The sequence below is a fragment of the Coregonus clupeaformis genome, chromosome 19 (genome assembly GCF_020615455.1).
Source record: "Coregonus clupeaformis isolate EN_2021a chromosome 19, ASM2061545v1, whole genome shotgun sequence".
NCBI lineage: Eukaryota > Metazoa > Chordata > Actinopteri > Salmoniformes > Salmonidae > Coregonus > Coregonus clupeaformis.
In genome coordinates this window covers 36837596-37041626 of record NC_059210.1, presented here as the reverse complement: position 1 = coordinate 37041626, position 204031 = coordinate 36837596, and the positions used below count along the sequence as shown (strand labels likewise).

General features: G+C 44.8%; 2 protein-coding genes across 5 annotated transcripts; one reads left to right on the top strand and one right to left on the bottom strand.

The window, feature by feature from the left end:
* The first annotated feature begins 38941 nt into the window (after positions 1–38941).
* On the top strand, positions 38942–42166 carry LOC121531400 (homeobox protein DBX1-B-like). Its single transcript, XM_041836639.2, has 4 exons — positions 38942–39461; positions 39633–39737; positions 41035–41237; positions 41406–42166. The coding sequence occupies exons 1-4, from the start codon at positions 39095–39097 to the stop codon at positions 41721–41723; spliced, it is 993 nt and encodes a 330-aa protein (XP_041692573.1). The 5' UTR covers positions 38942–39094; the 3' UTR covers positions 41724–42166.
* Positions 42167–42655: 489 nt separating this feature from the next.
* LOC121532144 (neuron navigator 2) lies at positions 42656–152106 on the bottom strand. 4 transcript variants are annotated; one of them, XM_041837888.2, is made up of 40 exons: positions 151217–152106; positions 140858–140975; positions 140168–140220; positions 137370–137442; positions 136985–137219; positions 136565–136636; positions 135476–135606; positions 119166–120228; positions 118737–118855; positions 115504–115612; positions 109398–109772; positions 96290–96415; positions 77386–77503; positions 71185–71491; positions 68926–69568; positions 67396–67821; positions 66982–67053; positions 64481–64641; positions 63983–64159; positions 59521–59573; positions 58790–58813; positions 58063–58137; positions 53683–53766; positions 53456–53579; positions 53138–53295; positions 51990–51998; positions 51631–51806; positions 50937–51017; positions 50311–50464; positions 49915–50065; positions 49710–49807; positions 49510–49605; positions 49103–49271; positions 48654–48889; positions 48187–48341; positions 47964–48035; positions 47506–47702; positions 47130–47248; positions 45066–45269; positions 42656–44768 (listed from the first exon to the last, which is right to left on the bottom strand). In XM_041837888.2, exons 1-40 carry the CDS (start codon positions 151460–151462, stop codon positions 44634–44636), a joined length of 7194 nt encoding a protein of 2397 aa, XP_041693822.2. In that variant the 5' UTR covers positions 151463–152106; the 3' UTR covers positions 42656–44633. The 4 variants fall into 4 exon arrangements, with proteins under 4 accessions (XP_041693822.2, XP_041693823.2, XP_041693824.2 ...); XM_041837889.2 differs by lacking the exon at positions 51990–51998; XM_041837890.2 differs by lacking the exons at positions 50937–51017; positions 51990–51998.
* Positions 152107–204031: the final 51925 nt, after the last annotated feature.

Below are 204031 nucleotides of genomic sequence, written 5' to 3'. Positions count from 1 at the left end.
CTGGCCACGGCAACAAGCACCTGACCACAAATACCACAGCGTATGTTTCAGTATTTTTATTTTATCTCACACTCTAGTCCTCCATTTTAACTTAATTTTGTAGTAAGCTCGCATAATACACTAATTAAATTAACCATCACAAATGTTATTCTATGGATTTCTTAAACATATATTTTCCATTTACTTAACTGTACTCAACTGTGATTAGATACACAATAGCATTTTAGGCAGTTCTGCAGCTCAAATCATACTCTCCTTCGTCATTTGACCTTCTCTATGCCTCCTCCACAGTTGATCATAAAAATAACCACATTTGTCTCCAGACTGTAGCAGGGGGACTGGATTTCATGTTGGCTTTCTTCTCCGTGCCAGTGTGGCTCTGCCTGGCTGAAGTCGGGGCCATGAAATCCCTTTTTTGTTGATGTTTAGACATGGAAATGTAAAGTATTCATGGCAATTATAGGCATGAGAAATTGATGAAATTACAGTCTGTTCCTTGAAAGAGGCAGAGCGGGTGTGGAACAAAAGGCGATTGGCTGTGTCAGCAGTGTGGTGCTGGCTATCTAACAGGTGAAGGGCCCCGTGTGTGGGATGACTGGGATCGGCACGTGAATGTGGCAGGACAACAGACCCCCTGCTGGGCCGGCACAAAGAGGGGGCACACACCAGAACCGCCAGGACCTTGACTGAGATGAGCACCCACTTTTTCTCTGAGGGAAATCTTTGGGCCTCTTCAAGTGTTACAGATATGGCACATTTCACCAAACGAAGACCTTCAAATGGGAGGTGAATAGCCTAGAGCACGCTTTCATTTTCCTCAGCCCTTTTCAAAGGAGCGGCAATATGGGATGAATGAGCGCTGCTTGAGAATATCCTCCAGTTCGCCTTTCTTTCTCTTTGTATATGTGGGGGTGTGTGACTTTAGTGCTCATGAAATTATTAAACAAAGCTGATGTAGGAACCTGACTGAAGGCAGAGCATGCTGAGCGTGTGACTATAATCTGGTGAGTGATGTTGAGGTGGATGTGATAAAGTTTTCAAAGTGAAAATGAAATGAAAAGCATGTATTTATCTATTCACATTGTGAAGGGAATTGTATTAGCCTAGACCTTATGTGAATATTACCACTATGAGTTTGAATACTGAATTGTCTGTTCTGTTTTGTAGCATTTGTCATCCTGCTTGGTGTCAATTACATAGGATTCCAAAAAACGATTCCATACTTCAAGATAGTCATTTTGTTAAAATATCTTTTTTAATTTTATTTTTTATTATACTCTATAAATATCTCATGTGGCAGGTGTTTTTGTGCCTTTATATTGAATGGTTTTCCACATGAGAGACTTTACAGGTGACACAGCAGAGTGCAAACAAGCCTTTCATTCAGAATCAATGCACCACTGGGGTCGGAAAGGAAGTGAAAAGGAACTTCTTGGCCTCTCTGTGGCAACTCCTTCAAGTCAGACCACCTGATAAACCCTGTTAATGAGAACACACACACACACATATACTATGGTCAAGTCCCATATTTCTACTGCTGCACCCTGTGGGGAGTCTTAAGATAACTGTGACTTGAGATGTGGCAGAGAATAAAAGTCCAGGGCACCACTATGGGGGCCTCCATGAGTTCCATTCACACCCATGCTTCCATGAATACAGCAAAATCTGAAATGAAACTTTTAATCTCTGCATCACATTCAGCCCTCTAAGAATGATGACTTCCTTTTTAATAACTTCCCCCACCAACCTGTTGTGTTCTCTCTGCTCCTAATAGTCTTTAGATTTCTCTCTGACCCAGCGAGGGTTATACACTACTGAAAGACTCCCCTTATATAATTATTTTTGGGGGCCAAAAGTGATTCACTCTTAAAAGAGAGAAGGCAGTGTTTCCTGGATATGGACAAGAAAAAGGGAGCATATCAGGAAGCAAGAATTGTCCTAATATTCTTCAACTTATCTCCCTCCTCTTTCAGAAAGTTACTTCTGCCGATTGAAGGTCAGAATACAGAGCGTGGCTCCTGTTTAAAAATACACAGAAGTATTCATGTTTTATTCAGAATTAAATGTAGGATCAAGTTGAGAAAATATCCCATAAAAATGTCTGGAGGGCCATTGGCCAACCTGGACTCAGGGGTAGACGTAACATAGTAAATGTATATCCCGGGACACTCCAATTAGTATGATATGTTACGTTTCATATTGGTATGTATTAATTTGTGGAGGTCGATCATCCATTTCGTATGATATGTTACGAATTGCAATTTGTACAATATGTTACAAATTGCAATTTGTACAATATGTTACAAATTTGTAAAACGTATGATATGTTACAAATTCCAATTTGTTGTGGCTAACTTTGGCTAGGTGGCTAATACTAACATTAGTTAGGTAGTTAACGTTAGCTAGGCTAGGGGTTAGGGTTAGTACTTAAGGTTAGGGTTAAGGTTAGGAGTTAGGTTGTGGTCCTCTGTAGCTCAGCTGGTAGAGCACGGCGCTTGTAACGCCAAGGTAGTGGGTTCGATCCCCGGGACCACCCATACACAAAAAAAAATGTATGCACGCATGACTGTTAGTCGCTTTGGATAAAAGCGTCTGCTAAAATGGCATATTATTATTATTATAGGTTAAAGGGTTACCTAACATGCTAAGTAGTTGCAAAGTAGCTAATTAGCTAAAATGCTAAAGTTGTCCGTGATGAGATTCGAACACGGAACCTTTGGGTTTTTAGACGTTAGCGTTTTACGCTGACACATCCAACCCCAACTAACCACCCTACTTTCATGTTTGCCTTAAGTAACCGTCTGTTTTATGTAACCATACCAAACATAACATAACATATTAATTTGAGTGTCCCAGGTTAACTCTTACTATGTTACATCTAATCTATGAGACCAGGCTGCATTGGCAGACCCAGGCCCTTTGTAAAGGAGACCCCTCCTCATCTGAAGGATGAATGATTTCATGACTGAGTGAGAATTTTTAAAAAAAAACACCCCTCAAGAACGAACCTCAGCTCTCAAGTGACTATTTTTGCTATTTTCTCTCTGGGCAGTAACACCTACATTGTATTCAGAGAGACAGAGAGCATTCAACGGCCTCCGAAAGAAAACCCATTCACTTCAAGGCAGCTGGGCATGCCACATACTCAGTCCAGCCTCTTCACTCTTGGGTGGGTTTTGTGCAAAGCTCAGATTCAGAGGGCTCTGCTTCACTCACTCTGGCAGAAAGTGACTATGAATTCACCTTGTGGGACTTTTACAGAGCTTGCTGGCTTCTTCAAATGTAGGCCTCAGTGTATAGAGTCTCAGTAGCATATTATTGTACTACACTTATCTCCACTCATTCTTTACTCACACAAATACATCACAAAATGATGTTTTACTGATAGCTGAGAGTTTTTAGTGTGGGCATCTGAGGCTACTGCGGAGGGCTTGCCTTTTCAGGTTTCTTCAAGCAGTATTTTGGGCACCATTCTCTGTGACCGTCTGTCTGTCAGACAGCTGAATACAGAGGGCACTGAAATACCCTATTTAGAGAGCATTCCAGAATCTATAGGTATCTTTCCATTACATATATTATAAAATCCTTTAACAATAAGCAGAATAATTATGGGTTTGAAAGCGGATTAGTGACTACACCTGTCTATGATGTATGAAACATATTGAAACATATGACAAATGAAACACATTATGAAACATATTTTGTAATCCAGATGCATGACTGGACAACCACATTGTGACTGCAGTAATCAATGTACTATATAATTATCATCAGGTGTGTATGTATATAGAGTTAGTATATAGAGAACAGCGCCGGGAAGATGGCTGCCGTTTTACAGCCCTCTAACCAATTGTACTATTATGTGTGTTTTTCCGCGTTATTTGTAATTTATTTTGTACATAATGTTTCTGCCATCGTCTCTTATAACCAAAAAGAGCTTCTGGATATCAGGACAGCGATTACTCACCTCGCATTGGACGAAGATTTTTTCTTCAACGAGGCGGTCGCGAAGGATATCCTACAGACACCCGACAAGGCCCAGATCCCCGTCATTCGCGTGAGGAAGAGACGGAGATATCGCGGACGCAGATCCCGGGTGCCTTGTAGGGGATCCGACGGCGAACGAGTAAACTGCCTCTCCCATCAATCCTACTAGCCAACGTTCAATCTTTTGAGAATAAAATGGACGAGTTAAGATTACGGTTATCCTACCAACGGGACATTAAAAACTGTAATATCTTATGTTTCACGGAGTCGTGGCTGAACGACAACAATGATAACATTCAGCTAGCAGGCTATACGCTACATCGGCAGGACAGAACGTCTGACTCTGGTAAGACAAGGGGCGGCGGTCTGTGTATATTTGTAAACAACAGCTGGTGCACAAAATCAAATACTAAGGAAGTCTCGAGGTTTTGCTCGCCTGAGGTAGAGTATCTTATGATAAGCTGTAGACCACACTATTTACCAAGAGAGTTTTCATCTATATTTTTCATAGCTGTCTATTTACCACCACAAACCAATGCTGGCATTAAGATTGCTCTGAATGAGTTGTACAAGGCCATTAATCAACAGGAAAACGCTCATCCAGATGCAGCGCTCCTAGTGGCCGGGGACTTTAATGCAGGGAAACTTAAATCCGTTCTACCTAATTTCTACCAGCATGTTAAATGTGCAACCAGAGGGAAAAAAAACTCTAGACCACCTTTACTCCACACACAGAGACGCATACAAAGCTCTCCCTCGCTCTCCATTTGGCAAATCTGACCATAACTCTATCCTCCTGATTCCTGCTTATAAGCAAAAACTGAAGCAGGAAGCACCAGTGATTCGGTTAATAAAAAAAGTGGTCAGATGACGCAGATGCTAAGCTACAGGACTGTTTTGCTAGCACAGACTGGAACATGTTCGGGATTCTTCAGACAGCATTGAGGAGTACACCACATCAGTCACTGGCTTCATCAATAAGTGCATCGATGATGTCGTCCCCACAGTGACCGTACGTACATACCCCAACCAGAAGCCATGGATTACAGGAAACGTCCGCACTGAGCTAAAGGGTAGAGCTGCCGCTTTCAAGGAACGGGACTCTAACCCGGACGCTTATAAGAAATCCCGCTATGACCTCCGACGAACCATCAAACAGGCGTCAATACTGGTCTAAGATTGAATCATACTACACTGGCTCTGACGCTCGTCGGATGTGGCAGGGCTTGAAAACTATTACAGACTACAAAGGGAAGCACAGCCGCGAGCTGCCCAGTGACACAAGCCTACCAGACGAAGCTAAACCACTTCTATGCTCGCCTGAGGCAAGCAACACTGAAGCATGCATGAGAGCACCAGCTGTTCCGGATGACTATGTGATCACGCTCTCCGTAGCCGATGTGAGTAAGACTTTTAAGCAGGTCAACATTCACAAGGCCGCAGGGCCAGACGGATTACCAGGACGTGTACTCCGAGCATGTGCTGACCAACTGGCAAGTGTCTTCACTGACATTTTCAACATGTCCCTGACTGAGTCTGTAATACCAACATGTTTCAAGCAGACCACCATAGTCCCCGTGCCCAAGAACTCTAAGATAACCTGCCTAAATGACTACCGACCCGTAGCACTGACGTCTGTAGCCATGAAGTGCTTTGAAAGACTGGTCATGGCTCACATCAACAGCATAATCCCAGAAACCCTAGACCCACTCCAATTTGCATACCGCCCCAACAGATCCACAGATGATGCAATCTCTATTTCACTCCACACTGCCCTTTCCCACCTGGACAAGAGGAACACCTACGTGAGAATGCTATTCATTGACTACAGCTCAGCATTCAACACCATAGTGCCCTCTAAGCTCATCACTAAGCTAAGGATCCTGGGACTAAACACCTCCCTCTGCAACTGGATCCTGGACTTCCTGACGGGCCGCCCCCAGGTGGTAAGGGTAGGTAACAACACATCTGCCACACTGATCCTCAACACGGGGGCCCCTCAGGGGGTGCGTGCTCAGTCCCCCTCCTGTACTCTCTGTTCACCCATGACTGCATGGCCAGGCACGACTCCAACACCATCATTAAGTTTGCCGACGACACAACAGTGGTAGGCCTGATCACCGACAACGATGAGACAGCCTATAGGGAGGAGGTCAGAGATCTGGCCGTGTGGTGCCAGGACAACAACCTCTCCCTCAACGTGACCAAGACAAAGGAGATGATTGTGGACTACAGGAAAAAAAAAGAGGACTGAGCACGCCCCCCATTCTCATCGACGGGGCTGTAGTGGAACAGGTTGAGAGCTTCAAGTTCCTTGGTGTCCACATCACCAACGAACTATCATGGTCCAAACACACCAAGACAGTCGTGAAGAGGGCACGACAAAGCCTATTCCCCCTCAGGAGACTAAAAAGATTTGGCATGGGTCCTCAGATCCTCAAAAAATTATACAGCTGCACCATCGAGAGCATCCTGACTGGTTGCATCACCGCCTGGTATGGCAACTGCTTGGCCTCTGACCGCAAGGCACTACAGAGGGTAGTGCGTACGGCCCAGTACATCACTGGGGCAAAGCTCCCTGCCATCCAGGACCTCTATACCAGGCGGTGTCAGAGGAAGGCCCTCAAAATTGTCAAAGACTCCAGCCACCCTAGTCATAGACTGTTCTCTCTGCTACCGCACGGCAAGCGGTACCGGAGTGCCAAGTCTAGGTCCAAAAGACTTCTCAACAGCTTCTACCCCCAAGCCATAAAACTCCTGAACAGCTAATCATGGCTACCGGACTATTTGCACTGCCCCCCACCCCATCCTTTTTACGCTGCTGCTATTCTGTTAAGTATTTATGCATAGTCACTTTAACTCTACCCACATGTACATATTACCTCAACTACCTCAACTAGCCGGTGCCCCCGCACATTGACTCTGCAACGGTACCCCCCTGTATATATAGCCTCCCTACTGTCACTTTATTTTACTGTATATATAGCCTCCCTACTGTCACTTTATTTTACTTCTGCTCTTTTTTTCTCAACACTTTTTTTGTTGTTGTTTTATTCTTACTTTTTTTGTTTAAAATAAATGCACTGTTGGTTAAGGGCTGTAAGTAAGCATTTCACTGTAATGTCTGCACCTGTTGTATTCGGCGCATGTGACCAATAAAATTTGATTTGATTTGATTTGATTTTGATTTATATTATTTTTAAAGGAACTGTCTTTATCACACCACCAATAGAGTCAGGCAAGAGGACGGGAAACCAAGCAGACATGGGCATAGCAGGAAAGAGGCTAGAAAGAAATCATAGTGGCTCAAGGTCAAGGGAGGGTGGCTGTTTGGATAAAGAGGGGGTTCCGATATGATATGAAAAGATGAAGCTGTATAAAAGAGAGCTCCAAGTCTGGGACTGGCAGTTGCTCTGCAGACCAGCTCGGCTCTATTGCTTGTGTAATAAAATCTATCTTGATTCTACAAAACTCTGAAAGTGCTTTATTTTTTAATGAGGATAAGGATGATTTTCCACAACATAATTGGCACCCCAGGCGGGACTGGAAAAGGGACCGGACGGGTACTGAGCCACTGAAGGGCTGAACGAACTACACAAACACAGTGGCCACTGAAAAAGAGGTAAGCTTACTATTAGTATAGAAGTTTGTGTGGTTCGGATCAGCTGATTCAGAGGTCAGGTATTGGAGGTCTCTCCAAAATTACGGGCTAAAGTTAGGAAAAAGCACCGAGTTTTTTAGAGAAAATACAAAAAGCATGCATGTATGTTAACATAAGAAATGTCCTGCGGATACCGCTCTAGTGTGTTGAGGAAGTGTATCACTAGGGGGCTGCATGGGTAGGCAAAGGTCCTGTAGATACCGCTTTTTTTGTGTTGAGGAAGTGAATCAATAAAGGGCTGCTTAGACAGGCAGAAATCCTGTACAATACTGCTTTTTCTGTGTTGAGGAAGTGAATCAGGAAAAGGGCTGAATTTGCAGGTTGTTTGTGAGAGAAACATAAAGAGTGTGAAAGCTTCTGTCTCTGGTGGAGAAGGGGTTGCGTACCTCTCCTGGATCGTCACATAAAAGTGGCCTGGCAGAGAGGACGCACCCAGTTTGCACTAGAAAGGAAGAGTGTGAATGCATGTGTGATTAAAATACTGAATTGAACATGGATATGAATTTAATATATGCTTGTCAACTACAGCATGTTTGTTTTATTACCTGCAGTCTACTCAGAAGGGACTGTTACCCAAATCTAATGCATTCTAATAATAGCGCATAGGAAATTGCAATAATATGCCATTTAGCAGACGCTTTTATCCAAAGCGACTTACAGTCATGCGTGCATACATTTTTTTGTGTATGGGTGGTCCCGGGGATCGAACCCACTACCTTGGCGTTACAAGTGCCGTGCTCTACCAGCTGAGCTACAGAGGACCACAATAGAGCTGGGACCATGATCATGGTTGATAGCTGGATATGGGTGTTAATTATTGCATGATAATACAAGGCTACAACAGCAATCTAGTATTGTGCAAGTTGTCAAGTTAGTTTTTTTTTTTAACCTTATGATAGAGGTAAACGCAGAATGTTGTTTGAGAATGGTTTTTATTTTCTACTAGTAAGAATAGAAGAGTTTCCATGTTTTAGTCTGCAATTGTTAGCGACTGGGGCTCGCTGAACTCGAGCAGGCTGTAAAGGACATAATGGGTTAAGTTTGATGTAGTGGTATGACTAGGTTGAATGTAGAGATGTTGTTTGACAATTTCAAATTATTATTACTCAATTCTATAGTTTGGGTAACACCAGTGAATTTGAGCAGAAAGTTAATGTATTCTAAAACGATAATCTGTTTCCATTACGTGGAACAGTGTGAAGTAATTGAAGTGGATTACAGTTAGTTTTGACTATCACGCTAATGGGGCAGCACCAACTTTTTGAAGGTTCTAGATTTGTAAATCAACAGGTTAATATTTTTACTAAATCAATGCAACAGGTTGCAATGATTAGATTACCGGAAAGGGGTTATGGGTTAGTTTATTTTAGAAGTTGTCTATTCCACTTAATGGAACACGGTATTATCTGATGGGTCTTGAGTAGGATTCTTTCTTCCAGGACTGATGGAAGTCCCCTACAGTATGTATGTTAAGAGAGACGTAGGAGACTACGTCTCAAACAACTTTTTTATAGATGCCTGGGATCAAATATCACTGATTCCTTACGTTGATAAATTGAGTATATTTGCGACAGAAAAAAGTATTACATTTAGAGGGGTAACAGGAACAATCTAAAAGCTATTACCTATGTCGTTGGACATTGAGCCAGTAACGATACCAGGATAATTTGACATGGGAGCAAAGGGAGACGATTTTGGGGCTGGATAATCCTTGCGAGAATTACAGACAATGGAGTCTAAAGGGTAATCAATTAAAAATACTCCTTGCAAACTCAGAGAACCTTGGGTGTTTTTCATCTCGTGATACATTTTATGTTGTCTTATTCTGGAGTAGTCACGAGGAATTAGATTGAAACAAACGATTAATGATCTGAGGGAGTAGAGTGGAATTATCTTCATCATGTTTTGTTTATAATTAAAACGCTTGGGTTGCTGATTAAGATGTGCTCTAGTGAATATTAACGACATGTACACTTTCTCTTCCAGGAGAATGGGGGTTTCATTATCTCTCTTTGGAATGTTTCCCGAGTCTGTGGGCTGGGGAGAGCAGTTAGTGAAATTCGGCAGTTTTATAAGTATACAAGTATCTGGATTAGTCCGTAGAAGGGGCGCCCAATTAAGTAAGGCCTGGCCATTTGTTTGTTTTTGCCCTACGTTTTACCACACACACCAGCACACACAACCCACCTGTTATGAATATTTGTTAGTTGTGTAGGGTCTTTTATTTTGGTTTTAGTGGGTTTTTCATGGGTTAGAAATGATACACCTTAAAGGGCACACAAATGAAATTTTCTGAAGTTTCTATTGTCAGAGTTTTGGTTGCACACATGTAAAGTATCCTGATAAGAAATGTAATGAAAAACCCAATGTAAACCTGGTACACAAAATGTTTCAAATGTTTGAAATATCTTTAAATAATGTCTGAGGTACAGGGGGAAAAAAGGGAAAGAGACATTCACTTTATGGGGTTGAATGACCTCTGACCTCTGTTCTGACTTTCTGGTGAGGCCTAATCAACCTCACTAGAGAGCCTAGAGACATTGGGTGAGATTTAAATGTAATATGTAAACACTAATGATTAGGAAGAAGTTTATAATTTAGCAATAGTCCTATGTGCACAGAGAATCCAAGATGGCGTAGTAGTGCGGTCGTGTTTTCTGTTGTGTACTCGTGTAAATAGCCAGTTTTTTTTTTCTCACTTTCCATCTCACTTTCCATCCTTTAACTAAATATACTTTCCTGCAACCTACCTCACCCAATGTGGAACGGATTCTATTATTTCTATATTTTTATCAAGAACCTACGGCTGAAACTAGCCAGCTAGCCAGCTAACTAGCTATTAGCCACCGTTAGCGGTCTTTACCACTGTTGTGACGAGGTGTGAATGAAGGAGTCAGGCGCAGGAGGTAAAACACAGAAGTCCAGAGTTTATTCCGTTTACATAAATCAAATGCTCCCAGCGTGAAAACCAAACTATAACAAGGGAAAACTTTCCACCTTGGCAAGTACAAACAGAAGAGTAGCTAAACCAAGCTACTCGCTCTCACAATAAACAATCACTCACAAAGACAAGGGGAACAGAGGGAACACTTATACACATACTAATTAGGGGAATGAGCACCAGGTGTGTGTGATTGACAAGATAAGACATGACAAGTGGAGTGATGAGAATGGGATCGGCAGTAGCTAGTAAGCCGGTGACGACGAACACCGAAACCTGCCCGAACAAGGAGGGGAGGCAGCCTCGGCGGAAGTCATGACAGTACCCCCACCTTGACGCGCGGCTCCAGTTGTGCGCCGACAACGGCCTCGGGGACGGCGAGGAGGACGCGGAGCAGGGCGAGTCGGATGGCGACGGTGGAAATCCCTCAACAGGGAGGGATTGAGGATGTCCCTCCTTGGGACCCAGCACCATTCCTCCGGACCGTACACCTCCCACTCCACGAGATACTGAAGGCCCCCCACCCGAAGCCTCGAATCCAGTATGGAACGGACCGAGTACGCCGGGGCCCCCTCGATGTCCAGACGAGGTGGAGGAACCTCCCGCACCTCAGACTCCTGGAGTGGACCAGCTACCACAAGCCTGAAGAGAGAAACATGAAACAAGGGGTTAATACGGTAATCAGGGGGGAGTAATAACCTGTAAGTAACCTCGTTTATCCTCCTCAGGACTTTAAACGGCCCCACAAACTGCGGGCTCAGCTTCCGGCAGGGCAGGCGGAGGGGTAGATTCCGGGTCGAGAGCCAGACCCGATCCCCCAGTACGAAAACCGGGGCCTCCCTGCGGTGGCGGTCAGCGTTCGCCTTCTGATGACGCACAGCGCGCTGGAGCCTCGGTCTGGCTCTGGTACCACGGTGCCAGGACTGGTTGGTAACCCAAAACACATTGGAAGGGTGTTAGGTTAGTGGAGGAGTGGCGGAGAGAGTTATGAGCGTATTCTGCCCATGGCAGGAACACCGACCACTCCCCCGGCCGGTCCTGACAGTAGGTCCACAGGAACCTACCCACATCTTGATTCACCCTTTCCACCTGCCCATTACTCTTGGGGTGAAATCCAAAGGTCAGGCTGACCGAGATCCCCAGACGTTCCATGAACGCCTTCCAGACTCTAGATGTGAACTGGGGACCTCGGTCGGACACTATATCCTCTGGTACCCCGTAGTGCCGGAAGACGTGAGTAAACAGAGCCTCCGCAGTTTGTAGGGCCGTGGAGAGACCAGGCAGAGGAAGGAGGCGGCAGGACTTCGAAAAGCGATCCACAACAACCAGGATAGTGGTGTTACCTTGGGAGAGGGGAAGATCAGTAAGAAAATCAATACTAAGGTGAGACCATGGTCGTTGTGGAACTGGTAAAGGTTGTAGCTTACCCGCTGGGAGGTGCCTAGGTGCCTTACTCTGGGCACATTGAGTAGGAGGAAACATACACCCTCACGTCCTTAGCCAAGGTAGGCCACCCGTACTTATCGGTCAGGCAGCGCATTGTACAACCGATACCTGGATGACCAGAGGAGGGTGACGTGTGTGCCCAGTAGATCAGAAGATCACGGATAAGCGCAGGCACGTACTGCAGCCCAGCTGGACACTGCGGTGGAGATGGATCTGTGCGTAACGCCTGCGCTATATCCGCGTCCATCGCCCATACTACCGGCGCCATAATGCATGAGGCCGGGAGTATAGGGGTGTTGTCTCTGGGCCTCTACTCTGTGTCATACAGCCGGGACAGTGCATCTGCCTTCACGTTCTTCGTACCCGGAATGTATGAGAGTGTGAAATCAAACCGGGTGAAGAAGAGGGCCCACCTGGCCTGGCGAGGATTCAGCCTCCTCGCTGACCGAATGTACTCCAGGTTACGGTGGTCTGTCCAGACGAGGAAAGGGTGTTTCGCCCCTTCGAGTCAATGCCTCCACATTGTCAAAGCTCGGACAACAGCCAGCAGCTCCCAATCACCAACGCCGTAGTTCTGCTCCGCCGAGCTGAGATTCTTCGAATAGAAGTCACAGGGGCAGAGCTTGGGTGGCGTCCCCAAGCGTTGGGATAAGACAGCGCCTATCCCTACCTCGGACGCATCGACCGCCATTACGAACGGTAGTGATGGATCGGGGTGAGCCAGTACCGGGGCAGAGGTGAACAGATCCCACAATCTACTGAAGGCCAAATCAGCCTCAGCAGACCAGCGGAGCCGGGACACCCACCCTTCAACAAGGAGGTAATAGGAGCTGCGACCTTGCCAAAGCCCCGAATAAACCTCCGATAGTAGTTGGCAAAGCCAAGGAAGCGCTGCACCTCCTTCACCGTGGTTGGAGTCGGCCAATTACGCACGGCTGAAATGCGATCTCCCTCCATTTCCACACCTGTGGTAGTAATGCAGTATCCGAGGAAGGAGATTGACTGCTGGAAAAACTCACACTTCTCTGCCTTGGCATAAAGATCATTTTCCAGCAGTCGGACCAGTACCTTGCGAACCAGGGACACATGCTTGGCGCGCGTAGAGGAATACACCAGAATGTCATCGATGTAGACCACCACACCGCGACCAAGCATGTCCCGAAACACCTTGTTCACAAAGGACTGGAAAACGGATGGAGCATTCATCAAACCGTAGGGCATCACCAGGTATTCATAATGCCCTGAGGTTGTGCTGAATGCTGTTTTCCACTCATTCCCTTCCCGAATACGCCACCAGGTTGTAGGCACTCCTGAGGTCTAATTTGGTGAAAAAACGGGCCCCATGCATTGACTCAATCACTGAAGGAATGAGGGGAAGATAACTAAATCGTACCGTCACCTTATTCAGTGGTCGATAATCAATGCACGGGCATAAACCGGCATCTTTCTTCTTCACAAAGAAGAAACTTGAGGAAGCAGGTGAAGTGGAGGGACGTATATACCCCTGGCGCAGGGACTCGGTGACATATGTTTCCATAGCCTCCGTTTCAGCCTGCGACAGGGGATACAAATGACTCCTGGGAGGTACAGCGTCTACCCGAAGGTTTATCGCGCAATCCCCCTCCCGATGAGGTGGTAATTTAGTCGCTTGCGTCCTGGATAACGCGAGCGCCAGATCATGGTTTTCGGGGGGAATGTGCACGTGGGCGTACCGTCTGGACATTCCACCATGGTCGCACAAACGGAAACACCTAGACACCTACTCGGGAATTCGCGCGACCACCACGTAAGAACCCTCTGCGGCCATGAAAAATTAGGGTTGTGAAGGGCTAACCACGGAATACCTAAGACTACAGGGTAAGCAGGAGACTCAATAATCAAAAAGGTCATCTGCTCAACATGCGTCTCCTGTGTAATCATGGTGACTGGTACAGTACCCTCCTTAACCAACACGGACCCTAATGGTCGACTATCAAGTGCTCTGATGGGGAGTGGAATGGATAGGGGAACCAATGAAATGCCTTGACGGTGTGCAAATGCCCTGTCCATAAAGTTCCCAGCTGCGCCTGAATCGACTAGCGCCTTACACTGGGAAACTACCAGGTGATCGGGAAAAGAGATAGATAGGGTACAGTGCGCCGCAAAGGGCTCTGAACAAGTTTGGGTGTTCGTTACCTGGGGTGATGCGTGAGTACCCTGCCTACCGCCTCCAGACCAAAAAGAACGTTGACTACGATGTGAGGTGGATTGTCCCTTCGTGCCACCAGAGTGGCACTGTCGCTGTCCTCCTGCGCTCTGTCGACCGGCGGCTCCCCCCAGCTCCATCTGCTCGGAGTCAGAGTCATCCGGAGTGGAAACGGTAGACCCCTACCAGGATGTCCTCTGACTGCTAGTAGATTGTCCAGCCGGATGGCCATGTCCACCAGTTGGGAGAACGATAGCATGGCATCACGGCAGGCTAGCTCCCATCGGACGTCCTCAGGTGGCACCGGAAATGGTCGATCAGGGCCCGCTCGTTCCACCCGGACTCCGCTGCCAGCATCCGGAACTCCAGCGCATAGTCCTGTGCGGTCCTCGTCCCCTGCCTCAGATGGACCAGTCGTTCGCCCGCCTCTCGACCCTCAGGCGGGTGATCAAAAACGGCCCGAAAGAGGCGAGCAAACTCAAAGTAGTCCTTTAACGCGGCACCTCTCTCGTTCCACACCGCGTTGGCCCACTCCAGGACTCTCCCACGAAGGCAGGAAACAAGGACGGATACCTTCGCCCGCTCCAGTGGCGCCGGCCTGATGCTGGAGAAATACAGCTCGAGTTGGAGCATAAATCCCTTACATCGTGCTGCCGTCCCATCAAACGCTGGTGGCCGGGATATCTGGATCCCTCCTGGGGCTGGGGTGTAGGTGGCTGGATCCGGTTGACCTGCTGGTCTCGATAGATCGGGTCCTCTCCTCTCTAGGCGTTCTACTACCTGAAGAACCCAATCCATCGCTTCCCCCAAGCTGGCCAGCATGGAGGAATGCTCCTGGACCCTTGCCACAACTCCAGGCATGCAGTCTTCTCCTGCTAACTCCATTCAGCGGGTGAGTGATTCTGTGACGAGGTGTGAATAAAGGAGTCAGGTGCAGGAGGTAAAACACAGAAGTCCAGAGTTTATTCCGTTTACATAAATCAAATGCTCCCAGCGTGAAAACCAAACTATAACAATGGAAAACTTTCCACCTTGGTAAGTACAAACAGAAGAGTAGCTCAACCGAGCTACTCGCTCTCACAATAAACAATCACTCACAAAGACAAGGGGAACAGAGGGAACACTTATACACATAATAATTAGGGGAATGAGCACCAGGTGTGTATGATTGACAAGACAAGAAATGACAAGTGGAGTGATGAGAATGGGATCGGCAGTAGCTAGCAAGCCGGTGACGACGAACGCCGAAACCTGCCCGAACAAGGAGGGGAGGCAGCCTCGGCGGAAGTCGTGACAACTGTCCGTGGCCTGCACTACTTACCAGCCAGCTCTAGCCTGGACAATTATCGGCCAGTCTGCACAGCGTGCTATCGACCCAGAGCATATTGGATTTTCTGCCGGAATCACTGAATCACTGGATCTTAATACCGGACCATCGCAACTAGCTAGCTGCAACCGAATGGCTGTTGTAGATCCCGACGTACCAGTTAGCCTTGAGCTATCCTCGAGCCAGGCCCATCTCCCGGCTATCTACCTCTCTGTCAACTGGACGGGACCTCCTAGTGTCGACACGGAGCCCCGCCGATCCATCACGACTGGTCTGCCAACGTAATAGTCTGATGTGGTTTCAACAGGCTTCCTGTTGCGACGACCACGAAGATCCATCTGCTAGCCCCGGCCCGCTAGCACGTGCAATCAACAGCCGTGCCTCCTGCTCGCCTGTGCTGTAGCAGCCTACGAACTGCTCCCGGACGTACTTATTGCTGTTCACTGGACCTTATGATCACTCAGCTACACAGCTAATGCCTGTTGGACTGTTCCTTTTACTCGGTACCCCATCCTGTTTATCTGTTTAGCCTCAGCCCAAACTTTCGTCGCCATTACCAGTTGTTGTCTTAGCCCTCTCGAATAACACCTGTGATTGCGTTATGCTTCTCTCCCATGTCAATATGCCTAGTCTATTGCTGTTTGGGTTAGTTCTTATTATGCAATTTCACTGTAGAGCCCACAGTCCCGCTCAACCAGCCTCAGAGAGCTCCTTTGTCCCACCCCCATTCACGCAGAGACCGGCTCAATCGGTACCTCCAGTGATGCTATCTCTTTCATAGTTACCCAATGCTTAGGTGTACCTCCACTGTACTCATATCCTTCCATATCCTTGTCTGTACATAATGCCCTGAATCAATTCTACAATGCCCGGAAATCTGCCCCTCTGCTCTGTACCCAACGCACTAGAAGACCAGTCCTTAAAGCCTTTAGCCGTATCCTTATTCTATTCCTCCTCTGTTCCTCTGGTGATGTAGAGGTTAACCCAGGCCCTGTAGCCCCAAGTATCACTCCTACCCCCCAGGCGCTATCATTTGTTGACTTCTGTAACCGTAAAAGCCTTGTTTTCTTGCATGTTAACATCAGAAGACTCCTCCCCAAGTTTGAGTTATTCACTGCGTTAGCACACTCTGCCAACCCTGATGTTCTAGCAGTGTCTGAATCTTGGCTTAGAAATTTCCATTCCGAACTACAACATTTTCCGTCTAGATAGAACTGCCAAAGGGGGCGGAGTTGCAATCTACTGCAGAGCTCTATCATACTATCCAGGTCTGTGCCCAAACAGTTTGAGCTTCTACTTCTAAAAATCCACCTTTCCAGAAATAAGTCTCTCACTGTTGCCGCTTGCTACAGACCCCCCTCAGCCCCCAGTTGTGCCCTGGACACCATATGTGAATTGCTTGCCCCCCATCTATCCTCAGAGTTTGTACTGCTTGGTGACCTAAACTGGAATATGCTTAACACCCCGGCCGTCCTACAATCTAATCTAGATGCCCACAATCTCACACAAATCATCAAGGAACCTACCAGGTACAGCCCTAAATCCGTAAACATGGGCACCCTCATAGATATCATCCTGACTAATTGACCCTCTAAATACACCTCCGCTGTCTTCAACCAGGATCTCAGCGATCACTGCCTCATTGCCTGCGTCCGTAATGGGTCTGCGGTCAAACGACCACCCCTCATGACTGTCAAACGCTCCCTAAAACACTTCAGCGAGCAGGCCTTTCTAATTGACCTGGCCCAGGTATCCTGGATGGATATTGACCTCATTCCGTCAGTAGAGGATGCCTGGATGTTCTTCAACAGTGCTTTCCTCTCCATCTTAAATAAGCATGTCCCATTAAAAAAATGCAGAACTAAGAACAGATATAGTCCCTGATTCACCCCAGACTTGACTGCCCTTGACCAGCACAAAAACATCCTGTGGCGTACTGCATTAGCATCGAACAGCCCCCGCGATATGTAACTTTTCAGGGAAGTCAGGAGCCAATATACACAAGCAGTTAGGAAAGCAAAGGCTAGCTTTTTCAAACAGAAATTTGCATCCTGTAGCACTAACTCCAAAAAGTTTTGGGATACTGTAAAGTCCATGGAGAATAAGAGCACCTCCTCCCAGCTACCCACTGCACTGAGGCTAGGAAACACTGTCACAACTGATAAATCTACGATAATCGAGAATTTCAATAAGCATTTTGCTACGGCTGGCCATGCTTTCCACCTGGCTAACCCCTACCCCGGTCACCAGCTCTGCACCCTCCAATGCAACTTGCCCATGCCCCCCCCTCTATGGGGGTACCACAGGGTTCAATTCTCGGGCCGACTCTATTCTCTGTGTATATCAATGATGTCGCTCTTGCTGCTGGTGACTCTCAGATCCACCTCTACACAGACAACACCATTTTGTATACATCAGGCCCTTCACTGGACACTTTGTTAACAAACCTCCAAACGAGCTTCAATGCCATACAACACTCCTTCCGTGGTCTCCAACTGCTCTTAAACGCTAGTAAAACTAAATGCATGCTCTTCAATCGAACGCTGCTTGCACCCGCCCGACTAGAATCACTACTCTCGGCGGGTCTGACTTAGAATATGTGGACAACTACAAATACCTAGGTGTCTGGTTAGACCGTAAACTCTCCTTCCAGACTCACATTAAGCATCTCCAATACAAAGTTAAATCTAGAATCTGCTTCCTATTTCGCAACAAAGCCTCCTTCACTCATGCTGCTAAACATGCCCTCGTAAAATGGACTATCCTACCGATCCTTGACTTCGGCGATGTCATTTACAAAATAGCTTCCAACACTCTACTCAGCAAATTGGATGTAGTCTATCACAGTGCCATCCGTTTTGTCACCAAAGCCCCATATACTACCCACCATTGTGACCTGTACGCTCTCGTTGGCTGGCCCTCACTACATATTTGTCGCCAAACCCACTGGCTCCAGGTCATCTATAAATCCCTTCTAGGGAAATCCCCGCCTTATCTTAGATCATTGGTCACCATAGCAACACCCACCCGTAGTATGGGTGCCAGCAGGTATATCTCACTGGTCATCCCCAAAGCCAACACCTCCTTTGGCCACCATTCCTTCCAGTTCTCTGCTGCAAATGACTGGAATTAACTGCAAAAATCTCTGAAGCTGGAGACACATATCTCCCTCACTAACTTTAAGCATCAGTTGTCTGTCAGGTTTTGGCCATGACTGTTCGGGTTTTGGTCACTAGATGTCCCCATTGCACCTTTTTGTACCTTTTGTTTTTCTTGCTCTCATTATTGTTTGCACCTGTAGGTCATTCCCTTGTTAGTATTTAAACCCTGTGTGTTCCTCAGTTCCTTGCTCAGTGTTTGTAAGTTAGCACCCAGCCCCAGCCCAAGCCTTGTTTTATATAGATATTTCTCTGGTGGGATTTTCCAGAGGTTCTCTGGTTTAGTTCTTGTGTTTTGTTTGAGTAGTCTTTTGAGGTTTGTTTTTTCCCTGCTGTTTTTTACCACTTTGTGGAGTTTCTTTTGTTTTTGGAGGTTTTCCTCTTTGTGCCTCTTGGCTTTATTTTTGGACATTGTGGATTTAGCTTCTTTGCCTGAAGATTTTGTTCTTTAATAAACCACCATCTCTAGTACAGCTGTGTCTGCCTCATCTTCTGGGTTCTGACAATTATTAGTGACTGTTTCTCGCACCGGGTCGTGACATTGTCAGAGCAGGTTACCGATCACTGCACCTGTACACAGCCCATCTGTAATTAGCCCACCCATCTACCTCATCCCCATATTGTTATTTACATTGTTATTTATTTTGCGCACCCCAGTATCTCTATTTGCACATCATCTTCTGCACATCTATCACTCCAGTGTTAATACAAAATTGTAATTATTTTGCACTATGTCCTATTTATTGCCTTACCTCCATAACTTACTACATTTGCGCACACTGTATATAAATGTTCTATTGTGTTATTGACTGTACGTTTTGTTTATTCCATATGTAACTCTGTTTTGTTGTTGTTTTTATCGCACTGCTTTGCTTTAACTTGACCAGGTTGCATTGTAAATGAGAACTTCTTCTCAACTGGCTTACCTGGTTAAATAAAGTTATATTATATTATAATTAATGTGTGATTCGGACCATGACAAGGATAGAGAGAGAGTGCTAGCCCTGAATGAGGGACACCTGTCGCTAGTCAATTTTACTCTTCCTTGAATTACCTTACAGTGCTTGCAAAAGTATTCCCCTTGGCGTTTTTTTCCTATTTTGTTGCAATACAACCTGTAATTTAAATGGATTTTTATTTGGATTTCATGTAATGGACATACACAAAATCGTTGAAATTGGTGAAGTGAGATGAGAAAAATAACATGTTTAAAAAAAATTGAAATAATAAATCATGGAAAAGTGGTGCGTGCATACAGTGGGGAGAACAAGTATTTGATACACTGCCGATTTTGCAGGTTTTCCTACTTACAAAGCATGTAGAGGTCTGTAATTTTTATCATAGGTACACTTCAACTGTGAGAGACGGAATCTAAAACAAAAATCCAGAAAATCACATTGTATGATTTTTAAGTAATTAATTTGCATTTTATTGGGGGGGTGAATAGTTATGTATGCTCAAGTTTTCTGTTTTTTTTGTCTTATTTCTTGCTTGTCATCTTCAAAGTGGTAGGCATGTTGTGTAAATCAAATGATACAAACCCCCCAAAAATCTATTTTAATTCCAGGTTGTAAGGCAACAAAATAGGAAAAATGCCAAGGGGGGTGAATACTTTCGCAAGCCACTGTATGGGATACAATTAAGTTAAGATGTTATCAAGGGTTGTCATTCTAATTTGATTTGTCATTTTGATTTAACAGGCAGTGTTGTTGTTTTGTTTTTTTGGGGTGCATGAATCACGATGTGAGTCATGTGTCCAAAGGGGGAATTACCGGTCCCCTGTGGCCTTTTGATAAATATGCAAATTGTATTAAGAATATGAGCAGTAGTAATTAATGTGTTATGGGTTAGATGGAATGTTTTATGTGCAAATATATTTGTGGCCGGAGACAAAGTACAAAGGGGGCCTGTCTCTGAAACTAGTGGACTGCAGCAGGCTGCAAGAATGTGCAATTCCTAATCTCAAGGCTTCTCCTGACTGATAAGAATACATGGTACAGTAGCATACTGTGTCTCACTTAACAATGTTCTTAAGGTTCTCTTCCCACAGGTGAAGGCTTCTCTGCCCAACCTAGCAGGAGAATCTGAGCATTGTCTGCGCCCTGGAGACTTTGTGGCAGTAAAAGACTACAGAAGAAAGAGCTGGAAAGACCCTAGATGGAGAGGCCTGTACCAGGTGTTGCTGACTACCTAGATGGCGGTGAAAGTAGCAGAGAGAGATACCTGGATCCATGTGTCCCACTGTAGGAGAGTTCCAACCCCAGAAGAGGAAGATGGCCCCGCCACTGCGTAGCATTGTTTTATTTTCTGTCTGTCTGTGTCTGTGTGTCTTTGCAGCAGTGACTCTCAGCTTCCCTATTGGTACGCTGCCAGAAGGACACACTCCACAGACCGATGTTGATAAATTGAGAAAGACTCTGCCTGAGCCTGAGACCCTAGTGACGGAAGAAGGTCCCGAGCCAAAGGGACCCGATGCCGGCCCGGAGTAGTGGCCCAGAAGTAGATGGTCATCGTAGAAGGAGTCCTGAGCGAAAGGGACCAACGCCGGCCAGGAGTAGAGGCCCAGAAGTAGATGGTCATTGTCGAAAGAGAGCCCTGCTGGGCCCTCACAACAATGAGGACAATTTGTTCTTATCTAGAGCAGAAATGGTTGCTAATCTTAGATCTGGACAAAAAGAGTGTTGGGTGTGTGGGTTGGGGCTGGTTAAGGTAGGAGCAGTTTTACCGCTTGAGGGAGTTCCCATAGGGGTAAATCTGAATATGCAAATAGTTTACCATTCTTAATGGAGACACCAAGTATCCCTGACCCCATGACGTTCTCTGTATTACACAACCACACAGGCCCACCATCGTTTGCGAGGCCAGATAATACCGGGTTTGGAGGGAGGATCATGCAACTGTGTCTGACCGTTGTTTTAGTCATTGTATTGATTTTGCTGCTCATCCTCATGTTGAAGTTTTGCTGCAATATGTGTTTAAAACTGGTAACAAATTCAAGGCTAAATGTAATGTTAAATGTTGCCATGACCCAGGGCCAGAATGCAGGTTGCGAAGGATTAGCTGAGCTACCCTTTACTGCTGAATACTGTGATGTTTGACCTGTTGCATACTTAGAAATGTGCCTGTTGTAGACAGAGGTTTGCTCTCGCAATGTCAGCTCAGTGGGAGTGGAATATTGTCTGAACGCCCAGACTCTGTGATTGCCAGGTGTTCTCTCCTAAGCAGCCACACTCTTGGAGCAAACGCTTTGCTGAGAAAGGATGCACTTGGCTATCTTTGTTATACCTAATCATCAGCAGGCACTGGTAAGTTAGAACTGTATATGGTATGTATAGAAGGTTAAAAGTTTAAACTCAGTTTCACAATGGATGAGACTTACATGGAAGAATTGGTGGACTACATGATATTGTGCCTTTAGCAGCTTGCTACATTTAAAATTGATTCAATAATTATTAAGGAATTAACAACAGGGAGGAATGTAATGGGACATTTTAATTGTATGTGTTCACATAATCGAGTATGTGACTAACCTTGTGAAACTGTGTGAAATTGTCCTATTATCATCTCCTGTTCTGGGGAGTATAATCCTGTGTTGCAAACCAGCTGCACCTGTGTACTTGTATAGATAAAAATGGAACAGAGTGCCGCCCAAGAACAGAAACTATAAAGATATGTGCTTATAACCCAATGCTTTGGAAAATTCAGACTGTCTACACTGCGCTGTGTAACTCTGTTTATTTCTCTCTGAGCTCAGAAAAATAAGGAATCTTAGTAATTTTATATTATCCACCAATACCAGTAGAGCCAGGGAACAAGGTCTACGTCCGGGTCTTCAGAAGGAAGTGGAATGAACCAAGACGTGAAGGACCATACACATCACCCAGGCTACACCAACGGCCATACGGATAGAGGGGAGCTCGACCTGGTATCAGCTAAACCACTGCACTAGAGTACCACAAGGAGAACAACGACCTAGAGATGAGGAAGCTGAGGATGCTGAAACACCCGATAGGGAAGAAGAGGAAACAGGAACAGAAGAAGAAGGAGAAAGGATGGAACTCAAGCAAAATCACCACTCCCTGCTGGGGGTGGCCAGAATCAGGAAATGGGGGAGGATGGCAGTATGAATGCTGTTGATGAGCTACGTGCTATGGCTGATTCCCTCAGTAGAGGGACAGACCATCCAGACCAGAGAGGGAAAGACCTTCCCAGACCTCCAAGACTCACCTGTCACGGATTCAGCCGAGGCTGCTCCTCCTCCTTGCTCGGGCAGGCTTCGGCGTTCGTCGTCCCCGGAGTACTAGCTGCTACCGATCGATGTTTCGGTGTTTGTCTTGTTTGGTCTTTATTGTTTACACCTGTTTCCCATTATGTTGGATTGTATTCCCTATATTAACCCCTGTCTCTCATTGGTACTTTGTGTGTTATTGTTTGTTGTCATTCCGGCAGTTCTGTATGTACGGGTCTTTGTGCTTTCCTCCCTGTTTGGAGGTTTGTTATTTGTACGTTGATTTTACTGTGTTCAGTAAAAACCGTTGCCAGCCGCTCTGTGTCCTGCTTTTGACTTCGCTACCGCATACACGTCGCGTGACATCACCAGACCTCCCCACCATTGGTTTCTCTGCCTTTGACTGGTCCCCCTAACAGAAATTGGAAACCAAAACAGATGAATAAGGAAAATTGCATGCTGGCAGTTGTGAAAAGCACAAAAACAAGACAAAGACGAGAAACAGACAGGATTAGAATGTCCATTCCTGCACAAACAAGAACCACGATGGGAATACAGAAAGCATTCGCTATTAAGGAGCAAGTGTCAGATGATGGATTGTGTGGGTGGGCTCATCACCGGGATTATGGGGAAACCACATGGGATAGCAGTAACTGTGATATCAAGATAATAAAAGATGGAGACAGGTGGACCATAGACATAAGAGCAACAGCCCAAGACCCAGATAAACAATATGATGTAGTACAAGAACGACATTCCCAGGAGGCAATGCTGAAGTAATTATTCCTTGGGCACATACACCAGCCCCCTTGACTGTTAGGGCCCCAACAGACGTGGAAGAAAGGGTATGGAAGGAGGCGCTGGGCAATGACTGAAGAAAGAAATGTGTCTAGTATACACACCCCCTCCTCATGAGCGGAACTGATAGTAGTACCAAATCCCCACAGCTACCAGGACTGTGCTGATTTTAACCACAACTTCTGTCATCTAAGAGACTGGGAGAGACCGTATTGTCCAGCAGAATGTTTGTCATATTTAGGAAACCCGGAATATAAACAATTTTATAGTCGAACAGGGTGGGGGAGAAGTGTAAGCAACTAGATGTTAGAATAGAAACCAGGAAAATGGAAGCACCGGTGAAATATCAAATAGATTATGGGCAGATGTATGAGTGCTACAACAAAACAATTAGGGTACATGATTTGGGAAAATTCAAGGGAAAATGTGAAACTACATGGCACCTGGATAAGAATATATTTTGGAATGCTGACACCCCCAAAGGAAAATCTATAATGAAGCAGGGTCAAGTGCTGGAGTGATAGTTACCCCTGAAGTATGCGAGAATCAGACACTGGCATTACCGCTGATCGCTCCTTATGAGGATCAGTCATTGGCCGTGGCAGATTTCTTCTGGATCTGTCAAGGGCAACACAGGGTAACATTACCAAAAGGATGGAAAGGGCTCTGTGCCAGAGTACAGCTGATACAGCAAGATGTAATAGCTGACTGGGAGGCCCTAAAGGTTGATGCGCAGGATACCCAGTTAAAAAGATCAAAGAGAACATATCAAACCGATCCCAATGTACAGCTAGATTCTATAGGCCAACCCCTGGGAATTCCTAATGAATTGAAAGCTAGAAGTGAAATTACATCAGGATTTGAATCAATATTCGTCTGGATAACTCCCAATAAAAACGTAGAATGGATCGATTACATTTATTACAATCAGCAAAGGTTCATAAATTATACTGACTCAGCATTGACAGCTCTGGGAGAACAAGTACAGGCAACAAGTAGGATGACCTGGCAGAATATGCAGGCTTTAGATTGGCTCCTAGCAGAAAAAGGGGGAGTCTGTGTAATGTTTGGGGAACAGTATTGTACCTTTATCCCCAATAACACTGCCCCAGAAGGATCCTTTGCTGAAGCTATGATAAACCTCAAAGGACTACGACAAGAAGTCAGAGACAATGCTGGGCATGATACTCATGCCTGCGATTGGCTGGACTTGACTCTGGGAAAATGGGGAGCCATGTTTGCAAAGATGGCAATTATGATAGGTGTAGGCTTGGTAGTAATGGGAGTAGTATTCTGTTGCATACTACCTCTGTTGAAATCATTCTTGATTCAAACCACGGTTAAACAAATGACTGTACAGACAATTGTTAACAAATCACCCAAGGAAGTATATACAGCTCCAGGAGCTCCAGGACAGTATGTTGATAAGAGAGAAAAACCATGCAACATCAAAGGGGGCCTGCTGGACTGTCCGTTTGGCAACCCTGAATGCGAATGGAGTGTTATCCCCGGGGGAGGATGGGCTTGCCATGACTACGAAACTAAAAAGCAAACCTTAAGAATGATTTTCCGGACTTATATCCGGTTCCGGACTGGGCTCCACAACCTCAACATGATGGTTCATCCGGAGAAGAAGAGGATGAAATAGTTTAAAGAGTGACAAACTTTTATGCAAAGTATGTAATGAAACTTACATCCATTCTTACACTAATGGTTAAACCATTATTATGTCTATTATCTGTTTTATTTTGAAAATATTATTTATTAGGTAATGAAGACTGGGACTTAGAAAGTCCCAAAGAGGGGAATATATAGGTATTTTTCCATTACATAAATTATAAAATCATTTAACAATAAGCAGAATCATTATGGGTTTAAAAGAGGATTAGTGACTACACCTGTCTATGATGTATGAAACATACACTACCGTTCAAAAGTTTGGGGTCACTTAGAAATGTCCTTGTTTTCAAAAAAATTAAAAATCCATTAAAATAACATCACAGGTTATACATTAGAGTGTCTAGTTTGAGAAACAGACGCCTCACAGGTCCTCAACTGGAAGCTTCATTAAATAGTACCCGCAAAACACCAGTCTCAACGTCAACAGTGAAGAGCCAAGTCACTTGGCTCTGTCATATCCTCACATGGTCTCTCCTATCATTGCTATACAGATGACACACAATTAATTTTCTCTTTTCCCCCTTCTGATAACCAGGTGGCGAATCGCATCTCTGCATGTCTGGCAGACATTTCAGTGTGGATGTTGGATCAACACCTCAAGCTGAACCTCGGCAAGATGGAGCTGCTCTTCCTCCCGGGGAAGGACTGCCCACTCCATGATCTCACCATCACGGTTGACAACTCCATTGTGTCCTCCTCCCAGAGTGCAAAGAACCTTGGCGTGACCCTGGACAACACCCTGTCGTTCTCCGCTAACATCAAAGCGGTGACCCGATCCTGCAGGTTCATACTCTACAACATTCGCAGAGTACGACCCTACCTTACACAGAAAGCGTCACAGGTCCTAATCCAGGCACTTGTCATCTCCCGTCTGGATTACTGCAACTCGCTGTTGGCTGGGCTCCCTGCCTGTGCAATTAAACCCCTACAACTTATCCAGAATGCTGCAGCCCATCTGGTGTTCAACCTTCCCAAGTACTCTTATGTCACTCCTCTCCTCCACACACTCCACTGGCTTCCAGTTGAAGCTCGCATCTACTACAAAACCATGGTGTTTGCCTACGGAGCTGTGAGGGGAACGGCACCTCCTTACCTCCAGGCTCTGATCAGACCCTACACCCAAATGAGGGCACTATGTTCATCCACCTCTGGCCTGCTAGCCCCCCTACCTCTACGGAAGCACAGTTCCCGCTTAGCCCAGTCAAAGCTATTCGCTGCTCTGGCACCCCAATGGTGGAACAAGCTCCCCCACGACGCCAGGACAGCGGAGTCACTGACCACCTTCCGGAGACACTTGAAACCCTACCTCTTTAAGGAATACCTGGAATAGTCTAACAGTAATCCTTCTACACCCCCTCTCCCCCAGTGGTGGTTGTCCCACTGGCTATCCTAAGTTGAACGCACCAATTTGTAAGTCGCTCCGGATAAGAGCGTCTGCTAAATGACTTAAATGTAAATGTAAATGCGTCTCTGGGATGCTGACCTTCTAGGCAGAGTTGCAAAGAAAAAGCCATGTCTCAGACTGGCCAATAAAAAGAAAATATTAAGATGGGCAGTCAAGCTGCCAGTTGAGGACCTGTGAGGCATCTGTTTCTCAAACTAGACACTATAATGTATTTGTCCTCTTGCTCAGTTGTGCACCGGGGCCTCCCACTCCTCTTTCTATTCTGGTTAGAGCCAGTTTGCGCTGTTCTGTGAAGGGAGTAGTACACAGCTGTCACGATCGTTGACACATGATGAAGCGGACCAAGGCGCAGCGTTGAAGGTGAACATATTATTTATTTAGAATGATCACACGATCAAAACAACAACGATAACGTGACGTCTACGGTATAACACAAACCAAATCAGAACAAGATCCCACAAAGAATAGCTGAAAACAGCCTACCTAAGTATGGCTCCCAATCAGAGACAACGAGCAACAGCTGCCTCTGATTGGGAACCACCCTGACCAACATAGATCATATGATCTAGAACAAAACCCAAAACATAGAAAACACAACATAGAAGCTACCCCGTGAAACTAAACATAGAAAATCCACACCCTGGCTCAACATTTCAGAGTCCCCAGAGCCAGGGCGTGACAGTACCCCCCCCCCCAAAGGCGCGGACTCCGACCGCGCCAACAGAACACCACAGGCGAGTGACCGGGTGGGCACTCCGCCTTGGCGGCGGATCCGGCTCTGGGCATGATCCCCACTCCCTCTCTAACCCCCCACAGTACCCCTGGTCCGGTCTGGCCCTGCTGGCCGGAGCTGGACTGAACACTGGTGGAGCGGATTGCTCTAGCTCCGACGTGAAGCATCTGACCGGTGCCGACCAGCCACCGGTGGAACAGGCACGGGCCGTGCCGGACTGACGACGCACACCACTGGCTTGGTGTGGGGAGCAGGAGCGGGCCGAGCCGGGCTGTCGGGCGCACCCCTGACTTGGTGCGGGAACAGGCACGGGCCGTGCCGACTGACGACGCACACCACTGACTTGGTGTGGGGAGCAGGAGCGGGCCGAGCCGGGCTGTCGGAAGCGCACCCCTGACTTGGTGCGGGGAACAGGCACGGGCCGTGCCGGACTGACGACGCACACCACTGGCTTGGTGTGGGGAGCAGGAGTGGGCCGAGCCGGGCTGTCGGGCGCACCCCTGTCTTGGTGCGGGGAGCAGGAACGGGCCGAGCCGGGCTGACGGGCGCACCACTGACTTGGCGCGGGGAGAAGGAACGGGCCGAGCCGGGCTGACGGGCGCACCACTGACTTGGTGCGGGGAGCAGGAACAGGCCGAGCCGGGCTGTCGGGCGCACCCCTGACTTGGTGCGGGGAGCAGGAACGGGCCGAGCCGGGCTGTCGGGCGCACCCTGACTTGGTGCGGGGAGCAGGAATGGGCGGCGATGCGCACCGTAGACTTGGTGCGAAAGTGGCAGGAACAGGCCGGACCGTACTGGGAACACACACCACTGGCCCCTACGTGGGGATCAGGAACAGGCCGGACCGGACTGGCAACACACGCCAGTACCTCTCGCCGTGCCTCTACAACCTCCTTCCCCCTGGTGACCAGTGACTCCCGTAACCTGGCGTCCTCCTGCTGCCCCGTCGTCCACGGCGTTAGCCCCCCTAAAAAATTTATGGGCTTCACTCCTACCCGTGGCCAAGGCCTCCATCCCTCTTGCCAGACTCGCACTCATCTCCTCCCACGTCCATCCTCTCTCCTCGTCACGCTGCTTGATCCAGTCGAGGTGGGATCTTCTGTCACGATCGTTGACACATGATGAAGCGGACCAAGGCGCAGCGTTGAAGGTGAACATATTATTTATTTAGAATGATCACACGATCAAAACAACAACGATAACGTGACGTCTACGGTATAACACAAACCAAATCAGAACAAGATCCCACAAAGAATAGCTGAAAACAGCCTACCTAAGTATGGCTCCCAATCAGAGACAACGAGCAACAGCTGCCTCTGATTGGGAACCACCCTGACCAACATAGATCTATATGATCTAGAACAAAACCCAAAACATAGAAAACACAACATAGAAGCTACCCCGTGAAACTAAACATAGAAAATCCACACCCTGGCTCAACATTTCAGAGTCCCCAGAGCCAGGGCGTGACAACAGCATTGTACGAGATCTTCAGTTTCTTGGCAATTTCTCACATGGAATAGCCTTCATTTCTCAGAACAAGAATAGACTGACGAGTTTCAAAAGAAAGTTATTTGTTTCTGGCCATTTTGAGCCTGTAATCGAACCCACAATTGCTGATGCTCCAGATACTCAACTAGTCTCAAGAAGGCCAGTTTTATTGCTTCTTTAATCAGCACAACAGTTTTCAGCTGTGCTAACATAATTGCAAAAGGGTTTTCTAATGATCAATTAGCCTTTTAAAATGATAAACTTGGATTAGCAAACACAACGTGCCATTGGAACACAGGACTGATGGTTGCTGATAATGGGCCTCTGTACGCCTATGTAGATATTCCATTAAAAATCAGCCGTTTCCAGCTACAATAGCCATTTACAATGTTAACAATGTCTACATTGTATTTCTGATCAATTTGATGTTATTTTAATGGACAAAAAAATTGCTTTTCTGTCGAAATCAAGGACATTTCTAAGTGACCCCAAACTTCTGAACTTTTGAACGGTATTGTATTTTGTATGGAAGCACAGTTCCCGCTCAGCCCAGTCAAAACTATTCGCTGCTTTGGCACCCCAATGGTGGAACAAGCTCCCCCACGACGTCAGGACAGCGGAGTCACTGACCCCCTTCCAGAGACACTTGAAACCCTACCTCTTTAAGGAATACCTGGAATGGTATAAAAGTAATCATTCTACCCACCCCCCCCACCCCCCCATTAAAAAAAAATACATAAATATATAAATTGGGTGGTTGTCCCACTGGCTATCAAAGGTTGAATGCACCAATTTGTAAGTCGCTTTGGATAAGAGCGTCTACTAAATGACGTAAATGTAAATGTAAATGTATGAAACATATTATGGAACATATTTTGTAATCCAGATGAATGACTGGACAACTACATTGTGACTGCTGTAATCAATGTACTATATAATTATCATCAGGTGTGTATGTATATTATTTTTAAAGGAACTGTCTTTATCACGCCACCAATAGAGTCAGGCAAGAGGACGGGAAACCAAGCAGACATGGGCATGGCAGGAAAGAGGCTAGACAAAGAAACCATACAGGCTCAAGTTCAAGGGAGGGTGGCTGTTTGGATAAAGAGGGGGTTTCGATATGATATGAAAAGATGAAGCTGTATAAAAAGAGAGCTCCAAGTCTGGGACTGGCAGTTGCTCTGCAGAGCAGCTTGGCTCTATTGCTTGTGTAATAAAGTTTATCTTGATTCTACAAAACTCTGAAAGTGCTTTATTTTTTAATGAGGATAAGGATGATTTTCCACAAGATAATTCAAAAGGTCCTGCTGAAATGTTTGGGACCTTTCTGTCCGCAGTCTTGACCATCATTGGACAGGAGAACCACTGGAGGCTTCACTGGCTGGTCACTTCATGAAGTCCCTTTGGGATTATTTTCTTCTTTTTATACCTCCACCAGGTGGAATCAACCTGCCTTTCCTACCTGGCCACTGTTTGTATTCTCTATAGCGGTTCTCCAACCTTTCATCACAACAGCATTATCATTGTATGAAATCTATGTATTCTACTTCTTTAGTTACTCCTAATGGTACTTTTCATTATCTCTCAGATGGATGCGCAATAGCATGGAGGTTATTCATAACATTTGACCAGCATGGTAAATTCACCACTATGTTATGATGATATTATAAAGAATATAACACTTTATGTTTGTAAAGTATTTTCTGTCTTGGAAAAGATTGTGGTAACAGATGGAAAAAAAGACAACTTGAAATAACTTTTAATATTTCCAGTCATTTAAATTCCTGTTTACCCCTTGATTTAAAAGAATGACTTCTAGAGTATCATAGAACGTTGGACAAAAAGGAACAGCATATGCTGAAAATTATGTCTCATTTCATTCACTTTGTACAGATCAACAGATCCTGTCCTAGCATGGTGTCATGACAACAATGATATTCAGTGGGGCAACCACACCAAAAGTTATTACACCTTTGATTCGGAAAACAAGGATACCAGCACAAGAGCAGCTTGGGATCAGAGGTTTCTCCATATGGGGGTGGGGACGGGGGGCCAATATCACCAACCTCTTCAGGAAGTGTCCTGTGAAAGCCCAGAGTGGTGGGGAAGGGGCTCCCCGTGGCCCTGTGGAGTCCTCCCAGCTAGCAGGCACGGCGGCTGGCATTATTATACCATTGGAGGAGGAGAGCCATGGCTGCCAGTCCCCTGCCGCTGTTCCCCCATGTCTTTCAACCCCGCGCCCTGCCACACAGAGAAGGAGATTAGGATTAATCTTCCGTCTGACATGCTGATATTAACACCATTTTTTCTGCCTTTCCTCTCATTTGCTGTACATTTCGGGCTTCTTAAAAAGGAAGGAGAGTAAAATCTAAGTCTGGGCCATGGATTACTCCCAGAGAGGGAGGGGGCAGGTTCAAAGGGGTTTTATTGTGATGGGGACAGAAGGACAATCATTTTGGCAGAGAACAGTATGGTGTCAGGATCACTCTCTGTTGATGTGATTTGGGATATGTGGGTTCAAATTGCCACACAGGGAAAAAGAGAACGGCTTTAGATAAACCCAGCCATTCGATAGGCCTGTCTGTCTGAAATGTTTGACTTAAATAATTATTTGATAAAGGTGAAGAGTATTGAGGTAAAATTATTTGCTCAGATCCACATAAATCATATCCAAATATCAGTCAAATTATTTTCAAAATGCACTAACTAATTTCGAATTTCATAGTAATGGAGTTAAGCAGGTTTAGGGAGTAGAACCAGAACTGGAAGTTTAAGTCCTGAGACTGTATCCGTGAGGCTTGACATTGCTAGTTTAAAGTCAGCTAGAACTGTTGCTAGTTGTGGGGAGTGCAAAACCAAACAAACCAAAGTTAATTAAAACTTGTTTTGACAGCTATGTTGGCCATTGTTGTTGTTTTTTATTATTTATTTATTTTGCTTAATAACATGCATATCTTATCTATTTGCCATTCAACAATGTGGCTTTGAATGAGAATGAATGACATATATCACAAGATATTGCGTGAAGTTGTGCTCACTTCCGGTTGCAATTCCCTTTTTGTTTTTACACATGTGGATTAAGGACTGACCCTATTTCCTTATAACACTTATTCTGTTTGAATAATAACAGAAACACTTAACTCTATTAACCTAAAATAAGAGCAATTGTGTGTAAAATAACCACATATAACAAATAAAAAAAGTGAAGCAAAGAGTTTTTGTAAAGTAACCTGTTGTTTAAAATGTTCAGCAAAAAGAAGAAAAAAACGAAGGTGTGAGAAATAAAAACAATAACAAACAATTGTTTGTGAAATTATATCACGTGAGAGTTCACACATCTTCAGGCGTATTACACTGTTGTTAAGCATTCTCTCCTTTGTCTTAACCTGACATTATTGCACCTTTAGTGGGAAAAGTTACATGTCATTGTCTGGGATTTTACCTCTCCCTCACCTCCTTTTAGATTATCCCTGTGAGAAACCCTGTTCCTGTATAGTATACACTTTCAATTACACTTTACACTTAGGGGTCTAGGCCAGGGAACCCTCAGAAAAAGACACACACAGACGTTGAAAAGGCAAAGGGCCTTTGCTGTTATGCAAATATATCAAACGGTAAACGGTTGAGTGAGAATTATATTTGAATTAAATGAGGCTTTGGCTTTCTATAACACTGAATTGCAAGGCAAAGTCTCAATACAGAATCCCCACGCCGCGGCCATGCATATTATGCACTTGACGAAATGTGAACTGACATAAATACCATGGCTCACTTTCAATCCGATTACTCGGCTAAACCACATCAATACCATCCAGCCAACAGGCGCTAGCGTCCCCCATTCAAGTGGCCAGAGAACAACCCCAGCTCCTCCTTGGTACACAAGCACCCTCGCTGCCACTGCAGAGCCCCCACGCTCAACCCATCAGCCAAACTCAATGGAGCCCTTTCGACAAGGTGCTTTCCACAGCTCTCCAAGCTCAGGCCTAAAACAAAGCTAAAGATTGTGTCGATGTGCCCAAACTCCCACTGCAGCCCCGTCAGCCCATACAAGCACTCAGGTTTAAAAAATACTATTCCCTCCAAGGACTCTTTTTGTGTGCCATCGTATTGAGTAGGTTTTTCCCAATGTGTCCCCATTATAACGATCAACAAGAATAATGCTCCAGGTTAGCATAACCGAGGGGTCATTTCTGGCAGCATTGATCGCTTGATAGCAACCAGACCTTTATTTAAACTGGTGTTGACAACCACAAAGATTCCCCCTTTTTGGGCTTTGTGGCAACGCTTGGGTTTTTCGTGGAGCACATTTTAACCAGAGGCGTTTACAAGACTTTTCTAAACAACCTGCCAGGTGCAGAGGGCTCCCTAAAGATCCAGCAACGCGGTGGAACGTTATGAGGCCCAATGAGATTAGAATGAGAATGAAATACGTTTGCTACGTTGATGTTCCCTGAGCTCCCATGACCAATTTAGGACTAATGAGCATTCTATGAGTGCTTTCCAAAAGCCCGATGTTTTCAGCCATCCATTTTAATGAGAGAACAGAACCAGGTTTTGAATTGAAACGGTTATTTTAGCTAAGAGGAGGGTACAAAGACAATACAGAGGACATTTTTTCCCATATACAGTAGCTATCATGATGCACCACCAGCAACAACAAAGCCAGTAAAACTGATTGATAATCCTCAAATTCCATTAGTCAATAAGTAAATACAGTGTTGAATCATACTGTAGTTGAAAGACTTCTCTTTCATCTTGTCTCATTTGAGTGTTTTGTTCAGTGCTTTAAACCTTATGCACCATACTACAACCAAACAGAGTAAAAGAACAGGTTACACTTTATTTGGATAGTCCCATATAGATATTCTAAACCTTAACCGTAACCTTAGTAAGCAGTTGATTATGAACATATAGTTTGTTGATAGTACGTATGACAATCTGTAGATCAAGGGTAAGGGTTACGGTTAGGATTAGGGTTAGGGTTAGGGTTAATTTTAGGGTTAATATAAGGGTTAAGGTTAGGGCTAGGGTTAGGGTTAGTGGATAGTTGTTGTTGACAGTTATTGAACATCTACTGAACAACTACAAACCATCTACTTGGGACTATCCAAAAAAATGTTACCAAAGGAACAAAATAAATGATTAGTTGGCACTTATAGACACATAGGTATCCACTATTGCTTATGGTAAGATTACAATTATATCCACAAAGGTGGCCATATCTGTTCCAAAACATCTCAGTCCTCTGGAGTAGGTCAAAGGTTACGGTGTCATTTTTATGTGACATTTTTATCTTGGGCTATATCATATTCCTGACCAATGTTGCTAGAATATAGCATAGGTCTTATTTCTTTCCCTGTGGAAGCATATAACATTTAATTGGTCGATAATTGTTGACAACCTCCAACTCATAAAAGTTGGGCTTTTACCTCATACTTCACAATTATTGTAGCCATCATGACAAGGTAAGATGCCCAATTTCCCATCATTGTAATCATGCAGAGGTCAGATAGACAATAACCTGATGCTATGACAATATATTGATTAAGTAGTAAATATTTAGTAGTTAACCTGTAGTAGTTTACTAAGCAAAACATCATTATGAATCTTTGACCAGACATAGGTTTGACTAACTGACACTGGTGTAGGTTCAAAAGAAACCCGTCATTAGCACAGATTGGCTGCCAAGTAAGTTGGGGAACAGGTGCATTGAGAGCAACACACACTGAAACGCTTTGTCCGTGGACTTGTGCCTCTCTCCGTTTGAAAACGGGGGGTTATGTTTAATGCAAAGTTAATATCGATTTAATGCTTGTCAGAGCTCCTCTGTGTCTTGGGCCATTCCTAATCCCTTCAATGTTCCGCAGTGGCCGGATCCTAGTCAGAAACAGCTGCTGAGCCACACTTGAAGAGGGAGAGCACCACTCAAGAAGGAGGTTTATAGAAGGTGTAAAGACCAGCCATCTCCAAAGCAGCGTGTAAAATAAATAGACCATGTAAAAACAAAATTTGAAATTGATGATTCCCTTTTAAATATATAACCAGGAACAAGTTATTTTTTAACAGCATAACTTTCAACGATGCTGTGGTAGGCCTATGGGCCAATTTCTCTGAATGTTGTCATAGTCTGCAATGAAATGATCAAAAACACTTATTATTGCTTTAAAGGAAAAATTAATAGAATTTATCTTAATACTAATGATGGGTCTATCTACAGTATCTGCTCACTAAATACTGTTAAATATATTGAATAGAATGGCAGAGTGAAAGTCAGGTAAAGAGTACTATACCTTAGGCAAAAAAAAGAGGTTGCAAGAAGGCCATACATTTTGAATTAACATTTTCACAAATGTACATCATTAACCTGAATATAAAACAATGAATCTAGGAAACGGTTCAAAGATTTTGCGGCGGTGTTAACGACTGTATCATTTTCATTTCAATGCACCCACCTCTTGTGTCAACGGACAAGGGTGGGGTGGTGAGGGTGCACAGTCTAGGGGGATATAATATCTGAAAAAATGTGTTTTAAATGTGTTTAATTCAGCGACCGACCAGCTGTTTCTCTAGCCTATATTTGGTAAAGAGAAAACAATCGTGCCAGGCTTGGAAAGCTAGTAGAAATTAGTTTCGGTCACTGGGGCTAAGCTATATTTCCTGCAAACCATCTGCTTGATTTGTACAATAGGGGGATTTTCGAAGGTTCCAGAAATAATAAAACGCTTTGAACTTAACAGTGATGTTTTTTTCTGTGAAGGTGGGTGCTGTGTTAAGGTGTCTTAATATGGGTGCCCCAGGCGAGACATCAAATGCAAATCTAATTATCAATATATTTAGTTAAACATTGTATGATTTCACGGTTATGTAATTACTTGCCTGTTTACTCAGACGTTAACTATTTAAGCTAAGTGGCTTATACATTTTTTTTAAACGTCATTTGTAAAATGACCCTCTTCTCCATGGAGGGTCTCTACGCATATTTTTTTAAATTCAAGAATGTTACAGTAATTAGTCTACTCAGCCTATGAATATTTGTATTTATTTCATAATTAAATTATTTGCCTATAACAGGTAAAAGGCCTAAATACCGACACCATCTGAAAAGTGCTAGACAAGGCACGATGAATAGAGGCTATAGCATTCTAACTTGATATATGACCATCACACACCATGAACCTCACACCATAAACGTAGGCCTACAGTTTAGACTCTGCTCTGCCCTAATAAATACAGTCTTCAATGGTCTGAAAATATTGAGTAGGCTTTATTTGTGTTCATGTGGAAGTTTTGCTAACAATGTTTTTATTGCCAGGGCGCTTTTGCATAAAAGATCCACAGCCCAAATGGGATTCACCTATAAATAGCCTAGATCAACTCACTCGACCATGCTTGGGTAACATGCAATACTGATGGCTAGTTGGAGCCTACTAGTGTGAGATCATTTGTAAAATATATACAACAATTTGGACAATTCATTTTTGCGTTAGTAATGGACATGGTTACCATGCATCTATTTTCATGGGAAGCGCCTGGCGCATAATTTCATGGAGATTTGCCTTCTGTGCCATCACTTAGAACACACGCGGGCTTACCTTCCCCGCACTTTCAAAGCAGAAGAGTTGACTCCAGAAATAAATGTGAAGGTAACCACTTTAAAATGAATGGTTAGGAGAACAAAACAGAGAGAGCAGCGGTCAAACGCCATTAGTCACAGGTCTTAGCCAACAGGCCTCAGGATTCACCTCTCCTAGCCGATCACAGAAAAGAAGTCCGAAATAGAATCTTCCTCAAAGAAACTCTTTTGTTCACTTCCCCCCCTGTTTTATAATCTATTTCATCAATGGGCGGTTATCATTTTCCTCCTGCGGTTTGCAACCTATCCTAAAAGTTTTTGCTTTGACATAGACCTACTAGGCTACAATAAAGTGAACCCATGTGTAGCACCGCTTGGGTCTGACCTAGCCCTCTAAACAATGCTGCTACGGTTTTAATGGCAGTTACCGTGGAAAGAAACTTACTGCGCCTGTAAAATAAAAAACAAAAAAATCGGTAACACTATTTTAAGGGTCAGTAATTAATTAATTAATTAATTAGTAATAAACCATTTATAAGGCATTTACAAACAGTTTGCTCACCATGTATCAATAATTTCTCCCACATTTGTAAATGTTAGTATGCTTGTCATTCACATAGGCCTATGTATATGTATTTCCTTAAATCCTGTGTTGTGTGCTTATTTTTTACAAGGTACTGCTGGAATGTCTACAATGGCACGCCCATCTTTTGTTGAGAAATGTCACTGGTCCCTCAAAACATTTATAAAGTATTTATAAAGTATAAATAGCGCTCACTTTAGAATAGGGACTGCAAAAAATACTTTACTAATGATTAATAAAAGGTATATAAATGTTGGCGTAATGATTAATAAATAGTGAACACACACTTTATAAATGCCTTATAAATGGTTTGTTATGGACCCTTAAAATAAAGTGTTACCAAAAAATAATGCCCTCAAATTTTAACTCTTAAAAACGATGATGATGATGATGATGATAATAATAATAACAATAATAATAATAATAATAATAATAATAATTATTATTATTATTATAATTATAATTTAATGACATCAATGTGAACTATAGCTGTCATACCACCAGGTTTATTTGTGATTTATTATTAGGCCTACATAACTAGGCCTATCATGAATTTTAAAATGAAATGTCTTTACATTTCTTTATAGAGAAATCACAGGGTTCATTCTCATCCCTTAGGCTAAATAGCTTTTTAGTGACTGTTAAAATATAAATAGGCATCTAATTGCAGGTAGGCTCAGTGCTTATTTTTCTTCCCTGTTTTGGTCTTTCAAGAAATAGGACACACATTTACAAGGCACACACTGGCACACAACAGTTATTTTGAATAAATGCAGTCATTAAATTCAAGACCGTTTTATCTATTGGTGTCTTACAGCACAAATGCCCTTAAAGAATGAGACTCTAACCGCCCATTGAAATCAAACTGAATAATACGATTTTTCAGAAAGATTTGTGTCAGGGTAAGAAAGAAAAAACTGTTGAGAGGGTGACAGTTACTTCATGGATAAGAGGATAAGAGCGCAATGGCCAGAGCTGCACATTATTTTCAGCGGGACCAGCGACATGAAATGGGATCTCTCAGATCCACAGTTTTTAACACACCAGTTAAATATTCTGACATTAAAGCCTGTCTGATTTTCACAGAGAAAAACAGATTGGTACAGACGACATATTGTGCTCATCATATTGTGCTCATAATACTCCGTTTCAATGAGCTACGAGGGAAAATGGTCATACAAAAAAATAAGCCTAATAATAGCAATAATAATAATAATAATAATAATAATAATAATAACAACAATAGCATATTACAACAATATTTTGAATACAAGTGAATGCAGATAATATTTATCAATAATTACAATTATGGCATTTTACAATCAACTTTGGTGGTCATGTAAATTGTCTCACATTGCAACGCATCCTAATAGAAATTAGGCAATCACCATATTCTCACATTATGCTATTATGTGCTCAAATGTATTTAATAGATTATTTTTTATAAACCCTCTATTCACGAACAAACGTTGTCTGAGTACTTTAAAAATAGCATTTTAATTAGTCTGTGTGTGCTGCCACCGTTATCATAGTGAAAACTATACCAAAAAGTGGTCAGTGTGCAAAATTGATGACTACACTTTCTTTGTTAAAAGGACCTTGTCTAGCGCTTTCTTATGAAGTCTAATCCAATCATAAATTGCTTCTTCGGACCAATCAGCAGGCACTGAATTTCCCCTGAAAGAAACTCACGTCGAGAACTTTGTTGAACTTCATTGTTTGACTGTCAGTTTCGAAAGGGCTTTGCTAACGGTCCACTATAAAAAGCTTATTCTAAATGTAATGGCCAGAAGAGAACTGTGAGTCTTTCCACTTGGATCCTATAGGCAAGGGAAAGTCATTCAGTGCGAAAGGGCTCTTTACAATTACTTTTCCTTATCCACCCAAAAGGAGCAATGATGTTCCCTAGTGCACTTGCGGCTCCCGATATGTACCCCAGACTACTTCGACACCCGGCGGCTCATTCTCTGCCCCAGTCCTTTCATTCGGCGTTCGCCGCTCACTCAAGCTTTTTGGTGGAGGACCTGTTGCGGATCAGCCGGCCAGTGAGCTACTTGCACCGGACGATTCCGTCACCCAGCGTGTCTCCCACGGGATCAGGAGCCACCACGCTGACCTGCAGGCACCACACTGACCAAGCTGTCATCACCACTCCAACACAGACAACAACGGGTTCTCCTCAGACCTCACTCTCCATCAACAACGACCCTAACTATTTGAAGTTTGGAGTTAATGCCATCCTAGCACCAGAAACGAGAAACGGTAAGATTATTGGGAATATATAGGCTACTGAAAACGTAATTATTTTGCATTTACAAACAGGACACCTGTTACGCATTATGAGGCTGTGTCACACTACTTTAGGCGTATGTGATTTGACAAAACGAAATGACAGTCAATTAATTTAATGTTTTCTTTCATTTTGAATCACAGCATCGTCTACACCTTCAATGCATCATGCCATGCACGGGAAAACCTTCCCTCTGCCATATTTTGACGGATCGTTTCATCCCTTCCTCAGAGCATCATATTTTCCAGGTAAATCCACTTAAACCTATGTCATGCCCCATGTATTCAACTGATGTTGCGCCTTAAAACAATCTGCCATTGGCTAGTTCAATCTAGAGGAAATACAACCGTTAGTTCAGAGGTTGGAAGCCGTAGAACATCGTGGAATCAGTCTCGCCAATTTGATGCCCTATTTAGCAGAGGCAGGGACTGCTGACATTTTGCACCGGTTCCCCTAATCTACAAATTAGCCGCGATTGTCATGGTCTAAATTTGAGGCGGATCCCCTCTCACAAGGAAGCTGCTGGCGTCTCTTCATTGCTTCTCTTTCCCACCGAGCCAGTGCACTTAGTTACTGATAACTCACAATGCTTTCAGCACCATGACCAATTGGTCAGCTCCCTCCGGGCAGCCACACACATGCTGCTGATAGGCATTTACCAGTCATGGACTAATTCCCCATTAGGGGCTATTCATTATTTCAATATTCTCACAAGACCACATAGAGGGTTATGCATGTTTATAGATCGTGCTGATGTGAGAAATCTAAAGTTAGCTAACAATAGATAGCACAGCAGCCTGGAGTCGTGCAATTAAAATCTAATGATACAATGCTATCTATCTGTTATACAGTATATTTCAAGATTAAGAATATAGGATTATTATTTCCCGCAGTTATGGTGAATTCACACACAATTTGTCTTTCGAATAGCCAACAATAAAGCCGATAAGAATAATCTAAAATGGATAAGGTGCAGATCTGGATTTAGAGACCGCTTCTTTTGAGAGCAACAAAACAACTTCAGCCTCATAGCTTTTCGTATTTAATGAAAATGATCTGTGGCAAAAATAGGGCCCAGCCATCAGTATTCTCCAAATGATCTTGGCATGCAGTTGTGATTAGTTTGAAAGTGTAGATCTCTTTTGTTGCAGTAATATATGGCTTTAGCCGCCTGTCCTAAGCCTTTTTTCAGTTAGTTCATTACTACACAATTACCGTTCACGCTTCATTAGCTACTCTATCTTTCATTGGTGCTTTCGAAAGGGATACTCTGCCTTTTTACCATACCAATGCTATAAGGGACCAAGCAATGTGCTAATTAGCTGCTTCGTGCCAACTCACTCAAACGGACTGCATTTCGGAACTTAAAGAGAGACTTTGCTTTAAACTACGAAATCATGATCTTATATGCACATTTAACCCCTCCACCCACTCGCTGAAAACAGGCCAGGCTAGCCTCCTTTCACATTCACTTAGCCTATGTGTGCGTTTTCTTGCCTGACATGATGCAACGCTAATGATATGTTGTTTGAAAAAATATTTTAGCATCGTCTTCAGTGGTTCCTATCCCTGGTACCTTTTCATGGCCGCTGGCTGCAAGAGGAAAGCCCAGGAGGGGGATGCTCCGACGGGCAGTGTTCTCTGATGTCCAGCGCAAAGCTCTGGAGAAAATGTTTCAGAAACAGAAATACATCAGCAAACCAGACAGAAAGAAGCTGGCTGCAAAACTTGGGCTAAAAGACTCACAGGTAAAAAATTAAAAGTGAATAGACATTTAGGCCCACATCAATATAAAACATAATCTTAATATAGGCTAGGCCTATTTTGGAATTATTACTGGTATGTCATAATATTGTTATTACAATCAACCATTAGGCCTATTAGATGGCCTAATAATATTTAATGTATTTTTCAAGGTGAAAATATGGTTCCAAAACCGAAGAATGAAATGGCGCAACTCCAAAGAGAGGGAGTTGTTGTCGTCCGGAGGTTGCCGGGAACAAACTCTTCCAACTAAAATGAACCCCCACCCGGACCTCAGTGACGTCGGGAAGAAGTCCTGCGAGGAGGAGGTGGATGCGTTCAGGCCGGACAGCCCGCGCTCAGCCTTCTGCCACTCTCCATCAGAGCGCGAACTTTTGAACAGTGTGGAGTCGCACCTCTCTTCGCCTTGCAACTCCAGCAAGCACTCTGACTTCTCAGAATCAGAGGACGAAGAGATTACAGTGTCTTAGCTGTGCATAATATATAAATTATGCGTATATAAAGTTGTTTAAACACATACTGTATATTGTCACATATATTGTATATAGACATTACTACCCAAATGAGACCCATGCATTCTTTAATTTGAGCACATAGCCTATTTGTCTGTGATATAAACAATTCTCCTATATGTTAAATGTAGGGGGTCATATTGGTTGTAGCAGATATTTCCGTACTTGTTAAGTAAATTTGCTGTATTTTTGCAGCTTTAGCTCTTTGTACCATATTTTGTACAATATTTTGTAAGGGACATTTTTATACCAAGAGGATTGTACCTGACTACAATGCTATTACATTAGATGCAATGCCTTTAATCTATGTAGATGTTAAATGTATAACTTAAACATACAAATATATTTGTTTGTATTTTGAGAGTATTTTCTTCAAATAAAACTAGAAAATGTAAAGTACATCTTCTGCTTTCTTGACAATGGTCCAACAAAACACAATAACACTTAATAAATAATTACTGAATGTCAATAGGATTAATTGTATTTCTACTACAAAAAGTAACAACGATAGATAAGGTGTGTCAATGCTGTTCTTATACGAAAGACAGGCCAGTATGAGAGAATGTATTGTCTTCCATTGCCTTAAAACTGACAATGAAAAGGTGCAGTCACTGTGGTTGTACACACTTCTACTGTACAGATGGCAGGTATAGGGGTATACACCAGAAGACATACCAGTCACATAGGTAGCCTAAATAAGAACAGAAAAGTATGTTATTTCCAACAATGCAACTGAGTTGAGACAATGGAACTGGGCTTAACACACTGAACATTGCGGAACAATATTTAAAATCACATATGAGGTCAAATAAAACTTTTACCATTTAAAACAACTTAAATAAACACGGATTTAGAGGATTTCTTGGAATAAAAAAAGATGAAAAGTACAGTATCGTGACCAGATTTATTCTCACAGTCTCATGATTATTCACATCTATTATTGACAACACATTAACAACATACAATCTATAGAGTAAACCAAACTGTACACAAATTACTACTCTCTAGTTCTGTAAAAGATTTCTAGAATTTTTTTTCAAAACGTGGGATTCAGATAAAATATTTACATCTTTACATAAAAAAATGTACATAAGCAAAATTCACATATCAAAGAATTATTCAACATTATTAACAACTAGATTCAATAGCACACCTTTTTCACAACATTCCAACATCCAAACTTTGTGGGACCAAGAAAAGACAAAAAAAAACATTTTCTATTTGTGCTTGCATCACCCTTTACACTCCAGTAAGATATGGTAGTGAAAATACAAACCTCCCAAAAATATTCACAGATTAATGTACCTCCAATACAAATCTTGGTAATACGTAAAAATACAAGTAAACTTTTTTTGGGGGGCTTCAGTCTAAAATTCCAAATGAAATTTGCATAGCATTTGTTTCTAAGAACACTCTGAGGATGAACAGCAACAACACTGGCAGATAATAGGGACATTGTGAGGGGGAGCAACCAAAGTGGTACCTCTTATGAGGGAATAAAGCCGTCACTCCAATACAGCAACACTGAGGATCCCATTAACACTTGATGCAAATGGTCCCGGCACTAAATCTCCAGAGTGAACGACTAGACACGCCAGCCTCTGTCTCAAAGCCATGCAGTCGCTCTGATCCTTTTCTAGCCAGGGACCTTTCAGATGTGGGTCTACATGTCCAAAGTGCCTCTATATAGAGAAACACTGTGTTGGAAAAATTTTATGCAGGGATGGAGCTCTGTCTAGAGCTGAACAAAAGACAAACAAGCACTGTTGGGATACTGTTTGAAACACTCATGAGGTAATATAAAAAACATTTCCTGTCAATAAGTTCAAATTTTCCCAAGCAGAGCACCACAAATCCTATAAGTATCACTGATTTCAAAAAATCCCTAACAAAAGCCTACACATTTTTGCTACCCACTAGCTGCACAGAATGGATGTGTTTTAATTTCATCAAAGTCTGAACAAGCTAGCAGCCAGCACCTAAACTCTGCACAGCCTCTATAGAAAGTTTATCAAAGGCTTTGTCAATGCGTGTTACCACCGTTGTTATAAAAGTAGCAAGGCATTGTTTGAAAGTTAAGCATAAAAAAGATGTCCACCATGGTGTGTGCCTCTCCACTAAGAAAATGCACACAGGTCAAGCTCTATGCAGCTGACTGAATGTATATCCAGTTATTGCTACTCAGTTTGGACCACATAAGCTATAGCCTAGGTTAGGTCACAGTCAAGGCAACTGGTTTGATGTCTCATAAACTATGTAATTCATTTATAATGGTTGACTGTCTTTTGCCCGTGATTGTAAACAGACTCCTAATAAACACTGAAAATAGTAGAGTACTGAGTTGAAATTATTCAGGTTATTGAACTTTGAGTGGGATTTTCATTTTGGGTTACCAGCATCCAGTATGGCCCAGGGCTATTACATTCCCATCCTGGAGGGGTGAAACATTTCTGTTTTTTGTTTCTACCTGGTAGTTAATTGCATTCACCTGGTGTTCCAGGTCTGAATTAGTTCCTTATTAGAAGGAGTGGATGAAAAAACAGAAGTGTTTCGGCCCTTCAGGATCGGAATTGCATAGCCCTGTAAAGCCTACACACTTAAAAAAAAAAAGGTGCCATCTAGAACCTAAAAGGGTTCTTCGGCTGTCCCAATAGGAGAACCCTTTGAAGAACCCTTTTTGGAAAGTAGTGAGTTCCAACTATTATATAATGTCTGCCTAAAGATATGAAGTCACAGAGGTCAAAATTCTAACTTGAAATACATAACCTCATATCAGTCTCCCATTGATGTCAATGGATGATTAACACAAAGGTATCTCAAGTTAGGATGTGTCCCAGCCAGAGTGAGTATTATCTGACCCAGTGAGACTCATAGTGTGGATTCCAGTGATGAGTCCAGCATGGTGTTGTCATGGTGATCCTGGTTGCTGTTGGAGTCGCTGTCGTAGCTCTGAGCGCTGGCGGAGCAGTGGGCTGCTTCCTTTAGCTTCATCAGCATGTTCATCTGTGGAGATTAGAGGTCAGAGGTCAGATAGGTTGTCCCCTACATACAGACACTCATACTAACCATAAAGCCATCAGTAGGACAGTAGATAGTCTTTAAAAGCACCTTAATGAAACACTTTGTTCTTGGATACAAATATCAAGTCAAACCGTTGTCCATTCAGACCATCATCACATACAGGATTATTGTGTAATGCCATACCAAACAGACTTTCTTAAATATTTCCAAATCCAACTGATATTTGGGATAAAGATTGTCAGAAATGTTAACATGAGGTAGGGATTATAATTCACTTACCAGGGGGTCTCCGTCAGCTTCTCCCTGGGGAAGCTGCTTGCTGGGATAGCCGTCTTTGGAGATGGAGTATCCATCGAATCCCACGTCCACAGGCCGGAGCTTCAACAGCTGGGTCCATTCGTGCTGCAGAGGGCTGGCTGCCCAGGGATAGCTCTCCATCACCCACTGTGCTGGATCCTCCCATGGAGCTCTCCTCCCATACAGCTAGGAGATAGACCGACAGACAGACAGATGACTCGGTTAGAATCATGCTAAATGCTCAGTGATTTTCCTTAAAAACAGTATATATATATATATATATATATATATACACTATCAGTCAACATTTTGGACACACCTACTAATTCAAGGATTTGTCTTTATTTTTACTATTTTTTACACTGCAGAATAATAGTGAAGACATCAAAACTATGAAATAACACAAATGGAATAATGTAGTTAACAAAAAAGTGTTAAACAAATCAAAATATATTTTATATTTGAGATTCTTCAAATAGCCACCCTTTGCCTTGATGACAACTTTGCACACACTTGGCATTCTCTCAACCAGCTTCATGAGGTAGTCACCTGGAATGCATTTCAATAAACAGGTGTGCCTTCTTAAAAGTTAATTTGTGGAATTTCTTTCCTTCTTAATACGTTTGAGCCAATCAGTTGTGTTGTGACAAGGTAGGGGGGGTATACAGAAGATAGCCCTATTTGGTAAAAGACCAAGTCCATATTATGGCAAGAACAGCTCAAATAAGCAAAGAGAAACGACAGTCCATCATTACTTTAAGACATGAAGGTCAGTCAATCCGGAAAATGTCAAGAACTTTGAAAGTTTCTTTAAGTGCAGTCGCAAAAACAATCAAGCGCTATGATGAAACTGGCTCTCATGAGGACCGCCACAGGAATGGAAGACCCAGAGTTACCTCTGCTGCAGAGGATATGTTCATTAGAGTTACCAGCCTCAGAAATTGTAGCCCAAATAAATGCTTCATAGAGTTTAAGTCACAGACACATCTCAACATCAACTGTTCAGAGGGGACTGTGTGAATCATGCCTTCATGGTCGAATTGCTGCAAAGAATCCACTACTAAAGGACACCAATAAGAAGAAGAGACCTGTTTGGGCCAAGAAACACGAGCAATGGACATTAGACCGGTGGAAATTTGTCCTTTGGTCTGGAGTCCAAATTGGAGATTTTTGGTTTCAACCGCCGTGTCTTTGTGAGACGCGGTGTGGGTGAACGGATGATATCCGCATGTGTAGTTCCCACCGTAAAGCATGGAGGAGCAGGTGTTATGGTGTGGGGGTGCTTTGCTGGTGACACTGTCTGTGATTTATTTAGAATTCATGGCACACTTAACCAGCATGGCTACTACAGAATTCTGCAGCGATGTGCCATCCCATCTGGTTTGCTCTTAGTGGGACTATCATTTGTTTTTCAACAGGACAATGACCCAACACACCTCCAGGCTGTTTAAGGGCTATTTTACCAAGAAGGACAGTGATGGAGTGCTGCAGCAGATGACCTGGTCTCCACAATCCCCGACCTCAACCCAATTGAGATGGTTTGGGATGAGTCAGACCGCAGATTGAAGGAAAAGCAGCCAACAAGTGCTCAGCATATGTGGGAACTCCTTCAAGATTGTTGGAAAAGCATTCCAGGTGAAGCTGGTTGAGAGAATGCCAAGAGTGTGCAAAGCTGTCATCAAGGCAAAGGGTGGCTATTTGAAGAATCTCAAATATATTTTGATTTGTTTAACACTTATTTGGTTACTACATGATTCCATATGTGTTATTTCATAGTTTTGATGTCTTCACTATTATTCTACAATGTTGAAAATATTTTAAAAAAAGAAAAACCCTGGAATGAGTAGCTGTGTCCAAAGTTTTGACTGGTACTGTATATATATATATTTATATATGTGTGTGGGCTTATTATATACATGCATGTATTGCATTGTATTGTATCTCTCTGTATCTGTGTGTTAGTTTACTAACCATCATTCAAAGGCCTTGTTCTACTGCAAATGTGAATTGATGCCACATTTCCAGCGTTATGTCATTTTACAGTACCTGCAGCCCCTCTCGGACAGCCTCCAGCATGTAGGGAATGATGGAATAGTTCCACAGATCTGTGAACCACACTCTGGATCCCTCCACATCCATGGGACAGGACAGGAAGAGGCGGGGCCCTGGGAGGAAGATAGAGAGACAAACATCAACAAAACATCTCTTTCATTCAATAGAACCTTCAATCCTGTCCCATATCTATTTTCTCTATTGACAAATTTCATATATACAATATAAATGCATGTATTCATTCAGGCACAGTTGAACTATTCTATTCTATTCATCCATCTCTTACGTCATAATGAAAAACAACTTGGCCAGATAATGTAATAAAACAAGAAGAAAATAAAAGATGAATGTGATTTTCAGTGGATCTTACCGATGGTGACTTCTGAGGAGCTGTGGGACTCCAGGAAGCGGTTGAGGTGATGCCAGACAGTAGGGATCCACTCGATGATCCTCACGAGCTCAGCGTTGCGCTGTCGGCTGCTGATCTCTGTCTCCATCAGCCTCCTCCTCAGGAACCGACCCAGGAAGCCCTTCACTGGCTCAGTGTGGTTGGCACACAGCACCCACCTAGACAGGCCACCCACACAGGAACCAGACAACAGTGGAGAGGGTTATCAGTTAATGTTCAAATAGACCTCCTCTAATCAGGGTTAGGCAGAGGACTGAGATATCAATCAATCCATTTATAAATACTGCCCTCTTGTGGGGGCTACATGACAAGTCACACAAATACAATTTTACATTTCAGAATGGAGACGACATCATACCACATTACCTATTAACTGAAAAAAGACAGTAACACATAAGAAATTATAGGATATGATGTACCTGAAGTTATGATGAAGCTGCAGGTTGTGAGTGGTCGATGTAGCCTGGTTCATTGTTCCAATGATATAAGGACTGTGAAAAAACAAGTAATTGAGGATTTAGGAGTGTCACACAAATACAAATGTTTGTATGTGTGTGTGTATGTATGTATGTATGTGTGTGTGTGTATATGTGTGTGTGTGTGTGTGCGCCTGTGCGTCTCTGTGTGTGTGTGTGTACTGACCAGTGGTGGTGCTTGCAGCTGAGCAGGCCATTGAAGACCTCTCCCAGGGAGCTGCTGTGGTGCAGGTTGTCCAGTATGACCACCAGGGGCATGTCCACCACATGACTCGTACTATTACACTGGTCAGCCAGGTTAGACAGGTACTGATGCAGCTCCTGGACACCAGCAACAAACAGAGTTTAACATTTCCACATTAACCACACAATGATTCCCCATACAGCCTCTAAAATATAACAGATACCTATACATTACTAATGACATATCAAACATTTAATCTATTCCAATTACTGTATCCTCCAACAGTTCCAATGTAAGGGGAATAAGCATTTCCATTTGGTCATCTCCTCTCTCATATAGCTACACTCATAAGGGTTACATTCTGGCACCTCCACTCTCATACAGAAAGAATCCCACAGTAAAGGTTATTCCTACATTCAACATATGAGTCATAATAGTGTTCGACAGACCTTGCTTGACTTGTGGTCTACGTTGAACGTGGCAATGGTCCTATCGGTGACCTCTCTCCCCTCCCTCAGCACCATGTGTTCGGCCAACCGGCTGGCCAGGAAGCTCTTCCCAGTGCCGCTGGGGCCAGACAGGATGATCCTGCCGTGGTCATGGAGCTGGGACACATAGCGCTGCAGTAGGGGCTTGGGAATCAGTGTCTGAAATACCAGTCTGTCCTGGCTGTGCTCACACACACCTGCAGGCAGGTGGCAGCACAGAACACATTAAAGGATATGTGAACTTTCTTTTTTATAAATTCACTTAATTGTTTTGTTATTGACTGATCCAGACAGCTTTTAATTACAGGGCTCAGATTTATTTAAATAGTGACTACTAACAAAAACAATGGGAGTGATAGGGGCATAGTTCTCATTTTCAAAACTTTACAGAGGTCCATTCTTGCCCATACCTTTGAGGGAGACAGAGATGGTGTCACTGTCCCCAACGAGGTATCCACAGGGCAGGAGTTCAGGGGTGTCAGCCCCACTGGTGCGATGTATGTCCCTGATGCTATAGCCCAGAACACTGTCTGAATTTAGACCCAGATGGCTGACTGGGTCCACGTGGATGATGTACTCCTGCAGGACCAGGGACCAATCACACATCAGATACAAGACCAGGGACCAATCACACATCAGATACAAGACCAGGGACCAATCTAATCCTCAGATACAGGACCAGGGACCAATCACATTATCAAATACGAGACCAGGGACCAATCAAATAATCAGATACAGGAACAGGGACCAATCACACATCAGATACAGGTGTCATTAGTCACTCCTCTACCAGAGTTTTTTGTGTCTGTTGATTTACCTTGAAGAGACGTCTGACCACCCCATCCAGCACATCCCATTTGGTTTTCCCACTGACACCAATGCAACCAATTAGGAACTGACGAGGTTTACACTCCTATAAAATAAGATATGATATTAAGGACAAATATGGGCACAGTCATACATTATTTGGTAGCCATTGTAATTTTTGGAGAGTTGGAAATGTAAGAAGTTTCGTACCTCTTTCCACTTGGTATCCTCATCCAGAGTTACGACCACCTTGACATGTCGTCCTTCTTTCCGTGAGCTACCGTCCCCGTTGTCCTCCAACAGCATGTCTACAGAGACAGGGACATAGATGTTGACTACTGCAGACCGGACTTCAAACAATCACACACACACACACACACACACTTCGATCACTTACTCACACACTCACTCTTACCGAGGCTGGTGGACTCTGTTAGGGCAAGGCCGTGCTTTGACTGGCCTGCTGAGGGTGAGGCCACTGAGGCCTGTGAGGCTGCTCTGCTGCAGCTGCCCTGACTCTCCATCTTCAGACGGTCGTTCTCGGTCTTCAGCCTCTCTATCTCGCCCTGATGACAAATTAGAACATACCAGGTCAAACACAGCTCAAAGCATCTTACCACTGTGTATTTGATGTGCATTGTGATGGACAATGTTTGAGTGGTCATTTCTAGGGTGTGGAGTTTTCCCTTGACCATGCAAACCTTGACCAGGAAAATGCCAGGTCACAAGGTCAGGGAAACCTCCAGGCCCTCATCATGTCCTATGTCATTGGTCATATCGTCATATGTGGTTACATTGCGGTCACCCTCACCTGCATGTGGTTCATGGACTCCCTGAGCTGATCCAGCTGGTGGGCAGAGCTGAGGGCCTCCAGGCGTATGTCAGTCAGCTTCATCTCCTTGTCTCGGAGCTCACTGTGGAGCGCCATCACCTTCTCCGCCTCACTGTCTGTGTACTCTGAGATCCTGCAGACGAGACATAGACAGTCTGGTCAGTTCAGGGTTATACAGAAGGCCAGTCCTCAAGAGCACATCCCCAGAAAATCCCATGAAGCACATTCTCTTGCAGACAATTATCAGACAATTATCATTTTCATACAATGATCAAAAGCTCAGTAACATGCTGTACAAGTACATGTTTTGTCACTGCCAAAAATTATTGTCGCTTATTCCAAGTTAATCCAGAGGCACTGAATCACTGTGTTGTAGATAGGGGTTCAGGCAATAGTAAACAGGACAAGATCAAGGTCCTGTAAAGGATGTGTGTGATTGGCTCAACATTCCAGTTTCAATAGTACAACAGGCACGAGTGATGAAGTTGAGATTAATTGGTTAGATAACCACTTGGTGCATCAAGGATATTTGTTAGGATTATCCATCATCAGAATTAATCATAAAGTGAATGCGGGTTATTCAGACGTTATTCATACTCTATTACCGAGCCAGAGACCCAGTCCTCAACACCCCAGTGCTACCGCCGCAGCCACGCCTACTAACAGGCAGGGGAGAGAGAATGGGGCTAGAGACACACAGAGACAGATGGATAAGAGAGGAACAGGTTCAATACAAACATTCAACTAGCGACTAAAACAATGAGGCCATGCAGTCTCTAATGATCACACACACACAGCTATGCTTGTGGTACTGGTATATATGGGGTACTGGTATATATGGGGTACTGGGTTATATGGGGTACTGGGTTATATGGGGTACTGGTATATATGGGGTACTGGGATATATGGGGTACTGGTATATATGGGGTACTGGTATATATGGGGTACTGGGATATATGGGGTACTGGTTTATATGAGGTACTGGGATATATGGGGTACTGGAATATGGGGTATTGGGATATATCGGGTACTGGGATATATATATATACACTGTACATATAGACTTCTATAGTATATATAAACCTGTTAAAATAGCTGTATCAGACACTATGGGAGTCAGTTGTAATCATTAATATGGTCATGTGATCCTCCTGAACCCTGAGTTGACTCCCGACCCCTGAGTTGACTCCCAACCCCTGAGTTGAGGGAACAGGGAGCCTCCATTATGATCCACTATCTCCTCCCAGTTATAAACAGGTGAGCGTCTAATGGTCTATTGGTCTGGGCCCAGGTACTCACAGAGAGTTGGAGTGGGAGTTCTGGAGCATGGGTGTGGAGGCGGTGGAGCCGTTATATGCTGATAGCTTGAGGGAGAAGGGCAGGGAACAGTCGGTCATCTCCTCGATGTCAGAGTGGGAGGACGCAGAGTTGGACGACTTCTTCTTCCCAAATGCCTGCTTGAAGGAGCTCCGCAGCTGCAGCCGGGGACAGGGGGAGGAACAGGGAGCAGTGAAGAAAAGTGAAAGACTTGAGTACATAGTGAAACACACAGACACATCAGGGAGTCGAGGAGAAAAAAGCATTTATAAACTTCTACTCTTTCACCGTCTCTATCTGATCAAGCAATAATAATGTATGGGAAGAGTGTTTGATCTTACCTCATAAACCTGCCACACCATAGGAGAGCACAAGAGGGAAAATACAAGACAAAACAGCATGCGGATCATAGACAATTTAAACTTTTAGCTCAGAGACACAATAGAGGTAGGGTGGATTAGTTTTGTATTGACACAGAAATAATCCAAGACTGTGTACAGGTTTCAGGGACAGAGAATAGGCTGTACACAAGGTAGCTCACTAAAGAGACTGAATACAAACGAAAAACTCACAGCTACACACAGGGAATGAACACCAGGCTATTAGAGAGGATTAGATATCACTTTGACAACTTCTCACTAATTGACATGACTACTCAACCACTAAAAGGCAGATTTAGATATTTAAACTCAGAAGCCGCCTGGCCCCTTGTGGTCAAATAGTCAGGTACTCCACAGCTACAGATGTCCTATCTTAATTTTATCACACTGTTATTGCAGATCATTTTCCTTTAAAAAGGTTTAAAAAGGCTTCTAAAGTTTGTAATTTCCACTTTAAAATATCAGACTTGATTTATCCTAACACAACATGTATCAATCCCTACAAAAATGTCCATGAATTATAATCCACATAATAATTCACATTTCCTGTTGCTGCAGGATTATTTTACTGCTGTGAGAAACTGTTCAAATGAAGATAGTACATGTGTATAAGTATCATCACTGTGGACAGTCTACGTACATAGTCATCTTTCACCTTCCCTCCAACACACGCAACAGCATTATTATATCAGGACAAAAGAACACACAGACATTTTAATTTGACTTCATAGATTACAGGCAGTGTTGAACTAGTATATACACACATATGCCTTTTCTACAGGCAAAAACATGCATGAGTATATTGACCAAAGCTTGTATCTAACTATAACAGACTACAGATGACAAACCTTTTTGCAGTTTGTTTGCGGTTTGTCGTGTGCAATAAGAGAACGCCTCAAAATTCTCCACTCACAGTCTAGTTTCTAGAGGAGCTCACTAAGAGCAATACGCATATTCACCTTTGCTCCTGCACAAGGAGGCTAAGACAATCAGGAGTGGAGGAAAGGGCAAAAACACATTACAGATTAGACAGACCGACAGACACACAGAGCGACAGACAGACAGCTAGCCAGCCAGCTAGATAGACAGACAGAGAGTGGAGGACCTACCCAGTTCTTCTTCTTCTTCTTGTTCTTGGCGTCCAGCTCCTGATTGCTGCCCACACTGGAGTGGCTGGTGGCGCTGGTGATGCTGGACACACTGTCAGATGAGTGCTGTCTGTGGATACGCAGGTCCGGCTGAGACTGGGAGCTCTCATTGGCTGAAGCTATGGGATACACAAGAGAGAGACTGGGTGAGACAGGGACCAGACGATGACATTGAATTGGAATCGATTCAGATTCTGCGTCAGATGCCTTTCTCCTCACTAGCCAATAGCCATCCACCCTTATTGTGTTTCCATTGTGATGTGGGAGGTAACTTCTCACCTGACCTATCACCTTTGCTGGTGGGCTCTGGGAGATTGATGACACCATTGATGTCTGACTGGGCTACGGTATTCTGCTTCTTCAGGTGTTCTATGGTCTTCCTCAGCTCGTTCAGCTCAGAGTCCTACAACACAACAACATGATAAAACAACACAATTAGCTTCACCATCCATCCAAGGAAGGACAGACATATTTCTAAGGAAACAGACCACAGCCCCAGTCCTTACCTTCTGCTCAGCCGTGGTGGTAAGTCCCTGGAGTCGGATGGTCATGTTCCGCAAGCTCTGCTCAAATGCTGCAACCAGGTGAGCCTGAAGACATACACACAACAGGACACATTTAGTGATTAATGTATGAGGAAAGTTAGCAAATTGTCCTGCTGACAATGTTATTTGTAATCCCAACTCAAGGCTGTGAAATGGGCAACAAACTGCAGTTTTCTGAAAAAGTATTGCTCATAAGAACACACCCACATACTTTCCACGACATGCATACACAGAGCCAAAACATACACAGGTGATAATGGCTTCTGTGTCATGGTGTACATCAAGTATTTTGAGTAAGAATGACAGGGATTGAGTTGCTCCACATGGTCAGTACATGTTGGCAATGGATCCATGCTGATATAAAGGGTGATGGGGCAGGCTCTCTGACGACTAGCTAGCTACAGTAGCTGTCTGGGCAGGGTTCCATGGTTTAGCAGCCTAGTAGAGATCAACATGAGGCCAACACAAGTCCTAACACACTCTAGCTAGCTATCAGCTGCCTTAGTGAAACCAGAGACCTGCTATCTTCTCACAGCCACAGATGAGCACATGGGGACAAAGGAAAAAGAGGAATACAGTTAGGATGTTTTCTTCTCATATGCAGAGTAAAATAATCACCAGTATCTGTTATATTTTGTAGAAATACAGGTATGATAGAAACATGCTTGTTATCAAATTACACGTTGACTCTCATCACTGTCACAGTTGGGAATATGATGAAGATGTACAAAGAGATTGTAGACTGGCTCAGTATGCAGTCTGTTTGGCTATAATAGACATCCAAAGAAACCACTTCAAATACATGAAATCAATGGATGGCTTGTGTTTTAGAAGATAAATCCAAACATTACACACCACAGGTGTTTGGATTTCAAAAGCCGTGGTGGGTTTCAGATATGACACATTATCTTATGCATTGCTGTTGTTGATATGCTTTACAAAGAAAATAATTAGAGCAATTGATTTACATTCCACAGAAAAAGCAAAGCATGCATACTTTTTGAAATCAAACATGAAATCAAAAATGAAGTTCCTGGTAGTTGATAACTAACAGCTTTCCAGTCAAAACAAAAGCAGAACATCAAGATAAAGGCAACAGAGACGAGTGTGTCCTCTGATAAAACATATCTAGGACAGACAGACACACTGAACTCCAACCTCTAGTTACAGCCCACAACTCAGCCATGTATTATTACCTATACTGCTAGCCAAAGGTGCCAATCAGATCCCACCTCAGTGAGGCCCTGCTGTGTGTTGCTGTCCCCCTGGTGGCGACTCAGCCTGGGCTGCAGTTGGCGTCTGGCCCTCTCTCTGGCTGCCTCCGTCCGCAGGGATGGGTAGTGGTTCAGGGTATACCACGTCACCGTCACCGGGCTGCTGGCCCCGGGACTGGGACTTCTCGCTGACATGGTTAAAGCTCCTCAGCTCAAGGTGATCCAGCCCAGCCAGGGACCAGTTTGCCTTTGATAAAGTATGAGTCCGATAGCAGACAGACGCTGAAGACTGATAGCTTCTGTTCTTCTGATCATCACACGGAGGTATGAGTAAACACGTCCTGATTCCTATCACAGCCCAGAGCCCGTCCTCCACGGAACATGAGCTGAAGGCAGAAGAGAATGCGGGGAACAGATCTGGAGGGCTTCCATCAGACAGAGGTGCTGGTGTTGGGGCATGTGGCTGACTGACTGCTCCACTATCAAGCTTCACAGATTAGCTCCAGGAGTATAGACGGGTTGGTTGTTTAGCAACAAAACTGACTTGTGTGCAACTATCGGGCAAAACAGACAGGGTTGGCTTAGATTGTTGACAACATGTAAACTACGGTGCATTCGGAAAGTATACAGACCCCTTGACTTTTTCCACATTTGGTTACGTTACAGCCTTTATCTAAAATGGATTAAATTGTTTTTTCTCCCCTCATACATCTACACACAACACCCCATAATGACAAAGCAAAAACAGGTTTTTAGAAGTTTTTGCAAATGTATATGAAAAAAAGAAAATGTAAATATCACATTTACATAAGTATTCAGACCCTTTACTCAGTACTTTGTTGAAGCACCTTTGGCAGCGATTACAACCTTGAGTCTTCTTTGGTATGACGCTACAAGCTTGGCACACCTGTATTTGAGGAGTTTCTCCCATTCTCCGCAGATCCTCTCAATCTCTGTCAGGTTGTATGGGGAGCGTCGCTGCACAGCTATTTTCAGGTCTCTCCAGAGATGTTCGATTGGGTTCAAGTCCGGGATCTGGCTGGGTCACTCAAGGACATTCAGAGACTTGTCCCGAAGCCACTCCTGCATTGTCTTGGCTGTGGGCTTAGGGTCGTTGTCCTGTTGGAAGGTGAACCTTCGCTCCAGTCTGAGGTTCTGAGCACTCTGGAGCAGGTTTTCATCAAGGATCTCTCTGTACTTTGCTCCGTTCATCTTTCCCCTCGATCCTGACTAGTCTCGCAGTCCCTGCCGCTGAAAAACATCCCCACAGCATGATGCTGCCATCACCATGCTTCACCGTAGGGATGGTGCAAGGTTTCCTCCAGACGTGACGCTTGGCAGTCAGGCCAAAGAGTTCAATCTTGGTTCCATCAGACCAGAGAATCTTGTTTCTCATGGTCTGAGAGTCCTTTAGGTGCCTTTTGGCATACTCCAAGCGTGCTGTCATGTGTCTTTTACTGAGGAGTGGCTTCCGTCTGGCCACTCTACCATAAAGGCCTGATTAGTGGAGTGCTGCAGAGTTGGTTGTCCTTCTGTAAGGTTCTCCCATCTCCAGAGAGGAACTCTGGAGCTCTGTCACAGTGACCATTGGGTTCTTGGTCACCTCCCTGACCAAGGCCCTTCTCCCCCGATTGCTCAGTTTGGCCGGGCGGCCAGCTCTAGGAAGGGTCTTGGTGGTTCCAAACTTCTTCCATTTAAGAATGATGGAGGCCACTGTGTTCTTGGGGACCTTCAATGCTGCAGACATTTTTTCTTACCCTTCCCCAGATCTGTGCCTCAACACAATCCTGTTTCGGAGCTCTACGGACAATTCCTTCGACCTCATGGTTGGTTTTTGCTCTGACATGCACTGTCAATTGTGGGACCTTATATAGACAGGTGTGTGCCTTTCCAAAGCATGTCCAATCAATGAACTTACCACAGGTGGACTCCAATCTAGTTGTAGAAACATCTCAATTTCAAGTCTCATAGCAAAGGGTCTGAATACTTATGTAAATAAGATATTTCTGTTTTTTCTATTTTTAATAAATGCGCAAACATTTCTAAAAACCTGTTTTCACTTTGTCATTATGGGGTATTGTGTGTAGATTGATGAGAGATATTTTTAAAAAAAATCAATTTTAGAATAAGGCTGTAACGTAACAAAATGTGGAAAAAGTGAAGGGCTCTGAATACTTTCCGAATGCACTAAATATTTCATCTCCAAATGTTTATTGAAAACATACTGTAAATACATTTGCACAATGAGCACTTGTTGTCTCTCAAATACATTGTTAGAGTTGTTGGTTAGCTAGCTTGCAAATCTTTGACATATTAGCATTGACATGACCTCAGTCAAAACACCTCAAAACAAGACATGGTATGGATAAGAAGATAAAACAAGCTGAAACGAGCCACCTACGATTCCCCACATGGCAGCTTCTTGTGATTGTTGCTAGCGATCTGACCGTTCAGAATTATAACAACGCACACCTTCCGGCTACATTGGTGCGTTTTCGTGACGTTGTCAGCCAACCCGTCTATTCTTGGTAAGTCAGCCACACTGTCAGTCATTCAGTCAGTCAGTCAGTCAGGTCCTAGTGCAGGTCTGTCTTGCAGGGCTTGTAGGGCCAGGCCAGGGGCTCAGGCCATCCTCTAGCAGTCTAACGCGAGTGCTCTTACAGGTGGCTACAGCCTTCAAACTCCACACCAAGCCTCCACAGCTGCAGGAACCTCCAACCTGCTTTGTTGTGAAATCTCTGTTGTGAGATCACATGACCAGTGTGGATGCGGGCCATGACCAGTGTGGATGCGGGCCATTTCATTACGCCGTTACTGCTGGGCCATCGTGTTTGTTTGCATTCAGAGAGCAGATGGAATAGATAATGGGGTTAAACGCCTGCTTCCCTCTCAGACCATTACACAGTGTCATGTTCAATGTGCTTTAGGCAGCCATGCAAAGGTAAACAAAAACACCAGCCGCATTGCTGGAACACTTTGACTTCTAGATATAAATGCTAGTAATATGCAACACTAATACGAATTTGTTCCATTGAGCATAACCAAGGCATTACATAGTTACTACCAGCGTAGCATAACAATGATAGCCACAGTGCATAGCATAGTAACCATTTGCCATCATACTTACATTAGCACTAATTTGAGTGGTCAGAGCAGACACCTTCTCTTGGGAGGCATCCAATTCTCTCCGCAGCTTACGAATCTGAGAACAGAAAAACAAGATCATGCTTATCAACAGGAAATACCATACATACCATATATGATACAGTAGTATGTATTCCATTGAATACAACAGAGTATTTTGAGTAAGAATGATAGGGATTTAGTTGCTCCAAAGGGGCAGCTGGGTCAGCTGCTTACGAAGCCTTTGTATTACTCAAACAACTTCAGGGCTCATAAATGGTTATACTGCTACGGGGGCCCCCAACCCCCCCCCCAAAATAAAAATAAATCAGATAGCATATGATAGAAAAATGTGTAGAATTGCAGGAAATGAGCTTTAAAACTGTAAAATCTTCTCTCAGCCTCATGGCAAAATGTATGGAATAGCAGGACATTTGCTTTAAAACAGCAGCATTTTCGCTTTGCCTCATGACAAAATGTGTAGAATAGCATTGTAAAACTGTACATTTTTCTCTCTGCACCATGGCAAAATGTGTTGAAATGCAGTAAATAAATAAAAATATATTGGGGGGTGTAGGGCCCCCGAAGGTCAGTGCCCCGGGCCCCAAATGCGGTAGTCTGGCCCTGGTAATCAGATCACAATATGGTGTAATATGGTACAAATCACAAAAGGCTATGATACAAATCAATGGTGTCACGTGTGAAAGTAAAGTACACAAAGTTGTTATTACCTCTGACTGAGCTTTCTCCTCAGGCTATGAAAAATAGAAGAGGAGCAAAGAGAAGAAAATAAATAGGGTTTAGCATGTCAGAGTATGCATGGGATAAGACGACATGACAAACAATCTGAACATATTCAGTTTCCACCTAAGGCTACAGGGATTCACATGAGCACAGTTAACTAGCAATGCAATTCAGCAGTCAATTCAGACATAACCTTAACCACACTGTTAACCTTATGCCTAACTCTACACTATCTAGAACCTAAAAGGGTTCTTGAAGAACCCTTTTTGGTTCCAGGTAGATCCCTTTTGAGTTCCATGTAGAACCCTTTACACAGAGGGTTCTACATGGAACCCAAAAGAGTTATACCTGGAACCAAAAGGGGTTCTATCTGGAACCAAAAAGGGTTATTCTATGGGGACAGCCGAAGAACCCTTTTGGAACCCTTTTTTCTAAGAGTGTAACCTTAAATTTAGACCAAAAAGCAAAATAATTTAGCCAATTTGTACTTTTTGGCTGGGAAATCTGACTTTGTGGCTATGGAAGCTAGTGGAAACCAGATTAACCCTAGTCCTAAACTAAAAAGCATGCTCAATGAAGAATCGCAATGAAAATAACGTTTTAGCCCAGGACTAGGCTTAATCTGTGTCTGGGAAACCAGCCCTAAGCTTATTGCCATACGTGCTATGTGTTTGGATAGTCGGTGGAGTGCATAGACAGACAGCAAAGTGGCGCTCACCGTGGAGTAGACAGAGGAAGTGCTGGACACCAGAGACACAGAGGAGCCATGGACTGGAGAGAAACAAAAACACAACGTTCAACTCATTCATGGTCCACTGGGCACAGACGTCAATTCAACGTCTATTCCATGTCGGTGGAATAGAAACAACTATGATTCAACCAGTGTGTGCCCAGTGGTGGGTATATGATTCATTTAAGCAGTGATTCATCTCAACCTGATGAAACAGGAACATGCATGAACAGGTCCCCTGACTGAACGTTTACAACAGAGGTGCTGTACTAGGTGTGTGTGTGTGTGTGTGTGTGTGTGTGTGTGTGTGTGTGTGTGTGTGTGTGTGTGTGTGTGTGTGTGTGTGTGTGTGTGTGTGTGTGTGTGAGTGTGAGTGTGTGAGTGAGTGATTGTGTGAGTGAGTGAGTGAATGGTGCTATTACTGCAACTAGTTTACTTTGTAGCCTACGCTTTAATTGTGCTGATATGGTTGACACCCACACAACAGCACCAAAGTCTGGCTAACTCTACAGTTCACATGTCCAAACTCAAAATCTCCCGTGAGACATACTGTATGATGCATTCACACTTTACCAGCAGTCATCAGCCTCATCATTATACCATGGCATTGTTGAATACTCGTTTCTGATTGGCTTGAAGGGCATTCTAGAGCGTGGATTATTTCCCTATAACGCACGGTATACGAGCATGGTAGAATTCAATGGCTATAGTTCATTCTTACATGTTCTATGTTTGAGCTGCTTTTGAAAGCAAAAGTCGAATTGAAAACATTATTGTCATTGTTGAATTCAATTTCCATAATAGTAAGCTAAGACTGATGGTTTGGTTAGCTAAACTAGCAAGTCTGTTTGCTTGGTTACCAAGGTAACTACTGTAGCTAGCTATCTAGTAAACTTGCTAGCTACTTCAGTGGATGTTGAACACATTTCTACCTGCAAATGAACACATTTCGTGGAAGGTCAGCTCCACTCTGCTAGCGCGTCATGGAACACACCTTCCATGTCATTCATTATTTTCCATAGAACGCATAGGCCTAGTTGATTATCCCTTACATATTCTCTAGTGAGTACTGTCAATGCCATAACAATAACACAGCCTCTCTCTCTTCATTCATCATAATGTAATGGAACCACAATATCACTGCAGGACTAAAACGACAGCAGGGGGATGTGCCAAACTTAACTAAATGCTTAGCTGCTTACGAAGCCTTTGTACAAACAAGCCCCAATTATCCAGGGCCCTGAGTGTGTTCTCCAGACTGATTCAAGTGTCACAGAGTTCATTGACGTGTGTGGATGGATGGTGGGGAATGAGACACCATTCTTCCACAAGAAATTCCATCATTTGGTGTTTTGTTTGTATTGGTGGAAAACGCTGTCTCAAGCGCCGCACCAGAATATCCCATAATTGTTCAATAGGATTGATATCTGGTGACTGAGACGGCAATGGCATATCGTGAAACATCAGCAAGTTGAGCAGGCTTTGTCACTGAAGCTTCTGCCAAACATGCCCCAACAATCACCCCTCTTTCAATGTCACTGAGATCTCTTCTTCTAGCCATGGTAGCCAAAATAATAGGCAACTGGTTAATGTTAATTACACACCTGTGTGGAAGTACCTGCTTTCAATATACTTTGAATCCCTCATTTATCAAGTGTTTCCATTATTTTGGCAGTTACCTGTATCATTCTTTGAAATGACCATTGAACTGCAGTACATATCCCAGATTACACATTTACATGCTAGGATGTTTGATTCGTTTTTCAAGTTGGGAATGGATGTTTGTCTTTTCTGAAACATATCTTTAGGAGTCCTAATAGAAGTAAATATACATGTACGTATACTGTGACTAGAGCAGGGATTTTACCAGGTTTACTCTATCACCTGTGATCTAAAGTAGAAAAGTATACACTGGGGTGCCATCAAACAGGGCCTTGTGCTCTGCGCCTGTCTGGGAAGAGGGTGGGTCTGTAGAGCTGGTGTTGAGTCAGCTGTCTATCTGCGACGGGAGAGGAGAGGAGATATTTATCAGTCTTTGTCCTCCTTCTTCTACTGCTCCTCCTAACCTTGGCCTGCATGCCACAACACCACAGCTCAACATGACTCTGAGACTCGCCCTTGGACACGAACAAATCAACAGCCAACACCAGCCAAGAAACTGGCATCATAGAGGGATCAGTTAAAGAGAGAGCCTCGGGACAAGTAATAAGCCACAAGAGCACCAAGCCATTCAGCTAAAGAAGTGTAGTCAATCATCAAACCTCAGTCTATGTACGTACATCAAACAAACTGCTTCTTTGTATTTCCCAATTCAACTGTAGACGTGTGGAAAGACTGAAATACTAAATGTAATGAATGACTTCACTAGTGATTTAAATGGTTGGCTGAAAAAGTGTATGGATTCAATAAAAATTACTTTTGTAAAAAAAAAGTATATATTTCACTAGTGCCCTGTTAAGAATTAAGGCTTTCAAAAAACCCTCTTAGTTAACAACAATCTGCAAGCATGGCTAGATTTTTTAAAGGAATTATAATCCATTCAGAAGTCAAATGGAAGTTCACACAGGCATGTGGAGTGGAAATCATCTAACAAAGCAATACATGTACCTGCATTTCAAGAATTTGGGAAGATAAGGTTCAATCTGCAAAAATATGATTCTTGGTTTGAATGGTGTCAGCGATTTTTATATTGTATTGTTTTTAACTTAACAACATGACTTGCCTTCGGAAAAGTATTCAGACCCCTTTAGTTTTTCCGCATTTTGTTATTCTAAAATTGATTAAATTTAAAAAATCCTCAGCAATCTACACACAATACCCCTTAATGACAAAGCGTAAACAGGTTTTTAGAAACGTTTGCAAATTTATAAAAAATAAAAAACTGAAATACCTTATTTACAGACGTATTCAGACCCTTTGCTATGAGACTCTAAATTGAGCTCAGGTGCATCCTGTTTCCATTTATCATCCTTGAGATGTTTCTACAACTTGATTGGAGTGCACCTGTGGTAAATTCAATTGATTGGACATGATTTGGAAAAGCACACACCTGTCTATATAAGGTCCCACAGTTGACAGTGCATGTCAGAGCAAAAACCAAGCCATGAGGTCGAAGGAATTGTCCGTAGAGCTCAGACACAGAATTGTGTCGAAGCACAGATCTGGGGAAGGGTAGCAAACAATTTCTGCAGCATTGAAGGTCCCCAAGAACACAGTGTCCTCCATCATTGTTAAATGGAAGAAGTTTGGAACCACCAAGACTCCTAGAGCTGGCTGCCCGGCCAAACTGAGCAATCGGGGGAGAAGGGCCTTGGTCAGGGAGGTGACCAAGAACCCGATGGTCACTCTGACAGAGCTCTAGAGTTCCTCTGTGCAGATGGGAGAACCTTCCAGAAGGACAACCATGTCTGCAGCACTCCACCAATCAGGCCTTTATGGTAGAGTGGCCAGACGGAAGCCACTCCTCAGTAAAAGCCACATGCCAGCCCATTTGGAGTTTGCCAAAAGGCACCTAAAAACTCTCAGACCATGAGAAACAAGATTCTCTGGTCTGATGAAACCTAGATTGAACTCTTTGGCCTGACTGCCAAGCGTCACGTCTGGAGGAAACCTGGCACCATCCCTACAGTGAAGCATGGTGGTGGCAGCATTATACTGTGGGAATGTTTTTCAGCGGCAGGGACTGTGAGACTAGTCAGGATCGAGGGGAAAGATGAACGGAGCAAAGTACAGAGAGATCCTTGATGAAAACCTGCTCCAGAGCACTCAAGACCTCAGACTGGGGCATAGGTTCACCATCCAACAGGACAACGACCCAAAGCACACTGCCAAGACAACGCAGGAGTGGCTTCGGGACAAGTTTCTGAATGTCCTTGAGTGGCCCAGCCAGAGCCCGGACTTGAACCCGATCTAACATCTCTGGAGAGACCTGAAAATAGCTGTGCAGCAACGCTCCCCATCCAACCTGACAGAGCTTGAGAGGATCTGCAGAGAAGAATGGGAGAAACTCCCCAAATACAGGTGTGCCAAGCTTGTAGCGTCATACCCAAGAAAACTTGAGGCTGTAATCGCTGCCAAAGGTGCTTCAACAAAGTACAGAGTAAAGGGTCTGAATACTTATGTAAATGTGATATTTCCGTTTTTTTATTTTATATATTTTTAACCTGTTTTTGCTTTGTCATTATGGGGTATTGTCTGTAGATTGATGAGGGGAAAAAACAATGTAATACATTTTAGAATAAGACTGTAACCTAACAAAATGTGGAAAAAGTCCAGGGGTCTGAATACTTTCCGAAGGCACTGTAGCTAGAGAACATTGAACAGAACAAGGCTATGTCAAGATTTGTTTTTTGACAAAAATGCAGATAGAACCTTATAGTCCCAAGCTCTCAATTTCTCTGAGGCTCTGTGTGAAAGCAAATAGACGGAGGGGTATGTCAGTGTGTCTTACCCTCCTCCAGGCCTTCTCTGAAGGACCCAGAGCTACTCATGGTGCGACTCTTCTCCTCCAGAGACATGGACGAGTTCCTCAGTCGGGGGTCACTGTACGGGTCATACGACCCGTCCTGATTGGCCAAGCCGCTGCGGAGGTTGGCCAGGTTGATCTGTGCCGCCGTGGTAGGGCTGCCTGTAATGACACAGCCATTACATAACAACGGTAAAATAATATCTTAAATACAGACATGGACAGAGGGCATTGATCAGATATGTTTGCCGTTTGTCTGTTACTCTTCACTCATAGTGGAAAGTAAGAGTGAAATACAACATAATAAATATAATCCCTACTACTTTTCCTTACATCATCACTACTATCAGAGTAGTCTCTTGAGAGAGACGAAACATTAAGCCAGCATACACACAATATTTAGTTCATTGTGCAGAGATGACTATCACTGCTCCTACAGTGCTAATCAAAGTGATGAGTAGAGAGGGTTGAGGATACACCTACTGAGCTGGGAGAAGTTGAAGCGGGCTCCGGAGGGCGAGGTGAGGCTGGAGGCGGGGTAGAAGGGTGAGCTGGCGGCAGACTCCTGAAGACCTCCTGCAGAGTGGGAACGCAGCCAGTCCCGGGAGTCGTCATGAATACGCTGCTGGGGGAGGTGGCCGTACCTGCAGAGAGATGACAGGAGATGCTGAAAATCCACCTCACATCTACATCTATGTGTGAATGCTGCAAGTCACAATCTGGACAGATAATGATAATAACCTAGGCTGAGGTTGAGAGAATGCCAAGAGTGTGCAAAGCTGTCATCAAGGCAAAGGGTGGCTACTTTGAAAAATCTAATTTGTTTAATACTTTTTTAGTTACTACATGATTCCATATGTGTTATTTCATAGTTTTGATGTCTTCACTATTATTCTACAATGTAGAAAATAGTAAAAATAAAGAAAAACCCTTGAATGAGTTAGGTGTGTCCAAACCTTTGACGGGTACTGTGAGGGAAAAAAGTATTTGATCCCCTGCTGATTTTGTACGTTTGCCCACTGACAAAGAAATGATCAGTCTATAATTTTAATGGTAGGTTTATTTGAACAGTGAGAGACAGAATAACAACAACAAAAATCCAGAAAATGCATGTCAAAAATTTTATAAATTTATTTGCATTTTAATGAGGGAAATAAGTATTTGACCCCCTCTCAATCAGAAAGATTTCTGGCTCCCAGTTGTCTTTTATACAGGTAACGAGCTGAGATTAGGAGTACACTCTTAAAGGGAGTGCTCCTAATCTCAGCTTGTTACCTGTATAAAAGACACCTGTCCACAGAAGCAATCAATCAATCAGATTCCAAAATCTCCACCATGGTCAAGACCAAAGAGCTCTCCAAGGATGTCAGGGACAAGATTGTAGACCTACACAAGGCTGGAATGAGCTACAAGACCATCGCCAAGCAGCTTGGTGAGAAGGTGACAACAGTTGGTGCTCCATGCAAGATCTCACCTCGTGGAGTTGCAATGATCATGAGAACGGTGAGGAATCAGCCCAGAACTACACGGGAGGATCTTGTCAATGATCTCAAGGCAGCTGGGACCATAGTCACCAAGAAAACAATTGGTAACACACTACGAAGTGTAGGACTGAAATCCTGCAGCGCCTGCAAGGTCCCCCTGCTCAAGAAAGCACATATACAGGGCCGTCTGAAGTTTGCCAATAAACATCTGAATGATTCAGAGGAGAACTGGGTGAAAGTGTTGTGGTCACATGAGACCAAAATCGAGCTCTTTGGCATCAACTCAACTCGCCGTGTTTGGAGGAGGAGGAATGCTGCGGGAAAATTTATGAAAATGTATGACCCCAAGAACACCATCCCCACCGTCAAACATGGAGGTGGAAACATTATGCTTTGGGGGTGTTTTTCTGCTAAGGGGACAGGACAACTTCACCGCATCAAAGGGACGATGGACGGGGCCATGTACCGTCAAATCTTGGGTGAGAACCTCCTTCCCTCAGCCAGGGCATTGAAAATGGGTCATGGATGGGTATTCCAGCATGACAATGACCCAAAACACACGGCCAAGGCAACAAAAAAGTGGCTCAAGAAGAAGCACATTAAGGTCCTGGAGTGGCCTAATCAGTCTCCAGACCTTAATCCCATAGAAAATCTGTGGAGGGAGCTGAAGGTCCGAGTTGCCAAACATCAGCCTCGAAACCTTAATGACTTGGAGAAGATCTGCAAAGAGGAGTGGAACAAAATCCCTCCTGAGATGTGTGCAAACCTGGTGGCCAACTACAAGAAACGTCTGTCCTCTGTGATTGCCAACAAGGGTTTTGCCACCAAGTACTAAGTCATGTTTTGCAGAGGGGTCAAATACTTATTTCCCTCATTAAAATGCAAATCAATTCATAACATTTTTGACATGCGTTTTTCTGGATTTTTTTGTTGTTATTCTGTCCCTCACTGTTCAAATAAACCTACCATTAAAATTATAGACTGATCATGTCTTTGTCAGTGGGCAAACGTACAAAATCTGCAGGGGATCAAATACTTTTTTCCCTCACTGTATATATTGTATGTATATATTTTTTTCTGAGTAAACTGCTCAAGGAAATGGTGGCTTACAGTGAGGTATTTTGGGAGTTCAGCCCTTGCCAAAAACCTAAACATAGGGGCAATTCATGTTTAGTGGAGGTAGGTGTGTGGCCATTCTGAACATGTAGACAAAACATATAGAGACAGGACACAGCTACAGATAACATATATCTATAGAAACTTCACAGCTGTGGTGTGATCTTTCTTAGTTCTATATTTTTCGATGTACATCTCAAGATAAGGCTTCAGACTCCAGCCCTGTCCTTCCCAGTGTAGCCAGCAGATGGCACTATGCATGCTGTGAAAGAGATGCAGGCAGCAATAACATCCAACAGCCACTTCACTTAACAAACACAGTACACAACACACAGGCAGCTGTTTCACCATCAAGCAAGCCTAACTCCATATAGACACTTTTACCTGTCCTGTTTCCGGGGTAAAGTGTTTCGGCTGAATTTGGGACTAGCTGAGGGAGAGGAGAGGGGGCTAAGGCTGGGGGGAAGGGGAAGGGAGGGGGTTCGTGGTTTAGGGGGTTAGGGGGTAGGGGTAAACAACAGAGAGAGGAGGAGCACAGAGAGAAGGGGGAAACAGAGAGATCAACAGTCAAGATAGAATCCATGCTTTCATCACAACAACAACTAGGAATCAGTCTCCTATCATCTCCTTTATCATCAATATGGCCACTCAAACTCTTCTGTTAGAAATGGACTGAACCCTTATGCACACAACAGATCCAAGGTTGAGATACAAAGGGAAAAAAAGGGAGGAGAGCTTGTAGTCGACATTAAAACACATCGCCACACCTGGCCGCTCCTAAAACAAACCCACTCCTACCTGTCTGAGAAGCCAGTTTTGATGCCGTTGTTCCTGACGCAGGCTGGCAGTGTGTCGTGACCAGGGCCGTGGTGTCCGTGGCCTCCGCTGCCCAGAGACAGGTCAATGGACTCGCTGCTGGTGGCAAGGCTGCTGAGGGAGGGGTAGCCGGGGCTGAGGGTGCTGCTCCAGGCCAGGCTGTGGGAGGGGGTGGACAGGGCCGAGCTGGGACTGGAGGCCAGGGGGGAGAGGGAGTGGGCCTCCACACCCAGACGACCTCCACCCCCATACAGAGGGCTACTGCCCCCGCTACTGGCCGAGGGGGAGTCCAGAGTGACGCCCTGCTGGCCAGAGTTGGCGTGGGGGTTGGAGATGACGGTGGAGTTCTTCATGTTCTCTGCGGTGGTGACTGGGGCCTGCTGCTTGCCCTGCTTGCCTCCGAACAGTCTGGATGGCACGGGAGAGAAGCAGAGGAGAAGAGTGAGAGGAGAGTTAAGTATTACCTGGGTTTAAGTAGGGAATTGTTGAAGTAATCTTTGATTAAAATAGAGAAGCGAAACAAATGCACATTATAACGTCGCCACGAGAACACAATACCTACTTCATGGTATAATCACATCATTACAAGACAAATAAATCCATCTCTCTGATTCGCTGGTCTGGTTTGGCCTTCCGTGTGAGCAGCTATCATAAATCTTCTACCGTGGCTTTTTATCAACACGTAATTTACATTAAAGCAGGATGTAAAGCGTGTCCTACAGATGCCATATTAGCTTGGACAACATGAAAGGGTTAAATGAGAAGGGAGACTCTCAGACCACTGAGGGGAAACAGCTGCTCTATTTTCTCATTACCTCATCAGGCGATTAGTCAGATAAGTCCAAGCAGCAGCAGTTAAAGCAACACCAGGCAGCCCAGTACTGGGTTTGAGCTAGAGAAAACACTGGCCCTGTCTGGGCCCTGTCACCCTGCTTTTAATGACCACTGATGGGTCATTATTTCAAGAGAGGCCTAGTGATAAGCCAAGTCTTTTAAGTCACTCACGATTCATGGGCAGACTTCAAAAAAACGTAATGAAACCCTGATAATAGCTCTCAGTTTTATTTAATGTTACTATAACGCTGATATGATGATTGTCCCAACTAAAATCAGTTTGCAGTGTGCCTGAATATGTCACATAACCCACTGGGCACAGACGTCAGTTCAACATCTAGTTTTGATTGACATTTGGTTGAGTTGTCAACTATTGTGAATGCAATGTGAAATCAACAAAAAATGTAATGTCATTGGATTTAGGTAAAAAGTTACGTTGATTACTTTTTCAAATCCAATTAGTTTTCCACGTTGATTCAACGCCATCACATAGCTTTTTTGGGTTGAAATGACGTGGAAACAACATTGATTCAGCCAGTTTTTGCCCAGTGGGAAACATAAGCAGGCTGGTGTGGTAGTGCTTTCAGGGCCGGTGGAAGGAGTTATCAGACTCATCCACTGTTAGTGTGAGACAGCGCCTGATTGCTGGGGCTAGGTGTATGGAGGTGGTGGGCTGACCTGCGCATGGTAGGGGAGGAGACGTCTGGGTACTTTCCCCCTGGTTGCCTGGCTCCATGGGCTATGGGACTGGCATCAGAGGACACCCCCTTCTCCCGGTCTGTCTGGTTGGATCCAGAGCCAGGGAGGGGGATACCACCAGTGCTGGGCTTGGGGACTTGGCTGCGGCTTTTGGGGCCATGGAGCGTATTGGACTTGCTACTGAGATTGGAGTCGATGCTGGTGCTGGAGGAACGGTTTGTGCTGCGACCCCCGCCAAAGGCTCTGCTGGGCCGGGGGAGGCTGCGGTACTGCAGGGTGGAGTGTGAGCTCACAGGTAGGTAGCCATCATCCACACTGGCCTGGCGACCAAGGCCCCGACCCCCGTGGAGCTGCACTGACTTGGGGATCTTCCCCAGGGTGGCGGAGCCGCTGGTGATGGTGACTCCGCTGGCTGTCACCATGGTCATACCTCCTCCTGCGTGCTTCTTAAAGCCAAAGGTGTTGGTGGTGGGGGTGCGGCTGGAGCTGGAGGAGGGGGGCTTCTTGGCCTCGTCTCCACTGCTGCGGCCCGTGTCTGATGGGGAGCGCTGCATGCTACACTTGGCCCGTGGAGAGAGATGATGTTGGCCCTTCTCAGACACCTTGGCGTCGTCCGTTTTACCTGTGGGTGGAGACATGACAGTCTATCAACCATGGACCACCAGATACAAAGTCTCTGTAGTTGACTGCTGGCTGCCTCATCACACGCTACAGGAACACATGTACACTGAACAAAAATATAAACGCAACATGCACAATATTAAAGATTTTACTGAGATATAAGGAAATCAGTCAATTGAAATAAAGTCATTAGGCCCTAATCTATAGATTTCACATGACTGGGAATATAGATATGCATCTGTTGGTCACAGATACTTAAAAACAAGGTAGGTGGTGGATCAGAAAACCAGTCAGTATCTGGTGTGACCACAATTTGCCTCATGCAGCACAACACATCTCCTTCACATAAAGTTGATCAGGCTGTTGATTGTGGCCTGTGGAATGTTGTCCCACTCCTCTTCAATGGATGTGCGAAGTTGCTGGATATTGGCGGGAACTGGCACATGCTGTCGTACACGTCAATCCAGAGCATTCCAAACATGTTCAATGGGTGAGTATGCAGGCCATGGAAGAACTGAGACATTTTCAGCTTCCAGGAATAGTGTACAGATCCTTGCGACATGGGGTCGTGCATTATCATGCTGAATCATGAGGTGATGGCGGCGGATGAATGGCACAACAATGGGCCTCAGGATCTAGTCACGGTATCTCTCTGCATTCAAATTGCCATCAATAAAATGCAATTATGTTCATTGTCTGTAGCTTATGGCTGCCCATACCATAACCACACCGCCACCATGGGGCACTCTGTTCACAACGTTGACATCAGCAAACCGCTCGCCCACACGACGCTATACACACTGTCTGCCATCTGCCCGGTACAGTTGAAACCAGGATTCATCCATGAAGAGCACACTTCTCCAGAGTGCCAGTGGCAATCGAAGGTGAGCATTTGCCCACTGGGGTCAGTTACGACGCCGAACTGCAGTCAGGTCAAGACCTTGGTGAGGACGACGAGCACGCAGATGAGCTTCGCTGAGATGGTTTCAGTTTGTGCAGAAATTCTTTGGTTGTGCAAACCCACATTTTCATAATCTGTCCGGGTGGCTGGTCTCAGACGATCCCGCAGGTGAAGAAGCCGGATGTGGAGGTCCTGGGCTGCCAAATTCTCTAAAACGACGTTGGAGGCGACTTATGGTAGAGAAATTAACATTCAAATTCTCTAGCAACAGCTCTGGTGGACATTTCTGCAGTCAGCATGCCAATTGCATGCTCCCTCAAAACTTGAGACATCTGTGGCATTGTGTTGTGTGACAAAACTGCACATTTTAGGGTGGCCTTTTATTGTCCCCAGCACAAGGTGCACCTGTGTAATGATCATGCTGTTTAATCAGCTTCTTGATATGCCACACCTGTCAGGTGGATGGATTATCTTGGCAAAGGAGAAATGCTCACTAACAGGGATGTAAACACATTTGTGCACAAAAGTTTAGAGAAATACGTTTTTGTGCGTATGGAACATTTCTGGGATCTTTTATTTCAGCTCATGAAACATGGGATCAACACTTTACATGTTGCGTTTATATTTTTGTTCAGTATAGTTCAGACTGATAGAGAACAATATAGAGACAGTGTGGCTGCTACGCTCCGTCTGTCTCTACTCTGTATGTAACGTACCTGTAACATGGGTCTTCAGCGTTGCACAGCCTGGCGTGATGGGAGCCTTGGTCCTGGGCGAGGTTACGCCCACCTGGGCACTCATGCCCCGCCTCCAGGAGCCTGTGTGGGCCATGGAGGGCGTCTTGTGGCCCGAGGAGCTCCTGTCCGACTCGTCCGACATGTCTGAGGGGTGGCGGCAATACTTGGAGCCCGACTCCATTTTGACCCCGTTGTCCGAGCCACCGTCTGACCTCTTGACCTTGTCACTGCCGGACCACACAGAGTTCCGCTCGGCGGTCGAGTGTTTCTCTGCGTCTGTCTGGAGCTGAGGGAAACCAAACGTCAAACATCTGTTACTTCTGTTTATTCAAGTGCTGTAGATACTGCACATCAGAGGAGGCTGGTGAGGGGAGGAAGGCTCATAATAATGAATGGAATGGAGTGAATGAAATGGCATCAAACACATGTAAACCAGGTGTTAGATGTGTTTGAGACCATTCCATTCATTCTGTTCCAGCCATTATTATGAGCCTGTCCTCCCCATTTAAAGTGTCACCAGCCACCACTGCTGTACATACTCTAACTCCCATCTACTCACAGTATACCAGTATAATAATAACACTGATATGTGAATCATCTCACTAGGAGAGCAAGCAGAAAGAAAAGCAATGATCTACTAGTCTAGACCAGCACTTCCCAAGCTCGGTCCTGCAGACCCCAAGAGGTGCACGTTTTGCCCTAACACTACACAGCTGATTCAAATCATCAACTAATCATCAAGCTTTGATTATTGGAATCAGATGTGTAGTACTAGGGCAAAAACCAAAACGTGCACCCCTTGGGGTCTCGTGGAAACGCTGGTCTATTACCTCCCCCCTTAAGCTCAGCCTTATGCCATCATTCCAGTTAAACAACTCCACATGTCCCTATTACTGTGAATGCTTTCATATTCTCATCAGCAAACAGCACTCATTACAAACACACTGTCAAGACCAGGATGCTTGTTTAGTCATCACTTTATACAAATATCCTCTTTGTTCTATGAGCTGTTGCTCAACCACCAAGGGAAAAGATTCCTATTCAGGAACTTGATATTGATGATGATTTTTCTCTTATTTTGGTGCAGTCTGTTCTCATCTTAGAAGTAATGTGGGGAGTGGAACTGAGGCATTCACTCTGTGGTTGAACATTAACGCTGGTTGATGTCACTGCTGCCCATCTGGCTTTTCATCTGAGGCATGTGGCTGAATCACAGATAAAAAAAATTAAACGCGTTGCAATACAAAATTAAATATTAGCGCTTTCTATTGGACAGGTCCAGGTAGTCCCTCCCTGTTTCAGTCCATTTGCTTCCGTTTGGTGCCTAATGAACAAGACTGTGGTCAGGAGAGTAAGCAGTGGACTACAATGGACGCCTACAGTCCCTGACCGGGCCTGGAGTGATTACCACAGGAAATCAGCAAAGAAGGATCTTTCATGCTTCATGTATCAACATTACCGCCTCAAAATGAAAAAATCTGATAAGTGGAGACTGGAGAAGGAGAGGGAGAGGCTGGCGAACAGGACCATTACATTGGCCGTTCAAATAAACAATGTGTTCGAGCGGTGTTTTGTAGTGTGTTTTCCCAGCGCTCGCCAAACTTACGTCAGCCTTGGTTATAACAGGTCATTGTTCAACTAGCTACTGAAAATACTCATAAAAAATGATTGCCAGGGAAAGAATTTTAATGACCTCCTTCTTTATCAGCCTGGATCATAAACACTGTTATCTCTATAGCCTCAATAATAAATCCAAGCCATATTCTACAGAGCAGCAGAAAAATGCAATACAAAGCAATTCTATAAAAGGCAATACAGTTACAGAGAAAATGGGAGGGGACTTTGTGACTGAACGTTGGCTTGAAGAGCTGGTTTTGGGGCCCGAGTTCATTCAACTGTTTGAGTTTAAGTCACTCGTTGGCACGGGAGGATGCAGTGAAAACCTTAATGGTAGAAAAACATGAAAACAAAACGGGTGCCAAAGCTACAGTCTTCCTCTCGTCTACCCAGTTCCATTTTATGACTGGAAATAACCTTGCTGAACAGTCTTCTATATCACATTCACAACCATGCCAACTGCTTTATTCCTGAAAAAACTCACTCAGTGCTGTTCTCAGGATGTTCCACTGAAAAGAGACTGTCTCTCTACAGGAGCATTGTGTGGTTATCTTTGCAAAAACAGAAACTGCTTCTATCACACAGTCTTCCACATAGGCAATGATGACAGACATAAGTTTGTGAGTGTTGAGGTGTATCTGATGAGGACATGGGTCAGACCTACTACTACACTATATATACAGCAGTATGTGGACACCCCTTCAAATGAGTGGATTTGTCTATATCAGCCCCACCCGTTGCTGACAGGTGTATAAAATCGAGCACACCTCCATGCAATCTCCATAGACAAACATTGGCAGCAGAATGGCTTTACTGAAAAGCTCAGTGACTTTGAACGTGGCACCGTCATTCTGCCCTGCTAGAGCTGCCCCAGTCAACTGTAAGTGCTGTTATTGTGAAGTGGAAACATCTAGGAACGGCTCAGCCGCAAAGTGGTAGGCCACACAAGCTCACAAAACGGGACCGCCGAGTGCTGAAGCGCGTAGCACGTAAAAATTGTCTGTCCTCGGTTGCTACACTCACTACTGAGTTCCAAACTGCCTCTGGAAGCAACGTCAGCACAAGAACGAGCAGCCGCACACAAGCCTAAGATCACCATGCGAAATGCCAAGCGTCGGTGTAAAGCTCGCCGCCATTGGACTCTGGAGCAGTGGAAATGCGTTCTCTGGAGTGATGAATCACGCTTCACCATCTGGCAGTCCGACAGACGAATCTGGGTTTGGCGGATGCCAGGAGAACGCTCCCTGCCCCAATGCATAGTGCCAACTGTAAAGTTTGGTGGAGGAGGAATAATGGTCTGGGGCTGTTTTTCATGGTTCGGGCTAGGCCCCTTAGTTCCAGTGAAGGTACATCTTAACGCTACAGCATACAATGACATTCTAGACGATTCTGTGCTTCCAACTTTGTGGCAACAGTTTGGGAAAGGCCCTTTCCTGTTTCAGCATGACAATGCCCCCGTGCACAAAGCGAGGTCCATACAGAAAGGGTTTGTCGAGATCGGTGTGGAAGAACTTGACTGGCCTGCACAGAGCCCTGACCTCAACCCCATTGAACATCTTTGGGATGAATTGGAACACTGACTGTGAGCCAGGCCTAACTGCCCAACATCAGTGCCCGACCTCACTAATGCTTTTGTGGCTGAATGGAAGCAAGTCCCCACAGTAATGTTCCAACCTCTAGTGGAAAGCCTTCCCAGAAGAGTGGAGGCTGTTATAGCAGCAAAGGGGGGACCAACGCCATATGAATACCCATGATATTGGAATGAGATGTTCGATGAGCAGGTGTCCACATACTTTTGGTCATGTAGTGTAGTTAAGCCCATAAATTCACCCCATGACTCCCTCCCTAGTCAGCTCTAAAGCAGGGTTCAGTGCAGTCACTGCCCACTCGGCACACTGTCATTTCAACGTGGATAATTGGGTAATATTTGGTTGATAAATTGATCAATTAGATTACAACCTGAATTTCCAAAGTGTTATCACAATGCTTTCAACCATCTAAAATAGTGGTATTCAAAGTCGGGTTTGCGATGGAACTGCAGTGGGGTCGCCAAATTGTAAAAAAAAATTTTTAAAACATATATAATTTGAAAGATACCATTTTATTGAGTAAATGTATTTATTGATTTATTTTCATTTTGATAAGAGATAAAAATGAACAAGTTTGAAAACCATAACCAAATTTTAATGGAAAAACAATGTCTGATTTTTGGTTTAGTAATCACCCAAATGTCTCACTGTGCTTTCAACCATTTAAAAGCACAGCAAAATTCAAATGGGAATACAGATAGATATTTTGTTTATTTATACAACAGATTAATGTGATATCACTGTTCTTCATCAAATAGCAGAACCAAATGACCTGGGCCCAGTTTCCCGATAGCGATGGAATTTAGGCTTACGAGTGTTTTAACGATGCATCCTTCCTATAACCGCTGAAGACGCAACACGAATTTCCCAAAACACCACGCAGAGAGAACGCTCGCTATGTGCGTCGTTGAGGCATGTGTCGATACTGGTAGGATCGAAAGAAAAGCAGCGCTGCTCTCGGATCAGCTTTCTCCATTCAAATCTTATTTTAACATTATAATTATTCCACAATACTGACGACGGATCAGCTTCTAGAGAGATATTATCACATATGGCTGCAAATATTGATTCAACCAGTTTGTGCCCAATTGAGTGGGTTGGAGTTAATTCTGCCTCATATCATGACTGAGTAATGACTCACTGTTCAAAGGCTAGACGGAGCAGGTTGAGGGTTAACAAGCAACGTCTGAAATGTGCTCTAACCTCTTGTTGCTTTGAGTCTCTAGTGACTCTTGTCACGGAGTGAATTTCAATAAGCCAATATAGTTGGTCTACATTGTGCAGAAGCTCAAAAAGGATTGCATCATACAGTCTCAAGAATCTAGATTGAGACACTTTTACTATATGGCAAACAGAAAGTCTTCACCTCAAATCAATAGTCTAAAAGGTGAAAATGTGCACTTGAGAATAAATACCTATGGATAGGAGTGTCAGGATAAGATTAACTGGGGGATGATGTGTGCTAGGCTGCAATTTCAATCAACACTTTGAGGCAACCACATCAGCATATACTGCTGATCAGAAACAGATGAAAATGTCACTCTGCTAATTTTTTCAACAACCTCTATAACTGAAGTGTGAAAGTTGAGAGGCTGCCTAGTGTATGCAGTTATGTTCAGGTTAATGTACCCATTCAAATGATTGGGGCCAAGATAATCAAAGTATACAAGTCCCTGGTATATTACACGGGAGAGCTTAAATGCTCCTACATCAGTCTAATGGGTAGTGCTGAGCGATTAGTGCTTTTTGAGGTCGATGCTGTTTCGGTTCGATGATTAAAAAATTATCACAGTTTCCGATTTCAGTTTCGATTATTTTTTAAACATGAAATGCATTATGAAATGATGACATTAAAATGATTCAAGCTTTTTAATGGAAATTCCAAAGCCAAAAATAGTGAATATTCAATTGCCAAAACATTGAAAATATTCCATTGTCTCTGTCAAGTCCACATAGAAAAATGTGAAATTACTATGAAATAATAAAATATTTCAGTTGTTTATATTAGTTAGTTTTATTTGATGACTTTATGATTTTTCATTCCTTGATGCCATCATCTCATCTCTGCTCAGGCAGTAGAGCCAGCCATCCAGCCATCCATCCAGCCAGCCAGCCAGACAACCATCTCTGTTCTCCCAATACTGTACTGTCTTTAGTCATCCTATTTAGCTAGGCTAGCCTGCTTAAGTATGGTGCAGTGCTGTCTGACTATAATTTTACTAGTTCTTCAAAGTAGATAAGGCATACTTTCATGAACTGTCTCTTTCCCTCTCTCTTCTTGTTGTGTTGTGTACATTCCTCTCTCATGTGGCCATCCCGAGTGGCGCAGTGGTCTAAGGCACTGCATCGCAGTGCTAGCTGTGCCACTAGAGATCCTGGTTTGAATCCAGGCTCTGTCGTAGCCGGCCGCGACCGGGAGACCCATGGGGCGGCACACAAGGTCCAGGGTAGGGGAGGGAATGGCCGGCAGGGATGTAGCTCAGTTGGTAGAGCATGGCGTTTGCAACGGCAGGGTTGTGGGTTTGATTCCCACAGGGGGCCAGTATGAAAAAATAAGAAATAATAATGTATGCACTAACTGTAAGTCGCTCTGGATAAGAGCGTCTGCTAAATGACTAAAATGTAAATGTCTCTTGTGAATGATTTGATTTCTCTCTAGAGAAACGGCGCGTTGGCCTCAAACACACACAAAAAAAATACATGGAATTCAATTAGTTGTTCAATAACCCAAAAACGTTTTGGTTAATCGCCCAGCACTACTAATTGAAAATCAGCAGGGTAATATCTGGCTGTGGACATCATGTAATCTATATTCAGAGTTTATTGAAGGGAAATGAAAGCTTAATAAGAGTTTCTTGACTTTATTTTAAAAAATATAAAAAAGATGCTGCCATTTTAGAAACATAATGTCTGTTCACTGTTCTAGTCATTCTAATTATATGGTTTCCACACCCCTGATTGGGGCAGAACCTACCTGTCCCTCTAGGTCCTTGCAGGATATGGACGGAGTGTTGACTGAGGAACTGGTGTTGATGTCATCTGTGTCGTTAGTGTCACTGATCCCACTGCTCACCGAGCTGCTGTCGTCCCAACTAGAGTGAGGAACACAGAAGAAATAAATAGTATGAGTTTGAGTAGATTAGGTAAAAGTTATTAGAGAGAAAGGGCGAAAATACGAGAGACATAACTAGAAGGAGAAAGCGAAAGATACTGTAGAGCAGGGTTCCCCAACTGGCTGCCCACATTTGGCCCGAGGGTGATTTTATTTTGGCCCCCCATGTTTTTGGGGAACATAAAAGACTGTAAAAATACCAGAAAATCAGCAAACACCGCTCCACACCAGGACCTCCCTGTTCCCACTGAAGATAGCTTTCATTAGAGTGGAGTTCTGTGGAGTTCTGACTGAAAATGTTGCTATTCTCAGGGCCAAAGGCTCTGTGTGTGAACTGTGAATGGACCGAAATACGTGTGTGTGCAGGCAGATAGGTGTGTGTGTGTGTGTGTGTGTGTGTGTGTGTGTGTGTGTGTGTGTGTGTGTGTGTGAGGGGTTTATCACCTGCTCTCTGGGTAACAGAATCAATATTTTAACAGTACTCTCAGATGTGTGGAAGTATGCAGGGAGTTGGATGGGAGGTTGCTCTTATTGATTAGAAGTTCACACGGATCAAGACACACTCACTCCTCCTGTGTCTGTCTGTCTGTCCTCCGCCTCCCCATGCCAGTGTGATGCTGAATGAGCTAACCAAAACATCCCAGCCAGCCGCAGCCAGACACTGCTGAGAGTTCCCTGTGACAGTATCAACAGCTCCTCTCAACAGCTCAGCCAGAAGCAACAGGCTTACTTCACAGGTCTACTCAGTCCAAAGTCTCAACTAAGTCCAACCATTTCAGTATAGCACCATGTTTACTGCGAGAAATATAAAACAGTAGCAGGGGTGAGGAAAATCAGAGTCAATAGATGACAGGAATGAATGATGAACTGACTCCACAGTAGTCCCATCACCCCCCACATGACCCAGGAAGGTTCCAGTCTGGTGGGGAGGTGGGCAGATGTCTGGCTCTAATCTAACACTAGCCAGGCACAGTGTGTCCTGCTGGACAGCTGCCTGCCTAGTGCCCTGCAGTGTCCAAATGCCCAATCCAGCCCTTGTTTCCCTGCCCTGGTCTTCACATCCACACACCAGAACACCATCCACACAGCTACTCCAAAACAATTCATCTTTTCACTGAGCCAGGGCTGAGACCTGCAAGACAAGACCAGGGGCTGGAGTGGGTGGCAACGGTGGAAGAGGTCCAGCACAGAGACACAGTCATTCAGTATTCAAAATGTCTCCCTTCCTTCTGTTAAATTTTCGAAGGCAGTTCTACTCTACCCGTAATGGACTAGTGAGAAGTGAAGTGGTCAAAACAATACATATTTCAGATTGACTCATTCTGCTTCTAGCCATGCAGAACAGGACTAATCATGCCTGTGGGCTGAGGTTCAGACAGGTTATGGTTTACCCTTTGCTATGCTATCAACCCTGATGATCTGTTAAATGGAGGAGGGAGTCACCTGGGTACGTTCTGGGCTGTGAGTCAGAGGTTGATTGTGGGTAGCGTGAACTCTCAGTCCATTTAGGTTGACTGACAGCTCCTTCAGGGCCTGGGGAGGTATAGGTTAGGTTAGACCTCCCCTCCCCTGATCCTGATGCTGCAGTCACTGTTCACTCCATCACTCTGAATAATGAGCAGACCAGAGCTGGCAGGGTACACCTCGTCCCTAATCAAAATCCTCCCCAAGCCTCCCTTACTCCCTCTCCCTCTCTATTTTCTCTCTCTCTCCTTCCCTCCCTCTTGCTCACGCCCCAGACAACTCACTCTCTCTTTCTACTTCCTATCTCTCTTCCCTTCTCGCTTCTCATTTCAACCTGACTAGGAGATGCCATAATAAAAATGATGTTAAAGACTAAGCTTGGAAGTTAGGGGTCAAATCAGTTGACATTGTTGTGTTTGTTTAGATAGTTGAGACTGGAGTCTCTATAGAATGAGTTGGGGGTGGTGTGGCGACACATATACCCCTCTGTCTCTGTGTGGCGGATGCAGGATTAGACACCCAGGGCCCCAGAGGAGTGAGGGGATCAGTGGACACTCTCTGGGGCAGGAAATTAGGTGACTTTGGTCTGAGAGGTCAATGGAGAGGAGTGAGCTGAGCTCTGTCGAGGCCCCACAGGGCCCACACCACACTGTCCTGCATGTCCACTCTGCAGGGGAACTTAAATCTGTTTTACCTCATTTCTACCAGCATGTTACATGTGCAACCAGAGGGAAAAAACTCTAGACCACCTTTACTCCACACACAGAGACGCGCACAAAGCTCTCCCTCGCCCTCCATTTGGCAAATCTGACCCTAACTCTATCCTCCTGATTCCTGCATACAAGCAAAAGCTAAAGCATGAAGTACCAGTGACTCGCTCAATACGGAAGTGGTCAGATGACGCAGATGCTAAGCTACAGGACTGTTTTGCTAGCACAGACTAGAATATGTTCCGGGATTCTTCAGATGGCATTGAGGAGTACACCACATCAGTCACGGGCTTCATCAATAAGTGCATTGATGACGTCGTCCCCACAGTAACCGTACGTATATACCCCAACCAGAAGCCATGGACTACAGGCAACATCCGCACTGAGCTAAAGGGTAGAGCTGCCGCTTTCAAGGAGCGGGACTCTAACCCGGACGCTTATAAGAAATCCCGCTATGCCCTCCGACAAACCATCAAATAGGCAAAGCGTCAATACAGGACTAAGATTGAAATCCTACTACACCGGCTCCGACGCTCGTCAGATGTAGCAGGGCTTGCAAACTATTACGGACTACAAAGGGAAGCACAGCCGCGAGCTGCCCAGTGACACAAACCTACCAGATGAGCTAAATTACTTCTATGCACGAGGTAAGCAACACTGAAGCATGCATGAGAGCATCAGCTGTTCAGGATGACTGTGTGATCACGCTCTCCGAAGCTCATGTGAGTAAGACCTTTAAACAGGTCAACATTCACAAGGCCGCAGGGCCAGACAGATTACCAGGACATGTACTCCGAGCATGCGCTGACCAACTGGCAAGTGTCTTCACTGACATTTTCAACCTCTCCCTGACCGAGTCTGTAATACCTACATGTTTCAAGCAGACCACCATAGTCCCTGTGCCCAAGAACACCAAGGTAACCTGCCTAAATGACTACCGACCTGTAGCACTCACGTCTGTAGCCATGAAGTGCTTTTAAAGGCTGGTCATGGCTCACATCAACACCATTATCCCAGAAACCCTAGACCACTCCAATTTGCATACCGGTCCAACAGATCCACAGATGACGCAATCTCTATTGCACTCCACACTGCCCTTTCCCACCTGGACAAAAGGAACAGCTACGTGAGAATGCTATTCATTGACTACAGCTCAGCGTTCAACACCATAGTGCCCTCAAAGCTCATCACTAAGCTAAGGACCCTGGGACTAAACACCTCCCTCTGCAACTGGATCCTGGACTTCCTGACGGACTGCCCCAAGGTGGTAAGGGTAGGTAACAACACATCTGCCACGCTGATCCTCATCATGGGGGCCCCTCAGGGGTGCGTGCTCAGTCCCCTCCTGTACTCCCTGTTCACCCATGACTGCATGTCCAAGCACGACTCCAACACCATCATTATGTTTGCTGACGACACAACAGTGGTAAGCCTGATCACCGACAATGATGAGAGGAGGAGGTCAGAGACCTGGCAGTGTGGTGCCAGGATAACAACCTCTCCCTCAATGTGATCAATACAAAGGAGATGATCGTGGACTACAGGAAAAGGAAGGCCGAGCACTCCCCCATTCTCATCGACGGGGCTGTAGTGGAGCAGGTTGAGAGCTTCAAGTTCCTTGGTGTCCACATCACCAACAAACTATCATGGTCCAAACACACCAAGACAGTCGTGAAGAGGGCACGACAACGCCTATTCCCCCTCAGGAGAGTGAAAAGATTTGGCATGGGTCCTCAGATCCTCAAAAGGTTCTACAGCTGCACCATCGAGACCATCCTGACTGGTTGCATCACCGCCTGGCATGGCAACTGCTCGGCCTCCGACCGCAAGGCACTACAGAGGGTAGTGCGTACGGCCCAGTACATCACTGGGGCCAAGCTTCCTGCCATCCAGGACCTCTATACCAGGCGGTGTCAGAGGAAGGCCCTAAGAATTGCCAAAGACTCCAGCCACCCTAGTCATAGACTGTTATCTCTGCTACCGCACCGCAAGCGGTACCGGAGCGCCAAGTCTAGGTACAAAAGGCTTCTTAACAGCTTCTACCCCCAAGCCATAAGACTCCTGAACAGCTAATCAAATGGACTATTTGCATTGACTCTGTACCGGTACCGCCTGTATATAGCCTATTACTGTTGTGGTCCTCTGTAGCTCAATTGGTAGAGCATGGTGCTTGTAACGCCATGGGTGGTGGGTTCGATCCCCGGGACCACCCATATGTAAAAATGTATGCATACATGACTGTAAGTCGCTTTGGATAAAAGCGTCTGCTAAATGGCATATTATTATTATTATATTTTATTGATGCTCTTTAAATATTTGTTATTTTCAATTTTCTTCTTCTTTTTTATTTTTTAATTTTTTACATCAGTTTATTTTAGTAAATACTTTCTTAATACTTATTTTTCTTAAAACTGCATTATTGGTTAAGGGCTTGTAAGTAGGCATTTCACTGTAAGGTCTACACCTGTTGTATTCGGCGCCTGTGACAAATACAATTTGATTTTATTTGGTCAGGGTGGCAATCCATTAGTTCTACTAGTCTTCTCACCCCCTCAGCAATATTCAAAGCTGTTGCCAAGCAATGAACACCTAACTCCAAGTTGGTCAAGTCATTACACAGAAAAAACTGTGCCACACCAGAGTTCTCTATTTTCTTGGAATAAAAAACAACAACAACTACACATTGGATCGTTTAACTAACCAAATAATGTTTGTAACAAACATTTGATAACACAATACTACTCTGGACAGAGTGTATTTTAGAATAGGTCGTTGCTGACATAAAAAAGCTTGTCTGCCATTACACCAGAGCAGACAGACATTAGAGAGAAACCAGCCCCAGGCAAAGACCAAGCTCTCTGCAAACATTGTCTGTACTGCACTCAACAAAGAAGCGCTTACATTACTAAAACATACCACTTAAAAAAACACCACTGTTTGAGGACAATTTGCATGCATGAATAGGAACATTAAGGGATGCACTACATTCAAGAAGGAATGACATTTAGTTTATTTTATGACATTTAGCTTTAGTTTATTTAGTAAATATTTTCTTAACTCTATTTCTTGAACTGTATTGTTGGTTAAGGGCTTGTAAGTAAGCATTTCACGATAAGGTCTACACCTGTTGTATTCGGCGCATGTGACAAATAAAATGTGATTTGAATTTGATTTGATTTTCCATTTTAGGAGCTCCTTTAAAGGTTTTGTCACACATTTACTAAATGTTAAAAGAATCCATTAAAAAATGTATAAGAAATGTACCGGTTTTTAAATTCAAACCAAAACTCCAACAAACACACACAATTTATAGATACACAACACCACAAATAAAGATTCCTATTCTCTCTCCCACAAACAAGAAAATGATAGTGAGCAAAAGGCAACTCTGGTCTGTCTGTCTGTCTGTCTGTCTGTATGTCTGTCTGTCTGTCTGTCCATACCTGATAGAGCCAGCAGCAGAAGCAGCCCAGGGTGGTATCCACTCGCAGCAGTAGGAGCTGCTGGGAGCTCGCTGAGGGAAGCCGCTGAAGTTGGACTGACTGACGGAGAGCTTCATGTGTACACTTCCACTGTCCTGCTCAGTTCTCCTCTAGAGCACTGACTGACTGACTGACTGATCTCTCCCCCTGCAGCCAGCCAGCCAGCCACACACACACTAAGGGGAGTGGCCTCACACACACACAAACACACCCACCCTCAGAACAGCCACAGAGGGGAGTAACCTGGGAAGTACTTCAAACACCACTTCTGCTTCTGAGTCACCATCAAGACAGCCAAGTCAGAGCTGATAAAACAGAACAGAACCTGTGAGGTCCTTCAAACACAGGAAGGTAAGCCTCAGATCTCAGAACAGATCTCAGAACAGCTTTACCTCTGAGACGTTCAAACAATCTTCAGCTTTTAACATGATCTAGGAACAGCTAACCAAAGAAGTGCTTTAAACCCACATTTGCCCAAACCAACTGCTCAGTCAGCCTTATTTTGCCAGGTGGATAATGTGTATGCTTGGGGGTATTTGTAAAGACAACAAGCCCAGGAGGACACATGTTGGTGGGTTTTCCTGAGCCAATCTAATTTGTACATTCCACTGAGGCTCATTTTCTTTCCCCTGCTTTGCCTTAAAAGGATTGTTCAGGGTCACGTCCCCGGGTCAGGGGTCAAGCTTTAAAGGGCTGACTCACTAACTCAGAAGAAAACATCAACATTACGCATAAAGCCAATCCAGCCCCCTGGACATGCCAATATCTCTCCACTTTCCAGTGACATTCAATTGACAAAAATAGCTTTACGACAGAAAGGCAGCCAGTCCCTTAGCACTCTTAAAAACCCTAACAAGCTGACAGAGCCATATTTTAAAACTGTTTCATAAGCAGAAACCCTTAACACACATATAGCACCACTACACTTGGTGTCAAACAAGAAAGCTGTTAAAAGCAAACAGGCATAAAATATAAAACTTAGTTGATATATTTAGAAAGGTGTGGGTTTTTTTTTACATCATAAAGCGGAACAGCTATACATTTATATTCAGATTCAGCGTAAAGAGGGAGTTTGACAGGCACATTCCAGGCTAGCAGCCCAAACCTCTGAAGCCAGTCGTGTGTAATGACATGGCTGCTTCAAAGCCAGAGGAGTGTCAGGAATTCAGCTGAACAACCAATCTCTCAACGGATTTGACAGTCTCTCTCTCTCTCTCTCTCTCTCTCTGACACGCAAGTGCCTGTCCCTCAAATGAGTGGAGTAATCAAACAGCAGAGAAATTACACAATTTCCGCTATATTCTGTCGTTTCAGCTGTCCTCGAAAAGAACATTCCACTTCTGAATCAATTTGTTCCGAATGAAAAGGAATTCAAGAAAACATACCTTTCTGACAAGCGGACCTACATAGAATTACATAGAAGTCAAATTGTTTCTCTGAGCATGTGCAATTTGCCCAGTTTGTTTGCAAGCTATTGGCTGCTGGCTTCTACCAGCAAAACATTTGACTCAGCGTGATCATGTGCTGCGTGCTCTTCTGGCCTGGGCTGGGTGTGATTTCACATCTCTGATGTGAACCCAAGCCAAGTTCACTCTCATTGTTCCAGTGTTACTCTGCTGAGGATGTGGGAGCTGGAGACGGACTCTGGATTAGCAGGTCACAGCACAGAGTAGTGCTCCACACACACACATGCGAATGTACTCAAACACACACACACACACACTAAAATCTCAAAGGCAGCTCACAGACTCACATCCAAAACATGATATGCCACAATAACAAAATGAAATTGATTTACATTAGTATTGAGTGTTCTTTTGTCATCGCACTCTGAGTGTGGAACATTCTATTGTTTCTGCAGAGAGAAAGAAACAGAGGGAAATGAACAGAACACTTCATTCACTCACTTTAACATTAACTTCACTTCCATCATATATCGCAGCAGCCAGTCAATGCTGAGGGCTAAGGAGGTGACAGAGATTTACTCCCTCCTTTCCTTTTCTCACCGGCTCATTTGCATGCCAATCGGTTCCAGGGTGTTATTCCTCTCAAGCATAATTAAGACTATTGTCTGAAGCACACAATTACCACAATTTAGGGTGTGAAACGCCTCTATTCAAACGCAATGCAGTTTCACAGTAGTGTGTCGAAGAGTTTGAAGAGGCCTCTCTTCCTATCCGCATGAGGTTAAGTGGTCAAGAGATGAGATGTAACAAAAAAGCTTGCATTCCATAAGGTAGTTCAAACGCATTTAATTTGTTTTTGCTTATAGGCTTGGATGTCCAACTGATTCTCAATAAAAGTCAAATAATTTTAAAACATATCAGCATCCATCCATTCAGCCATCAGTGAAAAAGCATTGTGATCCTTGACGTTGAAGCATCGTTTATGTTGATCTTGCTCTGGGAAGTGGTGGCTTCCTTAACCAGATGATCAGATAATGAGGTTCCCCATCTCTCTTCCTATCTGCCAGACATTGTGTTTGCAGAGGGGTCCCACACTGCTGTATTAGCTAAGTCCCCTCATAGCCAGGATCCAGCAGACCAGACACAGCTCCGGGGGATGGGCATGCAACACAGCCAGCAATACACCACTAATTCACTTTCCCATTCTGGACTCCTCTATCTCTCTGGTTCAACTCCTACACCATGTAACAATATGGTGTTTATTTTCACACAGCATACAGTGTTTGGCTAGATTTCAGCCAATAATATACAGTGTCCTCCTATCCTCAGAGATCCTGAACTAAATCACAGGCTGCCTTTAACTGTGTCAACAAATGGTTTCTATTCAGGAGCTACTGAGTGAACTCCATAATGAGGTCATCAACCTTTTGTAGCAGCCCTTCATGTTGCAGATGTACTGTATATTATCCTCCCTAGAGCACAGAGGAATGTGACCTTCACTTCTTCCCAGGGCCAAATCACATGGACATAAATAATGCTTATTCCCTCCAATTAGTATTCTTTCTGTATGTTCTCATACTTTCTGTTTGTACCATTATAGCCCAATGACAATGCTTTCTTATTTGTTGTGTAGTGAGCTGCTCCTCTGAGGGGTATCCTACGAAGCAAGTTTGAGGAGTTGGCTCACCTTTTAGCCAGGTACATTTCTATGGCAACGAATTCTTCAGAACTAACCTGCTCCGGGGCAGGCTAACTCAGGGCTAACTCCACTTACCCTGAATGAAACGTCTGAGCCGCGAGTTGAGGACCAATTAAATCAGATTCCCTCCCTCTCTGAAAGATTGCGTCATCATCCCCTTAATTTGAGGAAGACGACTGATTAAATATTTAATTAATCAAACATTTTTTTTGTGTACACATTTTTCCATTTTAAAATATATCACTTGACACATTTAGTAATGACAGAATGCATTTTTTTACTTCACGCAATGTAACACTTTTGTATGACTTAATAAAATACAAAAAAATGGATAGGAGTGGGAAAAAGGTGATAGTGCATTGATAAGCACACCAAAGATGGCATTCCCAATAAGTAATACAATAAAGACGGCACTTTTACAAGCTTATTTCACACCACAGCCTGCTGAATTTGCAAGATAACTTTTCTTTCATTTTGATTACGGCACAAATTAAAATGTGGCACTGACTTGCCCATGGATTCATGTTTCAGCATTGTCTCCATGAAGAGTTTGGCGTTCGACTAGCCACGTGCGACGTGCACCCGCAGTTCCAAGCCTGCTAGAGTTAGTGGCAGACGGACAAGCAATATCCACCGTCGTAGTACGGATGAAGCCTGAGCTGGAATGTGAACTGAAGCTGCTTAGCTTTAGAAACTCCTGAGTAGATCTAGCTTGCTTCGTAGGATACCTCTCTGGGCTTTACTGTATTCACGCACACAGCTGGAGTTACAGGCTGTGATTGGGTTACAGAGCCAGTGGGCCACCCTGAGATCATAAATATGACATACTGTTTATCACATTACACGAGACAGGAAGTCTTCAATACCAAACAGACTGAATGACATCACCATCACACCAACCCTAGGCACTTTCCCTCCATATCACATTCAAAACACACTTTCCAATACAAATTAACAAACAGACAAAAACACTTACTTCACAGCTTAAATTCTCCACTTTGTTCTCATATTGTTTTCAGTATCCAGTCTGTCCCTTTGTGTTGCATGCAGTCTATCCTTCCCACTTATGTCAAAGACAGAGTCCAGAGCCCAGACTGCCCACCAAGGAGCTGCACTCAACAGGTAAGCAGGTCAGCATACAGACAGACAGCACGGCCGCGACGACAACCATCTCCCACCCAGCCAGACAGCACAGGCTATCACTGATCACTATTAGCCCTCAGCCCAGCCCAGACAGACAGCACAGAGCTATCACTGATCACTATCAGCCCTCAGCCCAGACAGACAGCACCGGGCTATCACTGATCACTATCAGCCCTCAGCCCAGCCCAGACAGACTGACAGACAGGAGGACTCTCTCAGCATTGTGCTCCCTCCACAGACAGACAGACAGGAGGACTCTCTCAGCATTGTGCTACCTCCACAGACTGGAGTGGGTCCCCTCTCTGCCTGTTCTCTCACCGGCTGAAGTGTGTGTGTGAATGTGTGTGTGTGTGAATGTGTGTGTGTGTGTGTGTTTGTACAGTGGAGAGCCCTGAGGCTACAGTAATGAGACAGTGATGATCCTCCCCTCTCTCTTTTTCCTCTCCATGAGATTGAAGCCCCCTCCAGCTCACTCTGCTCTCACACATACAGTCCTGGTACCCCACTCCTCTGTGTGTGTGTCTGCCTCGCTCTCACTGATCATCATCTGAATACTAATGCTTTTTGGCCAGGTGCCCAATCCTCTCCCATAACCCTCTCACAGTGTGCAGTAGGTGTAGCTTTGATGGGGTGGATTCTCACTTGAAATAATAATAATAATTTAATAATTTAGCAGGCACTTTTATCCAAAGCGACTTACAGTCATGCGTGCATACATTTATTTTTTCTGTGTATGGGTGGTGCCGGGGATCGAACCCACTACCTTGGCGTTACAAGCGCCGTGCTCTACCAGCTGAGCTACAGAGGACCACCCATGTGTGGGCAGACCAGCTAAATGCAGTGCAAGTGCTAAAACAGCCCAACTTGCTGGTTGTGAAGAATTTTTGAGGAATACAAGTACTCTGGAACTACTAATCTGTTAGGTATGAAGTATACAACTTTTTCCAGGTATAGACATCAAATCAAACACCAGATACATCTCTGTCTGAAACATAAACACAGCCCTCCCTACAAAATACCTCTTTCCAAAACCCCCTTTGGATAGAATGCTTAGATTACAGAGCGGAGCATCAATCAAAGTCAGATCAGACACAATGTAGGTGCTTTTGAACTGTTGTCAGTATCTCAGAGACAAGATGACTTAGCAACTGCAACGGCTGGGGGACAAGAACGTAATCATATAGGGTGCTTGGTTACGGTGTTCTCTGTCTACATCAGACTGCCTTAAGGCAGGAGACTGCTATTCAGAGCCCTGTCCACCAGTCCCAGACACTGGCCAGTATTTCCCCTATATTCATTTAGCAGCGGTGGATGCTAAATCGTGGCCGCCACTCAAAAATATGATGCAACATTTTTTTATTAAATATTTTTAAAACGTAAACAACTGAAACCAGATATAAAGTATGTAGAAAATATAATGTAGCTATATATTTTTAAATAAGATCATTTTTGAGAACTAACAACCACCAGACTAGGTTTTTAAAGTGTTTTTTCCCCCTCCAATTTATGCTTTTGCCACAAATACGAGTATAGACGAGTCAACAACATTATTTGGGTATAAGTTAACAGAATATATACTTTTAAAAGTGTGATTTATACTGGACAGTTACTTTAAACTGCACAATTTCTCTCAGTCCCATGTCAAAATGTGTAGAATTGCAGGAAATTAGCTTTAAAACCGCAATTTTTCTCTCTCTGCACATGGCAAATGTGTAGAATTGTAGGAAATTAGCTTTAAAACAGCAACATTTTGACCTCGCCATTGGCCAACCACCCCGCTGCTAAAAAAATCCTAGGGGAAACACTGCTGGTTCTGAGCATTTGTCACGATCGTCGTTAAGAGAGGAGGACCAAGGCGCAGCGTGATGAACGAACATGTTTATTTATCATTAGCGATAAACACGGACAGTAAACAAAAACAACAAACGACTCGTAACGTCCTAGGTAACATAGACCAACACGGAACAAGAACCCACAAACACAAAGGGAAAAACAGACAGTTTAAATATGGCTCCCAATCAGAGACAACCAGCCACAGCTGACACTCGTTGCCTCTGATTGGGAGTCACTCAGGCCAACATAGAAATAAACAAACTAGAACTCCCAACATAGAAATACACCACATAGAACGAACACACCCTGGCTCAACATATAGAGTCCCAGAGCCAGGGTGTTACAGTACCCCCCCCTAAAGGCGCGGACTGCGACCGCGCCTCAACTAGAGCAAAACAGGGGAGAGCTGGCTGGGCATTCCTCCTCGGCGGCGGTTCTGGCTCCGGCCTTGCCCACCACCCTCCAATAAACCCCCCATAGCGCCCCTGGTCCGGTCTGGCCCCGCTGGCTGGAGCTGAATTGGACGTAGCAGGAGCGGTTAGCTTCAGCTCCGTAGTGGAGCAGTTGACCGGTACCCTACCAGGCACCGGTGACCCAGGCACGGGTTGTGCTGGACTGACGACGCGCACCCCTGGCTTGGTGCGTGGAGCCGAACGGGCCGGACCGGGCTGACGACTCGCACCCCTGGCTTGGTGCGTGGAGTAGGAACGGGCGAACCGGGCTGACGACTCGCACCCCTGGCTTGGTGCGTGGAGTAGGAACGGGCCGGACCGGGCTGACGATGCGCACCCCTGGCTTGGTGCGTGAGTAGGAACAGGCCGGACCGGGCTGGCAACGCACCCCGTAGGCTTGGTGCGAGGAGCAGGGACAGGCCGGACCGGGCTGACGATGCGCACCCCTGGCTTGGTGCGTGGAGTAGGAACAGGCCGGACCGGGCTGGCGACGCACACCGTAGGCTTGGTGCGAGGAGCAGGGACAGGCCGGACCGGGCTGGCGACGCACACCGTAGGCTTGGTGCGTGGAGCAGGGACAGGCCGGACCGGGCTGGCGACGCACACCGTAGGCTTGGTGCGAGGAGCAGGGACAGGCCGGACCGGGCTGGCGACGCACACCGTAGGCTTGGTGCGTGGAGCAGGGACAGGCCGGACCGGGCTGGCGACGCACACCGTAGGCTTGGTGCGAGGAGCAGGGACAGGCCGGACCGGGCTGGCGACGCACACCGTAGGCTTGGTGCGAGGAGCAGGGACAGGCCGGACCGGGCTGGCGACGCACACCGTAGGCTTGGTGCGTGGAGCAGGGACAGGCCGGGCCGGGCTGTGGAGACGGATAGGAGACCTGGAGTGAAGAGCTGCCACAACCCGTCCTGGCTGAATGCCTACCTTAACACACTCTGTGTGAGGCATCAGCACAGGATGTACAGGGCTGTGTACCCGTACTGGCATAACAGCACGTGACACTGGCGCAGGATATCCGGGACCGAGGAGAGGCACTGGAGGCCACGAGCGCTGAGCCGGCACACTCCGTCCTGGCTGCATGCCCACCTTCGCACAACACGTGCGGGGTGCTCGCACAGGACGTACCGGACTATGCCGGACCACTCGTGGCACAGTACGCAGCTCCGCATACCCCGGAACCTGACCAGTCTCATGCTGCCATGCCTGAGTACGGGGAGTTGGCTCTGCTCTCGATCCAGGCTCCGCCAACCTGCCTTCTGGCCCCCCAAACCCGGTGGCCTCCTCTCCAAGTCGCCCTGTGGCAGCCTCCTGCTGCCCAGCCGCCCATGCCGTGTGCCCCCCCAAAAAATTTTTTTGGGGTTGCCTCTTGTCCGTCCGACGATGACACTGCTGACGCCGCTGCTCCTCTCTCGCCAGGGCCTTAATCCTAGCCCATGGCCCTTTGCCCCCGAGCATGTCCTCCCAGGACCACGATTTGCCCACCTGGGCCATCGCCAACCTCTCCATCTCCTTTCCCGGCGCTTCCTCCCATGTCCAGTCTGCCTGCTCCTGGACACGCTGCTTGGTCCTTGTATGGTGGGTTCTTCTGTCACGATCGTCGTTAAGAGAGGAGGACCAAGGCGCAGTGTGATGAACGAACATGTTTATTTATCATTAGCGATAAACACGGACAGTAAACAAAAACAACAAACGACTCGTAACGTCCTAGGTAACATAGACCAACACGGAACAAGAACCCACAAACACAAAGGGAAAAACAGACAGTTTAAATATGGCTCCCAATCAGAGACAACCAGCCACAGCTGACACTCGTTGCCTCTGATTGGGAGTCACTCAGGCCAACATAGAAATAAACAAACTAGAACTCCCAACATAGAAATACACCACATAGAAAGAACACACCCTGGCTCAACATATAGAGTCCCAGAGCCAGGGTGTTACAGCATTGCGATACACAAACACACATCTACACAGCTTACACCTTCCTGTCAGCCACAGCACTTACAGAGAAAAACCTCTGGAAACTGATTTTACAGCTCCTTTTAACCATTGGTAAAAAGGTACAAAAGCAGGTTTTAATGTTTCAGGTTTTAATGTCTAGTGCACAACTACAGTGAAATGCCTTTCTTGCAAGCTCTAAACCCAATATCAGTAATCAATATCAATGTAGTACTAAAAATAAAATAAGGTAGAACAAAAACACAATAAATAAAGATAAGAAATAAGAAATAAGAAGAACATGAGAAAGTAAGAAGCTATATACAGGGTCAGTTCTAGGGCTGTCCTCGACTAAGAAAAATCTTGGTCGACCGAGAGTAGTCTGTTCTTGAATTAATTGGTTGAAATGTTAAAACGTGTATTTTTCCATATATAGACACATCCTATGTGGTTTAATCAAATCAACTATATGCACTGAGCTTGTCCGATGCTTTAAGCACACTGTTTGATGAAATAACTAAGACACACAGATGGCTAGAGGGAGTCTGACCGCAATTGATTTGATTGTGCCGGGCCGGGCTCAGACTTGCTGCGCTGTATTAAAAGATAATGACAGCGAGTGGCTGTGTGACTAGCACCCATTGTCTCGCTCTCCTCCATGCTGCAGCGACCACCACAGAACATCAACAGTGTTTATCGCGCTGTCTGTGTTGTTGAACCTGCAAAATAATTAGCCTACAGCCATTTCTGAGTTTAAAGTTTTGTTACCGAAATCCCTCATTTGTTTAGGACAAACATTCCCTATTTCCTAAACCCTTGTGCTCTTTACATGACACATGTATGCATCGCATGCACGTGGCCAATAGGGCCTGACCTATAGCATATCATAATCACATTAATAAATTGGTTATAACAAACTCTTAACACCGGAACATATGTGACAGCAAAATGGATGCAAAATAAACTCGAAAAGGGGGAATGTTTGGTTGCTCAGGAGGTAAAGGGGGAGTCAGATGTGTGGAATAAATGTGACTAGTTGTGGAAAATACTGGAGATCAAGAAAAAAAAGGTAAGGAGCAAGCGCTACTTGCATATTATGTGTGCCAAACAGGTGCTGTTAGATTACAATATAATTTTTCTGACCGTTTGGTACAATGTAAACAATAAATTATAAGCGTACCAGAGAGTCTGTTGTAAGTTATTTTTTTTGAAAAGCCTTTATTACAGCAAAGACTAAAAACAGTCGCATGCATTCGTGAATGCAATCGCCGACATGGAATGGTTATTTATTGTTTACGCTAATTATTCAAGGGTCACTTTGTTATTTTAAAACTAAAATGCTTGATTGCATTTCAAATCATGAATGACTCATATGCTGTGTGATGACATGAACAAATGAATGATTGATTGATATAGTAGCCTATAAAAGTATTGAAATATAGGCCTAAGTAAACTAAGGTATTAAGACTAAACAGGACGCGCTCTTAGGCCTACAGCTCGATGGTGGTTATACAAGGCTGATATACTAAGCCTCCTAATGATAATAGCATTACTTCTTATAATGATGATCATAATAATAATAATAATAGTAATGATAACAATACGAAGGAGATCAAGAAAAAGCAGGGTTATTATTATATTTTGGATTATTTTGAACAGTGTAAACAATCAGTAATACCAGAGAGGCTGTTGTAACGAAAAAAAAGTGTAAAGCCTTTATTACAGCATAGCAAAGATTAAACACAGATGAATTTGTGAAATTGTTTATCAGACGATGTGGTTGCTGAGGCTTGGTGCTCACGGAATCAGTAGGTTATTAAACAAACATTCAAATAGGCGAAATAAGCAGGATCTGTCTTATTTCTGTAGATATACATTTATATGGATGATTTATAAAGCCAGGCACATTTAACAGTTAGGCTGTTGATTATAGACCTAATTAAGTTGGGGTTTCCTCTCTCCTCACTTTTCTTAGACAATAAAGCAAGGGCTGTTTTCTCATCTCCTCATTCTGCTGCTGCCTCCGCCACATTGTTCTCAACACCAATATGCTGGTTAACTTTGTTATTATCCACATAGCAACATGGTCTAGGAAAAGGCGCCAATTCAACAGCGCACTGATGTTTCAGAACTGCGGACAGCGACCACTATCCAACGTGGGAGAAAGCGCATTTGTTATAAAACAATATGATTTTGATTAGTGTTGCACCATTGTTCTTGTGTAATATAACCATACACAATTTCAGTAGCACATGTCTTAGAGTGATGGATTGTGCCATCCCCACGGCCTCCAGGTCAGCCCTAGTCAGTTCCAATGTGCAGGGATACTGGAGTGATAGAGCTAGATACTGTATGTACAGTATAGGGGTAAGGTGAATAGGCATCAGGATATATGATAAACAGAGTAGCAGCAGCGTAAATTAAGATTGTGTGTGTGCATGTGTGCAGACTCAGTATAAATGTGTGTGTATGTTATGTGTGTGTTGGAGTGTCAGTGTGAGTGTAGAGTCAGTATAAATGTGTGTGCATGTTATGTGTGTGTTGGAGTGTCAGTGTGAGTGTAGAGTCAGTATAAATGTGTGTGCATGTTATGTGTGTGTTGGAGTGTCAGTGTGAGTGTAGAGTCAGTATAAATGTGTGTGCATGTTATGTGTGTGTTGGAGTGTCAGTGTGAGTGAAGAGTCAGTATAAATGTGTGTGCATGTTATGTGTGTGTTGGAGTGTCAGTGTGAGTGAAGAGTCAGTATAAATGTGTGTGCATGTTATGTGTGTGTTGGAGTGTCAGTGTGAGTGAAGAGTGTAGAGTCCTGTGAGTGTGTATAGAAACAGTGCAAAAAAATAAAATAAATACAAGGGTCCTCAGATAGTCTGTGTAGCCATTTTGTTAGCTATTTAGCAGTCTTATGGCTTGGGGATAGAAACTGTTCAGGAGCCTGTTGGTGTCAGACTTGATGCACCAGTACTGCTTGACCAGATGAAACAATGGTCAAACAAAGGTAAAAAAAACAATCAATTACAAAAAAAGCGGATCTTCCATGTTGCCAGAGTCTGCTAGTCCTCTATGTTGGCAGTTGGAATGTCTGTGTCGAGTCATGGCCTGTGGATTGTCCACTCCAGCTGGAGAGGGGAAGGAGAGCTGTATCCAGACAGGTTGGAGACTGTGGGGTGGATGTTCCTATCTGACATCCTGTAGGATGGATATACTCACCACTCTCAGGTTTGCCAGTCTTTGCTATTGGAGAAATCCTGTGACGTCTAGGCTACACGTAAAGATACTTTAGAAAGCATAGATATCCTCTCCTGTATTGCATTAACCCTAACTCTGTGGGAGGTGGGCTGGGCTGGGAATGTGGGCAGGCACCGAGTCATGCTTTATGTTAATGTGGTTAATATGTGGAATCACCTCATGGACACAACTCAGCACATCACATCTTCCTTTCAGGGTCTACCTCCGCTCCGTACCATCAAATCCCTGTGGCACTACCCCTGAAGGACCACATTTCAAAACATCTGCCTTCGCAGCACAAACGCTAAGCATCAACTGGAGAATTAGCTTACAGACTGAATTCTTTACCTTTCAACAAAGACAATCAAAAAAGGTATCTGTTTATCTAGTGCACTGCCTTGTCAAACCATCTGTTATGTCAATTTAGATATTAGTGTCATTTCTGGCATAAACCTTGTAGACACGTTCATCAATACATCAGGGGACCCCTGTTGACCTGGGCAGAAAGCACACAGGGCAGTTGTTGTCTCCTCTGTGTACCTCTCATACCACCATTAGGGGTTGAGACAAGTCACCACAGGGGAATGAGATGAACCTGCAATACTGTGTAGATCTGTAACACAGACACACAGGAGAGGAATTATTCATGACTACAGGCTGAAGACAACCAGGGGAGCTGTGAGTGTCTACTGTCTAATCCAAACCCATCCATTTGTATTTGTATTTGTATTTATTATGGATCCCCTACTCTTGCTGGGGTCCAGCAAAATTAAGGCCGTTAAGAGTGTTCCCTCAGGCCACTACTCTACTACCACATATCTACAACACAAAATCCATGTGTACAGTACATGTGTGTATAGTAAGACACTGCATCTCAGTGCTCGAAGCGTCACTACAGACCCCCTGGTTCAATTCCAGGCTGTATCACAACCGGCCGTGATTGGGAGTCCCATAGTGCGGCGCACAATTGGCCCAGCGTCGTCCGGGTTTGGCCGGTGTAGGCCGTCATTGTAAATAAGAATTTGTTCTTAACTGACTTGCCTAGTTAAATAAAGGTAAAAAAATAAAAAATAAATAAATAGTCTTATGTTATCGTGTGTGTGTATTCATAGCCTGTGGCACTGAGGAAAACAATCACTCTGTTTTCACTCAGACTCACTCAGACTCCCAACAATGGCAGCTCTGTTGCTTCCAGACTGATCCTATTTGATGTCTCAACATTCTACACGGGATCCCTTGGTAGGAGCAGGGATCTAATCCACAAATCAATCCAAAACAGGCCAAACCTACAGTAAACCTCTCAGTCTGGTGCTTGGTTCCTTGATAGGAACGTGTGACTGTACAGAAGCCTCACCTGACCCAGAGGAGTGAGGTGAGGGGACAGGGGAAGGGGTGGTGGTGGTGACGTACCTGTCGGTGGCGTCCCCTTGTCCCTTGGAAGTGTTGTGATGGAGTGTCTCTCGGACCACAGCCATGCCATCCGGCAGGCAGTTGAGGCGGAGTGTGTACATGCCCAGCCCACCATCCGTCATGTAGCTGCAGACACACAACACAACAGGCCTGTCTGTCACAGTCTCAGTACCTGTCTCAATCTCTGTGTCTGCCCTGTTCTCTGTCCCTGTCCCTGTCTCAGCCTCTGTCTCTGTCACAGTCACTGTCTCTGTCACTGTCACAGTCACAGTCACAGACTCGGTCTCTGTCTCTGTCTCTGTCTCTGTCTCTGTTTCTGTTTCTGTCCCTGTCTCTGTCAAAGTCACTGTCTCTGCCCATGTCTCTGTCTCTGTCCCTGTCCCTGTCTCTGTCTCTGTCTCTGTCTCTGTCCCTGTCTCTGTCTCTGTTCCTGTCTTTGTCCCTGTCTCTGTCACTGTCTCTGTCCCTGTCACTCTCCTTGTCTCTGTCACTATCTCTGTTTGTCTCTGTCTGTCTCTGTCCCTGTCTCTGTCACTGTCTCTGTCCCTGTCCCTGTCACTGTCTCTGTCACTGTCTCTGTCTCTGTCCCTATCCCTGTCCCTGTCTCTGTCCCTGTCTCTGTCTCTGTCTCTGTCACTCTCTCTGTCCCTGTCTCTGTCACTGTCACTGTCTCTGTCCCTGTCTCTGTCACTCTCTCTGTCCCTGTCTCTGTCAATGTCTCTGTCCCTGTCTCTCACTGTCCCTGTCTGTCCCTGTCTCTGTCCCTGTCACTGTCTCGATCACTGTCTCTTTCACTGTCCCTGTCTCTGTCCCTGTCTCTGTCACTGTCTCTGTCTCTGTCCCTGTCTCTGTCTCTGTCACTCTCTCTGTCCCTGTCACTGTCCTTGTCCCTGTCTCTGTCACTCTCTCTGTCCCTGTCTCTGTCCCTGTCTCTCACTGTCCCTGTCTTTGTCCCTGTCTTTGTCCCTGTCTCAGTCCCTGTCACTGTCTTGGTCACTGTCCCTGTCCCTGTCTTTGTCACTGTCTCTGTCACTGTCACTGTCTCTGTCCCTGTCTCTGTCCCTGTCACTGTCACTGTCCCTGTCACTGTCTCTGTCACTGTCTCTGTCACTGTCTCTGTCACTGTCAATGTCTCTGTCCCTGTCCCTGTTCTCTGTCTCTGTCACTGTCTCTGTCCCTGTCTCTGTCACTCTCTCTGTCCCTGTCTCTGTCCCTGTCTTTGTCCCTGTCCCTGTCTCTGTCACTGTCCCTGTCTCTGTCTTTTGTCACTGTCTCTGTCACTGTCTCTGTCTCTGTCCCTGTCCCTGTCACTGTCTCTGTCCCTGTCACTGTCTCTGTCACTGTCTCTGTCTCTGTCACTCTCTCTGTCCCTGTCTCTGTCACTGTCGCTGTCCCTGTCTCTGTCTTTGTCCCTGTCTCTGTCTATGTCCCTGTCTCTGTCCCTGTCTTTGTCACTGTCTCTGTCCCTGTCACTCTCCCTGTCTCTGTCACTGTCTCTGTTTGTCTCTGTCTGTCTCTGTCCCTGTCTCTGTCTCTGTCCCTGTCACTGTCTCTGTCACTGTCTCTAACCCTGTCTCTGTCACTGTCCCTGTCTCTGTCCCTGTCTCTGTCCCTGTCTCTGTCACTCTCTCTGTCCCTGTCTCTGTCACTGTCCCTGTCCCTGTCTCTGTCCCTGTCTCTCACTGTCCCTGTCTTTGTCCCTGTCACTGTCACTGTCCCTGTCTCTGTCCCTGTCTCTGTCACTGTCTCTGTCTCTGTCCCTGTCACTGTCTCTGTCTCTGTCCCTGTCTCTCACTGTCCCTATCTTTGTCCCTGTCTTTGTCCCTGTCTCTGTCCCTGTCACTATCTCGGTCACTGTCTTTGTCACTTTCTCTGTCACTGTACCTGTCACTGTCTGTCTCTGTCCCTGTCACTGTCTCTGTCCCTGTCTCTGTAACTCTCTCTGTCCCTGTCTCTGTCACTGTCTCTCTCTGTCCCTGTCTTTGTCCCTGTCTTTGTCCCTGTCTCTGTCCCTGTCACTGTCTCGGTCACTGTCTCTGTCACTGTCCCTGTCTTTGTCACTGTCTCTGTCCCTGTCTCTGTCTCTGTCACTGTCCCTGTCTCTGTCCCTGTCTCTGTCCCTGTCTCTGTCCCTGTCTCTGTCTCTGTCACTGTCTCTGTCTCTGTCACTGTCACTGTCTCTGTCCCTGTCCTGTCTTTGTCCCTGTCTCTGTCCCTGTCTCTGTCTATGTCTCTGTCACTGTCTCTGTCACTGTCCCTGTCTTTGTCCCTGTCTCTGTCTGTCTCTGTCCCTGTCACTGTCTCTGTCTATGTCTCTGTCACTGTCTCTGTCACTGTCTCTGTCACTGTCTCTTTCACTGTCTCTGTCTGTCTCTGTCCCTGTCTCTGTCACTGTCACTCTCTCTGTCCCTGTCTCTGTCACTGTCTCTGTCCCTGTCACTGTCTCTGTCCCTGTCTTTGTCCCTGTCTCTGTCACTGTCCTTGTCTCTGTCTTCTGTCACTGTCTCTGTCACTGTCTCTGTCTCTGTCTCTATCCCGGTCTCTGTCACTGTCTCTGTCCCTATCCCTGTCTCTGTCACTGTCCCTGTCTCTGTCTCTGTCTCTGTCCCTGTCTTTGTCACTGTCTCTGTCCCTGTCACTGTCGCTGTCGCTGTCCCTGTCACTGTCTCTGACATTGTCTCTGTCCCTGTCCCTGTCACTGTCTCTGTCCCTGTCTCTGTCCCTATCCCTGTCTCTGTCACTGTCCCTGTCTCTGTCTCTGTCACTGTCTCTGTCACTGTCTCTGTCTTCATCCCTGTCTCTGTCCCTGTCCCTGTCTCTGTCCCTGTCCCTGTCTCTGTCCCTGTCTCTGTCCCTGTCTTTGTCACTGTCTCTGTCCTTGTCACTCTCCCTGTCTCTGTCTGTCTCTGTCTCTGTCCCCTGTCTCTGTCCCTGTCTCTGTCCCTGTCTCTGTCCCTGTCTCTGTCACTCTCTCTGTCCCTGTCTCTGTCACTGTCCCTGTCCTTGTCCCTGTCTTTGTCCCTGTCTCTGTCCCTGTCACTGTCTCTGTCTCTGTCACTGTCCCTGTCACTGTCCCTGTCACTCTCTCTGTCCCTGTCTCTGTCCCTGTCTCTGTCTCTGTCTCTGTCACGGTCTCTGTTTGTTTCTGTCCCTGTCTCTGTCACTGTCTCTGTTTGTTTCTGTCACTGTCTCTGTCACAGTCCCTCTCTGTCCCTGTCTCTGTCTCTGTCTTAGTCTCTGTCTCTGTCCCTGTCTCAGTCCCTGTCTCTGTCTCGTCTCTGTTTCTGTCCCTGTCTCAGTCTCTGTCCCTGTCTCTTTCTCTGTCTCAGTTGCTGTCCCTGTCTCTGTCCCTGTCTCTGCTGTGCGTCACCATGGCAGGCTGTACTGATCCACTTCACCGACAGGATTACAACCTCAAACACATTGACTGACCTCCTGACCACTATATAGACAAACCATGAGGTATTTCATCATGAAAATGCACTGTGAGAGTCAGAGACATTTATTTGGTTCATCACTGTCTCTGTCCCTGTCTCTGTCTCTGTCCCTGTCACTGTCTCTGTCTCTGTCCCTGTCTCTCACTTGTCCCTGTCTTTGTCCCTGTCTCTGTCCCTGTCACTATCTCGGTCACTGTCTCTGTCACTGTCCCTGTCCCTGTCTTTGTCACTGTCTCTGTCACTGTCCCTGTCACTGTCTGTCTCTGTCCCTGTCACTGTCACTGTCTCTGTCCCTGTCTCTGTAACTCTCTCTGTCCCTGTCTCTGTCACTGTCTCTCTCTGTCCCTGTCTTTGTCCCTGTCTCTGTCCCTGTCACTGTCTCGGTCACTGTCTCTGTCACTGTCCCTGTCTTTGTCACTGTCTCTGTCTCTGTCTCTGTCTCTGTCTCTGTCACTGTCTCTGTCTCTGTCACTGTCACTGTCTCTGTCCCTGTCTCTGTCCCTGTCCTGTCTTTGTCCCTGTCTCTGTCTATGTCTCTGTCACTGTCTCTGTCACTGTCCCTGTCTTTGTCCCTGTCTCTGTCTGTCTCTGTCCCTGTCCCTGTCTCTGTCTATGTCTCTGTCACTGTCTCTGTCACTGTCTCTGTCACTGTCTCTTTCACTGTCTCTGTCTGTCTCTGTCTGTCTCTGTCCCTGTCCCTGTCACTGTCTCTGTCTCTGTCACTGTCACTCTCTCTGTCCCTGTCTCTGTCACTGTCTCTGTCCCTGTCACTGTCTCTGTCCCTGTCTTTGTCCCTGTCTCTGTCCTTGTCTCTGTCTTCTGTCACTGTCTCTGTCACTGTCTCTGTCACTGTCCCTGTCTCTGTCTCTGTCCCTGTCCCTATCCCTGTCTCTGTCACTGTCCCTGTCTCTGTCTCTGTCCCTGTCTTTGTCACTGTCTCTGTCCCTGTCTCTGTCACTGTCGCTGTCCCTGTCACTGTCTCTGACATTGTCTCTGTCCCTGTCCCTGTCTCTGTCCCTGTCTCTGTCCCTATCCCTGTCTCTGTCACTGTCCCTGTCTCTGTCTCGGTCTCTGTCTCTGTCTTCATCCCTGTCTCTGTCCCTGTCTCTGTCTCTGTCCCTGTCCCTGTCTCTGTCCCTGTCTCTGTCACTGTCTCTGTCACAGTCCCTGTCTCTGTCCCTGTCTTTGTCACTGTCTCTGTCCTTGTCACTCTCCCTGTCTCTGTCTGTCTCTGTCTCTGTCCCTGTCCCTGTCTCAGCCCCCCCCCCACTTGAGGGAATTTATTATTAAATATACGTACTGTAGGCTAATAATAATTGTGCCGTGCCCTCCCATGCATTTCATATACCCCTTAAGACTGAGGTCTGGCGACGGGTCTGGGTCAGGGTTTGTTAGTGTCTCAACCTAAATATCTGCAAACACTAACGTTGTTAATCCACATAGCATGCGTGTGATGTCAGAGCAAATTAGTCAGTTCAAAAAGAAAAAAGAAAATACATCCTGTCAATATATTAATAGAATATGGCACAGGCTTTCAGAATGGTCACACCATCCCTGCAGTTGGAGAGGTTGGAGTTTGACATGACTGAAGCTGGCTTGTAGACCGAAGGAATTACAACATATAAAACAAAAACGTGCCAAAGTCATCTCAGCATTGTATGCTGAGGGCGTACGAGACACTCATGCCTCCGCAGCTAGATAAACATTATCATTTGCTCTCAGTCAACACCAAGTAACTCTCCATACTTACCCATTTTCAGTTACCCATTTAGGGGGCTATTGTCATACCTTTAGCCCAGAGCAACGCCACAGGCTTACCAGTTTAGGATGAGATAAATGCATTGAGGCAGCCCCATTGAAAGCACAGCTTTACCATCATCCCTGTGACTTTACATAATCCCCAGCACGGTTTCATGCTAATCCAGGTGACACAGGGAGTGTCAGCTTGTCTTAAAGTGTGTCAGGAAATCATGGTTAACTGCCTCTCTGTTTAAAATACCACTCATAAAAGACATAAAACTGCTTCCCAAGCCTATAATACTACTTTCCTAAGATATTTATGGTATTATCACTGTAAAGCATTTTCTATCTTTAACTGTTAGGAGAGCTAACCTGATGTGGGGTTTTCTAAACCGAAAGTGTAAAAGATTATGTTACCATTGCTGTAGTGTTGTGTGTACCAGAGTAATGTATAACCATGTGTATTAATGGCTTTGGTGTGTACAGACATGACAGCTCACATATCATTGTTGAAAATATTAATTTCAGGATTAAGGAAAGCAAAAGGTTAATGTGACTACTGATTAACCTGTGCTTTGTCCTGGTTTTGTTCACTCCTTGGTTTAGTACACTAACCTCGACAAAAGGTGCAGACCCTAAACTGAAGGCACTAAAAGCCCCAAGACAAAGAGTGACACATTAAAGTGCTATACAGTGTATTCAGGAAAGTATTCAGACCCTTTTACTTTTTCCACTTTTTATGTTACAGCCTTATTCTAAAATTGATTAAATTACTTTTTTTCCTCATCAATCTACACACAATACCCCATAATGACAAAGTGAAAACAGGTTTTTAGAAATGTTTGCAAATGTATTAAAAATAAAAAACACGAATAAAAAACAGGAATACCTTATTTACATATGTATTCAGACCCTTTGCTATTAGACTCAAAATTGAGCTCAGGTGCATCCTGTTTCCATTGATCATCCTTGAGACGTTTCTACAACTTGATTGGACATGATTTGGAAAGGCCACACCTTTCTAAATAAGGTCCCACAGTTGGCAGTACATGTCAGAGCAAAAACCAAGCCATGAGGTCGAAGGAATTGTGTTGAGGCACAGATCTGGGGAAGGGTACCAAAACATTTCTGCAGCATTGAAGGTACCCAAGAACACAGTGGCCTCCATCATTCATAAATGGAAGAAGTTTGGAACCACCAAGACTTTACCTAGAGCTGGCTGCCTGGCCAAACTGAGCAATCGGGGGAGAAGGGCCTTGGTCAGGGAGGTGACCAAGAACCCGATGGTCACTCTGACAGAGCTCCAGAGTTCCTCTGTGGAGATGGGAGAACCTTCCAGAAGTAAAAGGCACATGACAGCCTGCTTGGAGTTTGCCAAAAGGCACCTAAAGGACTCTCAGACCATGAGAAACAAGATTATCTGGTCTGATGAAACCAAGATTGAAACTCTTTGGCCTGAATGCCAAGCGTCACGTCTGGAGGAAACCTGGCACCATCCCTATGGTGAAGCATGGTGGTGGCTGCATCATGCTGTGGGGATGTTTTTCAACGGCAGGGACTGGGAGACTAGTCAGGATCGAGGGAATGATGAACGGAGCAAAGTACAGAGAGATCCTTGATGAAAACCTGCTCCAGAGCGTTCAGGACCTCTGACTGGGGTGAAGGTTCACCTTCCAACAGGAAAACGACCCTAAGCACACTGCCAAGACAACGCAGGAGTGGCTTCGGGACAAGTCTCTGAATTTCCTTGAGTGGCCCAGCCAAAGCCCGGACTTGAACGCGATCGAACATCTCTGGAGAGACCTGAAAATAGCTGTGCAGAGACACTCCCCATCCAACCTGACAGAGCTTGAGAGGCTGAAATCGTTGCCAAAGGTGCTTCAACAAAGTACTGAGTAAAGGGTCTGAATACTTGTGATATTGTGATATTTCATATTTGTTTTTGCAAAATATTCTAAAAACCTGTTTTTGCTTTGTCATTATGGGGTATTGTGTGTTGATTGATGGGGGGGAAAAAAACAATTTAATCAACTTTAGAATAAGGCTGTAACGTAACAAAATGTGGAAAAAGTCAAGGGGTATGAATACTTTCCGAATGCACTGTATGTAACTCAGAATAACCTGCTAAACATTTCACTCTGGCTTTTTCACATTTAAATAGAGCATTTTTTTTGTTAAAACAAAGAAAGAAACCATCCAAAAGATTACAGTGGATTGGAATCATACCTGTCAATATTGAGCTTCTAGAAAATGCCAATCCAGCAGCAGCAGGTTGGTCAGGGGAGAAATTATTCCACTACTGAGAGGTCAACAGTGACCAGGGCTGGTTCAATACTAAAGTCGTCCTAGTCATCCAGCAAGTTCTCCTCTATTACTACCCAGTCTTCCACTGTCACTCTCTCTCCTCAACACAACAGTGTCTCTCTCCACCACTCTCATCCCTGTCAAGTCTGCCCAGATGGCCAGCCCTCTGCTGTCAAGAGGACTGATGGGTAGGTAGGAAGGAAGGGAGGAAATGCCAAGGAGCTGCAGGCTCAGGGTTTCAGGCTGAGGCAGAGTCAGAGTCAGAGCGAGAGGGCAAGGGGGGATGCGGTAAGGGTAGGGGTAAGAGGAGGGGCCGTGGTAGATGTCTTGGGGGTATGGACTGTGAGTGGAGTAGCTGATTAGAATTCATTTCCTCAGAGCATCCTCTCCTACTAACTGGAAGAGGGCTATGTTAATTAAGTCACAGGAGGTTGGTGGCACCTTAATTGGGGAGGACGGTCTCGTGGTAATGGCTGGAGCGGAATAGGTGGAATGGTATCAAATACATCAAACACATCCAGACATTATTATGAGCTGTCCTCCCCTCAGAAGCCTCCACTGAATTAAGTGTAGCCTACCCACTAACTGAGCAGACATGGAGACTAATGTGAACAATTACAATAACTTGTACAAAAATACATATAGAAGGAATCCTTACTCCCTAAAACATATATTTTTAGCAAACCTGATTATGGGCTTGTTAGTTTATAGGGTCATTCCACCAATTCGGTTAAATAAAATAAAATACAATTGTTTTTGTCACATGCTTCATAAACAACAGGTGTAGAGTAACAGTGAAATGCTTACTTACGGCCCTTCCCAACAATGCAGAGTGAAAAAAAAGAGAAATAGTAGAATAAAATGGAAGAACATAGAAAAATAACAACATGAGGAATAAATAGACAAATAATAACATTAGGAATAAATCCACAATGAGTAACGATAAGTTGGCTATATACACGGGTACCAGTACCGAGTCCATGTGCAGGCTACGAGGTCATTGAGGTAGATATGTACATATAGGTAGGGATAAAGTGACTAGGAAACGAGATAGATAATAAACAGTAACAGCAGCGTATGTGATGAGTCAAAAGAGATTAGTGCAAAACAGGATCAATGCAGATCTTCCGGGAAGCTATTGGTTAACTATTTAACTAACTATTTAGCAGTCTTTACAACGATGGTGAAAACCTGGAGAAATGTTGGGATTAAGTGGGTTAAAATCTTTCTAGAAGTGACATGTCAAAATTATGAAAAAAAGTATTTAGTCATATTAATAATCAGATTTATTGCATTTCCCATATGGTCTATATTAAAGGGTACATCATTTAATATAATAGGCTTTTACATTTCAATATTTGAGCACAATATCTACTTAACATATAAAAGGGATGCAAAAGTCCCTAATTTGGTGGAACGACCCAGTACTACTTTATGGTGAGTGATGAATGGAAGACAATCACCAACCTTAATCAAAGCACCTTTCAACTCAGAGATCAGGAAGTACCAATTACATGCAAACCCTGGCAGCACTAACATTAAAAAACAGCCGGAATTTCCTCTGATAAGCACAAGCCCTAAATAGCAGCCACATTTCCTAGTAGGGATAACTCTTTTGAGTGTTTCGAGGTCAACAGTGACTGATGTGACTGGATATATAGGCAGCTATTAAAGCTGAGTCAGACAGACCAGTTGCTGACTAACCAGCCGGACGGGTAAGAAGCCCTAACCTTTGTCAGAGGAGGGAGTCTAGCCTATTGCTTTCCTGTGAACCAACTACAGCACCCAAGTGGGAAACAAAAGATGAGTTATGATTAATTGCCTTTCGCAATGAGACACACCACAAGAGATGACTCACTGACTGGCTCAGAGTTATTAAGCAAGAAACATTTTTTAATCCAATGCAAGTAAACCAAGTATACAACAATACATTTCCAAACAGGTCAGTGGTATATAGGCTACAACTATACTATACCACAGTAGCAACCACAACCCACCTGACCATAGCACAAGGTCATAGAAGTGGTCTAATGTTGATCACTCTCGCTCTTCAATGGGCATCAAATCAATAAATTGAAGGTCCAGTTTAAATCTCTGCCAATGTTTGGGTTTAGAGATGTGTGCCTGCAGTGGGCCATCCATTAACTCTGGTTACTGAACAACAGCAGGGCCAGTTAGCCTGCAGGTCCTCAGCTGACCATTTATTTGTACTAACGTCACAAACCCCCATAAGTCACTGAACTCTCGATCACGTGAGGCCTTGGTTCAAAACAGAGTGAAACCCACTAGAGTTTACAGGTGAAGTTATTATTATGTCTGTGTTCACTCACACCCTTTGATTAGTGTGGTGGACCTATCCTTCAACAAAGTGCTATCGTAACACCAAGACATTCAGAATGAACTTGTATAAAGCCTTTCCAGAGCAGGACAAGGACCATGTTTCCACTGTCATTCTCAATTGCTTCCGGGTCCTAGAGGAAAATGGGATAATATGGATGATTGTGGTGAGCAACATCCACGTTTTCCAGCATCCAGTCCCTGTTTCAACATGAACAGTGTCGTAGTGCCCTCAAAGCTCATCTCTAAGCTAAGGACCCTGGGACTAAACACCTCCCTCTGCAACTGGATCCTGGACATCCTGACGGGCCGCCCCCAGGTGGTAAGGATAGGCAACAACAAATCTGCCCTGTTGATCCTCAACACAGGGGCCCCTAAGGGGTGCGTGCTTAGTCCCCTCCTGTACTCCCTGTTCACCCATGACTGCGTGGCCAAGCACGACTCCAAAACCATCATTAAGTTTGCAGACGACACAACGGTGGTAGGCCTGATCACCGGCAACGATGAGATAGTCTATAGGGAGGAGGTCAGAGACCTGGCAGTGTGGTGCCAGGACAACAACCTCTCCCTCAACATGAGCAAGACAAAGGAGTTGATCGTGGACTACAGGAAAAGGAGGGCCGAGCACGCCCCCATTCTCATCGACAGTGCTGTAGTGGAGCAGTTTGAGAGCTTCAAGTTCCTTGGTGTCCACATCACCAACAAACTATCATGGTACGAGCACACCAAGACAGTCGTGAAGAGGGCATGACAACGCCAAATCCCCCTCAGGAGACTGAAAAGATTTTGCATGGGTCCTCAGATCCTCAAAATGTTATACAGCTGCACCATCGAAAGCATCCTGACTGGTTGCATCATCGCCTGTTATGGCAACTGCTCGGCCTCTGACTGCAAGGCACTACAGAGGGTAATGCGTATGGCCCAGTACATCACTGGGGCCAAGCTTCATGCCATCCAGGTCCTCTAAACCAGGCGGTGTCAGAGGAAGGCCCTGAAAATTGCCAAAGACTCCAGCCATCCTAGTCATAGACTGTTCTCTCTGCTACTGCACGGCAAGCGGTACCGGAGCGCCAAGTCTAGGTCCAAAAGACTTCTTAACAGCTTCTACCCCCAAGCCATAAGACTGCTGAACAATTAATGAAATGGCCATCCGGACTATTTGCATTGACCCCCCCTTTTTTTTTTACACTGCTGCTACTCGCTGTTTATTATCTATGCATAGTCACTTTACCCCTACCTACATGTAAATATTACCTCAATTACCTTGACTAACCTGTACCCCCGCACATTAACTCGGTACCGGTACCCCCTGTATATAGCCTCGTTATTGTTATTTTATTGTTGCTCTTTCATTTTTTTACTTTAGTTTATTTAGTAAATATTTTCTTAAAACTGCATTGTTAGTTAAGGGCTTGTAAGTAAGCATTTCATGGTAAGGTCTACACCTGTTGTATTCGGCACGTGTGACAAATACAATTTGATTTGATTTGATATGATGGCAAAATAAACATCTTATTTGCTCCAATTCTAGTGAGATGAAACACACAGCATATGTGATCACATCATCTACAGAGGTATTCTGACCTGCAGTTGGCTCTGTGTCACATGATTCACCTCTCTGTGAAGAAATCGTTTTGGAATAAGACTCGCCTTAACCTCTGGTTGACTGTGTGTGAGTGTTCACGGGTGTGTTACCACAGAACCTCTGAGGCCCAGTAAAGAGAAGGAGAAGACTAAAATCAGCCTTGGACCAGCATTGTTTCTCTAGGAGTGCATGTTGTATATGAATAGAAGAGACTTGTGTAAATTATGAGAGCGCTCACTGTCTCATGTCATCTCAATGCTGAGGAGAATATTTCCCATGACCTGCTTTCTCTCTAGGGCACAAAGGCCAGATTATTTTTAAATCAAACTCTCTTCGACTTTACCCTGATCTGAACAAGCATGCCCATCGACACACAGTCCAATCAGAATCCCACCAGAAATAAACTGTGGAGAATCCATGTGTATCCAACCTCATACTGGGAATCTGGGATGTCCCTCTGTGGTAAACAAACAAGTAGACACTCTGTGAAACTCCATAAGCATGTGTAATGCCTTGATCACACTGACAGCGACATTGCATTTTGGTACACCAGAAGTACATTCATTCAACGCTGTGTTTGCCTTGCAGCATTGCTTTGCAGAGGCAGTTGCAGTGCGTTCTGTGTGGTGCATGCGTTGGATTTATCGAACGTATGCATCAAACTGTATGTGTAGACGGCTTGACAGAAATGGTAGCAGAAGGTGAATGTTGAACTTTTGTTGCTCATATAACCAGATGATGCTGTGTACCATTTTACGCAATTACGCTGTCGGTGTGATCGAGGTGTAAGGATTTATGAATGGAAAATAGCTCTTTGTTACCATATTCCCATGTATCTTTGCTTCAATGTCAAGGTTGTACCCACAGCCAAGACAATGAAGGCTAGTGGTTCATGTACACATTGTATTTATACTGCCAAAAACAGTTACTACTTTTCATAAGTTAGCAATGCACAGAAAAAGCATGACACCAAATAACTATTGTCTGCTTTGTCAGTAGGCATATATGATTATATCATGTTAGCTTGTGGTTGGCCACTTATGGCATGGCTATGAGGGTGTCTGGTTGGATGTGTCGAGAGATATGATCAGAATAATTCTGCATGTGAAAGCACATTTAAAAATAGATTTCCGTCTATAAGAACCCTGCTAACTTGCACTCATTTCTTTGACAGCTTTCCGAATAAGACAGCATGTTATCAAGCTATGTTCCAAATGAAAGATGATGGCTGATATCTCAAGTGATCTCCCATCTATCGCTGTCACAGACTCAGGGGTTTTCTCTAAGCTACTACTGACAAATGAGAGACATTAGCAGAGAGGACTGCCAGACACTCGAACACTGCCATCTAGTGGCAATAAAACAGAAAACTGAGACATTCATTAATTGCGCCACATCACTGTAGTGTAGCAGTGCATTCAAAGCAGGGTTAGGCCTACTGCTTTCCCCTGGTTCCCTTTGCCAGTTGAGTAGACAAAAGTACAAATACGGATGATTGTGGTGAGCAACATCCAAGTTTTCCAGCATCCAGTCCCTGTTTCAAGGATGAATGCTAAAGGATGAAGAGTTCACTTATATGTCTTTCATATCATAAGTAATCTCCCTTGACTAACAAATCAGTGAAGATGTTTTTTTATTTTGTGCGCTCTGGGTTAGATACATTTCCTGTCTTAACGGTAATATCGGCCATGCTGTGTGCACTCACCCACTGGTGACTTTGTCCATGTGGATGTTCTTCCCTATCACGTCCCCATCGCTCATGTACCCTGTGGTCTCTATGGCAATGCCCTCCAGCTCCTCCATCTTGTCTGACAGGTCACACACAGAGTTACTCTCCTGTCCTGGTGTCTGCCTGCTGCGGAGGTAGCGCCCCCCCTCTGGGCTCACCATGCCACTGGCGCTGCCCCGCGTCACCACTGTGTACCCATTCCCCACAGAGGGGGCGTCGCCTGCCTGCAGACGTGGGCTGGAGGGGCCCAGTCGCCAGGGCAGCACTGGGTTGGGGCGGGGGGACAGGTTGAGCATGCCTCTTATGCTGATCTCGGAGGTGACACTGCTGTCGAAGGTGGTCTCTAGGGTGCTGGGGAGAGAGAGAGAGGGAGAGAGAGATGGAGAGAGAGAGGGAGAGAGACGGAGAAAGATAGGGGGGCGAGGAAGGATGGGGTGGGTCAGGAGTCACCACTAACTCTCACTGTGACAACACACTGCAGATCAGAATACTGAACTACACTCCCTCTCACTGTGAAAACACACTACAGATCAGAATACTGAACTACACTCCCTCTCACTGTGACAACACACTACAGATCAGAATACTGAACTACACTCCCTCTCACTGTGAAAACACACTGCAGATCAGAATACTGAACTACACTCCCTCTCACTGTGAAAACACACTACAGATCAGAATACTGAACTACACTCCCTCTCACTGTGACAACACACTACAGATCAGAATACTGAACTACACTCCCTCTCACTGTGAAAACACACTACAGATCAGAATACTGAACTACACTCCCTCTCACTGTGACAACACACTGCAGATCAGAATACTGAACTACACTCCCTCTCACTGTGAAAACACACTACAGATCAGAATACTGAACTACACTCCCTCTCACTGTGACAACACACTGCAGATCAGAATACTGAACTACACTCCCTTCACCTGGGACACACACCAACAGATCAGAATACTGAACTACACTCCCTCTCACTGTGAAAAACACACTACAGATCAGAATACTGAACTACACTCCCTCTCACTGTGACAACACACTGCAGATCAGAATACTGAACTACACTCCCTCTCACTGTGAAAACACACTGCAGATCAGAATACTGAACTACACTCCCTCTCACTGTGACAACACACTACAGATCAGAATACTGAACTACACTCCCTCTCACTGTGAAAACACACTGCAGATCAGAATACTGAACTACACTCCCTCTCACTGTGACAACACACTACAGATCAGAATACTGAACTACACTCCCTCTCACTGTGAAAACACACTGCAGATCAGAATACTGAACTACACTCCCTCTCACTGTGAAAACACACTGCAGATCAGAATACTGAAGTACACTCCCTCTCACTGTGACAACACACTACAGATCAGAATACTGAACTACACTCCCTCTCACTGTGAAAACACACTGCAGATCAGAATACTGAACTACACTCCCTCTCACTGTGACAACACACTACAGATCAGAATACTGAACTACACTCCCTCTCACTGTGAAAACACACTACAGATCAGAATACTGAACTACACTCCCTCTCACTGTGAAAACACACTACAGATCAGAATACTGAACTACACTCCCTCTCACTGTGACAACACACTGCAGATCAGAATACTGAACTACACTCCCTCTCACTGTGAAAACACACTACAGATCAGAATACTGAACTACACTCCCTCTCACTGTGACAACACACTGCAGATCAGAATACTGAACTACACTCCCTCTCACTGTGACAACACACTGCAGATCAGAATACTGAACTACACTCCCTCTCACTGTGAAAACACACTACAGATCAGAATACTGAACTACACTCCCTCTCACTGTGAAAACACACTGCAGATCAGAATACTGAACTACAAAGCAACACATTCAACATACAAAACAATAGATATAAGGGAAGGAGAGAGGTCTAAGAGATGAGCCACTCCAGCATGAAAAGCTAACTACATTAACATGCACTTATCTACAATTAAAATGTTTGTTCTGACTGAACAATCCTACTAGTTGAATTGCATGATTCACTATCATATGATGCTAAAGTGAGTAGAAATCCTTTGGGCATTGTAGAACAGCCCACCAGGAGTGCTTTTCATGTTTTTTCTCCTCTTTTATCGACTTGGGAGACAAAAGCAGCTTTTAACCTCGTGCTGGCTGACCACAGGGATCCACTCAACCCCTCCAAGCGGATTACACGGCTGGGCTCAAGACGAGGTGACTGGGCAACAAATCAGATTCATCAGATTCATCAGAGATAAAAGAGGATGTCTCCACATCAACATCTGATCTACCAGTCCAACTGCCAATCAGACTAAAGCCTTTAGAGACCAAGGCAGACTCTGTCATGTAGACAAGCTGGAATCCAAATGGTTCACATGCCACAAATAATGGTCCTCATTTTGAATGCTTCTTTCCCACATCAATCAAAATGACCGTCATGTTTAAATTTAACCCTGGTGTTCTTTTGCCCTTGTTACTAGATCACTGATGCATTACTGAGTGAAGTCAGGAACAGCCATAACATTGAATCATGTTTGGGAATTGCGGAGCCAAACCACTGAAATGAACCTCTCCTTCCATCAGAGCAATACAAATGAATACATCAGAAACACACACACGCACGCGCACGCACACACGATACATGCACGCACGCACACACACACAAACAAACAAACAAACAAACAAACAAACAAACACACTGTGATGTCACGAGAGGCTGTGTCCTGGAGGGACGTTACATCCCCCTGAGGTGGCTGCAAACCCAGACAGCTATGGCTCCATCTGCTGGTATGGTCGGGAACTCCACCCCTCTATGGCCAATCTTCCCACGCAGCTGAAACAAATGAGGAGCTGATGAGCTGAAGGTTTGGGAAGTGAAGAGACACAGTCTCCAACCTGGGCTCTCTGGAGGACAAGAGTGCTGCACGTCCACTTCCATGAGGAATATAAGGATTTGGAGATACTTACCTTTGGGAAATACTCACCTTTGGATATATGCACCTGTGGAAATACGTGAGAGACATTTGGAAGGACTTTTTGCTGGGTTGGCCACTAGCTGCAACGTGGACTACAGTAAGGCTGGGGAAAAGTTATCTGAGCGAGTGAGAATTATGATTTTGGATGTGGAAGAGACATCCCTGAACTGTTAACCCTTAAAGAGCCACAAGAGAACAGAATTTTGTTATATTTTCGTTAATTTCCCAAGACCTATAATAAAATCCTTGTTTTGTTTGAACCTTGTCTCCTTGCACTACTTGAGCAATCCCGCTGAAAGCTGTGTAGCCTCTCGTGACATCACAGATGGTGGAGAATACGGGCACGCTCAAGCGTTAATAGTGCATGTCAGAGGAGGATACCGAAGGTTTGATCACCCAGTTTTTCCAAGTTGGCCGTAGGCTCCCCGCCGACTGAAATGGAGGACATATTGAAAGCCCTTGTTGCTGGCCAGCAAGCCCAGATGCAAGCAACGTGGCTCTCTTGGAGGAGCAAAGAAAGCCAACCTTCTGAAGGCAGAGGGAATTGCAGTTGCAGAGACAGAGGGTGGTCCAAAATACCCGCCCAATAAAGGCAAGTGACTTTATATCTAAGATGGGAGCTACCGATGACATTGAGGCATACCTGCATGCATTTGAGGCCACGGCCACTAGGGAAGCCTGGCCCAAGCAACAGTGGGTTGGTCTGTTAGCCCCCTTTCTAACCGGGGAAGCGCTGAATGCTGTCCGGGACCTGGGCCCTGACCAGGTTACTGACTATGATGCCCTGAAGTCTGAGATCCTCAGCAGATATGGACTCACAAAGTTTGGTATGGCCCAGCGCTTTCACAGTTGGACCTTCCAAACAGACCAACCTCCTCGGGCGCAGATGCATGAACTTGTCCGAATCGCAAGGAAATGGCTGGATCCGCAGAGGAATACAGCAGCGGCGGTGGTGGAGGCCGTTGTGGTGGATCGTTACCTACGCCCCCTGCCTTATGAGGCAAAACGGTTCATCAGTCAACAGGCCTTGACCACGGCTGATCTGACCGTGGAAGCTGTGGAAAAGTACCAGGCCACAGCGGAGATGCTGAATGCTTCCCGGAAAAACCCCAGGAGTGCGGCCCCACCGCAAATGGGGAAAACCCGTCCAAAGGACCCCCAAGGTCTCGAACCCAGCCACGTCAGGACTTAGCCCGGCTCAGGGGGAGCCAGAAACCAGGCGGGTCCAAGAAGAGTACACCAGGAGGGGGGAAACTCGACAGTGTTACCGGTGTGGGGAGATGGGACATATCTCCTGGCAGTGTGGGAAACCAGCCGATGAACCTATGCCCACTGCGAGTCCTCCAGCTCAGCACCCACACACCGTTTTGCCTCGCTCTTGGGAGTCGTAGATGGCGGCCCAGATCGACCCCCCACCTGCCCGGTAACTGTGAATCACCATGATGTGGAGGCCTTACTGGATTCTGGTAGCCGGGCCACCCTGGTGCGTAAGGATTTGGTGGGCCCAACGTGTCTGACCCCGGGGAAAGTCCTCCCAGTTTCCTGTGTCCATGGGGACACCAGAGAATACCCCATTACTGAACTTACAATGACCAGCACACGGGGAACCATACACACGGCAAGCGGGGGTGGTTGATTCCCTCCCCGTCCCTGTCCTAATTGGCCGAGACTGCCCAGCCTTTTACCCACTCTGGAGAGAGTCTCAGGAGAGGATAACCCGAGTACCTCGGAAACGGAGAGGCAAGACTCATCCTGGGAAGGCTCCGGTGCAATCCTCCGAGTTACTCACTCCCGCCCGGGCGTCGGATAGGGATGGCAGGTGCCCAGACCGACACAGAGACGGAGCTACAGGGAATCTGGACAAAGAACTGTCTGGTCTGAAGGGGGACCGCTGAGAGGTATCGTTGGTTAAAGCAACAGTTAGACATGAAGACAGAAGAGTTAGATATCCTCCAGGCTAAACTCCAACAGAGCTCCTTCCTAAGCAACAGGAGGAGCTGGAGAGGCTGCGCAGGACCATCGAGGAGTGTGAGGAGACCCTGCGCAGTAGTAAGGAGGTCCAGAAGAAGGCAGAGGAGAAGTACAAGGTGTTGGAGAACAAGATGAAGAATGCGGAGGCAGAGAGAGAGAAGGAACTGAAAGCTGCTCAACAGAAGCTAAACTCTGCTAAAACCAAGGCTGATGCGTTCAGTAAGAAACTCAAGGAGAGACAACAGGAGGCTGAGTCCCTGGTCCTAGAGTTGGAGGAGTTGAAGAGAGAGCAGTCTGGCAAGCACCACGGCAATGCGGACGCCCTCTCCCGGCGTGATGCCTTCTTCCGCTGCCTTTACCCGGCGAGGGACGTCGGTCCCGAGGGGGGATGTGTGTGTCACGAGAGGCTGTGTCCTGGAGGACGTTACATCCCCCTGAGGTGGCTGCAAACCCAGACAGCTGTGGCTCCATCTGCTGGTATGGTCGGGAACTCCACCCCTCTATGGCCAATCTTCCCACGCAGCTGAAACAAATGAGGAGCTGATGAGCTGAAGGTTTGGGAAGTGAAGAGACACAGTCTCCAACCTGGGCTCTCTGGAGGACAAGAGTGCTGCACGTCCACTTCCATGAGGAATATAAGGATTTGGAGATACTTACCTTTGGGAAATACTCACCTTTGGATATATGCACCTGTGGAAATACGTGAGAGACATTTGGAAGGACTTTTTGCTGGGTTGGCCACTAGCTGCAACGTGGACTACAGTAAGGCTGGGGAAAAGTTATCTGAGCGAGTGAGAATTATGATTTTGGATGTGGAAGAGACATCCCTGAACTGTTAACCCTTAAAGAGCCACAAGAGAACAGAATTTTGTTATATTTTCGTTAATTTCCCAAGACCTATAATAAAATCCTTGTTTTGTTTGAACCTTGTCTCCTTGCACTACTTGAGCAATCCCGCTGAAAGCTGTGTAGCCTCTCGTGACATCACAACACATACACACACACACACACACACACACAAACACACACAAAAACACACACACACACACACACACACACACACACACACACACATATGGTGCAGAAGCAAGGTCAAGGACATACCTGTGGCTAATCTGTGTTCCCCTCAGGCTGGACATGGTCTCCTCCAGGTTCTGCCTCAAATCTGCAATGTCCTTCACCGTCCGCAACCGCCTGGCCTCAGGGTCTTCACCTAGGAGTAGGGGAGGGGGGTCTGTTAGAGAAACAGCTGCTACGTCAAACAACACACGGCACAGGCTGGTCAGTACATCCTCAGAAATGTGCATCTTTCCTGCAAAGATATCCACTAACACTTGAAAGGGACCATTCACAACAAGAGGGTCCTAAACATTACATACCGTACTGTAGCCAATCAAAGCCCAAACCAGAAAAAACATGTGTACAAAATACTCCATATGAATTCTGGATGCTTTTGAGGAAAGGAAACATTAGAAAAAGTCCTTCACATCAGTCAGAACAGGGTTTTTCATCCTGGTGCTGTACAGGACAGTATAAGTGTTGGGAAGGAGAAAAGCTCAGCCCACTAATTCACCCAAAGCCTTTTTCCAAATAAAAATGAGCCGTAGGTGAGTGGAGGGTTTTGCTTGGCAGATTCAAATGTATTTGCCTATTGCCCCCCCCCCATCAGTCAAGGCACTCCCAGTCAAGGCATTCCAGGGGGGCTTGGAGGGAGCCCAAACGAGCCCATTCACAGGGCTAAACCAGCCCTTTACAACGCCCCTAAATCCTTACAGGCAGCTATGCTTTAAGAGCAGCCCTTTGATGGAGGGTTTGTATAACTTTTCTCCTGTTTTAAAGCTGACCTCCCTTGATGAAGTCCCATTTCACGTCAGTTTCACTGCGAATGTAACAAAGAGAGCTGACAGAATGTTTAGCGAGCAGAAAAAAAGGGAACATACTCTGAACGCTTTGAGAGCATTAACAAACATATTGTTCTGCTAGTGAATGAAGCGCGTCTAGTCCAAGAGGTCTGGGACATTAAAAGATAAGCAGCGCCGAAGACGAAACTAGATGGTCAGCCAGTGAGCCAAACACCTCTGTGGTGGAGAGACCAGGAAGTGGACATACAGAGTGCTGTGACCCTGTGACCCTGAGACAGACTGCCAGGAGGTCAGAGGTCAGAGCCAAACGTGTGACCGAGGGTCCGAGCGGAGCCGGCCTAGGTGCACTGGGCGGATCGCTCAACTCAATGAGGAGACCCCCCCACACACATGCACACACACAAACACTTACTGTCATGTTTCTCATATATGTCCAGCATAGTGAGGGGGATCTCCTCATTGAGTTGAGCGATGCCGTCCCAGACACAGGTCTGCTGCAGGTGCACCTAGTACAGCCGGCTCCGCCTCTTACTGGACACCTCCACATTGTTCTCCTCCCAGGTCACACGTTTGGCTCTGACCTCTGACCTCCTGGCAGTCTGTCTCAGGGTCACAGGGTCACAGCACTCTGTATGTCCACTTCCTGGTCTCTCCACCACAGAGGTGTTTGGCTCACTGGCTGACCATCTAGTTTCGTCTGGGGTTGGTCTGTTGGGGATGTGACAGGGCGGCTGGTTGTGCTGGCTGGAGCCCCCCAGGGTAATGCTGCCCAGAGACAGCCTGGTTCTGCTCCTGTCTCGGCTGGGTGAGGAGTCATTGCTGCTACCACTCTTACCGACACCCTCCCCACTTCTGTGAGGAAGCATGTCTTCTCTCTCCATGTAGTCCTTACTAGTTGCTCCAACTCTTTGACACTTTGCTAAATCCTGTCCGGGATTGCCACATCCTCTCCATGACACGTTATGTTTCCGATCGGAACAGAGGGTAAGTAGATGCTTGTTTTCTAAGAAAATCCTTCAGCCCCGAAGTGACAGAAAGAAAGTGATGTAGCTGACACACCTACCCCAGCGCTGCCCACTCCTCCTGTGGCGACTGGTTTTTCTTTCCTCAGTGATGGAAGAAGGGAGAAAGGCCTATCCAGTCATCCACAACACACTCACACACAGTGGTGAGGAGCCTTGGCATCTCCATGACATCCACAACACACTCACACACAGTGGTGAGGAGCCTTGGCATCTCCATGACATCTACAACACACTCACACACAGTGGTGAGGAGCCTTGGCATCTCCATGACATCCACAACACACTCACACACAGTGGTGAGGAGCCTTGGCATCTCCATGACATAAAACATCACACAGTGGTGAGGAGCCTGGCATCTCCATGACACACAACACACTCACACACAGTGGTGAGGAGCCTTGGCATCTCCATGACACACAACACACTCACACAGTGGTGAGGAGCCTTGGCATCTCCATGACATCCACAACACACTCACACACAGTGGTGAGGAGCCTTGGCATCTCCATGACATCCACAACACACTCACACACAGTGGTGAAGAGCCTTGGCATCTCCATGACATCCACAGCCTTTAACATGCAGATGAGCTCTTTCTGTTCCATTCAGTCAGGACCTGGCCTTTTCTCTCCCTCCTGGCTGCCATGGTAGACACAGAGACACAGAGCCCTGGCTGAGGCTGCCTCAGGACAAAACTCCATCACTTCACCAGTCAACTCCAGGGTCAAATCAAGCCTCTCTCTCCACACTCTCTCAACGAGTCATGCAATTCATACAAAGCTCAATAATAATCCAGTATTTCCCTTTTCTTTATTTTTCCTGTGTGGCAGCAGAGCAGCTCTCCAAATGAACAGTACCAACCAACATAAACCCACTTACTTACTGGCTGAGAAAGTGTGTTTTTCCACTCACTCTGTATGCAGCATTAACAGTGATGTTAATTGCATTCAGACAGGCTTCGTGTGGGCCTGCCAAATCATTGTGAACTTTGAGGCAATATCGCTGATCCATTACGAAGAGGCTCAAAAGAATCCACAGGATACTGGGCCTTTTGTTTTCCATGGTGGCATTTTGATTCACTCCTCGCTATAGAGTATTGACATGTATAGCCGGGAAGAGAGACCCTCATTTGTGCCTGGGAACAACAAGAGGCTGAAAAAAATGTTTCCCTGGGACAGGATCCTTTGTTGCTAATGAGATATTTGCCAGATTGTGAAGCATATTATAGTTCACAATAGTCTCATCTTCTTAACTACCGTCATTTAATGGAACAATGGGAAAAATCCCAAAGAAAAACTGATGTGGAAATTGAAGTCAATTGAATAACCACTCAGCAATCACATTATGTCCAGCATGCTTGGAAGGATATAGGATTTAACCAGTGGGACAGACATTGTGAGGTACAGCTACACACATACTCTCCATGTAAATCATAGTGAGCCAGTGTTACCTGTGAGGTCCTCCTGGGAGTTGTCTGCTGACTTGCTGTAGGCTGCAGTCTCTCTGTGACCCTCCAGTGACCCCGCTGCCTCCATCATCATGTCTGCTCCAGTCACATCAGGCTGAGACCTACAGGACAGGGCAGCAACAACAAGACAATAAGGGATGACGACAGGCAATAACAAGAGATATCCCAGAGCCTCTCTGTCTGCCTCTTTCTGCTGCTCTCTGCGCTCCGTCAGGAGTAAACAGTTCCCACTAAGTATATGTAGTTCAGTCCTCTCCAATTAGTCATTGACTATAATTTACGCTTACACAGATCCCTACAGTCAGTTAAAAGGTTTGAGACGTGGTATGTATAAAATGTTTGACATTGTGGTATATTCCTACTATTAAACTATGAAAGCTCAAATTCTGTCCATCAAAGCGGGCATAGTACCTGTACATGAATGGTGCGACAGTGGCAGTGTTGGGGTGGTTGTATTGCTGCTGAGGATGAGGTAGCTGGACACTGATGGTGTTGCTGGCTGTGGAGGCCACTGGGGGCGCTCCGTTGGTGTGCTGGTGTTGATGGTGAGACCTCCCTTCAGAGGAGGCCAGGCTGGAGCAGGAGCTGGAGCTTCTGCTGTCCAGCTGGCCCTTGTGCGCCGAGAGACCACCACCCCCACCGGCACTCACACTGTGGGGCCTGTCTCCATCTCGACCAGAAGAGGGCGCCCCTGAGGTCTTCCCTGCCTTGGACCCTGGCTTTGGTATTCCGCAGTGTGCTGCTGGGGCTGAGCCCTCCTTTTTGCCACTGCCAGCCTTGCCTCCTTTTGGGATGAGGCTGGTGATCTTAGTGTTCCTCTTGGGCTCTGCTGAGTCTGAACCTCCTCCCTCCTGCCTTGTGTCATCCCTGGGTTCCTCCTGCTCTGTGACAGACCCCCGCTTGGAGCCTCCCTCCCGGGCCTTGTCCCTCTCCTTGGACCTGGCCTTGTCCTTCTCCTTCTCCTCAGTCTTCAGAGAGCTCTTCCGGGGGGTGAGGGCCCTGCTGAAGGTGCGCTGGGCAATGCCCTTCAGGGCCAGCTTGGGGCTGGTTGCCATGACACTGGGTGGCAGGGAGTTCCCCTCTGCCACCTCCAGGAGGTCACCGCTGGTGGGGCGCGACGCCATCGACTCCGTCTCCTGCCCCGTCGGCCTGTCAGTCAGGACTACAGCTGCCCTGGAGCCTCCTTTGCTGTTGAAAAGCTTGAGTTTCTCCAGCATGGACTTCTGGGCGATGACTTTAGGGAGGACCTCTAGGGGTGGGGCCGCGGGCTGCCTGGTGGGAGGGTCCTGCTTGACGGACAGCATGGAGGAGGTGGCGCTGTGCTTAGTGTTCAGGGACTTACTCCTCCAGAGCTTGCTGCTGTTCCCTTCATTGGGCTGGGGGATGGAGGAGGAAGAGGAAGAAGAGTAGCCATTGACGGTCCCTGGAGACAGACCGTGCTCACTCATGATGGGAGAGGGAGTGGTGCTTCTCTCTGTGGAGAAACCCAAACAGAGGCAGGGAGAGATGAGGGAGGGGAAAGTGTCTGCTATAGATAGAGATCTCTCATTGAATAGATGTAGTTGGGATAAGGGATGAACTCTCTGCTAAGTCAGTCACTCAGTCACACTGGCCTTCATGGCTACACTGATCTAACACAATACAAGCTTATGACACTGTGAATTACATGCCAAGTAAACAAATACTGTAACTGCAATTTGGTAAAAAGCAGTCATGAATAACTCCAAAACAGCAGCACAAAATGATATAAACATTAATTGCAAACAGTTATGGGAAAATAATACATATTTCTCAGTATAATTCAGAGTACCCCAGCAATCATTAACATGCTGATATTCAATGATAATTTAACATCAAAATCAATTGGTTATCGAAATGTTTTAAGCAAACAAAACGTACAAATATCTGGGAGTTTGGGTGGATGAGAAGTTGAGCTTCACCACCCATGTAGAGAACCTTGTCAGGAAACTCAAGCTGCGTATTGGGTTTTATTACCGGCACAAAGCTTGTTTTTCCCTTTACCGCCAGAAAGGAGTTGATTTAATGTACTTTTCTCTGTGTATTGGCCTATGGTGATACTATTTATGTGCAAGCCTCAAGCTCTACACTGAAGGCTCTTGACTCTGTGTATCATGCAGCCCTTCGTTTTGTCACCAATCAGAGACATCTAACTCACCATTGTGATCTCTACAGTGCTGTCGGATGGACATCACTCGCAACACGCAGGCTCAAACACCGGTACATTCTTATGTAGAAGGCCATTTTAGGAAAACTGCCATTTTATCTATCCTCTCTTCTAGCTCGAAATGAAAACACAAACAAGCTCAGATCTGAATCTTGTTTTATGCTAAGAGTCCCGAAAATTAGAACCGAGCATAGAAAAAGGTCCTTTCATTACTCAGCCCCCTGGTCTTGTCTTCCATTGTTTTCATTTTCATTGTATTTATTTTATCCCAGGCCCCGTCCCCACAGGCTGTCAGTGTACATAAGAATGTGTTCTTAATTGACTAGCCTGGTTAAAATAATGAATTGATAATGCCCGAGAAGCCGGTGTTTGGAGGATATGTTGGACGGGTGTTGTTAGGCCCAAGACGAAGTCGAGTGGAGATCAAGTTTATAAATTGCCTATCTGGGCTGATGAAACAGTGGATTGCGCAGTCAGATGGAACAGAGTAAATAGGTATTTTAACGTCATAGATTTAGCCGGAGGTAACTTGTGGAATAGACAACGGCTGGAAGGCGGTTTTAACCAATCAGCATTCAGGATTAGACCCACCCGTTGTATAAAGGTTAAATAATAACCTACCTTTAAGTCCAGTAGTCTGCATGGGCAACAAAAAGCAGGGAAACCTGTTTCAGACGATACTCCTCTCTAACTAGGCACACTTACAGTGTGATTCCAGCCACAAACCTGTCCTTTTACCATGCCTAAGGGAGGTGTATAATGTAAACATGACGATTAGAACAAATGAACTGCCACAGCTAGCAGACATTTACATTTCAAACCTGAACTTCAGTGGCGGGTTTTGCACAGTTTAGAGAGCCTGCTATGTAGAGTGCCAGGGAGGGAGAGTCCATCATGAAAGCCTGTCTGTTCTTGCCAACTCAACACTGACCAGTGACCACATACAACTGTCACACACATGCCTCAGCTCACAAATAACACTCTAACAATGTTGGGTTTTGTAACACATCCATAGGGTAATCACACACATACAGTACATAGTTCAATTCACTTGGCTTATATGTATTTTTTGGACCTCAGAGGTAGCATTGACTTGATCTGTTATCAGGCTCACCTGTTAAGCTCTGCAATCATTTACAACATATCTACTGTATGTATTCATAACCTTGGCTAGAAAGTAGGGGGTTTTAAGTGCAACATTTATCAGCAGTGTTACGTACCAGGTACTACTGTATGGTAACAGTCTCCAACAAATCCTTATGTAAAAAAAAATACGCAACACCTCCAAACATTTAACCCCCAAAAGGTGTTTCTTCATCCCCAACAAATGTGAGCTGCCTCATTCAACAGGTCCACTGACACCTACTCTGAATCCTGGCATATCGCTAGCATATCGCTGGCATATCACTGGCATATCACTGGCATATCACCGGCATATCGCTGTCATATCACTGGCATATCACTGGCATATCGCCGTCATATCACTTGCATATCGCCGTCATATCACTTCCATATCACTGGCATATCACTGGCATATCGCTGGCATATCACTGGCATATCGCTGGCATATCGCTGGCATATCGCTGGCATATCACTGGCATATCGCTGGCATATCACTGGCATATCACTGGCATATCACTGGCATATCACCGGCATTTCACTGGCATATCGCTGGCATATCACTGGCATACCCAGTAGGTATCCTAGCTGTGGTTTACAGGACAAATCTCCAGACAGTTTGCCAAAAGCACTTAACACCCAGTTAGTTAAACCATATAGTCCGTATCTTCAGACAGCTCAACATTCCTCCCTGTGCTGTGTAATGGTTTGCTTACAGCAGCCCAGGCAGCAGCTCCAGGGTCTAACAGTCAAGTGCAGTGATAAACTGTTAACACCAATCATTTACTAGACAGGCTCACAGTGTTTATGTAGGAACACTTTAACGGTCATGAGAATTTAATTTCACCTCGCTTAGTCACTCACGGCTACATACAAGTGTTCTGTTCTACCTGGTGTAACTAGAAAAATGGTAACGCTTTATTTGACACCTAGCATAATAACACGTTATAATATGTCATAATATGTCATAAAAGCTGTCATGACACAAATAATTAGAAGTGTTGTGACATATATTGCAATGTTTGATGGATGGTTATGACCCCTACTTAAGAGTGTCAAAGCACACAAATCCTACCACACAAAGCAAACCATTCCATTGTACCTGTAAATAGTATGTTACATAACATTTTCTTTAAATGTTTATTACCATTGTAATTGTATACACATTGATGTCAAACATGCGCCTAGCCCAATGTTCTGTCGCTGATGACTGGGATGAATGCAGGATCAGGACAAAACTCCCTCTTTGGGACTTATGACTGACATATGGTCATGTATGTGATAGGCCTATCTGTCTTATATTATTAACCTTACAACAACAAAACGTCCTGTGTATAGATTCTATACATTTCCATATTTTGGAATCAAAGTTTGTTTGTTCACAACATTATTATTGTAGTCCTCCTTGGTTTTGCTTTAATATAGCTACATGTATACTTAGCACTACCACTAGGGGGAGACATTTGAACTGTTAGCTTCAGGTGCGCACCTAATTCGTTGGAAGAATATAAGCAGGAAGAGACGCCCAGTGGAAAAATGTCAATTGTCTGTGTCTCCTTATTCATCTTGTTTTCAGGTTTGTAACATTTATGAGCATGGTTTTGTTTTTGCAATCTAAAGATAACACGTTTATCTAAACTGTTATCAACCACATATCACAGTCATTGTAAGTACATTTGTCATCAATGAAATAGCTATCAGCAAAGTCAGAGCTAGTAAGGGAAAAAAAGTCAAGTGTGAGTGTTAATTCATGAAGGGGGAGGGGTGAGGAGGCAGTTCGAGGGGGGTGCTGTGGGATTATTTAAGATACACTCTGAAGAGGTAGGGTTTCAGATGTTTTGGGAAGATGGGCAGGGACTCTGCTGTCCTAGCTTCAGGGTGAAGCTGGTTCCACCATTGGGGTGCCAGGACAGAGAAGAGCTTGGACTGGGCTGAGCAGGAGCTGCCCTCCCGTAGGGGTGGGAGGGCCAAGAGACCAGAGGTGGCAGAATGGAGTACTCGGGTTAGGGTGTAGAGTTTGAGCAGAGCCTGAAGGTAGAGAGGGGCAGTTCCTCTTGCTGCTCCATAGGTAAGTACCATGGTCTTGTAGTGTTGCCAAACTAAGCTAGCTAACTTTGTACAGTGCCTTGCAAAAGTATTCATCCCCCTTGGCGTTTTTCTTATTTTGTTGCAATACAACCTGTAATTTAAATTGATTTTTATTTGGATTTCATGTAATGGACACACACAAAATCGTCGAAATTGGTGAAGTCAAATGAAAAAAATAACTTGTTTCAAAAAATTATAAATAAAAATAACGGAAAAGTGGTGCGTGCATATGTATTCACCCCCTTTGCTATGAAGCCCCTAAATAAGATCTGATGCAACCAATTACCTTCAGAAGTCACATAATTAGTTAAAAAAAGTCCACCTGTGTGCAATCTAAGTGTCACATGATCTGTCACATGATCTCAGTATATATTCACCTGTTCTGAAAGGCTCCAGAGTCTGCAACACCACTAAGCAAGGGGCACCACCAAGCAAGCGGCACCATGAAGACCAAGGAGCTCTCCAAACAGGTCAGGGACAAAGTTGTGGAGAAGTACAGATCAGGGTTGGGTTATAAAAAAATATCAGAAACTTTGAACATCCCACGGAGCACCATTAAATCCATTATTAAAATGGAAAGAATATGGCACCACAACAAACCTGCCAAGAGAGGGCCGCCTACCAAAACTCACGGACCAGGCGAGGAGGGCATTAATCAGAGAGGCAACAAAGAGACCAAAGATAACCCTGAAGGAGCAGCAAAGCTCCACAGCGGAGATTGGAGTATTTGTTATAGGACCACTTTAAGCCGTACACTCCACAGAGCTGGGCTTTACGGAAGAGTGGCCAGAAAAAAGCCATTGCTTCAAGAAAGAAATAAGCAAACACGTTTGGTGTTCGCCAAAAGGCATGTGGGAGACTCCCCAAACATGTGGAATAAGGTACTCTGGTCAGATGAGACTAAAATTGAGCTTTTTGGCCATCAAAGAAAACGCTATGTCTGGTGCAAACCCAACACCTCTCATCACCCCGAGAACACCATCCCCACAGTGAAGCATGGTGGTGGCAGCATCATGCTGTGGGGATGTTTTTCATCGGCAGGGACTGGGAAACTGGTCAGAAGTGAAGGAATGATGGATGGTGCTAAATACAGGGACATTCTTGAGGGAAACCTGTTTCAGTCTTCCAGAGATTTGAGACTGGGATGGAGGTTCACCTTCCAGCAGGACAATGACCCTAAGCATACTGCTCAAGCAACACTCGAGTGGTATAAGGGGAAACATTTAAATGTCTTGGAATGGCCTAGTCAAAGCCCAGACCTCACTCCAATTGAGAATCTGTTGTATGACTTAAAGATTGCTGTACACCAGTGGAACCCATCCAACTTGAAGGAGCTGGAGCAGTTTTGCCTTGAAGAATGGGCAAAAATCCCAGTGGCTAGATGTGCCAAGCTTATAGAGAAATACCCCAAGAGACTTGCAGCTGTAATTGCTGCAAAAGGAGGCTCTACAAAGTATTGACTTTGGGGGGGTGCATAGTTATGCACGCTCAAGTTTTCTGTTTTTTTTGTCTTATTTGTTGTTTGTTTCACAAGAAAAAATATTTTGCATCTTCAAAGTGGTAGGCATGTTGTGTAAATCAAATTATACAAACCCCCCAAAAAATCAAATTTAATTCCAGGTTGTAAGGCAACATAATAGGAGAAATGCCAAGGGGGGTGAATACTTTCGCAAGCCACTGTATGTAGGTCAATGAGACAAGATGGCGTCTCGGATTAAATGTATTTTTGTTATAAACATTTAGGCTCTTAATTCTTATTTTATTAAATTTTTTACAAACAATGGCTTGTATTAAGTGTATTTACATGAGTACAGTCGTGGTCAAAAGTTTTGAGAATGACACAAATATTAATTTTCACAAAGTCTGCTGCCTCAGTTTTTATGATGGCAATTTGCATATACTCCAGAATGTTATGAAGAGTGATCAGATGAATTGCAATTAATTGCAAAGTCCCTCTTTGCCATGAAAATGAACTTAATCCCCAAAAAACATTTCCACTGCATTTCAGCCCTGCCACAAAAGGACCAGCTGACATAATGTCAGTGATTCTCTCGTTAACACAGGTGAGAGTGTTGACAAGGACAAGGCTGGAGATCACTCTGTCATGCTGATTGAGTTAGAATAACAGACTGGAAGCTTTAAAAGGAGGGTGGTGCTTGAAATCATTGTTATTCCTCTGTTAACCATGGTTATCTGCAAGGAAACACGTGCCGTCATCATTGCTTTGCACAAAAAGGGCTTCACAGGCAAGGATATTGTTGCTAGTAAGATTGCACCCAAATCAACCATTTATCGGATCATCAAGAACTTCAAGGAGAGAGGTTCAATTGTTGTGAAGAAGGCGTCAGGGCGCACAAGCAAGTCCAGCAAGCGCCAGGACCGTCTCCTAAAGTTGATTCAGCTGCGGGATCGGGGCACCACCAGAGCAGAGCTTGCTCAGAAATGGCAGCAGGCAGGTGTGAGTGCATCTGCACGCACAGTGAGGCAAAGACTTTTGGAGGATGGCCTGGTGTCAAGAAGGGCAGCGAGGAAGCCACTTCTCTCCAGGAAAAACATCAGGGACAGACTGATATTCTGTAAAAGGTACAGGGATTGGACTACTGAGGACTGGGGTCAATTCATTTTCTCTGATGAATCCCCTTTACGATTGTTTGGGTCATCCGGAAAAAAGCGTGTCCGGAAAAGACAAGGTGAGCGCTACCATCAGTCCTGTGTCATGCCAACAGTAAAGCATCCTGAGACCATTCATGTGTGGGGTTGCTTCTCAGCCAAGGGAGTGGGCTCACTCACAATTTTGCCTAAGAACACAGCCATGAAAAAAGAATGGCACCAACACATCTTCCGAGAGCAACTTCTCCCAACCATCCAAGAACAGTTTGGTGACGAACAATGCCTTTTCCAGCATGATGGAACACCTTGCCATAAGGCAAAAGTGATAACTAAGTGGCTCGGGGAACAAAACATCGACATTTTGGGTCCATGGCCAGGAAACTCCCGAGACCTTAATCCCATTGAGAACTTGTGGTCAATCCTCAAAAGGCGGGTGGACAAAAAAAACCCCACAAATTCTGACAAACTCCAAGCATTGATTATGCAAGAATGGGCTACTATCAGTCAGGATGTGGCCCAGAAGTTAATTGACAGCATGCCAGGGCGGATTGCAGAGGTCTTGAAAAAGAAGGGTCAACAGTGGAAATATTGACTCTTTGCATATACTTAATATAATTGTCAATAAAAGCCTTTGACACTTATGGAATGCTTGTAATTATACTTCAGTTCAGTATTACATTTACATTTACGTCATTTAGCAGACGCTCTTATCCAGAGCGTCTTACAAATTGGTGCATTCACCTTATAGCCAGTGGGATGGGGGGGGGGGTTGTGGTTAGGGGGGGGTAGAAGGACTACTTTATCCTATCCCAGGTATTCCTTAAAGAGGTGGGGTTTCAAATGTCTCCGGAAGGTGGTGAGTGACTCCGCTGTCCTGGCGTCGTGAGGGAGCTTGTTCCACCATTGGGGTGCCAGATCAGCGAACAGTTTTGACTGGGCTGAGCGGGAACTATGCTTCCGCAGAGGTAGGGGAGCCAGCAGGCCAGAGGTGGATGAACGCAATGCCCTCGTTTGGGTGTAGGGACTGATCAGAGCCTGAAGGTACGGAGGTGCCGTTCCCCTCACAGCTCCGTAGGCAAGCACCATGGTCTTGTAGCAGATGCGAGCTTCAACTGGAAGCCAGTGGAGTGTGCGGAGGAGCGGGGTGACGTGAGAGAACTTGGGAAGGTTGAACACCAGACGGGCTGCGTCATTCTGGATGAGTTGTAGGGGTTTAATGGCACAGGCAGGGAGCCCAGCCAACAGCGAGTTGCAGTAATCCAGACAGGAGATGACAAGTGCCTGGATTAGGACCTGTGCCGCTTCCTGTGTAAGGCAGGGTCGTACTCTCCGAATGTTGTAGAGCATGAACCTACAGGATCGGGTCACCGCCTTGATGTTAGCGCAGAACGACAGGGTGTTGTCCAGGGTCACGCCAAGGCTCTTCGCACTCTGGGAGGAGGACACAACGGAGTTGTCAACCGTGATGGCGAGATCATGGAACAGGCAGTCCTTCCCCGGGAGGAAGAGCAGCTCCATCCTCTCACCAGTGGCGAGAGCACGTGGTGCGGAGACAGCTTCTCGCCACGCCACTTGGTAGGAACGACCGGTCAGGTAGGACGCAATCCAAGAGTGAGCCGCGCCGGAGATGCCCAGCTCGGAGAGGGTGGAGAGGAGGATCTGATGGTTCACAGTATCAAAGGCAGCAGACAGGTCTAGAAGGACAAGAGCAGAGGAGAGAGAGTTAGCTTTAGCAGTGCGGAGAGCCTCTGTGACACAGAGAAGAGCAGTCTCAGTTGAATGACCAGTCTTGAAACCTGACTGGTTTGGATCAAGAAGGTCATTCTGAGAGAGATAGCAAGAGAGTTGGCTAAAGACGGCACGCTCAATAGTTTTGGAGAGAAAAGAAAGAAGGGATACTGGTCTGTAGTTGTTGACATCAGAGGGATCGAGTGTTGGTTTTTTGAGAAGGGGGTGCAACTCTCGCTCTCTTGAAGACGGAAGGGACATAGCCAGCGGTCAAGGATGAGTTGATCAGCGAGGTGAGGTAAGGGAGAAGGTCACCGGAGATGGTCTGGAGAAGAGAGGAGGGGATAGGGTGAAGCGGGCAGGTTGTTGGGCGGCCTGCCGTCACAAGTCGCAAGATTTTATCTGGAGAGAGAGGGGAGAAAGAAGCCAAAGCATAGGGTAGGGCAGTGTGAGCAGGACCAGCAGTGTCATTTGACTTAACAAAGCGAGGATCGGGATGTCGTCAACCTTCTTTTCAAAATGGTTGACGAAGTCATCCACAGAGAGGGAGGGGGGAGGATTCAGCAGGGAGGAGAATGTGGCAAAGAGCTTCCTAGGGTTAGAGGCAGATGCTTGGAATTTAGAGTGGTAGAAAGTGGCCTTAGCAGCAGAAACAGATGAAGAAAATTTAGAGAGGAGGGAGTGAAAAGATGCCAGGTCCGCAGGGAGTCTAGTTTTCTTCCATTTCCGCTCAGCTGCCCGGAGCTCTGTTCTGTGAGCTCGCAATGAGTCATCAAGCCACGGAGCTGGAGGGGGAGGACCGAGCCGGCCGGGAGGATAGGGGGACATAGAGAGTCAAAGGATGCAGAAAGGGAGGAGAGGAGGGTTGAGGAGGCAGAATCAGGAGATTGGAGGGAGAAGGATTGAGCAGAGGGAAGAGATGATAGGATGGAAGAGGAGAGAGTAGCGGGAGAGAGAGAGCGAAGGTTGCGACGAAGCATTACCATCTGTGTAGGGGCAGAGTGAGTAGTGTTGGAGGAGAGCGAGAGAAAAAAAGGATACAAAGTAGTGGTCGGAGACATGGAGGGGAGTTGCAGTGAGATTAGTAGAACAACAGCATCTAGTAAAGATGTGGTCAAGCGTATTGCCTGACTTGTGAGTAGGGGGGGACGGTGAGAGGGTGAGGTCAAAAGAGGAGAGGAGTGGAAAGAAGGAGGCAGAGAGAAATGAGTCAAATGTAGACGTAGGGAGGTTGAAATCCCCCAGAACTGTGAGGGTGAGCCATCCTCAGGAAAGGAACTTATCAAGGCGTCAAGCTCATTGATGAACTCTCCAAGGGAACCTGGAGGGCGATAGATGACAAGGATATTAAGCTTAAATGGGATAGTGACTGTGACAGCATGGAATTCAAATGAGGAGATAGACAGATGGGTCAGGGGAAAAATTTAGAATGTCCACTTGGGAGAGATGAGGATTCCTGTGCCACCACCCCGCTGACCAGATGCTCTCGGGGTAAGCGAGAACACATGGTCAGACGAGGAGAGAGCAGTAGGAGTAGTAGTGTTTTCAGTGGTAATCCATGTTTCCGTCAGCGCCAAGAAGTCGAGGGACTGGAGGGTAGCATAGGCTGAGATGAACTCTGCCTTGTTGGCAGCAGAACGACAGTTCCAGAGGCTGCCTGAGACCTGGAACTCCACGTGGGTGGTGCGTGCAGGGACCACCAGGTTAGAGAGGCAGCAGCCACGCGGTGTGAGGCGTTTGTGTAGCCTGTGCGGAGAGGAGAGAACAGGGATAGGCAGAGGCATAGTTGACAGGCTGCAGCAAATGGCTACAATAATCTGGGAAAGGAGAGTATTGATCTGTGAAGATCAATACTTGTGTCATTCTCAAAACTTTTGACCATGATTGTACATATGAACCATGCTAATGATAAGTATTTTAGAAAGTTACTTTTTTATTAAATGTATATCTAACGTCCACATGCCAACCGCTAACGTCAACATCTGCTAACTCAGCGCTAGCTAGCCTACCATAGGTAGCTAGTAGTTGTTAAGAGTTTTTGTTACATTCAATACACAGGCCTTTTCTATAATTTGTTTGTATAATTAGCACTGTATACAGTATATACTGTAAAGTGAATCAGATGTACTGTTGTTGCCGCAACAACACATGGGTGTATTTAGTTGTTTTGTACAACACCATCTGTAGCAAAACAAACACTAACTAGATGGTAGCTAACTGTTAGTTGAGAGCTAGCTTTAGCTATGTTATGAAAACATTGAGAAAATGGGATTGTGAATCAAATCAAATCAAATTGTATTTACCATATGTGCCGAATACAACAGGTGTAGACCTTACCGTGAAATGCTTACTTACCTTAACCAACAATGCAGTTTTAAGAAAATAAATATTTACTAAATAAACTAAAGTAAAAAAGTAGCACAATAAAATAACAATAACGAGGCTATATACAGGGGGTACCGGTACCGTGCGGGGGTACAGGTTAGTTGAGGTAATTGAGGTAATATGTACATGTAGGTAGGGGTAAAGTGACTATGCATAGATAATGAACAGCGAGTAGCAGCAGTGTAAAAACAATGCAAATAGTCAAGGTAGCCATTTGATTAATTGTTCAGCTTGGGAGTAGAAGCTGTTAAGGAGCCTTTTGGACCTAGACTTGGTGCTCCGGTACCGCTTGCCATGCGGTAACAGAGAGAACAGTCTATGACTTCGGTGGCTGGAGTCATATTTCTTTGGGCCTTCCTCTGACACCGCCTAGTATAGAGGTCCTGGATGGCAGAAAGCTTGGCCCCAGTGATGTACTGGGCTGTACGCACTACCCTCTGTAGTGCCTTAAGGTCGGATGCCGAGCAGTTACCATACCAGGCGGTGATGCAACTGGTCAGGATGGTCTCGATGGTGCAGCTGTAGAACTTTTTGAGGATCTGGGGACCTATGTAAAATCTTTTCAGTCTCCTGAGGGGGAATAGGCTTTGTCGTGCCCTCTTCACAACTGTCTTGGTGTGTTTGGACCATGATAGTTTGTTGGTGATGTGGACACCAAGGAACTTGAAGCTCTCGGCCCGCTCCACTATTTTACAGTATTTGAGAATTAATTAATCAATCAATCAATCAAATGTGCAGATGTCACAAAGTGCTATACAGAAACCCAGCCTAAAACCCCAAAGAACAAGCAATGCAGATGCAGGAGCACAGTGGCTAGGAAAAACTCCCTAGAAAGGCAGGAACCTAGGAAGAGACCTAGAGAGGGGTGGCCAGTCCTTTTCTGGCTGTGCCAGAGAATGTGTGAATGTGCTATTGCCATAATATATTTGGTATGAAGTTTTAGTCTTCAGTTTTCTTTAGCAGTGTCACTGCTTTGTAGCATACTCTATTTTGATGTATGTTCTTTACTTAGCTATATTTTTCTGGGAAGGTAATACATCTGCTGCATCCAGCGGTGGAGGTGAAGACTTTGAGGGAGGATGCAGAAACAATCTTTCAAATAAAAGGAAACTTCTTGGCAGAGAAAAAACACATTTGAATAAATAATATGATTTAGAGTTAAATCCTTTGCTGTTTTTGTAATTAATTATTTACAGCTATGGGTTTTTTTAGCATCATATTTTGGATAACTTGTAGAAAATACACTTTATGACACTGTCATGAAGCATTATGACCATCCTGTACCACTTTACTTGGAATAAGAAGATACAGTTGATGACACTGTCAAGAAGCATTATGACCATCCTGTGTCACTTTACTTGGAATAGGAAAATACACTTTATGACACTGTCATTAAGCATTATGACCATCCTGTGTCACTTTACTTGGACTAAGAAAATACACTTTATGACACAGTCAAGAAGCGTTATGACCATCATAATCATATAAGCCAGATAGGCCTATCACGTACATGCCCTTATGTCATTCATCAGTCAAAAAGAGGGTGTCTTGATCTGCTCCTGAAATCTGCTCCTGCATTGATCCCAGTCATCAGCAACATAGTATTGGGGTAGGTACATGTCTGACATCAATGTGTGTGCAATTACAATGATAATGTAATATGGTCAATTTCAGAAAATTGTATATAACATAAACATACGGTTTACAAGTATGCTATGGTGTAATGGAGTGGTTTGCCTTGTGTGGTAGATTTGGTGGGTTTTGGCCTTATGTTGGTGTCATAACCAGCCATAAAATAACGCATTATATGTCACAACAGGTTTAAATATATGTGTCATGACAGTGTTATGATCATATTATGACAGGTTATGGCACGTTATGCCAGCTGTTATGACATATTATGACATGGTTATTACCGTGTCATAACTTGTTATGACGCTAGGTGTCAAAGTGTTACCGATTTTTTTCTTCCAACTGCGTATAACTGTGCATTTCCCACCTTTCGCTTCATTTAGTATGACAGAATTGAAATCAGCTTCCATCATTTTGTATACAGAATATGGTGAATTCATTGTAGTCATCATGTCTCCATTCACTGCCTTAGGAAATACATCTCCATTGTGCATGTTTAAGTGAGTTGGACACTCTGCTCTGGTTCTTTAGTCACTGGTAAAAAGTGAAAGTTCCTCGACAAGAATAGACACAAATAGAACACCAGCTGGGCTGATCATCCAGTCCTGGTCTAGCAGAGAGGAACCACAATAACTTTACTTCACAGTAACTTTACTTTACTTCAGTCTCCTACAGAATACAATACAATACAATACAATACCATCCAATACAATCTTTGTAGAGCATAAGGATAGACAGACACATAAACAAGCTACAAGCTCTAGCTTTTACTTTTCACTAGCACAATCCCTAAATCCCCCCAGTCTGAATTTGGCAACATGAAAAATCTATGCATTGCCCCCCTGCCACTACAACACAACTGGTGCCTGGCATGGCAATGCCAATGACATCACTGCTGGGCAACCACCATGGGATAGTCGCTCAGAGACACTCACCCTCCCAGATGATCTTTGATTGACAGGTCAGGAATGACAGTGGTCCATGTATAGTTCCAGTCATGCTTGATTTCTCAATAAGAAGTGAACACTAAACATTTAAAATTCTCACTCTAATGAGACTCCCTGTACCACTCTCTCCCTCACTGTCTATCTTTCTCCCTCTAGCCTTTCCTCTCTGTTTGTCTCTCATTCCATCGCCCTCCTCTCTTTCTCCCTCTCTCTCTCTCTCTCTCTCTCTCTCTCTCTCTCTCTATCTCCCCATACTTCTCTCTCTGTTGTTCCATCTATCCCGCCCTCTCTGTACCACAAGTACAGGGCTCAGTCAATGCACAGTGAATTCCTCATCACACAGCAGTAGAAGCCTACCACAGGCTGACTGTAGACTGTAGACTGTAGACTGTAGACTGTACAGTAGGCTGTAGACTGTAGACTGTAGACTGTACAGTAGGCTGTAGACTGTAGACTGTACTGTAGGCTGTAGACTGTAGACTGTACAGTAGGCTGTAGACTGTAGACTGTACTGTAGGCTGTAGACTGTAGACTGTACAGTAGGCTGTAGACTGTAGACTGTAGACTGTACTGTATAATGTAGACTGTAGACTGTAGACTGTACAGTAGGCTGTAGACTGTAGACTGTACTGTAGACTGTACTGTAGGCTGTAGACTGTAGACTGTACTGTAGACTGTAGACTATAGACTGTAGACTGTACTGTAGGCTGTAGACTGTACTGTAGACTGTACTGTAGGCTGTAGACTGTTCTGTAGACTGTACTGTAGGCTGTAGACTGTACTGTAGACTGTACTGTAGACTGTAGACTATAGACTGTAGACTGTACTGTAGGCTGTAGACTGTACTGTAGACTGTAGACTGTACTGTAGACTGTACTGTAGGCTGTAGACTGTACTGTAGACTGTACTGTAGGCTGTAGACTGTACTGTAGACTGTACTGTAGGCTGTAGACTGTAGACTGGGATATCAAGGCATACCCCCAGCCAGGGAGTTAACCCCTACTGTCACACTGCTCTTCTCTGCTCTTCTCTGCTCTGCTCTTGTCTGCTCTGCTCTGCTCTTCTCTGTTCGGCTCTGTTCTGTTCTGCTCGACTCTGTTCTGCACTGTTCTGTTCTGCTCTGCTCTGCTCTTCTCGGCTCTGTTCTGTTCTGTTCTGTTCTGCTCGGTTCTGTTCTGCTCTGCTCCACTCTGCTCTCACTAACATACATCACAGTACTGGGGAAATACTGCCTGACTGGCTTCATACCACTGAGGACTCAATCTACCAATCTAGGACTAAGATTTACAGTGAGGATAAATTATAATATATATAATCTTAAATCAAAAAAGGCCATCTTTTCAGACAGATTTAGTTACACCACTATGATTGTAAAGCCACGGTGTGACATGATGTCTACCACACTATAATCAAACACACAGGCAGGAATACATAGTAAATATAGGCTCTAGAAAGGAGAGGAAGTAACACATTTGTTATGCCAAATGTAGCACTTTGCAATACTCACAAAACGGATGTCATGAAAATAAGAGGTATTTAGCAAGCCAGATGAATTGATAGGTAGTGGAGTGCGGAAATAGTTGTTTACTTCACAAACAGAAATGTCCATGGATTAAAGGTTGTCTGTAAAGCATACACTTACACATAAACCTAAGACCTAATGTACAATGACATCATTCAGATTTTGTGTAACATTTTACCTAATGTAAATAAACCACAGACTAGCCTCTAATACAACAACAAGTTCATCTTAGCGGCACCCATGTTGTTAAATCATTACCTGCTCCTCTAACAGCATAGAAAATGATAAGATAGAAACCATGTATGCATAGGTTATCTGTCTATGTGTCTATGTGTGCGTTCTATGATAACCGTCTAGACAAGATTGCTCTGAATACAGGAGATTTGTTTTCATCTTTTTCTTTGTTGTTGCACTGGACGACCATAAATTGATTTATAAAATAGGCGTACCCCAAGTGGTTTGCCTCTAAAAGCACAGGACAACTTCCTCATGTACTGTAACTCACCTCTGTCACTGCTGGAGGGCTTGGGCACGTCATGGTGGTTGAAGCTCTGGCTGCGGCGGTTGCCGTTGGAGGCCCCGCGATGCTTCCCCTCGCTGCCTGGGGCCGAGACCCGCGTGGTGGGGCCTGGCAGTCTGTGGGCCACAGGGAAATAGTGACTGGTTTAATAAACACTCAACAGCAGAAATACTCCTCTTAACATTACATAATTCTAAACATAACTAATCATCTGCTAAAGGGGATGAAATAATATTCCTCAAATCAGTCTTAATAACATTATTAAGGAGTGTATCATTAACAGATTTGTGAGTACTTGACTGGAAGGGTGATCCCATGTAGCTCAGTTGGTAGAGGATGGTGCTTGCAATGCCAGGGTTGTGGGTTTGATTCCCACGGGGGATGAGTATGGAACATGTATGCACTCACTACTGTAAGTCACTCTGGATAAGAGCGTCTGCTAAATGACTAAAATGGTGATGTAAGATCAATGGAAAAACACCTCAGAGGAGATGCATGTGGTTGCACAGTTATTCAAGTAGGTGGTGCTATTACCTTATGCTGTGCTTTTTGTAATCCATCAAAAGGTACTGTACATACTCACACACTCACATAAGGTGAAACAGACAGGTTGAGAAGCACTTCCATACTACTAAACGATGCACACAGCAAACACACCCGGATGCAAGTGTTTATACATAAAAAAAGGTCTAACACACTACAAGACTATCTGAAATTAGGTAGGAGAATGGGGAAGCTTTTCAAAAACTAGACTTGGTGCATCTACAGCAGGGCTCTCCAACCCTGTTCCTGGAGAGCTACCGTCCTGTAGGATTTCGCTCCAACCCTAATCTAGTGCACCTGATTTTAATAATTAGCTGGTTGATAAGCTGAATCGGATTAGTTACAACTGGGGTTGGAGCGAAAACCTACAGGAAGATACCTCCCCAGGAACAGGGTTGGGGAGCCCTGACCTACAGTGTGAGTGGATTGCAGCATGCAGTGTGTATGGGAGAGAGAGAAGTGAAAGTGAGAGCGAGAGCGAGAGAGAGAGGGAAGAGAGAGAGAGAGAGCGAGAGAGAGATGAGAGCTGACCTAGAAGCCTTTCTCTGTGCCACAGAGAGCTTTAGCCCTTTACTCTGAGTGGTAGAAGCCTTGGATGATAGACTGCATGGAGGATAAAGAGAGGGATGGGTAGACAGAATGTAAAAGCAGAGAGAGATCTGAAAGCAGCTTAAATGAGATCTAGAGGATCATAGAAACTTGAAGTTATGTAAAAGAAAGTTGATTCAAAGAAGATGGCCTGCTACCCAATGGCATGGACACCACTGGAGAAGAGACTTCACACAATTAGTATGGATGATATAAACAACACTATCATTTAAACATGAGGAATTAATGTCACATTTTATGAGGACTGCGGTTACTCGTAAATAATCTCACAGAGCTTCTCCAAACCATGGAGATCTTGCCATGTGTTGAAACGGGAGGTTGGGTTGTTACAATTTACTTCACCTGGACAGCATATCTGATGCTGCTTTGTGTTCTGGTGCAGTGGAGCTGTGGGTATGATGGGTGTGGGTGTGAGAGGGGGCTGGTGACCTATGGGGAGTATGTCCAGGCTGGGTGCTGTGCTCTGGCTGATGAGAGGCCTGCTGCTTCAACAGCTTCTGCTGCTGCTGCTGCTGCTTGTAGCGGGACAAGCTGAAGAACAGACCCAGAATCATTTTCAGGTTCCCATTACGGATCTCTGCAATAGGAGGAGAGACAGAGAGGTTGGTATCTTTTTGTATCTTTTCCTCTCCACAGACCGTTGTAACGTGGAGTTATTCATTAGATGCTCTAGATTAGCAGTATATATGAGGGAGAGTGTCTGCTAGATAGTGGCAGTTTGACATACTGTCTGCACAGAGCCCCTGGATGTTCACCCCTCTGGCTGCCAGGAATCCAAGGCAGGTATCGATGTTCTCAATCTGGGGGAGAAGAGAGAGGAGTCAGGGTATGGTACTTCATCAATTCAGATAGGGCAGTCATTCATTAGCAAAGGCCATATGGTGTCACCATACAATGGTAATATAACATTAGGCTTAATGTACCCAGAGATTTAGGAAAAATCTCAGTCAAATCAAGAACCATATGGCCCTCCTTGGATTATAACCAACCACTAATGATGAAAGCTGAAACAATACTGTACAATGCACAAACTGAAACCATCCTTCAGAAGGTTCAAACATATAGTAGTATAAGAGTAGAACTAGACTAGCATATACGCCATTATTCAATCACTAACCTCTCTTCATTCAGACCTTCCCACAGATCGTTACATGCAATTCATGAACACCCAACAGCAGGAAAGTTTCCCAACAACTAAAGCAACGTGTTTCAGATTAAATCGAAACTATTTCCCACCCATTACCCTAAAATCCAGGAAGTTCAGTTTGAGGTAGCACAGCTTACTGAAAGACTTCAATTCATAGAGCTACTCATCATTTCAGTAACAACCATATTTTCCCAATTTCTGGCCCACCACAAGAGAAAAACAGTTGTATAAATACGGGGTCTGTCGTTAAATGTGGGTGGGAGGGAGCTGGTGGGAGAGGCAGGGTGAGTCAGCTAGAGTGAGAGGAGAGCTAGATATATTAGACTGAGGGAGGTAGTCCAAGTGAAGGAAAGCGTGTAGGAGTGAAAGAGGGTCAGAGAAAGAGAATGAGCTGCACAACTGTAAGCAAGAGAGATATATTTAATAATATTAAACTATACTGAACAGAAATATAAACGCAACATGTAAAGTGTTGGTCCCATGTTTCATGAGCTGAAATAAAACATCCCAGACTTTTTCCATACGCACAAAAAGCTTATTTCTCTCAAATTTTGTGCACAAAATTGTTTACATCGCTCTAAGTGAGCATTTCTCCTTTGCCAAAATAATCCATCCACCTGACAGCTGTGGCATATCAAGAATCTGATTAAACAGCATGATCATTACACAGGTGCACCTTGTGCTGGGGACAATAAAAGGCCACTCTAAAATGTGCAGATTTGTCACACAACACAATGTCAAAGATGTCTCAAATTTTGAGGGAGTGTGCAATTAGCATGCCTACTGCAGGAATGTCCACCAGAGCTGTTGTTCATTTCTCTACCATAAGCCGCATCCAACTTTGTTTTAGAGAATTTGGGAGTACGTCCAACCAGCCTCACAACCGCACCTGCCCAGGATCTCCAGATCCGGCTTCTTCACCTGCAGGATCGTCTAAGACTAGCCACCCGGACAGTTGATGAAACCTTGGGTTTGCACAACCGAAGAATTTCTGCACAAACTGTCAGAAACCATCTCAGGGAAGCTCATCTGCGTGCTAGTCATCCTCACCAGGGTCTTGACCTGACTGCAATTCGGCGTCGTAACCGACTTCAGTGGGCAAATGCTCAGCTTTGATGGCCACTGACACGCTGGAGAAGTGTGCTCTTCATAGATTAATCCCGGTTTCAACTGTACCGGGCAGATGGCAGACAGCGTGTATGACGTCGTGTGGGCGAGCGGTTTGCTGATGTCAACGTTGTGAACAGAGTGCCCCATGGTGGCGGTGGGGTTATGGTATGGGCAGCCATAAGCTACGGACAACGAACACAATTGCATTTTATCGATGGCAATTTGAATGCACAGAGATCCTGAGGCCCATTGTCGTGGCATTCATCTGCCACCATCACCTCATGTTTCAGCATGATAATGCACAGAACCATGTCGCAAGGATCTGTACACAATTCCTGGAAGCTGACAATATCCCAGTTCTTCCTTGGCCTGCATACTCACCAGACATGTCACCCATTGAGCATGTTTGGGATGCTCTGGATCGACGTGTACGACAACGTGTTCCAGTTCCCGCCAATATCCAGCAACTTCGCACAGCCATTGAAGAGGAGTGGGACAACATACAACATTCCACAGGCCACAGCTTGATCAACTCTACGTGAAGGAGATGTGTCGCGCTGCATGAGGCAAATGGTGGTCACACCAGATACTGACTGGTTTTCTGATCCACGCCCCTACTTTTTTTTTAAAGGTATCTGTATTCCCAGTCATGTGAAATCCATAGATTAGGGCCTAATGATTTTATTTCAATTGACTGATTTCCTTATAGGACCTGTAAATCTGTTAAAAAAAAATAAAAAAAAAATGATGAAATTGTTGCATGTTGCGTTTATATTTTTGTTCAGTGTAGTTAGTTTGGATTATCATACAACCCAAATAGAGGCTAGTATGTCCAGTGAGATTTCAACAATAACGAGGTTGAGTAGATGTTTAACCCATCGATCCATCATGGATAGGTATGTGGGCACAGGCAAGATTGGTTCAATCCCCAATAGGCGAGAGAGGTTGTTTAGGTGGCAGATGGCCCTCAATGGGATACCAGTCTATTTAATGCCTCCCCACTGTGTTAGTAGGGCATCACTAAAAAAGTCATGGCCATTCTCTCACAGGAAACAGTGGAGAAAGAAGCAGATGCCACCAGGGTTTTTCTCTGAGCATCAGGATTTCAGATTTGGGAAAGATCATCCGGTTGTGTTTGCACAATAGTGATAACTCATGATCCATACTATGATGTCCTTAGTAGTGTAAGCCTCTCTGGTTATCTCTGTTTTAGGGTGTGGAGGATTGGTCCCCTTATGTTACAGAGTAAACACAGCACAAACACTCACCATCTGAGTCCGGCTCTTAGGGTAGCCATTGATGTCTTCTATCTTTTCATTCACTAGAAAATAGAGATGAAAGAAAAGAGAGAGAAATAAAAGAAAGATGATGTTTTCCCTGCACAATGACAAGTCACAATGAAGACACCCATACAGTGTATATCCAAAATCAGTAACAACTTACCCTAACCATGGGAAGCAGCCGTGGTTTTGCACCTCTTAGTCAAATACGATCCTTATGTAGCTTTCACTAACCACACTCCCTCTATTCACTCCACTTAAACATAATAAACAGTGTAGACACACAGGAAATAATGACAGGCTTCGCTGCTCAACCGCTCATCCACCCTGGGAAAAACAGAGTTTCAGTCTCAAGTTGCTTTACTTTCCAAGCAGGAAAGACTGATGTTGAAGTCCCCTCCTGACCTAAAGATCCTTCCTAACCTCTTCACAATAACGACCACAGAGGCCAGTGAGTTGGAGGCCAGAGAAGAGAGATGCACTGTGACTAATCATATTATGCTAATATTAAGCAATATAATATGATAACCATGCAAAAAACACAAGTTTGGTCCTGCCATTGGAAAGCCAATACAAAATGCATAATGATTACATGAAAACAGAAACAAGAGATAATTCCAATGGATTTGCTGGTAAAAAAGTTAGAAATAGAGTATAAAATGCTAGGGAAGTCCTTACCGACAACCTGTATGATCTCAGCCAGTAGCACTCCATCTGTAACGTCCTGCTGCAAGTCCTTGATCAGTCGCTTACGGCCCGACTTCATCAGATAATGGTTGGCCCAGTCCGTGTAAATCTGCCCAACAACAAAACACAGACATTCAATTGACATACACTACCAGTCAAAAGTTTGGACACACCTACTCATTCAAGGGTTTTTCTTTATTTTTGCTGTTTTTTACATTGTAGAATAATAGTGAAGACATCAAATCTATGAAATAACACATATGGAATGTAGTAACCAAAAAAGTGTTAAACAAATCAAAATATATTTGAGATTCTTCAAATAGCCACCCTTTGCCTTGATGACAGTTTTTCACACTATTGGCATTCTCTCAACCAGCTTCATGAGGTAGTCACCTGGAATGCATTTTAATTAACAGGTGTGCCTTCTTAAAAGTTAATTTGTGGAATTTCTATCCTTCTTAATGCGTTTGAGCCAATCAGTTGTGTTGTGACAAGTTAGGGGGGGTGTACAGAATATAGCCCTATTTGGTAAAAGACCAAGTCCATATTATGGCAAGAACAGCTCAAATAAGCAAAGAGAAACAACAGTCCATCATTACTTTAAGACATGAAGGTCAGTCAATACGGAACATTTCAAGAACATTGAACGTTTCTTCAAGTGCAGTCGCAAAAACCATCAAGCGCAGGAATGGAAGACCCAGAGTTACCTCTGCTGCAGAGGATAAGTTCATTAGAGTTACCAGCCTCAGACATTGCAGCCCAAATAAATGATTCACAGAGTTCAAGTAACAGACACATCTCAACATCAACTGTTCAGAGGGGACTGTGTGAATCAGGCCTTCACGGTCGAATTGCTGCAAAGAAACCACTACTAAAGGACACCAATAAGAAGAAGAGACCTGCTTCGGCCAAGAAACACGAGCAATGGACATTAGACCGGTGGAAATGTGTCCTTTGGTCTGGAGTCCAAATTAGAGATTTTTGGTTCCAACCACCGTGTCTTTGTGAGACGCGGTGTGGGTGAATGGATGATCTCCGCATGTGTAGTTCCCACCGTAAAGCATGGAGGAGGAGGTGTTATGGTGTGGGGGTGCTTTGCTGGTGACACTGTCTGATTCATTTATGTGTGGGGGTGCAGGTGGGCAAAGCCACCACTAGGGGGGCAGTGTTTCTCTGTATGTGTGTGTGTGTGTGTGTGTGTGTGTGTGTGTGTGTGTGTGTGTGTGTGTGTGTGTGTGTGTGTGTGTGGGTCTGTGTGTGTGTAGCCAGCCCGCGTCAGTGGACCAGAGGTAATCTAACTCATCATGTTACTGCCTCCCCCTCCTCTTCCTTTCTCAAGGCCACTGTATTACATTATTCATGTCCTACACACAAACACACACACACACACACACACACACACACACACGCACACACACACACACACACACACACACACACACACACACACACACACACACACACACACACACACACACACACACACACACACACACACACACACACACACACACACACACACACACAGAAACACTGCCCCCTAATTAGGCTACATTTGATCCTACATTTTTGCTGCATTGCAGAGAGCAATAGAGCACTAACCACTCCACCCAACCACTGCAGGCCTAATGCATTACACACCAATCATCACAGAAATAAACACGTAGCCTAACCAGCCTGGTGGTATGGAACCCTGTATGTGATGGTGTTTGGCTGGAAGTCAGTGCAGGCCAGCTGGATGTGTGTTTACTGTAGCAGAAGGCTGTGGTGATGCCTTAAAGGGATCTTCTCTTCCTGGTAGGACCAAACGAGATGTCGCATGCCCCACACACAATAGGCCTGCTAATCTCACTAAACTCATGCCATCAGCATCAGGTGTGCTAGAGTGGCACATAACTAAGTCATCTTCACTACACCGAATGTCAGGTACTGTATCACTTTGCTGATAAATCACTTTTTAAATGGCAATTAGACTGTGCATATTCTAATTTGTGGAATGGGTGCAGGTAATCAGCAGCAAGGATCACTGCAATCTTCTTGACTAATGTGCTGAGACTGTTTAAAGGAATCATTAATCTATCATTTGTCTGGTTCACTGTGCATACAGTATTGACCATGTGCATTTTGTGCTTCCTTTCAGAACATATGCCAGAACTCAAGATCTGGCAGTTGCTTGTCCAGAGTTTCACAATATGTAAAACGTTTACACACCAGTATCATTAACTTCACCTCATTACAAAAGCCATAGTTATACGCTACAAAATCTCACAATGGCTAACTCTTCATTCCCTTTAGGATACGCCAAAGGAAATATGAAATAAAACAATATTATTGTGTTCCCGTTTCCTCTCCAATGGCCCCCCCGCTTCTCCTTCACACAAATTCAGACAGCTACTGTTCTGAAAGAGCTGAAAAATGTGGACCCATACAAATCAGCTGGGCTAGACAATCTGGACCCTTTCTTTCTAAAATTAGCCGCCGAAATTGTCGCAACCCCTATTACTAGCCTGTTCAACCTCTCTTTCGTAACGTCTGAGATCCCCAGAGATTGGATAGCTGCCGCGGTCATCCCCCTCTTCAAAGGGGGTGACACTCTAGATCCAAACTGTTATAGACCTATATCCATCCTGCCCTGCCTTTCGAAAGTATTTGAAAGCCAAGTTAACAAATAGATCACCGACCATTTCGAATCCCACCGTACCTTCTCTGCTATGCAATCCGGTTTCCGAGCTGGTCATGGGTGCACCTCAGCCACGCTCAAGGTCCTAAACGATATTATAAACGCGATCGATAATAGACAGTACTGCGCAGCCGTCTTCATTGACCTGGCCAAGGCTTTCGACTCTGTCAACCACCGCATTCTTATTGGCAGACTAAATAGCCTTGGTTTCTCTAATGACTGCCTTGCCTGGTTCACCAACTACTTCTCAGATAGAGTTCAGTGTGTCAAATCGGAGGGCCTGTTGGCTGGACCTCTGGCTGTCTCTATGGGGGTGCCACAGGGTTCAATTATCGGGCCGACTCTATTCTCTGTGTATATCAATGATGTCGCTCTTGCTTGCTGCTGGTGACGCTCGGATCCACCTCTATGCGGACGACACCATTTTGTATACATCTTGCCCTTCATTGGACACTGTGTTAACAAACCTCCAAACGAGCTTCAACGCCATACAACACTCCTTCCGTAGCCTCCAACTGCTCTTAAACACTAGTAAAACTAAATGCATGCTCTTCAACCGAACGCTGCTTGCACCCGCCCACCCGACTAGAATCACTACTCGGCAGGTCTGACCTAGAGTATGTGGACAACTACAAATACCTAGGTGTCTGGTTAGACTGTAAACTCTCCTTCCAGACTCACATTAAGCATCTCCAATCAAAAGTTAGATCTAGAATCGGCTTCCTATTTCGCAACAAAGCCTCCTTCACTCATGCTGCCAAACATGCCCTCGTAAAACTGACTATCCTACCGATCCTTGACTTCGGCGATGTCATTTACAAATTAGCCTCCAACAATCTACTCAGCAAATTGGATGTAGTCTATCACAGTGCCATCCGTTTTGTCACCAAAGCCCCATATACTACCCACCATTGTGACCTGTACGCTCTTGTTGGCTGGCCCTCACTACATATTCGTCGCCAAACCCACTGGCTCCAGGTCATCTATAAATCACTGCTAGGCAAATCCCTGTCTTATCTTAGCTCATGGTCACCATAGCAACACCCACCCGTAGTCTGCGCTCCAGCAGGAATATCTCACTGGTCATCCCCAAAGCCAACACCTCCTTTGGCCGCCATTCCTTCCAGTTCTCTGCTGCCAATGACTGGAACGAACTGCAAAAATCTCTGAAGCTAGAGACTCTTATCTCCCTCACTAACTTTAAGCGTCAGTTGTCAGAGCAGCTTAACGATCACTGCACCTGTACACAGCCATTCTGAAATTAGCCCACCCAACTACCTCATCCCCTTATTGTTATTTATTTTGCTAATTTGCACCCCAGTATCTCTATTTGCACATAATCTTTTGCACATCTATCATTCCAGTGTTAATACGAAATTGTAACTATTTTGCACTATGGCCTATTTATTGCCTTACCTCCATAACGTACTACATTCGCACACACTGTATATATATGTTCTGTTTGTATTTTTGACTTTATGTTTTGTTTACCCCATATGTAACTCTGTGTTGTTGTTTTTTTATCGCACTGCTTTGCTTTATCTTGGCCAGGTCGCAGTTGTAAATGTTCTCAACTGGCTTACCTGGTTAAATAAAGGTGAAAACATTTTTATAATAATAATAATGGCTCCCAGCTACATGAACTCTGCAGCTGGGCTGGGCTGCAGTACTTTCTACCTATACTTTCTCACTATACTTTCTCACTATACTTTCTCCCTATACTTTCTCACTATACTTTCTCTCTATACTTTCTTTCTATACTTTCTCACTATACCTTCTCACTATACTTTCTCCCTATACTTTCTCACTATACTTTCTCACTATACTTTCTCACTATACTTTCTCTCTATACTTTCTCACTATACCTTCTCCCTATACTTTCTACCTATACTTTCTCACTATACTTTCTCACTATACTTTCTCCCTATACTTTCTACCTATACTTTCTCTCTATACTTTCTACCTATACTTTCTCACTATACTTTCTCACTATACCTTCTCACTATACTTTCTCCCTATACTTTCTACCTATACTTTCTCACTATACTTTCTCACTATACTTTCTCCCTATACTTTCTCACTATACTTTCTCTCTATACTTTCTCACTATACCTTCACACTATACTTTCTACCTATACTTTCTAACTATACTTTCTCACTATACTTTCTCACTATACTTTCTCACTATACTTTCTCTCTATACTTTCTCACTATACCTTCTCCCTATACTTTCTACCTATACTTTCTCACTATACTTTCTCACTATACTTTCTCACTATACTTTCTACCTATACTTTCTCTCTATACTTTCTCTCTATACTTTCTCACTATACTTTCTCACTATAATTTCACTGCATTCTTTGTGCAAAAAAATTGTGTTTACACTCCAATACACTACACTACATCACATCACAGCACAGCACAGCACAATACAGCACTACATTACACTACACTACACTACACTATACTACACTACACTACATCACTATACTACATCACTACACTACACTACAGTACATCACTACACTACACTACACTACACTACAGCACTACACTGAACTACATTAGTACACTACACTACATCACTACACTACACTACAGCACTACACTACACTACAGCACTACACTACACCACAGCACTACACTACTCTACAGCACTACACTACACTACATCACTGCACTACACTACAGCACTACACTACAGCACTACACTACACTACAGCACTACAGTACACTACACTACAGCACTACACTACACTACACTACAGCACTACACTACAACACTACAATACACTACAGCACTACACTACACTCCACTACAGCACTACACTATAGCACAGCACTACAGCACTACACTACAGCACAGCACAGCACTACCCTAGACTACACTACTACAGTACACTACACTAGAGCACTACACTACAGCCCTACACTACAGCACTACACTACACTACAACACTAAAATACACTACAGCACAGCACTACACTAAACTCTACTACAGCACTACACTACAGCACTACACTATAGCACATAACTACAGCACTACACTACAGCACTACACTACAGCACTACACTACACTACAGCACTACAGTACACTACACTACACTACAGCACTACACTACACTACACTACAGCACTACACTACAACACTACAATACACTACAGCACAGCACTACACTACACTCCACTACAGCACTACACTATAGCACAGCACTACAGCACTACACTACAGCACAGTACAGCACAGCACTACACTACAGCACTAAACTACACTACAGTACTACACTACAGCACTACACTACATCACTACACTACATCACTACAATACACTACAGCACAGCACTACACTACACTCCACTACAGCACTACACTATAGCACAGCACTACAGCACTACACTACAGCACAGTACAGCACAGCACTACACTACAGCACTAAACTACACTACAGTACTACACTACAGCACTACACTACATCACTACACTACATCACTACACTACACTACAGCACTACACTACAGCACAGCACTACAGCACTACACTACAGAACAGTACAGCACAGCACTACAATACACTACAGCACTACACTACACTACAGCACTACACTACAGCACATTACTACACTACTGCACTACACTATACTACAGCACTACACTACACTACACTACACCAACTACACTACACTACACTACACTACAGCACTACACTACAGCACATTACTACACTACCACTACACTACACTACAGCAATACACTACACTACACTACAGCACTACAGCACAGTACAGCACTACACTACACTACAACACTACACTACAGCACTACACTACACTACAGCACTACACTACACTACACTACAGCACTACACAACACTACAGCACTACACTACAGCACAGCACAGCACTACACTACACTACACTACAGCACTCCACTAAAGCACAGCACTACACTACACTACTGTACAGCACTACACTACACTACAGTACAGCACTACACTACAGCACTACACTACACTACAGCACTATAGTACACTAAACTACACTACATCACTACACTCTGCGCTCCAGCAGGTATATCTCACTGGTCATCCCCAAAGCCAACACCTCCTTTGGCCGCCATTCCTTCCAGTTCTCTGCTGCCAATGACTGGAACGAACTGCAAAAATCTAACCAGTGTTAATACGAAATTGTAACTATTTTGCACTATGGCCTATTTATTGCCTTACCTCCATAACGTACTACATTCGCACACACTGTATATATATGTTCTGTTTGTATTTTTGACTTTATGTTTTGTTTACCCCATATCTCCCTATACTTTCTACCTATACTTTCTCACTATACTTTCTCTCTATACTTTCTCACTATACTTTCTACCTATACTTTCTACCTATACTTTCTCACTATACTTTCTCACTATACTTTCTCTCTATACTTTCTCTCTATACTTTCTCTCTATACTTTCTCACTATACCTTCTCACTATACTTTCTACCTATACTTTCTCACTATACCTTCTCCCTATACTTTCTACCTATACTTTCTCACTATACTTTCTCACTATACTTTCTCACTATACTTTCTCTCTATACTTTCTCTCTATACTTTCTACCTATACTTTCTACCTATACTTTCTACCTATACTTTCTCTCTATACTTTCTACCTATACTTTCTCACTATAATTTCACTGCATTCTTTGTGCAAAATAAAAAAAAACTTGTGTTTACCCTCCAATACACTACACTACATCACATCACAGCACAGTACAGCACTACACTACACTACACTACACTACATCACTACACTACATCACTACACTACACTACATCACTACACTACACTACACTACATCACTACACTACATCACTACACTACACTACATCACTACACTACACTACACTACAGCACTAAACTACACTACACTACACTACATCAATACACTACACTACACTACAGCACTACACTACAGCACTACACTACACTACACTACACTACACTACATCACTACACTACAGCACTACACAACACTACAGCACTACACTACAGCACAGCACAGCACTACACTACATCACTACACTACACTACACTACAGCACAGCACTACACTACTGTACAGCACTACACTACACTACACTACACTACAGTACAGCACTACACTACAGTACAGCACTACACTACACTACAGTACAGCACTACACTACACTACACTACAGCACTACACTACAGCACAGCACAACAGCACTACACTACAGAACAGTACAGCACAGCACTACAATACACTACAGCACTACACTACACTACAGCACTACACTACAGCACATTACTACACTACCGCACTACACTACACTACATCACTACACTACACTACAGCACTACACTACAGCACATTACTACACTACACTACACTACAGCAATACACTACACTACACTACAGCACTACACTACACTACAACACTACACTACAGCACTACACTACACTACAGCACTACACTACAGTACACTACACTACAGCACTACACAACACTACAGCACTACACTACAGCACAGCACTACACTACACTACACTACAGCACTACACTACACTACAGCACTACACTACAGCACAGCTCTACACTACACTACAGTACAGCACTACACTACAGCACTACACTACACTACAGCACTATAGTACACTACACTACAGCATTACACTACAGCACTACACTACAGCACTACACTACACTACAGCACAGCACTACACTACACTACACTACACTACACTACTACAGTACACTACAGCACTACACTACAGCACTACACTACAGCACTACACTACAACACTAAAATACAGCACAGCACTACAATACACTACACTAAACTACAGCACTACACTACACTACAGCACTACACTACAGCACATTACTACACTACACTACACTACACTACATTAATACACTACACTACAGCACTAAACTACAGCACTACACTACAGCACATTACTACACTACACTACACTACATCAATACACTACATTACACTACAATACACCACCCTACACTACAGCACAGCACTACACTACTGTACAGCACTACACTACACTACAGCACAGCACTACACTACACTACACTACAGTACAGCACTACATTACAGTACAGCACTACACTACACTACAGCACTACACTACACTACACTACAGCACTACACTACAGCACAGCACTACACTACACTACTACAGTACACTACAGCACTACACTACAGCACAACACTACAACACTAAAATACACTACAGCACAGCACTACACTACACTCCACTACACTACAGCACTACAATACAGTACACTACAGCACTACACTACAAAACAGAACAGCACTACACTACACTACACTACAGTACAGCACTACACTACACTACAGCACTACACTACAGCACTACACTACACTACACTACACTACATTACAGCACTACACTACACTACAGTACAACACTACAGCACTACACAACACTACAGCACTACACTACAGCACAGCACAGCACTACACTACACTACACTACAGCACTACACTACAGTACAGCACTACACTACACTACAGCACTACACTACAGCACATCACTACACTATACTACACTACTGTACAGCATTACACTATACTACACTACTGTACAGCACTACACTACATCACTACACTACAGCACTACAGCACTACATCACTACACTACAGCACAGCACTACACTACACTACACTACTGTACAGCTCTACACTACACTACAGCACTACACTACAGTACACTACACTACACTACAGCACTACACTACAGTACTACACTACACTACAGTACAGCACTACAGCACTACTCTACACTACAGCACTGCACAACACTACAGCACTACACTACAGCACAGCATAGCACAACACTACACTACACTACAGCACTACACTACAGTACAGCACTACACTACACTACAGCACTACACTACACTACAGCACAGCACTACACTATACTACACTACAGCACAGCACACTACAGCACAGTACAGTACAGTACTGCCACTCCAAATAGAGCACTGGAGAAAACCCCCTGACCGCTGTTCACTCTAACTGTGTAATGATAGGCTATACAGCCATGTCTTTCATCCCCTCCACCACATGAACCACAACATAATCTACTGCTGCTGTCTGCCTGCCTGCCTGACTTGTCTGTCTGTCTGCCTGACTTGTCTGTCTGTCTGTCTGTCTGTCTGTCTGTCTGTCTGTCTGTCTGACTTATCTGTAAGTAACTCCACATAGTACTGACAGTGTGAAGATAACCGATAAGAGAAGGGCTGTCGTTCCCTATCTGCATCACTGAATGACGATCAGATTAGAGTATTAACCCCTCCCCTTTCACTACATTTGTCTAATGCTTTATCCTGTGACATATATTTACAGCACCGACCACACACACACCATTCATCAGTATGTGCCTTAGTCACATTAGCCTACATCTCTCCAGTATACACAGCAGCTGCTGCCGAATAACAAATACACACAACGCCAGTAACACTTCTCAAATGCTGATAGTGTTCACTGTCCAACTACAGAACAGGTGCAAAGAGCCCAGCCTTTATCCTAGTTTACTCATTTACTCCAAGTTTCGTCCTTTAGTCCTAGTTTTAGTATGTAACCAGATAAGGTTGAGAAGAACAGTGCTCTGACCTGAGGGTCCTCTCGGTCTTCACTCCCTGTGGTTGAGAGGCTTTTGGTGGGAGTGGTCATCCTCTCTCCCCGGCTCTCTCCCTGCTGGTGAGAGGCTGTCAGGGGGCTGTGTCTGAGGTGGCTGGCCCTGTGAGGGCTGGAGGTCCTGGACCTGGCAGGGTTCTGTATCTGAGGAATGGGCAGGGCGCTGTGCACCGGTTTGGGCAGTCCTGACTTCATCTTAGAGGCGACCAGAATGGCCGGCATCTTCCACTCTTGCTTTCAGAGCAGGTCTCAGAAACCACTCCACACTCACATACTCACACACATAAATACAAGCACTCAGACTCTCTCTCTCACTCTCTTCGCTGTTTTCTAAGAAGGTTGGCCAAAACGCAGGCTTCCGCTCACACAGAGGCTCCACAGCTGGGGTAGGTCAGCCTGTATACACAGTCTGTGGCTCACACAGTCCAAAAGTAAACCTTTCGATGAGAACAACTCCCTCTGACTGGCTGCCAAGTCACATCCTTCTCTGGGTTTTAACAAGGTTCTGGAACCATCCACAGCGATGAGCACATTCTTCTGGGTTACTCCCCCACACCTGTTCCGTTCCATAGGTACAGTACAGATTAACAGTAACTGTAGTGTTCCCTGGTCCTGGTTTAACCAGGCACTGTTCCCACTGGAAGTCTGCTTCATCAGTCCCTCAATGCGTGAAGAAGGAAAGCCCAGTCTCAGAGTCTGTCCAGTAGCAGAGACAAGAAGAAACCAGGAGGAAGGCAGAGATGGAAACGACTGTGAATGCGAGGCATAGTTCAGAAAGATTAGAGCTCTGTTTGGCCAGGCAAGGGAGCAGATGTGTCTTAGAGACTCTAATGACTAAAGATCGCTGGGTGGCAGCCTGGTGGGACGTACAGCAGTATCCTCCTCCTCCCTCAGCTTGTCAAGTAGTCAATGCAGACAGCCTGGCCAGACAACGCAGTCATCACATGATGGCACGGCATCACATACACAACTTTTATCCCAGTCTCTCTCTCTCTGTGTCTCTCTCTCTCTCTCTCTCTCTCTCTCTCTCTCTCTCTCTCTCTCTCTCTCTCTCTCTCTCTCTCTCTCTCTCTCTCTCTCTCTCTCTCTCTCTCTCTCTCTCTCTCTCTCTCTGTGTGTGTAAGGAGAGCTCACTGATCATGTGAAGTGGGAGAGGATCTCTATCTAACACTATTAGAGTGATAATGTGAAGTGGGAGAGGAGCCCTATCTAACACTATTAGAGTGGTAATGTGAAGTGGGAGAGGAGCTCTATCTAACACTATTAGAGTGATAATGTGAAGTGGGAGAGGGGCTCTATCTAACACTATTAGAGTGATAATGTGAAGTGGGAGAGGAGGCCTATCTAACACTATTAGAGTGATAATGTGAAGTGGGAGAGGAGCTCTATCTAACACTATTATAGTGATAATGTGAAGTGGGAGAGGAGCTCTATCTAACACTATTATAGTGATAATGTGAAGTGGGAGAGGAGCTCTATCTAACACTATTATAGTGATAATGTGAAGTGGGAGAGGAGCTCAGTGCCCAGGCTGCTGTATAAAAGAGAGGAGGAGTGCTTGGTTGGTTCTGCTGATCTCTGCAGGAGGGGAGGGGCTCCAGTTCTGGTGCCCCCCTCGCTGGGCTTTATATTATCTTTCCCACAGCTTTGAACTCAACTGTTAACACCCCAGTGCAGAACAGTAAACCGGCTCAACACCAAGAACTTTCATATCGATGTGCATAAGGATGAATATGACGTTGTCAAGTGCTTTTCTATGTTCTTTGTAAGTCTGTACAGTTGATTCTCAGTGTCATGTAAACTTTAGTCAGCAGACTGAGCCTGGGAGATGTGTTATTATTCAGAGCCAGCCCCGGCAGAAGCTTTGTGAGGTTTCAAATAGTGCTGCAGCCAGCAGTTCCTCCAGCCGGTGGATTGAACCCTATAATCCCTATGGGTGCAAGTCAAACAGAACTCTCTCTCTACCGCCGTGTGTCAACAGAAACCATCCATAGGCTGAGGGTTTCATACTCCTGTAAACACTCTATCCCCCCTGCCTGTGAAAGCAAAGGTCACGCTAATCGAAGGTCATATAATCTGGAGAAACCACAGGCTAATCGCTAATCCACTGGACAATCTGGTTACCCAAAGACCCCTTTATTAATGGTCAGTGACACTCATAGGCTTACCAGTGTCTACTGTGCAGCAGTCAACCCTCCACTCAGTTCACTCTCATTCGCTGTCATCTGTATTCTGTACAGACCTAGCTAGGTTACCTTTGTTCTATCCTACACACCTGCCTGAAAAAACAACTTCCATATTGATTGAAAAGCATGTGTATTCATCATACAGTGCATAAGATAAATGAATGTGCTTTAGAGGTCTCTGTGTGCATGTTACTGCAATGTTTACGTATGTCACTGCCTCGTCAGGTGAGGTGAAGGCCTGATCCCCTGTATGTGTGTGTTTGTGTTCTTGACGACTAAAACCTTCACCTCACTGATCACCCAGGTGACACAGTGACCCGCTGTGTTGTGACCTCTCTGATAGGGTCGTAGAGAGATCAGACACCTAGACTGACACAGGAAATCTAGTAGGCATCCTTTACTTAAGCAATAAGGCACGCGAGGCAGTGCTGTGTCATGAATACAGTCACAGGTAAATGGCGCTGTGACTGTATTCATGATACAGCACTGCCTCACGTGCCTTATTGCTTTTATAAAAGTGTTACCAACATATTAAAAATAACAATGAATTTATTTTGATAAGTAAATTCACACAATTTCATTCCTCCACCAGAAGATATAGTCCGGACAAAAATCTGGTTGTTAGTTATTTTGGTTATGTTGCTACAGACGCAGGTAAATGGCGGACACCTAGTCGTTAATAATTTTTGCATAGTTGCTATGCAAAAGGACTGGTCGTCCGTTCTAAACTGCATTTTAGTTGGAAAGCTGCTCATCCAATCAGCATCCAGGATCCAAACAACCAGTTTTATAAAATCAATTACAGGAGATAAACAGACTGAGGAGTATATTTTATTTACTATTTAGATTTATCAGGGTGTGCTGAAGCACCCTCAGCACCCCTACTTCCCATGGCTATGCCAGTATATGGTATTAGTGGAATATCGCCCAAGCCTAGGGGGGCGGGGGGGGGAGAGAAAGAGAGCGAGATTAGCCGCTTCCAGATGGTCTCCGGGCACCTTCTCAAATCTAACCAACAACGTACTGCACAGTACTGGGCCAGACCCATTGGGTTGTTGGCCTGGTGATAACATTGGGAGCTAAAGACTGCAGGACATCAGAAGGTTTTAAATCCTGAACCATCCTTCTATGTGCCACAACACAGGGGTAGGAAGATCCAGTCACCTCAATCCTGCCAGCCAATGAGTCGAGAGTAACCAGGTGGGTGCTACCAAACCACCAACCTGACCATGGATGTGAGTCAGCACTACAGCCAAAATCATTTGAATGAATTAGCTAAAGGAAAGCTGAATGACTGCATGTGTGACTGTCTGCACAAGCGTGTGCGTGCGTGTGTGTGCATGTAACTGTCTAAGTGTGTATGTGTGTGTGTAGCCTTAGTGTGGCTGTCTGTGAATATATTTAATCTGTGCAGAGGAAGCCCTATTGACCTCTCTGGCGTTGGAGGGCCTGCAGTGATAGCAGCACTATCACTCTGGCTGTGTTCTGTTCTGAGTGGGCCGTACAGCAGACATGGTGGATGCCTACTGGGTGGTGAACCTGCAGACAGTACGTCGCCGCGCCACACTGGCCACCCTCCTCCCCTTCTGCTGTCTATATCACAACAGCACAACCTGCCAGCGATAAAACAGACACATATTATCCTCTGATGATATTACGCAGACAGAGGCCCAAATTAACATAGTGATCAACAGACAAAGACCAGATAAGGAGGACAACAGGACATGAAAGGGTTACAGTGCATTTCTATGTTAATCACACAGGCTTTCTGCCACAATACTGTCTGCAGCTTTATAAAACAGTACATTAATAACATAGAGTCCACTGGTCCCACTCACACAGAACTAACCTACGCCTTGACCTCTTTTTCCCTTCTCTCTCCAGATGAAATCCTGCGAGTAGTGATGTCCGGCCGACAACCTGCCCGATCAACCCCAAAAACTCCTCCCATCTCCAGACCATCACTTTAGACCTTCTCCCATTCCTCACTTCCCTCACCAACTCATCCCTGGTTGCGTTCCCTCTGACTTTAATATCAACACTCGACCCTTCAGACGTAGAAAACTACAGACCGGTATCCCTTCTTTCTTTTTTTTTCAAAACACTCTTGTTATCTCTCTCAGAACGATTTTCAAGATCCTAACCAGTCAGGCTTCAAGACGGGTTACTCAACCGAGACTGCTCTTATCTGTGTCACGGAGGCTCTCCGCACTGCCAAAGCTGACGCTCTCTCCTCTGTTCTCATCCTCCAAGATCTATCCACTGCTTTCGACACCGTGAACCATCAGATCTTCCTCTCCACCCTCTCAGGGCTGGGCGTCTCAGGCTCTGCACACTCCTGGATTGCATCCTACCTGGCAGGCCGCTCCTACCAGATGATGTGGAGAGGATCTGTGTCTGCACCACGTACTCTCACTACTGTCCCCCAGGGCTCGGTTTTGGGCCCTCTCCTCTTCTCTCTATACACCAAGTCTGTCATATCCTCACATGGTCTCTCCTATCATTGCTATTCGGATGACAGCAATTGTTGTAATGTAATAAAGCCCTTTTGTGGGGAATAACTCATTCTGATTGGCTGGGCCTGGCTCCCCAGTGGGTGGGCCTATGCCCTCCCAGGCCCACCCATGGCTGCGCCCCTGCCAAGTCATGTGAAATCCATAGATTAGGGCCTAATTTATTTATTTCGATTGACTGATTTCCTTATATGAACTGTAACTCAGTAAAATCTTTGAAATTGTTGCATGCTGCATTTATATTTTTGTTCAGTATAAATGTAAATAGAGGGGAAATCAAATTGACTCTGTGAATGTAGCACATTAACCCCTACACACAGGATTTGGCTGCAATTCCACATCTGATCTTAAATAACAGTTTTTGCTGGATGGTTGGAAGGTCAACATCAATCAGACTACATCAGAAGTCAAAGGTCGCCCTCAGCCCTGGTGAGTCCCACTTCCACCATGGCATTTTGGGTTTTAAACGCTGTAAAAAGGCAGCAGACGGCACCCCTGGCAACACTGTTTATTCCACTTTCATGAAAATCCCATGATTAGATTACAAGCTGAGTGCCCAGTCAGCAAACAATCCCTTTATGGGCTTAGGTGGCAGCAGGGCAGGACGGCGCCACCACTATTGGGTCAGTAAGCCAGGGCTCTCTGTCGCCTCCACAATTCCTCTCCTTTCTGATGGGCACCTACACACCATTGCATAGTCACACTGCCACTGGCAGGGGGGAATATGAGGAAGTCGGTATCCATTGGCAATATCTTTGGTTAATGGGTTAATGGCTCCAGTCTTTTACCATTGACCAGAATGTTGGTTTATTGCAGTTTTACAGACTATATTTTATTTTACCAGGTATGTTGACTAAGAACAAATTATCTGGGGAATGACCTGGGGAATAGTTACAGGGGAGAGGAGGGGGGATGAAGGAGCCAATTGGAAGCTGGGGTTAACAACCCTACTCTTACAGTAAGTGCCATGGGATCTTTATTGATCACAGAGAGTCAGGACACCCATTTAACGTCCCATCCGAAAGACGGCACCTTACACAGGGCAATGTCCCCATCACTCATGTCACGATCGTCGTAGAGAGTTGACCAATGCGCAGCGTTAGTTGCAAACATATTTATTTATTTAATGAATGCACGAACAAAACAACAAAACGAAAACGTGACGTCCTCGGTATAACACAACCGACACGGCAACAAACCAAAACGGAACAAGATCCCACAAACACAAAGGGAAAACAGACAGTTTAAATATGGCTCCCAATCAGAGACAACCCGCAACAGCTGACACTCGTTGCCTCTGATTGGGAGCCACTCTGGCCAACATAGAAATACAACACTAGAACTACCACACAGAAAATAAACACATAGAAACTACACACCCTGGCTCAACATATAGAGTCCCCAGAACCAGGGTGTGACAGTACCCCCCAAAGGCGCGGACTGCGACCGCGCCTGAACAAAACCCAAACAGGGGAGGGCTGGGTGGGCATTCCTCCTCTGAGGCGGTTCCGGCTCGGGCTTGACCACCACCCTTCAATAATCCCCCGTAGCGCCCCTGGTCCGGTCTGGCCCCGCTGGCTGGAGCTGGACTGGACATCGAAGGAGCGGATTGCTTAAGCTCCGTTGTGGAGCAGCTGACCGGTACCTGATCAGGCACCGGTGACCCAGGCACGGGTTGTGCCGGACTGACGATGCGCACCCCTGGCTTGGTGCGTGGAGCGGAAAGCGGACCGGACCGGGCTGACGATGCGCACCCCTGGCTTGGTGCGTGGAGCAGCAACGGGCCGGACCGGGCTGACGATACGCACCCCTGGCTTGGTGCGTGGAGCAGGAAACGAACGGACCGGGCTGACGATGCGCACCCCTGGCTTGGTGCGTGGAGCAGCAACGGGCCGGACCGGGCTGGCGATACGCACCCCTGGCTTGGTGCGTGGAGCAGGAACGGGACCGGACCGGGCTGACGAGCGCACCCCTGGCTTGGTGCGTGGAGCAGGAACGGGCCTTACCAGGCTGACGACGCGCACCCCTGGCTTGGTGCGAGTGGCAGGAACAGGCCGGGCCGGGCTGGCGACGCGCACCGTAGGCTTGGTGCGAGTGGCAGGAACAGGCCGGGCCGGGCTGGCGACGCGCACCCGTGGCTTGGTGCGAGTGGCAGGAACAGGCCGGGCCGGGCTGGCGACGCGCACCGTAGGCTTGGTGCGAGTGGCAGGAACAGGCCGGGCCGGGCTGGCGACGCGCACCGTAGGCTTGGTGCGAGGAGCAGGAACAGGCCGGGCCGGGCTGGCGACGCGCACCGTACACTTGGTGCGAGAAGCAGGAACAGGCCGGGCCGGGCTGGCGACGCGCACCGTACACTTGGTGCGAGGGGCAGGAACAGGCCGGCCGTACTGGGAACACACACCACTGGCCTTAAACGGGGATCAGGAACGGGCCGGACCGGACTGGCAATACACCTCAGTACCTCTCGCCGCGCCTCTACATCTTCCTTCCCTCTTCTCACCAATGGCTCCCGTAACCTAGTGGCCTTCTGAATTCGCCCCTTGTCTGCCTCCGTCAGCCCCGTCGTCCATGCCCTGTGCCCCCCCCTAAAATTTTTTTGGGGTTGCCTCTCGTCCGTCCGACGACGACACTGATTACGCCGTTGATCCTCTCTCCGTCGCGCCTCTACCGTCTCCCTCCATGGCCGGCGATCCATCCCGGCCTGGATTTCCTCCCAGGTCCAGGACCCCTGCCCGTCCAAGATCTGCTCCCACGTCCAGGCTGCCTGCTCCTGGACACGCTGCTTGGTCCTGGTATGGTGGGATCTTCTGTCACGATCGTCGTAGAGAGTTGACCAATGCGCAGCGTTAGTTGCAAACATATTTATTTATTTAATGAATGCACGAACAAAACAACAAAACGAAAACGTGACATCCTCGGTATAACACAACCGACACGGCAACAAACCAAAACGGAACAAGATCCCACAAACACAAAGGGAAAACAGACAGTTTAAATATGGCTCCCAATCAGAGACAACCCGCAACAGCTGACACTCGTTGCCTCTGATTGGGAGCCACTCTGGCCAACATAGAAATACAACACTAGAACTACCACACAGAAAATAAACACATAGAAACTACACACCCTGGCTCAACATATAGAGTCCCCAGAACCAGGGTGTGACAACTCACCTGGGGAATTGGAATAGATGCCAAGATTTATAGGCTGAGGTTGTGGATCTGTAGATAACCTCCCTGTCCCGCCCCTGTCCCACCCCCTGGAACCCCTGGAAAGATCTGTATCACACTCTGTGTTTCTTTACCTCTACTTTACGCCAAAAAATTGCATAAAGTGCAATTGTTCTGCCACACTGTCATCTTGGCTGACCAGGCTGCTCAGTTTCAGAAGCTCTTTATCAAGAGGCGCTAGACGACGTAAACACCAGACCATCAAGGATCTTCACAGATGAGAGACTGACCAGAGACAATCTGAGAGAAAGGACAGTAACTGTGAGATCTTTTGGAGGAAAGGACGTTTCCAGATCTTGGACCTTGGTCTTTGCTACTCATGGATGCTAAAGGGCAGACTGGGTCAGAGAAGGAGACACTCAGATATCCCCTCTTCTCTACCCCACAGGAAAAAGCCAGTCCAAGATCCTGAGGTGCTGAGCTGAAAAGCTGTTGATATATCACTCTATCAATAACATATGTTGCTAAATTGATTGATCTGCGGGCCATCATTTCATGCCAAGAGAATGTTCTCCTTTCAACCAGCCAGTCTGCTGCACTTCCCATTATCAATCCATAAATGAGTCTCAGTGGTTGAAGAGAGTTCAGACTTATTGAGATGAGCAAATATGGCTGTATTTAATCATCATATTAAACTCAATGAAGGGAGTAAAAGCCCGGTAAGTTAGGAGCAAAGTGACATCCCTACTGCCCTTCCCGCTGAGACATAGCACAGTATTTACCACCAGTACATGTGACATCTTACAGACTGATGGAGATGTAGAACTAAATGGTGTAGATAAAGCCAAGCACACATCTGCCCCTCTCTGGCAGAGCTCCAGGGCTTTGATTGGCTGAAGAGCTTAGGAGGAGCCTTCAAGTCATACCTGATACAGTAGACAGCGCATCACTACCACATCATTCCAGTCATATACAGAGAGATTCATGTCTGAATGGAGGCTTCAAGTAGATACAGTGTACAATAAGCACAGGGCACATTCACTGGGGGGGAAGCACACCTTATTGTACACCACCTGTTCTGTATTCTCCAACACCTCAATCCACTTACAGAGCTCACATATCAACATCACTGCCACAGCAGAGTGATGTTCTACAGGGATAGGGCAGCAGCAGACCTGAACAGTAAACAACCTCCACAAGCTGTTGCCAACATTAAGTGGCTTACATGTCTAATATTAAACATAGTGAGCATCCAATTACATGTGAGAGTACAACACAGGTGTTCTACGTGTTTAACCAATAACATCAGCTGGATCAGGAGTCTTGATCCAACACTCAGTAGCCATAAACATTCCAACCCAAGGACTATTTATATAAAGTTTTTTTTTTAACAGAAAAACCCTTTGTGACTGATACCTGACTAACACCCATAGACCAGTGCATCCTGGTCTGCATTCTTTCCCTGGCTGGTTCAGGTCACAGTGGCAGCCAGGAAAGCTTCAGCAGTGAGGTGTGCTGCCATCTTGTCATCCTGTGAATAACAAGGGTATATAAATAGTGCTGGTACCAGGAGGGCATTAAGGCGGTGCGAGAGAGGGCACATGGCAAGAGGAAGCAGACGTGTGAAGACCCTTAAGACACTTTTTCTGACCAGTGCCAATAGATTAGAGCAGCTATCGCTGGTTCTGGTGAACATCACATCTCACAGAGTCTCATCAGACATACACAAGCCCTATGATGAGCATCCCTCTAAACACAGTATTAATATGATCAACTGGTCATATTGTTATGAGTATGTGTCTGTGTCTGGTATGTAAATAATTTGAAGTCTGAAAAGCTTTGTCCCATATTTGTGTCATTGGATGTATCTGCAGTGCATTAGGACTAGTGATGAGAAGGTAATAAGGGTACATTGAGCAATTCAGATGTTAAATTGATTGTTAAAGAGGCCACCATGAACGCATGAGGTTAAACAAATATGGGATTTCTATGGTTGCCCTAGAGACTGGGCACATTGCAGACTATTGACTAAAGTCATTCAGTACCCTGGACCACAGTATGGTCCACTCCTACATCCGCTCTGCGCCCACCACAGTCACTAGGCCTATTACAGCCACAATATTACAAGTCATGTCAGGAAACACACAAAGCCCTATCATGGATGGATTGATGCCACACAGATCTGAGGACATCTTATGTCATTACTAAACAATGACTAAGTAATATATAATATGTTTAGCTAACTTTATATGCTTGTCACTGTTGATGTGGGTGCGTTGAGAGGAGTCAGACGCAGGACGCATAAGCTAAGTCAAACAAGACTTTACTAAATGTACAACCAGTACCAAATAAAGTACCTCTAACGAGGAGGCAAAACGACAACGCAACACAGTGCGTTACAATAACAATTCCAGAGTACTGCACAGGATACCACCAACAGACAGGAAATAAAATAACACACAACTAACGAAAACAACACAGGAAACTTATAAGGCACATAATCAAGACCAAACGGACACAGGTGTAACAGACAGACCAAACCAAACGAACATCGAAACATTCAACGGTGGCAGCTAGTACTCCGGGGACGACGAACGCCGAAGCCTGCCCGAACAAGGAGGAGGAGCAGCCTCGGCAGATTCCGTGACAGTACCCCCCCCTTGACGCGCGGCTCCAGCCGTGCGCCGACCCCGGCCTCGGGGACGGCCAGGAGGACGCGGACCCGGGCGCGTGGGATGACCACGGTGGAACTCAGTCAGGAGGGATGGATCTAGGATGTCCCTCCTAGGCACCCAGCACCGTTCCTCCGGGCCGTACCCCTCCCACTCCACGAGATACTGGAGACCTCTCATCCGGCGTCTCGAGTCCAAGATGGTCCGGACCCTGTACGCCGGAGCCCCCTCGATGTCCAATGGGGGCGGAGGGGTCTCTCCTATCTCATCTTCTTGGAGTGGACCAGCTACCACCGGCCTGAGAAGAGACACATGGAACGAGGGGTTAATATTCTTATAATCAATAGGCAGTTGTAACCTGTAACACACCTCGTTCAATCTTCTCAGGACTTTAAAAGGCCCCACAAACCGCCGACCCAGCTTCCGGCAGGGCAGGCGGAGGGGCAGGTTTCGAGTCGAGAGCCAGACTCGATCTCCCGGTGCGTATACCGGTCCCTCACTGCGGTGGCGATCGGCGCTCGCCTTCTGTCGACGGATGGCCCGCTGCAAATGGACATGTGCAGCGTCCCACGTCTCCTCCGAGCGCCGAATCCACTCATCCACCGCAGGAGCCTCGATCTGGCTCTCGTGCCATGGTGCCAGAACCGGCTGATACCCTAAAACACACTGGAAAGGTGTTAGATTGGTGGAGGAGTGGCGGAGAGAGTTCTGTGCCATCTCTGCCCATGGGCTGTACCTTGACCACTCCTCCGGCCGGCCCTGGCAATAGGACCTCAGAAACCTACCCACATCCTGGTTGACTCGTTCTACCTGCCCATTGCTCTCTGGGTGGTAACCCGAGGTAAGGCTCACCGAGACCCCCCAAGCGTTCCATGAAAGCCCCCAGACTCTGGAGGTGAACTGGGGACCTCGGTCAGACACTATATCCTCGGGAACCCCATAGTGCCGGAAAACGTGGGTAAATAGGGCCTCAGCGGTCTGTAGGGCAGTAGGGAGACCCGGCATTGGGAGGAGACGACAGGCCTTGGAAAACCGATCCACAACGACCAAAATGGTGGTATTCCCCTGGGAGGGGGGAAGGTCGGTCACAAAATCCACCGAGAGGTGGGACCATGGTCGTTGTGGAACGGGCAGGGAATGTAACTTTCCCCTGGGCAGGTGTCTAGGCGCCTTACACTGGGCGCACACCGAGCAGGAGGAGACATAAACTCTCACATCCCTAGCTAACGTTGGCCACCAGTATTTCACGCTAAGGCAGTGCACTGTCCGGCCAATACCTGGATGTCCAGAGGAGGGTGATGTATGAGCCCAATAAATAAGTCGGTCACGAACCTCGAGCGGAACGTACGTCCGCCCCACAGGACACTCGGGGGGAGTAGGGTCGGCACGTAACGCCCTCTCGATCTCCGTATCGACCTCCCACACTACCGGAGCCACCAGGCAAGACTCCGGCAGTATGGGAGTAGGCTCAATGGACCTCTCCTCTGTGTCATACCGCCGGGACAGGGCGTCTGCCTTACCGTTCTGGGACCCTGGGATGTACGTGATCTTAAAAACAAACCGGGTTAGGAACATGTTCCACCTAGCCTGACGAGGGTTTAGTCTCCTAGCTGCCCGGATGTACTCCAGGTTACGGTGGTCAGTCAGAATGAGGAAAGGGTGTTGAGCCCCCTCAAGCCAATGCCTCCACACCTTTAGGGCCTGAACCACGGCTAACAACTCCCTGTCCCCTACGTCATAATTACGCTCCGCCGGGCTGAGCTTCTTGGAATAGAACGCACAGGGGCGGAGTTTAGGTGGCGTGCCGGACCGTTGCGACAGAACCGCCCCAATACCGGCTTCTGACGCGTCCACCTCCACTTGGAATGGTAAAGCGGGATCCGGATGCGCCAGCACCGGAGCCGAAGTGAACAGGTCCTTCAGTTTAACAAATGCCCTGTCCGCTTCAGCTGACCACTGCAAACGCACCGGACCCCCCTTTAGCAGGGACGTAATGGGAGCTGCCACCTGTCCAAAACCCCGGATAAATCTCCGGTAGTAATTAGCAAAACCCAAAAACTGCTGCACCTCTTTTACAGTGGTTGGAGTTTGCCAATTACGCACGGCCGACACACGGTCAACCTCTATCTTCACACCAGACGCGGACAATCGATAACCCAAGAAGGAGATGGACTTCTGGAAAAACAAGCATTTCTCTGCCTTGGCATACAAGTCATGCTCCAACAGCCTCTTCAACACTCTGCGTACCAGGGCTACATGCTCGGCTCGTGTAGAAGAGTACACTAGGATGTCGTCGATGTACACTACCACACCCTGCCCATGCATATCCCTGAAAATCTCGTCCACAAAGGATTGAAAGACTGAAGGAGCATTCATTAACCCGTATGGCATGACGAGATATTCGTAATGACCCGAGGTGGTGCTGAATGCTGTTTTCCATTCATCTCCCTCTCTAATGCGCACCAGATTGTACGCGCTCCTGAGATCCAACCTTGTGAAGAACCGCGCTCCGCGTAATGATTCTGTCATAGTCGCAATCAGAGGAAGAGGATAACTGTACTTAACCGTGATCTGATTGATACTACGATAATCAATACACGGGCGCAAACCCCCGTCCTTCTTCTTCACAAAGAAGAAAGTCGAGGAAACCGGGGAAGTGGAGGACCGTATGTATCCCTGTTCCAAGGACTCGGCTATGTAAGTCTCCATAGCCGCGGTCTCCTCTTGAGACAGGGGATACACACGGCTCCGCGGAAGTGCCGCTCCTGTTTGGAGATCTATCGCACAATCCCCCTGTCTATGAGGTGGCAACCGTGTTGCCCTAGTTTTGCTGAAAACCAGTGCTAAATCCTCATATTCAGGGGGAATGTGCATTGCGGAACCCTGGTTCGGACCACCGATGTTGCCCCTATGGAAACACCTAGACATCTCCCCACACACTGGGCAGACCACTCCATAAGAGCCCTCTGTTGCCACGCAATGGTAGGATCATGGGTGCTTAACCAGGGAAGCCCCAGCACCACGGGATACGCAGGAGAGTCGATCAGATAAAACTGAATAATCTCCTCATGACCCCCCTGCGTAATCATCTTCAGTGGTGCTGTGACTTCTCTAATCAACCCCGACCCCAGCGGCCGGCTGTCTAGAGCATGAACTGGGAAAGGGGGTTCCACCGGCCGAAGGGAATTCCTACCCTAGAACAAAATACACGATCAATAAAATTCCCAGCTGCGCCTGAATCTACTAGCGCCTTATGCTGGGAATTAGGTGCCACCTGTGGAAATCGCACAGGTATACACAGGTGTCCAACAGAGAGCTCTGGGTAAGTGGGGCATCTACTCACCTGAAATGACTCCCCAGTGCGTGACCTGTTGTCCCCTCTCCCAGGAGACCCTCCCCAACACCTAGCCGCAGTGTGCCCTCCACGGCCACAGTTGGTGCAGGGGACGGCCCCCCTCGGGTTCTCTCTCCTCCTCTCCCTAGCGCCTGCACCCCCGAGCTCCATGGGAATCGGCTCGGCGGTGCTGGAGGATGGAATGGGACGACCCCCATTCGGGGACGCCCGCGGGTAGCCAGCAGGGTGTCGAGATGGATGGACATGTCCACCAACTGGTCGAAGGTGAGGTTGGTGTCCCTGCAGGCCAGCTCACGACGAACGTCCTCTCGTAGGCTGCATCGATAATGGTCGATGAGGGCCCTCTCATTCCATCCCGCATCCGCCGCTAGCGTCCGGAACTCCAGGGCGAACTCCTGGGCACTCCTCTTCCCCTGTCGGAGGTGGAACAGACGCTCCCCCGCCGCCTTCCCCTCAGGTGGATGATCGAACACTGCCCTGAAGCGGCGGGAGAACTCCGCGTAGGTGATGGTAGCGGCATCTATTCCCCTCCATTCGGCGTTAGCCCACTCCAACGCCTTGCCGGAGAGACAGGAGATGAGGGCGGAGACGCTCTCGTATCCCGAGGGCGCTGGGTGTATGGTGGCCAGGTAGAGTTCCACCTGCAGGAGGAATCCCTGACACCCGGCTGCGGTACCATCATATGCCCTCGGGAGCGAGAGCCGAATGCCGCTGGGTTCCGGTACTGGGAGAGGAGGACTGGCCGATGGTGATGGTAAGGTGTGCGAAGATGTGGGCACCTCTCCAGTAACCAAACGGGCAGTCCTCCTCCAAGCGTGTTGGACAAATCGTTCATGGCGGCCCCAAGTTGCTGGATCATGGTGTCTTGATTGCTGATCCGTTCCTCGAGGGACTTGGGTGCCGCCGCTGCTCCTGCTGACTCCATGAAGGTGTGTTATTCTGTCACTGTTGATGTGGGTGCGTTGAGAGGAGTCAGACGCAGGACGCATAAGCTAAGTCAAACAAGACTTTACTAAATGTACAACCAGTACCAAATAAAGTACCTCTAACGAGGAGGCAAAACGACAACGCAACACAGTGCGTTACAATAACAATTCCAGAGTACTGCACAGGATACCACCAACAGACAGGACATAAAATAACACACAACTAACGAAAACAACACAGGAAACTTATAAGGCACATAATCAAGACCAAACGGACACAGGTGTAACAGACAGACCAAACCAAACGAACATCGAAACATTCAACGGTGGCAGCTAGTACTCCGGGGACGACGAACGCCGAAGCCTGCCCGAACAAGGAGGAGGAGCAGCCTCGGCAGATTCCGTGACAATGCTTAGTGTAACAGGTGTTGAATTTCATGTTGTATAATTACACAAAATCATCCCTGATATTACTGTACATTCCTTTTGTTGGTGTAAGTGCTCTTTTTAATGTTGCGCACTTCCTTCTCTTTCTGCCTTCCCCCTCATAAACATCCTGCCCCCCCTTACCTCTTCCCCGTCTACTGTACCCATGAGGAACAGAGGAGTTTGGCGTATAAGGGCAGCACAGCATTTGTTTATGGACATTTTTCCTGTCATTATCAGAGAATAAAAGATCAACACCAACCCTGATCCTATGGTTATATGTAAGCTGTTCAAAACAACGCAGAGGCAATCTACACCGGTCACCCTCTGACCGTGGGGGGCCTCTTCTACATTGTGACTAAGTGTGGCAGGAAAGGTTGAGGCTGAGTCTGCTCTTTAAGTGATTCTGTTGGTCATCAGTTGGACCACAGCTGCGGTTACAAACCAGGCTGTTTAAAATAGGCAATGGTAAAAACACGTAATTGAGGTCCAAATAAAAGCATGACCACTATGAGGCACAGAACAAACAGTACATCATGTGCTGAGCAAACGGGAGTAACTACTTCACCTAATGAAAGTGCCCCAGTTGCCTACTCCTTCAGTTGCACCACTATATTCCCACTCTGTGGCTCTCCATTATTGACAACGGGCAGTAATCAAAGGACTGTGTACTACCCATATGAGCCAGCTGAGGGCAGCCTACACTGGTCCTTCCCTTGTTCAGAGAACTGGGCTACCTTATCATGCTGGTGACAAGGTTACAACCCCTTGTTGGTAATGACAGTAAACTCAATAAAGACGTATTTGTTTGAATTGAAGTTTGCACTTCTCCGACAACATCATCTGTTCCCTTGAGTCAACTGCTATTTCTATCTCTATGTTCTACCTCTGTTGTATCTCGATGTTCTACCTCTACTTTCTATCTCTATGTTCTACCTCTATGTTCTATCTCAATGTTCTATATCGATGTTCTATCGCTATGTTCTATCTCAATGCTCTATATCGATGTTCTATCTCTATGTTCTATCTCTATGTTCTATCTCAATGTTCTACCTTTACGCTCTACCTCAATGTTCTATCTTTATGTTCTATCGATATTTTTTAAATGGCTTGATAAGTTGATATGTTTGAATAAAAATTACCTCAGTGAAATAATACAAGATAGATTCCTTTTATTACAATTACAATCCATCTTGGGGTGTAGAGAGATTAATGTATGTCTTATTTTTTATAAGGTTGGGACACTGCTAATGTCAGTGTCTGAAGTTAATGGGGTAGAACTGAGCTGTTCAGTGGGTTAGCTTGCAGTTCCACACAGTGAGAGTGCTGATTGAACACAAGAGGCTGAAAAGATTTGGCATGGGCCCTCGGATCCTCAAAAAGTTATACAGCTGCACCATCGAGAGCATCTTGACTGGCTGCATCATTGGTATGGCAAATGCACCACCCTCGACCGCAAAGCGCTACAGAGGGTGGTGTGGACAGCCCAGTACATCACTGGGGCCTAGCTCCCTGCCATCCAGGACCTCTATATCAGGCGGTGGTAAAGGAAGCCCGAAAACTTGCCAAAGACTCCAGCCACCCAAGTCATAGACTTTTTGAAGGTCAAATAGGGGGTGCTTATATTTGTTCTGTTTCACTGCACGTACAAGTGTGAGGCATGAAATGGAAATGTGTTTTTTGCATATGCCAACTTCTTCTGAGAGTGGGGTCACAGCCAGGGATCAGCCATTATTGACGGCAATCCTGGAGCAATTAGGGTTAAGTGCCTTGCTCAAGGGTACATCGGCAGATTTTTCACCCAGTTGCTTGGGGATTCGAACCAGCAACCTTTTCGGTTACTGTCCCAACACTCTTAACCACTAGGCTACCTGCCGCCTTGCTCCCATCCGGTAAAAAGGGTACCGGCGCATCAGCTCTTGGACCAACAGGCTCCAAGACAGCTTCTACTCCCAAGCCATAAGACTGCTAAATAGTTAATTAATGGTTAACCGGACTATCTGCACTTACCCTATCTTGCACGGACTCTATACACACTCACAAGACTATATATACACACTATATACACACACTCACTCACACACTACACTGACATTCTCACACAAAACCCACACACATTCACATTCACTACATACGCACACACACACACAAACACACACGCATACCGAAAACACAAACACACATACACACGCATGCACGCACACACGCACACACACACTTTCACACTCATCATATGCTGCTGCTACTATTAGTATTTTTACTATATTTTTTTTACTCTGCATCGTTGGGAAGGGCTCGTAAACAGGCATTTCACGGTTAAGTCTACACCCGTTGTATTCGGCACGTGACAAATAAAATTTGATTTGATTTGATTCACTATATCAAATATTACTGGTTAAGTACAATTAGCTTAACCAGGTTTCCTCAATGACACTTCTTTCCTCTAAAATAACTACTTGAATAATGCAATAATACAACCCTCTACAATAACTACTTGAATAATGCAATAATACAACCCTCTACAATAACTACTTGAATAATGCAATAATACAACCCTCTAAAGTAACAACTTGAATAATGCAATAATACAACCCTCTACAATAACTACTTGAATAATGCAATAATACAACCCTCTACAATAACTACTTGAATAATGCAATAATACAACCCTCTAAAGTAACTACTTGAATAATGCAATAAAACACACTCAAACATTCACAGAAATGTACAGTACAGAGATGCTCAAATAACCTCCTTCAGAGCACACAAATCAGACACACAAACAGAAAAATGCACATTCAGCCGGTATTAGATTTTTGTAAATTTAGTGTCTGTAAACCTGGCCACACCTTGTGGCCTTCTGCAGTCTGTCCAGTCACCTGGTGTGATTGTGGAGCATTGTAGGGGCCTCATCTATTATTTAGCCCTGCAAAGCCTTGGAGGGTAGGACACATGGAGGGAGCCGAGGGGGCTGCCCTTTGAAAACACATCACCATGAGGTGGTTCTCAGACAGCCTCCTCATACACACACTTATTTATTTATAAAAGGGTCTAGTCTCATTCCACCTGACCAGGGATGATGAGATTACAGCACAACAAAAGAGTTGTAATAAAAATCTTGACGGGTCCTGCATTAGTGCCTCAGCCTGTGAGGTTTATGAACCGAAAATTGAGCAGTTTCCCTCTATTTGGTTATTTCCGTTTGGTAAGTCATTGGTAAGTCATTGGTAACTAATTAACTTCCACAGTTCCACAGCTATCATTGATTAACTTGGAGGAATGAACCTATTAAAAATAGCTAGCTATCTTTTACCAATCTGATTTGCAAAGATGTGCTTGATATGCAGTCAGCCAAGAGGGCTCAGTATTACGTGGCCAGCCCAACCCATCCCTCATTAATTTGGCAAAGAGGAATATCTATTCAGCCAGACAGCTCAAGAGAGTTGAATTTTCACAGAGAATGGATTGAATTCACATAGATTTAGCTTTTTCCTGCAAAGACTGCACAAGGAACTTTCATAGAACTTGTTAGCAGGACTTATTCATCTGTATTTGTGTGCTAAATGTGCGGCTCACACTCCACACATCCCCTCAGTTGAGGAACAAACAGCCAATAACAGCTCTCGACAAACATTCCCTACGTACATACCACCTCTCCCAGTTTACTCAATACTTGAATGTGCTCCTTTTCTAAGAGGATGAGAGGCCAGTTGTGTGGTTTGGTAGTCACGCTCAGGGCTGTCTGACACCCGTTTCATCCATTGTACTGAATTAGACTACACTTCACTAGTCAAATATGTCCATAAAGCTGAAGTGACAGTGCAAGGTGTGACCCGGGATAAGTGGCTACACAGAGGCTGAGCTGTTGAGGAGCACAGCTCTGGATGGCCTGCCTGCCTCACACAACACCATGCAGTATGCTCTGATCACATCAGCACTACAGCCTTCTACCACAGAGCTCACAGAGATCACAGAGCTCACAGAGATCCCAGCCCCCGGCAGGAACACAGAGGAAAGGAAAGGGAGTAAAAAAGAGAGAGAGCAATGGGGAGGAGAACAGAACAACCCTCTGCACTGTTGCACTAGACATGTCCTTACCTAGAGGGACAGAGCGCGAGAGCGAGAGAGCGAGACAGACCGACAGAGAGATAGAGATAGAGAGAGAGAGAGAGAGAGAGAGAGAGAGAGAGAGAGAGAGAGAGAGAGAGAGAGAGAGAGAGAGAGAGAGAGAGAGAGAGAGAGAGAGAGAGAGAGAGAGAGAGAGCGAGAGAGAGAGAAAGAGAGAGAGAGAGAGAGAGAGAGAGCGAGAGAGAGAGAGCGAGAGAGAGAGAGAGAGAGAGAGAGAGAGAGAGAGAGAGAGAGAGCGAGAGAGAGTGAGACAGACTGAGAGAGAGAGAGAGAGAGAGAGAGAGAGAGAGAGAAGAGAGAGAGAGAGAGAGAGAGAGAGAGAGAGAGAGAGAGAGAGAGAGAGAGAGAGAGAGAAATAGAAAGAGAGAGCGAGAGAGAGAGAGAGAGAGGGACAGTGAACGAAGTTGAACCATGTGTCCAATGAGGGAATGAAAATGACGTACATCCACTATTGCGATCATGATACTGTCCATCAAAATGTAACACCTGGCCGGTAATAAAAACGTGTTCACTCTCAGCAAACATCTACCTCGGGGCACAACAAAGGTAATGTTATTACACTAAAGACCAGACTCCATCTCCATCTGCCATTAGAACACAGACCTAGTCCAGTGTACCAGAGGCTGGATTCTCCTAGCCTGGACCCAGATCTGTTCGTTCTGTTTGGCCAACTCCTATGGTCATTACATCACGCATGGCAGGACAAACAGATCCAAGACCAGGTTAGGATTCTCCCAGGTTAGGTTTCCTGGACGGTAACCCAACAGCAGAAGCTGTCCTCCCCTGACTGCAGCTGGCTGTGTTGCCTGGGGGTAAGCTCCCTGACAGGCAGTTATCTCAATGCCAGGTCAGAGGCAACATGGCAGATTACAGGCAATACATGAGCCAATCGAGCAGATTACAGCTGTAATCCACTGTCTCCTGACACTCGGGGCCTGAGATGCTAATGTGGGTGTCTGTCTGGCTCCTCCCTTTACTCTCATTACGCACCATATGGGAAAGTATCATAACAATATGGATGGGCTTTATCAGGTCATGAACGTATGGTGTGCAGCCAGAAAACCATAAATGAATTTAGCCACTGCAGTTAATATTTTACCAATGAGTGGAAGGTAATTAATTGAGTGTATGTATTTCAAATATGATATTTCCATCGATCTCCTGAGAGGAGTGAGTAGCCTAGTACAAGGCTGTAACATTAGTGAAATCATAGGCAGTGAGCACATGAGGGGTTAACTTAACTCTCCGCCTGCTCAGTCAGCAAGCATGGCTTCCATGTGTGTGATGCCATTCCATTCGCTCCGTTCCAGCCATTATTATGAGCCGTCCTCCCCTCAGCAGCCTCCACTGGTGGAAATAGTTCAGCCTTAGGCTGTGTATTCAATAGAACTGTATAGCACTTCAACCATTAGCATTGATTTTATGGAGGTACATTATGGAAAGCATTCTGTATGCATACACAGAATCAGGCATATGATTACAATTCTACGCCATCATTAATGTTAATGAGCAAACTAGGTGCAAGCTGGAAGCCTTTCTTAATTCATTATCCACGTGTACAGAATAGCATACACTGTATGGCAACAAGGAAGGACATACATTGCCGTCATCGACAGTATCATGGAAATGTATATGATAGATCCTTTTTTTAAGTAAAAAAAAAATATGAGGGGAGGGCTAAATTCAAACAAACACACACAGAGACATAGGCACAGACACACACACACACACACAGACACACACACACACAGCTGGTCAGTGGGCCACAACCCTCCATGCTAATCTCTTGCAGTGAAGAAAGGAAAAGCGACATTTGCATTACAATAGGGCCGAGAGAGAGAGAATCAAGAGAGCGAGAGAGAGAGACACACAAAGAATTCAAAAACAAATCCAATTTTGATCAACTCCCATATCTATTGGGCGAACTACAACAGTGTGCCATCACAGCAGCAAGATATGTGAACTGTTGCCACAAGAAAAGGGCAACCAGTGAAGAAGAAATACCATTGTAAATACAACCCATATTTATGTTTATTTATTTTCCCTTTTGTACTTTAACTATTTGCACATCATTATAACACTGTCCATATGCATAATATGACATTTGAAATGTAATGTTCACTGTACATTTTTGAATGTTTATGTCACTTTGTTTATTATATATTTCACTTGCTTTGGCAATGTAAACATATGTTTCCCATGCCAATAAAGCCCTTTGAATTTAATTTAATTGAATTGAATTGAGAGAGAATAGAGCGAGAGAGAGAGAGACAGAGAGAGAGCGGTCCAATGGAAAGTCTCTCAGGGCAACTCAGTCACCTGAGTACTGAAGGGTGAACACAGGCAACACATAGGACCTCCTACGGTGTAGCAAGTGTGAACAGTGTGTATCACCTGAAGAGGTTCCTCTCACTAGTCTCCTCCCAGCTAAGCCACAGCCGTTCCACTGGGACTTCCAGACCTCCACAGTGGCGCAGTAGCAGCCAGACAGAATGAATTACAGCAACCTGATGTGAAGACAGGGTTTGCTACTCTTATTGCAATATTCATAAGGAGATGATGTTAACGAGACATCCCTGCTGCTCTGGGGTGAGGCTTCCCTCTCTTGAAAGCAGTAATCCAGGTCACCTCAAAGTGACAGGGGGAAGAAATGTGCCTTGTGGGAAGAAATGTGTAGCTACAGTGAGGGAAAAAAGTATTTGATCCCCTGCTGATTTTGTAGGTTTGCCCACTGACAAAGAAATGATCAGTCTATAATTTTAATGGTAGGTTTATTTGAACAGTGAGTGACAGAATAACAACAAAAAGATCCAGGAAAACGCATGTCAGAAATGTTATAAATTGATTAGCATTTTAATGAGGGAAATAAGTATTTGACCCCCTCTCAATCAGAAAGATTTCTGGCTCCCAGGTGTCTTTTATACAGGTAACGAGCTGAGATTAGGAGCACACTCTTAAAGGGAGTGTTCCTAATCTCAGTTTGTTACCTGTATAAAAGATACCTGTCCACAGAAGCAATCAATCAATCAGATTCCAAACTCTCCGCCATGGCCAAGACCAAAGAGCTCTTCAAGGATGTCAGGGACAAGATTGTAGACCTACACAAGGCTCAAATGGGCTACAAGACCATCGCCAAGCAGCTTGGTGAGAAGGTGACAACAGTTGGTGCGATTATTCGCAAATGGAAGAAACACAAAAGAACTGTCAATCTCCCTCTGCCTGGGGCTCCATGCAAGATCTCACCTCGTGGAGTTGCAATGATCATGAGAACGGTGAGGAATCAGCCCAGAACTACACGGGAGGATCTTGTCAATGATCTCAAGGCAGCTGGGACCATAGTCACCAAGAAAACAATTGGTAACACACTACGCCGTGAAGGACTGAAATCCTGCAGCGCCCGCAAGGTACCCCTGCTCAAGAAAGCACATATACAGGCCCGTCTGAAGTTTGCCAAAGAACATCTGAATGATTCAGAGGAGAACTGGGTGAAAGTGTTGTGGTCAGATGAGACCAAAATCGAGCTCTTTGGCATCAACTCAACTCGCCGTGTTTGGAGGAGGAGGAATGCTGCCTATGACCCCAAGAACACCATCCCCACCGTCAAACATGGAGGTGGAAACATTATGCTTTGGGGGTGTTTTTCTGCTAAGGGGACAGGACAACTTCACCGCATCAAAGGGACGATGGACGGGGCCATGTACCATCAAATCTTGGATGGTACAACCTCCTTCCCTCAGCCAGGGCATTGAAAATGAGTCGTGGATGGGTATTCCAGCATGACAATGACCCAAAACACAAGGCCAAGGCAACAAAGGAGTGGCTCAAGAAGAAGCACATTAAGGTCCTGGAGTGGCCTAGCCAGTCTCCAGACCTTAATCCCATAGAAAATCTGTGGAGGGAGCTGAAGGTTCGAGTTGCCAAACGTCAATCTCGAAACCTTAATGACTTGGAGAAGATCTGTTTTGAAAGCGCTGCAAAATCTGGACCCCTACAAATCAGCTGGGCTAGACAATCTGGACCCTTTCTTTCTAAAACTAGCCGCCGAAATTGTCACAACCCCTATTACTAGTCTGTTCAACCTCTCTTTCATAACGTCTGAGATCCCCAGAGATTGGAAAGCTGCCGCGGTCATCCCCCTCTTCAAAGGGGGTGACACTCTAGATCCAAATTGCTACAGACCTATATCCATCCTGCCCTGCCTTTCGAAAGTATTTGAAAGCCAAGTTAACAAACAGATCACCGACCATTTCGAATACCACCGTACCTTCTCCGCTATGCAATCCGGTTTCCGAGCTGGTCACGGGTGCACTTCAGCCACGCTCAAGGTCATAACCGATATTATAACCGCGATTGATAATAGACAGTACTGTACAGCCGTCTTCATCGACCTGGCCAAGGCTTTCGACTCTGTCAACCACCGCATTCTTATTGGCAGACTAAATAGCCTTGGTTTCTCAAATGACTGCCTCGCCTGGTTCACCAACTACTTCTCAGATAGAGTTCAGTGTGTCAAATCGGAGGGCCTGTTGTCTGGACCTATGGCAGTCTCTATGGGGGGTGCCACAGGGTTCAATTCTTGGGCCGACACTTTTCTCCGTGTATATCAATGATGTCGCTCTTGCTGCTGGTGACTCTCAGATCCACCTCTACGCAGACGACACCATTTTGTATACATCTGGCCCTTCATTGGACACTGTGTTAACAAACCTCCAAACGAGCTTCAATGCCATACAACAATCCTTCAGTAGCCTCCAACTGCTCTTAAACACTAGTAAAACTAAATGCATGCTTTTCAATCGAACGCTGCTGGCACCCGCCCACCCGACTAGAATCACCACTCTCGACGGGTCTGACCTAGAGTATGTGGACAACTACAAATACCTAGGTGTCTGGTTAGACTGTAAACTCAACTTCCAGACTCACATAAAGAATCTCCAATCCAAAGTTAAATCTAGAATCGGCTTCCTATTTCGCAACAAAGCCTCCTTCACTCATGCTGCCAAACATGCCCTCGTAAAACTGACTATCCTACCGATCCTTGACTTCGGCGATGTCATTTACAAAATAGCCTCCAACACTCTACTCAGCAAATTGGATGTAGTCTATCACAGTGCCATCCGTTTTGTCTCCAAAGCCCCATACACTACCCACCACTGTGACCTGTACGCTCTTGTTGGCTGGTCCTCACTACATGTTCGTCAGTCAAACCCACTGGCTCCAGGCCATCTATAAATCACTGCTAGGCAAATCCCCGCCTTATCTTAGCTCATTGGTCACCATAGCAGCACCCACCCGTAGTCTGCGCTCCAGCAGGTATATCTCACTGGTCATTCCCAAAGCCAACACCTCCTTTGGCCGCCATTCCTTCCAGTTCTCTGCTGCCAATGACTGGAACGAATTGCAAAAATCTCTGAAGCTGGAGACTCTTATCTCCCTCAATAACTTTAAGCATCAGTTGTCAGAGCACCTTACCGATCACTGCACCTGTACACAGCCCATCTGAAATTAGCCCACCCAACTACCTCATCCCTATATTGTTATTTATTTTGCTCTTTTGCACCCCAGTATCTCTATTTGCACATAATCTCTTGCACATCTAGCATTCCAGTGTTAATACTATTGTAATTATTCTGCACTATAGCCTATGTATTGCCTTACCTCCATAACTTGCTACATTTGCACACACTGTATATATATTTTCTGTTGTATTTTTGACTTTATGTTTTTTTACCCCATATGTAACTCTGTGTTGTTTTTATTGCACTGCTTTGCTTTATCTTGGCCAGGTCGCAGTTGTAAATGAGAACCTGTTCTCAACTGGTTTACCTGGTTAAATAAAGGTGAAATAAAAAAATTAAAAAGAGGAGTGGGACAAAATCCCTCCTGAGATGTGTGCAAACCTGGTGGCCAACTACAAGAAACGTCTGACCTCTGTGATTGCCAACAAGGGTTTTGCCACCAAGTACTAAGTCATGTTTTGCAGAGGGGTCAAATACTTATTTCCCTCATTAAGGCTCTGTCATAGCCGGCTGCGACCGGGAGACCCATGGGGCGGCGCACAATTTTATTTATTTATTTTTATTTCACCTTTATTTAACCAGGTAAGCCAGTTGAGAACAAGTTCTCATTTACAACTGCGACCTGGCCAAGATAAAGCATAGTAGTGCGATAAAAACAACAACACAGAGTTACATATGGGGTAAAAAAACATAAAGTCAAAAAATACAACAGAAAATATATATACAGTGTGTGCAAATGTAGCAAGTTATGGAGGTAAGGCAATAAATAGGCTATAGTGCAAAATAATTACAATTAGTATTAACACTGGAATGCTAGATGTGCAAGAGATTATGTGCAAATAGAGATACTGGGGTGCAAAGGAGCAAAATAAATAACAATATAGGGATGAGGTAGTTGGGTGGGCTAATTTCAGATGGGCTGTGTACAGGTGCAGTGATCGGTAAGGTGCTCTGACAACTGATGCTTAAAGTTAGTGAGGGAGATAAGAGTCTCCAGCTTCAGAGATTTTTGCAATTGGCCCAGCGTCGTCCAGGGTAGGGGAGGGAATGGCCGGCAGGGATGTAGCTCAGTTGGTAGAGCATGGCATTTGCAACGCCAGGGTTGTGGGTTCGATTCCAGTATAAAAAAGAAAAAATGTATGCACTCACTAACTGTAAGTCGCTCTGGATAAGAGCGTCTGCTAAATGACTTAAATGTAATTAAAATGCAAATCAATTTATAACATTTCTGACATGTGTTTTTCTGGATTTTGTTGTTGTTATTCTGTCTCTCACTGTTCAAATAAACCTACCATTAAAATTATAGAATGATCATTTCTTTGTCAGTGGGCAAATGTACAAAATCAGCAGGGGATCGAATACTTCTTTCCCTCACTGTACTAGCTAGCTGCTACTGCTGTGCTGAGCAACATATGGTGGTCTGGAGTAACTACTATAATGCTGTTACAGAGTACCAAGGCACAGGTAACAGGAATGCACTGATGAAGGATGTACAGGGCTAATGATAATTTAAGTATCACGTTGGGGTCACCAAAATAGGGTAGTTGGAACAAAGGTCTCAGCCTTACAGATGTTCCTCATTTTGTTCCACAGTATCTGTGGCTCTTTCACGTTCACTGGGAAATGAATACCCTGTCTTACATGTTAATTAGTTGCTCCAATGGCGGCGTGACTGCTGGTCATCAATAACCCCACCTAGGTTACATCTGCCATTAGCACACAGTAGATGGACAGGCAGGGGAGAAGACCTGCATAAATGTGTCTGACTGTCTGCCTAAAGATCTTAATTTGATCACCCTGTTGTTGCAGGACATTTCCTGCTCAGCGGGAAATGCAAACTTGTAGTGTATTTAAGGTTTAAAAAGGCTTCTAAAGTTTGGAATTTCCACTTTGATTTGCCCTAACAAAAAATTTATTGACTCCTACAAAAATGTCCATTCAATATAATCCACAAAATAATTCACATTTCCTGTTGCTGCAGGAGTATTTTCCTGCTGTGAGAAACTGGTCAAATTAAGATTCTACATCTGTATAACAATGTTCCTGTAACGATGACACTGGGAGTCGAGAAGCAGGTGGTAAGTTTAATAAAACAATGAACATGGAACGATACAAACCAGGAGTAGCGTCTGGACATGAAACACATCATCAATACTGCCTGGGGAATGAACCGAAGGGAGTGACAGATACAGGGGAAGTAATCAGTGAAGTGATGGAGTCCAGGTGAGTTTCATGATGAGACGCAGGTGCGCGTAATGATGGTTGTCAGAGCCAGTGATTAGTAAACCGGCGACGTCGAGCGCCGGAGAGGGGGAGCGGGAGACTAGAACTCAGTCATACTCTGTAGAGCAGCTAGTGATTAAGAAAATAGGAAGTGAGGTTTGACACCAGGGGTGACCTCTCTATTGTACAGTATATCAAACAAGGGAAGGGCATATTCAGCTAAACAGCCTCAGGAATGTGCTATTCAATATTTCATATAGTTATGCTTCCATAAAAAATGCATGCAGTATTTCTTCCACAGTACATTGAACTATAGCTTAGTAAGAGAGAGTGAGGGAAGCATTCCTACAGGCAGTGAGGCAGGTGTCCAGGTCTGTACAGAGGAGTCTGTCTGGGACCCAAAATCAGCCAGTCTCCATCAGCCAGCTTCTGCTCCGCTGCAGTCTGATCCAAAACATCTGGCAACGAGAGCTTACAGTTTAACAGTTTAATCCATTACTTAGTTGGTCCATCAGAGAAACTATCTGATCCAAGTATAGTTTATAGTACAGAGTTTGTAGTACAGAGTTTACAGTACAGAGTTTATAGTACAGTATAAAACTTAACATCTGGCCAGTCAGTCCCATCTGGTTCAATCTCTCCAAATATCAGTGTGTTTGAACTTCTATCCTGCAAGAACAGTCATCAGGGAACACAATAAAACACATTCAGTAAGGGCTTTCAATGAGACACTATCAATGTGTTTGAGACTAATGAGGCTGCGATAAACTGACCTGTACTTATACAGAGTGGTATGATTGATCATATTTGATCAACATTTTACCATTGACACCTAAGCCAGTGACAGTCTTGCTCAGAGAAGAAAATCAATTAGGCATTAGATGAGAATGGTACTTTTCACAAGTTAATTCATTCATATGATGCTGTTTACCCCTTGGAGTGAGAGGTCAGCCATTAATATTTATGTTCCAGAGACTGCTTGTGGATTAGCTTTGGCTGGGGGCCAAGCGGCTCTTTAATGACTGAATGAAACGACCATCTGGGGAGCAGCCATCTCCACACCTAGGGTTGCAGCATGGGTTTTTCAGTTTCTTGTCACTTTCACATAAAGGATATGCTAGATTTCCATATGAGGTATTCTGTGTCATATGGTTGGTTTGAGGTGCTAAATAAATGCCAATACGCCATACTGACATTCGGTTCAAGCTATACAGTATTTTATATATTTTTATATTTTAAAACAATTTGATTACAATTTGCAAACATCTACACTGTAACATCATCATTCTTTGATAATTGATGGTAAATTCTAATTCTTGAGACAGAAACCCTCCTCACAATTGTAATTACCTACACATATTTTCCTTGGTTTAGAGCTCCGGTTTCAGACAAATGAGGACACGGTAAAACATTCACTAACTAGAATAGAAAATCAATTCTTAAATCAATAGTGATCCTTAAATGGCAGCCTAAACCTTTAATTCTGTGCCACCACTGGTTCTCAGATGAAAAAATGTTTTACAATCACTATAACTGGAAAGTGGCTGCAATACATCCTGAGCCAGAAGAGAAGCACTTAGATAATGTACTTTTCCTCCTAAGTGAATTAATCTTGCAGTCTGACACCACACTTCCTCAACCATATCAATATAAGCACATTACAGAGGACTACATATCTATATATGATGTGACTAAGGTGGTGGAACAGGTTATGATTAGGCATTAAGTAAAAATTAATATATGCTTAATAAACCTTAGTAATGCAACATAATGTATTAGAATGACCACAAAGCTAGTGGAAGCACTTAAAATACACTTTGACCACAGTGTTACTGCAGGAGGTGCTTTAAGATGATGATGTAGTGTGGTTTTGTTGTGTACAGTAGGGTCATTCCAGTAATCAGGGGCCCAGGGAGTTTGAAGGTTTGCAGGTTCACCTGGGTAGGCAGCCAGTCACCTCTCCCCCGTCTCAACCCTGTCTCACCCCTATCTCTCACCTGCTGAGCAATCCCAGGATCCAATGCACCTCCATTTTCTCCAAATGACAGTTCCCATATACGTCACTAAGTATGCAAAACATTCACCAGTACATTAATATCATGAACATACAAAACACTAATCAAACCTCATTAACTGGTTCATCTACAGTGAAGATTACAATTCAGCTAAAATACTGGGATGCTTTTGCAGTAAACAAAATTATTATTGAGGATCATCTGAAAGAACAAGCCTACAGAATTTGTGCATTGAAAATCATATCTATAATCGTGTAATAATAATCTGTGGTGCCAGTGACAGCTTGTCCAAGAGGAGGCCAGTGGGGGATACTTCTGTAGGACTAAGGCACATAGCCAAGGAAAAAGAATCCATCACACTGTCTCACTGATCTGCGCATAGCAGTGTTGTTCCGCACAGCCCACCACAACCTATAACTTCAGCTTAGCCACACAACCTTGTTCTTATTCAACCTACAAAACCATAACAGGCTCTTTGGCCAATAGAACTCCAGCAGGTCACTGTGAGGTGAGCATAAGGCCGCTGGAGCCACATATTAAAGGTAGACACAGTGCGCAGCTGAATGCTGAAAACACTCTACTACTCGGTTTGTTGTTTTTGACTAAAAGTAGCCAGTCTAAGTTAGATTATAAATACTGCATACTAATGCTGCTAGTTAAACTGCTAGCCATCAAGCTAATGAAGATAGCTGCTTGGATTTTCACGATTTGGGACTCTTCTCATGGAGGCCTCTCCATTCAAAGGAAGAGGCGAACGCTTCCTGCATTGTAGGAGTTGTGTTTACTATGCTCTTTTCTGGGACACTGTGGACCGACCGGATTTTCAATGCAACAACTGCCTACTTGCAGAGGACTATAGGAACGAGCTGTCTACCCTAAGCAAGCAAATCTTAGCGTTGCACAATTGTCTGGGGAAACCACAGCCACCTATATTCTCCTTCTCTACACCTCAGGCTTGATGTCGTTCCCATATGGTGAGAGTATCACCGCCCTGTCTGTCACCACTCTTTGACTGACTGGCCAGTGCTCCACAGGGACCTCTCACTGGGGAAACCTCCCCCGCCTGTGGAAAATGGAACAGGACCGACGCATCTAGAGGACCTAGCGGATGCCACTGGCTCCGATCCCGCTATCCAGCAATGGAGACACGTCGCTTTGAGAAGTCCAATCCAGACAGCTTTGACCCCCTGGCCTTGGAGGTTGCCGGGGCATCATCCTTTACCCTGTTTCCAACCCAGGGGGATCATACCTTGGGTTCAGACCTTCTGCGCTCAGACCTTCTGCGCTCCCCTCTCATTGGACCGTGAGGGTGTTTGAGACTCCGGCCCCTCCGGCCCCTTCGTCAGACTCCGGCCCCATCGGTCCTCAGGGGTCTCCTAAACCACCTCCTCGGCCATTTTACCAGCTGTCATCATCGGCAGCTCTATGGTGAGAAACATCTCGGTTCCCTGTGATATCCTGGAGCATGAGTACAGACGTTACAAATCTGCTTCCTACTGTTCTACGACAGCTGCCGAGGGCTGACGTTGTCGTAGTCCATGTGGGGTCAAACAACATTAGGAGGGCTAGCTCGGATTTGATTCTAGCTCTGAAAAATTCCAAAAAGCGACCGATTATTTCAAGCCCTGTACCATCAAAAGATTCAGCAGGCTACTAGCATTACACACCTGGCTAAAAGACTACTGTAGCTCTGTTGGCATAACTTTTATAGATAACTTTGACACCTTTTGGAAACAGAAGATACTCTACAGGAATGATGGAGTCCATTCAAATCATGTTGGTGCCTGGACCCTGTCCGTGCATTTCAAGGCCGCGTTGAGACAATGACTTATCAGTGACACAAGTTCTGCTCAGATAATCCCTACCATTGTGTCGCTGAGTTGTCGTAGTGCTGTCGCAAATGTATATTGTCCCAGGGGTATTGGCAGTCATAATGTAAGTAACCTAATTTATGTTCCTCTAACTACCCTGAATGCCTCTGTCAATCCAACAGCTATTGTCAGCAGTAATCATACGCCTATGAACCTGAGTTATACAGTTAGCACTGAGGTGGTTTGTCCTAGTAGAAAGCCCACTGTGTGCAGTTCACCCTGCACTATCAGCTCAAACATAAATATTACTGTCATGTCTACCGCTGATAAGCCTCCCAGTAATGCAATAAAAGCAATCAAGCATCCTGGAAAAGCGCAACAAATTGCCCACATTAACAAATGTAGCCTAACAAACAAGATTTATGAAATCGATTAACTTGCTAGTAACAGATAACATTCATATACTGGCTATCTCTGAAACTCACTTTAACCTTTCATGATACAGTGGTAGCAATAGATGGTTACAACATCTACAGAAGAGTCAGATATACCAATGGGGGTGGTGTTGCTGTTTATATAAAGAGTCATATTCCTGTAAAGCTTAGAGAGGATCTCATGTCAAATGCTGTTAAAGTAATATGGCTACAGGTTCAACTGCCTCACCTAAAGCCTATTCTTGTGGGAAGGTGCTATAGACCACCAAGTGCTAACAGCCATTATCTGGATAATGTGTGAAATGCTTGATAATGTACAGTATTCAGACCCCTTCCCTTTTTTGTTACGTTACAGCCTTATTTTAAAATTGATTAAATTATTTTTTTCCCTTATCAATCTACACACATATTTATTTTATGTTGGAAAATGTATTACAAATAAAAAACAGAAATACCTTATTTACATATGTATTCAGACCCTTTGCTATAAGAATCAAAATTGAGCTCAGGTGCATCCTGTTTCCCAGTGGCGATTTCAGCATGTAAATCTTGGTGGGTCAAAAAAAAAGTAAACACTAAACAATGCATTAATTGCACTATAACGGTGACAAACGGTGCCCACAAACTGTTAGCGCCTACGTAAAGCTGTCCCAACAGCAGAGTCCCAACAGCAGTCCCAACACCTTACCACTGTTACACCTGGCTATCAGCGGAGCCTTGTCTGGCAGCGAAACAGTTCATTCAGCCTCATTTACTGCTTTTTTTAAAAACATAGCTGATATGGCTGACTTGCTTAAACAAATGTGGTTTCTAATGACAATTGAGATGTACAAACTATGGCATTAGGGGACGACAAGCGGATAAGAGGCAATCCGTAATTTCGATTAAGACATTAATGAGCAAGTTAGGAACGAATGTAGTCAATATAACTATTTGTGCAGCACTTTTGAAATGTACAGCGACAGAATTCAGAACATGGGCCGTTCTTACAGTATTCTCCCTGTACACCAAGTCAAAACCGTGGGATAAATAAAGGGGGCATATAAGCAGACAATGAAAGCTCTTACAATATTCAATGATTAGATTTCTCTAAAACAGGTTATAGGCTACATGTGCACCACCAAGTCAGAACAGTAGGCGAAATTAAGACGTGAAAATATACCTAATTATTAGGGTGAGGCACATGGGCTACTAACAGCTTACTACACAACATACACTTAGTATTACTTTTTAAGCTACAGTATACATATCTCCCTGGCATATTACATCATTTATGCAGCAGCATACAATACATTTTTGGACTCACCTTGTTGTGCTGTGCTTACTTGAACAGGAAGGAGGCGCAGTGGTCCTTCATGGGAAAATGTTCTCATCAAAGTCTGGCATTCTCTGGATTTATGGTGCTTTCAAGACAACTGGGAACTTTGAAAAAAACAAGGTCGAATCATGACGTCATTGATCTTCAGGTCGTAGCTCTAGAAAGAGGCCCGAGTTCCGGAATTACAATGCCGAGTTGGATGACCTTTGAAAACGTATTTTCCCAGTCGGAGCTCATTTTTTTCCGAGTTCCCAGTTGTCGTGAACTCACCGATGTCAAGTCTTCGCAGTTTCGAGTTAACAGTTGTTTTGAGCGCGGCACAAATCATGCTTCATTGACAGCATGGCCAATGTTGAATGTTTATCATTTTAAACTTGGAAAAGAGACCCTTAATCCCAGATTTTGGACCACACAGCCACTCCACTGAATAGCAGGCTAGTGATTGCTTGCAATGCTTGCAGTTAGCCACTGATTCCTTCCAAGCCACTCATTGTTGAATTTGCGATTTCCAACTTGTTGTGTAATGTTTATGTCCAATGGCCGATACGTTTTATCTATAATTTCTCTTCATTATTTCTCTTCATATGACAAGGATTAAAAAGGATTTGCCAGTAGATTGTCGACTTGATTCATGATGATGACTGCTAGCTAAGATTTTGAAAGTATGAAGTTGACGTGATCAGTCCAATCAAAGCTACTGTAGATATAACGTGATTTGACGTCATTTTATCTGTGGCCAATGAACTTGAGCCTTCTTGGATGGGCACTTCTAATGTAACTCTATGGCAGCACCCAAGGGGCTTGAATTTTCGAGCTCTACCCTTAGCCTTGGCGGTGACGTACTTTCCCCACGAGTGACAGAACACTGAGCTAATCACGGTGCAACTATAGAACATTACCAACACCTACGCTCCGTATTTTCCGTTGTCTGCCCCACCACCACAGAAAGCACTGAGCTAGGCTGAAACACCTGCATTTTGGAGCTGCCTTACTCAAGAAAGCAAAAAAGAGACCATGTTTGTAAGCAGCTTTATTAACTCAATGATTATTTTATTTTTATTTTTATTGTTTGCAAACTGATATGTATTAATGCCAAAACAACATGCAAAACAGGCAAGCCCCACCTGCACTGAATGACGGGTCACCACTGCTGTTTCCATTGATCATCCTTGAGATTGTTTCTACAACTTGATTGGAGTCCACCTGTGGTAAATTCAATTGATTGGACATGATTTGGAAAGGCACACACCTGTCTATATAAGGTCCCACAGTTGACAATGCATGTCAGAGCAAAAACCAAGCCATGAGGTCGAAGGAATTGTCCGTAGAGCTCCGAGACAGGATTGTGTCGAAGCACAGATCTGGAGAAGGGTACCAAAACATTTCTGCAGCATTGAAGGTCCCCAAGAACACAGTGGCCTCCATCATTATTAAATGGAAGAAGTTTGGAACCACCAAGACTCTTCCTAGAGCGGGCTGCCCGGCCAAACTGAGCAATCGGGGGAGAAGGGCCTTGGTCAGTGAGGTGACCAAGAACCCAATGGTCACTCTGACAGAAGTTACAAAACCTCCAGGGCGCCCTATTGTAGCGGGCATTGATGCAGTAACAGCCCCTTTATCGACCTTTGTTGACTTTTTTATTAGACCACTCGCAGAACAGCTCCCCTCCTTTGTAAAGGACACCAGCAGTATGATCTATATTATTGAATATCTTGATCCTCTCCCTGATAATACCTTGTTAGTTACTTTTGATGTTGAGTCGTTATACACGAATATTCCACACGAGGGCGGTATTGAAGCCATGGAACATTTTCTTCTGCAACGTGACCCTAATGAACTACCTTCCAGTGCATGCATTATAACATTGGCTGAAATAGTAGTCACACACAACTACTTCATGTTTCTAAATTATTTCTTTTTCAGACAAAGGGTACTGCTATGGGAACCCCTATGCCTCCTAACTATGCTAATTTGTATGTGGGTTACATGGAGAAACAGTCTATTTTAAATCCTCTCAAAAATGTTTTCTTGCCTAACATTATTATTTGGAAACAGTACATTGATGATATTTTTGTTCTATGGAGGGGTGATTCAAAACAGCTCCAGGCATTCCATGCTTTTCTTAACTCTTGTTATGAGGACCTGAGATTTACTATGCAATCTGACACACGTCAAATTAGTTTCCTTGATCTTCTGATTTTGAGTGAGGATAATGTTCTATACACTGATCTTTACAGGAAACCTACTGATCGTAACAGTTTGTTGAGGGCTGATAGTTGTCACCCGCTTCCCTTGAAAAACAGTTTGCCCTACAGCCAATTTTGTCTAATCAAAAGAATTAGCAAAAAACAATCTGATTTCGACAGAAATATGGCTGAGACGCAAAGAAAATTCAAGGAGAGGGGGTACAAAAATGGTCAGATTAATACTGCCATTGAGAAAATTCAAAACAAATTGACACATGATCTCTTTCAAGGACAGTCTCACATAAAGAAGTATTCTTGCGTTCTAACTACACGCTATTCAAAATGCTCTGAACAAATTAAGGGAATTGTTCACAAACATTGGCACATTCTAAGATCCGATGACAGTATCGGTAACGTGTTTTATGACCCTCCCTTGGTAGTATTCTCGCAGGGCAGAAATCTCAGAGATCAATTGGTAAACTCTGATTTACCACCCCAAAATATCTCTGCACAACGTCTATTTGCGCCTCAACCAGATGGAAACTACAAGTGTAATGGTTACGCAATGCAATGGCACTTACAAATGTAGATCCTTCAAACACCCCCAAACAGGGAAACGGAGCCCAATAAAACGTGTTATCACGTGCTCCACTAAGGCAGTTATTTATCTTATAACTTGTCCTTGTGGTAAAAATTACGTGGGTAAAACAAAGCGTGAATTAAAAGTACAAATCTCGGAGCATCGTAGCACCATTAGGTGCAAAAACTCGACGTACCCAGTCGCGGCCCACTTTTTGGAAGCGAACCACTCGATTACGTCCCTAAGTTATATCGGCATCAAACATGTCACCCTCCCTAGGAGAGGGGGTGACCTCGACAACTTATTGTTAAAACGAGAGGCTGCCTGGATCTTTAATTTAAAGACCCTTGTTCCCTTCGGTCTCAATGTAGACTTTGATCTGAAGCCATTCTTGTGATTTTGCTATTCATTGTAAATGTTTGTGGGCCTATGTAGCCAAATTGTATTTATGATCGTACGCTATCTATTCATGTTTTTTGTATTTTCTGTATGTTCTGTTTATCCGTGAATTAACCAATGATATCAGGCCACACCCGGCCATGATTACAGACACCTGTGTGTGTCCTTTGACACTATATAAACTTGTGACCCGCAGTGTTTGTCACTATACCCTGATGACGACAGCTTGTCTGTCGAAACGTTGGTTATTCGGTTATTAAATTATTGCATCTGAGCTCCTACAGTGTGCGGCTCTCCATTTGTTTTTCAAGCACTCTGACAGAGCTCCAGAATTCCTCTGTGGGGATGGGAGAACCTTCTAGAAGGACAACCATCTCTGCAGCACTCCACCAATCAGGCCTTTATGATAGAGTGGCCAGACGAAAGCCACTCCTCAGTAAAAGGCACATGACAGCCTGCTAGGAGTTTGCCAAAAGGCACCTAAAGGACTCTCAGACCATGAGAAACAATATTCTTTGGTCTGATGAAACCAAGATTGAACTCTTTGGCCTGAATGCCAAGCGTCACTTCTGGAGGAAACCTGGCACCATCCCTACGGTGAAGCATGGTGTTGGCAGCATCATGCTGTGGGGATGTTTTTCAGCGGCAGGGACTGGGAGACAAGTCAGAATCGAGACAAAATGAACGGAGCAAAGTACAGAGAGATCCTTGATGAAAACCTGCTCCGGAGCGCTCAGAACCTCAGACTGGGGCGAAGGTTCACCTTCCAAAAGGACAACAACCCTAAGCACACAGCCAAGACAACGCAGGAGTGGCTTCGAGACAAGTCTCTGAGTGTCTTTGAGTGGCCCTGCCAGAGCCCGGACTTGAACACGATCAAACATCTCTGGAGAGACCTGAAAATAGCTGTGCAGAGACGCTCCCCATCCAACCTGACAGAGCTTGAGAGGATCTGCAGAGATGAATGGGAAAAACTCCCCAAATAACACGTGTGCCAAGCTTGTAGCGTCATACCCAAGGGCGGCAGGTAGCTTAGTGGTTAAGAGCGTTGTGCCACTAACCGAAAGGTCGCTGGTTCTAATCCCTGAGCCAACTAGGTGAAAAATCTGTCGATGTGCCCTTGAGCAAGGCACTTAACCGTAATTGCTCATGTAAGACACTCTGGATAAGAGCGTCTGCTTAAAAAAATAAAAATAAGAAGACTCGAGGCTGTAATCACTGCCAAAGGTGTAAAGGGTTTGAATCCTTCTGTAAATGTGATATTTCCTTCTTTTTTTTTTACCTGTCTTTGCTTTTTCATTATGGGGTATTGTGTGTAGATTGATGAGGGGGAAAAAAAACAATTTAATCCATTTTAGAATAAGGCTGTAACGTAACAAAATGTGGAAAAAGTCAAGGGGTCTGAACACTTTCCGAATGCACTGTATGTGATATCAACAGAAAGGTATATTTTCTGGGTGACCTAAATATTGACTGGCTTTCATCAAGCTGTCCACTCAAGAAAAAGCTTAAAACTGTAACCAGTGCCTGCAACCTGGTTCAGGTTATCATTTAACCTAATAGGATATTTACAAACAGCACAGGAATTAAATCATCAACATGCATTGATCACATCTTTACTAATGCTGCAGAAATATGCTCTGAAGCAGTATCCACGTCCATCGGATGTAGTGATTATAATATAGTAGCCATATCTAGGAAAACCAAAGTTCCAAAGGCTGGGCCTAATATAGTATATAAGAGATCATACAACATGTATTGTAGTAATTCCTATGTTGAAGATGTAAAGAATATTTGCTGGTCTATGGTGTGAAATGAGGAGCAACCAGATGCTGCACTTGATGCATTAATGAAATTCTGAACCTACACATCTATGCATAACTGACCAAATTATGAAAGATAAGCATTATCATTTTATATTACGTAAAGTGAGTGTGGAAGAGCTGAAACAATTATTGTTGTCTATCAACAATGACAAGTCACCTGGGTCTGACAACTTGGATGGAAAATTACTGAGGATGAAAGCGGACTATAGTGCCACTCTTATTTGCCATATCTTCATTCTAGACCTGTCCAGACTCAAAGAAATCTTGGTCCACCGAAAGTCGTCTGTTCTTTCGACTAATCGATTGGTCGACATTTTAAAACGTGTATTTTTTTCAGTGGGGGAAAAAAGTATTTAGTCAGCCACCAATTGTGCAAGTTCTCCCACTTAAAAAGATGAGAGAGGCCTGTAATTTTCATCATAGGTACACGTCAACTATGACAGACAAATTGAGATTTTTTTTCTCCAGAAAATCACATTGTAGGATTTTTAATGAATTTATTTGCAAATTATGGTGGAAAATAAGTATTTGGTCACCTACAAACAAGCAAGATTTCTGGCTCTCACAGACCTGTAACTTCTTCTTTAAGAGGCTCCTCTGTCCTCCACTCGTTACCTGTATTAATGGCACCTGTTTGAACTTGTTATCAGTATAAAAGACACCTGTCCACAACCTCAAACAGTCACACTCCAAACTCCACTATGGCCAAGACCAAAGAGCTGTCAAAGGACACCAGAAACAAAATTGTAGACCTGCACCAGGCTGGGAAGACTGAATCTGCAATAGATAAGCAGCTTGGTTTGAAGAAATCAACTGTGGGAGCAATTATTAGGAAATGGAAGACATACAAGACCACTGATAATCTCCCTCGATCTGGGGCTCCACGCAAGATCTCACCCCGTGGGGTCAAAATGATCACAAGAACGGTGAGCAAAAATCCCAGAACCACACGGGGGGGCCTAGTGAATGACCTGCAGAGAGCTGGGACCAAAGTAACAAAGCCTACCATCAGTAACACACTACGCCGCCAGGGACTCAAATCCTGCAGTGCAAGACGTGTCCCCCTGCTTAAGCCAGTACATGTCCAGGCCCGTCTGAAGTTTGCTAGAGTGCATTTGGATGATCCAGAAGAGGATTGGGAGAATGTCATATGGTCAGATGAAACCAAGATATAACTTTTTGGTAAAAACTCAACTCGTCGTGTTTGGAGGACAAAGAATGCTGAGTTGCATCCAAAGAACACCATACCTACTGTGAAGCATGGGGGGTGGAAACATCATGCTTTGGGGCTGTTTTTCTGCAAAGGGACCAGGACGACTAATCCGTGTAAAGGAAAGAATTAATGGGGCCATGTATCGTGAGATTTTGAGTGAAAACCTCCTTCCATCAGCAAGGGCATTGAAGATGAAATGTGGCTGGGTCTTTCAGCATGACAATGATCCCAAACACACCGCCCCGGCAACGATGGAGTGGCTTCGTAAGAAGCATTTCAAGGTCCTGGAGTGGCCTAGCCAGTCTCCAGATCTCAACCCCATAGAAAATCTTTGGAGGGAGTTGAAAGTCCGTGTTGCCCAGCGACAGCCCCAAAACATCACTGCTCTAGAGGAGATCTGCATGGAGGAATGGGCCAAAATACCAGCAACAGTGCGTGAAAACCTTGTGAAGACTTACAGAAAACATTTGACCTGTGTCATTGCCAACAAAGGGTATATAACAAAGTATTGAGAAACTTTTGTTATTGACCAAATACTTATTTTCCACCATAATTTGCAAATAAATTCATTAAAAATCCTACAATGTGAATCCTACAAAAATAATCTCAATTTGTCTGTCATAGTTAACGTGTACCTATGATGAAAATTACAGGCCTCTCTCATCTTTTTAAGTGGGAGAACTTGCACAATTGGTGGCTGACTAAATACTTTTTTCCCCACTGTATAGACACACCCTGTGTGTTTTAATAAAATGAACTTTATACATTGAGCTTGTCTGATGCTTTAAGCCTCTGTTTGATTAAATAAGACACAAATGATTCAAGAGGGAGCCAGAGATCAAGAAAACCAGAAGAAAAAAACCTGATCCGACCATCCTCCTCCCGCTCCTGCTGGCTTTCGCAGATTCTGCCGTTACTCTCCTGAAATTGCCGGTAATAGGCTACACGAGAAGTTGGCAACCTTTCTCATGTGAAATGCCAATTTATCTTACCATTTCAACCATAACTGGCGAGCAGATCGGTATTCATATGCACATTTTCGTGGAACAGTTTCTTTTAATTTTTAATAATGTCTTCGTATCTCAAAATCATTGTCATGTGGTTAATCAAAATTATATCAAAATCAAAATTAAAATGATACAAACCTAAAAAGTAACTTATATTGCCATTGGTAACTATGTAAAAATAGCCTACATAAAGCCAACAAATAAAAACATTGCAGTCTGCAGGTAGAAAATATCCTGATAAAAATAAATATCCTATAAATCACATTGGCTACGCATGGCCTGTCTGCAACAAACTTGAAACATTGAATCAACTATTGACTTAAGCCCGTGGTACCAAACTTGCAATATTGTATAAAATATTTTGGGACCACAGAGTTTCCCACACCAGTGAGCTCGTGACAGACACAGCTGTAGGCTATTTGCACAAGGGTTAAGAAGTAATTAGATAGACGTCATAAAATAGGCCTCCACTGGATCAGAGCATTACATTTTTCTCTTTCACGCTGAGTGGTTATCGAAAGGGAGAGAGCTGGAAAGATTTTGTCATTCTCAATGGATGTAAAAACAGTGTTTGAGGTGAAGAAAACATTACTTTGAGAAGCTACACAGCTCATTAGTGGTGGTGCGTTAAGCCAATCAGAAATACTATCAGATCCCCAAATTGGAACATTTATATGCCTACATTTGCTAGCAGGCCAGGTAGCCTACAAGCCTACTTCAATGCGTAATCAGACAATGACTAAATTGACAAAACTCGTAAATGGAATGAAATAAATCAAAACGTATTTCTCACAAGTGTAGCATACAGTAGGTGTCCACTCCAACAATGAGAACAGTAAAAGACTGGAAAAATAATATATTGAATTATAGACATTATAATTATAGGAATTAACGATAAATGTACTACTGGTGATATATGTAATGGGGAATTGATAGACTAACAATCAAATGCAAACATTTCACATAATAAATGTATGAAACAATGAATGTGCACAAATTGCTCGACAAAAAAAAATATTGGTCGACCAACACCCTATCGACCAGTCGACTAGATGGGGTCCTAATTCATTCTAAGCCTCCAGGAACGTGTGTGCCCTCAAACAGCCGACTAATCAGCCTGTTACCAACCCTTAATAAACTTTTGGAAAAAATAGTGTTTGACCAGATACAATACTATTTCACAGTAAACAAATTAACAACAGACTTTCAGCACGCTTATAGGGAAGGGCACTCAACATGTACGGCACTTACACAAATGACTGATGATTGGCCGAAAGAAATTGATAGTAAGAATATTGTGTTATGGCTTTACATATGTGACTCGATTCAGGAAATGTATGTCGCACGTCACTACTTCATTTTCAGATATACGTTTCTAATTTAGTCAGAAAGTATTTTTTATTGCAAGTTAAAGCGTACTGTTAGTTAGCTAGTGAATTATCTGTGAAGTAATATTATTTTAATCAGAAATCTATTTGCATTGCTAGTTATAGCCTAATGTTAGCTAGCTAACGTTGAACCTAGTTTGTTAGCTTTAGCTACCTGCAGATTCATACTACAGCTATGACAATGTTTGTATTGGTAGTAGTATGAGTTGGGATTATGCCGGTTCATTGTTTAGCTAGCTAGCTACCTAGCTACATGTCTAAACAAAAGACTCCACTTCGGCTGGATGACCCATCACATGACCCATCAAATTAGCCAGGTGTGTCTGTGGGTGATTACGGCCATCTATTGTATTTCATGAACATGTGTACAGTGAGGGAAAAAATTATTTGATCCCCTGCTGATTTTGTACGTTTGCCCACTGTCAAAGAAATGATCAGTCTATAATTTTAATGGTATGTTTATTTGAACAGTGAGAGACAGAATAACAACAACAAAAATCCAGAAAAACGCTTGTCAAATATGTTATAAATTGATTTGCATTTTAATGAGGGAAATAAGTATTTGACCCCTCTGCAAAACATGACTTAGTACTTGGTGGCAAAACCCTTGTTGGCAATCACAGAGGTCAGATGTTTCTTGTAGTTGGCCACCAGGTTTGCACACATCTCAGGAGGGATTTTGTCCCACTCCTCTTTGCAGATCTTCTCCAAGTCATTAAGGTTTCGAGGCTGACGTTTGGCAACTCGAACCTTCAGCTCCCTCCACAGATTTTCTATGGGATTAAGGTCTGGAGACTGGCTAGGCCACTCCAGGACCTTAATGTGCTTCTTCTTGAGCCACTCCTTTATTGCCTTGGCTGTGTGTTTTGGGACATTGTCATGCTGGAATTCTCATCCACGACCCATTTTCAATGCCCTGGCTGAGGGAAGGAGGTTCTCACCCAAGATTTGACAGTACATTGTCCCTTTGATGCGGTGAAGTTGTCCTGTCCCCTTAGCAGAAAAACACCCCCAAAGCATAATGTTTCCACCTCCATGTTTGACGGTGGGGATGGTGTTCTTGGGGTCATAGGCAGCATTCCTCCTCCTCCAAACACGGCGAGTTGAGTTGATGCCAAAGAGCTCGATTTTGGTCTCATCTGACCACAACACTTTCACCCAGTTCTCCTCTGAATCATTCAGATGTTCATTGGCAAACTTCAGACGGGCATGTATATGTGCTTTCTTGAGCAGGGGGACCTTGCGGGCGCTGCAGGATTTCAGTTATTCACAGCGTAATGTGTTACCAATTGTTTTCTTGGTGACTATGGTCCCAGCTGCCTTGAGATCATTGACAAGATCCTCCCGTGTAGTTCTGGGCTGATTCCTCACCGTTCTCATGATCATTGCTACTCCACGAGGTGAGATCTTGCATAGAGCCCCAGGCCGAGGGAGATTGACAGTTATTTTGTGTTTCTTCCATTTGCGAATAATCGCACCAACTGTTGTCACCTTCTCACCAAGCTGCTTGGCGATGGTCTTGTAGCCCATTCCAGCCTTGTGTAGGTCTACAATCTTGTCCCTGACATCATTGGAGAGCTCTTTGGTCTTGGCCATGGTGGAGAGTTTGGAATCTGATTGATTGATTGCTTCTGTGGACAGGTGTCTTTTATACAGGTAACAAACTGAGATTAGGAGCACTCCCTTTAAGAGTGTGCTCCTAATCTCAGCTCGTTACCTGTATAAAAGACACATGGTAGCCAGAAATCTTTCTGATTGAGAGGGGGTCAAATACTAATTTCCCTCATTAAAATGCAAATCAATTTATAACATTTTTGACATGCGTTTTTCTGGATTTTTTTGTTGTTATTCTGTCTCTCAGTGTTCAAATAAACCTACCATTAAAATTATAGACTGATCATTTCTTTGTCAGTGGGAAAATGTACAAAATCAGCAGGGGATCAAATACTTTTTTCCCTCACTGTACATGTCTAGACAATAGTGACCCATCCACTTAGCTAGATGTGGCTGGGGGTGGTTATAGCATTTCCTTCACATGACCCATCAATTTGGACAAGTGTGTCGGGTTAGTGTAATCTAATAATTATACAATATTTTTATCTGGACACTTTCTGTTTTTGATATTGCTACTATGCAAGTCACCATTTCAGTGTACCATTTACACCTTATATATCCTGTGCATGTGACAAATACACTTTTATTTGATATAGCATGTGTTTACCACATGGCCTCACATGTGAATCCTTAAAGAGATGGGTGGGGCTAAGGCTTAATTAGGTGTGAACGATGCTGAATGGGTTTAGACAAAGAAGAGCTCTCCAGTAGGTGTAGCAAAACATTCAAGGGCCATTTTCTCAAGTCTATCAACTTTCAAAGCAGAATTACTTTCCCATTGTTCCTCAACTGCAGTGTATCATATACCATTTACTAGCTCTGAGTCTCTACTTTTATCCAATGTAAAAAACACAATTTCAAATTTCGCTACATAAGACCGAATCGAGGCAGTCCGTCACATATATCGTGGATCGAAGGTTACCTGTCTAAAAGAACACAGAGGGTGTTCTTTAATGGAAGCCTCTCCAACATAATCCAGGTAGAGTAAGGCATTCCCCAGGGCAGCTGTCTAGGCCCCTTACTTTTTTCAGTCTTTACTAATGACCTGCCACTGGCACTGAGTAAAGCCTGTGTGTCTTTGTATGCTGATGACTCAACATTATACATGTCAGCTATCACAGCAACTGAAATGACTTAACAAAGAGTTGCAGTTAGTTTTAAAAAGGGTGGCAAGAAATAAGATAGTCCTAAACATTTCAAAAACTAAAAGCATTGTATTTGGGACAAATCATTCACTAAACCCTAAACCTCAACTAAATATTTTAATGAATAATGTGTAAATTGAGCAAGTAGAGGAGACTAAACTTATTGGTGTAACCCTGGATTGTAAACTGTCATGGTCAAAACATATTGGTGCAACGGGAGCTAAGTGGTCCTCTGTAGCTCAATTGGTAGAGCATGGTGCTTGTAACGCCAGGGTAGTGGGTTCGATCCCCGGGACCACCCATACGTAAAAATGTATGCACACATGACTGTAAGTCGCTTTGGATAAAAGCGTCTGCTAAATGGCATATTATTAAGATGGGGAGAGGTCTGTCTGTAATAAAGCGCTGCTATGCTTTCCTGATATCACAATCAACAAAACAAGTCCTACAGGCCGTAGTTTTGTCACACCTGGACTACTGCCAATTCATATGGTCAAGTGCCACAAAGAGTAACATAGGTAAATCACAGTTGGCCCAGAACAGAGCAGCACGGCTGGCCCTTAAATGTATACAGAGAGCTAACATCAATAACATGCATGTCAATCTCTCCTGGCTCAAAGTAGAGGAGAGATTGACTGCATCACTACTGGTTTTTGTGAGAGGTATTGACATGTTGAAAGCACCAAGCTGTCTGTTTAAACAACACAGCTCAGACACTCATGCATACCTCACAAAACATGCCACCAGAAGTCTCTTCACAGTCCCCAAGTCCAGAACAGACTATGGGATACGCACAGTACTACATAGAGCCATGACTACATGGGACTCTATTCCACATCAAGTAACTCATGCAAGCAGTAAAATCAGATACAAATTAAAAAAAAGATACAACTACACCTGATGGAACAGCGTGGACTGTGAAGGGAGACACACACACACAGGCACAAACACACACACACACACAACACACATAGATCCATTATATTTTTTTACTGTTTGAACATAGACGGCCCGAAAAACACTTAGGCGGCCCACACAATACTTTTCTATGCAGAATAAACCCTGGCAAGACCTCGCTCTCACACACACAGTATCTGCAAGGGACCAAAACAGCGGAGAAGTTGAGCTTCACACTTCAACGCTCTTAGTTGTTGAGGTAATTCATCCACTATGCCATTTACTTCCTGCATCTACGTCATATCGCTGAGTCTACCTTTATGGTTGAAACATGATCATACACACACACACTTTTGCATTCTGCTCTTTAGCATACACCACTACGTCGTTTTTTTGTTCTTCAGAATCCAAAGTAACCCATAGCAGAACTAGGACATGTACCGTAGTAGTGGGGTGTAAGGATTACTCCTGCCCTCTCTCAGGTTTCACAGCTCTTCACCACCACCTGTTCTTCAGCCCACGTCCAGAAAGAGATGGAGAGAATGAGAGAGGAGAGCAGGAGAGGGACAGATGGTGCTGGGGCCTAGAGGAGGACCGAATTGAAACAAGTGCCCTCCATTCTCCCACCTATCCTCCTCTCTATCCCACAGACAGTACCAGTCGGTCCCTCCCTTCAGTGGCTTGTTAATGGTGTGGCCCTACTAAGGCATTACTGGGGGGTTCCTATTATGAGAAGAGCATGATTTAAGCTCTGTCCAAAATGTTTGATGTGTGTGTGTGTGCATGCATGTTTGTATGTGTGTACCCCTGCAGCATGCTAGGTAAAGATGAAATTGACACCATCAAGGAGAACACGCCTAATCAGATTTACAACCACAGGAAACAAGAGAATCTGGGCGATCCACAGTACAGAGGCAATCCTCAGGATGGCTTACGGTCTTCATACACACAATTGTATAGTCATACCATTGACCATCTTACAGGCTTTTCTATCTGTAATCTATTTTTTGAATAGTTGCTTTGGGCAGAATAGCACACCTGTTTTATTGTGAAGAATGTCAAAGTGTTTATCCAGCAGACAGAAGATGTATGCATATTCTCTCATTTCTGCAGGAGAGCAATTTTCTCCCTTAAATAGTAGATCAAATTGTGATCCATTAAAGAGTGGAGAATGATATTTCCACTCAAAATGCAACGGCACAACTCTCCCCATATAGACTATCACTGAGGTTGATGGATGATGGATGTGTGTACATTCAGAATAAAAACAAGTCTGCCAATGATGAATTGCATATACCCCATATACCACTGTTCATATCACAGGTGTACAAACAATAATTACATCTCCATTTACCTGTAGCTAAATACATAAATCAATGCCACCCCTTTCAATGGGAGACTAAGATTGTGGTGACAGGGTAACCCAAAACCACTAGCTATGAGGCTATCCACTGAAAAATATGACTATGGACTTATGAAATATGATACACAGATAGATTACGGATTAATATGAATGAATAGATTAAACTAATCGGAGTAACCTTCTGGAATAGTACTCCTCATCCTCAATCACATCATCTAACAGCTCACAGCACTCTTAACCTCATACTTTAGGCTGAACTTTTTCAAGCGATCGTGATATGCCATAGCGACGCTTTGTCCAAGCGATACAGTCTGCGTCAAAAACAGCTGTGCTCTACCAATTGAGCTACATAGGACCACAATGTCAAAGTCAAAGCTAAACTCTGGCTGTGTGTAGAGTCTAACATCTTATGACAGGATCCCTTTATGGCCCTCCATAACTATGGACAATACACCATTCTTTCCTGGCCCTACAAACTCATTAGGTTCAATGTCAGTGGCTACGGCTAATGCGCTTGACAGGAACCTAGTTCACACAGAAGTCCTCTCCTCCAACTCCATTCAGCCATAGTGGGGAATAGGCAGAGGAGGGAGAGCTCTCTCCAACACTACGTAGGATCAGCACGAGACTTCACATCAACTCCATCACACCATCTTAAAACCTTTTACTGCAGTGGGCTAAATCAGGGTCACATAGAGTCTTTCTTGGTAGTCTTAAACAAATCTACTTTGAAACTAAAGTATACACCACACACACATGGTTATGGGCTTATAAAAAGAAGAAGACACCTGTTCCATGTATTACATTTTGAGTTTGCATCCCAATATTACACTTTATATACATCACAGAAGACTGAAATATAACAAAACCGTTTGACATAGAAATAATGGATTTTCAGCATATAAAAAAAAAAAAAACGTTTATTAATTATGAAATTATGAAAAATATTAATAGCATTCCACCCATGAGGCCACTAGGTCAATTGACTGCAGGAAAGGGCTTCACTTCCTTTCCAGAGCTTGCAGAATGAAATAAAATAATCATGTATAGATGTGTACCAAGGTTAGAACACACAAAGATAAACAAATGTTACATTTACATTTTAGTCATTTAGCAGACACTCTTATCCAGAGCGACTTACAGTTAGTGAGTGCATACATTATTTTTTTATTTTTCATACTGGCCCCCCGTGGGAATCGAACCCACAACCCTGGCGTTGCAAACGCCATGCTCTACCAACTGAGCTACATCCCTGCCGGCCATTCCCTCCCCTACCCTGGACGACGCTGGGCACATTGTGCGCCGCCCCATGGGTCTCCCGGTCGCGGCCGGCTACGACAGAGCCTGGATTCGAACCAGGATCTCTAGTGGCACAGCTAGCACTGCGATGCAGTGCCTTGAGACCACTGCGCCACTCGGGAAGATGTGAGACTTTATGACAACGTTCAACCACTCAACAAAATTGTTATGAAATGTTTGCTTTGTTGGAAAGGTGCCAATAAGGCTGCATTTACACAGGCAGACAAATTCTGAAATTTTGCCCAATTATTGGCAAAAGAGCTGATCTGATTGGTCAAAAGGACAATTAGTGGAAAAATATATCTGAATTGGGCTGCCTGTGTAAACACAGTTGGAGCACAAGTGGGCTGTGAAAACAATTGCCGAATTTGACAAACTTTGGAACAAAATGACAAATAATCTACAGTTAGAACAACATTCAAGCTCCAGTAGGGGCGGCAGGTAGTCTGGCGGGTAGGAGCGTTGGGCCAGTAACCAAAAGGTTGCTGGATTGAATCCCCGAGCTGACAAGGTAAAGATCTGTCGTTCTGCCCCAAGCAAGGCAGTTAACCCACTGTTCCCTGGGCGCCAATGAGGTGGATGTTGATTAAGGAAGCCCCCAGCACCTCTCTGATTCAGAGGGGTTGGGTTAAATGAGGAAGACACATTTCAGTTGAATGCATTCAGTTATATAACTGACTAGGTATTTCCCTTTCCAGTAGTACTCACTGTAGCTTTGTAGGTAGCCAATGTCATCCCAGATGGATTACTAATATGGTTCATTGTAGGAATTATTGGTCTAAAATATGTTAGAGCAGGTTAGGAGTCCATTAAGTAATGATACTACCATCACAATCAGAGATTATTAAGATCACTGGACCTATCAATAATTCAGTAGGGGGATAAACCAAAGCATCAAGTCACAGAAACCTACTCTTTTGGCAAACTATTGAAGGTTTATGATGAGTTAACAAGCAGCCTTCTTTTACCTGTACCTCTCAAGAACCCAGGAACACTGAATCATAGAAACCACTGGTCTGAACAAATAGAACATTTAATCATCCTAAGATTAAATAGACATCTGATGACAAACGAGGGTGGGCTAAATGAGGGCCAACAATGAGGCAGGAGTACAAGGCAATCAGGCTGCCATAAGGCGTGAGAGAGGGGGCTGACATAATAAGACTCAACACTGAGCTTTACATTGTTCAAAGGGAGACTTTCACTTGGGGAGTCATTGAAAGTGATCGCACGTACTTATCAAGGCAAATTACCTAATCTCTACGACAGCCCCACAGTTCAATGTTGAAGCTTCACCAAAGCCAAAGCGTGACCAATATATGCTGCCCCAGCTGCCAGCCATGGGATGGGGGTGGGGTGGGGGGACAACCTAGCTACCGTAGAGAACCCTCTTATAACATCCTGGTCTGAAGCCTGAACAGATGGGGGACGGGATCCCCAATAACTCTCTCATAATAAATACATAAACTACCTAACTCTGCATGCAGATTGAATCTAGCCAAGAATAAGCATACTTTTGTTACTGTCATTTTCACCACCGACATCATGCATCATTCGCACATACCATTTTAAAAGTTGTCCAACAGATTACAATAAAACGTACCATTATGCAGTCGATTTTGTCCTGTTCAGTTTCAAAAGTTCAAAACATTCAGAAACTGCTGTGACTTGTACACACATTTGGATGTCATCAGAATTCAACTGCAGCCACTGATTTGATCAACCACACCAGCAGGATAACAATCATATAACAGTAATGTAAATTTTTTTGGGGTGAATCAAACAGAAGTTCCCCTCAAGCTCCTGTTTGTAACATTATTACCACTGTGAAGCAGTGGTCATCATTGTAAAGAGGTCATTAGCGGACAGACAGAGAGACAGAAAGCGATGGACTCCATTTACCTTTTTCTGCTCCTCCAGTGCATGTGTCACAGGCTTCCTCCTCTGGTGCTGATGCTGGCTCCCCTCCACTCCCAGTTCCATATCAGGCTGAATGCCAGATACCCTCTCTCTTCCCTGCTCAGTCCCAATTCATCAATATCCACAACCCAATAATCCCTGAGGGGAAGGGAAATCCCAGATCCTTCACATGTGATAGCCTACTTCCTTCCCAGGTTGTCAATACGGATACACTACTTCTCCAAAGGAATGATCACATCCGATACCTCCCAAAGGATTCTGGGGCTCTGGCGGAGGTGAGGTCAACCATAGTTCTATTTCTTCAGGGTCAACCCAGAGGTGCTGCATTGAGGACTGGGCCACAGGACTGACCAGAGAGACTGGGTACCAGGGGCCGCTGGTCTCTGAATCATGGTGGTTAGTTAGGGATGCAGCCTGCAGCAGTGATGCCCTGCCTTCATTGGAAGTGATAGGGTTTAACACAGTAATGATGAGATCTGATAAGCATGTTTCAGTCCGAGAGAAGAGCTTGAGTTACGCACCATGTAAATCACAACAATGCTGCAGTCAGAGATGTTGTGCCCCATGGAGGCTGTTGTCTTCTCATGACTCTGTTGAAGACAATTCAGATTATTTGAGATCCCAACAGATAGGACAGCTGATCTAAACTGTATCTAAGATAAGTAATCAACCTCTGGCAGTGGCAACCTAAACTTGTTCAATGGAAAATGTACCTAATGTAATGAAAATATATATATATACAGTGCCTTCGGAAAGTATTGAGAACCCTTGACTTTTTACACATTTTGTTTAGTTACAGTCTTATTCTAAAATTGATTAAATAAAACAATTCCTCAGCAATCTACACACAATACCCCATAATGACAAAGTGAAAACAGGTTTGTAGAAAATTTTGCAAATGTATTAAAGAAATAAATAAAAAATACCTTATTTACATAAGTAATCAGACCCTTTGCTATGAGACTCGAAATTGAGCTCAGGAGCGTCCTGTTTCCATTGATCATCCTTGAGATGTTTCTAGAACTTGGAGTACACCTGTGGTAAATTCAATTGATTGGACATGTTTTGGAAAGGCACACACCTGTCTATGTAAGGTCCCACAGTTGACAGTGCACGTCAGTGCAAAAACCAAGCCATGAGGTTTGCCAAAAGGCACCTAAAGACTCTCAGACCATGAGAAACAAGATTCTCTGGTCTGATGAAACCAAGATTAAACTCTTTGGCCTGAATGCCAAGCGTCACATCTGGAGGAAACCTGGTACCATCCCTATGGTGAAGAATGGTGGTGGCAGCATCATCCTGTGGGGATGTTTTTCAGCGGCAGGGACTGGGAGACTAGTCAGGATCGAGGCAAAGATGAACGGAGCAAAGTACAGAGAGATCCTTGATGAAAACCTGCTCCAGAGCACTCAGGACCTCAGACTGGGGGGAAGGTTTACCTTCCAACAGGACAACTACCCTAAGCACACAGACAAGACAACGCAGGAGTGGCTTCGGGACATGTCTCTGAATGTCCTTGAGTGGCCCTGCCAGAGCAGGGACTTGAACCCGATCGAACATCTCTGGAGAGACCTGAAAATAGCTGTGCAGCAACGCTCCCCATCCAACCTGAGAGAGCTTGAGAGGATCTGCAGAGAAGAATGGGAGATACTCCCCAAATACAGGTGTGCCATGCTTGTAGCGTCATACCCAAGAACACTCGATGCTGTAATCGCTGCCAAAGGTGCTTCAACAAAGTACTGAGTAAAGGGTCTGAATACTTATGTAAATGTAATGTTTCAGTTGTATTTTATTTATAAATTCGCAAAAATGTCTACAAATAAGTTTTTGCTTTGTCATCATGGGGTATTGTGTGTAGATTGATGAGGAAAAAACAATGTAATCCATTTTAGAATAAGGCTGTAACAAAATGTAGAAAAAGTCAAGGGGTCTGACTACTTTCCGAAGGCACTGTATGTCTATATGCAAGGTTGCATTAAATTGATACATCATCATCATCATCATTATGATCGTTTAAGAACACCGATGATTCTCAAAACTCCACACTATCACTGTCACTGAACTAAAGTAACCCAAATAGGCTACAGACTACAGTAGTTATAAACTTATTTCAAGTTTACCATTAGACGTAGCCTACAATATGAATATAGAATGTGACTGACTGAAACCGCGATGTAAAAAATGAAAAAGACTACGAATGCACATCAGAATTAGCTTAGTCCATCCAACAACATATCATACCACTGTATGGAAAAAAAATCGTGAAAAATAAGATACTCACCCCAATAAAATTCAAATTTTCGCAGAATATCCATGCACATGTATGCTACGCACCGTGCAACAGCACAGACTTCACTTTCCATCCCCATCACCACAAAGAGCGCTTCTTTTCAATAGTTCTTTTTTGGGGCACTGCTTCCTTGTCCTAGGATAGAGTTCGTTGCCATTGAAACTTTTAGGAATGAATTTTCTGCCATCTAGTGTCAAAATTGAACATTGGTTATTCCTTAGTCATTTCACCCATGACCGCAAGGGCATCGAACTTCACGAGGCTACAATAACAAGAAAAGGCTTCACTTCTCAGAAATAATACATCGTTGAACTTTACATCTCCTTACATTTACATTTTAGTCATTTAGCAGACGCTCTTATCCAGAGCGACTTACAGTTAGTGAGTGCATACATTATTATAAAAAAAATATAAAAAAGTAATCTCCTTGAAATTAGAGGTATGTTAACATATCATCTAATAACCAGGTGAATACAATGCAACTAACTAACTAACTGGACTGTCTGCAGGCTGGGGATCCTTACAGTGAATTGGTTATAATAAAGTAGCCCCAGTCAGTCCATTTAGTTATAAACAGTATAGTTACATTGTATTCGCCTGGTTATTGCATGATGGTGCCACTACGCCAAACACTGTATAGAAGAAGCATTACATGTTGTTTTGTCCCTATTCTATCCACTATAACAAAAGCAGATGCCATGGCTACTGTCAGAGATAAACTCCTTCACCACATCAGTCCTACACCAGGAGGTGGAAACACCAAAGTGACCATCTTGGGTGTGGGTAACGTTGGTATGGCATGTGCCCTCAGTAGCTTACAGTAGGTGAGTCCCACTGTGCATATCACAGAGCACCAAAGACTTTAGATTTCTATTCTGAGCTTGTTATACAGTGCCACGCCATTCCAACAAATACATTTAATTGGCGCTAATCATTCCTATGAATACTGATGATAAACAGACTAGTAT

Coding starts and splice junctions, on each gene's coding strand:
- LOC121531400 (XM_041836639.2), top strand. CDS start 39,095: ATGATGTTCCCTAGTGCACTTGCGGCTCCCGATATGTACCCCAGACTA. Junction 39,462..39,632: donor AGCACCAGAAACGAGAAACG/GTAAGATTATTG, acceptor TTTGAATCACAG/CATCGTCTACACCTTCAATG. Junction 41,238..41,405: donor TTGGGCTAAAAGACTCACAG/GTAAAAAATTAA, acceptor GTATTTTTCAAG/GTGAAAATATGGTTCCAAAA.
- LOC121532144 (XM_041837888.2), bottom strand. CDS start 151,462: ATGCCGGCCATTCTGGTCGCCTCTAAGATGAAGTCAGGACTGCCCAAA. Junction 64,160..64,480: donor CTTCAACTTCTCCCAGCTCA/GTAGGTGTATCC, acceptor GTGTCATTACAG/GCAGCCCTACCACGGCGGCA. Junction 49,272..49,509: donor TGGTCAGACGTCTCTTCAAG/GTAAATCAACAG, acceptor CTGGTCCTGCAG/GAGTACATCATCCACGTGGA.